Genomic DNA, 213,470 nt, shown 5'->3' with positions numbered 1-213,470 from the left:
GTCAGAAGCGAAACATTTTTAAAGTGAATTTTGTTCCATTTTACCACCTTTCTTGCCACACTTGTTAAAGAGAATCCCTGAGGTTGTTAAGTTAATAACATGGTTGTTAAGTGAATCTGGTTTCCCCACTGACTTTGCCGGTTGCAAAAGCCAGCAGCCGTCATAAATATGAGTCAGTTGCCAAGGATCTGAATTTTGATCACATGACCATTGGGGACGCTGCAGTGGTCACAATTGTAAAAACGGTCATAAATCACTTTTTTTCATGCCATTGCAACTTTGAACGATCAATCAATGAATTGTTGTAAGTCGAGGACTACCTTTTAAAGGGTGCTTAATAACGCCACATATAGTTGCAATAAGTGTGTTTTCTCTCACCACTAATTATCAATGGCTTTCCTAAAAGTTTACTTAAGTCTTTCCCACCTTTATGATTTTTTAAAAAATGAATCAGTAAGTAAATAAAAAGTATTTTCTATAGAAACACAGCTATTTTTATTTATATAGAACAAGCTTTCAGTGATGGACCATTTACATTAAAATTGTGATGATCAAAAGCTGAAAATAGAAATTCTACTAACATAATAACCCTTAGTCATTGTTAATTTCGCCCTGGTTGTATAATATTCTAAAAACAGTTCTATTCATATATTAATTCAGGCTCTTGTTTTAAGATAACCAGACACATTTAACAAAAAAGATTCTGAATAAATAAACCTACCAAACGTTCATCTTATTATAGTTTAATTGGAATTAAAATGATATTAGTGTAAGAAACAATTGCACTTTAAAACATTTGAAAAAATTAAAAAAGTACACAAAACAAAATCCACAATTATACATGTTTGTAATTTTATACACCACTGTATGAACAATTGAGGCTAATCATTCATAACCTCAAGTCATAGTTTGCCTTTATCTAGAAAAAGTTATGCCCCAATACCTGTTAGTGGATAGGATAATTCAGTCGCGGCTGATATAAGCTCCATTAATGCCAACAAGGCTTGGATATGATTAACTGTCTCTGGGTAAGGACCAAAGTGTATGTTACAAAAAAAATAAAATAAAATTGAGACCACAATTGTGCAAAGAGGTTTGATCAGTTTTAAAGTGTTGGAAGTTATTCCAGGTTTATTTGTTTATTAAGAAAGGCTTAAGCAAAGTAACACTTCATTGGTATTTAGTGCAAAAGTTCAAGTTGACTTTATATGAAATGACAATGTTATTTTAAAACAGGCTTCTAGAAACGTTTACAAACAAAATATTTCATGTAGCCCAGCTTTGATCCAATTACTGACGCAGAAATCGAGACCGTTAATACAAAACTCCGTTGCACGGCGGGCCAACTTTCGGCCTGCAGGAATGTGTCTGTACGTGCGGAGCGGCAGCGAATGCAATTCACCTGCTGTCTCGCCCCACCTGTTAGGTAGAGAATGTTAGGGAAAGAATTGCTCCATCGCTGTCCAGGAGTCTTTGAACGCTGAAGGATAATTAAGGGCTATAAATGTTGATAATGAATATGTTGGGATGGTGGCTGGTCCTGAAAGACCAGAGTAAAATTGGGAGAACAGAGCAGCAAAAGTTCCTATGGCCCCTTGACTCTTGCCCTGCTTCCCTGGACTGTATATATAGTTTTCATTCACTGTGAATCCTCATGCTTGAAAAGACTGCTATAGAACTATTTACAAGACTATAAGCTCTGCATTAACCATCTCTAGAGTTATTTGGGGAGTTTTGTTTCCCCATATTTCTCATGCAAAATGATACCCACTTCCCTGCAAAATTACCTTGTTTTGTTGCGCTTGGCTCTGTCTACCTCACCAATTTCCCCACTTCCCGTTCCTCTTTTTCTCCAAGTCTGTTTTCCCAATCTAGAAGTGTAATTGAGTTGAAGGAAATTTGAGAGTTATACACAATTATGATGATGATGATGATGATTTTTTTGCAAGAGCATGTTGACACCAGTCTATGCACATTAAAATGCTTGTAAATGCAGGCCACCTTCGGGGTAGGAAATTGTGTTAACCTTAGTCACAACAGAACTTTACCAAATTTGCATCTGTTTCTCCTATATGTTGTTTGTAACACATTCGGAAGAAGCTGTTCCTGGGATCACCTCGTCGAAGATTGCATTATCTACGATAATGAAATCAGTAAATTGTGGGTGAGCCAGAATTCACCCACCAGAAGAAGTCTGAAATCCAGAAGAAATGCAAACTGTTCTTGAACTGAAGAAGATTGTTTAGTTGCTATAAGGGTGAATAAGAATTAATTTAAATGATGAACACTTCACTCTTTATGAGAGTGGCAAAAAAGTCATTTTTCACTCTTCAAACCCCCACCTTGGCTCTACCTACTGAGTCACTAGGACATCCTAACTTCATCCTTTCAGCTGTATTTCTAATAGGCATTCCTGATCTCATTTAAGATTGAGTCTTGAAGGAGGTTTATGTCCTGAATTCACTTAAAAGACCGAAGTGACAATGGCTACAAGAATTAACTTTCTTTGGGACAGTTGCTCAGCTATCAAACTTAGCATCTTTGCCCTTCTCCCTAAACACAGCAAACATTTTCTCCGGCGCTTTTATGCTTATTCCGTAACTGCATCTGTTTGGTTGTCTTGGACCAAAATTGCAATTTTTGCGCTGCTCCTTGAATTAGGGTTTTTCCTGATTCCAGGTGCATAGTGTGGGGGGGGCTGATTTTCGTTGTTTTTGAGGTGGGATTTTCGAATGAGAATGTAATGAATGGTAGGCTGCACTTCTCTGTCTTAAAAGTGATTTCATTCTAAACTGATGTTACAATGAAGAGAAACAGAAATTCTGCATTCAAATTTTGTTTCAACCATTTTTTATATCCAGCAATCTGATGTTTAGTACAACACAACATTATTTTTGCATATTTACATGTCTAACTAGAAAATATAACTGACTGATAATTTAGGAATACCAATTTTAAAAGGGCAGCAATACTCAGGGGTAAATAGATCACATTTTCCTTACGATTAGCTTTTCAAATCAAAGGCTTTCGTAGCTCAGCTGCAAATCTATAAAACAGCAAAGATTTAGGAGAGATGTCTTTGTTGCTGTCCTGCTGGCTGGAATTTGGCAGTCCCAATTCAGTTTCCCTCGTTAAACCAATTCCATCATCTTGAATCAGATCTAATTCCAGGACAAAAAGTAATATCTATTAACACAATAGCTACACTTTCACCTAATATCATTAACAGAAACACTCTGCTCATAGTTTGCAAAGGTAATATGCATGCAGTAGCATGGCACAGATGTGGAAGAAGAAACTGCTAATGAAGTTTGGTGAACAGAATGAAGATCCCCAACATACATGAAGGGTAAAGGGGCTAGATTTTCCAACTCTATTGGCTGCTGCTCTCCAGATGTTGAGACTCAACACATCTAAAAGATAAACTGAAGATGGTTGGATTAGCCTCCTTTAGATAATATGACTAATATGGTGAAAAAGCCAAGATGGTGTCACTGAAGCTCCACTCATTGTTTATGAGTAACAATTGTAGCTGCAACCTGGACATATTTTTTAACCACACCTTGCAGGTATATCTGGGGATAATTTTGCTTTCGGTCACTTAAAGATATTGCATAAAATTATTTCTTGCACAACAGGAGCAATAGATTTGAGACTGGAAAATCCTTTTTTTTTTTTAAACTATATTTTTTCTCTTTGTTTGTACACCAATTTTTCTCTTTTTTGTTGTTAGTGCTGGGGTATGTTTTTGTTTTGTTTTTCTGTTTTCTAGTCTACCTTTTATAACAAGACTGAAAATCATGATACAGTTCTCTCCAAATACAACTGAGCTACATACTATGCAGTATGTTCTTATTGTACAGGGGCGTGAGGATAAAATAGAGGAGAGACAAGATATCTTGAGTCTATGCAGAGATATATAAGTAAATAAGTAAAAATATAATTGTTGCATGAATATATTTCAGGGTACGAGGGAAATGAAAATATAATAATGCAATTTGCATGCAGGCTGTTGATGGCTTGGAGAATCATTTAGAGAAATAAATACAAGAAGGAAATCTTCGGTGTAACATAACTTGAGTGTGTTAATTAGTGAATCATTAAATACATTTGAGAAGTGTGACTAATGTTCAAAACTAAAAACCTCAGGAAAATCTCTTTAGAATAAAAAAAAAATATGGTGCTTTCATTATTCCCAAATTCTATTTCATTATTTTCTGGAGTCATCCTTGCCAGATCAGAAGCAAATCATTCAAAGTTATCTCGTAACTATGGCAGAAGCAGATCTTTCTTATTCCTGTACCTGAGTGGCATTTGTAAAAAACGTCCCAAGTAAAATAATAGGTTTATACGGGAAGCTGACGTTCAACAACACTGAAGCAGTGATTCTTTAAAGTGGCCTGAAACTCAAAATACCTGCTTGAACATTGATCAACAGTTCAATGTCTCTTGTCGGTCGGAGTTTGCCCTTAAAATGTTATTCAGGAGCATTTGCCAATGTGAGAATACGAATTTTTTAAAAAAGGAAAGGGCTCTCCAACCAGAGTAAAACACCAAAGCTAGATCTATTTACTTGATGATCTGAGGACAGTCGCTCCAAGCTTTCGCTTTTCTCTTGGCTAAGGCCAGCCAAGCAGGTTCGGTTGAGACGGGGTTAGCATCCGGCGTAGAGAATCTCTTGGTGACTTCTTTAGCCAAAGGCGACGACGAAAGGGAATCGGTGATCTCCACTGTGAGAGAGAGAACGAGGAAAAGGGGAAACTGTTAACTGCACCGTTGCAGAAATCTGTTAGGTTACCGCCTGCCTTCCCTGGAGCAGAGCCCTGGGCATTTCATTAGGGGGAGCAAAGAAGCGGAGAACAAGGATCATAAAAATCTGCCTTTGGGAGTTGTTTTGCATCACCCAGTAGACAGAAGCACAGGTGCTCTGCAGAATAATAAAAATTATCTGAAGCGCAGCTCTCCTTCCCACGCTGATAACAGATTCTTAGAACCTTGAAAGGCAGAAGCAACTTAAGTGGTATTTTTGCTGGATTTTTAAAAAACTATTACTGCTTTTTTGATCTTCCTTGCTTCTCCTTCTCTCTCTCTCTCTGTTGGGCGACAGGGATAGGTTTCCACACAGTAGCCTAAACATGGACCTTACTTCTTGAAGGCCACATATTACTTGGCAAAGAAAGAAAAATAAAGTTTGTTGGAAAGCCAGCAAATACCCCCAAAACCAAAAATGAGTCAGAGATGGGCAGATTTCCCAAGCTGCAAGGTCTGCCTATCTATAACACATTCTTGGTTTTGGGATATGGCACAAGACTGCCTCTTAAAGCAACTGGCAACCAGAACACCTATTAAAAATACTCGCCTGCATAGAAATCAATATTTGTTTCTCGTGTGTCCTTTTATGGCATGTGATAACACAAAGCTGAAAATTAGCTCGTTCCTTTATAATTTCACCAAGGATTAATAGAAAGGAAAGAAGCAAATAGATGATTTTTTTAAAGAATTTGCTGGCTAATATTATTAATAATGGAGTCTTTTACTGCTTGGGCAAAACAGCAGTCAATTTTCCACCAAGAGGTTGCCTTTCATTTAAAATGAAGTTAGCGTTCAAGGAAGGAGGGAGGAAGAGGAAGAATGCATTGCTGTGTTCTAATGAGTGAATTTCATAGCATCCATAGAGATAGTCGGATAAATCCAGATTAAAGAAAGGATTAAAACGAATGCAGTGACATCATGACATTATCCCCGTTTTGTATTTGTGGCCACGATGGTGGAGATGAGTGAAGAATAGGATTGAGGCTAGGCTCATGTTTTCTCTACCCACAGGAGCCTCGGAAAAATTGCATTCAAGATTCTTCCCACTTTAATGGCAACAGGCACTAAATCTATTCATTGATTAAAGAGGTATCACCCAGTGGTGGGATTCCAATTTTTTAAACTTCTGGTTCTGTGGGTGTGGCTTGGTGGGCGTGGCAGGGGAAGGATACTGCAAAATCTCCATCCCCTCCCCACCCAACTAACCTGCTTTCCAGCTCCGTTCTCCTGTGTAGGGCAACAAAAGAAGACCCAGCCAATCAGCTGGGACTCGGGAGGCAGAGAAGAGATGGGGGCGGGGCCAGTCAGAGGTGGGATTTGCCAGTTCTGCAAACTACTCAAAATTTCCACTACTGGTCCTCCAGAACTGGTCAGAACCTGTTGAATGCCCACCTCTGGTATCACCCTGAATTCTTGTCAAAATCAGAGGCTCCAGGCGCAGATTGATTCATGATTGCACAGAATATAGAATTCCTCTTTCCTTTCCCAGGGAATTCGTTTCATGACCATTCGAAGTGACAACAGCACCGAAAAAAAAAAGTGACTTATAACCATTTTTCACACTTAGCAACCATGGGCACGTGATCAAAATTCAGATGCTTGGCAACTGACTCATATTTATGACCGTTGCCGTGTCCTGGGGTCATGTGATCATTTTTTGGTGACCTTTTTGACACGCAAAGTAAATGGGGAAGCCAGATTCATTTAACAGACCATGTTACTAACTTAACAACTCCAGTGTCTCAAAACTTACTTAACGTCTATTTCACTTAGCAACAGAAATTTTGGGCTGAGTTGTGGTCATAAGTTGAGGACAACCTACAATTCATCTGAACCAACCATTCATCTGATCTGGAGAGAAGTAAATAAAATCAGGGAGACTATTTCAGGCCTAGTACCAAATTGTACGTAGAGGATCTTAACTACTGGCCAGCTACTGCCTTTCTCTGGATGCAATCCAAAGTATTTTTGAATTTGATATTTAGAAGATTGCCTTTCGAAAGAGAAGTTTATAGACTAAGGATAGATTATGGTGCTTAATTTATATCCTCCACAACAATAATTTATTCAGAGGATTATGGCTCTTTTGGGTGAATGAGCTCCATCATTTAATGTTATTTTATGTTACTAGCAGAGCAGCAATAAATTACACGATGTGCATACAATTTTGTGGACACCTCCCTTTGTGTGCTGCCTCTCCATGAAATAAAAATTAGTTCACTCCTTCTTGCCTTTATCATCCAAAGCTACTGCTGGTTGTTGTTTTTTTTAAAATCAATGAATCAGCTTTTAAGCCTGAATGGCAGCATTTAAGAACTATGTAAAAGAAGCCATAATTAGGAAATCTAGAGACCATGGCTTCAATAAGCTTCATGGGACAACCTATTTATTATATTGCCACATCAATTGCTTACTATCATAGCTTATCATTGCTTAACCATCTTAAGCATCTATCCAGGCTATCCTTATCCATTGAGAAAAGCACGTTTGGACTTTTGGAATTGGCTTCCAATCTGACCTGGGTGATTGAAAATCTCCATAGACATTTAGCCAGGGGTGGGCTTCAAAAATTTTAGCCACGGGTTCTCTGCCTGGTTCCTGGGTGGGCATGGCCATGGTGGGCTGGCCTAGTCAGCCTCCTGCACTCCTGCAAAAATGCCCCCCCCCGGGCTCTAGAGGCTTTCGTTGAGCCTCTGGGAGGAGGAAAATGGCCTCCCCGGGCTCCGGAGGCTCTCTGGAAGCTGGAAACGGGTCCATTTTCAGCCTTCCCGAACTTCCGGGAGGCCCGTTTTTTGCCCTCCCCAAGCCTCCGTGTGCGCCCTGCACTTACCTCGCATCCAAAATGAGCCACGTGGGGACTCCGGGGAGGGGAGGGGCTTGGGGAGGGCGGGGCCAGCCCAGAGTGGGAATTGGGGGTTCTCCAAACTGCGCAGAATCTTAGCTAGGGGCTCCCCCTGCGAACCTCCAGCAGCCCACCCCTAAATTTAGCTATGCACTTTGGAATGAAAACTTCGAATCGTGCAGGAGTATGAATGGGTTTCCAGAAAAAAAATATTGCTTTCAGGGTTCAGGTGACTCTGAGGGCATATAGACAAACCTCCATGGAGCTTCGACGACTCTCAGAGAGAGTGCTAATGACCAGAGGACTGCAAAGAACAGGAATCCTTCCCTTCTCCCCCATTCAGTCAGAACGGAGGATGTTCTTGAACGAGAAGTGAAACGTCTTCAAGCAAAACAAGAACATGAAAGAAATCACCTTTGGGTCAGTGTGTTGTGGTTAGCCGGCAGCAGGTGCAGATGGCTGAGGAGAGTGAGGACTCAGAGGAGGGGCCAGGACCATTAGGGAGTGGACTGCTGCCTTCAGAGATTGTGGGGGCTGGCAGCAGCGATGATGAGGTTCCCAAGGAGCCTGTGCCAAGTGTGCATGCGCTCAGGATTGCTCGCAGGAAAGAGAAGCTGCAGCAGCATGGGCGACTCGGGAGTAAGGCTGCAAGGTAATGGCCCCTCCTTCAAGAAGATAAAAGGCAGCTGTGAAAGGAATGTACTTTGCAGAAGGCAAAGACCTTTTGAAGCTCCAGCCTCGTGGACATTCCAGTATCCTGAGGTTGTATTTGAAGATTTTTATTTTGCAAATTATTTCTTGTCTGTTATCTTTTGGCAGTCTCGCACAGTTTTGCAAGGCTTGTGCTTATCACAGCTAATTATTTTGCAGAAGCATTAAAAGTTTTCTGTACCCTTTGGATTGTGTTTGATTTGTTGGAAAAGGGCTTGAGACAGAACATATTAACATTAGAATTATATAAGTTTGATGAAGGTAAGAAATATGATGAGTGTTGTTGTTTTTGTTTGCACCAAAATGCATGATGCTTAGGTGCCACACTGTTTATGTACTGATGTGTATATGTAGAATAAAATAAAAAACTTGATAAAATAATAAAAAAAATAAAATTGCAATCACAATTGCGACCCAAAATGTAAATCATACCTGTGACGGATGAAGGCAGGGTATTCGATTTTTTGAGCTGTTCTCTACGTTCAAATCTCGACATAGCCGTCTCCGTTTTTTTCTCCTCTTCTGGACCAGTGGATTTTTGCAGTACATTTGACCTGCTCACATTATTGCTTTTATTATCTGCCTGGTTGTTTATGCTGGCCTAATATAAAAAAAAGCCACAGGATAAAAATGTGCTAAATATTAACATGTTTATAGTGCACACTCATATATGTTGACTTCAAGAGTACGAAGTATGGACAAAGTTTTGTTTACTTTACTTTATTGTCATTGCACCTCGTACAACAAAATCAAACACCATCTTCAGTGCACATCATGACCATGAAAATAAACACAAACACACACATCCTTCACACTCCACACATTGAATTGAAAACCCCCGACACCACACCAACACTGCACTATACAGTAGAATTCAACAGAGCTACTGCCCTGGGATAGAAGCTGTTTTTCAGCCTATTTGTCCTTGTTTTATTATTCTGTACTGTCTGCCAGATGGTAATAGTTCAAAAAAAGGGTGCCCAGGATGAGATGGATCTTTAAAAATGTTTTGAACTTTCTTAAGGCAGCAGGAGCTATGAAGCTCTTCCAAAGAGGGGAGAGGGCAACCAAAGATCCTCTGGGCAATGATGTTAACCCTCTGGAGTGCTTTCCTATCTGCCATTGTGCAATTGGCAAACCATACAGAGGTGCAGTAAGTTAAGATACTCTCTATGGTGCAGTGGTAGAAGGTCACCAGCAGTTTTTCATTCAGTTGTTGTTATATATAAGGACTAGTTAGAAAGCATTTGTAAATGCCTGCAGCCTTCCAGGTGCTATAGCTCAAGTGGCACCCATTTAAAATACCGAGAATGTTTATGTGCAATGTGTGTGTATGGGCATCTTGTTCTTCCTATGGAACATCTTTATCAATATATTCATTTCATAAAGCCAATCAATGGAATAAATTATTAATAATAATAATGATGCCCTTTGAAGGCCACAGATAAAGTGCATTTGCTCCCATTTGCAATTTGCTTGCTGACTGACATTAATCGCTAGAAGTAAATTGCATCTAAAATATCTGTCAGGTTCTGCATCAATTGTCAGCTCCATGAGGTTTTCCAGATCAGAAAATAGACAATAACAGAATCTTGGTTCCCCCTGCCCCCCCTTCTCTCTCCCTCCCCAGACAATCAAAGGGAGCCAGTCGGAGTATCTTCCTCCTCCTTTCTCCTTTCCCCAGAAGTTCAAGGCCTGCTTCTGAACGTTTTGTTTCCGTTGCAGAATATCTCACCCAAGGCCGTTTCCTTGGCTTCGCAGCTGAACAGGCTTTGAAGTACAGTGCAATGGTTTTGACTTTGATCTTCTATCTTTAGTATTACAAGGAATGTGTTTTTATTTTTGTTATGTTGTTCCTTTGCTTTTTTTTTTTTGTTAGATTGCGGAAGCTCTTTCCATTTGCACTGTAAGCTGCAGTGAGCCTAGAAGGTTTGGCAGCAGGTGGCAACCATTTTAAAGAGGTAAAGGTGAGATGAAGAGGGTTGCCTCCCCATCTGTCTAAGCCAGGGGTGTCAAACTGGATTTCTTGGAGGGCCAGATCAGCATTGTAGCTGTCCTCTGTGGGCCAGCCGGGGCGAGGGGACAGGGGAGACAGGATGGACGGCAAGCAGAATGGATGCCTCCAGCAGCACCCTGACGGCCAAAATGCGGTGCAGGGGACCACGGATGCCCCCCCCCGTGCCCCGTTTTTGCTAGCAGAGGCACTGTGTCATACCCCTGTCAGAGTCTGAATCCGAGGAGGAAGCGGGACAGCTGGCAGGGAGTGGGAGTGTGGGCAAAGTCAGGCTGGGCAGAGCAGGGGAGAGGTAGAACAAGGGAGAGGGAGTTCAGAGGAAGAACCAAGAACCAGGCCCACCCCCTCTTCATCCATAGGGCACGCAGGGAGGAACGAAGAAGAGAGCAATGTGTGTTGCATGGCTTACGGGGGAGGAAAGGGCCCTGATTCTCTTCATTAGCCACAGATGGAAAAAACAGTTGATAAGAAAGGCAGGCTGCATGCGGCAGGGTGCTGGGAGCAAACTTGACTTCATCCTGTGTTGTCTTTGCTTATCTGGCATCTTCCCAACTGTGTGAGTTTTGCCGTGTCTTCAAGTCTGAAATTCTTGCTCCTGCCCTGCCAAACTGATTACTTCAGTTTAGCTTGTTTGGACTTTAAGTTACAGTTTTAGTTGACCATGTTTTGGACTTAATTTTCTGCAGTCAAAGGCTGTTCCTGGGAGAGTTTTTCTCCAGCCACAAAGTAACCCGGACACTGGGGGCAAAGCTGGAGATAATAAAGGGACTCTTATTGCTTATCTGACTTTGTTGCCTTTGTGCCACACCCCAGGTCATCACATACCATTGGCTGGTCCTTTTCTATTTCCAGGCCGGTCCTGCAGGCCAGCTCTAAGCACCCTGCAGGCCGGATGCGAGCCACAGGCCTTGAGTTTGACACCCCTGATCTAAGCCATCTTCTTCCCAAAGTAGAATTGTTAGCTTTTCCTGTTTCTAGACTCAGAGCTTTACTTGAGTGTAGTCATTTATTACAGGGGGTGGGGAATTATGGCTCTTTTATGACCTGTGGACTTCAATTCAATTCAAAACACCTGGCTCCGGTATTCTGGGAATTGAAGTTCACAAGTCATAAAAGGGCCTTAGCTGTACACCTCTTTTGTTATAATAAAAAATTAACAGTGCTTCTGTTTCTCCTGACCAGATTCATTGGCCCTTCTAGCAGAAGATACCAGGTGCCCCAAACAATATACTCTTCCACCACCACCCCTTTTTTTTTCTGTGTTGAGAGGCTTACGTTTTCTTTAGCCAATTTCTCAGCCTGCTTGGCTTCTCTGGCTTGCCTCCTTTCCTCGCGGGTTGCTTGCTGCTCCCGAAAGCCCTTCTGTTTTTGCAATGCCAAAGTGATCCACAGAGGCTGCACGGTTTCCCCTTTCTCCATCACTTTTGAACCGTCGATGGAATGCCTGCTCTGAAGAACTGGCCTTTCTGGAATAAAGGAACAGAGCACAAGAATAGTCCATGGTTACGATGTTGGTGCTGTCGTGGCCCGGCAGGGGCCAGTGGAACTGGCAGTAGATTCAGACAGTGAGGAGGTTGGGGAAGAACATGGGCCAGTCCTAGAATCTGGGGAAGGCTCTGACGAGGGCTCTGCGTCGGAGGCAGAGATGCGGTCAGGGCTGTCCGACAGTTATCAGCTGCCTTCAGAGTCAGAGATCAGTGAGGCAGAAGAACAGCTGGAGCCTGTTCCCAGTGTGTGCATGCGTAGAGTTGCCAGAAGAAGGGATTTAGTTAAGGAACAAGGGTCGACTCGGGAGTAAAGGCTCAGGTGGATGGTGAATGGCCCCTCCCAGAGGGAATAAAGAGGAGTGAAAGGGGAGTGATGTTTGCAGGAGACAAATCAAATAAATAAATATCACCCTGGCTCCTCTCCAAGCCTGATAAAAGTCTGTAATTGGGAACTATCTTGAAAGACTGTTGGCCAGGACTTTGTTGGAGAAGAAATTCATTGTAAATCAAATAAAAGGGGTTTATTGGGACAAGGACTCGGCTTTGTGCTGTTGGAGAAGCCTAGAACAGAACAGGTGCTGATAGAAATAGAAGAGGTCCAGAGGAAGACATCCAAGAGACCTTATATCTGTGGTGTGCAATCTCTTGCTTGAAACTTCTCCCAGCTCAGCTGCTGTTACAAATTCACCTCAAAGAAGCCACTGCACCTATATATTTTCAGACATTTTTGATGGTCGTCTCCCCTTGGATGTTCTACATGTGTCTAATTTATTTCATTCTGCCTATGTGCGATCGATAGGTTTTAATATTTTTAAAAGTGTGCCCATTTCTCAGTTGTTGTTTTTTTAAAAAAATGGCCTGTGGTTTAGACAACTTTAAAATGGTCTGTTTTCAAAGTCTGTATAGGCTTATATCCTTCTAGCATATTGTTCTCAAACTATAAAACAAACCTGCTAGAAACATTTGCTCCCATAGTATGCCCTGTGTCTTTCATGAAACATTTCCTTTCCTGCTAAGTTCTAAAATTCATTATCTTTCTCTAGGCCCGTGATGGCGAACCTATGACACACGTGCCACAGGTGGCACGTACAGCCATTTGTGCCGGCACGCAAGCCGCAGGCAAACTTACCTCACGGTGCATGCGTGTGCCTCACGGCTGATTTTCAGCTGGTTTGAGGCCTATTTCCGCCTCCCAGAGGCTTGAAAAAAGCCTCTGCAGGCCAAATAGGCCCGTTTCGTCATTTTTCAAGCCTCTGGGAGGACGAAAAAGGCCTCAAACCAGCTGAAAATCAGCTGTGCAGGTAAGGGGTGGCGGGGGGATTGCACACGCATGCGCAGGGGGCTTGGGGGGGAAACGTGCATTGCCTTCTGGGTGGTGGCATGTGAGCGCCAGAGCACACACAATTTTTGGCACAGGAGCCCAAAAAGGTTAGCCACCACTGCTCTAGGCCATGAAATGATGCATTGTTTTTTTCGTTAAAAAAAGGCAGAAAAGAGATCCTTTCTTACAGCACAGTGTTTCTCCCTCAACTGAAAATATTTGTTAGGTGGGGGCACCAATAAGAGCACTTCAAAATCCCATATTTTTGGTGGGAACTTAATACACTTCTGGAAAACATCTGGAAAATACGTCAGTGTTGCCAACTTTCTCAAAGCTTTATTAACAAGCTTTGCACCTCCCTCAAGTCCAACTTTGGCTTCCCTAAAAATGTCAGAATGGGTTTTAACTGTAAGCATCTGTGAATTCCAACACTTCTATCTATTTCTAGAAAGTGTGGGTGTTTAATTTGGGATACATTTGACATGCTATTTTGGGTTATCTGAGCAAATTTTTAAGCTTGCAGGTGGCACATAGAACTTGGAATATAGACATCTAATTGCAGAATATCTGCAGAAAAGTCTTACACTCTGTTGCAGGAAGAAGCAATACAATGTGTAGTATCAGAATAGTTCCGCTAGCAAGGACTTTTCTCAGAGAAACAAGCTGTTGTATATAAAGAAAGGGATAAAGGCAGATAAGTTAAGAGGAAAGATTTGCCCCATGCAGCAGCTCTGCATATATGTACCATATAAAAATGACTTGATTCTTCCGAAAAAATCATGGCTTATTTTAAGTATCTGCCACTTTTCTTGGGTATTTTTTTTCAAGACTAAATAAAACTCTATGGCATCACAGATGGGTACAGGTGGACTTTGTGCAGGGGTGGGATTCAAATTTTTTAACAACCTGTTCTGTGGGCGTGGCTAAGTTGGTGGACGTGGCTTGTTGGTCATGTTATTGGCTGGGCGTGGCCAACTCAATATCACTCACACCGAGGCACGCATCTCCTCGCCTGGCCTCTCATGACTGTGGGGATGCTACAGTCGTAAGTGTGAATAATGCTCATAAGTCCCTTTTTGCAGTGCCATTGTAACTTTGAATGGTCACTCCACACAAGCAAAGTACCAGCAAAGGAGGGGGGAAAAACTCCAGACAAGTTCCTGAGACAGGAAGTCTAGTCCTGCCAAGAATGTAATAAGGGTTAACAGAGAGGCAGTTTCTGTAAGCAACACCAGAATGTTTCCTTCCTGCCTTCCTTACAGGATTAGGCCAGTAATTTCTTCTAACAACCGGGTCTCTGAACTGCTTAGAACATTAACAACCAGTTCTAGAGAATAGGTGCAAACTGGTAGAATCCCACCCCTGACTTTATGTATCCTCCACTTTTCAGAGGCATCCAATTTTATTCATGTTTGATCCATATTTTGGTTTGTGATTTCTCCTGATCTCTAAGAGTTGATTGATAGACATCACAGTGGTATCAAACTGCCTACATGTAAACATTTTTTGACACCTACCTATTAAAAAGGGATTTAGGACAACTCACCATGGGACAACTTGCCATGGGATCCACAAAATAACTCAATAAATATTATCCATCACTGTTTCTTCTACATTATTCCAATTTTGTCAATGGAAATAATGACAATGAAACAGTGGCAGATAATATTTATCATGTTGAGTGGTCCCATGTAGAACTGTCCCTCAGCAAGTTGGCCATTGCTAGTTGTCCTGCAGTGAGTTGGCTGCAGCAAGATGGCTGCCGTGAGATGGCCATGGCAAGATGGCCGCAGCAAGTTGGCCACAGCGAATTGTTCCATTTTGGTTGAAAAGGGTGCCTCGGGGCTTCCGGTTTGAAGTCTCTTCGGTGACAGACAGAAATCCGTGATCGTGCGCGGTTTCGGTCTGGGCTTGCCCCTGGAGCGCCCCGAGCCGGCTGGTTTCGGGGCTAAGCCACCCCGTAGAGGTGGTGAAGAGGGGGGAGACCACCAGCAGGGTCGAGGAGAGCCGCATCTCTCCTCCTCAGCTGGCCATTACTCCTTTTCCCGAAGGCGGTTGCAGCGGTGGTCAGAAATGGCCACCACAAAGAAGAACTCGACCGGAAAATAATGTGCAGGAGGAAGATAAGAAGTGAAAGTTTTGGCTGACCGGGTTAAATTGTAAAAGCAACAACTAAGGTACCCTGGAATTTAAACTTACAAAAAAATAACATCGCTCCCAAAGAAGAGTCGGAAGCAGCGAAGGAAAGTGAAAAGGGAAAGGTTTGGTTTTTTTTTTCTTCTCTCTCCTTCCCTATACTGACAACTAAGAGACTTAAATAAGAAATCCAAAAAATCCACTTTGACATCAATAGGCAATTAAGCTGAAAATAAAACAAAATGTCAAAGGGATAATAAAGATTTCTGGACACTAAATTTTTTTTTCTCATAAGCAGGAAGGGAGAGAAAAAGAATAAGGGCAGGATCTGGAAGAGGGAGGAGACTGCCTGGAATTAAAAAGAATCTACAGTAAAACTTCAACAAGACTTCTAAAAGATACATTTTAACTGAAACTTTGTAACTAAACAGTAACCCCAGGAAGAGAAAGTGAAAAAAAAGAGCAAAAAGAAACAGCTTGCGTGTATTTGGATTATTTGGTGATCTTTGGATTCTTGGTTATTACATTTGAATGACTAAAGTTAATCGGGTGGTTGTTTAAAAATTTATACAATGGCACCACTTCTGGATGAATTGAAAATGGAACTTAAAAAGTACAAAGAAGATGCACAAGAAGGGAAGGGTTCTTTTGGCTTCGTTTTTCAATTCTTAGAAATGGAGATTTGGAACTATGAGAAACAACAAGACTGCAAAACAAGAAGACTGGGACAAAGAAGAAGCCATCTTTAATCAACAAGTAATTTTATGTGGGGAAGAAAAAGGAAAGCGGGGAAAGAGAATGGAGAATTTAAGACTTAAAAAAAACAACCAAAGAAAAGAAAAATAATTCAAAAAATAAGTATAATACTGGAAAGCAACAGAAAAGGGGAATACAGAAGAGAGAAATAGAGGTAGAGAGACAAGGGGTAAAAAGGGGAGAGAGAAAAAGCGAGGGAAGAAGGAAAGGAAAAGAAGTTACAAAGGACTGGAGCAAGATATAGAGAAACAGGACCTATTTAGAGATAATGGGTGAAAATCTAACTGAAAAAGGGATTCTGTAAAGGTACATAAGATTGTATTGTTATATTAGTAATATAAATAACTTTAGAAAATTGGAAACAATGTATGATTAAAATGAGGGATAAAATAGTTAGTGTAATTTAGTGAAATGTTTGTTAATAAAATAAATGAAATAAAATAAATGAGAAAATTGAATTAGGAAGGAACGGGAACATTTTAATTAGTTAATGTTTTATAAAATATAAGTGAAGAGGGGGGAATTAATTATGGAAAGCTTATAATTGTTCCCATAGAAGTATGATATTTAATTGAAAAGTAATGTTAAAGAAGTTAAGACTTTAATGAATATTAATATTAATGAAAGAATTGAATTGGAATGGAATGTGTTGTTTTAATTAAATACATTTATAATTTTTTCTTTTTTTTAAGAATATAGTGTGTATTTTAAGAATGTACCAAGCAGAATCCGAATGGAAGTTATGTATTATATTGAATGTTATAACTTTAGGGTACCGTATTTGCCGGCGTATAAGACGACTTTTTGCCCTGAAAACATGCCTCCAAGTGGGGGGTCGTCTTATAGGCCGGTAAATCGTTGTCACTCGGTGCAAGAGCGACGGGGCGGAGCTCCGCAGCTTGCAAGCCCCTTCAAGCCCAGCCGGAGTCTCTCTTCCTCCTCCTCCCCCACCCACCCCCACCCTCCGCCCAGCTCGGGCGCTTGCGGAGGCCAATCTGGAGGTGGGGTGGGGGTGGAGCGGGAGGATCTCTGGCGGGACCGCTTCGCCCAGCTAGCCCCAGCCGTAATGGCCCGGGAGTGGGGGGAGAAGGTGGTGGGGTGGACTGTGGCACCCCTCCTTCTGGGCAGCGGGCGGGGGGGCGGCAATTTGCTCCTCCCGCTTCTCCCTCCCTCTTTGAAAGACCGGGAGCGCTGTGCTTGGGGCGGGGGGGTCCTCTGGAAGTTCCTGATGGGACCCCGCTGGGCTCCCGAGCTGCTTTCCAGGGTCCCCTTGGGAAGAAAAGGGTCCGGTGGGCGGTGGGACCTCCTCCCGCCCCTGTCCCGTCCCGTCCCTCCTCTTGTCCCCTCCTCCCCTCCCCGCTTAAGAGAAAGATCCGCCTCCCGGCACCGAGCTGCCACCCGGCGCCGCGTCTCCCGGCCAGCGCGCTTGTGACTTGGGAACCGGCCAAGCGACTTTAAAACCGGCGGAGGCCAGAGATAGCCGGAATTACCCTCCACACCACACACACACAGAGAGAGAGAGAGGGAGAGAGAGGGGGAGTTGGCAGCTGTCCATCCCCACTCTTGGAGTCCCGATGGCACGCACGGGGGCTGTCACAAAGAAAGGGAGAGGAATTGAGTGCCACCCTGAGAAAGGCGAAGCTGCCTCTCTAAAGCATTTTGGTGGCTTTGTAAGTTTGGGGGAAAGGGGTGGGGTGTCAATCAAGAATTATATCCAGAATACCCCAAGTGTTACAACTTAACCATATTTGCTGGCGTATGAGATGACTTTTTGCCCTGAAAAACATGCCTCCAAGTGGGGGGTCGTCTTATACGGCGAGTATATAACAAAAACTATATTTTGAGTGGAAATGTTGGGGGCTCGTCTTATACGCCCAGTCGTCTTATACGCCGGCAAATACGGTATATGTTGAAGCCTAAATAAGAGTTAAATGGATAAACTTAAAAGATATAAAGGTGTCCAATCAGTAACTACAGGAGAAATTTAGTTTAATGAGAGAAGATAATAGATAATTGAAACAGGACAGACAAAAAATATAAATATAATGATTTGAATTGAGATGAGATAATTAAAATAAAATTGATAAAATTAAAAGAGGGGAGAAGCTATGCAGAAAATGTAAAATAGTAATAAGATATGGAATAGAATATAAAAATGAGCATGAACCTGAATTTGTGTCTGTACGAAGAAATGTAACCCGGGATTATGCTACTTTCAAAAAAGATGTTTTATCTGTATTTTTTTTCTCTTTGTGAAAACTCAAATAAAATTTACAAAAAAAAAAAAAAAAAAGGGCGCCTCAGTCTGTATTTAAAATGATGTGAGTACCACAGTATTTTCAGTATTCAGGAAAGACTGCTGTCATCAGGTCAACTGCAAGTTAGTCAGGTATAGTAGCACAGTGGTTAGAATTCAGTACTGCAAACTACTCCTGCGGACTTGCAGCTGCCAGCAGTTTGGCAGTTCGATTCTGACCGACTCAAGGTTGACTCAGCCTTCCAACCTTCTGAGATGCGTAAAATGAGGACCCAGATCGTTGGGGGCAATAGGCTGACTCTGTAAAACTGCTTAGAGAGGGCTGTAAAAGCACTGTGAAGCGGTATATAAGTCTAAGTGCTATTGCTAGTGCTATAGGTCTACTTCCAGTTCATATGCTAACCTCGAGCACCTGTACAAACTTCAGCTTTTGTATGTAGGAAAAGAAGAGTGTCTACAGAGCTGTGATGGCGAATCTATGGCATGCCGTGCTACAGGTGGCACGCGGAGCCATTTGTGTGGGCACGCGAGCCCCAGCCAAACTTACCTACACTGCGCATGCGCACACATCCCAACTGATTTTCAGCCCATTTGAGACCTTTTTTGCCCTCCCGGAGGTTCGAGGGAAGACTCTGCAGCCTTGGGAGGCTGAAAAACAGGCCTTCCGGAAATACCGGAAGTGCCAAAACGGGCCCGTTTTTGGGCCTCCCAAGGCTGCAGAGGCTTCCCTTGAGCCCCCAGGAGGGCGAAAACGGCCTCAAATGGACCAAAACTCAGCTGGGATGCATGTTCATGTGCAGTGGAGGTAAGGGGGGGTGGGGCGCATTGCATTGTGGGTGCTGGAGCATGCATGCGCGCTATTGTGTACACGCTTTCAGCACACCATAACAAAAAGGGTTGTCATTACCGGTCTAGAAGCATCTTAAAGAGACTGGCACCAAATCCATTGACTGAGGATGAATGTCTTCTTAATTTTTAATTTAATGTTACTTTGTCCACCTTCCCTATTAACCTTCCTAATCAAAGGTAGCTTTTTCATGAGGAAGTTGTGCTTAAGAGTTGCCTTTTATTTACCTTTTTTCAATGGCTCTGGCTTTTTCTCCACTTTCTCTCTCCAAGGCATGGTGATGGATGGAAAAAACGATTTCTTCTCTCTCGATTCTTCCTCCTCATTCTTGCTTTCACCGGGTGTTTGGGAGGGCTGAGGACTCCCTTTACCTTCACTTTTTCTCCAGCTGATGTCAGGTTCCATTTTAGATACCCTTTTCCCGATGGGCTCAGTGAAGTGAGATCTACGGGGTTTTGTGAGAGGAGATGTAGGTGGTGTTTGGCTGATGGGCTTCGGAGCCAGTGCAGGTTTTGGTGGTAGAGATGATTTAGAAGCAGATTTTTCTTGACCAGGTGCAGACATAGGTCCAGTAGGAGAAGATATAGGTGCAACTATGGTGTAACTGCGACTAATAATAGTTAATGTGGTGTTATCAGAATTAAGCCTTGCATCTTTCCTGTCTTGACTCAGAGATTTGACATCTTTTAAAAATAAAGGTTTTGCATCTTGTTCATTGTCTGGGGTAAGTGGAGTTGGCAAGCCGTCAAAACTATCTCCTGCACTATATCGTTTCTTCTTCTTCTGCTCTGCTTGCTGGTCATAGTGAAAACGCAAAGAGTAATTGGTCCTCCTTAACTTCACTCCAAACGGGGAGACATTTTCTTCTCCACCTGGGGAAGCTCGGTCCAATTTTTTTGAGCCAACGTTGTTGGGTTGGGTTTCCGTGGCTGACGGAGTTTCGGATGGGGAGAGTTCTTTATTTGGAGAACATGGGAGACTTGGAACAAGAAAAGATGGGAGATCTTTGGCAAACTTACATCCCTCCGTATTCCCTGCTACTTCCTGTCGCCCTCTGATTTTCCCAGGTGACGTTCCTACATTCTTTGTCCCAGCCAGGGACTCTATTTGGACGGCCTCATTGTCTGAATGCAGAGCGGACGGACTCGGCTGCATTGCTGCACTCTCTGCTTCAGGAACAGTTTTATTCTCTGCAGTTGCATTGGTTTTGGACATTTCTGAAAACTTCTGCCATGCGGGAGTTATAGAAAACTTTGCATTTGCAGACAAAGTCTTTCGTAAGTTACCATGGGAAGGACTTCGATCTTTAGCTGTCCAATCATCGCTATGCCTATTAAGACTTCCACTGTCTTTTTCACTGAATTTATCATTTTCCGCACCTTTTAAGATTTTTGAACGAATTGAAGCCCATTCATCCAGGATGGCTTGGTTGTCCACGGAATCTTGAACATGCTTCACTTTAGTGCTGTGCAGCCTGCCATCAACAGCCTTCTGGAGGTTTTCGGCCTCAGGCGCCTCCATCGCTTTCTTTTCTTCTGTTAAACCAAGCAAAGATTTGCAGGCCGTGTCTTTTATCTGGTTGAGATTTACTGCAGTGCCACAGAGTTGTGCTCCAGTTACCAAGATTGCTGTATGTGGAACACATGTAGAAGTTGGAAGACCTCGACTAGACTTAGGGGGGTCTTTAAATTCTTTTGTGGCAGAAGGAAGTGGATCCTCTTTCACAGGTGTAACTGGACTTAAATTCACTTTGGGAAATATAATTTCTTTTTCTCCAGAAGACACTTGAAAGGTGAAGCCTCTGGACATTGTTTGCCGGGCATCAACTTCCCGCCAACGTAATTCTTCACCAAGAACTCTTTCCTGTTCCTCAACTTCAACGTTCATCGCCTGATGAACTCTCAGACTTCCTTCCTCCTTCTGCTCTTTGCCTAGCTGAGTTCTCTGTTGCTGTCCTGGTTCGTCTTGACGTTGGAGCTCTTTTTCAACAGTTTCCAAAGGTTTATCTTCTGGATGCTTATTCATGTGTAACTGATGGGATTTCTTCTCTTCTTTTGGCTTTTCCAGTGACAGCTGATCTTCTAAACAGAGGATTTTGTGTCTTTCCAATTGTAGCTCCTCTGTCCTTTGGATAAATTCCTCCTGCTGCATCTCCTTTTCAGCCCACACATGCCCTATTTCTGCTGTTTTATTATGTTCTGTTGATCCAACCAGTTTTGCAGATTTTTCCTGCTTTTGTTCATTAGTACTAAATTGTTTTTCATTCAGATTTTGCTGTTGCTCTTCTTGTTCCTTCAGTTTCATAGCCGTTCCCTTCTCTTGCAGTTCGTTTCTATCATCTAAATTTTTGCTGCTTTCTTGTTCTTTCTTTCTCTGTCGTATTTCTCTTTTTTGCTCCGGAAGTAGTTGTTGGTTCAGTTCAGACAGCTTTTCAGTTTGAACTGTTTTAAGCTCTTTCATCTTCTGCTTTTCAAAATACTGATGGCTTATTTTTTCTCTCTCAGCCTTTTGCTTTTCTGGTTCTTCCCTTTTATCTTTCCATCCCTGCTGGATCAAATTGTCATTCTGTTCTATTTCTTGATGTCTCTTTTCTTCTTTTGGATCTTTGACTTTCTGCTCTTTCTGTATCGTACAATCTTTATGCCTTTGTTCTTCTTGTTCATATTGTCTCTTCTTTTCCTCCTGTTGCCTTTGTGTCTCCTGTTCACATTGCTTCTGTTCTTCCTGCCATTGTCTTTGGATCTCCAGTTCACTTTGTCTCTTTGCTTCCTCATCCCTCTGTCTCTGTAGTTCTAGTTCACGTTGTCTCTTTTGTTCTTCCTCTTGTTGTCTTTGTAGTTCTAGTTCACGTTGCCTCTTTTGTTCCTCCTCTCTCTGTCTCTGTAGTTCTAGTTCACGTTGTCTCTTTTGTTCCTCCTCCCGCTGTCTCTGTAGTTCTAGTTCACGTTGTCTCTTTTGTTCCTCCTCTCTCTGTCTCTGTAGTTCTAGTTCACGTTGTCTCTTTTGTTCCTCCTCTCTCTGTCTCTGTAGTTCTAGTTCACGTTGTCTCTTTTGTTCCTCCTCCCGCTGTCTCTGTAGTTCTAGTTCACGTTGTCTCTTTTGTTCCTCCTCTCTCTGTCTCTGTAGTTCTAGTTCACGTTGTCTCTTTTGTTCCTCCTCCCGCTGTCTTTGTAGTTCCAGTTCACGTTGTCTCTTTTGATCCTCCTCTCTCTGTCTCTGTAGTTCTAGTTCACGTTGTCTCTTTTGTTCTTCCTCTCTCTTTCTCTGTAGATCTAGTTCATGTTGTCTCTTTTGTTCTTCCTCCCGCTGTCTTTGTAGTTCTAGTTCACGTTGTCTCTTTTGTTCTTCCTCCCGCTGTCTTTGTAGTTCTAGTTCACGTTGCCTCTTTTGTTCCTCCTCTCTCTTTCTCTGTAGATCTAGTTCATGTTGTCTCTTTTGTTCTTCCTCCCGCTGTCTTTGTAGTTCTAGTTCACGTTGTCTCTTTTGTTCCTCCTCTCTCTTTCTCTGTAGATCTAGTTCATGTTGTCTCTTTTGTTCTTCCTCCCACTGTCTTTGTAGTTCTAGTTCACGTTGTCTCGTTTGTTCTTCCAGCTGTCTTTGTAGTTCTAGTTCATGTTGTCTCTTTTGTTCTGTCTCCCGCTGCCTTTGAATCTCCAGTTCCAGTTGTCTCTTTGCTTCTTCCTGTTGCTGCCTTTGGAACTGCACTTCACATTGTCTCTTTTGTTCTTCCTGCTGTTGTCTTTGGAGCTCCAGTTCACCCTGTCTTCTTGCTTCTACCTGCTGCCTTTGTGCCTCTAGTTCTTGTTTTTTCTTCTTTTTCTCCTTTTGCCATTGCATGTCCATTTCACGTGGTTTGTGCTCTTTCTGCTGCCTTTGTGCCTCTACTTCATGTTGTGCCTGTTCTTCAACCCTTTGTTTTTGTTCCTCAAGGTCCTGAGTTTTTTTTTGGATTGGTGCCTGCAATTTTTCAGGCAGTTCTCCAGTCCTTCCCTGTTTTTCTTCTTCTTTTAGCCCTTTTCCCTGATAATCTTGATCTTTTTTCTCCTCCATTTGATAAAGTCGTTCTTCCTGAAGTTTCCGTTTCTTCCCTCCTTGTTCTCCTTGGCTTCTCTCAAATTCTTGAAGTCTTTCGTGATCCATAGGGCTTTTGAATTTTGTTTCGGCCATTTGTTCCTTCTTCCCTGCCTCAAGATTTATCCAATAGTCCTGTTTTCGTTTTCCTTCGGTTTTCTGTTCCTGGGCTTCTCCATGCTGGGTTAACTTGTCTGGTCTATAGTAGCCATCATCTTTTGTCATTTTATCTTCAGGGCCCTGAAATTCTAGGAAGTCTTGTCCAAAGTCGGCTTCTATTAAACTTTGTACCTCCTAGAATGGAGAAACAAAAACAGGGTTTACTTAATGCAGTAGAAGGCTATTATAATCCAATTCCTATTTTATATAAATCTTAAGATTTGTGATGAATTACAGTAGCCCTCAATTTACAACAGTTCATTTAGTGACCCTCCAAAGTTACCAAAGCTCTAAAAAAAAAAAAAAAAAATTTATGACTGTTTTTCACACTTACAACTGTTGCAACATCCCCATGGCCACGTGATCAACATTTGGATGCTTGGCAATTGGTTAATATCTAGGACAGCTGCACTGACTTGGGATCACCTTTTGTGACCTTCTGACAAGCAAACTCAATACGGGAGCTTTAATAACCGTGCTACTAACTTAGCAACTGATTGCACTGGTTCACTTAACAAGGGTGGCGAGAAAGGTTGTAAAATGGGGCAAAATTCACTTAGCAACTGCCTTACTTAGGCTCCATTTTGGGCTCAGTTGTGGTCATAAGCCGAGGACTATCCGTATTTGTTTTTTTTATAAATCTTAGCCATATATTGCAACAACATTAACGTACTCTAAATAGCATTTCAACATGCATGAAAGTAGGATTAGGGCCTGGCGATTTGTCTCATGTTGACTCCATCTAGTTTCAAGCATTTCCAAGTGGCAAGTTCACTTTTGAGACTGAGTACTTTGCTAAAATTCCGGTGTGTGTATTTGTGCATATGTGTGTATGTGTATAAGAGAGAGAGAGAGAGGGAGGGAGGGAGGGAGGGAGGGAGGGAGGGAGGGAGAGGAGTAGATTAGGAATAGGAATTTGAATAGGATAGGATAGGATAGGATAGGACATATAGATATATAGCAATAGCACTTAGACGTATATACTGCTTTATAGTGCTTTACAGCCCTCTCTAAGTGGTTCACAGAGTCAGCCTCTTGCCCCCCCAACAGTCTGGGTCCTCATTTTACTGACCTCGGAAGGATGGAAGGCTGAGTTAGATTCGAACTGCCAAATTGCAGGCAGGCAGCATTCATCAGAAGTAGCCTGCAGTACCGCACTCTAACCACTGTGCCACCGTGGCTCATCTATATTCTAAACACCCATGCATAGCATTGAGCTGCTATGTATGGAAGTACCTATTTGGGAGTGGGGGGAGGGGGGGAACAATTAGCATTCTACTCTTTAGAAAATGTATCCATTCAGAAATTCACTATTCGTCTAAGAAAGTTGCAGGATACATAATTGGCAAAATCTTGTATTCCAGGACATAAGGAAGAGTTGTTTTTTTCCCCTTTAAATAAGAGAATTAGGAACCTAAGATGCATCTACCGTGTTTCTCGTATAATAAGGCCGGGTCTTATTTTTTTTTGAGCCCCGAAAAAATGGCTAGGCCGTCTTTTCGGGGGTGACTTAATTCTCCCCCCCTTGCATCTTCGGGCGGGCGGTGACGGCTTGGATGTTGACCTCGGCGTTGGTGGGGCACTTCGTATCAGGGTCAACGCAGGCAGCACCATATCCGGGTATGCAACAAAAGTACTTCCTAACGGCAAGCCCCCCCATCATTCCCCCCATTTCGCATGTTTTAATATAGGCCTTAATTTGGGAGGAGGGGCTTAATTTCATTTCATGCCTATAAAACATGCTGGGACTTCCTATTGGGGGAGGCCGTATTGTTGGAGAAACAGGGTAGGTAAATGATGAAAAATACATAAGCAGAGCATCTTCCAGTATCTGCTAGTAAGATCATGAAGACTGTAAAAAGAAAGAAGGTATAAATGCATACCATACTGCGCTACACTCACTCTGCTATACTGGTACTCCTCAACTTACAACCATAATGAAGCCCCAAATTTTGGTTTTTCAGTGAAGCATTTGTTAAGCGAGTTTTGCCCCATTTTACAATCTTTCTTGCCACAGACAATCCCTGCAGTTGATAAATGATCATCATATATGGTAGGGCAGCGAATCTCCCCAATGGTGTGAGGTTGATTCACACCCATGAATATCCGCTGAAGTGTAATACTGAGAGATTCAAGGGTTGCTCTAATGTTCTTAGAAGAGCTCCGAGTCTTACAATCAGCAGCTAAAATCCAGACTTCATAGAAATCAGCGCAGTACAGTTCTATTGTTGGCACTTGGCGCCAGCGAGATTGGCGAAGATATATCCCAGCACAAGTTCAAAATGTTGGAAATGTGGACAAAAGGATGGTCCCTTCTATCACATGTGGTTGGTTATGCCCTGAGACCAGGAAATATTGGGTCAAAATAAAAAACTGGCTGCAAGAGATTACTAAAGACCAAACTGGACTCAAATCCGAACTCTTTTTACTAGGAATAATTACAGGCCAATATACTAAAAAGATTAAGTATATTATATTGCATATTTTGACAGCAGCCAGAATAGCTTTTGCACAATTATGGAAAGGAGCTAATATCCCCTCAGAAGATTTAGTCATACAAAAAGTACCGGAATGTGCCAAAATGGATAAGCTCACATTGGAAATGAAAGACAAGGAGGACTCTGAATATTATGCAATATGGGATGAATGGTATGAGTGGTTAAACAATAGATATAAAGACCAGGAAGAAGGATTATGGTAAATATAGAAAGACACCTTATTAAAGTATCAATATATGTATCATGCCCTTGGTAAGAGTCGGACTCTGAGGGAAAGGAGGAACAACTGACAGGGAGTGGAGGTGTGGCTCCGGAGGTTGTAGAGGAGGCTGTGGAAGGGCAGAGGCCGGCTGGGCAGTCAGAGAAGAACCAGGCCCATCCCCTCTACATCCTAGGGCACACAGGGAGGAACAGAGAAGGAACAACTTGGCTTGCGAGAGAGGAAGCGGCCATGATCCTCCTCATTGGTTGCAGCTGGGGAGACTAGTATATGAGAGACGATTACAACACAGCGTTGCCAGAAGCAAAGCTCATTTTATTTTGGGCTGAAGTTATCTTGGTTGGCGTCCTTCCAATAAGACTTGCCTTGTTATCTCCTTGAATTTGGTAATTACTTATCCTGGTCCATTGTGGAAATTTCGTCATTGTAGTTTGTTTTAGTTTTTTTATTGCACTTCTATCTGCTCATTAAGTTTGGACTGTATTGCTTTTTTTGAAGACTATTTTTGAATACGTTTTATCTCCAACTGAGAATTATTGAACAGTGGGGCCAAGTTGGAGGCATTAAAGGACATTAATTTATGTTTTGGATTTTGTTACGTTTGTGTTACACTCTGGGCCATCACAATATGTATGTATATAATAATGTATATAGGATATATGTATTTGTCCATGCCAAACATTTTACAAATATTAGTGAGATTTGTATTTTTGAAAACTGTAATAAAAACAATTAAAAAAAAAAGAAATCAGTGCCATACCTTTGACAATCTGTGCTTTTTGGAAACTCTCTGATTCTTTGGCCTGACTGAGAGTTTGTGCTTTGCTGCACTGTTGTCCAGACAAGCAGTGGCGAAAGGGATGGCATCAAGGTTGACAGTGTCAATGGTTCCAGAAGGGGAATGGTGTCTTTTGGTCCGAGATGACACTTTGACAGGCGTCACCTAGAGAAATCCCAAGGAAAAAGGAAAAAGGGTGGTAAAGAAACGAGATCCTGTATTTAAAGCCGAACAAATTCCAAATCCACTATCTACTCTAGAAATGAATTCAGGGTTCGGGAGTTTCTTTTATACATTTCTTTCTTTGTTTTTATAGCTCCCTTGTGTCCCCAAGTGGCTTCAACGACTCTCAGAAAGAGTGCTAATGACCAGATGACTGCAAGGAATATAAATCCTTCCATCATTCAATCAGAAGTTCTGACAGGATAGTGGGGAATTCCTGACTCAGAACTAAAGAAGCTTCTTGGATGAGAAGTGAAACATCTTCAAAGAAAAGAAAGACAGACCAGTAGCCTTTTGAAAAAGCATCTTTGGAACAACCATGACCTGGATGACCGAAAATCTCCAGAGACACCATGATTTGATAGAGGGCATCTTCCACCCCCACCCCCCCCAGCACACACAATATGATTTGTTTTCTGAGCTCTCTAGTTCAAGACTCATTGCAACTAAAAATGCTTTGGCACAAAACTCATTTTAGTGGAACAAACTTTCAAGATGGATCCAAATGGATCGCTTTGTCATCGTGAGTTCACTTCTTCTAAACACCTTCTTCAGTGATCTTCCACCCACTGAAAGAACAGCACAGGGCAGTTGATTGGAGACCGTTCCCATCATATATGCCTACCCCTACCACTGCACACGTAAGAGCTGGTACCAGGCAAGTATTTCTTTGGCTTTCAGAACACCAAATGTATGACAACGTGCACCCCTTAAACGTTCCCCTGGTTTAACAAAAATCTCTTCAGAATGGTAGCTTTCCCTAGGAATGATGCTCCCATATTTATGCCTTACTAGCGAAGATCTGAACTAAGCTAAGGAGAATCCAGTGGTGGAATTAATTTTTTTTTTTTTTACTACTGGTTCTGTAGGCGAGGCTTGGTGGGCGCGGCAGGGGAAGAATACTATAAAATCCCATTCCCTCCCCACTCCTGGGAGGATGGTTAAAATAACTCAAAACTAACTGAAAAACTAAAATGCCAGGTGGTGCAGACTGGAACCAATAGAAGGTCAACAGGCACAAGCGATATATGTCATAAAAATGTAAAGCCATACCATAGTTTTATTTTAGTGGCCTACAACTCCAGGTTCAAAGTAGAGATTTACCTCAGTCTGAGTTGCCCATTAAGAAATGTGATTAGATATTTTGGTGTAATGTGTTGCAATTTTAGAAGTGGCCCTTCAGAAATAAGTGCCATTAGTGTCTTATTTCTGTTACCTTCTCATCTCTGTCATGACTTGTTTCGCCCAGATTTGCGGGACTTAAGGAATCTGGCATCACAGCTGACTAGAAAAAATAAAAAAGAATATCATACAAAACTATTACAACTTCAGATATATTGTAGACTTACCCTAGAAGCACCAAATGCCTTTATATCACAGTCATAATAAGATTCCATTACAATGTTTTGTTGTAATACCTAATCTAATTCCATTTCAATTTGCTGGACAAATTGACTGAATAAACAGATTTATTCCCTTGTTTTCCAGCTATTTCAAATCATGAAAGAGGAAACTGGGATTGCAAGCTTAAAAGGATGGATGTTTTTCTATTTTTCCACCATTTACCTTTCAAACAACTATGAAAAAACAACAGTAAAAAGTAAGGCTTATGAAAAAAAACCCTATGAATTTAGTAAGAGGCTAATGAAGGTTACTTATAAACGCAGGTGCTACATATTTAAGGGAGTGCATCAACTAAGTGTGTGTTATCATCCAAATATTCTCATTTTTCTTTTCTTGTTTTAAAAAAGTGTCCTACTAAAAACTCAAGCTAGAGGCAAAACATGTACTCACTTTCCGTCTGCTTTATTAAAAGCTTATTTCTGTTTTGGGTCTTGTTAACCAATGTATAAACAGTCCTAGTCAAAATTCCCATGCTGTCTGGAAAAGACCATTCCTAAAAGACCTTTTAAACAGTTTCCCCCAGTAGGAAGTATTTGATCTTCATCAAAAGCCAAGAAATGTAGGGTTTTAGTGCAGTTATCCTTGGGCAATCATTCAACTGAGGAATAGAATATAATTTTTTTATTGGCCAAGTGTGATTGGACACACAAGGAATTTGTCTTGGTACAAATGCTCTCAATGTACATAAAAAGAAAAGATACATTCGTCAAGAATCATAAGGTACAGCACTTAATAATAGTCATAGGGTACAATAAGAAATCAAATCATACTAGGAAACAGTCAATACAAATCGTAAGGAGACAAAGTTACAGTCATACAGTCACAAGTGGGAGGGGATGGGTGATAAGGAGTGATGAGAAGATTAATAGTTACAGACTTTGTAAACAGTTGGACAATGTTGAAGGAATTATTTGTTTAGCAGAGTGATGGCGTTCGGGGAAAAAACCTGTCCTTGTGTCCAGTTGTTCTGGTGTGCAGTGCTCTATAGCATCATTTTGAGGGTAGGAGTTGAAACAGTTTATGTCCAGGATGTGAGGGGTCTGTAAATATTTTCACAGAATGGGTTATGCAAACCATAGGCCACACACGGTGTGTCAGCCCTATTTCTGTGGCCCTGGAAGATTTCTGTAACCATCCCATCAAAGCAAAAGAAGGCACCCAAAGGTGCTTTTTCCAGAGGCAACTGGACTTTATGGTTTTTCTTTGAAGATGTTTCGCTGGACAAGCTTCAGAGCTGAAGCAGCTTCTTGGATGAGAAGCGAAAGGTCTTCAAAGCAAAACCAGAACATCCAGTCACCTCTTGAAAACGCACCGTTGGGACAACCGTGGCCTGGATGACTGAGAATCTCCATAGACAAAACAAGGCACATATTTTTGCCCCTAGGTGTCACTAGCAATACTCTTTGTGATCCCGAGAAACAGGAAAATGCTTTAAAGATGAGATTATGGACCTCAGTAACAGAGAATTGTCAACCCCTGATACGCCTTGTCTTTGTTTCAGTTATTGATCGGATTTCATTAGAATCTTCGTTCTGCTCCAGAATGTTTTACTGGAATTAGGTACAACAATCCTTCCTTTCCACGTAAGCGATCGATCGGTGCAGTTTCTCCAACCCTTGGCAAAGCAACAGGACAGATTGAGTAGGTCCTAGAAACAAGTGGATTTGCCTTCAGGAATTGCAGGCATGGTTTTACGTTTTTGCCTCCATGTGTGTTCTGGAGCCATTCCCTTGGCCTTTGAACCCAAAACATTGCCCTGTTAAAAACAATATGTTACCATAGCTAGTGGGTATGTCGATTTGAATGGTAAAGAATTGACTGCAATAGTAAAAACAAAACAAAACCAGAGCCTCTTGGATTGAATTTCAGGATTTGCAGAGACACACAACACAGGAAGGAACAGGAAGCTATACTACAAGTATGTAAAATCAGAGGTGGTATTCAGCCAGTTCTGACAGGTTCTGGAGAACTGGTAGCAGAAATTTGAATAGTTTGAAGAACCGGTAAATACCACCTCTGGTTGGCCCTGCCCCCATCTATTCACTGCCTCCCAAGTCCCAGTTGATTGGCTGGGTCTTCTTTTGTTGCCCTGCAAAGGAGAGTGGACCTGGAAACCAGGTTAGTGGGGTAGGGAGGGAATGGGGATTTTACAGTATCCTTCCCTTGGAGTGGAGTAGAAATGGAGATTTTGCAGTATCCTTCCCCTGCCACGCCCACCAAGCAACGCCCATAGAACCAGTAGTAAAAATGTTTGAATACCATCACTGTATAAAGTAGTGTACCTAAGCTACTTAATGTTACATCTATTAATTTTGCAAGTCACTGTGTTTGAGCTGGAGGTATCAGGGGGGATCTGTTTGTGCCCAGGTGTTTGCCTGGCTTGTGGTGTGAAGATTTTTTTTGTTTGTGAGTGCAGGCTTCCAAATAATTGACACAAATAATTGACAGTCTGGTGGAATCATCTCTTCTATTCATGCTTTCAGGTCTTTTTTCAATCTCTATGGCTTCTCTGATAATTCTGTGGCTGGGGTTTTCTATAGTGGCTAGGGTTTTGGTGCCATTGAAGTTGATGCTATGACCTGTGGCTTTCATGTGTTGGACTAGTGAGGAAGTGTGTTCCAGCTTTTTGACTGCATTTTTGTGTTCATCCAGGTGGGTGCTTATTCTTCTATTGGTCTGTCCAATGTATGTGGCTGGGCATGATGCACAGGGGACTTCGTATATGCCTTGGTTTTCCAGGTCAATTTTATCTTTGGGGTTTCTAAGGATGGCTGCTATTTTTCTGTCTGTTTTGAAGACAGTCTTGATGTGATGCCTGTGTAGTATCTTACTGATTTTGTCTGTAGTACCTCTTATGTAGGGCAGGACAGCTGTTCCATAGGTCTGTTCATCTTCTGGGTCTCCATTATGTCTCAGTGTGTTTTTGTGGATCAAGCCAGTGATTTTGCTTTTGTGGAAGCCGTTGGCTGTCAGTACTTTAGTCAGGGTGCATAGTTCAGTCTTTATGTGTGTCTTGTCTGCCAGGCATTTGGTTCTGGAAATTAGTGTTTTGGCCACAGAGTTTATCTGTGCTGGGTGGTGGTGGGATTGGGCGTTGAGGTAGCGGTTAGTGTGTGTTTTCTTCTGGTATATGGTGTGTCCTAGTGTGCCATCTGTTTTTTTGTAGATTAGTACATCTAGGAATGGTAGTTGTTTGTTTGTTTCCATTTCCATGGTGAACTTGATTTTGGGGTGTGTGCTGTTTAGGTGTGTTAGGAAATTGTTTAGGTTTTCTTTTCCATGGGGCCAAATCACAAATGTGTCATCGATGTATCTTAATCATAGTTTGGGTTTGTGGGTGGCATTAGCCAGGGCTCTGGATTCGAATTCTTCCATGAAAAGGTTTGCAATGACGGGTGACAGTGGTGATCCCATAGGGGCTCCTTCAATTTAATTTAAAACTGAAACAACTGTAAAAGTCTGACTCACAGACGAACACAATACAGAAACCTGATGATGGCAGATGAGATTCTGCCGAAACGTTGCTACAACTGCTAGATGTCATCAGATTTGTGCCTAAACAAGCATTGCTTCCCTCCCTGAGAAAATAGAAAGAAGACAAGTGATGAACAGGTTTCCCCTCTTCTGTGTGCTTCTGACTATGTATTGGAGACAATTTGTGGTTTCTTTTCAATGAAAACCAAGAAGCCATTTAAAGGAGAATATGGGAGAGAAATCAATGTTAAAATATAAAGACAAATCACTGAAAACATTACAGAAGGCAGGGATCTCCGTCAGTGGTGGTATTCAGCAGGTTCTGACCAGTTCTGGAGAACCAGTAGCGGAAATTTTGAGTAGTTTGGAGAATCGGCAAATCCCACCTCTGACTGGCCCCGCCCCCATCTATTCTCCACCTCCCAGGTCCCAGCTGATTGGCTGGGTCTTCTTTTGTTGCCCTGCACAGGAGAACGGAGCTGGAAAGCAGGTTAGTGGGGTGCGGAGGGAATGGGGATTTTGCAGTAGCCTTCCCCTCCATGCCCACCAAGCCACGCCCACCAAGCCACACCACACCTACCAAGCCACACCCACAGAACTGGTAGTAAAAAAATTTTGAATCCCACCACTCTACCAATGGAAGCATAGACTGCTGCTTTGCATTCGCTGGGTTTAAATGGCATTTCCAGTTCAAAGATGAAATGCTTTGAATGTTAAGAATCCACCTCGTTTGATCAGCTGAGGGTTCATTTTGTCCCAGGGCTGATAGTACACATCATCTGTAAATAGGGGAGATTTTACAAGTGTGCAAATCAAGCAAACTGTTCAAGGTTCTACACATGAGGTCATTTCTAATGTCGGTGTCATTTCAGTCAATCAGAAAGAGACCGTTGTGAAGATATGGTAATGTCTCATAACAAAGATATAACTGAAGAATGCAATGTAAGTTTTGATGATTTGCTTGCATGGATGAAGTTTCATTACTGTACTTTCGTGGCTATGTCATGAGTTGAGAAATCATAGAATAAAATCAGATACCTCCATCTGATGGGAAACAAAAATCAATCACATATGGGGTTGTGAATGATATTCTCACCCAAGGTCTTAAAAACTCCAGGACCACCACTGTCCAAAAGTCTCCCAAATGTTGGATTTCTTTGCAATACATAATTCATCGTCCAGCTAATGTCACTGAACATCTTCTATAAACATATGCATTAGTTCATTTTGAAGATTGGTAATTGGCTCCTCACCATCAATTAAGACTTACTTTGTGGTGGTTCTCTAGAAGGACCACATCTGGTGGCATCACAGTCTCCATGGGGTTATTCAGCAACACATCTGCTTCCAAACTTCCACTAGCTTCCCCAGGTGTTTTCACAGATACTGTCATTTGTGAAGGTTGGCCAAATTTAATATTCTTGGCCAACTGTTGCTGAAAATCAAAATACAATTGTATATTAGAAAGGGGAGCGGGGACAGTGCCGTTCTTCATTAGATGACTTGGGTTTAGCAATCAAAGGCATTCATGCAGGGGGCAAGAATGTCAAGATGGCACTGAGCCATGGTGTTGCAGTGGTTAGAATACAGTATTGCAGGCTAATTCTGCCGACTGCCAAGCAGTTCGAATCTGAACCGGCTCAAGGTTGACTTAGCCTTCCATCTTTCCGAGGTCAATAAAATGAGGATCCAGATTGTTGAGGGCAATAGGATGACTTTGTAAATCACTTAGAGAGGGTTGTAAAGCACTGCGAAGTGGTATACAAGTCTTAAGTGCTATTGCTAGTGTTATATCTAGGTGACAAAACCCCATCCTTTTCTAAAGAAGTTTTGCATGGATCACATTCACATATATAAAAAGCAACTACAGTTTGAGATATACAATCACATCGACTTTTTGACACACCGCCCCTATACATATAAGCATCTCTATTAGGCACAATGAGATATCAATGTTAAAATATTAGGAGGAAAGAGAAAGCTATTTCCACAAAAAGTAATATAATGTGGGGCTCAACCATCCATACAGCCTTACCAGTATCAAGAGGCTAGTTTAGTTTTTAAAGGGTTTTTCTGGTTACAATATATCACATAATGAATCAGCAATTCTTCCTCCCTGTCAGTTAAAATAACCTTTTAATTAATATTACAATTATCCCAAGTTTTCATTTGAAAATACCAGAATATTAGAAGATCTCGCAAGAATGAGAAAATCTTGATTGATCAGGTTAGGTTTCAACTTTCCCAAACTTTCAAAAAAAGGACAGTGCAAAAGTCTGGTGAGATTAGTGATTTTTAGCAATTTGGGACATGTACTTTTTCTTTCTTTTTTGGTGTCTGAGCTAGAGTTTGGGGATACAGAAAAGCAGCCAGGCTTGAATCACAAATTGCAGTTCAGCTGATCCTTCAGAATTGGACTGTCATTCCACGTTCTTCAAGCAACGTCCACCCTTTCACTCTTTGTCCAGCCTCCCTAAATGTGGTACCCATACCTGATACATTGATGCTGATACATTGGCATTTAACTTTCAGCATCTCAAGAGTAAGAGGACACCTCTTTAGGTGGCTCTACCCCTATACCCTTCCCTGAGAACACTATATCTTTTCCTTCTTTCTCTGCTACTTGACCTATTCATGGATATTGTCCCTACATTTTCTCTGTCATGCCCGTTGGAATCTGATTCAGAGGGGGGGGGGATGAGCAGCTGATAGGGAGTGGGAGTGTGGCTCTGTTGGCTGTGGAAGAAACTGGGGAAGGGCACAGTCCAGCTGGGCAGAGTGGGGGAGAGGGAGAGCAAGGGAGAGGGAATTCGGAGGAAGATCCAGGCCCACCCCCTCTTCATCCTAGGGAGGAATGAAGAAGGGAGCAATGTGAGTTGTGTGGCTTAAGGGGGAGGAAACGGCCCTGATTCCCTTCATTAGTTGCAGCTGGGAACACAGTGTTTAAAAAGGAAAGCTGCGCACAGCAAGTTGTTGGGAGCAAATCGTGAATTTATCTTGTATCGTCGTGGATTAACTGTGTTCCTGGCGTCTTCCCAACTGTGTGAGTTTTGCCGTGCTTTCAAGTCTGAAATTCCTTATCCTGCCCTGTCAAGCTGATTACTTCAGTTTGGTTTGTTTGGATTTTAAGTTAGTTTGTGTGTACCTTGTTTTGGACTGAATTTTCTACAGTTAAAGGCTGTTCCTGGGAGTTTTTTTTCTCCAGCCGAAGGTAACCTGGACATTGGGGGAAAAGTTGGAGGTATTAAAGGGACTCTTCTTACTGATGTGACTGTGTTGCCTTTGTCTTTGTTCCTAAGAACTAATTGACAATGTTCCCATAATCAGGGAAAAATGGGCAGATATATGACTTGCATTTCATGTTTTCCTGTGTTTAATGTAAGATTGAGCCTAATGGATCTTGTCTACAAATATGTGAGTGTATATGTGAGTATATGTGAGTGTATGTTTCTTCATCTCATATTATGCAATAGGCATTGCCAGCTACTGTTCATAGATGTCTTCAGTTATGGTTTTATTTTAGCAATGAGTTTCGGTACTTAAGAGGAATCCCTTCCCTATCCATTATTTTTGTAAGTGGTACTAAAAGGAATGAACAGGTGGGCATGTTATAAGAATTAAACTGTCTTAGAATATATTGAGCAGGCAAGTGGGCACTTTAGTATTTCTATCTTCAAATTACCAGCTGAATCGAGCTCAGCTGGGAGAGGAGACACTGCCAATTATTTTTATTTTCTAAATTACAGGGAAATTTCCCGCAAGGTCTCATCTAGCTGTCTGTCATTTGATGTGCGAGAACACATAGGAAATGAATGCTCAAATGGAAGGGCAAATAATCTCATGGGTTTTTCAGAACAGAAGTATTCTTCTAAGCAGAAGAAAGCAAGATACACAATGAAAAAAATATTCAAAATTGGAACAATGTCTTCTATTACGCCAAGGTTTCGAAATGCTTCCTGCTAGATTTAACCCTCCAAAATGGTATGACAGATAACAAAGCAGATTTAATCGTGTCTATGTGCATGCATATTGAGTTGAATTCCTGATTGATCTCACGCTTTTTTCCTCCCAAAATTTTCTTTCCCTCTTTTTTTATTTTATTTTTACACTTATTTCAATAGCCTTGAAATTACCAAGTAATCCTCAATCCAAGCTCTGCTGAGCTTTGGAGATCAATCAAGTTTTTGAGGATGACAGCAATAGCATTATCTAATTTTAGAACACTCTAATCAGCTCCATTTTGGACCTTACACAAACTCTTTAATATTGAGAGAACTTTCAGAGTTTATCTTAGATGTGTTTAAGCTTCATGTGGAATGGTATACACTCCGATAACCACATCTGTCCCCACTATGGTTGCATTTCTTTTTCTCCACGTACAAAACCTGTGACAATTGGCATATTATATTGATTAAGAAGAAATAAAATAATACACTAAAATATTTCAAGAATGCAAAATGTCATTCTGAGAGAGTCCAGGATGAAGGATTAAGGCAAAACTTAATGAAGTACTTATGCAGGTTGGATGCCATAGTATCACAAAATAATTTTTGAATGGATTTTTTTTTAAAGTTGGGGTGTTTTTTATTTATCTGTCTTAACATATAAAATAAGTAAATTGACATATCAAAGAATCTCAGTCTTTCTTCTCCTTTTCTCTTGGTCAGAGAAAGGTAGTATATCACTCTGCTGGTTCTTTTCTGAAGATAATATTTTTGGGGGAGAAATGTTCCTTGTTCTTTCCTAAAAGTTCTTTGGGAAGTATTTGGCAAATTTGAATTTTTAAATTTGCAAAGATATGACCTTCCAAAAATCCTGGATCATCACTTTCATTAGTTTTCAAGCATTGCAAAGGGACAGATTGGGAAAGGCTGCTTTTGAGCACTGTATAAATCTTCAGGTTCAGGCATTTCTCTGCCATCTTCAGCTCTATTGTTGTGTTTTTATGCCACTGAAATCTTTGGGGGAGGTTAACCTTCAGAGAGAAATCAACATGGGCCTCCTACTGTATGTATATTATGGTGTTGCCTGCCCAAGCACTCTGAATATCGAAAAAGGCTTCTGAATGATTTTATTGTTGGGAACAGTATGGGCTTTTCAAAGGAAACTGTTCAATGCATTCCTCTGTATTAAAGAAACGTATTGTAATCTGCAAGAGTTTGAAATGCATGAAGCCACTAAGCAAATAAACAAGCAAGATGGAATACACAATGTTTTTATCTGGCTTTATTGAGATTTCCCTACAATAGAATATTTGCCATAGCTATCTATTAGGGATATCAGCATAAACATGCGATGAATGAAATCTTTAGGGCTATTTCAAGTGCAAGACCAGTTACTTACTGGTTACTTTCTTTCCTCAACATTTTAGTTTTAATATATTCATTAAAAACAATTTCAGTTTTCTTTTCATATCTCTGATAGGTGAGATATTTAAAATATATTTTTATTTCTGTTTCCCCATTTGTTTATGATGCGATATTCTTTTAGTAAGAATAACACACTCTAAATATTACTGCAATAGAAGAGTCTATTCACATGTCCATGAAAGGCAGTGACATTTCTGGTTGGGTTTGCTTGTAATCTGTGATGTAAACATTAATTTTCTGAATGTAGACAGCAAATGTCAGACATTCTACCAAGTCATTTGTCAATGCACGTCTGTGATTTACATCAGAGGCTGAAATAAGATTGGATTAGTTTTATTTACAGGCCTGTCCTGAAATATAAGGAGGTGGGTTTACTGGAAGCATGTTGTGTAGATGGGTCAAATGTTAAGATGGGAAAATGGATGGAATCATTTTAATCTGTGAAAATACAGCAAGTCTACAATACGGTAGACAATACGGGAAGTTGACCATAATGGGAATGGCTGTTTGAAAAGCGTGATTGTAGAAAAAAGAAGATATAGAATGTATGGATGCTGAATGAACATAGATTGATGGCCCAAGGGAGTGACCAGTGTGAAACATGTACACTGAAGTGATTGGTCATTCAGAAAAAAATGAATTGAGAATCAAAAATAACAGGTATATGAAGGAAGTATGAGGGAGAGAAACAAGGAAGTGTGGCTAGATGGAGTTGACCCTTGAAAAAGCAGGTGTGATGACCCAGGGTGTGGCACAAAGGCAACACAATCAGATAATCAATAAGAGTCCCTTTAATAGCTCCAACTTTGCTCCCAATGTCCAGGTTACCTACTGGCTGGAGAAAAACTCTCCCAGGAACAGCCTTTAACTGCAGAGAATCAAGTCCAAAACATGGTCAACAAAAACTGTAACTTTAAGTCCAATCAAGCCAAACTGTGGTAATTAGTTTGGCAGGGCAGGAGCAAGGCCTGTTTCATCACTTCCTGTATTTCCAGAAATACCGGAAATGATGAAACGGGCCCATTTTTCTGCCTACAAAGGTGCAGAGGCTTTCCTCAAGCATCTGGAAGGCCGAAAAATGCCACAAACGGGCCGAAAATCAGCTGGATTGCACAGTACAGGTAAGGGGGCATAGGGGGCCCACATGCATTGCCTTCTGGGTGCTGGCACGTGAGCACTTGCACACGAGCGTGCGTGCAATTTTTGGCACAGGAGCCCAAAAAAGGTTAGCTAATATTGTTATAGGTAGTTCTCGACTTTCGACCACAATAGAGCCCAACATTTCTGTTGCTAAGTGAGTAATTTGTTAAGTGAGTTTGGCCCATTTTACGACTTTTCTTGACCCAGTTGTTAAGTGAATCAGTGCAGTTGTTAAATTAGCAACACCGTTGTTAAGTGTATCTGGCTTCCTCATTGTCTTTGCTTGTCAGAATGTCGCAAAAGATCACATGATCCTGGGACACTGCAACGGTCATAAATATGAGTCAGTTGCCAAGGGTCTGAATTATCATCACATGACTATGGGAATGCCGCAATGGTCATAAATGTGAAAAATATTGATAAGTCATTTTTTTCACTGCCACTGTAACTTTGAACGGTCATTAAATGAACTGTGTTAAGTTGAGGACTATCTATATAGGCGTCTGTTAAATATTTATCTTCTCAAATGCTGACAGTTTAGGGTCTTTTGGGAGACATTTTTATAAATTACCAGAGCCGAGCAGAACTCTTAAGAAAGCTGGTGGCATATTACTTTTTAAAATCATGAATAAATTAAAACTTCCCATTAAAATACCTATAAATTGCCCCAATGTCATTACAGTATAAATAAATACTTTGAATAATCCAGACTGACACACATGCTTTCTGTTTTCCATTCACATGCCCTTCATGCACTACGTCTTTCAAGCGTATTATTGAAACTTGTTTTTCTTTGCTTCATTTAGTGGTTAATTATTCCAACATGATCTAATGAAGATTTAAATCCTCGATCATCTCTTAGTCCTACAGCGGCCATATGTTTTGCTGACTGAAACCTCTGATTGAAAAGGAGAGCATCATTTAGAAACCTTTTGGACAGCAACGGAAAGAAATGTTTCTGTCAGCGGGGGGAAAATTAGGAGTTTACTCAGGCAGAGCAAACTTCCATGTGGCTGGCAGATTTACTCCCCCCAAAAAGTCATATTTATTTTTTCTTAAGGTACTGAAGCGTGAAATTACAGGAGGGACCCGAAAAATGGAGAGCATTCTAAGGATGGAATTCCTTTTCAATCTCTGGACTAAAAGACTTCAAAGATCCCTTCCAAAACTATTGTCCTGTCCTGTTCTGTTCTGTTCTCTCAAGGGATGTCTTGTGCCCACTGGGAGATGGACAGTGAGGTGATTGGGAAGGAACCTGGGCCAGTCCTGGAGGCTGAGGAAGGCTCAGGAGAGGGCTCTGCATCAGAGGCAGAGATAGGGCCAGGGCAGGCTGGAAGTCATCAGCTGCCTTTGGGCTTGGACAGCAATGAGGCAGGGGAGCTTCTGGAACCAGTTCCCCGCCTGCGCATGCGCAGAGCTGCCAAAAGGAAGGATCAATTAAGAACTCAGGGTCGACATGGAAGTAAGGCCACAGGTGGACAATGAATGGCTCCTCCCATCAGGATTAAAAGAGGAGCAAAAGGCTTTTTCAAGAAACAATTTGCTCGTTCATTCATTCGTTCCAGTCTCGTGAGGATTTGTCTGTGTAACCCAGCCCTTCCCTGTCAGCACTGAGTGTGGAACTATTTACCGGGCAGCTTTCCAAGATAGATAAGGTCTGAGCTCATTTAGTATACCTTTGCAAGACTATTTGCCAAGCCGTTGGCTAAATGTGAATGCACTAAATTCACATTAATTTAATAAAAGAGGTTTTGACAGGACTCAGAGTTGGCTTAGTGCTTTTTGGGGAGGCCTAGGACAGAACAGGATGGGCACCATATCTCTAGCACATACCCAGAAACTATACAGACTTCATGAATACATGTTGTTTTCATTATTTCATTATTTACTTCTTAAATCTGCCTACTTATTCTTCAGTTACATTTCTCTCTGCCAAGCAGCACCACTGTGGAAGACTGAGATTATACAATTTACTACTGTGTTATTCTTAGTTTCCTGTTCTCTTTCCTCCACTCATTCATATTCCCTCAGAAATCCCACGTCTATGTAGGGTATGTATTCCTACTACGTAGGAAGAGTGTATATTCTGCGGGATCCAATCTGGGTTGGTTACCGGGACCAGACATTTTGTCTTTTTGGACTCCTTCTGTAGTCCATGCTCAGGAAACTTCTCTCTAGCAGAGTGTGTGCTTTGGGCTATTTTGTGTACAGTATTTATATGGTGTCTGTCGTATATGGCTTTTTAGATGTAGATTTGGCTGTCGGTGGCTGTCTATTAAGTTCTTGGCTGTTGTTTCCTTGTGGTGCCAAGCCCTTGCCCCCTAAGTCCAGTGGAACCTCAGGGGACGACCGTAATCCATTCCGAGAATTTGGTCGTCACCCAATTTGGTCGTCACCCAGAAGCGCATGCGTGTAAAAAAAAACATGTGGTGCGGGAAGGGGAAATTGGCGCAGGACAGCAAATCGCCATGGCTGTGTTCTGTCACCACCCGAGCACCCGTTCGTGACCAGAGGTAAGAAGCCCAAAGTTTGCTCATTGTTACCTGAAGAGTTTTGACTTTGCCAACGAGATTATCTTGTGACATTGCTTGAATCGACTCTTCGCTGTCTGTTCGCCCATCAGGCATAAAAATACTCTCATGGGAAAAGGCCCGTGTTCCCATGCTATAACTGGGAGACCTGAAAGACAATTCGGATATATAAGGTTTAAGGTATGCCATAAATTACCAACACAATGGGTTACTGCTTCCCCCCTCCCCCTTTTTTCTTCTGCTACCAGGCCATTTTTCAATGAATATATAATACATTTTCCCCCCAGAGGACTGGATTTATTATACCTTTACTTTCACTGCTTGAATAATGGGTATGCATCTGTACCTAATTCCAGAGCTCCTACACAAGGTGCTGTCAAATTATAATTTGTGTTATGAAAGTCGTATTACATGGGGACCAATTCTGATGACCATAGGCCATGAATTTCATTCAACTTAAATTGCATTTAAAACGAATTACATTCGGTCCCATTTTGATTCTCCCTTGTTCCAACCCATTTCTTTGCTGCTGTCACTTGCATGCCTGCAACCGCAGCTGCCCACATGCGACCTAAAAGCTAAACATGGCTCTTGACTTGAAAAAGACTGAGCACCTTTGCAGGGATGGGATTCGAAAATCCCAGCAACCGGTTCGCTGCCTGGTTGCTGGGTAGGTCATGGTGGGCGTGGCCTACTGGAACTTCCGGGAGGGCTGTTTTTCACCTTCCCCAGGGTCTGGAGGTGCGTTCATGCGTAGGCGTGGGGGCGCATTGCCTTCTGGGTGCTGGCCCGCGAGGGTGAGCGTGCAAGAGCGCACACAATTTTTGGCACAGGAGCCCCAAAAGGTTAGCCACCACTGGTATAGAGTCTCTTGCTGTAGCGAAGGATTGGACTGGTCCCTTCCATCTCTATGCTGTATGTAAGAAATACGTATATGTCAGAAAGTTTGCTGAGGTTTGGAAAAAAACTGCTTTACAAAATGGTGACACCTGGTTTGCTGCAACTACATACACACTAGTCCTGGTGGCCATCATTCTTTGGATTTGTAATACCAAATTCACTGAAGGAGTACAGCTTACTTTATGAGTAGTTCTATTGCATGTAGATGCATTTTGTCCCTTTCTTTTTATAAGCATCTTTATAATATGGACCTATTCATGATACGGACCAGTGGAACAGCTTGTCTTCAAAAGTTGTGGATGTTTCATCAGAAGAGGTTTTTAAGAAGAGCCTGGACAGCCACTTGTCTGAGATGGTATAGGTCCGTGATGGTGAACCTATGGCACAGGTGGCATGCAGAGCCTTTTGTGCCGGCACACGAGCTGCAGGCAAACTTACCTCGCGTGCACCTCACAGCTGATTTTTGGCCGGTTTGAGACCTTTTTCGGCCTCCCAGAGGCTTGAGGAAGGCTTCTGCAGGCTTTGTAGGCCGAAATCTAGCCCCGTTTCGTCACTTCCAGGTTTTTTTTTTCAGAAAAACAGGAAATGACGAAACGGGGCTAGTTTTGGCCTACAAAGCTTGTAGAAGCCTGCAGAAGCCTTCCTCAAGCCTTTGGGAAGCTGAAAAAGGCCTCAAACTGGCTGAAAATCAGCTGTGAGGCACAGTACAGGAAAGGGGGCAGCGGGGGGTGGATAGGTGGAGGATTGTGTGCGCGTGTGTAGGGGACATGGGGGGGCGCATTGCCTTCTGGGTACTGGCATGCACGCAGGACTAGAAAACCTCCAAGGCACTTCCCAGCTCTATTCTGAATTGAACTGAATCGACATTAGAAACAGGATTCCAAATATGGCAATATAACTGTGCGATGCTCCTCCTGTGCTTTGCCAAATTCTAAGAACACGATCGTTCCAAAAAGATCAAGTTGTTATCACCTATTTTTAGAGTGCAGGAATCTGCCTCCCACTCCCATATTGAAGCATGCACAAATAGCAATGAGAAAATGTAAAAGATGAATAATGTTATGGGTGGCCCTGCTTACAAAACTCCCTTGAGTCCGTATGACTTGATCTGGATGCTTGGCTAAAGATTACCGTTCAGAAATAAGAATATGTTGTCATTACTGGTCATATCTTAGATGGAACCGTCCAAAAAAGAAAAAGCAAATTTGAACAAATATATATATATATATCTTGGAGCAAGCTCCCACTATGTGCTCAATAGCCCTTAAATGGCATAGTACTGCTATGACAACTGTTGCCAGGATACATGTGAGATGCTCCTTAGACCACAATGATTATCACATCCAAGGACAAATTAACAGTAGGATGTTATTAGAAATTGAACATAGAATTGTGTCTTGTAAATCAGATTTTTTTTTAGTCTTTTCGGTATTTCTATACTTTATTAAATAACTGTCTCTATACTACAGCAACTTGCAGTAACTAAGTGGTCTGCGTAAACAGTTCCACCATACAAATTTATTTTAAGAGATATAGTAGGTAATGCTGTAATTATTGCATTTTCCTACCAACGGGAGATTTGACTGACATCAGGAGAATCAACCCATGAGCATTTCCTTTCTGAGAATACAGGACTCGGATACCCTTGACCTGATTGTTCCAATATCTCAGGGGCTGCCCCAAAGAAGAGGGAGTCAAGCTATTCTCCAAAGCACCTGAAGGCAGGTCAAGAAGTAATGGATGGAAACTACTCAAGGAGAGAAGCAACCTAGAACTAAGGAGAAATTTCCTGATAGTTAGAACAATGAATCAGTGGAACAACTTGCCTCCAGAAATTGTGAATTCTCCAACACTGAAAGTTTTAAAAAAGATGTTGGATAACCATTTGTCTATGAATGGGTTTTCTATCTAAACAGGGATTGGACTAGAAGACTCCCAAGGTTCCTTCCAACTCCGTTATTCCATTATTCTGATTATGCTTTTATACCTACACCTTTCTCCTATTATTACTTTTTCTTATTGTCTTTCTCTTATTATCTGATCCTTCATTATATGGCAACAATGGTGGTATGGTACCGCTTCAGACCGGTTCACCTGAACCAGTAGTTTTTTTTAAAAAAACCTCCTACATCAGCCGAGAGGAGGAAAACAAGAAAATAAATGCGCAGGCTCGGCCCTCCCACCCGCCCCTGCGCTTTTCTCTTCTTTATCCTCTCAGCTGATTGACGCTAAAGGCCTCAGCTGGTGTGGGGAAAGCTGCACATGCGCACATTAGGTGCGCGCGCATTAGGTGCATAGGCACACCAGAGGTGGTATTCAGCAGGTTCTGACCAGTTCTGCAGAACCAGTAGCAGAAATTTTGAGTAGTTCGGAGAACCGGCAAATACCGCCTCTGACTGGAGATTTTACAGTATCCTTCCCCTGCCACGCCTACCAAGCCACGCCCACAGAACCGGTAGCAAAAAAAAATTGAATCCCACCCCTGCACATGCACGCAATCACCAAACCGGTAGTGGAACAGGTAGGATCCCATTGCTGGATGGCTACCAGCTGAGTGTCTGAAATAATGTACGATGGCTGTATTATACATGTTGAGAAGGGGAATGTCCTCTAATGCAGGGGTCCCCAACCACTGGTCCCCGGACCGGTACCGGTCCGTGGATCATTTTTTACTGGGCCGCAAAGCTTGGGCGCCGCCATCTTGTTTCGACGGCGCTTCTGGGTTTTCGGTTGCTTCCGGGTTTTCGGTTGGAAAGTGTTCCGGGTTTTCAGTTGGAAAGCGGCGTTTGGGTGCTCGCGCCTTAGTTTCGTCGAAGAGGGGGGGGCGGCCTCGAACGAAGAGCCATCCCGATGGCGGTGGAGTTTCGCGTTACTCAGGTACCGGTCCGTGGAATAATAAATAATCGTGAAACCGGTCCCTGGTTCAAAAAAGGTTGGGGGCCACTGCTCTAATGCTAATCAACAGGAAACACAGGTATCCTTGAAATAGGCACAACTTTAAGTGAAGAGCCTCAACTGTAATTTCCTCCAGCAAGAAGAAGGGGTAGGCTGGTCAGTCCTTCCATTTTTTTTCATGGTCTTTTCCCTTGAAAAACGGATGGAAGGCCACAGGGCCAGTTATCTTCAACCCACAGTTGTCTCACCCAAGACAATGCTGTACTTATGGCATTATTGTCTGCCTTTGGGTTTTATGATGTCCTGAGCATGGCACAGTCATGACAGATGAAGATACTGAAACTATCATTTTGAAATTATTTCCTTTGGTGAACAAATTAAAGAATTGGTTCCTTCAAAAGAAGCGTTCTGAAGTAATATTATTATATGCGTATCAGAAATGTCTCCACAACACACCATATTATACTTAATAAACAAGAAGGGTGAGTTTTCATTCGAATGAGATTTTCAGGATTTTAACTTCTACACCTCTCCTGGTCTTGGAAGATTCTTGGGATGAGAAGTGAAACATCTTCAAGGAGAAACAAAGTCCAGCCGCCTTTTGAGAAAGCACCTCTGGGACAACCATGACCTGGATGACTGAGAATCTCCATAGGCTCATCTCACCTGGCTTAGCCTCAAGGCAATGGATTAGATCCGTGATGGCGAACCTGTGGCACGTAGAGCCATTTGTGCTGACACATGAGCTGCAGGCAAATTTACCTCACATGTGCATGCTTCACAGCTGATTTTCGGCCAGTTTGAGTTTTTTTTCAGCCTCCCAGAGGTTTGAGGAAGACTTCTGCAGGCTTTGCAGGCCGAAAAACTAGGCCTGTTTTTTCACTTCCTGTTTTTCCGGAAATACCGGAAGTGATGAAACGGGCCTAGTTTTCAGCCTGCAAAGCCTACAGAAGCTTTCCTGAAGCTCTGGGAGGCCAAAAAGACCCCAAACTGGCCGAAAATCAGCTGTGAGGCGCAGTGCAGGTAAGGGAGTGGCGGGGTGGGTGGATGGGGATTGCGCACACATGCGTAGGGATGGGGGCGCATTGCCTTCTGGGTGCCAGCACGCGAGCGCAAGCGTACAAGCGCACACACAATTTTTGGCACAGGAGCCCCAAAAGGTTAGCCACCACTGGATTAGATTCAGCAATGGCAGCATGCCAAAATGTCATTACCTCAAGCCATTGTTGGTCTCTTCATCAGAAGACAGGGCACCGTTACAGACGTTTCCGAAGGAACTGCTTGCCTTCAACTTGGTGGTCTCACGATCTGGCGTGGCCTCCCTTTTTTTTCTCCTTCCAAACAACTTTTTGAAGGGCTGAAATTTACTGCCCTTTTTCTTATCTGCAGACAACAAGGCAAACAACACATAAGGGCTCATCATCATTTCATCTGCAAACATTCTGGAAAACAAAAACTTAGTTAAGAAGCCACCCCAAAAAGATGGAAGTCCAAGCCAGTTGCAAGTCTATGGAAATATTAGACAATAAAAGCACACCTGTCTATTGCAGTTGAAGACCCTATCTTGCAAAAACAAAACAAAATTCATAAAAAAACGTTCATCCTGCAGTGTTTTAATTTTTTTCCTTCACTTTTTATATGTATTAGATGTTGAAAGTTCAATTATCAGACAGAAAATCCGAAATATCTGTTTATATAATATATTTTTGTTGTTAAATAAGGATGAGAAAATATATAACTATTTGCAAAGGGAGGAGAATTTATCAGGTGTTTTGTTTTTTTTATTTCAGCACCCAACCAGGGTGGATTTTTTTTTATGTTTAAAGTTAGATGTTTAGGTCATTTTTTTTTCTTTTTTTCCTTTTTCTTGTACACAATTGTTTTTCCTTTTTTTCTGTATATGTTGTTACTGTTGGATGTATGTTTTTTCTGTTTTTTCCTGTTTTGTATTTTATTCCCATTGATAAAACATAATAAATATAGAATAAAAAAATGTTCATCCTGTAGTATTTAAATGATCAAGATACTTCTTTAGAGAAACAGTACAAGACTACTTTCAACAATAAGAATGCTTCAGCAGTACAATCCTGAAAGAGAATAGAATAGAATAGAATAGAATAGAATAGAATAGAATAGAATAGAATAGAATAGAATAGAATAGAATAGAATAGAATTCTTTATTGGCCAAGAGTGATTGGACCTACAAGGAATTTGTCTCTGGTGCAAATGCCCTCAGTGTACATTAAAAAAAAATCATCAAGAATCATAAGATACAAGACTTAGTGATAGTCATAGGTTACTAATAACCAACCAAATCATACTAGGGAACAAATAAAACAATATAAATTGTAAAGATACAAGCAACAGAGTTATAATTATAAGTTGGAAGAGATAGATAATAGGATTTTTATTTATTTATTTTTATTTATTTAGATTTTTGTGGCATTAGGCATTATGGACAGTGTCCATGCCACAGTATAGCACTGAAGTATTTATGGTGCATTAAAACATTGACTCAGTTCTCAGTCATTGGTTACTACATGTGATGTAATGGATAAGGATGTTAACTAACAGTGGTTCCCCCCTTCTGGTGTCTCAAAGGCCAGCTGGAACAAGCAGGGTCCATATAATCTTATACTGACTGTATAAATGATGGGCATGATCCAGAGGTGGTATTCAGCCAGTTCTGACAGGTTCTGGAGAACTGGTAGTGGAAATTTTGAGTAGTTTGGAGAACTGGTAAATGCCATCTCTGACTAAGGCATATAAAGAACGGTTACAGGAACCGAGCATGGCTAGTCTAGTGAAGAGAAGGACCAGGGGAGATATGATAGAGGTCTTCCAATATTTGAGGGGCTGCCACAGAGAGGAGGAGGAGGTCAAGCTATTTTCTAAAGCACCCAAAGGCCAGACAAGGAACAATGGATGGAAACTGAACAAGGAGAGATTTAACCTGGGAATAAGGAGAAACTTTCTGACAGTGAGAACAATCAACCCATGGAACAGAAGTTGCCCTCGGAAGTTGTGGAAGCGCCATCACTTGAGACTTTCAAGGAGAGATTGGATTGCCATTTGTCAGAAATGGTGTAGGGTCTCCCTGCTTGGGTGGGGGGGGGTTGGACTAGATGACCTATGAGGTCCCTTCTAACTCTGATTATCTGCTATCTGACTAGCCCCGGTCCCATCTATTCTCTGCCTCCCGAGTACCAGTTGATTGGCTGGGTCTTCTTTTGTTGCCCTGCACAGGAGAACGGAGCTGGAAAGCAGGTTAGTGGGGTGGGGAGGGAATGGGGATTTTACAGTATCCTTCCCCTGCCATACCCACCAAGCCATGCCCACAGAACTGGTAGTAAAAAAATTGGAATACCACTGCTGGCATGATCCACATAGCCTTCATTACTTTAAAATTTTCATTCACAGGTGGACTGCCAAATGCAGAATAGAAGCCAATTTGTAAACGTGTCTGCATTTGAGTTTCTGTATGAAAAAAGCATGGGTCCTGTGGTTATTCCAATTCACTTTATTACCTTGTAAAACATAAAACAAAAAAATCAGAACTTCATCAAAGCATACTACAGATATGTTTCCAAATTTTGATAGAGATGATTATTTACCACATGATGATTTTTCAAGTTGCCCTTGTAACTCCTTGTTCATTATTTGCCAAAGTTAAGATATTATTGATAAATCACAAACACAGGAGATACTATATAACAGTATCTAGCTCACTGCAGCTAGGTCACTGAAGATATGAATAAATAATAATGGCTTACAAATTTGGTAAATGGTTTTTTTTACCCCAAAGACCAATAAAAACTCAGCTCTAAAGAAAGAAGAAAAAACAGCAAATCAGAATATAAACCACTCTGAGAACAATTATACATAAAACGGGCATACAGTATATCATTAACAGCTGACATTTTAGTTTTATAGCTGCAATACAGAAAATATTGGACTTATCCAAGATCTGGTTAAAGCCAAAACAAATAAACTAAGATATATTTTAATTTTTTTAAAAATACCACAAAGCAAATGGTGTTTAAAATGTTGTCATTTAAGGAGACTCTTAATGAAATTCAAGCTGGAAATGGATATTGCAAACCATTTTTCTTTTTTGTCTAACCCATAATTACATCACTAAAACTAAATTGCAAGTGAAGCATCTAATTTCAAAACAAACTGCACTTCATATGTTGCTAATACTATATTACTCAAACAAGCGAAGCCAATTAATGATATAATAGCTAAAAGCACATTTCCATTTCATGGGTTAAAGTATCAGTAAATGTATTTTTCATAGGAGATGGATTTAGAAAACACAATTTCAGGATTTATATAAATGAATTGTCACTGTAATAGCTCTGGTTTGTTAATTTTATTTTTTTTTATTTTTTCAGACAGAAATGATAAAAGTTAAGAGGCCTCTTATGAACTAACTCCATCCATTTTGATTTAGTTACTTTCTTCCCCTGCACTAAATTCATTTTAATCCATTTCTATATCTTTACTTTTTAAAATCTATTTCAAATTTACCTGCATGTTCTATATGTTCTCCTTCTAAGAACTATTTTTATTCCGTTCCTTTGAGATATGCCTTTTTGTACAGTTTTCTATTGTATCTATTTTCTAAATGTTTGCCTACTGTAATACATTTTATTTTATGCACATCATAAATTTCCTTATAATTTATCAATGTTTGAACTGTGAACTGTTATACATTACTCAGAAAAGCATAAATCTTAGAAAACTAATGGTATTTCTCTTAATATATAGAATTAGCAAATATCAAAGCAAATCAAATGTTATCTCTATATATTTACCCTTCATTTAAGATTGTTACCAGTTTTCAAAGTTTATTTTTAAATATAATCCTACTCCAATTTGTTTATATTTTAAAATATTTTCCTCTGAATAGTTTAAACCATGTTAGAAGTTGTCCCTCCTATATTTATGACCATTTTTCAATCATGTATCTTTCTTATTATTTTAAAGTCTAAAAATGTAACTGCAAATGTTATTCTAAAAATATTTTAAATAAAAAAACAAGAAAAAAATGAAGACTTAACATATTGAATGCATTTAATCTTCCAGCTTTTCTACAATCCCAGGTTAACATTTCAAAATACATAAGGACTCATTACAGCCTCTTGTCTGTACGACTTTCCTTGATGTATCTCGCTATCAAAGAGCTTTTCAAGCTAACTTTACAAATTATTTGTGTGGTAGACAAGGAAAAGAGGTCAGAGGGAGAACAGCTCTCCGAAGGAATACTAGTTCACACATCCTTCTTGATAATTTGATGATTAGCAAGGTTGTTAGCGAGATTGTGCATGTCCATCTGGGACCAAGTTTGATCTCAAACATAACAAATAGAAATTCTGTTATATAAAAAAAATAGGGTGTTTCTAAAAATCTTTGCAAGGGTCGCCAGTAAGCTTCCAAGCCCAATTGAAAGTTCTGGTTAATATCCATAAAGTCCTATTTGACATAGCACTTGGATAAATCCTTATCCACCTCAAGACATGAGAGCAGGTTTCCAATATTTGAGGAACTGTCACAGAGAGGAAGGGGTCACCAAAGCACCTGAGGGTAGGATGAGAAGTAATGGTCTGAAACTTATCAAAGAGGGATCCAACCTAGAACGAAAGAGAAATTTCCTGACCTTGAGAATGATCAACCAGTAGGAACAGCTGGCCTTCAGAAATTCTGAGTGGTCCATTACTGGAGATTTTTAAGAAGAGATTGGACAGCCATTGTCTGGAATAGTATAGGGTCTCCTGCTTTATTGAGTAGGGGTTGGACTAGAAGACCTCCAATGTCCCTTCCCACTCTGTTATTCTATATTCTGTTCTAAGACAAAATCTGCCCATCTGGTCACTGCATCTCAATAAGGCCTGTTAAAAATGTCTTGCTCTCCTCCAGATTTAAATGAATGTGGGCCACATGGTAGACCTTTGTAAGTGGTGGGGTTTTCTGGTTTTAAGTATCGTGAACATATTTTCTTGGAAAAAAACAAAGGGCAATTCTGAAAAAGGAGCAAATCTGAAAGAGATTAAACGTTTAAAACTTTGCTTTACAAAGGAGAACTCAAGAGCAAAAACCAAGAAAAGCTCTGCAAAAAGGCATATTCTAATTAAAAAAAATCTAGAAGCAGTGTATATAAATATAATATATATAAAATTACTTTAAAAAGGCAATTCAATTTTCATATTTTCACATAAGTATGAAAGACTCTGCATTAAGTGGTACCGTTCGTAGGACTAATGTTAAATAACCAAAATAAAGGACAAAAGTGAGGGTTGTTGTTTTTTTGAAAAATAAATATATCTAAGGAGCAGCTTTCTAAAATAAAGCACTGTCCTTTATAATAAAGGGACATATATAGGGGTGGGATTCTACCGGTTCGCACCTATTCGCTCGAACCGGTTGTTAGCATTCTAAGCAGTTCGGAGAACCGGTTGTTAGAAGAAATTACTGGCCTAATCCTGTAAGGAAGGCAGGAAGGAAACATTCTGGTGTTGCTTACAGAAACTGCCTCTCCGTTAACCCTTATTACATTCTTGGCAGAACTAGACTTCCTGTCTCTGGAACTTCTCTGGAAGTTTTTTTTTCTTTGCTTGCGGGGAGTCACCATTCAAAGTTACAATGGCACTGAAAAAAGTGACTTATGACTGTTTTTCACACTTATGACTGTTGCAGCATCCCCACAGTCATGAGAGGCCAGGCAAGGAGATGCGTGCAATAGTTTTGGGAAGAGTGGTGCTGCTCAGAAATATAAAACCTCACCATGTAGAATGGGAAGGAATGCTGTAAATCAGAAGTGGGGAATGCGGGCCCCTAGATAACTGGTGGACTTCAACTACCAGAATTCCTGAGCCAGGCTGCTACCCAAAAAGTTGCCCCCAAAAAGTTTTTCCCTGAAAACCACTATGAGCGCAACTTAAAACCACTTAACAGTTTAGGAATTCAAACAAGTTGTCCCTGGAAAGAACCAAGTACTTTTCTACAAGTATCACAAGAGCTAACAGTAGAGTAAGCGCCATCAAAAATGTAGTAATAACAGATTAATGTCCTGGATGAGACCAGGTGACGGCTATGGAGGCGAATTTTGTAGGAACAGCTTTTAAAATACCTTGGGGTTGTCTACTGTGTGATCAAAATATATGCCAGCTATTAATCTTTCCATCTTAGTGGATCTTCATATTACTGTGGAAAATCGTGTTAGAACATCTGCGCTTTGTTTTGATAAGAGGAAGATCAATAGACACAGTTATGTGCCAGGCTAATGGAAAATCAGATACTTGCTCGGATTTAAAGCCAATTAACCAGAAATTTATATAATATGCTTCCCCTTTTAGAGCTAAGTGAAGAAAAACTGAAGCTTAACTTTGGCTTTGTTGAGCTATTGCAAAATAGGATGCCATAAATAATTACTGCAAATTCAAAACAACACTGATAAATTGCCAGGCCTTTGCATATCATAGCCCGTATGAGTTTGCTACGGCTTGGCAAAGATGCTTCCATATTGCAACGATGACCTTATTTATGCAATTAAGAATCTTGTTCTAATATCTTTTTTATTTTAATTAATATAGAATATGCTTTTGTTAATGCTTGCTGAAAGAAGGATTTCAACATGTTTTGGGAGAAAAGGAATCCTTTTTTTTCCCCTTTTAGTCTGACATGTTCAAAGATCTTATATTTTCAATAAAAACCATGTTTCACCCACTATAATTTCCCCAGTACTTATTTCTGTTCTATCTTTAATGCAGCTTTTTAACTCTGGTGTTGTCAAAAGGGAGAAGGGAAGAGAAATGTAGGCAGAACGTACAAAAAGGAATGTTTCAATGCTGCCATACCTAAATGGAGGCATTTAAAAAAAACCTGAAATAAGCACAAAAGCCCTTTTGAAAAACATCTCATGAAGTATACATGTAGCCCTCGCTTAAGGACTGTCCTGTATACATCATCGTGAAAGACAATTATTTATAAAGCAAGTAGATAAAAGCAATCTTTAAGATGCACAAGTAGATGACTTTTGCTTTGAATGCTAATTGAGCTAGTTAGTTAGTAGGTTAGCTTTTATGTGACTCCATTTCCAAAGATTCCAGGTGGCTAATAAACAACATAAAATGACAACATAAACAAAAGAAATGCAAGGCCACCTGACGTGTGTCCCCATTTTGGCAGCAAAATCTTCAAATGTTTTCTCCCAAATATCCAGATGTTTTGTGGTCTTTCAGAAGAACAGGCAGGGGTGATCTGAATAACAGAGGTAGTTGATCCAGAGGCAGGTGGAGAGAAAGCTCAAATTGAACTTCCTACAAAGGGTTTTCTATCAGATCTAAAATTCTCTCCACGTCTTCTGACCAAATGGACATAGTCCAGGGCTGGGATGCTACCGGTTCTCTCCCCCTGGTTTGGGTGAACCGGTAGCTAATTTTATCATTTTTAATTATCAGTTCAACGAACCAATAAATCTCACCCCTGGCTGCCGCCCCCGTGCCCCTCCATTTTGGATTCCAGGTAATTACAGGGCCCGCGTGGAGACTCAGGGAAGGCGAAAAACAGGCCCTCCACCATGGTGCGGGAGGCCAACGAGGCCAGGCCCACCCAGCAATCAGGCAGAGAACTGGTTACTAATATTTTTGAAGCCCACCGCTGGGACACACTCAACTTGGAGAAGGCACACTTGAAGATGTCCCAGCTGTGAGTCATTCAAGGGCTTGAACTACCACCTCAAATCACATCCAGAAGCTGACTGGTAATCGATACAGCTCCTGGAATACAGGGATGAATCATAGAATAGAATAGAATAGAATAGAATAGAATAGAATAGAATAGAATAGAATAGAATAGATAGAATAGAGAATTGAATTGAATTGAATTGAATTGATTAGAGAATGTGAATAGAACAGAACAGAATAGAAAATAGAGTAGAATAGAGAATAGAATAGAATAGAAAATAGAATCGCGAATAGAGAATAGAATAGAATAGAATAGAATAGAATAGAATAGAATAGAATAGAATAGAGAATAGAGAATAGAGTAGAATAGAATAGAATAGAAAATAGAATAGATAATAGAATAGAATAGAATTCTTTATTGGCCAAGTGTGATTGGACATACAAGGAATTTGTTTTGGTGCAAATGCTCTCAGTGTACATAAAAAGAAAAGATACATTCGTCAAGAGTCAAGAATCATCAGGTGCAACACTTAATGATAGTCATAGGGGACAATAAGCAATCAAGTCATACTAGGAAACAGTCAATAAATAGAATAGAACAGAAATTAATGGGATAGGATAGGATAGGATAGGATAGAATAGAATAGAATAGAATAGAATAGAATAGAATAGAATAGAATAGAATAGAATAGAATAGAATAGAATTCTTTACTGGCCAAGTGTGATTGGACACACAAGGAATTTGTCTTGGTGCAAATGCTCTCAGTGTACATAAAAGAAAAGAGACATTCATCAAGAGTCAAGAATCATCAGGTACAACACTTAATAATAGTCATAGGGTATAATCAACAATCAAATCATACTAGGAAACAGTCAATATAAATCGTAAGGATACAAGCGACAAAGTTACAGTCATACAGTCACAAGTGGGAGGGGATGGGTGATAAGGAGTGACGAGAAGATTAACAGTAATAGTAGTGCAGACTTTGTAAATAGTTGAACAGTGTTGTGGGAATTATTTGTTTAGCAGAGTGATGGTGTTTGGGGAAAAAAACTGTCCTTGTGTCTAGTTGTTCTGGTGTGCAGTGCTCTATAGCGTCATTTTGAGGGAAGGAATTGAAACAGTTTATGTCCGGGATGTGAGGGGTCTGTAAATATTTTCACAGCCCTCTTTTTGACTCATGCAGTATACAGGTCCTCAGTGGAAGGCAGGTGTTTGTTTTTTCTGCAGTCCTAAGGCAGGGATGTCAAACTCACGTCGTCGTCATGTAACGTATCGGAACTTTCCCCCTCTTCGCTAAACCAGGGTGGGCGTGGCCAGCACGTGACGCATTCGGCCCGTAGCTGTGAGTTTCACAACCCTGACCTAAGAACTATTTGGGATGCTGGAAATGGAATTAGCTGAAGATTCCACATGCTTTAAGATGCTACCTGATGGCTTGGAAAAGCAGGAGTCTCCTAGCTTGTTTCATTCAACGGTCAAAACTGAACACGCCAACCTTGCTCCATTTCAGCTGTGGATCTGGAAGACTTAGATGATGGTCTCATTATCTGGATAAGCTCTAAATGTCATCTAAATTCTCCTTATCAGAATAGCTGCACCAAAACTTATTCTACAATTCTAACAGATGAAAATGTTTGAGATTTATCGTTCCTTATATGGGTATTTCATTCCCAAGAGACCAGAGTAATTTTTCAGGGGATAAAATTATAATATTCATTCTGCTAAGGGATGATGGTACCAGTTTGCATGACTAAAATGATGATTAAAAAATTGAATTTCCTCCCCAATGTATCAGAGAGCATAGGGTTACACCATTGAGATACTTTGCTAAAAGTATGCTGGAAAAAAATCATGTTCATGAAAACTGCATTTTTTTTTCAAATGTCACATAGCAAAAGCTGGGGGAAAAAATGAGAAGCACATAAGAAACAACGGATGGTACATAGAAACTTCTATTCAATGTAAAACTTGCCTGCAATTATTGAAAGGCAGCGTTGCTCTTCCACAATATTCCAGAATAAAAACTGGCAACATGTCTGTTGTAACTAACATTTCAGATATATTTGGTGAAGAGGATGGGTATATTTAAAAACCTTCTGCTGATATTTTAGATCTGATTTTTTTTTCTTAAAACCAACTTAACTAATTTTCTAATACAGCAAGGAATGTCATTATTAAATCACTGCCACTGCAGCTGTGGAACTTCCTGGAGAAGATAATATATGCCTGAGATGTACGTGTCATGCAGCTACATGTATCTATATCTTTCTATAGATATAAAAATATAAATTCCGGAAACAAAACAACCTTCCAAATGCTTCTTAAATGCATCACGAGCCATTTGTCATATCTACAGAGGGCGGAAAGAAAAAGCAGCGCTTTTATCTGTTTCCATAAATGGCAAATTATTCATTTTCATTTAGCTTTACTATAGATTTTGTTACAGATCAGATAGGTATCTCTACAGACTTACAAAGCTTTTTTTTTTATTGTCACCGTGATCAGAAATGCTTTTCATCATTGCATCAAATTATTTGCAAAAATAATTTATCTAGGTTCAATTGCGTCGTTAGGAATTGCTAAGCAGTTTGCACCTAGCCAGTCACAAATAAGGGAATGCCATTGATCTACTCTAAAACAATTGTCAAAGCCTTCACTTTGAATGGCGCAGTGGTTAGAGGGCAGCACTGCAGGCTACTTCTGCTGACTGCCGGCTGCCTGCAATTTGGCAGTTCAAATCTCAACAGGCTCAAGGTTGAGTCAGTTTTCCATCCTTCTGAGGTGGGTAAAATGAGGACCCAAATTGTTGGGGGCAAGAGGCTGACTCTGTAAACCACTGTAAAGCAGTATATAAGTCTAAGTGCTATTGCTAATTCTGAACTATAGTAGCATAAAAGGCAAGCTTGCTCAGCACATTACCTATGAACTATTTTACCAAAATGTCTCCACAATGCTTTGTTTCCAATGGTATATAACAGTATAAGTTAATTGTTGATGCATTGCATAATGAGAACCCCTATAAACATGTCCTTTACAGCAAAAGCAAACTTTTAATTTATGCATCAAACTCATCCATATCAAAGACGTTTTTCTGCTTGTTTCCCCCCCTTTTTTTTATTTAACCTCCCAATTAACGAACAACATGGCGGATCTCACTTGTTGTTATTCAAAATCTGGGCTGTTGTCAGAAAAATATATTGCCGGCACTGTTGCTTTTGAAATTGAAATAAAAATAGCCTTTTGGAACTTTTAGCTTTGCATGCAATTGTAACCTGCTTAACCAAACTGAAAATGTAATTCTCTACTATACACTTCTACTTGGTTAATATTTGCAGGATTAAAAAAGAAGAACCCAAGCAAAGGAGGTGGAACTCTTTAGAACTCATTAGGAAGGAATATTTGAACTGGGATCTCCATACACAGATATAGTCACTTCTTTATGAGGTATAGTTGAAGATTCTTCTCTTCATTCACCTGTCTTGTTTTTTCAATTCCCTCCCCCCTTTTTTTTTGCTATCGGTAGTCCATGCAGGGATGGGGCCAGGACCATCAGGGAGTGGAATTTTGCCTTCAGAGATTGTGGGGGCTGGCAGCAGTGATGAAGAGGTCCCCGAGGAGCCTGTGCCCAGTGCAGGCGCATGCAGGGCTACTCGAAGGAAAGAGCAGCTGCAGCAGCACGGGCGACTCAGGATTAAGGCTGCAAGGTAATGGCCCCTCTCTAAGGAGATAAAAGCCAGCTGAGAAACCTCAGTTCTTTGCGGGAAGCAAAGAAGTTTTACACTCGAGACTGGTGGACGTTAGGAATATCTGAGTTGGTGTTTGGAGACTCTTTGTTTTATTGTTTAGTAACTTTATCTGGTGTTCTTGGCAGCCTTATAAAACCTTGGCAAGGCTCTTTCTTATCAGAGCTAATTGGCTTGAAGCAGGCTTTTACCCATGAAGGAACGGGATTCATAAAGAAACATTAAAAGGTTGTTCTGTTACCTTTTGTCTCGTGTTTGCTTCTTTGGAACCAGGTTTGGGTCAGAACAATGTATAGGTAGACCTCATCTTACAACAGTTCATTTAGTGACCGTTACAACAGCACTGAAAAAGTGACTTATGACTATTTTTCCCACTCCCGACTATAGCAGCATTCCCATGATCACGTGATCAAAATTTTGGCAACTGACTCATATTTATGACGGTTGCAGTGTCCTGGGCTCGTAGGATCCCCTTTTGCAACCTTCTGTTCTGACCCAAACCTGGTTCCAAGAGAGCAAACACAAGACAAAGGCAGCAGCACAACCAGGGGATGGGATTGTACCGGTTCGCACCTATTCGCTAGAACTGGTTGTTAACATTCTAAGCAGTTTGGAGAACCAGTTGTTAGAAGAAATTACTGGCCTAATCCTGTAAGAAAGGCAGGAAGGAAACATTCTGGTGTTGCTTACAGAAACTGCCTCTCCTTTAACCCTTATTACATTCTTGGCAGGACTAGACTTCCTGTCTCAGGAACTTCTCTGGAGTTTTTCCCCCCTCCTTTGCTGGTACTTTGCTTGTGTGGAATGACCATGCAAAGTTACAATGGCACTGAAAAAAGTGACTTATGACCCTTTTTCACACTTACAACTGTTGCAGCATCCCCACAGTCATGAGAGGCCAGACAAGGAGATGCATGCCTCGATGCTAGTGATATTGATTTGGCCGCACCCAGCCAATAACATGACCACCAAGCCATGCCCACCCAGTCACATGACCACCAAGCCACACCCACCAATTAAGCCATGCCCACAGAATAGGTTGTTAAAAATTTTTGAATCCCACCCCTGAGCACAACCTTCTTATGTTTCAGCTAAGAATCCTGTTTCTTCACAGATAAAAGGCTGCTTCCAACTAATTAGCTTGGCAAGGCTGCCAAAAAACAACAGATAAGAATAGTTTACAACAGAAGAGTCTTCAAATACCAACTGTAATGTCCACAAGGCTGAATTTCAAAAGGTCTTTGCTTCCTACAAAGAACGTTCGCTGCACAGCTGCCTTTTACCTTCTTGAAGGAGGGGCCATTACCTTGCAGCCTTACTCCTGAGTCACCCATGCTGTTTTAGCTGCTCTTTCCTGCAAGCAGCCCTGTGCTCGCGCACACTGGGCACAGGCTCCTCGGGAACCTCCTCATCACTGCTGCCAGCCCTCACAATCTCTGAAGGCAGCAGTCCACTCCCTGATGGTCCTGGCCCCTCATCTGAGTCCTCACTCTCCTCAGCCGTCCGCACCTGCTGCCGGCTAACCACAACACCTTCTGACAAGCAAAGTCAAGGAGAAAACTAGGTTCATTTAACAACTGTGTCACTAACTTAACAACTGCAGTGATTTCACTTAACAACTGTGGCCAGAAAAGTCATAAAATGGGATGAATTCACTTAACAGCTCTCTTGCTTAGCAATGGAAAGTTCGAGTTCAATTGTGGTCATAAGTCAAGGACTACCTGTATTTCGTGTAAGTAAAAAATGCAGCCTACCAATTGCTTCAAACTGCAGCAGTTTAGACCAGCAGGTGATTTTTTTAAAATAAAACTTAGCTGGATATAGTCTGAACAACATAGAACTATCTTGACAGAAAAATGTTTTAAAAATTAAGAAGAGGAATAATGAGGAACTTCTCTTTAACTTGTGCAAGTGCTAGTGTTATGTTACCACCAATACCTCTCTAAAATCACAAGTACTCAATGAAAGAAAATAATAACTAGATTATTTTCTCACTGGTTTTCCTATATCTCTGTCTCCCTCCCTCTCTCTTTTCCTCTGATAAATTAAAGAATCTTAACAGATTGATGGGTTTCTCTCAGAAAAAAAAGTTTTTATTTGGCAAATTACTACTAAATACTGCTTAGGTGGATGATGAAATTGTTCCTATTGTTAAAATGATGAGAATATTTTCTGCCACACAATGAATTGTTTCAACTGATGGACATTTCAGAAAAAGATACCCACTATGTCACTGGAATTTACCAAATCAACTGTCTCCATAGTCTTACGTAGCAAAACTACAGTATACTATACTATAGTACCTACTGAAGCCAATTATAAGTAAGGGTAATGCTGCCTGCCCTTACTCTGAGTGGGTGAACATTTTCACTTAGTTTAACTAAGCGAGGATTTCATAGTAGGGACTTGATCTTAACATGGTCTTAATGAAAACATGAACCAGCAGAATTAAAATCCATGTTTCTATCCAGAAAGAAGAAAATTAAGAGACAGATTCGTTTTCTACAAATCACAAATTCAAAATTATATTCCTTGTAAAATATGACAGCTGTTCACCGTGAACAAATGTACAAACTTCTTTGTCAGAAAGCTGGTGTAGTATGCTAGTAGTAGTATAAGGAGACCCAGATTATAATTCCATCAGCTATGGAATCTGAATCCTACCTTCCACATAAGGTTATTGATGGGAAGGAAAAAAATTAAAGAGCACTGCTATCTTGAGCAGGTTTATAAAGAGCAAGTTATAAATCCAGCAAATACATAAATTCTATCAATGCATTTTATCCCCTTAGGCTTTCATTTAAGGTACTTAAAAGTTTGCAGACTTAATAGTTTGGCCCTCTTAAACTAGAGGAAAGTGTAACCAAAAGTCTAGAAATTGGAGGGAGGGGATTGAGTAAGAAAATGTTGGAGAAATATGAACAAGGCATATACAATCCATGCAACTACTGATATTAGAAAAGAATAGAATAACAGAGTTGGAAGGGACCTTGGAGGTCATCTAGTCCAATGGTTGCCAACCCGTGGCCCATGGCCCACTGGTGAGCCGTGAGAAAATTTTGGTGGGCTGCAGTGAAATCTCACCCCCAGAGCACCCCCCCCCCAAAGCAATTAATCCAGGCTGTGCGGGAACACAAGGCTGCACTGCCCACATGGCCCACGGGAACCCTCCCCGCCTACTCACTCCTTACCTGGCAAACTTGCCTGCTAAATTGCTATTTTTCCGACCATCAGCTGTGAGATTTAGATTAGCTAGGAAGCAGGAAATGGTTGGATTTCTTGCTTTCTAGATAGTCTTTAGATCTTCTGCTCTGCTTTTAAGCACAGCCGAACCTCCCTTAGGACTGAACGTTTTATTATTCTGTGCATAGTCACGGCAAGCAAATTTTATGTGGCAGACCAAGGTAGCTGATGGCAGATAGATAGATCGCTGAATGATTCTGTGAGCAACTCAATCTGTCTGCCTGCTTTGCCTGATTTTGGGTAAAAATTGCTCTTTTTTATATAAAAAAATCAATATTTACATACATGGTGTGTTGTGAGTTAATTTTGTGAGTTTGCTTGCAAGCAAATTTTATGTGACAGACTGAGCTAGCCGATGGCAGATAGATAGATCTCTGAATGAATCTGTGATTCTGTGAGCAACTCAATCTGCCTGCCTACTTTGTCTGATTTTGAGTAAAAGTTGCTCTTTTTTTAATAAAAAATTCAATACTTGTATAAATATTTATAATATTTACATACAAGCCATGCCCAGCCGATCACATGACACCAATCCACACCCACAAATTAGGCCACGCCCACAGAACTGGTTAGTGGTCCCTGGGATTTAAAATTATGAGTTTGGTGGTCCCTGAGGTCCAAAAGGTTGGCGATCCCTGTTCTAGTCCAACCACCTGCTTAGGCAGGAAACTTTTGAACAAATGATTAACCAATCTCTTCTTTAAAAACTTCTAGTGTTGGTAGTGGGATTAGTATTAGAATACTGCAAACAATTTTGGTCACCATACTACAAAAAAGATGTTGAGACTTTAGAAAAAGTTCAGAGAAGAGCAACTAAGAGGATCAAAGACCTGGAATGTCTTACAAAGAACGGGTGCATATTTTGGTTCTGGCTAGTCTAAAGAAAAGAAGAATTGGGGTGACATGATAGCAGTATTCCAATATTTGAAGGGCCTGCCACAAAAAAAGGGGGTTCAAGTTATTCTCCAAAGCACCAGAGGGCAAGATAAGAAATAAAAGTTGGAAACTGATCAAAGAGAGAAGCAACCTGGAATTAAGGATAAACTTCCTAAAAATGAGGACAATTAAGCAGTGGAACAATTTGCATTCAGAAATCATGGGCGCTCCATCACTGCATATGGTTTTTAAGAAGAGACTAGACACTTGTCTGAGACGGTATAGGTTCTCCTGCTTGATCAGGGGGCTGGACTAGAAGACCTCCAAGGTCCCTTCCAGCTCTATTTTATTCTATTAGTAGGATTGTGCAAAATTGGTGCCTTGCCTTGACAATGCTTCAGATGCAATGCCACAGGAGTGTCACACAAGGTATGGTCAAACAGGAGTTGCAACAGTGCAAGCAAAGTTCTATTTTTTTTTTTATCTGCATCTCACTTTTAAAAATGGATGGTGCATAAACCTAAAGAAATGGGTGCAACTTTCACTGCACCGTTGTGATCTCTATCCTTAGCTTTTTTTTTGAGCCATACCAAATGGACATCCCTGCAACATCACTTCAGAGTTGCTTCAGGAGCCAGGGCATAGCCTGCAGAGTGTAAAGGGGAGTTGTATTGCTTTGTTGTGCACATTGTTGCCTGAAGTGTGCAGGCAGCGAAGTCTTTTTAGCTCCATCAGAGGAGACAGTTGGAGGAATACAATGTGCTTTAACAAGGTGAATTGCTTTACTCATATAGGCTCTCTGATGTAAATTAGGACCAACTGCAAATCTCTGGAGGCCCAGTGACTATTAAAAACAGGTGAATCTAAACCAAACCCTCTGAACTGAATTGAGGGTTTAGAATATTTTTTTCAGCAGTAGTCAGTATTGGATCGTTATACGTTTTAGATGTGAAGTGTACAAGAGAAGAAAAATCAATGTTATTTCCTAGTGTGGTAGTAAAAATAACTTTCCTTTTACACAAAGAAAGAAGAGATTGCCAGATCAAAATAAACTGAACAATTTCCTTTTGTAGTCTCCTAGCATTGTGTATTCCTCCATCCACCTTAGAAGCAGAAGCAGCATTGTAATTCTGATCTACGGAGCAAGAAGTCAAATTAACCCTGAGGGCCTTAAAAAAAGAATATTAATGAGTTCTCAATCATTCAGATGTCATTTTAAGATGATCGTTAGTCCATCTCTAAAGAATCTTGTGCAATATGGATACCTGATTATTTCTGAGCTGCAGAAATGAAAAGCCCCAGTGATTTGTAGCAGATCTTCCATTAAAACAGTTAAAAATTCCAAATGTTATGAGTCTTAAGAACAAGAGTAAAGAATTATTTAGTGGCCGGGAAATGAAATCATTGGACTTCGAAATGATACAAAGTACATTTGTGATTTAGTACTACATATAAAGTGGCATTTTTAAACTATCTAACTTAATATATGTTTTAAATGGGTTTTAGACTAGGTTTTTAATTATTATTATCATTACTTTAATTATTTTGATTTTTAAATGCTGTGTAGTATGATTGTGATGTGGTGCTTGGGGCACTGTGCTGGAGTAGCTTTCAAATTTCATTGTATTTTGAATGCAATGACAGTAAAGGTATTCTATTCTATTAAGGCTCCATCATAAAATTAGGCACAGCTGAAATTTGCTTGGAATTAGGAATTTTGGTCCATTTTTGTAAATGGCAATAAGCCTTCCAGCCACAGAAAACCAACCCTTAGAGGAGCAAATCTTACTGCACCTGTGTATAGTTTGCCAATTGCACAGGGGCAGATAGGAAAGCACTCCAGAGGGTTAACATCATTGCCCAGAGGATCATGGGTTGCCCTCTCCCCTCTTTGGAAGAGCTTTATAGCTCCTGCTGCCTTAAGAAAGTTCAAAACATTCTCAAAGATCCATCTCATCCTGGGAACCCTTTTTTTGAACTATTACCATCTGGCAGTTTCAAGGACATTGCCTGCTTGATAAGATAGAGGGAAGAGCACGGGAGAGTATTATTACAGGTGCTCGTCTGGGTTTCTATCAACATCTGGAGTCTGGTGTTGAAGCTTAGGAAAATAAAAGATAAGTCTTTGGAGAAGAGAGTTATAACAAGAGCCTTGGATAATTAAGCAAAGTGCAGTGTGCTCTTTTTATTCTTTTTAAGCTGTGCTACCCCTCCTCATCAGTTTACTTTTTTTTTTTTTTGCAATAGCTATTTCGATTTTTGGCTCTCTGGAACTTGTCTTTGGGTTGTTGTTTTTTCTTGTCTTTGGAAGTTAAATTTCTACATCTGCTTTTTATTTGAAAGGAAAAGCTTTAGTATTAATGCTTCCCTTCCTTTTCTTTTTAAGGGAGTAGCCTTTTTCTTCTCTTTCCCTTCCTGATATTTTTATCTTTCCATCTACCTTCCATATTGGTTTTTTTTCTTTTTCTTTTTTCTTTTTGGTTTATTTTTATGCATACTTTTATATTTGAGACCTCTTAATTGGATTAAGGTGTTGAAGAACCTGAAGAATTTTTCCTTTCTTTTTTAGCCTTTTTCTTTACTTTTTCACCTTTTTTAGGATTTTACAACTTTTTTGTGTGTGTTCATGGTGTGTTTATGGTCTTTTCCTTCATTTTTAAATTTTTACTGTCATCTAACCAACTGATTGGATTAAGGTCTAGAAGAACCTGAAGATTTTAAACTCCTCAAAATGAGTAGGAAATTAACAGCTCCTGGTTCTTCAACTTCCAATTCTTCTTCTCCACCATCTGGAGGACAATGTTCAATGCAGACAATATTAAGGCAAGAAAAAGAACAAGAAAAAGTGACCCTGCAGTTGATTATGCAAGGAATTCAAAATATTCAAACAAGATCAGAGAATATTGAAAAGAAAACAGAGAACATTGAACAAAGAACAGGGAAAACTGATGAAAAAGTGGAGAACATCCAACAAATGATGATGAAGTATGATGAGAGACTCCAAAAAATTGAAGAAGATAAACAAAGAGACAAGAAGATTGGAGACATTGATAACAGATTAACTGTGGTTGAACAAGATAAAAGTGGTATGCTGAGATGGGAGATGGGCAGATCAGAATTTTATCTTAGATTCCAAAACATAGAAGAAAAAGGACAAAATCTAGCTGAGATAATGATAGAAATATTGGCTGAAGCTTTGGAAATAACTGAAGAGAAGATGATGGATGGAATAGATGAGGTTTATCGAGTCTTCACAAGATATGCAATGAGAAATAGCTTACCAAGAGAAGTTCACATCAGATTTACAAAGAAAGCCATTAAAACGCAAATATTGCAAGTGGCAAAAGAGAAAACATTGAAATACAAAGACAAGGAGATTGTGGTCTTGAAACAAGTACCCAGAACAGTGAGAGAGATGAGGAGAGAATACCGATTCCTGACCAAAATGCTATTTTAAAAAGAGGTGAATTATAGATGGCTGATTCCAGAAGGTTTAATGTTCACATGGCAAGAACAGAGATATAGAATTGACTCAATTGAGAAAACTGAATCATTTTACACAGAATTGTTCAGAGGGGAGGAAGAGGCAGAAAAAGAAATTTCACTAATTGAATTCCAAGAGGACTCCCAAATGACGACTGAAAAAGAAGAAGATACAGTAGGTGGAAAGGAGGAAGCCAAAGAACAACATGAACCAAGATCCATGCGAGCTGTTAAACCTAATTACAAAATATAACCATGGAAGAGAAAAAATTGATTACAATTAATATAAATGGACTTAACTCAGCCGTTAAAAGAAGGAAAATCTTTCATAAAGTAGAGAAATTAAAATTTGATATAATCTGCCTACAAGAAGTACATATTAAAAAACAATATGAACAATTGTTGATACAGCCAAAATTAGGGAAAATATTTACTTCCTTGACACAATGTAAGAAAAGAGGAGTTGTTTTATATATTAAAGAGACCATCTCAGCGAAATTGATTTATACTGATGACGACGGAAGAATATTAATGGTGGAAATAATGGACAATAATATGAAAACACTCCTGATTGCAATTTATGCCCCGAACGACAAACAAGAAGAATTCTATAAAAAATTACATATGAAAATAGTTGAACTGGACTATGTTAATATAGTTATGATGGGAAATTTTTATGGAATTGTAGACAATAAACTGGACTACACAGCACAGAAAACAATAAAGCAAAATAGAAAGACTCTCCCTAAATCTTTTTTTTAAAATGGTAGATGAAATAAACTTAAAAGATACATGGAGAGAAAGAAATGCTAAAACTAAACAATACACCTTCTACTCAGATAGACACTTATCATGGTCCAGAATAGATATGATATGGATGTCAACAGAATTGTTAACTAATATTCAAGAAATAAATATTGAAACAAGTACTTGGGCAGATCACAATCCAATGACAATTAAATGGAAAGGACAAAGAAGAAGATCCAGATGGACATTAAATAATACTATTTTAAAGGGAAAAGACTTCACACAGTGGATGGAGAAAGAATTGGCCTTTTTCTTTGGAGAAAACAAAAAGGAAGATACATCAATTCAGAATGTATGGGATACAATGAAGGCATATGCCAGAGGTTTGATAATAGACTATGCAAGGAAAAGAAATACCATGAAAAGATTAGCCTCTAAGGCATTAGAAGATGAGTATAAAGGACTCGAAAAAGAGCTACAGAAAATGCCCCAGAGAAAGGACATTAAGTTAAAAATAGATATAACCAAACATAAAATGGGTCTAATAGAAAAAGAAGAATTAGCACAAAAAATTAGAGGTGCCAAACAGAACTATTTTGAAGATGCAAATAAACCAGGTAGATGGTTAGCATATACATTGAGAAAGGAGAAAGAATCAAGGAAAATATCGCAATTAATAGATAACCAAGGCCAAGTTTGCTATGGTAGCAAAGAGAAGAAGGAAATTATTCGAGATTATTATGGGAAACTATACACACAAGAGAATATTGATGAGGAAAGAGTTAAACAGTATTTACAGAACGCTAATTTACCCCAGATACCTAAAGAGATTGAAACAATGTTAGAAAGCAATATAACGATGATGGAGTTAACAGAAGCACTTAAGAAACAAAATAATGGGAAGGCACCAGGCCCAGATGGACTTCTGGCAGAATTTTACAAAACATTACAAGAATCATTGAATTTTCCACTGCTAGAAGTTATGAATGAAGTTATGTTAAAGAAGAGGATACTTAAATCATGGTCAGAAGCTTATATCACACTTGTTCCAAAAGAGGAGACCAATCCATTACAAATTAAGAACTATAGACCTATCTCCCTACTAAACGCAGATTATAAAATCTTTTCTTCAATATTGGCAGAAAGACTTAAAAAATATTTAAATAATTTTATCCATCCTGACCAAAATGGATTTCTGCCAAAGAGACAAATCAAAGACAATATGAGAGTAATCTTGGACACTTTGGAATACTACGAGGCACATCCCGAAAAACAAATGGCTCTGATATTTCTAGATGCACAGAAGGCATTTGACAATGTGAATTGGCGATTCGTGTTGTTACTGCTGGAACAGATGGGCTTTGCTAGAAAATTTATTCAAGCAATAGAAGCTATATATCATAAGCAGACGGCAAAGGTAATGATAGAGGGAGAACTGACAGAATCTATCAATATAAGAAAAGGAACAAGACAAGGGTCCCCACTATCACCTCTGTTGTTTGTGTTAACTTTGGAAGTGCTAAACAGAAATATTAGAGATGAAAAGAATATAAAAGGGATGAAAATTAAAAAGGCAGAATTTAAGTTGCAAGCATTTGCAGATGATCTGGTTTTCATCTTAGAAGACCCACTAGAAACAGCATCAAAATTGATAGAAAAGATAGAGACATATGGAAAGGTGGCTGGTTTGAAAATAAATAAAGATAAGACAAAGATCTTAACGAAGAATATGCTATCAAGACAAAAGGAAGAATTGGCACACCTATTGAAAATTCAGGTCACGAATAAGATCAAGTATTTGGGGATATACTTGACAGCAAGATGCAGTACACTAAAAGAGAATACTTATATCAAACTTAAACAGCAGATAACCCTAGATTTGGCGAAATGGGAAAATTTACAACTGTCATTAATAGGGAGAATATCAACAATCAAGATGAATATATTACCCAGAATTTTATATTTGTTTCAAACAATTCCAATTAGGCTAGGAAAAGACTACTTTGAAGATTTAAATAAAATTGTGTTGAAATATATATGGCAAGGTAAGAAAGCGAGAATAACATTAAAACTTTTGCAAGATGCTAGAATTAGAGGAGGATTTGGTTTGCCTAACTGGGAGTTGTATTACCAAGCTACAATTCGGATGTGGGTTAAGGAATGGATAACATTAAGAAATGCTAGATTGTTGACATTAGAAGGACAGGACCTGTTGTTGGGGTGGCATGCTTTTTTATGGTATAAAGTAATGAAAACACAGGGGTACTTTAGAACAGTGGCCCCCAACCTTTTTTGTACCAGGGACCAGTTTCACGCAGAAACACTTTTTCAAGGACCGGGGGAGGAGGAGTCGAGTTTGGTGGTTTGCTTGCAGACGTTTCATTACCTGACTAGGTAACATCTGATGTTGTTACCTAGTCGAGTAATAAAACGTCTGCCAGCAAACCACCAAGTTCAGGGAGCGCCAATGCCTCCTCATTGCAACCCTGAGCGACAGATATTCTCTTCTATTGGGACATTTAAAACGGAGGGTTTCAGCTGCAGATTCAGGAACTGCGCCGGGCTGAGGAGCGCCTTCAAAACTGAGCGCTGGGCGGCGGCGGCCCACGGCTGTCTCCGCGGCTCAGGACAAGTCCCTGCAGGATGGCTGAGAAGCCCCGCCTCTCGGCCCTGCCTTCCTCAGCCCCATCCCTCAGGTGTCTCCCTCCCTCCCTCAGCCTCACCCCTCAGGTGTCTGCCTCGTTCCTCTCTCAGTCGCTCTCTCACTCCTCCACCAGCCCAGGAAGAAACTGCTTCAAAGAAGCTGGCAGGGTGGTTTTCCTGTCGGCTCAGCTCTTCCGAGCGCCCGTTCACCCCACCCGCCGCCCGCAGTTCAATCCAGTGCTCCGTTCTGCCTGCCTGCCTGCCTGCCTTCGTTTCTGGTTGTTTCGAGCAGCTTCAGCTGAGAAAAAGAGGCGAATAGTTATTATTCTCAGCCGAAGCTGCTCCGAAACCACCAGAAACGAGCAGGCAGGCAGGCAGAACGGAGCACTGGATTGAACTGCGGCGGCGGGGGGTGAACGGGCGCTCGGAGGAGCTGCGCCGACAGGAAAAGCCACCCTGCCGGCTTCTTTGAAGCAGTTTCTTCCTGGGCTGGTGGAGGAGCGAGAGAGCGACTGAGAGAGGAACGAGGCGGGAGGAAACCGAAGCCACTGAGCCAGAGAATAGGACAGACTTTGGTTGCTTCCTCCCTCCCCTTCTTTCCTTTGTGTCCTTGATCCCTGATCCCAGCAGCATTCACCGAAGGCGAAGAAAGCCGCCATTTTTATTTTATTTTTTATTTTTATTTTCTTTGCGGCCCGGTACAAAGTGATCCACGGACCGGTACCGGTCCGCGACCCAGTGGTTGGGGACCCCTGCTTTAGAAGACATTATATACGGGTGTCTCTGTGGTTAAACTGGGAGAAGATTAAAAGACAATGTTATTTGAAAATTCCAGTCTGGCTATCGACTATTGAAGCATTTTCTTATCCCATAATATACAAAAAGGAACAAACAGTTAGATATGGTGAAATATTGAATGAAAAGGGTGAACTTAAATCTATACAAAAACTAGAGGAACAAGGTATAAAGATGAATTGGTTTTCATATGAGCAAATACATTCAAGGTATGATAAAGATTCTAAAACAGAAGGTTTCTATGATAAATTGACTGATTTAGATAAGATTTTGACAGGTACTGATGAAAAGGTGATTAAAAAATTGTATGGATATTTATTAGAAATTAAACTAGAAGAAGAACAAGTTAAAGAAACTATGATTGTTTGGGGGAAGAATTTTGGATATGGGATTGATCTAGAGAAATGGCAAAAATTGTGGTCTCAAAATTATAAAATGACAATGTCAACAGCATATAAAGAAAATTTGTATAAGATGTTTTACAGGTGGCACTTTCCCCCGACAAGAATAGCAAGAATTTTCAATAATAAATCCGAAAAATGTTGGAAATGTTATCAGATACCTGGCTCATATTACCATATGTGGTGGACTTGTGCAGATGCTAAAAAATACTGGACTAAAATCCACACGTGGTTGGAAAAAATAACAAAAAAGCATATAGATTTGAAACCAGAAATATTTTTATTGGGCATTTTACCTGAAATATATAGTAAAGACTTGAAATATCTGATTGTAAATGTATTAACAGCGGCTAGGATTGTATTTGCTAAAAACTGAAAAAATGAGAAAATACCATCCCAGGAGGAAATCATTAAGAAAATATTGGAATGTGCTGAAATGAGTAGATTGACATTTGAAATTAGAGAACAAGATGATAAACAATTTTATAAAATTTGGGATCTATTCTATCAATGGTTAGACAATAAAATATAGTAATGAAATATGTAGACTTTCAGAAAATAATAAATATATAAAGATGTATTCTTTTCTTATTGTATCTACAAAATGATTCTAGGATAGATCTGGGATGATAATATGAATTGTCATAAAACAAATTAAGTAAAATATGATCATTTTGGAAAACATGAATGAATAAAAGTATAGTCAAATGATTGATTAATAATGATATTAACGTATTTAATATATTGATTGAAAATACGAGATTATATACAATGTAATTATAATTGAAGACTATGAAATGGAAGCACAAAACAATTTGTAAACCAGCCGGCACACTGTATGTACATATATGGAAGATGATTTGATGTTTTTATGTTTTGTTTGTTTATGTTTGTTTTAAAAACCAATAAAAATTTATTTTAAAAAAACAAGGTGCCATGACAATAAAGTAAACTAAACTAAACTAAAACACGATTGGACTTCTATGCTAGAACAGAATGGAACTTGCAGATACATTAGAGTTACTTGCTTTTTTTTTTTTTTTTTTTTTTTTTTTGTTTGCATTGTTTACAAGATATAAGTTAAGTGTATCTAGTTGTGATACTGAAATGGGATTTGGTATGATGGGGAAAAAAGGCTTTTAAACATAGTGCTGGGGATTTTGTGACTGAATGTGTTTTTTCAATTGCACCAGTTGCAGTCACATTTCAAGGCAAGAAGCAGGTCTTGCTGTTCGTACGCTCCAGGAAACCAGTTTTCCTCCCCATTGTGACTCCATGTCTAGTAAAACATGCATGATGCAGTGTTTCTCTTGCACTCCTTACACCGACTGCCTGCCTGCCTGGTGCACCTTCAGTCTCCCTGCTCATATTTCACCCTCGTTCAGCCAGACCCAGCAAGGTTCTTGAAGCCACCTGGGACCTGCACTCAGTGAGAAGCAAGCAAAGGAGGGTTGTGGGATACAGATTGCAAATCAGAGGCATTGTGAGGTGCCAGGGTTATCTGCCAATCAAGTGCTATCCAATCACTCAATCAATCAGCAAGCAAATGCAGTCCTAGGTTGCATCAACAGAGGGATAGTTTGAAGAGCCACATGAAGTGAGAGTACCGCTTGATGCTGCCTTGGTGAGACCACATTTGGAATACTTTGACCAATTCTAGTCACCACGCTACGGAAAAGATGTTGAGATCCTAGAAATACTGCAGAGAACAGCCATAATGGTGATTAGGGGATTAGCAGCTAAACCATACAATGAACAATTTATGAGAGAGTTAGGTAAGGTAAAGGTTCCCCTTGCACACACTTGCAGGGGTGGGATTCAAATTTTTTAACAACCGGTTCTGTGGGCGTGGCTAAGGTGGTGGGCGTGGCTTGGTAGTCATGTTATTGGCTGGGCGTGGCCAACTCAATATCACTCACATCGAGGCACGCATCTCCTCGCCTGGCCTCTCATGACTGTGGGGATGCTGCAACAGTCGTAAGTGTGAAAAAGGGTCATAAGTCACTTTTTTCAGTGCCATTGTAACTTTAAATAGTCACTCCACACAAGCAAAGTACCAGCAAAGGAGGGGAAAAAAACTCCAGAGAGGTTCCTGAGACAGGAAGTCTAGTCCTGCCAAGAAAGTAATAAGGGTTAAAGGAGAGGCAGTTTCTGAAAGCAACACCAGAATGTTTCCTTCCTGCCTTCCTTACAGGATTAGGCCAGTAATTTCTTCTAACAACCGGTTCTCCGAACTGCTTAGAATGTTAACAACCGGTTCTTGCGAATAGGTGCGAACTGGTAGAATCCCACCCCTACATACGTGCATTTCTGGCTCTGAGGGGAAAGGTGCTCATCTCCGTTACAAAGCCGAAGAGCCAGCACTGTCCGAAGACTCCGTGGTCAAGTGGCCAGCATGACTAAATGCCGAAGACGCATGGGACGCTGTTCCCTTCCCACCAAAGTGGTCCCTATTTTTCTACTTGCATTTTTACATGCTTTTGAACTGCTAGGTTGGCAGAAGCTGGGACAAGAAACGGGAGCTCACTCCGTTATGCAGCGCTAGGGATTCGAACCGCTGAACTGCCGACCTTTCTGATCGACAAGCTCAGCGTCTTAGCCACTGAGCCACCGCATCTAGTCTAATGAAGAGAAGGATGGGGGGGGGGGTGACCACATGGTAGCAGTCTTCCAGTCCTTGAGGGACTGTCAGAGAAGTGGGAATCAACTTCTTCACCAATCTGAAGGTAGAACAAGAAGTAAGGGGTGGAAGATCATTGCAGAGAGATCCAACCTAGACCTAAAAAAAGAACTTTCCTGACAGTGAGAAATATTAATCAGTGGAACGGCTTGCCTCCAGAAGTTGTGGTGCTCTATCACCGGAGGTTTTCAAGAACAGACTGAAAAGCCATTTCTTTAGAATGGTATAGGATTAGGATATCCTGGATGGGCTGGACTAGAAGAAGAAGATCTCCAAAGTCCCTTTCAACCCTACTATTGTATGTTCTAAACTGGGAACGGTGAGAAGAGGGGCCAGTATGAAAACACAAATTGTATGCAAAAGGTCTGAGATTCAAACCTAAATATCTCCAGATAGAATAGATGTATGCAGCAAGGCACGCATTTTACCTATTTTCACTGGTTGATATTAAGGATTTTGTGAATTAATGGCTGGTTTTAAGAAGGAAATGTTCTCTTTTGATGATTTATACAAATTGGCCCAACTTTGAACATTGCTATCTGCGGGGGGGGGGGGGGATTTGAAACCCTGTCCCTTTTTACATGGGTGATATTTGTAGTTCTGGTCATGTAGCTATGAATCCCATCTTGACTTTTATTCAGGCTACGCCTTTTAGAGCCAAAAATGAAGATGATCGGCTGGGAATTTTAGGAGATGCAGTTGCAATTAGATCTGGAGATCACAAGATGCTCCAACTGGATGGATCACTGATATACTGTTGATTTACAATATACGTCAGGTTTATATGCGTCCCTGAAGAATTTCTTATTATTTGCATCCTAACAATTGGGGGACGTTTTATACCTGGTAAAAAGGGAGACATAATAAAAAAGCAGACCTGGCTATATAGGAGCATGGCTTAAGGATGCTCTGCTCAGCTTCAAAAAGAAAAAGGAAATCAAACTCTAGATCAATGATTAGTATGGATTTACAGCATTTTTGTCTGTTCCCCCTCCAAAGCCCTACCACACTTCGATCACCTTGGAAATTTCTCTATCTCCTTCCTTAAGCAAACATGCACCCTAACAAATGAACAACTTACCCAGTAAGAAGTTTAACATTACACTTTCCATCTTTTAAGATGGTCTATCAGAAATAAGTTGAACCACATGCTCAAGAAGTCACCATTTCTGTTCATATATATCACCTGGGATTTCTCTGAGAACAGACAAATCCCAGGCGATATAAAGGTGTAGGTGCTTTGAGTATTTATTGCCTTTTGCAAATGTGGTGTCTCAATTTCCAATCAATCAATGCATTGTTGTGGTAGGAAATTGCAAAGGATAAAACAGGGAATGATGAGAGAAAGTCTTGGGCATTGTCTCAATTTGGAAAGTAACTTCTTCTGCAATCCTATATTCCTTCAAAAACTAAGACTCAATGAACTTAAGAAGGCTTACTTTAGCTAAACATGTATCACCGTTACAGAGCCTTTATCTGTCGTAAAACAATACTGCCTAATGCAAATATTTGTTACAAAAAAGTTTACAAAAACACAATTACATAGCAACATTTGGGTTTGTTGTTCCATGGTTAGGAACTGATACAAAAACATAACATCATTTGTCTCTTTACAGCGGAATTAAACAATAGACTTGAATTAAGGTACAACTGGCATATTTTAAACCATCGACACAAGAATTTCCAAAATAGGTCTTCTAGTTGCTGTGTAACAGCTAGTAAAAGAGCTTTCAAATATCATTGTTAATGTTGAGATTCCCTTCCATGTGCTGCAGCCATGGAGATTCAAATGGATTATTGAAAAGAACAGAAAATATCAGCTGTACATCAACTGCAGTTTTACTGCCAATGAAATGATGTGTTAAAATTCTTCCATCAATGTGCAAATAACTGCAGTTGTGGTTAATGGAAGCAAGGTCAAACAATTGACAAATGAAAAACAAACTGATCTTATTGAATCTATAAACGGGTTTAATTTTGGCATATACTAAAAGAGAGAGAGAGAGAGAGAGAATTAAAACCAACTATAACCAAGATCCACAAATAAGAATCACAGCAAATTATATTTTTATCCATCACTTGCTCAAGATAATAAATCAAGCAACAGTCTCTTTTATTATTATACTAATTTCAAGAGATCATCGTATGCTTCTCAATTCAAAGAATAAGGCTTTTTTTTACTTACAAGGTTTCTTAAGCAAATTGATCATTCTGGACAATTGCAAGCCCGGGACAGAAAAAAGAATTCTTCGTTTTGACCCTCTTCAAAAGAATCACTGAATCTATGAGATCACGGATGGAAAATTTTTATCTCCAAATTGCTGAAAGGAATATTTGAAAGCAAATGAAGTTTGTGTGGGCACAGCCTGGTGGATCTCGTTGAAAATACATGGTCTATATTTGGGTTTAGAAAGAGAGAGAGAGAGAGAGAAAAAGAGGGGGGGAAAGAGAAAGGAAAAGCCACCCACAAATGTCTTTGAAAAAGAAAGAAGCTTCTGGGAGAAATTGTTCTTGTTCAGGGGAGAAAAAAAAACAATTAAAAATGTGCTCAGATGACAGGCAGGGTACAATGGGAAAATGGGAGGGGGGGCTAATTGCCTACACAAACCCTAAGCCCTCTCCCCCTTCACTATTTAGTCAGACCACGATCTATCCAGAGATTGTTTTAAATAGTAGCTAAGAGACGTGCTACAAAATTAAGGTAGCTGAAGATGGTTGTTCGTTATCAGCCCACAACTTATATAATATATAAAAAAAATGGCGAGGCCTAAATTCTCACAAGAATACTTGCAATTCATTGGCACGATCGGAGACCAGTTTCTTTTAACTTTTGTAGCAAGGGATGCTCAGTATGTGTGTCAGTCAAAAAAAAATATGGAGATCAGTATTCCTCAACCTTGGCATCTTTAAGACGGTGGGACACTTCAACTTCCAGAATTCCCTAGCCAGCCTTGCTTAAAGATGCCAAAACTGAGAAACATTGATCTAGAACAGGAGTCCCCAAACTTGGCCACTTTAAGACTTGTGGACTTCAACTCCCAGAATTCTCCAAAGACAGAAAAGAAAAGAAGAAAAAGAATAGAATAGAATTCTTAATTGGCCAAGTGTGATTGGTCACACAAGGAATTTGTCTTGGTGCAAATGCTCTCAGGGTACATAAAAGAAAAAATACATTCGTCAAGAGTCATGAGGTACAACACTTAATGATAGTCATAGGGTACAAATAAGCAATGAAATCATACTAGGAAACAGAGAATAGAATAGAATAGAATAGAATAGAATAGAATAGAATAGAATAGAATAGAATAATGGAATGAGGACTAAAAATAGAGTAGAGTAGAGTAGAGTAGAGTAGAGTAGAATAGAATAGAATAGAATAGAATAGAATAGAATAGAATAGAATAGAATAGAATAGAATAGAATAGAATAGAATAGAATAATGGAATGAAGACTAAAAATAGAAATAGAGTAGAGAGTAGAAAGTAGAATAGAGTAGAGTAGAATAGAATAGAATAGAATAGAATAGAATAGAATAGAATAGAATAGAATAGAATAGAATAGAATTCGTTATTGGCCGTGTGATTGGAGACACAAGGAATTTGTCTTGGTGCAAATGCTCTCAGTGTACATAAAAGAAAAGAGACATTAGTCAAGAGTCAAGAATAATCAGGTACAACATTTAATAATAGTCACTGGGTACAATAAACAATCAAATCATACTAGGAAACAGTCAATATAAATCATAAGGATACAAGCGACAAAGTCACAGTCATACAGTCACAAGTGGGAGGGCATGGGTGATAAGGAGTGATGAGAAGATTAATAGTAATAGTAATGCAGACTTTGTAAATAGTTGGACAGTGTTGAGGGAATTATTTGTTTAGCAGAGTGATGGCTTTGGGGGAAAAAACTGTCCTTGTGTCTAGTTGTTCTGGTGTGCAGTGCTCTATAGCGTCGTTTTGAGGGAAGGAGTTGAAACAGTTTATGTCTGGGATGTGAGGGGTCTGTAAATATTTTCACAGCCCTCTTTTTGACTCATGCAGTATACAGGTCCTCAATGGAAGGCAGATTGATAGTAATTGTTTTTTCTGCAGTCCTAATTACTCTCTGAAGTCCGTGTCTGTCCTGTTGGGTTGCACAACCAAACCAGACAGTTATAGAGGTGCAGATGATAGACTCAATAATTCCTCTGTAGAACCGGATCAGCAGCTCCTTGGGCAGTTTGAGCTTTCTGAGCTGGCGCAGGAAAAACATTCTTTGTTGTGCTTTATGGATGACGTTTTTGATATTAGGTGTCCATTTTAAGTCCTGAGATAAGATAGAACCTAGACTCTACTATTGATCCGGTGTTGTCTAGTGTTGTAAGAGGTGGTAGTATGGGAGGGTTTCTCCTAAAGTCTACCACCATTTCTACGGTTTTGAGTGTGTTCAGTTCCAGATTGCTCCGGTTACACCATGAGGCAAGTTGTATAACCTCCCGTCTGTGTGCGGATTTGTCATTGTCTCGAATGAGACCAATCACTGTTGTGTCATCTGCAAACCTCAGTATTTTAACAGATGGATCATTTGAGATGCAGTCATTGGTATATAGGGAGAAGAGAAGTGGAGAAAGCACACAGCCTTGGGGGGCCTTGTGCTAATTGTACAGGTATCAGATTTACAGCTATGCTCGCTGGAGAATTCTGGGAATTGAAGTCCACAAGTCTTAAAGATGCCAAGTTTGGAGACCTCTGATTTAGAAGATCAGAGGGCGGGGAACGATGGCCCTTTTATGACTTTTGGACTTCAACTCCCAGAATTCCTGAACTGGCTGGCTCAAGAATTCTGGGAGTTGAAGTCCACAAGTCATAAAAGGGGCATCGTTCCCTATCCCAATCTAGATGATCAAAGCCTCACCCTTTGGGGGCTTCAAAATTACCCTTTTGACCTATTTTACCTTTCCTAAGCCTCATTCTCTAACTCAGACTGAAAAACATGTGTCTGTATTGCTAAACAAAACCCACCCAGGCCTGCTGCTGAAAATGGCACCCAGTGTTTCCTTAACCACTTGTATTAGTGTAGAGAGGTTCACTGTTTGCATTAGGCCTAATGTGATTTGTTGGGGTTTTTTTTAGTGAAGGAGCCAAGTGACCCTGTAAACCAAATCATGGGTGACCACTGTATGTAAACATGACCATGCTGATTTATTCCCCAAACTATAGAAAAATACAAGCCATAATAACTTGGTGCTAAAGGATGACACCAAGTTTCACCATCATGTGGTGAAACTTTCTTAATTTTCCATCAGCATGTTGGAGCAGAGGCAGAAAAAGATATTCTGCCTTACACAACCAAGTCATAAAATGTTGTGGGTGTCTTTTGATGGGGAGAGAATACACCGGAAAGAGCTGCCATTTTAGTGGAAATTTTGTGTTTCCTCAAACCTTTTGTTTTTCCTATAATGACTCATGTTCCCAAAATGTATTTCAAGTACCCTGCTCTTTGAGAAGCCAAAAAAGTAGCTACTGCTTAAAACAGAAAAAGGAATTAAGATTCTTTGTCACTTTTGCTATTAGTCCTCTTCCCCCTCCGTGTGTATGTGTGTGTGTGTGAGAGAGAGAGAGAGGGAGAGAGAGAGGGAGGGAGAGAGGGAGGGAGGGAGGGAGAGGGAGAGAGCGAGAGGGAGGGAGGAGGAGAGGGAGAGAGAGAGGGAGGGAGAGAGAGAGAGGGAGGGGGAGAGGGAGAGGGAGGGAGAGGGAAGGAGAGAGAGAGAAGGAGAGATCACTATTCCTGGTCTGTCAATCACTTTTGAACATTTAAGCCACTTTCTGCATAATGTTTTCTTACTCTTGTCACCTTCAAGGTTTGGTTCGCAAGCATACTTGCCTACAGTTAAGTAACCAACCAATTACAATGTTCCAGTTGTTGGATGACTTGAATCGATGGTCAACTTGCCTTCCCATCTCCATCCAGTGGTTCTTGAAGCCACACCATATCTGCATCTGGGGAGTATCCAAGTCTCTTAATCTACCATCAAGATCACTATATATATAAATATAATTATCAAAGCCCTCAGAATGTTTGTATAATTCTTATGGAATTCTGTAGAGATTCTCAGTCATCCATGGTTGTCCCAAAGGTGCTTTTTCAGGAGGCAACTGGACTTCCTCGTTTTTTCTTTCTGAAGACATTTCGCTTCTCATCCAAGAAGCTTCTTCAGCTCTGACAGGATAGCGTGGAATGGCAATTTATATTCCTTTCAGGCCGCTGGTCATTTGCATCCTTTTAGAGGGTTGTTGAAGCACTTGGAATTGAATAGAAGAATAAAATTCTTTTATTGGCCAAGTGTGATTAGACACACAAGGAATTTGTCTGGGTGCAAATGCTCTCAGTGTACATAAAAGAAAAGAGACATTCGTCAAGAAGCAAGAATCATAAAGTACAACACTCAATGATAGTCATAGGGGACAATAAGCGATCAAATCATACTAGGAAACAGTCAATATCAATCGTAAGGATACAAGCGACAAAGTTACAGGCATACAGTCACAAGTGGGAGGGGGTGGGTGATAAGAAGTGATGAGAAGGTTAATAGTAGTAGTTGTTGTATATAGATATTTGCATACTCGTAATACTACATTCTGATTGGACTGCCATTGCCGCCTATTGACTTAACTACTGTTGCAATTGGTCCGCCTGATGGCGGGAAGTTTAAAGAACTGTCATTGGCCGTGAGCCGCGAGCAGCCGCTATAAAAGAGGCTGCTGCGGCTCCGGTTTTGTTGAAGTTACTGATAGCTAATAAAGAGCTGAATTCACACTGGTCTCGAGTCAGATCTTTCCCGCGACAGAACAGTAGTAATGCAGACTTTGTAAATAGTTGGACGGTGTTGTGGGAATTATTTGTTTAGGAGATTTATCTGTGTCCTCAGGGTCACCTGAGTAGGAGTCCTTATGGAATCTTTTTTACAGTCCTGTTTAGTCCTCATTTAAACTCTTTCTTTTTTCATGGTTTCTATCTCCCCACCAACACCACTAATTATTATTATTTTTCTTCTAGGAAAAAAAAAAAGAAATCAACAAGAAGCCCAAATTAGATTGGCTGGCCTATTCATGCAGGAGCAGGTGGTCTTTCAGCTAACCTGGTCCCAAGCCACACAGAGCTTCCTAGATCAACAATCAAGCATGTTGAATTTGCTGAGAAATAGCCCAGTAGCCAGTGGCAGAAATATGCTCCATACACCCAGTCTCAAGTTAGCAGTCATGCACCTGTGTTTGGTATGAATTGCTGTCTGCTAGCAACTCTAGACACAGAACACAGCACAAATGTCTAGACAAAGTGTTCTCTGAATTTTGATGAGGATGGTCAGGCTGATATCTCTAGCCAGTGTACACATAGACACACACAAACACCTCCAGCACACTTCCTGCTACAACTCTCTTTTGTTTGGCTTTTTTACTGTACTCTGTTGGTTTGCTTTTTTTTTAAAGCTTGTATGCCATCCAGAGTCGATCATGTTGGGCAGTCTTAGAAATCTTTTTTTCCTTGCCTTTTTTTATTTTTATTGTATAAAATACAGAAAAAAGAAAGTAGGAAATGAAGGGAAGGGAAGGGAACAGGAAAAGGGGGTGTGAAATATAAGGGGGGAGAGAGAAGGAAGGAAAAGGGGGCCATTGATTTCCAACTCTTCCTAGCACAGTACAAGATAAATACACTCCAACAGACTCCAACCTCCACTTTTTTGCTTTTACATATTGATATATAACTAGCCATTTCTATAACACCAAATCTTTCTAATCAACAAAACCAAAATCAAAGTTTCATTTTTTTTCTGCACAAGCACAAATTCCAAATAAGAACATATTTTCCTCTTTAAGTAAAGTATTCAATTTAACCATTCCTGCTTTATTTTCCTTGCTATGGAAATATCAAATATTTCTATTTGCACCTAGTAATCTTTGTGAACTGTCACCATTTTTATTTACAAAATTTATTGTATTCTTTCAAATTCTTTGGACTTACTGAAGGGGGGACCTTCCTTCCTTCTTCCCTTCCTTCCTTCCTTCCTTCCTTCCTTCCTTCCTTCCTTCCTTCCTTCCTTCCACCCTCTTCTTTCCCTCAAAGTAGGCAGCCTTAGAAATCTTAAATAATAATTATAAATATGCATGTTGTATCCCTGAGGTCATGTGACCATTTAAAGACCTAACAGCTTTCCAAAGATAAGATTTTATTACAGTCATAGACCAGCTCAAAAAAAAGAGAAAACAAAATATAAGACCAAAAACAATAAATAAAACCAATAATTATAAAATTGGTATCGTAAACTTGTGGTGTACTTTACAAATGGTGAAGCAAAACCTAGCCATGTTAAGAGAAGTTAGATCATATCGATCAAATGATAGCAACTGTAAATAAAATAGATCTGGGTGGCCTCAAAATCTGAGTAGATGGGGATATTAGCCTTAACTGGCTAACATAGCAAAGTAACAGGACAAGAGTTGGTGCTTCAGGGACTGATTCACCAAAGGGCAAAGTTTTGTTCAAATAAGACATTCATAATTTCCTCTTGAGAACAGCTGTTGAAGGGTATTACTGTCAACTCAGAACATATTTCTCTGGTCTTTTTAGAGTTGCCAGCAGAAAGGGAGGGGGGAGCAGTACAGCAGCTTGCAAAACCGAAAGTGCATTCCATAAATGTTTTCAAAGATAGTAACTAGGTGACTGAAGTTTCTGCCATGCAAAAATCTAACTGGAAAGCATGATTGATGATTCTTGGCTATGGATGTGTCCCATTGGAGAATATGAATTATGACACACCCAGGGATGGGGGGAAAGCAGGGTCAAGGGTGACAATGAATGATGTGTCTCAGAGTTGGCTACACCCAGGCAATACTGCACCTTTAACTCCCAATAAATCCTTTTGAAGCTTTGGAAGTTTGCCTCGAGACTATGATTTAAATCGGGTTAAGTGCCGGAATCCTGACAATTACATCTTGCCATGATTAGAGCTCTCCTGAATTTGGGAATTAGATATCTATCTAGTTAGGTCTTATAACTACTTCTTGAACTGAGTATCTGGTATTTTTCCCTCTTGTTTTATTGGAACAAAACATGTGCAATAGAAACCTTCCAGCCAAAGTTGGATATGCATCTCAGATGCAAAACCCAAATCAGTCACTAGATGGCGGAAGCGTGTTAGTTTTTCAGGATGCTGCCATCTTGTGTCCAGATTTTTTCACTCTAGTTCTGGTAACCCACTAAGGAGCACCAAAGGAAATCTGAATTTGCAGCCTGGTAGGACACCAATCTCCATTCAAGATACCTGCTCCACAGACCCACATTCCATGAATATCTAAAGAAATCGTACCAAAAGTTCCAGATGTACATATTAGTGAAGATAAACACTAACCCAAAGAGAAATTAACCAAATTTAGCAAAAGACCATCACCCTTATTCGGATAGAAGCAAATAAAGCACAAAGATTCTCTGCCGTCCTATGAAGAATGGTGCTGCCTATGCAAGGAACACCATCTGGATTTTCAAAGCTGGCTGCTCTTCAAGCACAATCTCGCTTCTCGTTCTTGCAATCTCTTTTTCACATTCCTGCTGCTTTTATAATATTAGGAAACTCAAGGAAAATTAAGGATTACATCATCATCCCCGCCCAAGCATCCTCGTTTAGATTGGTTACGGCTACTCTACTGCAAAAGATTTTGTGCAGCTTATCCTAAAGCAAGCCTGTCAAACTCCCGGTACACAGGCCGATTGCGTTACGCCCATGCACGGTTTAGCGAAGGGTGGGGGGAAAGTCCCGATACGTCACGTGACGCCGCCGTGACGATGTGAGCTTGACACGCCTGTAGTCAAGGTACTTTTTCAAAAGAAAACTGGACTTTTTCCTTAAAGACATTGTTTTTGTTTGAAAATGAAGCAAGTCCAGTTATCTTTTGAAAAAGCTCCTTTGCAACAACCATGAACCGGATGACTGAGAATCTCCACAGACATCTGAGCAGCTTACAACACCCAACTGACAATTTAAAACATTACCATAGAACAGAACAACATCGAGAAAATCAAATACAACTATAAATACACACTTACATGCCAGAGGCTTCACTAACACATTATCCCTTGGGAACAATTCGGTTTGGAGCCTGATTTGGCAGCATCTACGAAAGATCCATGAACTCAAGGGAATAACTGATCATGCTACCATAGGCTTTGAGGTAGCCAGGTTGTACTGCTTTAAACATTTTGTTTACACTTGGAACCAAACGTGACTATTGTGGTGTTCAGCAATTTGATTTTTTTTTCTCTCTCTCTCTCTATGATACTAAAATGTCATGTTTTTAGAGTAATTGTAGCAGTTTTATGAGTTTCCACATTGTTCTGTTGGTTGGGATTAATATGGTTTTACTTTTTAGTATGTTCCAGTTAGCTTCTTTTCATTTTGATAATGAAAATTGAACTGTTCTACAGATTCTCATACTAAATATTTTTGAAGCCTGGTCTTATCATGGAACATCATGGTCTAGGAAGAAAGCTATGTTCCTCCTCCAATCTCTATGTATTGCTTGAAAAAGAGAAAAATGCCAGTTTCACTTTTTTAATACAACTACAGAAACAATCCAAATCTTCAATTAATGTATATATACAGCACTATCTACATAGGCACTGCAGACCATAGCTAGAATGTTATGTAAACCCCCAGAATGTTATGTAAATGTAGTGTTCAGTTCTCCAGATAGTGTTATTCATACTTCTTATTAGTCATCTAGCATCAGTCTGGTTTTCTGCTGGAAAATGTCCCCATATCCTACTTAACTTACATTTTGAGCTCTGTCTTCCAAAGCAGAAGCCAACAAGACCACAGGTGTCTTGAGATCTGTCTGAGATGGTCACTTCCAAAGTGACGCAGAACAAAGATAGAAGAGGACAGGAGGCACCACTGAATTAAACAATAATCCTTACAAGATAAACGTATACTCTGAACTAACAAAGGAACTCAACAGGCATTTAATAATTTACCTCTTCTCTCATGTTAAAAATGATAATTTGGCATGATTTGGAGGAACTCCATAAGCCACACTTAAAACTTTGGGGGGAGTGTGACCCTGGACAGAAGTTGTGTTTTTTTGTTCTAGATGTCTCAACTATGGCTTGCTTTAGGCATTTTAGGTACTAACATATAAAACAAGGGAAGTTTCAATCAGTCCACTTGGTTTGTGTAGGGCCAAAATTATCAGGTAACAGATAACCAGAGTTGGAAGGGACCTTGTAGGTCATCTAGTCCAACCCCCTGCCAAAGCGGGAGACCCTACATGATTTCTGACAAATGGCAGTCCAATCTCTTCTTGAAAGTCTCAAGTGATGGCGCTCCCATAACTTCCGAGGACAAGCTGTTCCATTGGTTGATTGTTCTCATTGTCAGAAAGTTTCTCCTTATTTCCAGGTTAAATCTCTCCTGGTTCAGTTTCCATCCATTATTCCTTGTCTGGCCTTCGAGTGCTTTAGAAAACAGCTTCACCCCCTTCCTCCTCTCTGTGGCAGCCCTCAAATATTGGAAGACTGCTATCGTGTCTTCCCTGGTCCTTCTCTTCTCTTCACTAGCCGTGCCCAGTAACCATTTTTCCTATGTTTAATCTCCAGTCCCCTAATCATCCTGGTTGCTCTTCTCTGTACTTTTTCTAGAGTCTCAATATCTTTTTTATAGTGTGGTGACCAAAACTGGATGCAGTACTCTTAGGTGTGGTTTTACTAAGGCTTTATACAGTGGTATTAGTACCTCCCTTGATCCTGATTGTATCTCTCTGTTAATGCAATTTAGGATTGTATTAGCTTTTTTGGCGGCGGCTGCACGCTGCTGGCTCCTACTTAGCTGGTTGTCCACTAAGACTCCAAGATCCCTCTCACAGCTACTGCCATTGAGCCTGATTTTACCCAGTCTATATTTGTACTTTTGGTTTTTCTTGCCTAAGTGTAGGACTTTACTTTTCTCTACATTGAATTTCATTTTGTTAGATACGGCCCAGTGTTCTAGTCTGTCAAGATCCTTCTGGATCTTGAGCCTATCTTCTTGGGTGTTGTTCCCTGTTAAAGAACAACAGCTTTTTACATGGAGAGGCATTTTACACAGGGTGGCAAAGTATATGGAAGCATGAATATATCACCAGTGCTGCGAGGGCACTTACTCTATGATCAGTCATCACAAGATCACAGAGTAGTAGAGTTGGAAGAGACTACAAGGATCATGAGTTTGAACCATGACATATGCCTATCCATGAGATTATTTACTATGTCCATTAGGAAGATTTTAAAAATAATAATCAAGAGTGCAGCCAAACTACGCAACAAAAATCCCATCCCATTTTATGTTCATCCAGAAGACACATTAAAAAGGAACAGCTGCATGATTGTAGCCATCATCTTGCCTTTCTTTTTCTTTCTTTCTTTTTTTGACACTTTGGATACCCTTGTTCATGGAGGGTTGGGTGAGATTATTCTAATGACTTCCATCTTCAGAGTTCTACAATAAAACAGCTACTGAGTTGTTCTGCTTATTGTTTAGGAGTCCCTGGCTGACTTTAAAAATTGAAACTTGGTGAAACCTAATTAGGGCTTTGGAAGGAACCACCAGTGAATCCCAGAGGTGTAGAATAAAACATATTATTATGTGGTCATTTTAATGGTTATTTTCTATTCTTATTGTTTTGACTAGAGATCTGGCAACATTGTCTGCCACTAAGACATGGAAATCAAATCAGACAAAGATACATCCCGGAAGATTAGAAGAACATAATCGCTTCTGTACTTTTGCCAAAAATGTGACAAGCACATGGCCTTGGTTTCTGCAACTGTCAACTTCCCTTGAATGGGGCTCTGCAGTTCTATTTTACAGAGATTTGAAGGTGTTTATTGATGAAAGGAACTGCTATTATCTGTTAATGCCCATCTTTGCATTTTAGAACTGATACACAAATTTTAATATTGATGCTTTAATGCAAGATTTGGCACTGTGGTTTTCTTATATAGATCCTTTAATGTTCCTCTGTTATATCTTTTTTTTTCATCTGCCACTAATTCCATAGTGGCATGATTACAGCATTTGCCAAAAGCTTCATGCAATCAATGATAAAACTCCAAATTTAAAGCATGCCCTTGAAAAGAAAAACATAGAGGGGAAAAAAAGCACAGAATGTAGGAAAATCACACTTCAGAACATCATGAAATTATGCTCTTCGCTTGCATAATTGCAAGTCAGAATCCTGCAGCAACGAACACAGCAACAGCACACAAATAACACACACATCGTTTGCAGTGATAAAGAGACAGAATTGTTACAATGGTGATTAAAACTGGCTATACCCACTGACTGAAAATTTCAGAGAGCAATTAATAGATGCATGGGAAAGAGATGGCGGTATGGGCAAATGCAATTTTGGAGATGGTTGAATATTAATAGTTTTGCTGCTAGATCCAAATCCAAGTGCAACTATCTCTAATAATTTTCACCAGTCCAAGAAAGATCCATTAAAGCAGAGGGTACTTTGGGTTTCTTCAATCAAACCATGTCATCTATGATTAGCGTTATCCATTTCTTACTTGGAAGTCCCAAGTAAGGACTTTTTTTTCAAAAGGCAGCTGGAGTTTGTTTTTCCTTGAAGATGTTTCGCTTCTCATCTAAGAAGCTTCTTCAGTTCTGACAGAACGGTGGAGGAAGGAATATAAATCCTGTAGCAAAAGCAGAGCCAATGTTCAGATCCACACTACAGCTCTAGTAGTGATTTCCCATCCAGATACAGGTAGTCCGCAACTTCTGACCACAATTGAGCCCAAAACTGATGTTGCTAAGTGATGAATTTGTTTTGCCCCATTTTACAACTTTACAATGGAAATTTTGAGCTCAATTGTGGTCGTAAATAAAATATTACCTATACAATGTTGCAGTTTATGAGGCTCATAAACAGTTTATGAGCCCTAGTTGCAGTTTATGAGGCTCACGTCTTTATAGTACCTATTAATTTTAATTAATCTCTCTATTACGGTAGGTCCTAAAATTGTTTCCAATGTATATTGTGTTTAAGAATAATGAGTTTGATAATGATAACATTGCAATTTAGCCACTTCCAAATCCAAGAACAAATTCTGTCTCTTTAATCTGTATCCCAAACCATACATTTTGTTATTCTTGTCCAATTTTGATAATGTTATTATTATTATTTTTCTGTACCTGGAGCATTGCTACCTAGTCCTTTGGACTGAACTTTGCGTTCTGTACCTCTTTCATCTGTAGCCATTGTTTGCTAAATGTTACTGGAACAAAATGTACAATACAACAGAGTCACATAGATTAAATCACAGAAATCAACTTTATCGTGGTTGAATTGCACGGTTTGTTTAATGATGAAATGAATCACCTCTATGCATCGTTTAGTCCAAAAGACAGACTCAGAACTATTGATATAAGTTTTTTTTTTTAACCCAACTCAGAGCTCATAAACAATCCTCCAACCCATTTTGTAACCACATAGCAAGGTGACCCTTAGAAGATAAGATCAACCTGGCATCTAACACTTAAGACTGCTCCAAGATTGAACCTTCCCTCCAGTCCTTGGGCGCCGTCTTTTGGGAGCAACCTGCTTTCGAGATCAGGAGAGCTTAATTATATCGACCCAAGTGTTCCTCTTATACCCACCACAAGTTGATCCTTGGTTCACAAGCTCGGATCAGCCTGTCCAACGGCTGACAGGAAGCAATGGTAGGTAACTTTATGGTGAGACAGAAAACAGAATTCTCTGCTGTTTCATGGCACAATCCTCCCCAAATCTGTCAGCTCTTCTTCATGTTCCTGCTTGATGTGGGTCTTCTTGGGGGGGGGGGATGGGATTCTAACGGTTTGGACCGTTTTGCGCGAACCGGATGTTAAATTTGCATCTGGTTCGCTGAACCGGTATTTGGACCGACCGCCCAGCTCCGCCCACCCTGCCCCACTCCTCCCAGGAGTGCCAAAGGAAAGGCTCAATAGTCTTGGACAATGCAGTTGTTTCCTGTTGTAGAGCGGCGATAAATACTGAGGCAGACATGGAGCTAACAGAAAAGAAGCTTTATTCCAAGAATAAAGGGTTGCCGCGGCTGCAGGCAGTCAGCTGATGCCGTTTGACAGCTCCTTTTATAGCCGGCTGTCAAACGGCATCAACCAATGAGAGCGGTCTGCGCTCCCGCCAGAAGCGCGGACCGGACTGAGGACTACAGTCAGTCTGTGAATACAACATTTCCTATGGTCTGCTAAGGAAGGAACAGAGCAGGGGTAGGATGCAAATATTTTTACTACTGGTTCTGGGGCCTGGTTAGGTGGGCGTGGCCATGGGACTGGGTGGGCGTGGCTTTTTCTTTTTCTTCTTTTTTTGCAGCACCCTCCCCCACGCTCCATTTTTTGGGCTTCCCTGAGGCCCAGGAGGCAAAAAAAAAAAATGGCGTGTGGGGGGTGGGGTGGGGGTGCTGTGCGCCCCCCCCTCCTGTGCTCTGTTTTTGGCCTCCTGGGCCTCAGGGAAGTTTCCTGGGTGAAGCAATAAGACAGAGAGGGGGATCCCGGCACAACTGATCGTCGGAACAGCCGATCGTCAGGAGTTTAAAAAAAAAAAAAAAGAAATACCGGTTCGGCTAAACTGTAACATTTTTTTGACTACTGGTTTGCTCGAACCGGGACGAACTGGTAGAATATCACCCCTGGACAGAGGTGGAAAATCCCATTTTCATCCTCCACAAATCGCTCAAGTAAGCAGTGATTTATGAAATCAAATTTGAACAAGGCAGTATTCTTGTCATTCTGGCATGGGGTGATGAAAATAAAATTAGAACTGTCATCATGTGCCCAAATATCCTGATATCCAAAGGAGCTAACATCTGGCAGAGATGATCAGGGCCTAATTCTCTCTCTCCCTCTCCTTCTCTCCATCTCTCTCTCTCTCTCTCTCTCTTTGTCTCTCTCTGTCTCTGTCTGTCTGTCTGTCTGTCTGTCTCTCTCTCTCTCTCTCTCACACACACACACAGAACAAACTTCCTATCACCTGGTGTGTGTGTGTGTGTGTGTGTGTCGGGGGGGGGGGATAATCTAGCATATGATCAAGAAAATAAATACACTGCAAATCAAAAGATTTGCTTTTTCTTTCCTGCCTGTTCTGGTTCTGGAGGAGGGATAATTAGGAAAGGTTAAAGGAGAAAAGGATATGAATGGAACAAAAGAAAAGACTTCCAGGAATGAATAACACTGATTTAATAAAGAAATGATAGCTTTTTGAATTCTATCCCCTTCTGCTTTTTATTTATTTATTATTCAGGAATAAAAGCTGCAAGGGAGCTACAGAAAGGGGTGGGGGAAGGCTTGGGGAAGACAACATACAGCTCCAATTTACGACGAAGAAGAAGAAGAAGAAGAAGAAGAAGAAGAAGAAGAAGAAGAAGAAGAAGAAGAAAGAAGAGAGGAGAGGAGGGAGGAGGAGAGGAGGAGGGAAGGAGAAGGAGAAGGAGAGAGGAGAAGGAGAAGGAGAAGAAGAAGAAGTCAGAATTTATTAACAAGTTAAGATAAAACAGAATAACAGATGTATGAGGTACTATAAAATAAAATAAAACACATATATAACTAAGCAGTGAGAACTACCACAAAGAGGCTATTTAAATGTTGAAATGGCACATCAGTTAGTGGTATTGGCGGTTTTCAACCACAAAACATTTGAGGTGAATAAAAAGCAAGAAATTACCCACTTGTTTGGGTGGGGGGGGGGGAACCGCTCTGGATACACACATATTGTAAGCATTCTATTCCTCAATTCCTAACAGACAATTCGGAACCAATTCATAGTTGTTATCACTTCTATAAAAATATCAAGACTCAGAAAATGCACAAAGAAAATCATGCGCTAATCTGCTCTCCCACTTTCCCTCCATCTGACCCAAAAGCGGGGTGTATATTGGGTTTACTCCCAGTTATGAAGGGTATAAAGTTCTTTCATCCTCACTCCATGCGAAAAGATAATAAAATAAAGAGTCCCTCCACTCTAGCCAATTTATGTTTGTCAGTAGAAATATTTCTCTGCATTTATCTGGTGGATTGAAAAAATAAAATAAAATGAGAAGTTGCTGTCTTCCACTGGAAGCTGTGTGACGGAAATCCAGTCTAGAAAATAGAAAATGAAAGCACTGAAATCTTCTCAGGCATCACCAATCGCTGTGCCGCCATACCTCAGTTGAATTTAAAAGCCCTTAATGAGATATGGAAATAACATGAGAAAATGCCCATAATTTATCCTCAGACTGTCTTCTGACCATCATTCCATGTAACTTTGGCTACTGGATCAGGAACGAAGAGAGCCAAATTCCTAACCAGTGTTTTTCAAACTTGACAACTTTAAGATGTGTGGAACTCTTAGAATCCCTTCATCCAATGGTTCTTAATCTGTGGTCCATTGACCTCTGTGGCAAGGCCAGCAATGTCACCACAGGCAGTCCGCAAAGGCTTGGAGAAATGTTATGATTTAAACCTTAAGTCGATGGCCACAAAAGGTATTTAAAGGGGGTCCATGATGAAGGAAAGGTTGAGAACCACTGTCTTAACCAGTTACTGTTCTAAGGAAGAAACATGTTCTAGGAATAAAATAATGGACCTTGGATGAGGAGGAGGAGGAGGAGGAAGAGCAAAGGTTGGATTCAGCCTTAAAGCCAGGAGAAAGAGGTTGAGCTATTATGCAAGAGCTCCCACCTGTGAGAAAACAGGCCTGCACTGAAGCAATGGGAAAAGAAAATGCCAAGTGTATTGTGGTTTCAAATAAGCTGGAGCAGAATCAGAAATTCAACTCCTGAAAGCAAATCATGTTACAAAAATTAGCTTGGTCGAGAGAGAGAAAGTTCTAGTAGTTAAGCTGCTGGCCTAGGAACCAGGAGACTGTGAGTCCTGCCTTAAGGCATGAAAAACCAACTTAGAATTCCTTAGAATAGAATGAGCTGGAAGGGACCTTGGAGGTCTTCTAGTCCAACCCTCCACCCCTGCTCAAGCAGGAGACCCATGATGGGGAACCTATGGCATGCGTGCCACAGGTGGCTCTCGGAGCCATTGGTGCGGGCACGTCAGCCCCAGCCAAACTTACCTACACTGTGCACGCGCACGCCTCCCATCTGATTTTCGGCCGTTGGAGGCCGTTTTTGCCCTCCCGGAGGCTCGAGGGAAACCTCTGCAGCCTCGGGAGGCCGAAAAATGGGCCTTCCAGAAATACTGGAAATGCCGAAACGGGCCCGTTTTCAGCCTCCCGAGACGCCAGAGGCTTCCCTCAAGCCTCCGGGAGGGCGGAAACAGCATCAAACAAGCTGAAAATCAGCTGGGAGGCACGCGCACATGTGCACGCCCAGTGCAGGTAAGGGGCAGGGTGGGGTGTTGCATGCGCATGTGCAGGGGGCACATTGCATTGTGGGTGCCGGCGTGCGTGCGTTTATGGCACACCGCAACAAAACGGTTCGCCATCACTGCCCTATACCATTGCAGATAAGTGACTGTCTAGACCAGAGGTCTCATTCTCGCTGCCCGGGACGATATCCTGTGGCCCCACCGTGATATGAAAGTATAACATTTGAGGATATTTTTTAACAACGTTTTTGTGGAATTCCTTATGCGGCCCAGCCTCCCCAGCCTCTGCCTCCAGCGGCCCCCAGGTAAATTGAGTTTGAGACCCCTGGTCCAGACTCTTCTTAAAAACTGGGTGACTTAGTCAGTCACCCTTTCAGCTCAATACACCTCATAGGATTGTTGTTGTGGGTCAAATAGAAGGAGAAAGAAGTATTAGTTATGTCCGCCATCTTGATTTTTTTGGGTGAACAACAATAAAGGAAGGATAATAAACAAACAACTGTCACTCTGAAGCAAAACAGTACATAGAAGAAGTGAACTCCAGTGTTGTTTGATATACAGCTAATTAAAGAGTTTGTAAATAATTTCCAGCTATCTAGACATCAAGCAACTACGGGCATAAAGTGTGTGTGTTAGCAGAGGGACCCAGACTAAATACAAACATATTTATTTGCTGATTTCGAGGACTAAAAGTGCTAGGGGAAGCTGGGAATTTGCATGGTGAACAAATGTACAAAAGCCAACACACCTTGAATACTGGTTCACATGGCTGTAAAGACTTTTCTATCAACTACAGGCAAACATTATACAAGATGCAGGCACAGATACAGTGTGTAAGGCTTGCTTTTAACTGAATTGCTGGTTTACTAATTAATGTAAAATTGGTTTCCCTTCATGGATGCAAATTTGGGTCACTTTTAATGGGAGAAATTTCAGTATAGCTCTCGTTCAGACGTCCACCTGAGTGGACACAGCCCTTCAGATCCTATTGCATCTGAATGCCTGAGCAAAGTGATAAACTGGATTCTTTATTCCTGAATGCCAGCTGATACCCAAACTTAAATTCACCTCTTTGGAAACAGTAAATCAATAATAATGTAACGATCATCATTATTTGACTATTTCTGCAGGAACATCAACAGGCAGGGAGGTTTAAAAAAAATCAAGATGGCGCTGACAATTAAGCATAAAAAGGGGGCGGAGTTTCAGTCACGTGGTTCCAGCTTCCATCTTGATTTGATTTATTTCCCCTCCCCCAGCTGAATTTTTTTTAGCGATAGTGGCGAATATCTGTAGCTTGGGTGCAGGGTGAAAGGGGAGGCCTATTTTATTTCCCAAGCTCATGAGTTGGTTTCCAAACAATTCATTACCAAGCTAAGTAACGTCTTCGGTAGAATTTAGGGGATGTTGGTGTTCTTCTGCTTATAAAGACTTCATGTGGTCAGCGGGTCTTCTGATGGGGAGGTCACATCAGGTAAGGATCTTGTGATGGGTCAGGTGTAGGTTCTGCCAAGTGAGAATCTTGTGATGGGCCTTCTTATGGGTCAGGTGTGGGATGCAGAAGTGGGGTACTGCCGGTTCACACTAGTTCTTGCAAACCGGTAGTTAAGATTAGGCACAGTTCAGCAAACCGGCAAATCCCACCACTGGCTGACCCTCCCCCTGCCCGTTTTTGGGCTGTTTTCAGGCCATTTTCTGGGTCATTTACTAGGCTGTTCTCAGGATGTTTGGGGGCCATTTTCAGGCCATTTTGGGCCGTTTTCAGGCTGTTTTTCAGGGCGTTTTCTGGACCAAAAATGGCCTGAAAATGGCACCCATAACAGCCTGAAAATGGCTGAAAAAAAGGCCTGAAAACAGTCCTAAAACAGACCAAAAATGGGCAGGGGCGGGGCCAGCCAGTGGTGGGATTAGTCCCAACTGGCTGTTGTGGTTCGTCGGGTGCGGACAACTGAAGACTCTGACAGCGAAGACTCGGACGAGGGGCCTGTGTGTAATGCAGGGATGGGGCCAGGACTATCAGAGAGTGGGGTACTGCCTTTGGAGGTTGTGGAGTCTGGTAGCAGTGACAAAGAGGACTCCAGAGAGCCTGTGTGTGCATGCAGGGCTGCTCAAAGGAAAGAGCAGCTGAAGCAGCACAGGCGACTTAGGAATAAGGCTGGAAGGTGATGGCCCCTCCCATAAGGGATAAAAGCCAGCCTTTGGGGTTGGTTTCTTTGCAGGAAGCAAAGAAGTTCTTTCTACTCAGAGTCCTTGTTGAAGCCCTGCTTACTGCGGTTTGTTTTTGGAAACTTCTGGCTTTGGATATTTATCTGCAATTAGTCTTTTGTTCTTGGCAGCCTTTCGCAATCTTGAAAGGGCTCGCTCTTATCTGGGACAATTAGTTTTAAATGACTCTTGGCTGTGAATGCACAAAATTCACAGCGCCGCATCAAAAAGTTCTGCTTTTATACATGCTTTGTGTTTGTTTGACTTGTACAAGGCTTGGGTCAGAACCCTGGCTGAATCCTACCTCTTCTTTTCAGGCGAGGGGCTGGGAGGTGGGGCTGGGTGTGATGAGTGATGTCACCCTCCCAGTCACATGACCAATCAGCCACGCCTACCCAGCCAGAGAACCGGTGGTTAAATAAATGTGCAGCTCACCACTGTGTGGATCACATCATGTGAGGGTCTTGTGATGGCTCTTGTGATGAGTAGGTCATGTCAGGAAAGGGTCATAGGGAGGTGGAAGTGCTAGTTGGAGCGGGTTGCATGAGTTGGTTGACGGGTGGTTCCATTTTGGTTGGCTGTGTTGTTGATTTGAATTCTGAGGAGTCCATTGGCTGGTTGTAGGTTGATGTGTCTGTTGATGGAACTGCTTTTGGAGTGCCTGCATTTTTTAAAGATTATTGCAGTGTATAAACCCCATAGCAAACGGGGAGACATATTTTGAGGATGGACAAATCACTCTTTTAAACCACATTGGTTTGTCTACAAGGTTTGCTGTGATTTTTTAAAAAATTCAAAAATCATGGCTTGGATTGTTTTTGGGTTCTACCTGTAAGGTTAAAACTTTCAAAAGAAATGGAAGGAAAACCAAGACCTGGCTGTATCAATTATAACATTTTTTTCACCTGCAAAACTAATTCTGATTTATTTAAAAATAATGGTTTGTGTTAAGTCCAAATAAAAGTTGAAATATTCCTTACCGCTGTCAAATGTAATCTTCTGTTCTTCCACTCAAGCTTCTTCTAAACTTCAGAATTTTGCATACAATCCGTGGGGAGCGCCTGTTAATGATTATGTTTCCAGCTGTTTATGAAGAAATAGCAACAGAATTATAAGTTAGGAGAGAAAGACAATTCTCTAAGTGACAATTTGCAGCAGAAACTCACACTTGCCTTCTCAGCAGTGCGCCCTGCAATGTTCAAGTAGGTTTTTGTCTCAGAATATTAATTCAGTTTTACTGATTTCGGTATTTTTCACCTGCTTTAGGTTGCATTATTCTGTGATTTTGTTACTGCTTTAAGTAGTTAGAGAGAAAGTCTGCATATGTGTTGTGGTTTACCCGCAGCAGGTGTGGACAGCTGAGGTCTCAGAGAGCGAGGACTCAGGTGAGGGGCATGCGTGTGATGCAGGGATGGGGCCAGGACCATCAGGGAATGGAATGCTGTCTTCGGAGATTGTGGAGGCTGGCAGCAGTGATGAAGGGGTCCCCCAGGAGCCTGTGCTCAATTCATGTGCGCACAGGGCTGCTCGAAGGAAAGTGCAGCTGCAGCAGCACGGGCGACTCGGGAATAAGGCTGCAAGGTAATGGCCCCTCCCTTAAGAGATAAAAGTCAGCTGAGAAACCGGAGTTCTTTGCAGGAAGCAAAGAAGTTTTTGCACTGAAACCTTGTGGACATTTGGACTTTCTTAGTTTGTGTTTGGAGACTCTTTGTGTTTGAAATACTTCTTGGCAACTTTATTTAGTATTCTTGGCAGCCTTGCACAACCTTGGCAAGGCTCGTTCTTATCAGAGACGATTAGTTTGAAACAGCCTTTCAGCCATGAAGGAACGAAATTCATAAAGAATCATTAAAAGGTTTTGCTGTTACCTCTGTTTCGTGTTTGTTTCCTTGGAACAAGGTTTGGGTCAGAACAATATGTCACATGCAAACCCTGGTGGCTGTAGCTTCTCGACATAATTGTTACACTATTGTTATCAAGATCACTCAAACTCAACAACCAATTTCACCAAACTAAAATTTTAGTTTAATAAGCAGATAAGATGCTTCCAATTTCCGCACATGGTTTTAAAAAAAAAGTAATACAGTGAAATTTAAATGTTATTTTATATTCCATGTTATGTCATTGAAATTCAGGATTCGCGTACGGGTAGCCCTCAACTTACAACAGTTCACTTAGTGACCGTTTGAAGTTTTAATGTCACTGAAAAAAAGCAAAATCAAGGGAGTGGCCACTTAACAACCATGTTACTGATTTAACAATGGCAGTGATGCGCCATTAATAAACTTAATAAACGTTTCCCTGAGCAGCCTAATATCTGGGCCCAACTGTCATCATAAATCGAGGACTACCTGTATTTTCCATCAGCAGGAAGGAAAAAAAAACCTGAGCCCTGAAACTAAATGTAAAGCTATTTAGTTTACATTCAAAACAATACTTTCAGACTAGTAAACAGAGATGGCAGTGGTGGGATTCAATTTTTTTTTACTACCGATACTGTGGGCGTAGCTTGGTTTGGTGGGCATGGCAGGGGAAGGATACTGTAAAATCTCCATTCCCTCCCCACCCCACTAACCTGCTTTCCAGCTCCGTTCTCCTGTGCAGGGCAACCCAAGAAGACCCAGCCAATCAGCTGGGACTCAGGAGGCGGGGAATGGATGGGGGCGGGGCCAGTCAAAGGTGGTATTGGCCAGTTCTCCGAACTACTCAAAATTTCCGCTACTGGTTCTCCAGAACTGGTCAGAACCTGCTGAATACCCACCTCTGAGAGACAGCTGCATTTTAATGGGAACTTGTTAACTCTAAATGGACGGACAGAACATGGTACACAAAGCACTTTTAGGGGAAGACAAAACGGTTCTAAGAATGAGGGGAAGGAATTAATTGCACTGTGTGCAATTAGACTTATTTTTTTTTAATGAAGGGTAACAGGCTGCCAAATGGCATTCATTGGGAACAGCCACATCTGTTTTTCCACTGCATGCTTTGTTCATAATGCAAATTATGGGCTTGGTTGAAAGAAGCTGGATGAGCTCATTCCCACCTTAGATTTTGAGGCTCTGTTTGGGTTTTTATTTTCTCTGATAACAGCTACTTTCCCTTGGGGGAAAAAAAAAAGCCTAAAATGGCTGGGGCCCCACCTCCTCCTTTTCAGGCCCTCTATTTCTTTCACGGCACCTCTTTTTCTGCTTTTTAAAATTTTTATTTCCAGCCTTATCTTCTTTTTCTTTTCTTCTTCTTTCGAATGGGAAAAAGAAAATCTTTGCAGCTGGAGGCTTAATGGATCACTTGGGAAGGGATGGTGTTGTTGAAATTAGACAATGACTGGGCACAAAACCTGCTTTTTAGTGCCTTTCAGCTTCCTTCTCCAACATACAGGTAGCTCTTGACTTAAGACCACAGCTGAGCCCAAAATTTATGGTGCTAAGTGAGACATTTGTATTTTTTTTAAGTTTTTTATTTATTTTGATAACAAACATTGACAAATACAAACATAAAACATCAAGCAAAACCATCTTTCCAATGTTCAGTGTGTCGGTTGATATATCTCTTTTGTGCACAATATCAACAGTCTTTCCCTACTAAATTTACATATATAATTCATATTATATAAATCAACCACTTATATTACATTACGTTATTATTAACTCCTTATTAGACTTTAATTATAAATTCACACCATCCTTTTCGAGCAAATCTTGAGCAAATCTCTAAGGGAGACATTTGTGAGTTTTTACTTCGTTTTTACGGCTTTTCTTGCCACCTTTGCTAAGTGAATCAGTGCAGGTGTTATTTTCACAACACGGTTGTTAAATGGATCTCGTTTCCCCGTTGACTTTGCTTGCCAGAAGGCCACAAAAAAGGGATTACACAACCTCATCATAAATAGGAGTCAGTTGCCAAGGGTCTGAATTTTGATCATGAACGTGACCATGGGAATGCTGCAATGGTGGTTAAGTGTGAAAAATATGGTCATTTAAGTCACTTTTTTCAGTGCCTTTGTAACTCTGAATGGCCACTAAATGCACTTTGTAAGTCGAGGACTACCTGCAGTTATTTTCCAATATCTCTGCACACCCGGATGGAGCATTACTAAGGAAAAATGGTTGCTTTTACACTCACTTTCTCAAGCATGGGACAGAAATATAAAACTGAAAAGTTAGTGACTGCAACCACGCCTTGCTTGCTCTAGAGTGGTAATGCTTACACTGTTGGAGCCAATTATTCCTTTTCCCAGTCTCAAATAATGCCATTAACACACACACACACACACACACACACACAGATTGTGTGTGCATAAGCGCACACAATGTGCACAGGGATGTGCCTACCATCCCTGTCCTATTGTCCCCAAGTATTAGTTCCTATTTCTTGTATTTAAATTTATGTTTATTGTTGTTTCTGTTGTATTGTAACATTTTGACAAATAAATAAATAAATGAGAGAGAGAGAGAGAGAGAGAGAGAGAGAGAGAGAGAGAGAGAGAGAGATTCTGGTCGTCTGCACAAGCGTCTTGACAATGGCAATGCCAAACAGGATCCGCAACTCACAAAAAAGCAATTACAAATTACTCCGTCATTGCTCCAGGATAATTGCATGCCCAGAACTGGAATTGAATTTGCCTGCAAGGACTGTCACCTGGAAGATTGTACTGGGGAATTTTATGTCTTCCCCCAGCATTATTGTGTGGGAAGCTGCCACCTCCCCTGAAGAATGAAATATTTTGGGAAATATTAAAAAGGCAGAATATTATTTTTCCCTAAAGGAGAAACAGAGAAACGTGCTCTTAAAGACGGAAAACTTTTTTTTTCTTAATAGCCCACAGCCGATGCCAACACTGGAGGGGATCAAGAGCTTATTGAAAGAAGAAACCAGCTATCTAGATGGCTCTATTCATAAGCAAAACAAATACTGCAGGCAGAAATCCTTTCGAGGCAGGACATTTCGAAACTGCTTTCAGCTAAGTATGACAGCTAAAAAAAAGCAGAGTGATAAGATTAGAAGCAGCTCCTCACCCAAGATCCAACACAGGACAAAAGCCATTAAACCACAATAGGAATTGCCCAACACCCTTTCAGAACATAAGCCCCTTCATTGCACCAGCCCAGAGCCTCGGAGCTCAGATAAACAATAAGCTGAAAATTAGCTCAGACAAACCTAGGATTTGCATTTCCTCTGTTGACAAAAGAGCCAGATATGACCCCTACATGACCCCCCATAGGAATCTGACAACAGCCAATAGAATATTAAAGGACATGTTCTTGCACAGGAACAGGAAGCTCAAATACAAGGCCCAAAGAAGGTATAATAAAACACCCACATTCAACTCCATTTAGCCAGCTGTCCCAAAATCACATGTGGTTGGTGATTTTGCTTCACCAATAAATGGGACCTTTCTTTCCAGTCATCCTCCATGTTTTCCGGGGTCTTTCTTTCTCCCAGCTTGGAACTGAACCAGGTGGGATACTTCTTCCAACATTTGGATCAGAGACTCCAGTTCGATACGGTGAAATGTGGGCTTCCCACCTGTACTGCTTATTTTCTAAAATTAAATGGTCCACCTACACACACACCCACAAACCAAGTCAGAATCGGGTTCCCAGATTACATCTGAGATTCAGAAGGAGTGAAGTGGGACGCCCCCCATCAAACACTTGTTCTAGATCAGGGGTGGGAGGGAGGACAATGGCCTCTTTACCACCTGTGGACTTCGACTCCCAGAATCCCTCAGCCAGCATGGAATTCTGGGAGTCGAAGTCCACAGGTTGTAAAGGGTCCATTTTATGCCCCATCCATGTTCTAGAGCAGTGGTGGTTAACCTTTTCGGCACCGAGTGTCGAAATGGGAGTGTGTGCGCACCAAAAAGGCACCGAGCGCTGAAACACACACGCGCCCGAAACAGGAACAGCAGTTCCCGGCGCATGCAGGCACGCTGGCCACCTGGTCTTCTGGTTTCGAACATACATGCATGCATGCGCAAACATTATGCATGCCGAGGAACTGCTCTTCCTGTTTCTGACATGCTCGCGTGCATGAACACCAGTTAGTTGGTGCACGTGCGCGCGCCGGAACCCAGAAGAGTAACAGCCGATGGCTGGCGTGCCCAGAGGGATGGCTGTGTGTGCCACTTCTAGCACACGTGTCATAGGTTTTGCCATCACGGTTCTAGAGGATGACTCCAAACTCCGACCTTTCCCATAAACGTTTATCATTTCCAATAAGATTTGGGCATGTTTATCTCAACAAACAAGAGCTAGTTCCCATATGAACTGGGGGAGGAAATGGTGAAAAGTGCCAAGTTGGGAGTGGCTCTTTCTTTTTTGGAGAAGCTTTTGTTTTGTCTTCTTGGCTGTCTCTGCTCTGCTTTTTCCCCCCAAAGGCCATCTGACCTGAACTTTTCCACCACAAGCCCTTCTCTCTTTTATCATCTCCTCTCTCCTTTCGTGCATGTCTACTTCAGGCCTTCACACATCAGAAATTCAACTCCTGAAAGCAAATCATGTTACAAAATCAGCTAGGCCTAGCGCTGATAAGGACCAGAGAGAAAGTTCTAGTAGTTAAGATGCTGGCCTAGGAAACAGGAGACTGTGAGTCTTGCCTTAGGCATGAAAAAGGAGCTTAGAGTTCCATAGAATAGAATGAGCTGGAAGGGACCTTGGAGGTCTTCTAGTCCAACCCACCTCTCCCTTGCTCAAGCAGGAGACCCTATACCAGTGGTGGCTAACCATTTTGGGCTCCTGTGCCAAAAATTGTGTGTGGGCTTGTGCGCTTGTGTGCCAGCATCCAGAAGGCAATGCGCATGCCCCCTGCGCATGCATGCGCAACCCCTCCCCTGCCACCCCCTTACTTACACTGCGCCTCACAGATGATTTTTCGGCTAGTTTGAGGCCTTTTTCGGCCTCCCAGAGGCTTGCAAAAAGACTCTACAGGCTTTGCAGCCAAATAATAGGCCCGTTTCGTCACTTCCGGTACCACAGGAAGTGACAAAACTGACCTATTATTCTTCCTGCAAAGCCTGCAGAGTCTTTTTTTGAGGCCGAAAAAAAATCAGCTGTGAGGCGTGTGCACGCATAGTGAGGTAAGTTTGCCTGAGGCTTGCGTGCCGGCATAAATGGCTCTGTGTGCCACCTGTGGCACACGTGCCGTAGGTTTGCCATCATGGCCCTATACCATTTCAGATAAGTGACTGTCTAGACCAGGGGTGGGCAAACTACGGCCCGCGGGCCACATCCGGCCTGTTAGTCTTTTTAATCCGGCCCACCGAAGATTGGTACAGAATTAAGGTTTGATGTGAATGATTGAATGATTGCATTCATTTGATTTTGACTTGTAATGACAGGCATTTCGACACCAGGTGGCGGCCCGTCTGTCAAATTTTAAAAGTCAATGAGGCCCCGAGCAAAAAGTTTGCCCACCCCTGGTCTAGACTCTTCTTAAAAACTGGGTGATTTAGCCAGTCACCCTTTCAGCTCGATCCATCTCATAGGGTTATTGTTGAGGGGGAAATAGAAGGAGAAAGGCGTGTTAGGTATGTCCGCCATCTTGATTTTTTTAGGTGAACCACAGTAAAGACGCGATAATAAACAAACAACTGTCACTCTGAAGCAAAACGCTACGTAAGAAGAAGTGAACTCGGTGTTGTTTGATATATAACTAATCGAAGAGTTTGTAAACCATTCCCAGCCACCTAGACATCAAGCAACGATGGGAATATAAAGTGTCAACTTTGGAAGCCAGAAACTTTCAGATTCGGGATTTCCCAGATGTGCAAATTTACTCCTCTAATAAAAGGAAACTTTGAGAACATGTCTGTCTTGGAGTTACTTATTGGAATTAAGGTTTTCTGGAACACTGACCTAAAGTGTGTTTGTTAGCAGAAGGGACTCAGACTAAATACGACAAATTCATATCTACTTCAGACCTTCACACAAATGCACAAAAGGCACAAGGCATGGATACAGAACTAAACAGCAGCACGGATAGTTCTAAACAGGTGAACATTCAAGTAGAGGTAGTCCTCGACTTACAACAGTTCACTTAGCAACCGTTCAAAGTTACAATGGCATTGAAAAAAGTGACTTAATGACCATTCCTCACACTTACGACCATTGCGGCATTGCAACATCCCTTGTTGGAGTCTGATTCTGAGGGGGAGATTGAGCAGCTGACAGGGAGTGGGAGTGTGGCTCGGGTGGCTGTGGAAGAAATGGGAGAAGGGCACAGTCCGGCTAGGCATTCAGAGGAAGATCCAGGGCCATCCCCTGTTCATCCTAGAGCACTCAGGGAGGAACAGAGAAGGGAGTAACGTGGCTTATGGGAGAGAAAAAGGCCCTGATCCCTTTCATTAGTTGCAGCTGGGAAAATAGGATATAAGAAGGGCGTTTGCACACAGCACCAGGGTGGAAGCAAAACGTGCATTATCTTGGTTCAGGCTTACTGTACTTTGGGTTTGGACTGCATTTCTTCCCCTTTGGAAGAGTTTGATCTCCAGCCGAAGATAACTGGACATTGGGGGCCTAGTTGGAGGTATTAAAGGGAATTTACCTATTTTTGTGACTTTGTTGCTTTTGTGCCACGCCCCGGGTCATCACAAGCATCCCCATGGTCGCATGGCTTACAATTTCAAGTGACTCACATTTATGATGGTTGCAATGTCCCGGGGTCATATGATCCCCTAGGAGGGAATCTGGATTCACTTAACAACCGTGTTGCTCATTTAACAACTGTTAAGATTCACTTAACAAACGTGTCAAGAAAAGTTGTAAAATGGAACAAAACTCACTTCACAAATGTCTCACTTGGCAACCTAAATGTTAGGCTTAATTGTGTTTGTATGTTTGAGGACTACCTGTAGTCTTCAACTTATAACAGTTCACTTTGTGACCATTCAAAGTTTCCACAGCATTGAAAAAGGGGACTTATGGCCATTTTTCACACTTAAGACTGTTGAAGCATCTCCATGGTCAAAATTCAGAGGCTTGGCAATTGACTCATATTTATGACGGTTGCCATGGTCCTGGGGTCATGTGATCCCTTTTGTAACCTCGTGATGAGCAACGTCAATGGGGGAAGCCAGATTCACAACTGTGGCAAGAAAGGTCATAAAATGGGGCAACACTCAACTTCACAAAGGTCTCACAGAAATTTTGGGATCAAGCATGCCCCTAAATCGAGGACTATCTATAAATAAAATTACAGGGGCATTGAAGACAGGGAGAGAAGCTTAAAAAGTCCAGACTGCACCCATAACTGTGTTGTCGTTTTTTTAACGTGTTTCCAGCTGCCATCTTAACTTTTTTGACCCCACAGTAGATCTTGTACGTACTTCTGGCCCAGTGGTGGGATTCAATTTTTTTTACTACTGGTTCTTGGTGGGTGGGACAGGGCGGGGCTTGGTGGGCGTGGCAGGGGAAAGAATACTGCAAAATCCCATTCCCTCCCCACCCCACTAACCTGCTTTCCAGCTCCGTTCTCCTGTGCAGGGCAACAAAAGAAGACCCAGCCAATCAGCTGGGACTCAGGAGGCGGAGAGATAAATGGGGGTAGGGGCTAGTCAGAGCCAGAAATGGGCTCATTTCCACCTTCCAGAGAGCGTCCAGGGCCTGGGGAGGCCGTTTTTGCCCTCCCGGAGCCTCCAGAGCCCAGGGAGGGCAAAAATTCCCTTCCCCCTCCCCCGCCATGATGCAGGAGGCCGACTAGGCCATGCCCACCATGGCCACACTCACCCAACAACCAGATAGAGAAATCTTTGCTAAAATTTTTGAAGCCCACCCCTGTGTAAGTCTACCATTAAGCACAAAGTGGACTCTCTGACCCTCAACATGTTAGCATCGGTAATGTAGCAACAAGCGCCATTTTGAGCTCTCAAGCAGGTTGGGCAAAATGGCCGTTTGCATCTCATTTTTTTCCGCAGGCCCATAAAATACCAGCCAATGTTTTTGTTTTTTTAATTTTCTTATCTGGAATTCCATACCACCACGTAATACAAACTGGTGGCAATTGCAATGATTCTGGAAAGCTGGAAGATACAAACCAGCCTGCCGCTAAATGGATTACTTAATTTAATATCATCCTTTCAACAATCACCGCAAATAATACTCCTGAAAATATAGTCTTCAGGGCCATTATTGGCCAACACAGAGAATACCGAGGCATTTCCCAACTCTCTTTTGAGGGGCAGAACGTACTCTAACATTGTGAAAAGGTTTACGGCAGAATTAAATGAACTAAGTTATTCCTAAGTACATTGAATACAAAGATTTATTTAAAAAAAAAAAAGGAGATGGCAAATTCAGGGCAGAAAGATAACTATGCTAGTTTCCATTAGCAAAAAAACAGAAAGTGCTAAAGTAATTGTCTCAATAACAGAAGAAAAGTCAGTATTACATCTAATATCACTTTAAAGACCATTTAAAGAACATTCTCATGAGATACAGAACACCAGCTTGGGTGTTTACCTAATCTCTCTTTTCTCCTTTCCTGCAGGAAGCAGGGATTAAAAGCTTCAATTGGTGAACCAACCACTGTTTTTTGTTGTTATATGCCTATTCCAGGAACACTTATTTCATTGAAAAATCCCCAAAGTAGCATGATTCATTTTTCCTTAAAATATGCATTCTTGAAAAGATGACTTCTAAAAATGGAGCTTGATGTGACCTTGACTGGAGGGATCCATTTGTATTATTGGGCAACAATATATGGAAATGGCTTGGTGCTATCTTTTCTGAGGGTGTTTCTCAGCTTCCCTTTTGTTTAGTTATAACTCAAGCATTTACTCCCCCACCCAAATATTCACAAACTCTGACTCTGCTTAACTCTGGAAGAAGCAAGGCAAGAAGAGCTATTGGTGGCGCAGTGGTTAGGATGAAGTATTGCAGGTTCACTCACTGCTCACTGCCACGAGTTCGATCCTGACCGGCTCAAGGTTGACTCAGCCTTCCATCCTTCCACAGTCAGTAAAACGAGGACCCAGATTGTTGTGGGGGAAACAGGCTGACTCTGTAAGCTGCTTAGAGAGGGCTGTAAAGCACTGTGAAGCGGTATATAAGTCTAAGTTAATAAATCTAACCGGTGGTGGGATTCAAATTTTTTTTACTACCATTTCTGTGGGTGTGGCTTGGTGGGTGTAGCGTGGGTTGGTGGGCATGGCAGGGGAAGGATACTGCAAAATCCCCATTCCCTCCCCACTCCTGGGGGAAAGTTACCGCAAAATCTCCATACCCTCCCCACCCCACTAACCTGCTTTCCAGCTCCATTCTCCTGGGCAGGGCAACCAAAGAAGACCCTGCCGATCAGCTGGGACTCAATGGGAGGCAGAGAAGAGATGGGGGCCAGTCAGAGGTGGCATTTGCCGGTTCTCCGAACTACTCAAAATTTCCTCTACTGGTTCTCCAGAACTGGTCAGAACCATCTCTGTATCTAACTCAAGGTAAATAGCTTCAAACTCGATTACAGAAAATACAACTTCAACAACAGAATGATAAATGCCTGGAACGCCCTACCTGACTCCGTGGTTACAGCCTCAACCCCTCACAGCTTCAACTTCAAACTGCCGACCGTGGACTTCACCCCATTCCTAAGAGATCCGTAAAGGGGGCGTGCATAAGCGCACCAGCGTACCTACTGTCCCTGTCTTACTGTCCCCATTTACCTGTATTTTCTTCCTTTGTTCATGTTTATGTTCATACCTACACTTGTTATCTTGTAACATGTTTGACAAACAAATAAAACAAAATAAACAAATAAAATAAAAGTTCTATTGCTAAGTGCTATTGTTGAGGGACAACATGGCCAGATCAGGATTTTTCCATCCTTTCCTACAAAATGACCAATCTTATCCCAAACTGCTATCATCCTGAGAAGTTGGAAGGGCAAGTGTCATTGTGAAGATGGCGGCAGGTGGATAAGGCTAATTTTGACTTACTCACAATGAGTATAAAGCTGACATTTGGGACGCATGCAGTTGGGAAGTAAATCCTTTCAAAATGCATAAAATCTGGATAAGGAAGCATTGCTATGTTGAAAAAGCCTAACTTGAAGTCCCGATAATTGCCTGGGATAACTCTTCTAGACAGAACATAAAATACAGGTAGTCCACAACTCACAACAGTTCATTTTAGTGACTGTTCAAAGTTACAACGTCACTGAGCAAGTGTCTTATGACCGTGGCCAAAATTTGAATGCTTGCCAACTGACTCATTCATATTTATGACGGTTGCAGTGTCCTAGGGCCCTGGGATTACCCCAGGACACTGCAACCGTCATAAATATGAGTCAGTTGCCAAGCATCCGAATTTTGACCACGGTCATAAGTCACTTGCTGAGTGATGTTATAACTTTGAACAGGTGAGAAGGTTTTACAACCTTCAGACAAGCAAATGGGAAGCCAGTAGCCGTCTGATTAACTTAACAATTGCAGCAATTGACTTACCAACTGTGGCAGTGGTGGGATTCAAAAACGTTTACTACCAATTCTATGGGCGTGGCTTGGTGGGCGTGGCTTGGTGGACATGGCAGGGGAAGGACACTGTAAAATCTCCATTCCCTCCCCACTCCTGGGGGAAGGTTACTGCAAAATCGCCATTCCCTCCCTCCCCACTAGCCTGCTTTCCAGCTCCATTCTCCTGTGTAGGGCAACAAAAGAAGATCCAGCCAATCAGCTGGGACTCTGGAGGCAGAGAATAGATGGGGGCGGGGCCAATCAGTGGTGGTTTTTGCCAGTTCTCTGAACTACTCAAAATTTCCGCCACCAGTTCTGTAGAACCGGTCAGAACCAGTGCATACTGGTTCTGAACTGTTAAAACGGTTAAAAAAAAAGGCCGTAAAACGGGGCAAAAATCACTTAACAACTGTCTGGCTTTGCAACAGAAATTTTGGGCTAAGTTGTGGTTGTATGTTGAGGACTCCCTGTAGAACAGGGGTGTCAAACTCACATCGTCACGGCGGTGTCACGTGACGTATCGGATTTTCCCCGCCTTCGCTAAACCGGGCGTGGGCGTGGCCAGCATGTGATGAATCCGGCCTGCGGACTGGGAGTTTGACAGTCCTGATGTAGAAGTACCAGCAAGGGGTAGATGCATGTAAAAGGGAGTGGCACACAAACACACACACACACACACCCTTCCATGGATGCCTTTTTACATCAGATGGCATTGGAACATTTGGGTGAACCATTGTTGTTAGAAAGGAATCTCTATTCTGGTTGCACCTGGAAATGTGTCTATGCTTGATAACACAAACGTTAGATATTTGTGTGTGTGTGTGTGTGTGTGTGTGTGTGTGTGTGTGTGTGTGTGCAAAAGCAGCTAAAAGAAATCAGGGATAGGGCATGAACTTGATTGAACTGGCAAAGACAAAAGGAATCATTTATATTAATCGCCGCTTCTTTCGCCACAGCAAGATGTCTTGTTTTAACCAGTCGGGGAAACAAAAAGCTTTTCACGTATCTGACAGCAGGTTCCACGATCTCCAGCAGCGAAAAGTGCTGGGCTGACAATGTTAATTCTGGCAACAAGGAAGTTTTATATACGCTGCTTTTCTCCGGCATCGGTAGAAATGAATGCAGGCGATGTAATCCCAGGAGTGAGGAAATATCCCCAAGCAAAAAAATATAGGTACATTGGGTACACTTGAGAATAATTATGAAGTTACATAAAATATAACATAAAAGAAAAATTAGGGTTTCCTATACACCGTTGAGTAATCAGTGGGATATTATTAGATCTGGATCAAAAAGAACCATAAAGGGCGATATTCTTACTCGTGGGTAGGGTTCACCTGTCCTTATCTCACACCTACTGTGATGACCCGGGGCGTGGCACAAAGGCAACACAGTCAGATAATCAGAAGGAGTCCCTTTATTATCTCCAACTTTGCCCCCAAAGTCCTGGTTACCTTCTGGCTGGAGAAAAACTCTCCCAGGAACAGCCTTTGGTTGCAGAGAATCAAGTCCGAAACATGATCAACAAAAACTGTAACTATAATAAGTCCAATCAAGGCAAAATGAGGTAATTAGTCCAGCAGGACAGGAAGCCAGGAACACAGATAACCAAAGTCAACACAAGATAAATTCAAGTTTGCTTCCAGCAGCTGCTGCACTCAGCATGCATTTCTTTTAAACTCTCTTCCCAGCTGTGGCTAATGAAGGGAATCAGGGCCCCTTCCTCCCCCGTAAGCCACACAACCCACGTTGCTCTCTTCTCCATTTGTCTCTGCATGCCCTAGGATGAAGAGGGGGTGGGCCTGGGTCTTCCTCTGAACTCCCTCTCCCTTGCTCCCCTGCTCTGCTCAGCCAGACTTTGCCCTTCCCCAGTTTCCTCCACAGCCAATGAAGCCACATTCCCACTCCTTGTCAGCTGTTCATCTTCCTCCTCGGATTCAGACGACAGGGGCATGACACCTACTCAATCTCTGAGCTCAGTCAGCAGCATTGGTATTAATTATGAATAAACAATAACCCATATTCTAGCACCTTACTGGGGCAACTGCATTTTGTAAGCTTGTGTTGTGAACATGACATGTACCAAAAGTAGTGATCCTTCAATTACACAGTCACAATTACCCTCTGGAGGTTATTTATTTTTTACTTTTTTGCTTAATCATCCCCTTAACTTGATACTCATGGATTACGGGTAATCCTTGATTTACGACCACAATTGCTAAGTGAGAAATTTGTTAAGTGAGCTTTGCCCCATTTTACGACTTTTCTTGCCACTGTTGTTAAGTGAATCACTGCAGTTGTTACGTTAGTAACATGGTTGTTAAGTGAAACCTGGCTTCCCCATTGGCTTTGCTTGCCACGAGTCTCCGTCATAAATATGAACCAGTTGTCAAACATCAGAATGTCAATCACATGACCGTGGGGAGGCTGCAACGGTCGTAAGTGTGAAAAATGGTTCTAGTAAGTCATTATTTTTCAGTGGCGTAATTTTGAATGGTCACTAAGCAAACTGTTATAAGTTGAGGACTACCTGTATCAAATGATCTCCCTTTGAATATTCACCCAGTCTGGAACCTATAATATTATCTCATCAGCCAGGGGCAAATACATTCCCTTGCTTTTAGGCATGTTAGATTTTAGATCTTGGATTATACAGAAAATGTTAAAAGTTTTAAATCATGGATTATAAAGTGATAAAAGTATCCAAAGTGCTGGTTTGTACATTTGATGTCTTCCTATATCCTTTCCTGATTATTATTGTTGCTCTCTCTCTCTCTTTCTTCTTCCTTCCTTCCTTCTCTCTCTTTCTCTCTCTTTTTCTCTCTCTCCTGTCTCTCTCTCTCTCCTTCTCCCCCTCTCTCTCTCTCTCTTCTTTCTCCCTTTCTCCCTCTCTTTCTCCATCTTTCTCCCTCTCTCTTCTCTCATCTCTCCTTCTCCCTCTCTCTCATTCTCTCTTTCTCTCTCTCTCTCTCTCTCTTTTCTCCCTTTCTCCTCTCTCCTTTCTCCATCTCTCAGTCTCCCTCTCTCTCCATTCTCTCTTTCTCTCTCCTCTTTCTCCCTTTCTCCCTCTTTCTCCCTTTCTCCCTCTCTCTTTTCTCCATCTCTCCTTTCTCCCTCTCTCTCTCATTCTCTCTTTCTCTCTCTCTCTCTTTCTCCCTTTCTCCCTCTCTTTCTCCATCTCTCCTTCTCCCTCTCTCTCCTTCTCTCTTTCTCTCTCCTCTCTTTCTCCCTTTCTCCCTCTCTTTCTCCATCTCTCCTTCTCCCTCTCTCTCCTTCTCCCCCTCTCTCTCCTCTCTTTCTCCCTTTCTCCCTCTCTTTCTCCATCTCTCCTTCTCCCTCTCTCTCATTCTCTCTTTCTCTCTCCTCTCTTTCTCCCTTTCTCCCTCTCTTTCTCCATCTCTCCTTCTCCCTCTCTCTCCTTCTCTCTCTCTCTTTCCTTCTCCCTCTCTCACTTTCTCTCTTTCTCCCTCCCTCCCTCCTTCTCATTTTTTAACTCTTATAATACAGGTAGTACTCAACAGTTTATTTAGTGACCATTCAAAGTTACAACGGCACTGGAAAAAGTGACTTATGACTGTTTTTCACATTTACGACCATTTTCACATTTACGACCATTTACCTTCTGACAAGCAAAGTCAATGGGGAAGCCAGAGTCAGTTTAAAAACCTCCTTACTCATTTAACTGCAGGGATTCATTTAACAACTGCGGCAAGAAAGGTCATAAAATGCGGGATGGAAATTCACTTAATAACTTGTTTAGCAACATAAATTTAAGCTCAGTTACGATAGTAAATCGAGGACTATCTGTATATTGCTTTCTTTAAACGAAACCTTAACTAGGTTCCTTCCAGTGCTCTGCTCAGAGGGCAAGAAGAAGAAGATAGCCTCTAAAGCAGGGGGGGGGTTCAATTTTTTTAACAACCGGTTCTGTGGGTGTGGCTTAGGTGGTGGGCGATGGCTTGATGATCATGAGACTGGGTGGACATGGCTTGGTGGTCATGTTATTGGCTGGGCGTGGCCAACTCAACATCACTCACATCGAGGCACGCATCTCCTCACCTGGCCTCTCATGACTGTGGGGGATGCAGCAACAGTCGTAAGTGTGAAAAATGGTCATAAGTCACTTTTTTCAGTGCCATTGTAACTTTGAATGGTCACTCCACACAAGCAAAGTACCAGCAAAGGAGGGGAAAAAACTCCAGAGAAGTTCCTGAGACAGGAAGTCTAGTCCTGTCAAAAATGTAATAAGGGTTTAATGGAGAGGCAGTTTCTGTAAGCAACACCAGAATGTTTCCTTCCTGCCTTCCTTACAGGATTAGGCCAGTAATTTCTTCTAACAACCGGTTCTCCGAACTGCTTAGAATGTTAACTGGTTCCAGCGAATAGGTGCAAACTGGTAGAATCCCACCCCTGCTCTAAAGCCTCCAGCCAGAAGGCTGGTCATTAAATAACCCAAGCTTGAAAAAAATAAACTCTATACCAGCGGTGGCTAACCTTTTTCGGGTTCTTCTGCCAAAAATTGTGTGCACACTTGCGCTCCAGCACCCAGAAGGCAATGTGTGTGGCTCCCCCACACTCCCTGCACTCCACGCCCCCTGTGCATGCGATTCCCCCAACGCCCCCTTAGCTGCACTGCACCTCCCAGCTGATTTTCAGCCTATTTGAGGTTTTTCAGCCTGCCAGAGGCTTGAGGGAAGCCTCTGCAGCTTTTGGAAGCTGAAAAACGGGCCCGTTTCACCACTTCCGGTATTTCCAGAAATACAGGAAGTGACAAAATGGGCCTATTTTTCAGCCTGCAAAGGCTGCAGAGGCTTCCCTCCAGCCTCTGGTAGGCTGAAAAAGGCCCGAAAATCAGCTGGGAGGCGCGTGCATGCACAGTGAGGTAAGTTTGGCTGTGGGGCTCGCGTGCTCGCACAAATGGCTCTGCGTGCCACAGGTTCGCCATCACGGCTCTATACCTTCACAAAATCCCACCTTCTATTTTTGATGTGTGCAGTACAATAAAGAAACAAGCACCCCCCAAAAAAAAATGCTCTGAAGTAGTGAAACATACCAAGGATCATCATCTCATTTTTGGAAAACCTGGAGTTGTTACGACAGCTGCTCTAAGAGCCATGGTGGTGCAGTGGTTAAAATGAAGTACTCTGCCCACAATCAGAAGTTCGATCCTGACCAGATCCAGATTGTTGGTGGCAATATGCTGACATTTGTAAACTCTTCGGAGAGGCTGAGAAGCAGTATATAAAGTCTAAGTGCTATTGCTACTGCTGAGTGTGATGTAAAAAGGAATAGGAGGGCCTAAATATCTCTTTGATCCTGCACTCTGTTTAGAGACATTTCCAGTGCACTGTAAGCGGACTGTACTTGGTTGTCATTTTCTGTTATTTTAAAATTCAGACAAATTAGCAGAAATGAATACTTCAAGGGTATTTGCAAGGTATGGTTAAAAACAATGCCTGCAGACGTTCCATATCCTACGTTTCAAAGAACTGAACTGTATGGGTGAATGAAAAAAAAAATACTCAATTACCAACATATTCTAGAAGCTAATATCCCTTCAGCATCGAAGAAAGTCAGTCGGTCTCAGTTTCAACAACAACAACAAAATCATTAATCTACCTTCACATCAACTATGAAGTTCTTACAAGAAAAAGGATAAAGAATTTGGAATGCCCTACACAGGACTGGAATGGTATTAAAAAAGTATAGGGACATATAAAGGGGGTTTTAGGGCCATTTTCCGAGGGGATTTAGTTGCTCATTAAAACTTTTAACTTGCCCCCCCCCCCACTTTGTTTTTTTTTTTTTTGTTTTTTTAAGCCTAAGTCCCTGTCAGAAGACCTAACATTATTTTTGAGCCGGAAGAAATTTATAAGGAAAGCAAAAAAAAAAAAAAAAAAAAAAAAATTTCCAAAAGCAAGAATATAAACATTTTAGCTAACTTCAAAAAATCTTTGGAAGCTGTTATTTTTCCCAAAAGAAGCATTCCCTAATATTGTCTCCAAGGGCCAAACTTTTACGCCTACTATATTCACTGTTGTTTTTTTTTAATATATAAAACCTATAAACAACTGTGTAAAATATGAAATGTAAAATCAAATTTCTAGAAATATTTCACATTTTGTGTCCGTCCATACAGAGGTTTTGACAGGTCTGTTCATTTAGGGCAGGGGTGTGAAATTCGAACTGTTTTCGCTGGCAGAATGCTGGGCCACCACAGGTGCCCCTGACATGAGTGACATTGAGATGGCCACACCCACCCTGGCCACTCCCCCCCTGCCCCCCCTGAGATCAAACACAACCCCGATGCGGCCCTCAATGAAATTGAGTTTGACACCCCTGATTTAGGGACTGTTCTGACCCAAACCTTGTTCCAAGGAAACAAACACGAAACAGAGGTAACAGCAAAAACCTTTTAATGATTCTTTACGAATTCCGTTCCTTCACAGTTAAAAGGCTGTTTCAAACTAATTGTCTCTGATAAGAACGAGCCTTGCCAAGGTTGTGCAAGGCTGCCAAGAACACTAAATAAAGTTACTAAGAAATATTTCAAACACAAAGAATCTCCAAACACCAACCAAGATATTCTGAACGTCCACAAGACTTGAGTGCAAAAACTTCTTTGCTTCCTGCAAAGAACTCCAGTTTCTCAGCTGGCTTTTATCTCTTAAGGGAGGGGCCATTACTTTGCAGCCTTACTCCCGAGTCGCCCGTGCTGCTGCAGCTGCTCTTTCCTTCGAGCAGCCCTGCACGCACGTGCAATGGGCACAGGCTCCTCGGGGTCCTCTTCATCACTGCTACCAGCCTCCACAATCTCTGAAGGCAGCACTCCAGTCCCTGATAGTCCTGGCCCCATCCCTGCATCACATGCAGGCCCCTCATCTAAGTCCTCACTTTCCGAGACTTCAGCTGTCCGCACCTGCTGCCAGCGAACCACAACAGGGACTCACTGAAATATACAATTTGGCTAGAGGTGTTTAAACTTCAAAATCCCAGTATATGGACAAATCTGGAGCTGTGGTGCTTAACAGCAAAATAAATTGCTTTGCTAAAAGATTAAAACAACTGCCAAGAGCTTTTAAGAGCCCTGTAATTAAGGGAAAATTTATTCAAATCAAGTCGTCATTTCTGAGCTACATGAATAAGATTTGTTTTTGTTAAAATTTCTTTCATCTGTACAGATGCTGTTCTGTACTCAATTCTGGGTTGAGTATGACTGTTTAAAATTTAAAATTTCTCTGTAAGATGGCTTACGTTACACCACAGAATTACAGAGAATCAGAATTGGAAAGAAGGATTCAGGGCACCAAATGAAATGATCCCCCAACAGATGGCTGTCCAGCCCACACAAACACTTCCAGCGAAGGGGAGTCATCATTTTTCTCTGGCTAAGTAGAGTATAATTGTTTTTAATTTAGGACAATTTGTTTTCTAATCTGCTGCAAAGAAATACAGACAGCTCATTATTGTGACCCTCAAGTGGTTTTCCATATTCTTGCAGCCCAAATACAGCAGCACCTTAAATATACATACAAAATATATACGCTATATTTTAAATGCATTATTCTATATCCTACCCTCTGAGATGATGAAGAACAAGGCTAAACCTATTCTGAAATGTCTTCAAGTATTTAAAGAGAGTCTCTCGGTGAAACATTCCCAGATCCTTGCAGCTTTTCATAAACTTATTTTTGAGTCAACCAATCATCTTCATTTGTCATTCTCTAAATGCATTCCACCTTTAATGACCAATCCAGAACCCCATTCAGTTTTTGCTTGAATCCTTTTTAAAATAAAACCCAGAAATTGGTACATTCTTCAGAAAATAACATTATTTCTTGTGGTGTGGAAATTATACTTCCATTGATAAGCCTAAAATGGCATTTGCCTTTTTTGCAGCTATCACATCCTGTCAGCTCATATTCTGTGGGAGGAGAACAAGCAAAGCTGAAAGCAGAATTAAGCACGACATTAGCTTAGAGACATTATGTTCCCACAAACAGTCCAAGTCAAACGCCTCCTGGATTTCATTAACCCTTATCTGACACCAAGTTATTGTTAAACTTTAATTGACTAGATTCTTCTGTATAGGCTTGAATAAATCTTCTATGCTACAATCTAAAGGATGGTCCTGATTCTTTGTGCCCGACATATTCAGTTTGTAATCAACTATTTCACTAGAGGTTTTTCCAAGTATAATTGCCAAGTTGGCCCTCTATGCTATTTGGCCCTCTATGCTATATATATATATAGCATATATATATATATATATATATATATATATATATATATATATATATATATATATATATATATATATATATATATATATATATATATATATATAATATATATATATAATATATATATATATATATATATATATATATATATATATATATATATATATATATATAAGCATATATATATATATATAGCATATATATATATATATATATATATATAATATATATATATATATATATATATATATATATATATATATATAGCATATATATATATATATATATATATAGCATATATATATATATATATATATATATATATAGCATATATATATATATATATATATATATATATATATATATATGCATTTATTTTCCATTTCTTAACTAAAGAACTTTGCTGTTTTCAACTGTACTTGTCCTGTTCAGCCAAACTGCTGCTAATATTAATATTATTACATTTTATCACAAGCACATGATTTATATTTTGGCAGAATCACAGAATATAAACCATCTAAATAAATGAAATGAATACATAAGGTCTTCTGAAATAAATAAATAAACCCAGTATTTCAGTTGTCTGACCAATGCATAATAATATATTTACTTCATTAATATGTACGCCATATGTAGACATATATACATATACAGGCACAGGTATAACCTTCCAAGTTTTTTTTAAATTTAAGTTGTTTATTTTCCTTTTACAATGATTTATTTTTTGTTTATGACAATGTTTAATTTCAATAAACAAGGATACAAAAAAGAGAATGATAAAATAAGTGTTCTTGACTTGCTAAATACTATTAAAGATAACTTTAGATTACGGGTGTCAAACTTGACGCATCACGTTGCTGTCACATGATGCATCGCGATAGTTTCCCCCCTTCACAGAGCTATGATGGACATGGCCTGTGCATGACACATCCAGCCCATGGGCCGCCAGTTTGACACCCCTGCTGTAGATGTTCATAGAGACAAAGGTCAACACATGACAAATTAATATAGCATTCACCATGATTGGGTACCTTATCATTTATTACCATCTGATTTGAAATTTATTTAGTATAATCAAAATGGAAATGGTCTGCTGCTGATAGCCTAATATTTTATGTTTGCCTCAAATGAATGGCCCAGCCGTTGCGATATTTCTGAAGAGATCATTTTGAAAAAGCATTTGCTGAACCCTTGTGAACACTAAGTGGTAGTTTCCCACAAATTATTGAAGAGATGCAGGTAAGTGACCTTTTCCTTTCATCTTTCAATCAGAGCGATATGCTAGGAAGAGAAAAGAGACGCGCTCCCTGCTGAATAAATCAAAGGAAAGTCTTTTCGTTCACGCTCTCTGCACCAATGGTCCATAGCACACGCACGCGCAGGCTGGCACAAGCATTCATCCTCATGCTAAAATAGATGGAGAGCGCTTTATGAAATCCTTCTAATTTTAGTCTTGTCAGCCTCTGATCTATCAAAGCTTGGACTTGCAAAAAAAAATTGTATTACATAGGAAACTCTGGAAGGCAAACTCTGATTTTCTAACAGAGAAAACTGGAAGAAGAACAAGTCAAAGAAACAATGATTACTTGGGGGAAATTTTTTTGGATATGGGATTGATTTAGAGAAATGGCAAAAATTGTGGTCTCAAAATTATAAAATGACAAGGTCAACTGCATATAAAGAAAATCTATATAAGATGTTTTACAGGTGGCATCTATCCCCGACGAGAATCGCAAGAATGTTTACGAACAAATCGGATAAATGTTGGAAATGTCATCAGATACCCAGCTCACATTACCATATGTGGTGAACGTGTACGGATGCTAAAAGATATTGGGTAAAAATCCACACATGGTTGGAAAAAAATGATAAAACAACCCATAGACTTTAAACCAAAGATATTCTTATTTGGAATTATACCGGAAATATACAATAAAGAACTGAAATATTTGATTGTAAATGTTTTAACAGCGGCTATAATTTGCTAAGAATTGAAAAAATGATAAAATACCTATGCAGGAGGAAGTTTATTAAGAAAATTATGGACTGTGCTGAAATGAGTAAATTGACATTTGAAATTAGAGAGCAAGAAGATAAACAATTTTATGGGATATGGGATTTGTTTTATCAATGGTTGGACAAAAAGGCATGGTAATGTAATAGACTAGAGAATTTTGTGATAGAAGTTTAATCGATGGATATAAAATATAATATAGACATATATAACCATTGGTTGAGAGTATAATATAAATTTTAAAACAAAATTTGAAATATCTCGTATAACATGAGGGAGTAAATAGTTTAGTCATGGATGATTAATAACTGATAAATATATAAGTATATGTTAGTTTGACAATGAGAGCAGTATTCTTGGCCTGAGGTAAAATGGGGTCCTATAGGACAGAGTGGCCCAACTTTTCTGAGTTGGTGGTTCGGACCAGAGGAAAGAGGGGAAAGAGGTGGTATTATGGGAGGGGCAGGTGCATGGGCATGCACCATTCACACAAGTGGGCCATTTGTATCTGCGACGCTTATGCGAGTGGGGCTTGGAGCCCCTGCGATGCTCGTGTGAGTCGGGCTGTTAGCATGCGCACACCAGCCAGCGATTCGCGTGGCCCAGTAGTGAATAGGCTGCAGGTTGGGGACCCTGCTATAGGACATTCTCAAATGCTGCAGATCTATTCACATTTGTAGGTACAGGTAGTCCTTGATTTACAACAGTTCATTTAGTGATCATTCAAAGTTACAACCAGGGGTGGGATTCTACCAGTTCGCACCTATTTGCTAGAACCGGCTGTTAACATTCTAAGCAGTTCGGAGAACCGGTTGTTAGAAGAAATTACTGGGCTATTCCTGTTAGGAAGGCAGGAAGGAAACATTCTGGGGTTGCTTACAGAAACTGCCTCTCCATTAACCCTTATTACATTCTTGGCAGGAGTAGACTTCCTGTCTCAGGAACATCTCTGGAGTTTTTTCCCCTCCTTTGATGGTACTTTGCTTGTGTGGAGTGACCATTCAAAGTTACAATGGCACTGAAAAAAGTGACTTATGACCATTTTTCACACTTATGACTGTTGCAGCATCCCCACAGTCATGAGAGCTCAGGTGAGGAGATGCGTGCCTCGATGTGAGTGATATTGAGTTGGCCACGCCCAGCCATAACATGACCACCAAGCCACGTCCACCACCTAAGCCACACCCATAGAACCAGTTGTTAAAAATTTGAATCCCACCCCTGGTTACAACAGCACTGAAAAAAAGTGGCATGACCGTTTTTCACACTTATGACTGTTGTAGCATCCTCATGGTCATATAATCAAAATTCAGATGCGTGCCAACTGGTTCATATTTATGACGATTGCTGTGTCCTGAGGCCATGTGATCCAGTGGTAGGATTCTTTTTTTTTTTTTACTACCGGTTCTGTGGGCATGGCTTGGTGGGTGTGGCAGGGGAAAGAATACTGTAAAATCTCCAGTCACAGGTGGTATTTGCCGGTTCTCCAAACTATTCAAAATACCGGTTCTCCATAATGGTCAGAACCTGCTGAATACCCACCTCTGGCCCTGATGGGTCATTACCCTTGGATAGAAAAGGGGGGAAAACCCTGAACAATCAAAACCTCACTCCTTTCTATATCACAATCTCTCTTTCCCATCATCTTGATTCTTTTCTCATTGTGTAGTTAATTTCACAAGCCAGTTTTATTTCAGAACGCAGTCCAATCAATAGTGTGTGTGTGTGTGTGTGTGTGTGTGTGAGAGAGAGAGAGAGAGAGAGAGAGAGAGTTAGTTAGTTAGTTGTTGGTTATTCCTTCCTCAGGAACATTCCTCAGGTAAAATAAATAATTCTGAAACACAATATATTCAATACATAGAACTATCATAAAAGTAGTTAAAGAAAAAGACAGAATTTGAGGGAAATTATGATGATGGGCTGAAACAAACAGCTGTCATGTTTTTATTAAGTGGATATCTCACTTTTACTCCAGGAGATCAAAAGCTCCACAGGATCTCTGTTCATTTGTCTCCATGAGAGCAATTCTGTGATGGCTGCTGACAGCAAGTGATTTCCTAGTGGATTTTCATAGCTTTGGGTAGACTTGAACCTGGATCTCTTGCTGAAGTCTGACATCTTCACTATTACATTACCTTGGCATCATACATAACATTTTGGCTTCATATATGATTCATGGTTTGCAATCATTACCACACTGATGGAATGTCTATGGAGATTGTCAATCATCCAGGTCGTGGTTGTGCAAAAGTTTATTTATTTATTTATTTATTTATTTGATTTGCCAATTGTTTACAAGATAATAAGTATAAGTGTATACATAGTTGTGAATACATGAAATGGGTACATATAAGAAAAATAAAAGAAGAATAAGAGAAACAATAGGACAGGGACGGTAGGCACGTTGGTGCGCTTATGCACGCCCCCTACAGACCTCTTAGGAAAGGGGTGAGGTCAATAGTAGACAGTCTAAGGTTAAAGTTTTTGGGGTTTGGGGAAGAAACTACAGAGTCGGGTAGAGTATTCCAGACACTGACCACTCTATTGCTGAAGTCGTATTTCCTGCAATCAAGTTTGGTGCGGTTAACTTTGAGTTTGTATCTATTGTGTGCTCTTGTGTTGTTATGGTTGAAGCTGAAGTATTCATTGACAGGTAGGACATTGCAATGTATGATTTTATATACCATGCTTAAATCAGACCGAAGACGGCGTAATTCAAGGTTTTCTAGTTCTAGAATTTCAAGTCTGGTGGCATAAGTTGCTTTGTCCAAAAGGCAAGTGGAGTTTTTTGGAGGGTTTTTTTGTTTGAAAATGTTTTGTTTCTCATCTGCAAAGCTTCTTCAGTTCTAACTGACTAAGTGGTTCAGTTAAAACTGAAGAAGCTTCTTGGATGAGAAGTGAAATGTTTTCAAAGAAGGAAAACCAAGGAAGTCCAGTTGCCTTTTGGAAAAAAACACCTCTGGGACCCATGGAATATAATGGAATATAATGTATCCCAATCTGAACCCGAACTGTTGGAAATGTAAACAATTGCAAGGTACCTTCTTCCATGTCTGGTGGCTATGCCCGGAAAATTAAAAAATATTGGACCAAAATACAAACACGGCTAGATGAAATTATCCACTGAAGGTTAGAGTTGAAGTCTGAATTGTTTCTCCCGGGGATTATTAAAGGTAAATACACTAAAAAGATTAAATATTTGATTATACATATTATTACGGTGGCAAGAATTGCAGTAACACAAGCTTGGAAAATGTCTACCACACCATCAGATGGTGTAATAATTCGTAAAATTTTTGAATGCACAGAAATGGATAGACTCACCGTGGAATTGAATAACAAAGAGGACTCAGAATACTATACATTTTGGAATAATTGGTACGAATGGATAGACCGCAAAATATGAAAGATATAGATTAAAAAGAGAAAAAATGTACCTTGTACACTTATATGACCAATGAGAACCTGTTGAAATGGATGGATATTTGGAATGTATAAATACAACCAAGACTTTGTACTGTCAAAAAACGATGGTGAAATGTATCAACATACCTTTCTTTTATAGATATATTTGTATTTTAATATGTTAATTTTCAATAAAGGTTTTTAAAAAATTAATAAAGGAATATAATGGAATATAATGATTACTTACATCTTTCTATGTTTTGCCTGCAGCAGGATGTAGCTTATAATATAAGAAGTATTTTAAACAAATGAAAATGCCATTAATACATTTTTTTGCAATTAATGTACTACACCATTTTCTGAAATAGTTACAACGGTATTATATCAAGTTTATTCATAAATCAGGCCAGCGGGATTTGGGTTCTACAAGAAGGTATGATCAATGAGTAGAGGAGTCTAAAATATCAGAAACTTTCATCAAAAACACTGCACTACCACAATGCAAGTTCTTCCTCTTTCATGTAAGAAACTAATGATTTCATTGAGATTACATCTAGACAAGACACAAACAGACCACATACATTTAATAATCAGTTTTAACCAATATATCACAGATTCTCAAACTTTGCAGTATGACAACCACTCATTTAGGCAGGCAAATTTACATAACCAAAGCAGCTTGTGTATTTTACACACAGCAAACATTTCCCTGTACCGTACATGTCTATATTAAGTAGCATTTGTGTTTTGGAAAAATACCATCACTGGAGAACCACACACAAATTTCTATTCATAATATCACATTTGATGTCCCTCCTACAATAGAAATAGCTCCGGGGGCAGCACCCACAGAACTAAAAATATTGTTGAATTGCAATATTGTAACTGGAGTTACCAAAGTGTAATCAGAATAACTAGATTTAATTAGTCTTATCTATACATCAGATCAAGCAAACTTTAAGCTTACTCATTTTAACAGAAAGTGATGCAAAAGGGAAATTATTAAATAAATGGCATAGCTTTGTCTGACTAACACGAAACATGTTATTAAATGCATGACTGGGGAGTAATTATTAATATTAGTTAGCGTCAAGAGAAAACAAATGGAAAGAGCTTGCCCTGATTGCATCTGGTGCAAGTTTCTACCACATCATACAACAAGATTCGGGGCTAGTCAGAGGTGGTAGAGCAGAGGTGGTTGACCCAGAGCAGTGGTGGCAAACATTTTTCAGCTCCCGTGTTGATAATTGTGCACGCATTCGTGCACTCGCACTTGCGCGCCAGCACCCTGAAGGCAATGCGTGCTGGGGGGGGGCCACCCCCCCTGCACCTGTGTGCATGATTCCCCTTGCCGCACGCTGTGCATACACATGTGATCAGGGGTGGGATTCTATCAGTTTGCACCTATTTGCTAGAACCGGTTGTTAACATTCTAAACAGTTCGGAGAACCGGTTGTTAGAAGAAATTACTGGCCTAATCCTGTAAGGAAGGCAGGAAGGAAACATTATGGTGTTGCTTACAGAAACTGTCTCTCCGTTAACCCTTATTACATTCTTGGCAGGACTAGACTTCCTGTCTCAGGAACTTCTCTGGAGTTTTTTCCCCTTCCTTTGATGGTACTTTGCTTGTGTGGAGTGACCATTCAAAGTTACAATGGCACTGAAAAAAGGGACTTATGAACATTTTTCACACTTACGACTGTTGCAGCATCCCCACAGTCATGAGAGGTCAGGCGAGGAGATGCGTGCCTCGATGTGAGTGATATTGAGTTGGCCATGCCCAGCCAATAACATAATCACCAAGCCATTCACATGTCACATGACCACCAATCCATGTCCACCAACTAAGCCACGCCCACAGAACTGGTTGTTAAAAAATTTGAATCCCACCCCTGCGTGTGATCACTTCCATGCACCATTCATCTGCGCATGTCCATGTTATCCCTGCGTGCACCATGTATCTCTGCACATGCGTGCATGTCTCCCATGCCCCCACCCCCCCGGCACATGCATGCCAGATACCCAACAATCAGCTGTCGGGCAGCGGCGGCACGCACACATGTGCAGTGGGGGCTCTTCCAGGCGAGCTTCCACATACTGGGGGAAATGGCTCTGCGTGCCACTTCCAGCACGCGTGGCATAGGTTTGCCATCATGGACCTAGAGGCCTCCACAGACTCCAAAGAAGTCAAAATGATGGCCACAACCCATGCGATCAAAGCTCCACACCTTTCCAATGTGCCTCATCTCTAAAAAAAAGGGTGTGTCTCCTTTTGCACAGTTGAAGCCACCATCTTGATTCTTTGAAGCCTCCCAACCACCTCCTGAGGTCTCCCCTCCTGAGTTCTACCTTCTCCCCCGCCTGTCTTTCTCACCTTCTGCTGGCATGGCATTGAACAGTAGAGGTGAGGGAGAGGCCCCAACCCTTTGTGCCTGCAGCCAACAATAGGTAAGGACCAGGGTGGGCTGCTGGGGGCTCGCAGGGGCTCGGGACAGCCCCTAGCTAAGACTCTGAGGGGCTCAGAGAGCCCCCAATAACATCAGAAAGACAAGCAGCAAGGGAAAGCTCTTAATAGGCTTAATTGAACTTCTGGGCATTCAGCCAAGAGCATTTCACACCAGGTAAAAGTGTTGCAAGCTAGATAAACAATCCACTCAGCGCTTGCGAGGGACAGCCATTGAGAAAATCAGATAACATAGCCACTAGCTATGAGGGGATTAATTCCCAAATAATAAGAAGCACGTAACTCACCAGAAACTCCACTAAGACTCCAAGATCCCTCTCCCAGTCACTTCTATTAAGCCTGGTTTCACCCAGTCTTTTATTTAAGTATTAAATGCATGAAATAATAAACAACTTTTTGGTATATATCGGGGTTTTTTTAGGTAATTGGGGCAAAGAACTGATGTCCAGTTGGCCACACACACTCAGTCATATGACCACCCAGCCATGCACACCCAGCCAATCATTAGGGAATTTGCTAAAAAAATTTGAAGCCCACCTCTGGTAAGGACGTTTGATTTTTCTCACATGGAAAACAGTGGTGGTATTCTACCGGATCGGCCCAGTTCTGGAATACCGCTAGCGCCGAAGATCAGCGAGGACTAAACCAGTTCTCCTGAGGAACTGCTATTGGGCCCGCCCGCCTGCCTGGACTCCTATACTGACCTTTATTCCCTGCTTTTGGAGCGCAGCTGCTTTGCGTCAGCTGCTCAAGCGACAGGGAGAGTACAGAGTTGCAGGAGGCAAGCTGGAAAGCCTCTGCGCCTGTGCAAAGCGCGTGTTTGGTGCATGTGCATATGCACACACCAAGCGCACCCCACTGAGCCTCTCCCACCGAACCGGTGGTAATTTTGAAACCCAGCACTGATGGAAAAGCTGTAATTGTACAATCCTTAAGAAACATTCTTACTGATCCTGGTAATATGGGCTTGTGACAAAAGCCTCTGTATTTTACTCAGAGTTTCATCCTCTTTCATCTAATAGCTCTGGAGCCAGACAGAGCCACGTAAAATGACAAACAATTCGGCTCAGCTAAACTTCCACATTTGCATAAGTATTTTCTCCCTGAGTCATCAATTATGATAAAGAGGTGGGAGAGGGAGAGGAAGGGGGTTAGGGAGGGAACAATCTCTTCTGTTTTTTAACAACCTTGTAAAGCAAGGCATTTTTCATTTTAATTACATGAGGAAGCTGTTAGCAGAGCCTGTGACTCACAAGATGTAGAGGCTGTGAACAGGAGGTAATTTGAAATATTTGAATAGTTCCTGGAGAAAGGAATGCATGTGCCCTGGGATATCGGCAGGTTCCTGTTGAAAGCCATTCTATCAAATAGTTTCTAGATGAAAATAAATGCAGGTGTTTCAAATGGATGGATCAATCAGACACCGCGATCGATCAATATAGTCCAGCACTGATGATGTTACCTAGTTTGGGTAATGAAATGTCTACAAGAAAACAACCAAGCTCAGGTATTAACAATTAACTGGTGAAACAGCTTGCCTTCCCAAGTTGTGGGTGCTTCATCACTGGAGGTTTTTAATAAGAGATTGGACAGTCACTTGTTTCAAATTGTATAGGGTGTGTCCTTTGGAGCAGGGGGTTAGACTAGAAGGCCTCTAAGTTCCCTTCCAACTCTATTCTTTTGTTTTTATTTATTTGTCAATAGCTTACAATATAACAGAAATAAGAATAAACATAAGTTTAAATATAAGAAATAGGAACTAATAATTGGGGGACAATAGGACAGGGACGGTAGGCACGATTGTGCACGTATGGACGCCCCTTACAGATCTCTTAGGAACGGGGGGAGATCAATAGAGGTTAGTTTGAGGAGGGTAAGGAGTTGAGGGTTTGAGCAGGTGACAACAGAATCAGGTAGTGAGTTCCAGACATTGACCAATCTGTTGCTGAAATCGTACTCCCTGCAATCGAGTTTATATTTCTTGTGTGCTCTTGTGTTGTTGTTAAAGCTGAAATATTCATTAACTGGTAAGACGTTGTAACATATGATTTTATGTACTATGCTTAAATCCAATCTTAATCTGCATAGTTCAAGGATGCCTAAGCCTAGAATCTCAAGTCTGGTGCTGTAGGGTATTCTGTTGCGAACAGAGGAATGTAGTACTCTTCAGGTAAAATACTTCTGGACTCTCTCAATTGTATTTATGTCTGATATACAGTGCGGATTCCAGACAGCAGAGCTGAATTTAAGTATTGGTCTAGCAAAGGTTTTGAACGCCCTAGTTTGCAAATCAGTATTACCGGAGGAGAAGCTTGGTAAAATTAAATTTACAACTTTTAAAGCCTTTTTGGCAATACTGTTACAGTGAGCTTTGGCGCTTAGATCATTCGATATGAGAACTCCAAAGTCCTTGACAAAGTGAGGATTATCAACAAGGTCATATCCGCCTAGATTGTATTTGGTATATAGATTTTTTTTTTTTACCAATGTGTAGGACAGAGCATTTGTTGGTCGAGATTTGGAGTTGCCAATTGTTAGACCATTCAGACACATAATCAAGGTCTTTTTGAAGGACGGTAGCATTGATGGTGGTGTTGAATAGTTTTATATCATCAGCGAAGAGGACGCAGTTGCTAATAAGGTGATCACAAAGGTCATTTATAGAGAGAGTGTAAAGAGTGTGGGTCCTAGAACGCTGCCTTGGGGGACACTGCTGATAACTGGAGCAGGGTTTGATAGGGCGTTTCCCATTATTACTATTTGTTGCCGGTTTGTCAGGAAGGCAGTAATCCACTTGTGAAGGGATCCAGAAATGCCGTAAGAATTTAAATTTAATAGTAGTTTGTTGTGTAAATATTCTGATTGAGTTGGAGATTGAGTTGAGGGCATCAAGGAGCCCTCAGTCCAAAAAATACATTCAAAGAAATTAGTGGATAAGTACTTATTATTGATTTGGGTTCTATCCCCACTTTAGTTTAATTTAGTTTACTTTATTGTCATTGCACCTCGTACAACGAAATTAAATGCCATCTTCAGCGCACATTATGACTACGAAAATAAACACAAACACACATCCTTCACATTCTATACACTGAATTGAAAAACCTTTGATATTGCATTAATATTGCACTATACCAGGGGGTCTTCAAACTTGACAGCTTTAAGGCTTGCGGACTTCAACTCCCAGAAATCCTCCTCCAGGCATGTTAGCTCGGGAATTCTGGGAGTTGAAGTCCACAAGTGTTAAACTTGCCAAGTTTGAAGACCCTTGTACTATATAGTAGAATTCAACAGAGCTACTGCCCTGGGATAGAAGCTGTTTTTCAGCCTATTTGTCCTTGTTTTTATTATCCTGTACCGTCTGCCAGATGGTAATAGTTAAAAAAAAAGGTGCTCAGGATGAGATGGATCTTTGAGAATGTTTTGAACTTCCTTAAGGCAGCGGGAGCTATAAAGCTCTTCCAAAGAGGGGAGAGGGCAACCCATGATCTTCTGGGCAATGACGTTAACCCTCTGGAGTGCTTTCCTATCTGCCTCTGTGCAATTGGCAAACCATACAGAGATGCAGTAAGTTAAGATACTTAACTTTATAAGCATTACGTTTATCAACATGATGATTTATTTAAATAAATGAATAAATAAATACCGTAAGTGTCAGCACTTCTATTGTTTGGCAGAAGTGGATGAGCTCCAGGGCTCCTTTTTCTGATCCAAATGTGTAAAACTACACATCCCATCGTTCCTAGCCACAAGGCCATTGCACTGATATTGATTCTACTGTAGATACTTCAGCAGCTATAATGTTTTCTCAGTGCCAAAGATTGTGATTTAAGGAACCATGTGCATTTTCATGAATTTTGTATTTTGATAAGGTGAGAATCACTTGGGAGAAATAACCCTGGAAAAAATTTACAATAATCAAATGAAATAAAATTAATCCGATTATTTCAGAAGATCTTCAATATAGTCTATATGTCAAACTATGGAGCTAACAGTGATTTATTTCTCAACAACTATACTTAGAAAAATATATTTATAAGATTTTTTTTTTAATGATATAAGATACCCCCTCTTGAAAAATAATCAAATTATATACACAGAGTCCGAATAAATAACTGCATTTACTTATTAAACTATTATCTGTCATTAAATGTAGAGCTTAAAATATACACCAGGGAAAAGATTTTATATTACATTACTAGTGAGAGAGCACTTTTTTTGCTTACTATTCATCCTCCACTTTACAGAGTACAAACTTCAGAATCAATAAATTGAGCAAGAAAAAAATTAACAGGGCATTTTAATGGTCTCCAGAGGGAACAGCCTACATATTAATATTAATCTAATCCAAATTAAACACAATAGCTGGATCTATGCCTCTGTATCTATCACTATTATTTGTATTGAGATGATATGCTATACACCATTGATTTTTATATAACAAAACGTCTTGCTGAATCTCATTTCATGTTATGATATAATTGGCGCTCAGGTGAGTTCATATAATTTTCAATTTGACCAGATATTAAACATTTTTGTTTTCATAAGAAACAGTGAAGGATGTCAAATATCTGAGCATTTGATCTATATATTTAATAAAATGTGGAATAATATATGGGATATGGATAAAATAAAATCTCTCTATATAAAAACATGTGTGTGTGTGTGTGTGTGTGTGTGTGTGTGTGTGTGTGTGTGTTCCAGCATAACTCTGGAATGCCTCAAGCAGCTTCAATCAAATTTGGTACACAGATGACTTACTCTCTGGAAACAAATACTGTGGGAGTCCACTGTGCTGTACAGTAGAAACCATTTTAAGGCACACACACCCCTAGCACCCCTCAGGGGTGTGTGTGCCTTAAAACGGCTTCTACTGTACAGCACAGTAGACTTGCCATGGTAACGGCTTCACAGTACTCCACAAGGGGACTCCCTCTCAGCCTTCTAAGGAAATGTCAGGCAATTGGCCAAGTGCAATCAAAAATATGAAACACCAGCGTAGACAAGAAACTCCTGAGGAGAGGAATAGAAGACTTGTGATGCTGCACGAAGGACAGTAGAACAGCGTGAGTCCCGACTACAGGATTTTTCCCTCTGAATCAGATTCCGACAGGGGCATGACAGAACCACTCTTTCTTTCTCTAAGCCAAAATTCAGAGACAGACACGTATTTGAATATGGATCCAAGCCACAACTCTGATGTCCAGAATGTTATATGATCACCATGGGAGGACAGGAGATAGATATTAAAATATTGAAGTATGAACTTCAGAAGAACAATGCTCTATTGTGATCTTCTTATGAAAAGGTCACTAAAAAATTTATCAGCAGTCTCATCCAAACTTTAAGCTTCGGTTGTATGACAGCACTTGCTTCTTCCAATGTATGACACACATGTCTTCCTTCAAAGGAAAACAGAAATGGGAGATTAGATGGAAAAAAAATGGTACTGTTACCAGGATGTAGGTGCCTGAAGTTTTTTTTTTTAAATTTTATTAAACAATTTTTCTTGTAGACAACATCATTTCCATTCATTACAACGCTTTCGTGATGGTATAATACCTTTACATAAATCTTAGCTATCTGTACAATTGACGATGTTGGCCTCATATAGAGAAAAATTGTACGAAATGTTCTACAGATGGCATCTATTCCCTGCTAGATTAGCAAAAATGTTCCCAAACAGATCATCTGAATGTTGGAAATGCAAACAAAAACAAGGAACATATTACCATGTGTGGTGGACATGCCCTGTAGCGAGAAAATATTGGATAAGCACAAAAAAAGGGAAAGGAAAAATAATTAAACAGAAAATTGAATTAATACCAGAGAGTTTTCTATTAGGTATAATAACAGGGTAATGTTATAAGAAAACAGAGCATCTAACACTACATTTATTAACGGCAGCAAGAATAACTTATGCACAGAATTGGAAAAACGATAGTATGCCACCAGAGGAAAGTGTGATTAAAAAAACATACTAGAGTATGCCGAGATGGATAACTTGATCATGGAGATAAAGGAAAGAGCGGAAACAGATTATTATTTGACGTGGAATGTACTGTATGATTGGCTAAATAACAGCTATAGAGATGAACAGAGAAGACGATAATAGGATAATAAGGTAAAAGTTATAGTGGACAAAGATAGATTAAGGAATATAGACAAATGTACTGAAGCAAGTTTCATAGCTGTTCTTACATTCAAATCCCCAAGTACAAGAGTGAAAACTGCTGAATATTGTGTTTCCTCCCTAGTCTAGAAGAGAAGATATTGCTAAAGGGAAGTATGTATTATATGGACCTGCGCCATTCTTTTCTTCCTGTCTTCTTCTGGTTGATTGTCCTTGAAGCTACTATTTAAAGAAGCATAATTTTGTAGGCAAGGGCTTCTTACTCCTTTTTCATTCCATCCTCATTGGAAACTTCCAGCCATTTTAATTATATTTATTACCAATTTATTTCTAAAATTCTAGAAAATATAAGCCATGATAGTATTTTATACACATATATATGAGTGTATATGCATGTAAACATACCCACTGGGTCTGTTAATGATTATTTGTGGGATACAAATAAATAACCACCCAGAAAAAAAATGGTGAAAATGAATGTTATGAAGAAATCTTGACTTTCTTAATTCTATAGTTACCTTCTGATATGAAAATAAGATGCAGAAGCTTATGTAACTATTGGTCACCTTTTTCCTTAGAAAGATTTCTGATTATTTTCAAAAGCATTCTTTAAAATTGCTTTCCCCAACTTGATTGGGGTTTTATCCCGATTTTCCACTTCAGAAAAAAAAAAGCCCAATTCAAATGTAAATTGAATCAAATGATGCCAGAGTAAGTCTAAAAGTATAATCTTGTATCCCATTGAGTAACACAGGAAAATATGAAGTTATCTGTTGCTTTTTTACCTCTTAACAAAATGGAATGGTATAGAATTTGATCAACTTTGATGAAGATTGTCCATAGGTGTAGCATTGGTTTGAGGCCAATTTAGGTGATAATAATACATCTCCCTTCTCTGCAAAACACGGCCAAATTGATAAAAGGAAGCAAAAGAATGTATCAACACCCCTCAACGCTCTAATTGTTTGATGGGAAACTCTGTGAAAAATGCTGGCATTGGAATAGAAATCTCTTGTTAAGAAACTTTCTAAATTAGAAAAAAAAAACATACACAGAGATTTTGGTGCAAGGTTCCATTTCGTTCTGAGTTTTGTTTTTTCTTTCAAAAAAGGAACTGCCAGTGATTTTCCTATTTGGATAGAACTAAATGACACTTTCAGTGGGCATCACAAATTCTCCTTGCAATTACAAGGTATTAGACACTCAGTCATTCCTTTGCATTCCCAGCTTGGTATTTTATGGAGAATCAGGAAAATAGCATTCCTTTTGTAATGCCCATCTTTCTCTTTCAAAAAACAGGGAAAGTTTTCACAAACCCAACTGGGATCTCATCTGCGGAGTCACAACATCAGCTCAACCCAATCCAAGGCACATAATTGATATCAAAATATCAAAATATAATTTTTATAGAATGAATAAAAATAATAGATAGAAAGAGTAGAAGTTTACAGGTGTTAGACATCTCCTTTTATATATTTTTCAAATAATATCATGAGAATTATTTAAACTTGATAAATGTGATAGAGATTACTAATATGGCTAGCGTGAATTGGATCAGTATGAATGATACCTAGAACTAATTTTGTTTACCTATATAAAGCAATGTTTAGACTGAACAAGAAAGGCATAGGTGAAGATAGAGATAAAGATGAGGAGTTAGGGTTTTTTTTAGTTGATGTATGCTTAAACAATATAATGAGGATTACTTAAATTTGAAAAATGTGATAGAGAATACTAATACTGTTATGATGAACTGGATTAATATGAATGAGACCCGGAACCAACTCTGTTCACACACAATATGGATGTACTGTGCATTGGAAAAAATAATAAAAAAATATATCTATAGGGAGGGAAAAAAATACCTTGGAAGCTTCTGAAGAGAAGAAGCCCTGTCCATAAGGTGGGATAAATGGACTCTTGCCTATCCAGCACCTCCCTTAACTCAGGAAAAGCAAGTTCAAAGCCACATGCTTGTGGAGATAACATTCCACCCTGCCATATTAAAGTTCAGCCGATTTAGGGTGTTTGCTTTCAACACAAAGCTTTGCTTCAACCTGTGGGTTAGAGATTAGGATGGAGATTAAGATCTGCACTTTGAAGACAGGGGAGATGTTCTTCATGAGTAATCCATGTTCTTATTAGCATCACACCGTGAAATCATAACACTCCTACTTTGCCAGAAATCCTTCATCTCTGCCTTGGAATATTGCACTCTGTATAAGTTTCCTGTCAGAACATTATCTTGTTGTGAAGATGGGATCTTTCTTATTGGCATGTTAACCAGGTGAATTATAATCCAATACTTTTTCCTAAGCGCCCTATGAATGCAGCTTTAGCCTGTGAATCATTATTTACAAGTGATCACATTACCTTTCTCAGCACCGGTCAAATAAATTCTCTGAAAGCCACAATGAATAATTTGTTATAAAAACACATTGATTACAAAGGTTGCCAGCCATCTGGGTTCTGCTCTGTTGCTCCTGCCCTGACGTTTATAGTCATATCCCCAAAGGTCAGTTATTTAAAACTGAATTATTTATTTATTTATTCATCATATTTGTATGGCTGCCCATCACACAAGACCATAAAATAAACAATGTTAAAATAAACATCCTACAATTAAAAAACGACCATTAGTATTTACTATTAACAGGTTAGCAGAGAGGCTTTGGAGTTATAGGCCATGTAGTCTCCTCCCTAACTCATCTTTACCTTAAGATCCCCAAACCTGTTGATGCAACCATGTTTTAAGGGACATCCACAAGGATGAGGCCAATCCCACTTTGGATGGAATGATGGTCCACACAGCAGGTGTCATGGCAGAAGAGGCCCCTCTCCGGGCTCCCAGCAGATGCCACTCCTTCACAGATGGGCCCAGTAGTGGGATTCTACCGGTTCGGACTGGTTCTATAGAACTGGTTGTTTTGATTCTGGCAGCTCGGAGAACCAGCAAATCGTGCCCCTGGTTGGCCTCTCCCCTCCGCTCCCAGTCACTCCTTATCGCGCATGCGCAACATCACGGGCATATCTGACATCGCTGACTGCGTTCTTCCCCAACCAGTCACTCCTTAAGGGAGTGGTCCCCAACCACCGGGTTCCCGGACCGGTACCGGTCCATGGATCATTTTGTACCGGGCCGCCGGTTTGCTTGGGCGCCGCCATCTTGTTTCGACGGCGCTTGAGAAAGTGCTTCCGGGTGAGCTTGTCGGTCGTCGGTTGTTGGAAAGCGGCGTTTGGGTGCTGAAGGAATCCTCGCGCCTTAGTTTTGTCAAAGAGGGGGGGGCTGCTTCGAACGAAGAGCCGTCCCGATGGCGGTGGAGTCTCGCGTTACTCAGGAGGAGATTAAGAAAGAGCCCGAAAAGCACAAAAAAGGTACAAAGGAGAAGTTGAAGGTGGCGGGGAGAAGCGGGGGACGGCTGGCTGGCCGGTCGCTCGGCTCGCCTTGCCTTGGTCGTGCGTGCTGATGCCGGTACCGGTCCGTGGATCATTTTGTACCGGGCCGCCGTTTTGCTTGGGCACCGCCATCTTGTTTCGACGGCACTTGAGAAAGTGCTTCCGGGTGAGCTTGTCAGTCGTCGGTTGTTGGAAAGCGGCATTTGGGTGCTGAAGGCATCCTCGCGCCTTAGTTTCATCGAAGGGGGGGGCGGCTTCGAACGAAGAGCTGTCCCGATGGCGGTGGAGTCTCGCATTACTCAGGAGGAGATTAAGAAAGAGCCCGAAAAGCACAAAAAAGGTACAAAGGAGGAGTTGAAGGTGGCAGGGAGAAGCGGGGGTGGCTGGCTGGCGGTCGCTCGCTCGCCTTGCCTTGGTCGTGCGTGCTGATGCGGTACCGGTCCATGGATCATTTTGTGATGCCGGTACCGGGCCGTGGTACAAAAAGATTGGGGGCACTGCCTTAAGGTATTTCTTCTTTTTTTCCCCCTCCTGACGATCGTCTGTTCTTATGATCAGCTGGGCCAGGATTCCCCTTGCTGTTTTACTGCTTTGCCCAGGAGGCTTCCCTGAGGCTCAGGAAGGCAAAAAATGGAGGGGGGGTGCAGCACCCTGTTCTCCCCCCCCCCCGCATTCCATTTTTTGCCTTCCTGGGCCTCAGGGAAACTTCCTGGGAGCAAAAACGCCCCCCAGGAGTCTTCTCGGAGGCCCAGAAGGCCCCAAAATGAAGCGTGGGGAGAGCTGTGCACCCCCAGGCTCCATTTTTTCCTTCCTGAGCCCCAGAGAAGCCTTCTGGGAGCAAAAATGCCCCCCCAGAAGTCTTCCCTGAGGCCCAGAAGGCCCAAAAAATGGGGGGGGGTTTGCTGCAAAAAAAGAAGCCACGCCCACCCAGTCACATGGCCATACCCACCTAGCCATGCCCACAGAACTGATTATTAAAAAATTTGAATCCCACCCCTGGATGGGCCAGTCTCTTCTGCCGGACCTGATGGGATGGGAAGATATAATCGAGCATAAGCAGTCCTTCAAATAACCCAGTTTTCAACTGGTACATTTTATATCGTGATGCCAATCCTTGGAATTGACTCAGAAGAAGATGGTGGCCAGTATCTATGGAGAGTCATCCAGGTCATGGCTGTCCCAAAGGCACTTTTTCAAGAGGCAACTGGACTTTCTGTTTTTTTTCTCTGAAGAAGCTTCTTGGATGAGAAGCGAAATGTTCTCAAAAAGAGAGTCCAGTTGCCTCTTGAAAAAAATACCTTTGGGACAACCATGGCCAATAGTATTGAAGGATGATGAATGGTCAAGCAGAGCGAGGATGGATGCACAGCCTCCATCTTACCCTTGCCAGAGATCAGCTAAAAACATCACTAATATCGTTTCCATTCCATATCCAGCCCTGAATCCTGAATAAGGTCCAAATAATCCTATTATCTTATAAAAAACCTATTCATTCTGGACTCTGAAATTTCAGTTCATTGTTCTTAAAATTGTAATACCTCTTTTAAGGTTTTGTTTTGGTTCTATTAAAAATACAAACAATAAAATATTTTAAAATATAAAGAAAATAGAATAATAAAATACACGTAAATAAAGATGATACCAAAAAAGTCATGGAGATTTTAGGCTAACCATTGTTATTTATAGAGTGACTTCTAGGGTTACTTAATAATGATTTAGTTTCATTCATGAAGGAAACATTTCTTGTTGGAAAAACTAAGTCACTACATATTAAGCTCTAAACTAAGAATATCCAGTTAACACAACTATAAACCACAACTTGTGATGAATTACAGAAACACAGGAATCTGATTTTTTATAAAGTTAATTTTAAATTAAAATATAGATTCTAAACATTAAAAAGCTGAATTTGGGGTGTGACAGAAATCTATGTCCTAAATTATAGTCCAAGAGTGATTGCTAGAGTTAAATTCTTCATCAGATTGATTCATTTTTCAATAATACAACTTTATTTTGGAGATTAAAGTATAGTACCATACCTTGATTTACTAGTGATCCAAATTTTCTAATGTTCTAATAATTTCTTGTGATAAGTGTTAATATAACAATGACGTTAATGTACAGACAAATGTAGCTCTTGATGGCATGACCAATAAAAATATGAAGCTTCATAGCATATCTCAATGCCTACATAATGGCTCAGACAAAGAGAAACACACACAACCCAGAAAATAGATAATATATCAACCTACTTATGAGTTGGAGAAAACACTACTGGATATAATTATTTAGATAGAAAATACTTTTCTGGGAATAAACCCATACAATTCAAGGGAGTTTATGGCTGAGTTGATAAATACACATACACAGAAACATACACATATATATTCTGGCTAATATTCTTTCTCCCAACCCATTCCAGAGTTTTAAGAAAGAATGTTACAGTTCACTCTGTGTGTGTGTGTGTGTGTGTGTGTGTGTGTGTGTGTGTGTGTGTTAGGCAATACTTTCTGAAATTGTTCAAAGTAGATTGGCAATTCCTGGTTCTTTGTCTTTAATAAGAGTTTCTTTCTTCTTCTTCTTCCTAATACAGAGTTACAAAGTATTAAACATATTCTAATTAACATCCTGGGGAAAATGAATATAGTCCAATTACATCCAGGCAAAAATGAATATCCCTTTGCATTATGCAAGAGATATGTGCAACGAACTGTGGTTAACAAACCTACTGCGCATATGGAAGCTCCAATATACAGATGGGAGTATTATTATTTTAGTACGTGCATGACGTTCTGTTATTCCTGCTCTCTTTAGTGGAAAGCTCTGTGACTATGCAGTGTGGAAGAGCTGGATGGTGCAATAAAAACTTCAATTATGGAATTTGAGAAAATCAAAAAAGAAATTCAAGCTAGCCAATTTACTATCACTAGAACTTTGCATTTCGGTTCATAAATTTATTTATTTTTTAACAAAAAACAGGTTCTGTTGAAGTCCACTCTTTGTAGAAACACAAACTTGCATTTGCTCAACTGCGAAAGAGGCCAATCTAATTCTGACGCAAAGCAAAGATTTCCAGTGGGATCCCTTACAAAGATAACATGAGCATATTGTTACTGCATCTTTTCAAAAGGGATCCATTTCTTATCCCAAAGGTACTTTTGGAAAAGGCAGCTGGACTTTGTTTTGCTTTGAAGACGTTTTGCTTCTCACCCAGGAAGCTTCTTCAGACTCAGAACGGAAGAAGCTTCTTGGATGAGGAGCGAAACACCTTCAAAGAAAAACAAAGTCCAGATGCCTTTTGAAAACAACACCTTTGGGGAAAACCATGACCTGGATGACTGAGAATCTCCATATACATATTTATTCAGAAATTGGCAGCTCTGTTTGTCAGTCTCTGACAATACGCACAATTAGAAAAACAGGAGAGAAGCAGAAAGCAAAAGGAAACACGGTGCATCAAGAGATTATCAATTACCTCTGCAGAATAGCGATCAACAATCCCTTGCATTTGGGGTGTGTTATTGTTACACCACAACAAACAAAAGGGGCAAAGCTAAGAATGGACCAAGAAGGGTAGGCAAAACCATTACAACAGATCACAAAATAGGTTAAGCTGTCATGTCCCTGTTGGAGTCGGACTCTGAGGGAGAGAAGGAACAGCTGACAGGGAATGGAGGTGTGGCTCCGGAGGTTGTGGAAGGGCAGAGGGCGGCTGGGAAGTCAGAGGAAGAACCAGGCCCATCCCCTCTTCATCCTAGGGCACGCAGGGAGGAACAGAGAAGGAAACAACTTGGCTTGCGAGAGAGGAAGCGGCCATGATCCTCCTCATTGTTTGCAGTTGGGGAGACTAGTATATAAGAGAGACGATTACAACACAGCGTTGCCAGAAGCAAAACTTGTTTTATTTTGGGCTGAAGTTATCTTGGTTGGCGTCCTTCCAACAGACTGTGCCTTGTTATCTCCTTGAAGTTGGTACTTATCCTGGTCCGTTGTGGAAATTCCTTCATTGTAGTTTATTTTAGTTTTTTATTTCACCTCTATCTGCTCATTTAGTTCGGACTGCATTGCTTTCTTTTGAAGACTCTTTTTGAGTACATTTTATCTCCAACTGAGAATTATTGGACAGTGGGGCCAAGTTGGAGGCATTAAAGGACATTTATTTACATTTTGGATTTTATTACGTTTGTGTTACACTCCGGGTCATCTCATAAGCTATGGCAACTAGTGAAAATTATTGAGTCACATTGGCTGGGAATTCAGGGTATTGCAATCCTACAGGTGCAGGGTAGTACTCTTTATTTATTGAGAAGAACAGGGTAAAGAGCTAAAGAGCCATGGTGGCGCAGTGGTTAGAATGCAGTATTGTAGCCTAATTCTGCTGACTGCCAGCAGTTTGATTTTCACCGGCTCAAGGTTGACTCAACCTTTCATCCTTCTGAGGTCAGTAAAAGGAGGACCCGGATTGTTGGGGGCAATATGGTGACTCTGTAAACTGCTTAGAAGGGGCTGTAAAACATTATGAAGAGGTATATAAATCTTATTGCTAATGGTATTGTTCAAACTATGAAACCACCTCCATGTATTTTATGGAGATGATTTAATCATTTGAACAACAGCTACATCTATCGTATATACTTTATGAGACATGTATATAAAACTTTATTGGTTAGCTGCAGTGTGTTCATTGGGCAAGACAAATGTTTATAGGCAGAAATTCCTACCATTCACACTTTGTACTATGATTTTACTGAATAAACCTCAACTGACTGGGTTGATACATCATACTATGCCATAAACATGCAAATCATGTTATAGCTTAATTATTGCATCCTCATTTCCAAGGCCCACTCATTATGTCAGTATGACAAGATGCAAATAATACAGCTTTCAAGCTCAGCTTTCTTTCCAAAACAGGCTCTCATTTAGTAGATTTAGCAGGAGATAATGAGTGCCACAATAAACACAGCTGGGCATTTTCCTCTCATCCCATACATTAAAAATAATAGATTTCTAGCTAAGTGGGAAGAAATATATGCCGAGATATCTTGTGCTATCCAAGACTTACCTATTAAGGAAATAATAAAGAACAAATCACTCCTGGCTTTCTGTGTGATTTCTAATTATTATTTGAGTATAGGTGCATATAGCAGATGCACAAGCTATTCTAGTTTTCCTTTGCCCATAGTCTGTCAAAGTTATTCCTTGGAAAAGAAATCATAGCTCACATAAAATTTAAAGACTTTTTACACTTAATAGGCAATTTTTTGTTGTAGTCCGCCAGCAGCCTGTGCATACGGCAGCAGAATCGGACAGTGGGGAAGAACTGAGACCAGTCTGGGAGTCTGGAGAGGACTCAGACGAGAGTCCTGAGTCTGATGCAAAGATGGGGCCAGCACCATCTGGGAGTGGGGTGCTGACTCCGGAGCCTCTGGAGTCTGGCAGCAGCGAGGCAGAGGAACAAGGGGAGCCTATTCCCAGTGTGCATGTGCGCAGAGCTGCGAGAAGGCAAGAGCAGCTGAGACAAAAGGGGCGACTCGGGAATAAGGCTGGGAGGTGATTGCCCCTCCCCTAAGGTATAAAGGACAGGCAAAGGTGATGAAACCTTTGCAGGAAGCAAGGTTGTTCGTTCTGTTCAGATTAATCCTTGAAGCTATATGTGGACTTTGTACTTCAGTTGGTTTTTTATAATTCATTTGGCACTCTAGCTGTTGGAAGCAATTCAAAGGAGAGAAAGGTGGGTGCTTATCTCGAGGGACTGTTTGGGACTCACTACAGGCTGGGAATGAACATAATTCCCAGCACTAAAATAAAACAACAGTTGTTTTAACTAAGTGTGTGCTTAATTACGGTCTCAGAAGCCTGGGTCAGAACAATTTTAAGACTCTAAAGAAGCAAACATGGTCCTTGACAGAGAGGGAAAGCTTGTTGCCTATCTTTCAGTAGTACTTACAGGCCTCAGTTAGTACAAAACACATCACCTAGGCCGGTCCCTAATCCTCTGGGCTGTGGCCAACTACCAGGCCATGGCCTATTTGGAACTGGGCCCTGTAAGAGGTGGGCTGTGCGTGCATGCGTGCGCGCACTGGCCCACTGCTCACGTAGGTTGGACTGCATGGGCCCACCACTCACACATCCCTGTTCCCCTGTCATCGTCCCCACCAGTTATGATGGCCGCAGCGTCATGTGATCAGCTTTCGTGACCTTCTGACAAGCAAAGTTAATGGGGAAGCCAGATTCACTTAACGATCGGGCTACTAACTTATCAACTGCTGCGATTCACTTAACAACCGAGACAAGAAAGATCATAATGTGGGGGCAAGACTCACTTAACAAATGTCTCCCTTAACAATGAGAAATTTTGGGCTCAATTGTAGCCATAAGTCGAGGACTACCTGTCCATTATTTGCAGTGGTGGGACTCAAATTTTTTTACTACCGGTTGGTGGGCGTGGCAGGAAAAGAATACTGTAAAATCTCCATTCCCTCCCCACTCCTGGAGAAAGGTTAGTGCCAAATTCCCTTCCGTCGCCACTCCACTAACCTGCTTTCCAGCTCTGCTCTCCTGGGCAGGGCAACCAAAGAGACCCAGCCAATCAGCTGGGATTCGGGAGGCAGAGAATAGATCGGTGGGGCCAGTCAGAGGTGGTATTTGCCGGTTCTCTGAACTACTCAAAATTTCCGCTACCGGTTCTCCAGAACTGGTCAGAACCCGCTGAATACCACCTCTGACTATTTATAAAGTGTGATCCTATCTCCCATTAATCTTCCCTTCTTATTACTAAACCTACTCAATTCAATGTCTCTTCGAAGGATTTAATTCCTAGTCACCCCTGGTCAGATCTGTTTTCAGATTTGCCTAAATCCTATCTAAAGCACAGTGCCCAGAGGTGGACATGGTTCTTGAGGTGGGATCTGAACAATAAGGAATCATCTAACGTCATATTCCCCATGTGTTGATGCAGCCCAAAATTGCTCTCACTTGTTTTTTCTGCAGTACCTTCTTACCGCTGACTCACATCCACTCTGCAATTAATTAGTATTCCAAGCTCTGTGTCACAAGTGCTCTTCCTCAGCCAAGCAGGCTCCCTTCCATACCTGTGCACTGAATTTACGTTTCTGAACTGCATATACTGGATTTCGTCCCTATTACATTTCACTTGTCTGCCCCAGAAAAAGGTAATAAGAGATATGAAGTGTTTTAAGTTTTACTTTTTGGAAATTGCTCGCCACTGATTAACAGGAAATGGCAGATAGCAGCCAAATCAATCATATTTCATGCCTAATAAAATATGGATATCTGGGATCTTTCTGGAAATACATGTCATGCCCTTGTTGGAGTCTGACAGGGAGTGGGAGTGTGGCTCCGGTGGCTGTGGAAGAAATGGGGGAAGGGCACAGTCTGGCTGGACATTCAGAGGAAGACCCAGGGCCATCCCCTCTTCATCCTAGGGTACACAGGGAGGAACAGAGAAGGGAGCAACGTGGCTTGCGAGAGAGAAGAAGGCCCTGATCCCTTTCATTAGTTGCAGCTGGGAGAACAGGATATAAGTGGGGAGTTTGCACACAGTTCCTTGCTGGAAGCAAAGCATGCATTATCTTGGTCGAGGCTTATCTGGGTTTTGCCGTCCCAACTGTGGGTGCTGCGTTATCCTTTCAAAGTCTGCAATTTATCATCCTGGCCTGCCGTGTTAATTACTTCAGTGTGGTTTGTGTTGGTTTTCTTATTTCTGATTATCTTTACTTTGGGTTTGGACTGCATTTCTTTCCTTTGTAGACTGTTTTTTGAAGAGTTTGTTATCCAGCCAAGGATAATTGGATATTGGGGCCAAGTTGAAGGCATTAAAGGGAATTTATTCTACTTTTGTGACTTTGTTATTTTTGTGTCATGTCCAGGACCATCACAATACAGGGAGTCCTGGACTTCTGACCACAATTGACCCAAAAATATCTGTTGCTAAGATGTTTGTTAAGTGAGTTTTGCCACAGTTTCTCGCCACAGTTGTTAAGTGAATCACTGCAGTTGATAAGTCAGTGACCTGGCTGTTAAGTGAATCTGGCTTCCCCATTAATTCTGCTTGTCAGAAGGTCGCAAAATGGGAACACATGAACCCACTGCAACTATCGTAAGTGTGAGGCACTTGCCAAGCAGCTGAATCCTGATCACGTGATCATGGGGGAATGCTGTGAAGGTCATAAGTGGAAAACAGTCATAAGTGACATTTTTCCAGTGCTGTTGTAACTGTGATTGGTCACTAAATGAACTGTTCTAAGTCGAGGACAGTTTGCAATTGGTTCTCCTGCCATGGGAAATGATCTCGGGATCTCTAAAGCTCTTACATCTCACACAAGAGCATGATTAGGGCAAAGGAACTCGGAGGACGGTAAAGGTAAAGGTTCCATCTCCATTTCTAAGCCGAAGATCCAGCGCTGTCCAGAGACGTCTCTGTGGTCATGTGGACGGCATGACTAAATGCCAAAGGCGCAGGGAATGCTGTTACTTTCCCATAGGGGTACCTATTTTTCTACTTACATTTTTTATGAGCTTTCAAACTGCTAGGTTGGCAGAAGCTGGGACACGTAATGGGAGTTCACTTCGTTACATCGTGCTAGGGATTCGAACCGCTGAACTGCCAACCTTCCTGATCGACAAGCTCAGAGTCTTAGCCACTGAGCCCCCCGCGTCTTATGTCAAGGACTGCTTGCAGTTGGCTCTCCTGCCGTGGGAAATAGATCTCAGGATCTCTAAAGCTCTCACACAGGAGCATGAGTAGGGTGAAGGAGTTCAAAGAAAACAGCCCATAATTCAAAGTTAATAGAGGGCCATCGACAGGAATCAGGATGCTCTTTGATAGCAATTCCTACGCTGCAAAAACATATGGACTACTCTACTCGATCAGGATAAAGCAATAGACGCAATTTACATAGACTGCAAAGCCTTTGATTCAGTGGTACATGACAAACTACTGCTAAAACTAAACTCTTACGGCATTTCCGGATCCCTTCATAAGTGGATTACTGCATTCCTGTCAACAGGCAACAAATAGTAAAAATAGGGAGCGCTTTATCAAACCCTGCTCCAGTTAACAGCAGTGTCCCCCAAGGCAGCGTTCTAGGACCCACACTCTTTATACTCTACATAAATGACCTTCACGATCACCTTATAAACAGCTGCGTCCTCTTCGCTGATAATGTAAAACTATTCAACACCACTGACAATGCTACTGCTCTTCAAAATGACCTTGATTATGTGTCTGAATGGTCAAACAATTGGCAACTCCAAATCTCGACCGACAAATGCTCTGTCCTACACATTGGCAAAAAAAATCAGCACACCAAACACAATCTAGGTGGATATGACCTCATTGATGACCCTCACTCTGTCAAGGACCTCGGAGTACTCATATCTAATGACCTAAGCGACCTGTAGCAGCATTGCCAAAAAGGCTTTAAGAGTTGTAAATCTAATCTTACGAAGCTTCTCCTCTGGAAATATTGAATTGCTAACTAGGGCATACAAAACCTTTGCTAGACCAAAACTCGAATACAGCTCATCTGTCTGGAATCCGCACTGTATATCAAACATTAATACAATTGAGCAAGTCCAGAAGTATTTCACAAGAAGAGTACTACACTCCTCTGCTCGCAACAGAATACCCTATATCACCAGACTTGAAATTTTGGGCTTGGACAATCTTGAACTACGCCGCCTACAGTTGGACTTAAGCATAGTACACAAAATTATCTGCTACAATGTCCTACCAGTCAATGACTACTTCAGCTTCAACCGCAACAATACAAGAGCACACAATAGATACAAACTCAATGTTAACCGCTCCAAACTTGATTGCAGAAAGTATGACTTCAGCAACAGAGTGGTCAATGCCTAGAATGCACTACCTGACTCTGTTGTTACATCCTCAAACCCCCACTCCTTTAACCTCAAACTATCCACTACTGACCTCACCCCATTTCTAAAAGGTCTGTAAGGGGCGTGCATAAGTGCACCATACGTGCCTCCCATCCCTGTCCTATTGTCCCCTTTTAATCGTACCTATTTTCTGTATTCTTACTCCTGTTTTACTTATACCTATTATTTTGTAAGCAATTGACAAATCAAATAAATAAATAAAATTATAGGAGTTGGCTTTGCATGACTGAATGATTGAGGAAATGTTTGCTCCCCACGACATGCCAAGAAGCATGAAATTAGGGATTTCCCCGCCCAGTCTACTTGCAACTCAGCTTGTAAACACAGTGTTAAGACCGTAAGACTGCTTGGAGGAGGCTTGTCATATAGCAAAGGTCAAAGAAATACCAGATGAATTACTGCTCCATTATATTGCCAGGAAAGAGCCCAGCAGAGGCGGCAAAGGTATTTTCTCAGCAAACAAGAGGGAAATATTTACCAACTAGAGGTTTAACACAGGGCGTTAATAAGTCACTGTGGTAAAGTTACAAGCCGCTCACATCATCATCCTATCAAACCCTTTATTCCCCGTCTTCTTTTAGAGTAGAGACATTGAATGCCAGGATGAGTCAAAAATCATACAACTCAAAAATTTGGCAAGTAAGTCCTGTCATTTATGCCCCTGCTTAGGTATCAGGGAAGACAGACTCTTAACTCAATGTAGTAGGCTCTTTTACTAAAGTTAGGTGGTTGCAGCAAAAGCGAAGCTAGAATTAAATATTCCTGCAGAAAGGTTAATTTTTCCCCCTTGTCCCTGACCTTCCCCTCTTGACCATCAGTGTCCACTAAGGATGCTCTTTTGATGTTTTGGGAATGGGTTGGATGCTTGGCACCTCTCACTCCAGGCCCAGGCCAGGTGTCTTTGAAGGCTGAGTCATTCGGGTTTGGCACCTCTGGTCCTTGTCAACGTCTTATCTTTCCTGGCGTTTGTCTTCCTGCTCCCATGCCCACATGTTACTACCCCAAATTCCTCCCCCACTTCCTTTCAGTTTGTGGCAGGATGCCAGCGAAGCGAAAAGCTGAAGATGGCGGACCTAATAAAATGCACCTGCTAAGGATCCAGATTTTAACCCCGATGGCTGTAGAACAGAATAAAAGCAATACAGCCGGCAGCTTTTTCTAGCTATGCTTTTTGCCTCACTGGGCTTTAAGAGATACGGTTAAGGGCAGGGGGTGGGCCTCAAAAATTTTAGCAACAAGTTTTCTGCCCGGTTGCTGCGTGGGCGTGGGCGTGGTGGGCGTGGCCTAGTCATCCTCCTGCACCACGGCGGGGTGTGTGTGTTTTTGCTCTTCCCGGGCTCCGGAGGCTTTCCTCAAGCCCCTGGGAGGGTGAAAACGGCCTCCTCGGGCTCCAGAGGCTCTCCGGAAGCCGGAAACGGGCCCATTTCCGGCCTTCCTAAATTTCTGGGAGGCCCGTTTTTCGCCCTCCGCAAACCTCTGCAAGGGCCATGCCCTTACCTGCATCCAAAACAGGCCGTGTGGAGACTCCTGGAAGGGGCGGGGTGGGGTGGGAGGGGCCAGCCAGGAGTGGGATTTGGGGTTTTTTCCAAACTGTGAGGAATCTTAGCTAGGGGTTCTCCTCCAGCAGCCCACCCCTGGTTAAGGGCATCCTTGGGTTGACAAGGAGTTGGGAAAAAAAACCAAGATGGCCATCTCAATCACACAATGAGGCCACCGTCTTGACGTTTTGATCCCCCTTGCAGAATCTCCGAGTGTGGTGAGGTTCATAGAAACAATACTGGAGAGGGTGTCTATTTTCTGCCCCTTCCCTTTTTCATATTTTGGTTATAATTTTTATTTTTTTTGGTAAAGTTTGGGATAAAGATGCTGTGTGGTCCATCCTATTTTTGATCTTCCAGTCTGGCAGTGAAAATCTAATCGTTTGGAATACAGGTAGTCTTCTACCTACGACAAAAATTGAGCCCAAAATGTCTGTTGCTAAGCGAGATATTTGTTAAGTGAGTTTTGCCCCATTTTATGACCTTTCTTGCCACAATTGTTAAGTGTGTCACTGCAGTGGATAAGTTAGTAACACGGTAGTACTAATACCACTCTATAAAGCAGGGGTGTCCAACCTTGGCAACTTTAAGACTTGTGGACTTCAACTCCCAGAGTTGAAGTCCACAAGTCTTAAAGTTGCCAAGGTTGGACACCCTGCTATAAAGCCTTAGTAAAACCACACCTAAGAGTACTGCATCCAGTTTTGGTCACCACACTATAAAAAAGAGGTTGAGACTCTAGAAAAAGTACAGAGAAGAGCAACCAGGATGATTAGGGGACTGGAGACTAAAACATACAATGAATGGCTGCAGGAACTGGGCTTGGCTAGTCTAGGGAAGAGAAGGACCAGGGGAGACAGGATAGCAGTCTTCCAATATTTGAGGGGCTGCCACAGAGAGGAGGAAGGGGTCAAGGTATTTTCTAAAGCACCTGTAGGCTAGACAAGGAATAATGGATGGAAACTGAACAAGGAGAGATTCAACCTGGAAACAAGGAGACACTTTCTGACAGTGAGAACAATCAACCAATGGAACAGAAGTTGCCCTCGGAAATTGTGGGAGCGCCATCACTTGAGACTTTCAAGATTGGACTGTTATCTGTCAGAAATGGGGTAGGGTCTCCTGCTCAGGTGGGGGGTTGGACTAGATGACCTACAAGATCCCTTCCAACCAGAGGTGGTATTCAGTAGATTCTGACCAGTTCTGGAGAACCGGTAGCAGAAATTTTGAGTAGTTTGGAGATCGGGCAAATCCCACCTCTGTCTGGCGCCAGCCCCATCTATTCTCTGCCTCCCGAGTCCCAGCTGATCGGCTGGGTCTCCTTTGGTTGCCCTGCACAGGAGAACAGAGCTGGAAAGCAGGTTAGTGGGGTGAGGAGGGAATGGGATTTTGCAGTATCCTTCCCCTGCCACGCCCACAAGCCACACCATGCCATGCCTACCAAGCCCCTCCCACAGAACTGGTAGTAAAACATTTTGAATCCCATCACTGCTTCCAACTCTGATTATGTTATCTGTTATTTGCTTTTCAGAACTTCACAAAAGGGGGTCAGATGACCTCAGGACACTGCGACTGTCATAAATACGAGTCAGTTGCCAAGTGTACGAATTTTGATCACATGACAATGGGGATGCTGCAATAGTCGTAAGTGTGAGGAACGGTCATAAGTCACTTTTTCTAATGCCATTGTAACTTCAAATGGTCACTAAATGAACTGTTGTAAGTGGAGGATTTCCTCTGTACTATACATTAGTGATGACGCAATCCAGGAGAAGCTCAGAGCAAGCAAACTCTACAATTTACTTAGGCTTATATACTGAACAAGCGTTTACTTTTTATTTGTTTGAAGGCTGGGAACTAGCGCAGCTTTGGAACGATAACTGATTTGTATTGTAGGTCCGCAAAGAATGGAAAACATCATCCATCATGGATAATTAAGCTCTCTGCATATTTGTGCAGTCAAAAAAAGGAAAAGAAGAAAGAAAAAAGGCAGGAACCAGTGTGAGATCTCTGCATTGCATACATCTATATATATAAAAGCAAAATACCACTCACGCATCATCACAAAATCTCCAGAACCATAAAGCCTACAAACTTGAAATTTGGCACATATCTTCCTCTTGGCTTCTAGGTGCTCACTAAGAAAGGGTTTTTCAAAATGACCATCAGAGCGTTATAATTTCCTATATATTATTATTAACACGCTCTGATGCTAAGGAGTTCTACTTCTCGTCCCCACTTGAAAAGAAATCTCTTCCAAATGCAAAACACAAGCAGAGGAGAGGAGTTTCAGTTTCACAGCAGCAACCAGCTTTAGTACAGAACAGTTGAGCTAAGCCACGCCCAGGCTCCTTGCTGTCTCCTTCTTGCTCACATAGCAAATACTGTTTCAGTTTCCAAACAGCCCTCAACTCTCTCACACACTGACAGGACGCTAGCCAGATGAATAACCGATGGATGGTGTATGGTAGGCAAAGGCGGAATTTTTTTCTCCTTATTTTCCTCCTCAAAAACTAAGCCCAACCACATAGTTTCATAGTGAAGCATAGGTATCAAGCTAGTCTATGATGAAATCAAGGCTAGTAGAGAACAATGGGGAAGGAGCTGGGAAAAGGCCCGGCTGCTTTAAAGAGTAGCAAGCAAGGACTCCGTAGCACAGACGGGAGGGTAGGCAAGATGATGGACCCACAAACCTCAGGCATTGCCCATGGATGAATCCATGATGCATTCTGCTCTAAAATAATTTCAACTTACAAAGGAACAATCCGTAAAGGTGTATACTTTTTGAAAGCAAATATACGATAGCGTTGCAAGATCCAATCTGGGTTAATCACCAGGATCTGATGTTTTTGTCTTCCGAGCTTTCGGAGTCCCAGCCCATCTTCTGGGAATTTCTCTTAGTGGAGTGCATGCTTTGGGCTGTTCTGTGTGTAGTATTTATATGATGCCTGTTGTATATATGTGGTTTTTTAGATGGGCCCCTCATATTCTGCCGCATGGCCTTTTCCAACAAATCAAACACAATCCAAAGGGAACAGAAACCTTGTAATGCTTTTACAAAATAATTAGCTGTGATAAGCACAAGCCTTGCCAAACTGTGCGAGACTTGCCATATAGATAACAGGCAAAAAATAATTTGCAATACAAGAATCTTCAAATACAAACTCAGGATACTGGAATGTCCACGAGGCTGGAGTTTCAAAACGTCTTTGCCTTCTGCAAAGCACATTCCTTTCACAGCTGGCTTTTATCTTCTTGAAGGAGGGGCCATTACCTTGCAGCCTTACTCCCAAGTCGCCCATGCTGTTGTAGCTGCTCTTTCCTACGAGCAATCCTGCGCGCACATGCACTTGGCACAGGCTCCTTGGGAACCTCCTCATTGCTGCTGCCAGCCCCCACAATCTCTGAAGGCAGCAGTCCACTCCCTAATGGTCCCGGCCCCTCATCTGAATCTTCGCTCTCCTCAGCCGTCCACACCTGCTGCCGGCTAACCACAACACCTCATGACACAACAGGAGTGCTGATTTACCACTAGCTTATCAAGTACTTAGGAGGCAGGGCTTTGGCAGCACAAGCAGAACAACTTAATAGCCAGCCATCAACACCCCAATCAACTTCTAAAAAGCCACATACAATAGGCACCATATAAATACCACACATAGAACAGCCCAAGGCGCACACTCTGACAGGGAGAAATTCCCTGAGGATGGGGTCCCAGTGACCAAGCCAGTTTGGATCCTGCAATACTTTAAAAAACAAACAAACCCAATCCTTAAAGTTATACCCACGAGCCATTCAGACTGCAATACGAGGACTCATTATCATTATTATTTAATTGTGATATTTCAGATGGCGGACAATTATGAGATGTGCCTGGAACCACTAGCCATTCGTGCACATCAGACATTTCAGCATTGCGATCAGTTGACTGAGACAGAGTTGTCAACTTCATCTGTTTCCCTCCCAATGGCTTTTCAGAAGAGTTAACCTCTGTGATAGATCTGTTTACTTGGACAGAACAAATGCTGGTTCATGTACTTTCTTTGTTTCTCTGTTTATTAGCCTCCTGGCAAGTCAGCCATTTGCCTTAATTAGATATGATTTGGCCTACTGCAAGCAGGCTGTTCAATTGTTGTTCCAGGAAATACAAAACAAAATTGTAAATAATTCAGATATAGTATGAGAATGGCATCTAGGGCCTTACGTTTAGTTCTATCATTAACGTCTTCTACTACTATTACTATTACTGCTACTACTACTATCATTATTATTATTTTAAAAGGGAAGGTGATCCAACTGTGAAAATACCCAGAGTGTTTTCAGAGAATAATAATGACAAAAAGAAATTCTTCTTTACAGGATTCTCTTCATGCTTGTTCCACAAATGTTTTCCTTCCTGGAAATCAACTTTGCTCTAAACTGGGTATCAGCAACCTGCGGCTCTGGAGCCACATGCGGCTCTTTGGGCCCTCTGCTGTGGCTCCCTGTTGGTGAGGAGGGAGAGGGAGAGGAGAGAGGAGAGGGGAGAGGAGAGAGAGAGAGAGAGAGAGAGAGAGAGAGAGAGAGAGAGAGAGACCCATTTCCCACAGAAAATATCAGGAGCCACAAAACCTGGGTAGGCGTGGTGGTGGTGGTTCATGTGACTGGGTGGGAGTGACAATGAGTTGGTCATGCCCACCCAGGTTTTGTGGCTCCCGGTGTTTTCTTTTCTGTGGGAAATGGGTCCAAATGGTTCTTTTGAGTATTTAAGGTTGCAGACCCAGGGCTCTAGACCTTTTCTTCATCATGGACCCCCTTTAAATGCCTTTTGTAGTCATGGATCCCCAAGACCTAACTCATGATTTAAACCATCACAATTTCTTCAAGCCTTCATGGACCTCCTGTGAGGAAATCATAGCCTCTCTACGGGGCCCAAAGACCATCGTTGAAAACCACTGGTCTCTAGACTGTTTTTCTTTCAGAAAACTACTGAATCACCTTCTTTTCTTGGCCGTTTTATTTTGGAATCATGATGTAAATATATTTTAAACTATTAACACATAAGCATTTAATAATTCAAGCCACTTGGGTGCTGTTTTCTGCTTTAGAACATTGAATGATAGAGTTGGAAGGGACCTTGGAGATCTTCCAGTTCAACTTGAGGAGATCTTATACCGTTTCAGACAAATGGTTGTCCAGTCTCTTTTTGAAAGCCTCCAGTGATGAATCACCCACAACTTATGAAGGCAAGTTGTTCCACTTGATTGATTTCTTTCACTGTTAGTAAATTTCTCCTTAGTTCTAGGTTGCTTCTCTCCTTGATTAGTTGCCTTGATTGTTTCTCGTTTTGCTTTTCGATGTTTTAGAAAATAGTTTGACCCCTTTATTCAGCTATTCTACCTGGTGCTCCTTCAGTTGTCACTAGACACCAATTCCCTTTCCCGGATTGGAGGAATTAATCTATCAACAGCTGTCTTTCAACTGGTTCCTCATCTCTGGACCAAACAAAGAAAAGAGTAATGGTTGGGTGGTGGAAGTGGCTGATAGAGGAGACCATTTTAAACCATTCACGGAAGCAAAAGCATAATAATTTGCTTGGCCAATTCAGAGTTTACCTAATCCAGGGCTACAGATCACATATGAAAATGCAGGTTAAATGGAGTGAGCGGGCATGTTTTCATTTTCAAGAAAAGTCCCCTTCAGGCATTCAAAAACCTAGGAGAATTTTATCCTACAAGAGTATTCGGTTAAGTCCTGCCTTTGCCAATATCAATTTCCTCAGCCTTTCAAGCATTTTAGCTTCCACTCTAGTATAGAAACAATATACTACTGAGTCATTACATGCATGGAAGCTCACACACCCACAGGTACACATCAGAAGTCTCGCTCTGCATGGCCACCAGATTCATCCCCTGTGTTGTTATACAGGAAGTACATTTCCTTTATAGGAATCCCAGGAGGTCCTCAACTTACAAGCACAATTTGGAACAGAATTTCTGTTGCTAAACAAAGCTGCTTTTAAGTAAGTCGTGCCTAATTTTGTGAGCTTTTTGTCACGGTTGTTAAGCAAATCACTCCAGTTAAAGTGAATAACATGGTTGTTAAGTGCGTTGTTAAGTTCCCCTCACTTTGACTCTGGTTGTCAGAAGCTGGCTACTGATATCATGACCTCGGACACTGCAATCATCATAAATATGTGTTGGTTGCCAAGTACCCAAATTTTGATCACATGACCCTGGGGATGCTGCAGTGACCATAAGTGCAAGGTTGTCAGCGTTTGCAGAGTGACTACCATTATGAAGCAATCCAGGAGGCAAACACACAGCACACAGAGACTTAGACACTTAACAGTGGTTTTGATACAACAGTTACACACAGAAATAAACGTGGTAGGCAAAATACCTTCTTAACTCTGCATGGAGAAACTCTGCTCTGGACCAGACACAAGGAGAGAGAACACGCCCTCTAATGGCTGCCTTTTTATAATGGCTGCCTTTTTATAATCCTTAAAGGGATAGAACTCATCCCCAGTCTTAAAGGGACATACCCATGCTATGCTGAATCACCTTCATTTCATCAGCCTAACATTGTATCAGACTCACAGGATCTGGCAGCTAATACTGCTGCTGGTCGGCTCTTAAATCTTAAAACCTCAACAAAGGACCAGTTGTAACTTAAGTCACTTTTTTCAGCGGCTATAAGTCAAGGACTACCTATAAGTGGTTTTGGTGCCGCTAGACAGGAATCCCTACACTTGGTCCTCAGTGTTGCTAGACATCATCCCTGACAATTAATGAAAGAGAAGGCATAAAAAGGGACAGCCAACTAACAAGCCTGCTTACTCCTCATCTTGCCCTTGTCCTTTCTTTACCTGAATTTTCTTTTTAATAATAAAGGGAAGGGCTCGGGCATTAAAAGGATCCAACCACTGCACAGGGCTTTCCATCATGGGAAACCAGATCCTGAAGAAATGGAGAAACAACAACAGTCACAAGGAGGCTCCCTTCTTCCTTGAGGACCCTCTTGGATATTTCTCTTTGGTTTTGAAAACACACAGTAGGGATCTTCCAACGTTGTGTATTCAACTTCCTGCCATCACACTTTAAACCAGGGGTGTCCAACCTTGGCAACTTTAAGACTTGTGGACTTTAACTAGCTTTGCTGGCTGAGGAATTCTGGGAGTTGAAGTCCACAAGTCTTAAAGTTGCCAAGGTTGGACACCCCTGCTTTAAACCTTTCTTTCTATTAGCAACTAAGAGTCCTCCGTGTCCTTCAGGCTCGAAAACAGAATTACCAGTAATTAAGGTAATGATTCTTCTCCATGACTCCTGGGACATCCCAGTCATTAAAAATGGGAATACATTTTGCAAACTATGAAACACGGAGAGCAGTTTAAAAAAAAGAGAGAGAGAGAGAGAATGAATTCCCTACATGGTCTTCAGGGCAAGATAGTCACTGAAGATGGTCTTAATGGGTCAGGTTAGGAAAAGGATCTGGTTTATGGTGATACTGGCTTAAGGGGTCAGAAAATTTTATTTTTTTAAATTAGATTTATAGTGTAGCTCAGGGGCCACCAAGTCCACAAGTCTTAAAGTTGCCAAGTTTGGAGACCTCTGGTCTAGCTTTTCAAAAGGGAACTCAAGGAGGTATCCATAGTGGTCATCCTATTATTTCCCCCCAGAATAACAAAATTGTGAGGTAGGTTGGACTGGCTCAAAATCACCCAATGAAATTCCATGGCTGATGGTAGATTATAACCTAGGTCTACCTCTTCCTTGTCTAAGCTTCTTTATCACTACATCGCATTTGAGATCTCAAATCCATCTAGTGTCTATCAGAGTGTGGAAGATTGCTCAAGTATTGGTTAGTTAGTCTAACAACAGTCTAACACAGGGCTGTCAAAGTTGCGGCTTGCGGGCCAGATGCGTCATGCACTGGCCACGCCCACGCCCAGTTTAGCAAATGTGGAAAAAGTTGTGATACGTCACGTGATGACATGAGTTTGACACCTCTGGTCTAACACATCTGGAACCCACTAGTTTGGGAAGAGCTTTTTTTTAAAAAAAAAAAATTACATATGCTTATTGCCATCACATTATATGGCACTGTTTCCCATGGATCAAACGAATCACATATTTTAATTTATCTTGTTGGTGTGCAACAAATCAACTAATCTAATCAAATCAATGAATCCAATGAGTTTGAGAATCAGGAAAAAGAAAACAAATTCTTTCAGACATTTTTTTAAAATTTCATAGACTTCTATCACTGCAATCATTGTCACAGCCGCCCTCCTATAGCTTTGGGAGGGCCCTATGTTTACCTCAGAGAAGCAGAGTCCTTGGGAAAGGAAGACACCACACCACTATTTAGTGCACCATCTGGAGAAATCAAGGGAAATAATGACCTCTCCCTACCCAAAGGAGAAAGCAATTATCTACCGCACTGACAAACAGAGATCTGGGAGGAGAAGTGTGATTCAGACCTTGAGATATTTCTAGGTCTTAGAGCAGCATTAGGTGAGGCTTTTTTTCTTTCCTCTGGTACCTGGTTTGCTTTTTTAGGAACTCAACTGGTGTTTCCAGAGGTGTCTACAATTATAAGGAAGGGTGTTGCTTACTGGAAGAGTATAGATATACCATAGCATAGCGTAGCATAGCATAGCATAGCATAGCATAGCATAGCATAGCATAGCATAGCATAGCATAGCAGAAGCAAGGACTCACTGGAGAAGAGCTTAATGCTCAGGTAAAATTGAGGGCAATAGAAGAAGGGGACAACAGAGAATGAGGTGGCTGGATGGAATAACTGAGGCAATAGGTGTGAGCTTAAATGGACTCCAGAAGATGGTAGAGGACAGGAAGGCCTGGAGGAATGTTGTCCATGCGGTCGCGATGACATGACTTCGCAACTAACAACAACAAATAGATTTTTTTAGTATAAAATCCTTGACTTCCACAGGTAGAGTTGGCTTAACTCCTGCCTGGAATCTGAACAGTCAGTGTTTAATTGTGCTAATTCTCAGGAAAATATTAATGGAATCCCCCCTGGGGATGTAACTCATGGAGAAGACAGTCATTAATTGAGGTAATTGGAATTTGAAAGTTAAATAATATATTCTGGTTTCCTCCAAGTCTTTGCAACTGTTATACTCATAAACCGTGTGTGAGGGAAGCTAAGAAAGCAGTGTGTGCGTTGTTAGGATGACTCAGGTTAGCAGGTTGGGCCATTCCTTGAGATGATAGATAATGCTATGCCATGTTTTCATATTCTAAGCATTAAATCCTGCTTTACAAAAGCTACAACCTGCTAAACCAAACAAACCACCTATAACAATGTAAACCAGAGGTCTCCAAACTTGGCAACTTTAAGACTTGTGGACTTCAATTCCCAGAGCTGGCTGAGGAATTCTAGGAGTTGAAGTCCACAAGTCTTAAAGTTGTCAGCTTTGGGGATCCCTGATGTAAACAGACACTGGAGTTCTTTAGCATAAACTTTGTACTGCTACTAATAATGACCCCCTTTTATCTTTCCTGTCGGGCTCTGAGTTCGCTACGGAGCCCGTCAGCTCCGAACATATCTCGCAGCAAGTCAGCTGGCAATGGAGACTATCACCTTAGCTCTGCAAATGCTGGATCTGTATTGCTGCTTGTGTGCTAGTCGACAGTGTTGAAGGTTGCTTTAGAATGACTTGGCAGAGCTGTGAGCTGCAGGATGGATTCTGAAGCAACTGCAGGCTAAAGGATGGATTCTGAAGCAACTGCGGGGCTGGAAATGGCTTTTTCATGTATTGAGGTGGTGCGTATTGTTAGAGGGGGCTGGGGCACATATAGGTGGTAATTAAGCATTGAGTTAAGACATGGTGAGGGTGGCACCAGGTGGGGATCAGTTAGTGAGGGTCGGAATAGGTTAGGGATGTAGACATGTTATAGGGTTAATAGCATTTAGGGATAATAGGCCTGTGTCTCATGATAATGATAATAGGCCTGTGTCTCATGATAATGATAATAAAAGGAAAGAGATCAAACTCAAACCCAACTCTAACCTTGCCCTGCTTTTAGCCATTCTTGCCTGATTACAGTATTTGTTTGCTGATATATTGAATAAACCATCATTATCCTAAAGAGGAGCTAGAGTTGGGATTCATTTAAAGACAAATCTTCAATACTCAAGGACTGGCTGAGACAGTACAATACAGGCGAACCTTGACTTACAACAGTTCATTTAGTGACCAGTCAAAGTTTACAACATCACTGGGAAAAAAAAGACAGGACCATTTTTCACACTTAACAACCGTTGCCCCATCCCGCTGGTCACGGGATCAAAATTCAGACCTTTGGCAGCAGACCTACATTTATGTTGATTGTAATGTCCTGGGAATCACGTTGATCCCCTTTTGAGACCTTCTGACAAGCAAAGTCAACGGGGAAACCAGATTCCGTTAACAACCGTGTGACTGACATAACAACTACAATGGTTTACTGAACAACTGTGTCAAGGAAAATCGTCGAATGGGGGTAAAAAACCACCGAACAGCTGTCTCGCTTAGCAACAGAAATGTTGGGCTCAATTGTGGCCGTAAGTCAAGGACTTCATGTACTCTTGGTTTAAAATCTTTGGATTAATAGTCAGCTTGTGTGCTAGACTCCATAGCTGTATCCTCTTCACTGCCTGCCGCCTGCATTTGAAAGTCAACGCTATCGCAATTAAAGAACAATTCTACTGAATCTTGAATATCCCAATTAGGATCCAAGTACTCTTAAAAGTTAATCATGTCATTTGGCAAAAGACTATTAGAATAAATAATTTGACCATTGTTCTTTGTGACAAGAATGTAACAGACCAAAAGAGCTGTTAATCTAGTGTCTACTGTACTCTAGTACTAGTACATGGCTTCTCTCACTTCTAGATAGTCTGGAACCCACATTACGTATCTGATATTAGCACAGTTGAGAAAGTCCAGAAATATTTCACAAGAAGAGTTCTCCACTCTTCTACTCGTTGCAGAATACCTTATGCCACCAGACTTGAAATTCTAGACCTAGAAAACCTAGAACTACTAGGATAGTATATAAAATCATACATTGCAATGTCCTACCTGTCAATGAATACTTCAGCTGCAACCATAACAACACAACACAATAGATACAAACTCAAGGTAAATTGCACCAAACTTGATGGCAGGAAATACGACTTCAGCAACAGAGTGGTCAATGTCTGGAATACTCTACCCGACTCTGTAGTTTCTTCCCCAAACCCCAAAAACTTTAACCTTAGACTGTCTACTATTGACCTCACCCCTTTCCTAAGAGGTCTGTAGGGGGCATGCAAAAGCGTACCAATGTGCCTACCGTCCCTGTCCTATTGTTTCTTTTTATTTTTCTTATATGTATCCATTTCATGTATTCATAACTATGTTTATCCTTATACCTAACCAAATAAATAAATAAATAAATAAATAAATCAAAACCGAACGAAAACTACCATATAGGTAGTCCTTGACTTACAAAGGTTTCTTCAGGGGTGGCCTGCTGGGGGGTTCGCAGGGGTTCGAGAGATCCTCTAGCTAAGATTCTACACAGTTCAGAGAACCCCCAAATCTCACTCCTGGCTGGCCCCGCCCTGCCCCGCCCCTCCCAGGAGTCCCTATGCAGTCCATTTTGGATGCAGGTAAGTGCAGGGTGTGCATAGCAACCCAAGGAGGGCAAAAAACGGGCCTCCCAGAAGTTTGGGAAGGCCGGAAACAAGCCCATTTCCGGATTCCAGAGAGCCTCCGGAGCCCGGGGAGGGCAAAAATGCCCCCCCTGCTGTGGTGCAGGAGGCCGACTAGGCCACACCCACCATGGCCACACCCACCCAACAACCAGGAAGAGAACCCGTTGCTAAAACTTTTTGAAGCCCACCCCTGGGTTTGTATAGTGACTAAAGTTACAATGGCACTGAAAAAAGAGATTCATGATGTATGTTTTTCACACTTATGACCGTTGCAGTATCCCCAGGTCACGTGATCAAAATTCAGATACCTGGCAACTGACTCATATTTATGATGAAAAGGGGGGGGGGTCATCTGATCCCCTTTTGCGACCTTTTGACAAGCAAAGACAACGGGGAAGTCAGACTCGGCAACAACCGGGTTACTAACGTAACAACTACAGTGATTCACTTAACAACTGTGGAAAGAAAGGTCGTAAAATGGGGCAAAATTCACTGAACCACTGTTTCGCTTAGAAACAGAAATTTTAGGCTCAAATATGGTCCGTAAGTCGAGGACTACCTGTACAAGCTCCCCCAAAGATAGTTCACATTTAAAAAAAAAAACAAAGAACCCTCCAAATTCCACACAAACAAATCTTCATCAACAGATCCCACTTTTTTTTTAACCTTTCCCTTTTCACAGAATGCCACCTCTTGAAACCCCGAGTTGTAAATGCCTGATTTAGAAACATCAAAGGTAACGGGTTTCCCTCACACATACGTGCTAGTCATTTCCTGACTCTAGGGGGCGGTGCTCACCTCCGTTACAAAGCCGAAGAGACAGCGCTGTCCGAAGACGTCTCTGTGGTCATGTGGCTGGTATGACTAAACGCTGAAGGTGCAGCATGGAACGCTGTTCCCTTCCCACCAAAGCGGTCCCTATTTTCCTACTTGCCTTTTTTATGGGCTTTCGAACTGCTGGGTTGGCAGAAGCTGGGACAAGTAACGGGAGCTCACTCAGTGACGCGGCGCTAGGGATTCGAACTGCCGAACTGCCGACCTTTCTGATCGACAAGTTCAGCAGCCACTGAGCCATCGTGTTTACTTAACCTAATGTTAACTAAACCCAAAGAAAATGGACAAACCTCACCCTTTGAGTAATCAAAGCAAAATGTAATCCTTTGCACGAAATATTATCTTCTATTTTAAACACATTGATTCTCGCACCCAAAGATTACACGCTGCCTTGGCGATTCCACAAACCACACATTATTGCACTGTTTCAATTAACTTGACAAGGTTCGTAAGTTGAGCTTTCCATTCTATCCCTGTCCAACAGCTAAAACCATCCATCTGGATATGATTTAGTATCCCATCACCGGGAAAGTCTCAACTGGGTGAGCAGTATAAGACTTTACATTACAGGTCCAACCTCTCATCAGCCTGGCAAGCGTGAAGGAGAACGTGATTATTCTTTGTTTGGAGATACGCGTTTAATAGACTAGCACAGGCATCTTCCTCTTGGAAGAAACGGTGAAAAAATATATATCGAGTGGTAGGAAAATCACGTGCAGTATGGACATTTCCCAGAACGTTAGAATCTGATCAGAAGTAAACTTAAGCCAAAGATTACACTGCTTCACCAAACATATAATTAAATTGTGAAATTTATTACCCCAAGGAATGGCGACAGGTGTAAAAGGAGAGTGGGTAAATTCAAGGAGGACGGTTCTAACAGGAGCAACCAATCTATAGGTCAGGGGTGGCTAACCTTTTTGGGCTCCTGCGCCGATAATTGCGTGCGTGTTTCTGCGCTCACATGACAGCACCCAGAAGGTAATGTGCGCAGGTCCCCCCATGCCCCTTGTGCCCTGTGCATCTCTGTGCGACCCCAGCCCCATGTGTGATGCGCATCCCTGCACCCATGCGTGCATCTACGGCGCACCCTTCCTCATGGCTGTGCGCCAGATACCCGACAATCAGCTGCCGTGCAGGCACAGTAGACCTGCTCTGGGCAAGGGTTCCCGTGCCGGCCGTAATGGCTCCGATATGCCACTTCTGGCACATGTACCATAGGTTCGCCATCATGGTTATAGGTAGTCCTCGACTTGTAACCAGGGGTGGGCTTCAAAAATTTTAGCAATGGGTTCTCTACCCGGTTGCTGGCTGGGCCTGGCCTAGTCGGCCTCCTGCACCACAGCAGGGGGAGCGTTTTACCCTCCCGGGCTCAGGAGGCTTTCCTCGAGCCTCCGGGAGGGGGAAAACGGCCTTCCTGGGCTCCGGAGGCTCTCTGGAAATGGGCCCATCTCCAGCCTTCCTAAACTTCCAGGAGGCCCATTTTTCATCCTCTGCAAGCCTCCGTGAGCGCCCTGCACTCACCTGCATCCAAAACAGGCCAAGTGGGGACTCCTGGGAGGGAAGGGGAGGGGAGGGGAGGGGTGGGCAGGACCAGCCAGGAGTGGGATTTGGGGGTTCTCGAAACTGCACAGAATCTTATCTAGGGGCTCTCCCAAACCTCTAAAACCACTCAGCAGCCCATCTCTGCTTATAATAGTTCATTTAGTGACCGTTATAAAGTTACAATGGCACTGAAAAAAGTGACTTGTGACCGGTTTGTTTCCCGCACTGACAGCCATTGCAGCATCCCCGTGGTCACATCATCAAAATTCAGATGCTTGGAAACTGACTTATATATACGACGGTTGTGGGGTCCAAGGGTCACGTCACTATCTTTTGCGACCTTCTGAGGGTCATAAGCAGTGGTGGGATTCAAATATTTCAACAACCAGTTCTGTGGGTGTGGCTTAGGTGGTGGGCGTGGCTTGGTGGTCATGTGACTGGGTGGACATGGCTTGGTGGTCATGTTATTGGCTGGGCGTGGCCAACTCAATATCATTCACATCGAGGCACGCATCTCCTCGCCTGGCCTCTCATGACTGTGGGGATGCTGCAACAGTCGTAAGTGTGAAAAATGGTCATAAGTCACTTTTTTCAGTGCCATTGTAACTTTGAATGGTCACTCCACACAAGCAAAGTACCAGCAAAGGAGGGGGAAAAAACTCCAGAGAAGTTCCAGAGACAGGAAGTCTACTCCTGCCAAGAACGTAATAAGGGTTAACGGAGAGGCAGTTTCTATAAGCAACACCAGAATGTTTCCTTCCTGCCTTCCTTACAGGATTAGCCAGCAATTTCTTCTAATAACCGGTTCTCCAAACTGGTTAGAATGTTAACAACTGGTTCTAGCGAATAGGTGCAAACTGGTAGAATCCCATTCTTGGTCATAAGCAGTGGTGGTATATTCTACCAGTTCTGCCAAGCCGATAGCGCTGATGAGCAGTGGAGACCGAACCGGTTCTCTCCGCTGCTCTGCTGTTGGGCCCGCCTACCTGCTCACCTGCTCAGCGTTATTCCCTGCTTTTGAAGTGCAGCTGCTTTGCGCGGCACAGCAGAGTGCCATGTGGCAGCTGATGAAGCAATAAGGAGAGTACAGGCTTGTAGGAGCTGAGTTCAAATGCCTCTGCCACTGAGCAAATGCCTCTGGTGCCTGCGCAAAGTATGCAATTGGCATGCGCGTGCATGCAAAGTGGGTGCACGCGTGCAAAGTACGCCCAGGGGTGGGATTTTACCAGTTTGCACCTATTTGCGAGAACCGGTTGTTAACATTCTAAGCAGTTCGGAGAACCGGTTGTTAGAAGAAATTACTGGCCTAATTCCTCCCTCCCTGCAATTCTGCTCCTTCCTTCTTCCCTCCCTCCCTTTCTCCCTCCCTCCCTGTAACTCTGTTCCTTCCTTCCTTCCTTCCTTCCTCCCTCCCTCCCTCCCTCCCTTCCTTCCTTGGTGTCTGGGGTGCACAAGGAAAACTATCCAGATCAGGGAAGGCATGTGGAAGAATGACATAGGTGAAGAGGGATACATGGGTCAGGTAAGGCAAATGGGGGCTGACAGGTCAGGGAAAACACACAGAGGAGTGGCCCAGATCAGAGGAGTTCATGTGGGATGGCATGAGCCGGAGAGAGTGCATGACAGTTCCTTCCTTCCTTTCAACCTGCCTTGCCTTGCCTTTGCTGCAGGCAGGTAAGAGATGCTGCTGGGTGAGGGAGTAAAGGATTGCAAAACTGGCTGGGAAATTGTCACAGAATGCTGAGGATAAAGATCTTGTGAAAGCAGCATTTGAAATAGTCAAAACTTACCCAAATCTCATTCTTCCAACTCTATGGAAGTTTTAGTAGTTATATGGACCAGGGGTGGGATTCGACCGGTTCGGCCCAGTTCACCCAAACTGGTAGCTCCAAAGATCAGTTGTGAGCTAACTGGTTCACTCTGACGATCGGCTGTTGGGCCCACCTACTGGCCCCAGCTCTAGTCTGTGCTTTATTTCTGCTCAGCTGCTTCACGGATTGCCGCGCGTCAGCTGTTTTACACACAGGGCTTGCAGCAGAAGGTGAGTTGTAAATGGTGTGTGCATGCTCACCGAACCAGTTGTTTACACCAGTTGAATCCCACCCCTGATATGGGCTCTCAAGCTTCAAAGCCTGCATCTATAACTAGACATATTATACATATCCCTTGCAGACAATAAAAGCTCGCTATACATTTTATTCTCTTTAGCAAAACATTTTCATCTGTGTAGTTTGATATACAGGGCTCTAGATAGGAACATCAAAATGCAAATTGCTTGGAGCAGTGGAACTATTCTCCATTCATCTGCAACGAAACGATATATTCCTGAAGCTGCCATATAGCCCATATAATCTCCATAAGAGAGAGTCCCGGGCCTTCATTACCAAGCACACAGTGATCATTGCTGTAGTTATGATTAAGCAGTTCGTTAGAACCAAAATCTCAAGACACAAAGTCTGCGATCATTAAACACCAAGCGTGTGTGTGTGTCCTGAAGAGTGATTATCTCCAAGCTGGTCCAGTTATACATGGACTCAACATCTTACAAGGTGCAATCCTAAAAGCTTTGGAAGCCACCAGATTTCAGAAAGAAAGACAAGAGAAACTCAGGAAGGATTGTACCCAATGCAGTGGTGGGATTCAAAAAAATTTACTACCGGTTTGGGGTGGGCATGGGTTGGTGGGCATGGCAGGGGAAAGTTACTGCAAAATCCCCATTCCCTCCCCACCCTACTAACCTGCTTTCCAGCTCCGTTCTCCTGTGCAGGGCAACCAAAGAAGACCCAGCCGATCAGCTGGGACTCGGGAGGCAGAGAAGAGATGGGGGTGGGGCCAGACAGAGGTGCCATTTGCTGGTTCTCCGAACTACTCAAAATTTCCACTACCGGTTCTTCAGAACTAGTCACAACCTGCTGAATACCACCTCTGACCCAATGTAGAAGAAATGCACACCAAGGTTTGACAATCTTATTTCTCGGTAATGCTAGTCCTGTTCATTTGATCCCATGCCAACAGCTGCAATAACATTATATTGCATTCCGAGAAGCATTTCAAGCTACTGATAAGAAAGTTATTAGTTGCATGAAGAGCACCAAGCAAAGTAATTTTCCCACCCTTGCATGTTTCATTGTAACTCTACATCCTAGAACACTCCTTTCTTTTGACTATTCTTCTTAGTTGGTAGGGGAGAGTTTTAATAATTGTTAGTAAGCCTTTTTAAAGGATTCCCTCTAACATTTTCAAGCAATCCAGCTGAAGTATGTTCAGTATTAAAGTATTAAAACAATCAGCTCCCATTGTTAGTCTTTCTTTATCTGTTTGCAAATATATATAATTATATCCACATATGATACACAGTCTGTCAATTGTTAATCACAAGGAGAAACTCAGATACAGATTTCTCATTGAATGCAAAGTGAGTGACAACTGTTTAGACACCTTCCTTTTTTTAACTTTTTTTTTTTCTGTAGAAAGAAATTGCCCTTAGGGTTTTTCAAAAAACCCTAAGCAGTGGCAACTTTCAGATGGATGGATTTCATGACTGTTGCACTCTTTAAAGCCTGCATTGTCTTTGTTCAAACTACACTGTTTTCTTCATTCCTCAGCTTAAGAATCATTTCATATACCACCTAAAATAGAGTTTATTCCACAACATTTATGCCACAATAAATTTGTTAATCTGTAAAGACAGAAGCCTGTCTGTCTTTGCAAAGGCCTGGTGAACAATGAATCATAATAGAATGTTTTGTTTTGTTTTAAATCAGCTGAATGTGTCTTCAAAGCCAACATGCAGTTGGGTAAGATTTGCATATACCTGCAGTTCCAAATTAAGCCTCCTACACGAAGGTCAAACAGATAATTAACCTGGATTATTAAACATAAATGGTGAGCATTTATAAAAGTATTCCTGGAGTGCCAATATTCTCTGCTCGCTTTCGCTGCAGCTGGATGCAGCTATCCCTGACTACAAATGACTCCTGAGAAACCACTGTAGAAAACTAAATATGGCTTTGCAAATTAATGGACCCCAGAGCTCATGTTTTCAGAAAAGAAACATGGGGGAAAAATCCAAGAGTTATACTCTTAAAAATATTTGAGGCAAAACATATGATGCATATCGCACTTAAATTCATACATATTGGGAATTTCATATTCACAAGTTCAGTGAAACATCTCAAAAACTATAAAGAGACCATTCTGGTAGGTCAAGTAAAGAAAGAATGACCTGCAACACAAAGTTAACATAATAGTACTCCAATAGTACTTAGTGTACTTGGTATTTCTCCTGTCCTGGTTTCCCTACCACCAAATTTAAATATCTAAGATTCATACATTATCCCATCTGGGCAACTATCCCATCATAATCCTGCTGTCAGGATTCTGACACTTAACCCAGTGGTGGGGTTCAAAGTTTTTTTACTACCGGTTCTGTGGGCGTGGCAGGGGAAGGATACTGTAAAATCTCCAGTCAGAGGTGGAATTTGCCAGTTTTCGGAATTACTCACAATTTCTGCTACCGGTTCTCCAGAACTGGTCAGAACCTGCTGAATACCCACCTCTGACTTAACCCCATTTAAATAATGAGTCTCTAGCCAAACTCCAAAAAGATTTATTGGGAGTTAAAAGATGCGGCATTGCCTGGGTGTAGCCGACTCTGAGACACATCATTCATTGTCACCCTTGACCCTGGTTTTCCCCCCACCCCCTGGGTGTATCATAATTCCTATTCTCCAATGGGACACATCCATAGCCAAGAGTCATCAATCATACTCTCCAGTTAGAATTTTGCGCGGCAGAATCCTCGGTCACCTAGTTACTATCTTTGAAAACTATTTATGGAATGCAAGATGCCCACCGCTTCCCCCTCCCTTTCTGTTGGCAAAAAGACCACAGAAATATTTTATGAGTTGACACCTGCTATCATAGTAGCTTTTCCATAATTGTTTTCCACTTCTCAAGACTTGTCCGACCTCGGCAAGCAGAATCCCCTGACAGCCTCCCCATCTCCCTTGCTTACCATCAGGCTAGGTCACCATCACTTTTTCCAGCAGGTCGTATGCCGAAGAGCAGAACGGATTTAATGGTAGGTTGGTTGAACCCCAGATCTTTATGCCTACTTGCCTGGGCCACTTCCCGTAGAAGCATTCCTCACCTAGCCTGATTCCTTTCTTGATCTGCAACAATACACCCAAACTGGGTGCAGCATTTCCATCACACCCACCTTCTAGCAGCTGGAAAACAAGTGAATTGACCGTGCCTTTTCCTGAAGGAGCAAAGCTTCTTGGCATCCAGCTAAAGAGAGATGCATGCATCCTTCTAGAAAATTGACACTCAAAATATACCTAGGCAAAAGCTAAAAAGAAAAAAAAATGTCGCAATGTGTCATCAGTCATATCAAAACTCCTTTTTTTTAAAAAAAAAAAAAGATGAACGTCAACTCAGTGTCACTTAAAGTTTTGACTGACTGGTCTTGTTTGAACATCTTGTTGACAAAAATCCTCTTTTAGGAAGACTCAAAAGGTGGAAATGAAAGAGCCGGATGTAGTAAATACATAACAAAAAAAAACCCTGTGGGAAAATTCCAACAGAATGGGACAAGCCATAATAGTTACTTGTTACATTCTTGGATTTCTTTCCCCCCCACCCCAAGATTACCATGATATAATACACAAAATGATAATAAAAATAATAGGGAAATAGGAAAAAGAGTGAAAGAAACATTTAGAGCAAAATCAGAAAGAAGAAAAAGAGCATTGACTTCCAACTTTTTTCAGTGCAATAAAGTACAAAATAGAAGTACATCCTCAACTTTTTACTTTATCAACAAGTACTGGCCATTTCTATAACAAAAAAATTAATCACAATTAATCAGCAAAGCCCAAGTCAAAAGTTCATTTTTTTCTGCCTTGAGCACAAAGTCCAGAAACGGTTTCCAAGTCAAAAGAAAACTGGATATATTCTTTTATCTAATTAAAATAGTCGATTATACCATCTCTACTAGCAATGTTGCTTTTTCCATGCATTGTTCTGTTAAGGGGCATTTAATTGCTTTTGCATCATTGTGGCTAATTAGATGCCCATGAATTTTCTCTGTTATTTTCCCTCAACACTGTCGAAAGTCCTATTTCTGCATTACTATTACTATTAATCTTCTCATCACTCCTTATCACCCGTCCCCTCCCACTTGTGACTGTATGCCTGTAACTTTGTCGCTTGTATCCTTACGATTTATATTGACTGTTTCCTAGTATGATTTGACTGTTGATTATACCCTATGACTATTATTAAGTGTTGTACCTGATGATTCTTGACTCTTGACGAATGCATCATTTCTTTTTATGTATACAGAGTATTGGCACCAAGACAAATTCCTTGTGTGTCCAATCACACTTGGCCACAAAGGATTCTAATCTATCTGTGTAACTTGGTTCATAATTATGTGAGTTATTCACAAATCTTAGGATGTTAACCTTTATCAATACTAATTTAATGAATGATCAAGATGATAGATTGAAAGCATGGCTGAGGTTTGTTTTTTTTTAAAATGAAAGGTGAGGTCTGTGGTTCACTACATCTTGCTGGTTTACAACCTCTAGCATCTCAGACAATATAGCCAATTGTATGCTTTAAGGGGTTTAGTTCAATAATTGGGAGGCCAAAATGGCAATATTTCTGTTATTGCTAGTCAAAACAAATCAACTGCAGTATAAATAAGTTGAGTGTTGAGCATTGTAGAAAGAGTTTCTAATGATCCTGTTCTGATTTCTATATTGTCTTCTAATCTTCTTTAGCTACTTGGCTTAATTTCTTTCTTTTTTTAACTTAGAATCTTCATCCAACTTAGTTCAATGCTTCTTTAAATTGTCTATTACCTATCCAATCACAAATTTTGAAAATTGGCACTGGAAAAGACTCCCAGAATAATATGAAAACAAACAAAGGGGACATCGAACAAATCAATCAAGTTATTTTAGATATTAGGTTAGCAGAGTTGGAAGGGACCTTGTAGATCAGAGGTCTCCAAACGTGGCAACTTTAAGACTTTTGGACTTCAACTCCCAGAATTCCTCAGCCCGCATAGCTGGCTGAGGAATTCTGAGAGTTGAAGTCCACAAGTCTTAAAGTTGCCAAGTTTGGGGACCTCTGTTGTAGGTCATCTAGTCAACCCCCCCAAGCAGGAGACCCTACATCATTTCTGACAAATGGCAGTCCAATCTCTTCTTGAAAGCCTCCAGTGATGAAGCTCCCACAACTTCTGAAGGCAAAGCTGTTCCTGTGATGATCCAGGGTGGAATACAAAATAAATACAGTCACAAAAAACAGGTGAAGCCCCTTTTATTCCTTCACTTTGCTTCCAAGCTCCCAATATCCTTGACTGGAGACAAAAAACTCCCACACAAGCAGTTACAAGAAGGAGGAAATGCTGTTTAAATTATAAAGAGTAAAAAACAACACAAACCAGGCAAGATAAGGGCTTGAAGACGTCCACAGATATCAGAACATAGACTGGGAGGGACACCTAACTCAGAGAGGAACCATAAGCTAGAGATATTTCCATGCTTTGTTTCCAGCACTGGCCTGTACGCATGTCCGTCCTCTTATGCAGTTGTCACAGCTGCAGCCCATGAAGAGGATCAAGGCCCTCTCCTCCCCAGTAGACCACATCTCTCCCTTATCCTCTCCTCCCTGCCTGCCCTAGGATGGAGAGGGGATGGGCCTGGGTCTTCCTCTGACTGCCCAGCTGGTCTCTGCTCTTCCCCAGCCTCCTTCACAACCTCTGGAGCCACACTTCGACTCCCTGTCGGCTCTTCCTCCTTTCCCTCAGAGTCAGCCTCCACCAGGGCATGACAGTTCCATTAGTTGAGTTGAGGCACACATAAGCCTCAAATTATCCCATTTCAGAAACATTAAGCAAAGGTCTTCTCTCTAGAGCAGGGGTTGCCAACCTTTTGGACCTCAGGGACCACCAAACTCATCATTTTAGATCCCAGGGACCACTAACTGGTTCTGTGGTCATGGCCTAATTTGTGGGTGTGGCTTGGTGGTCATGTGACTGGCTGGGCATGGCTTGTATGTAAATATTATAAATATTTATATACATATTGAATTTTGTTATAAAAAAAAGAGCAACTTTTACCCAAAATCAGGCAAAGCAGGCAGGCAGATTGAGTTGCTCACAGAATCACAGATTCATTCAGAAATTTATTTATCTGCCATTGGCTAGCTCAGTCTGTCACATAAAATTTGCTTGCAAGCAAACTCATAAAATTAACTCACAACACACCATGTATGTAAATATTGATTTTTTTTATTTAAAAAAAGCAACTTTTATCCAAAATCAGGCAAAGCAGGCAGATTGAGTTGCTCACAGAATCATTCAGTGATCTATTTATCTGCCATCGGCTAGCTCAGTCACTCAAATTTGCTTGCCGTGAGTCTGCACTGAATTTGCTTGCAAGCAAACCTTCAGTCCTAAGGGAGGTTCAGCTCTGCTTAGCTAGAAAGCAAGAAATCCAACAATTTTCTGCTTTCTAGCTAATCTAAATCTCCCGGCACAGCAGAACAGCTGATGGTCGGAAAAAGAAAAAATAGCAACTTAGCAGACAAGTTTGCCAGGTAAGGAGCGAGTGGGTGGGGAGGGTTCCCACAAGCCATGTGGGCTGAGCAGCCTTGTGTTTCTGCGCATCCTGGATTAATTGCTTTTGGGGGGGTGCTCTGGGGGTGAGATTTCTCTGTGGCCCACCAAAATTTTCTCATGGCCCACCAGTGGGCCACCGGTTGGTGACCGCTGCTCTAGAGAAAGCCCTAGTGCTGGGGAAGGCGCAAGAAAAGAGACAAAGAAGGTGATGGGTATATCACTGAAAGACCTAAAATGATTAGGTTAGATTCTTTTCTAACAATCTATTACTTTTTCCTTCTTTGTCTCTTTCAGTTCTTCAGTGCAGATAGTGATAGTAGCACCTTGTGGGCTTGGCTCTTCTAAAAAAATCTAGCCAAATTAATGTCTAGTTAGTACTTGGATGGAAGGGCTTCTAGAAAACCTCGCTGTGGAGTCTAGACAATCACAAACATATCCATATACTGCCAATTTTGACAGTCCTAATTAGCCACCAACTGTCAAACTCAGCTCAAAAGAGTTTTAATAAAGGCTTAGTAACACAACCCGCTATCGAAATAATCCAACTTCTGGTTTACATTTTTATCTTGTCCTTATTACTCTACTAGCTCGATACCCGTCCTTTGCTATGAAGCTATATGATCAGGCTTAGTTTTTGGGAGGAAAATAAGGGAAAAAATGTTTGCCTCTGCCTACCAGCATCTATCAGTATTCATCTGGCTAGCGTCCTGTCAGTGTGAGAGAGAATTGAGGACTGTTTGGAAACTGAAACAGTATTTTGCTGTGTGAGCAAGGAGACAGCAAGGAGCCTGGGCGTGGCTTAGCTCAACTGTTCTGTAGTAAAGCTGCTTGGTGCTGTGAAACAAAAACTGAAACTCCTCTCCTCTGCCCCTTTTGCATTTGGAAGAGATTTCTTTTCAGATGGGGAGGGGGAGTAGAACTCTTTAGCATCAGAGTGTGTTAATAATAATATATAGGAAATATGCAGAATCATAACAACCAGTTCTACTGAACCGATCTGAACCTGTAAAATCTCACCCCTAGATTTAAGGGATGCAACACTAAAGTGATCTAAAAACAAGAATTTCTCACCTTGTGGTAATACTGTCACAACTACCCAGCTGATAGACAGGAATAACAATCTATGAGAAGAATTTTAGCAAGCGGGGAGGGACTTCTAAACTTTAAAAATGTTCATATGCCATTTTTCAGAGTTGGGATACAGAGGTGCTCAATTCTTCGTACACATGGCATTAAGTTTAACCAGCTGGCAAACTGTTTAAACCAGACCTGGCAAATGTCACGATACGTCACACGATGCGACCGAGTTTGACACCCATGGTTTAAACTAAAAAGCACCAACTATTACAGGATCTCTGATCTATTTTCCCCAGTTACCAGGTTTTGTGGAGCTCAAAAAAAAAAGTTCCCAAGGAAAATTTGTGATCAGTTTTAAAAATATCTTATATGTGCACAATTTGGTGCATGCCTAAAAGACCACCACATACACAGTTGCCAAGCTTGAAACTACTAACCTAAGCCCAAGCAGACGAAGATACTGAAGGTTACACCACTTCTAACACTTTTTCCTTTTTTAGTGATAATCTAATCCTGAAATAAAGTGATCTTTAAAAAAAAAATCCTAGCTCTTTCCCTGCTTGGGAAGTACATCCAGCTGCTTAGTATCTCATTTATATAGCGGACTTAATCCTGTATTTTGGGTGATTTGATCGTCTGCTTTTAATAGCTGAATATTTGGCAAAAACTATTAACATTTTCTGCATTCAGCCACGGAATATAATTCTTACTGTGTGAAAGGAGAAAACACTTTATTACGACTTCCTTCCTTTCCAACTCCTTTTTAGAGGGAAAAACAGTCAAAAAAGTCAAGATGGCAGTTACAACCTAGGGAGTCAAAGCTCCACCTAGTTTGTGTGCATCATGTAGTATATAATATATATCAGTGGTCGCCAACAGTGGGCCGGGGACCACTGGTGCTGCACAGAGAAATGTCACCCCCAAAGCACCTCCCCAAAGCAATTAATCCAGGCTGCGCGGGAACTCAAGGCTACATGGTCCCTGGGAACACAAGGATTGAGTTGCTTGCATTGTGAACAACATGAGGTAGTGAGAGAAGGAGGGAAAGGCCAGAGGGGGGGAACTTGCCCCACTTGCCTGGCCTGGCTACTGGGCTGCTTCTTTCTGCTTCTATCGCTTTTGGCTGCACGCAAGGAAAGCAGCAAAAGTCTTTCTTTCTCTCCCCCAAACTCCACCAGAAATGAGTCTTTGGGACCCTGCAAGGCATCCTGCTCCAAGAGGTTGCGTCATTCTGGCGGAGTTTGGGGGAGAGAAAGAAAGACTTCTGCTGCTTCTGCTGTTTTCCTTGCATGAAGTCAAAAGTCTCTCTCTCTCTCTCTGAGAACGGAGCTGGAGACAGTATCCTGCGATCCCAAATAAAGAATGATTGGTAGGAAAATGAGGTGGGGAATTTTCTTGCAGACTTTTTTGGGGATTTTCCCAGGGTCTCTGGTCTGCGGGATTTAAAATGATGAGTTTGATGGTCCCTGAGATCCAAAAGGTTGGCGACCCCTGCTATATATCATATATAAAATGACTGGTAGCATAGAGATGGAGCTCTCGCCTCACAATCAGGAGGCTGTGAGTTCGATCCTAGGGAGCGGCAGATAGTTCTCTCTCTGGGTGCATAGGGAAAATATTTGCTACGAACTCCACATAGGCATTCGGTCAGTAAGTGCTCAGCTCCATTCAGTTGCCCCAACTGCCCCCTGATGCAAGGGATTACAGCACAGGTGTCAAACTCGATCGCATCATGTGATGTATCATGATAGTTTTTTGCTGGGGTGGGCGTGGCCTGTATGTGATGCATCCGGTCCACGGGCCGCCAGTTTGACAGGCCTGGATTACAGGATTGTTAAAGGTTAAAAAAAAAAAAAAGGTAAGAAAATGAATGGACTTGGATCACACCATTGTAGCTGCCATCTTGACCCTTCTGAACCTCTTCCCTGTGCACAGCGTGCATGTGGGGATGACAATCCAAGTACAATAAGAAAACAGATAAAAATCACTGCACAGCCAGTTTCTGCTGAATAAAACCAGCACATGGTTTCTGATAGGTTCCTCACAGTTTCCCACAGAACTTAGGCTGGGTTTATTCAACGTGCACCTCTGCATTCATGCAACCTGTTTTTCAGTAGCTTCAAGTAAGTATCCTGCCACGGAAGGCTACGCCTTCTAAATAAGGGTTAACATATAAATAACCGGTCACAGAAAGAAAAAGACTGTATTTGTTCACTGGTTCTAACAGAGACCGTAATTGCCTCTTGCCTTCCTACACTTTAACAAGTTGGTCCAGCTACAATTTGACTCTTCTTTCGTTGGCAGGTCGAAATGTCCTCCATGGCTTTGACCTGTCATCCGCCCAGGTGTCTGAAGTTGGGAAGCCAAAGCCACATCCCAACAACCCCAACCAAGGCCAAGGGGCTTTACTCCTGGGTTGCAAAGGGCACTTCCTTCTCCCTTGCTAACATCTCCTCCTGCTTTAAGCAGCTCAGGTTCAGCAGCCCTGTTGTGAACCCTATTAAAATTGCAAGAGGGAGAGAGAGTTGTGGTTTCCAATTTTCTTTCAAGGGGGAGGGGGGTAGGAGAAGCGACACCTTTCCTCCCTTTCATCTTTCTTTCCCTCTCCCCCCTCCCCAACTCATGCCTGCTTCCCCACCCCACCCTCGTTTTTTAGGAACCCCCTTCCTGCTTTGGGGGTGAGGGGGGGGTGAGGCCTCCGGAGGCCAAAGCAACAGCAAGCAGCGAGAGATGCCTTCAGGTGAGCTTTTCCCCGTTTGGAGATATGGGGGGGGTGTGAGGAGCCACTCTCCTCACCCCTCTTGACACAGGCATGTGGCGGTGCCAATCTGTGGGGCGGGGTGTGTGAGGGCAGAAAGAAAGGGATCCCACTCGGGGTCTCTCTCTCTCTCTCGCTTATCTTCCCGGGGGTGACTCCCCCTCAGCAGATCCTAAAGACCAACCCGCCCCCCCCCTTTGACACGAGGCACAGCGATCCTGAGGCGATCGAGACGGTTCAGACAAAGCAATGCAGCTCCAGAGACCGGGGGGAGAGCAAGTGAGGAGGGGTTGGGAGACCAAGCAAGCCGGAAAAGTCACCCCTTTCTTTTCTCCACACACACACACACACACACCCTCAGCCGGGGAAATTAAGCGGGGAACCGATCGAAAGAAGAAGAAGAAGAAGAAAGGGGGGAGAGGGAGACGTCAACGGATCTCTCCCCCTCCTCCTCGCCAGCCTCCGCAAGGCTGGCTTCTCTTTAATCCTTTCGGGAAGCAACGGCTGTCACTTACTACAGTCTTACTACCACGTTCCCCCACCCCGGGCTCTCTCCATCACAAGAGGCGGCTAACCGCTCCCGACGACGCCTTTCTCCCGGGATCCAGCACGAGGATCTTTTCTCCCCCCCCCCCTCAGCGAACGATCCCATCCCCTGCTTAGCTTTCATGAGGCAAAGTCGGGGCCGCCCGGAGAAACACCCCCACCCACCCACCCACCTCACCCCCAACCCCACTTTCCCCTCAGAAAGCCGGAGAAGGTCGAGCGCCCAGGCGAGGTTGAGGGTGGGGGGGGCTGGCAAACTTCTAACTCCCGGGCGAAGGCGGCTTCCAGGAGAGGGAGCGAGGGGCGAGCGAGGAGGGCAGGGGGATCCATCCTGCCCTCCCCCAAGCCCGGCGGTGGGGAGAGGGGAGGGGAAAGCTCGGGTGCCCCCCTCCCTCTCCCCGCGGTTTACCTCACCTTGTTGGAGAGCCTCGCTTTGGTCGACGGGAATAAGCAGCCGGGCTCTCGCGGGGGATCCAAGGAGCAGCCGCCCAGCCCGCTCGTCTCAAGCCAGCCTCCATTGAGCTCCGCGCTGCTGCTGCTGCCACACCATGGCAAGGCGAGCGAATTCGAGACCCGCCAGCGATCACATGCTCCCTTGCCTGCAACCGGGCAGCCTCGAGTCCGGGAGGAGGGAGGGAGGGAGGGAGGCAAGGAAGGAGGGAGGGAGGGAGGGGATGGAGAAGGAAAGCGGGAGAAGCCTCGCTAGGGGTCCATCCAGCGGCCTGCCGGGTTGGAAAAGGAGGGTTCTCCTCCCCTCCTCCCCCATCCTCACCTTCCACTCAAGGTTCACCTGGCCCAGCCTATCTGAGGGAAACCCCCCCCACACACATACACACCCAATGTGGCATCCTCATGGACTTCCTTACATTGGGTTGGGGGTGAAAGGGGGCTTCGGTACGGAATAATAGAAGAGAATTCTTTTATTGGCCAAGTGTGACTGGACACACACCAGGAATTGGTCTTGGTGCAAATGCTCTCAGGGTCCATAAAAGAAAAGAGACATTAGTCAAGAGTCAAGAATCTTTAAGGTGCAACACTTAATGACAGTCACAAGGTACAATAAGCAATCAAATCAGACTAGGAAACAGTCAATAAATAGAATAGAACAGAAATTAATGGGATAGGAGAGGAGAGGAGAGGAGAGGAGAGGAGGGAGGAGAGGAGAGGGAGAGGAGAGGAGAGGAGAGAGAGAGAGAGAGAGAGGAGAGAAGAGGAGAGGAGAAGAGAAGAGAAGAGAAGAGAAGAGAAGAGAAGAGAAGAGAAGAGAAGAGAAGAGAATTCTTTTATTGGCCAAGTGTGACACCAGGAATTTGTCTTGGTGAAAATGCTCTCAGTGTACATAAAAGAAAAGATACATTCATCAAGAATCTTAAGGTGCAACACTTAATGACAGTCACAAGGTACAATAAGCAATCAAATCATACTAGGAAACAGTCAATAAATAGAATAGAACCAAACCAGACAGTTATAAAGATGCAGATGACAGACTCAATCATTTCCTCTGTAGATCTGGATCAGCAGCTCCTTGAGCAGTTTGAGCTCTCTGAGTTGGTGCCACTCGTTTGAGATCCTACCATCAGGAAGACGATATAGAGTGCTGAAAGCCAGGACAAGTAGATTTAAACATAGCTTTTACCCAAGTGCTGTGATCAGGTTAAATGCAGAGTTATGAATCTGGTGGTCTTAACATATATATATATCCTGGTTGTATAGTTTTTAACTGTTAATTGTTTCAATTTGTTTTACATTGTTATTTGTATATGTCTTTTGGTGTTGTCCAGTTGTATGTTGTGAAAGAGCACCTTATTTCGTTGTTCTCAGGTTCTGAGTACAATGACAATGACAATAAATTTATCTATGTATCTAAAAACATTCTTTGTTGTGCTTTTTTGATGTTTTTGATGCTAGGTGTCCATTTTAGGTCTTGTGATATGATAGAACCTAGAAATTAAGGCTCACTGGTGCCCTAAGCACTGACAAATCTTGGTGCCCTCCTTTGTACATACCAGATTTTTTTTTTACAAATCATTGGTGTTTTTTTTTTCCTTTCTCAACTTTGGAATAGAATAGAATTCTTTATTGGCCAAGTGTGAATGGACACACAAGGAATTTGTCTTGGTGTAAATACTCTCAGTATACATAAAAGAAAAGATACATTCATCAGGAGTTGAGAATCATAAGGTACTTTGTAGTGCCCCCTTTGGGCCTGGTGCCCTAAGCACATGCTTAGTCTGTTTAATGGTTAATACATCGCTGCCTATGAAGATCATAGCCAGGTAAGAACAGGCGGTGCCTTCCCTCCCAAAGTCACCTGGGTTTAATAGAAGTATTCCCTAGCATCCTAAATTAGATTGCAGTATTCCCAGCGTGTCTTCTGCTCTCTTAAAGGTTAGCATAAATCTTGTCTACAGAAATTCTCAGTCATCCAGGCCAGGGTTGTCCCAAAGGTGCTTCCCCCCGCAAAAAAAAGGCAACTGGATTTTCTTTTTCCTGGAAGACGTTTTGCTTCCCATCCCAGAAGCTTCTTCAGTTCTGACTGAATGGTGGTTATCTGCAAAGAATATAAATCTTTCTATCCTCCACCATTCAGTTGGAATTAAAGTTTAGTTCAGTTTATTGTCATTGTACCTCGTACAATGAAATCAAACACCATCTTCAGTGCACATCATGACCATGACCTTGAAAATAAACGCAAACACACATCCTTCACCCTTCACACATTGAACGGGAAACCTCCAACACCACACCAACACTGCCCTATACAGCAGAATTCAACAGAGCTACTGCCCTGGGATAGAAGCTTCTTTTTCAGCCTGTTTGTCCTTGTTTTTATTATTCTGTATCATCTGCCAGATGGTAATAGTTTTTTAAAAAAAAGGGTTCCCAGGATGAGATGGATCTTTGATCCATACAAGAAGCTTCTTGGACGAGAAGCAAAACATCTTCAAGGGAAAATCAAAGTCCAGTTGCCTGCTTTTTGGTGCTTTTTTTCCAAGAGGCAACTGGATTTTCTTCTCAACCATGACCTGGATGACTGAGAATTTCCATAGACACCTTTGGTATTAGCATAAATCTGTTTCTGCAGTTTGGTATCAAAGACTACTCTAAAGAGGCATTTGGATCTTTTGGGGAGTCAGTTCCAATTCATCACCTACTTCACAGGTTTTGGGGGCTTAACCGGGCTTGCACAGCAGTTTTTACTAGCTTCTGAATCAAACATAACTTGTGGGGTGAGGTGGGAAGGAGTCTCTGGTATTTTGGAAATAGCGTCAATGGGAAATAGTCTACAGGAAAAACTACCAAATTTTAAATGTGTTAAAATATCTCATAACAACTTACTTTACAATTTAGGTAAAGCTATGCAGCTCTGAGAAAATGAGATACAGTAGTTTAGTTTACTTTATTGTCATTGCACCTTGTACGATGAAATCAAACACCATCTTCAGTGTACATCATGACCATGAAAATAAACACAAACACACATCCTTCACACTCCACACACTGAACCAAAAACCTCCAATACCTCACCAACACTGCACTATACATTAGAATTCAAAAGAGCTACTGCCCTGGGATAGAAGCTGTTTTTCAGCCTGTTTGGAGAAAAGATTTCAGTGTGGAGAAAACTAAAATTTCTGCCTATATGAAATAGTTCTGAGAAAATGAATTCACTATGAAAGAAAACTAATAATCAATGGGGGGAAATGTTTCCTGCACAATCTGTTATTTTCCAAAAAAATAAGCTTTTTATTTGTACTAATTCTAGAATATTATGGGCTTGTCTAAGGTGGGAGCTTTGCAAAAGAGATTTTGACAAAATTATCTTTGAAGATATACGACAGATATGATGTTGATACAAGCGTACAAAACAATTTAAACCGAATGTATTTAGAATAGAACCACATGGCAAAATTATGAATAGAACTGTGGCACATACAAAACAGAGGAAGCTCAGTGGCAGTCCAGGGTGGCACATGTGAAAGTTAATTAAATATTTAAAATTTACTATAAGCGTAATACCTCAGGAGCTAACATATAGATGTCCTTGTCAGGAAGAAGAAATGGCAAATAAAAGATGGCTCTGTGAAAAGCAAAGCTGACAATCACAGCGAAGAAGGAAGAGCCAGTGGGTAGACAAGTTCTTTGAAGTTTCTCCAAATAAGGAGAGGATGGGAAGTCATCCACATGTGCTCTTTGCCAAGAGACCGCAAGACAGCAGACCTTGGCAGGTTTTGAGAACGGGGTAGATGATAGGAATTGCTGCCTTGCTCTGAAAACTGTGGTTGGCGTCTTTTAAAAGGTACTGCGTTTTCAAACTTCCTTTTATAATCACATTCAGAAATATCACTCCACATTGTGGCTCACATGACAGTTTTAATTCCCATTAATAGATTAATGGAAAAGTACAAAGATAATGAAGCTGTAAAACTGATTTCACTGATGCCGGCTGTCTAGTTTGTTGTCCTCTGTGGGAAAGTAAGGTCACATATCAAATCCATTCTAGTGTAACTCTCCGAAATCTTCAAAAACCATTTTTTTTTTCCACCAGCAACTAAGTCACAATGGTTATCCTTCATCTTGGCTGAATCAAATCAGGAATCCTTGGTTATCTAAACAATACAAAGTGGAGATAATTGCAAGGGAAAAAAAAAACCCTATGTGCCATTTTCCATTATGTCTGACAGAATTTCGTCATCAGACTCGTGTTTACTGGCTGCAAATGTCCAAGTCCAAAGATGTCCTCTATATCAGTGGCCCCCAACCTTTTTTGTGCCACAGCCCGGTACTGGCATCACAAAATGATCCGCGGCCCGGTACCGGCATCAGCATGCATGGCAAGGCAAGCCGAGCGACCGGCCAGCCAGCCGTCCCCCGCTTCTCCCCGCCACCTTCAACTCCTCCTTTGTACCTTTGTCGATGGGCTTTGGGACGGCTTTGGGACGGTCACTCGGCTTGCCTTGCCTTGGGTGCTGAAAGAATCCTCGCGCCTTAGTTTCGTTCGAAGCCCCCCCCCTTCGATGAAACTAAGGCACGAGGATTCCTTCAGGACCCAAACGCCGCTTTCCAACCGGAAAAGCTCACTGGAAGCACTTTCTCATCAAAACAAGATGGCGGCGCCCAGCAAACCGGCGGCCCGGTAGAAAATGTTCCATGGACCGGTACCGGTCCGGGGCCCGGTGGTTGGGGACCCCTGCTCTACATGCCTAACTTCTACCACTCCACCTGTCTTCCCCACCAGCCCCTACACTAGGGGTGGGGTTCAAAAATCCCAGCAACTGATTCGCTGCCCAGTTGCTGGATGGGCGTGGCCATGGTGGGCGTGGCCTGCCAGAACGTCCTGTTTCTGACTTCCGGTGGGCCTCCATAGCTCAGGGGAGGCCGTTTTCACCCTCCCCAGGGTCCAGAGGCTTCCCCCTTGGAGGCCTCTGGGAGGTCAAAAATGGGCTCCCCTGGGCTCTGGAGGCCCACTGGAAGCAGGAAACAGGCCTGTTTCCAGACTTCTCGAAGGCCCATTTTCCACACTCCCAAGGGCCTCTGCGGGACCCTGCACTTACCTCCATTAAAATGGGACATGCGGAGACTCCTGGGAGGTGAGAGACAAGTGGGGCCAGCCGGTCGGTTGAAATACCGGTCCGGTGAATCGGATGTAATTCTAACATCCAGTTCACCCGAACCGGTCCAAACCAGTAGAATCCCACCCCTGCCCTACACTACAGAGGAATTCCAACATTAAATTGAAGTATTATACCAAGGCTATACAAAACTTGACACTTCAATACATGATATATTTATCAACAACTGTTAGTCGTAATAGATAAGTACGTTTATATTGTATTGACGGGTCATTCTGTCTTTTATCAGGTCTTTTGAAGGGAAGCTGTTCCAGGAAAAGGGCCCAGCCTTCTGTACTCCCACAGTGATTCATTCAATACTCAGGATTTTCACTGAGACCCAAAGAAATCAGCAATTTAGAGCAAACAATTATTTTCTTAAATACTTTCTCATCAGCAGGATTTCGTCAGACGGGAATATTCACAGCGTGGAAGTTCAATTTATCCAAACTTCCAGAGCACCCAAGGAAGGGATATGTCAGGGCTCCCCCTGGCATGTGACCTTGGTATGTCACCTTGCCTTCCCACAGTACTTGCAACTTGCTTCAACCATCTTCCTTTCGCATGACTTCTGAAACCACCCACCAGACTCTGGCAGAGTTTAAAGGGGCTAGTTGGGTCTCAGAAGGATACTTTTCTGAACTTAGTAGAGGCAGCAGCAGTTGTGCCTGCCATTCAGAAATGCAGGAGTGATATTCAGCAGGCTCTGACCAGTTCTGAACAACCAGTAGCGGAAATTTTCAGTAGTTTGGAGAACCAGCAAATCCCACCTCTGACTGGCCCCGCGCCCATCTATTCTCTGCCTCCCGAGTCCCAGTTGATTGGCTTTGGTTGCCCTGCACAGGAGAAACGGAGCTGGAAAGCAGGTTAGTGGGGTGGGGAGGGAATGGAGATTTTGCAGTATCCTTCCCCTGCCACGCCCACCAAGCCACGCCCACAGAACCGGTAATAAAAAAAAAATTTTGAATCCCACCACCGCAGAAATGGTACTTCAGAAGGAAATACCACCATTTGGTCAGAAATGGTATAGACAACCATTTATCTGGATGGGCATAAGGTTTCCTGCTCAAGCAGAGGGTTGGATTAGAAGACCTCCAAGGTCCCTTCCACCTCTATTATTCTATATTGTGTTCTGTCGAAGGAAGGAGTCTTCAAAGAATTGCTGATAAGCTCCCCCAGAGTCAATCCAATCAGCGGCTACTGCTAATGCGCTTAAACATGTCGTTCCTTGAAAGATAAGAGGTGGCACAGAGACAAAAAAAGAGTATCAACAACTAAGATCTCTCTAACCATCAAATTGGTTTAAATCCAAGGGCCTGAATCCACATTCGCCTGTTGTTTAGGCTGAATTTTGGAGAAAACCATGTAAGAGAGTTAGGTGATGGAACTTGTTACTATAGGTGATGTCTTTTTTTTTTTTAACCCACGCACAGATCCAGGTATATAATGAATACCAGAATTCACCATCCTCTGCAATGCAGTAATAATATAGATAACTCACTTGCCAAAGGTAAATTTTCTAGGTGCCATAAAAGAAAACAAGAGACTATATGTTGGAGCTATGAAAAAACCATTTCTGTTTAGAACCCTTGAAATTTTGTGAACTACTCTATTTATTTGAAAGTGCATCTGTATAAGCCAATCAAATTGCTACTGTTCATTTACAATCAGATATTTGTGTCATTTTCAACTTGGTCTTGTTGAAAAGTTTTCATTGCATCAATATTTTTAACTCCTTTGTTTTGATTTGGTTTTCATTATGTAGTTTTAGGACTAGTGTGGAGAACAGATTATATCGTAGGTTATATTTATGTAGAAATAATGAACATTCAAAAGGGTTCACAAAAGCATTTAAGTACCATTTTATGGAGCGTTGTATTTATTTGATGTTGCTTTCATCAGGAAAGGTTTCTATCAATAAAGAGAATCAAAGTTACAGGTAAGGAACCAGGGGATACCTTGGCTTGCCTTTTAAATTAGAATTTTAAAAAAGCGAGTAGTAAGTATTGAACAATGTTTGCTGATAAAGTTTCTCTTTACTAGGAAATCTTTTGGAGGTTTAAACCATTCCTGATCAGAATGCCTGGTTTTAAGAGGTAAATGCTTCAGTTGCAATAAACCTATATATTTATTTGAACTGCCTGGGCTTCTGATTTTCTGCGTTTCACAGTTTTCTATCTTCCTCTTCCAAAGGAGTTCTCCATATATGTGAAGTCCACTGGAGTTGGGCGGCAAATTCAAATAAATATATTTCTTGTTGCTGAAACAAATTGTTTGGGTCACACTGTTTTGCTTTTGTGAAATATTGCATTCTATTAGAGATGCAACAATTTCAGCGCACTCTGGAATTACTGTTCTCCATTAAATTAAAGTTTCAGGTTGGTCTTTGGTTTACACACATCTCAGGTTCAGGCTTTATAAAGATTATACACCCTCTTGTATCAGATGCAATTTTTGAACAGTCAATAATTCCAAAGAAAAGGTAGCAACCTCATTTACATTTAGCCCTCACCTCTTCCTTGAATGTTGTTTCTATGCAACCAAATGTTTGTAATATCCCCTGCTGTCAAGAGAAATAGACATGTACAGGTAGTCCTTAACTTACGAGCACAATTTCTGTTGTTGAGAGACATTTGTTAAGTGAATTTTACCCCATTTTACGACCTTTGCCATAGTTGTTAAGTGAATCACTGCAGCTGGTAAACTTATAACCCAGTTGTGAAATGAATCTGGCTTTGATAGGATACAACAGTGGTGGGACTCATCTCCGGATGTGGGGGATGAGTCTGCCTATCGAGATGAGGTGGACCGGTTGCTTTCGTGGTGTGGAGACAATAACTTGGTCCTCAACACCAATAAGACTAAAGAGTTTATAGTGGATTATAGAAGGAACAGATCAGACATCCAGCCCTTGCTTATCAATGGAGACCGAGGGGAGCAAGTGGCCAGTTTTAAGTTTCTAAATGTACCGTTGTAAGTCGGGGACTTGCCTGTATTCCTCCTCCCCTTGCCTCAGTGAGATCATTCCACTACCTGAGAGGGCTTAAGATTCTACCTCATCTACACGAATGAGGACTTCAGGCAGGCATCGTCAGGAAGTATATTCTTTTCAGTATGCAACATTTTGTGAACAGTTGATAAAACTTTAGAGCAAGGCCGGCCCGCCCGCGCGGTGGGCGCGCCTGTTTTCTCGGTGCCTGGGGATAAAAGCTCAAGAAAAAAAAACTTCCTCGGGCCGGCCCCCTGTGGGCGGCACGTGCCCCCCGGTCGACCAAAGAAAGGAAAGAGAGAAAAGAGGAAATGGAGGGGATGGCGGGCGCTATAAAGGGAGTTGGGCAAAAGGGTGGGCCAAAGGGGTGGCTTTGGGGCTGTGGGCCAGAAAGCGGAGTGTGGTTTGTTTAAAAGGCCAAAAATCAACACAGCATTGAATCCGTCTTATCTGATGTTTCTGCCGCAGCTCTACAAAAACGTATGAATGCGGCATTTGATAAAAAGAGGGCACATAGACCTCAGACCCCTTGTGGGCCAAACGGCCCGGGGTGCCCCTGTTTAGGGGTTGAGGACGTATTCCAGTCTGATCTGAGATCACTGCCCCTATTCTTGGAGGAGGAACCAAAATTACTAGACCCGCTCCTGCACAAGGGAAGGAACCTCTTTTCAAAAGTTATCTCATGATTCTCATGTCAGCCTTATTTACCTTTTCACGTTACATCGGCCTCATTGTGGACCAGACACACCAAATGCAGCCACGTGAGCTAATTGTACTTACTGGTAAGGTTACATTAACAGAATCTTGCAAGTCTGAAAGTGTTTTTGTCTCTCTTCTCTCATCCCACTTGCAGGACAAAACAGTGGTGGGATTCTACCGGTTTCCCTACCAGTTCTTTGCGTGCATGCGCAGCTTTCCAAACAGCAACTGAGACTCTGCCGTGCCAATCAGCTAAAGAAACAGAAAAGCGCAGAGGCAGGTGGGAGGGCTGATCCTGCACTTTTCTCTTCTTTCTCCTCTCAGCTAATCGTCGGAGCTTTTTTTTTTTTTTACTACCAGTTTGGCCGACTGGGTAGCAATTTTTGCTACCGGTTTGGTTGAATTGTCCCTATTGTCCCACCCACATTCTTATCTTAGGCTAAGTTGCCTTTTATCTGACCTTGGTTTTGTCTCATTGTCCTGTCTCCCAAAGTCATTCCCACATTACACAGTAGGAGATAGGTAATCTTCCCCCCCCTCCTGCCCAGAGATTATACTTGCTTTGATTAGCAAGATTGAAGGACATTTAACTAGAAACATCTGGTTGGCGAGATCAATTTCAAGGTTTTGTTTGTTTTTTCCTAATGGGGGAAAGTAGGCTTTGCATAAAAAAATTAACTTAAGAGATTTATATGGGACAGTTCCTCCTATTTTAACATCAGCAAAGTTCACCGTTCTGCAACCATAATAAAAAAGGCTTTAAAATGGGCCTAGATGGAGTTTGGCCTATAATTGTATGGCATATTAAACACAGTAATGATTCTTTTTTTTTTTTAATTTTTAAGAACAGGAGTGATATAAAAAGATATGATGTAAATTATCAATCAGTACTCAAAACTGTATGTTTGAATTCTTCTACTGAGACCATTCTTCCAGTTTATGTATATACTTTATTATAATAAGCTTTAACTACATCTAGGAATTGGCTTGTCGTTCTCTGTTGATTGGCATTTTCTGTTCTTCTTGCCAGTGTCTATAAGGAGAACCGGAAAATATTTTTTTTCTTCAAAGGATATAAATCAATCTGCAACTATTCCTTGAAAACTGAAATTACTTTATTTAATCATAATATCATTAGTATCATCTTCTTAATGGTGTCAAGTACATTAATAACAACACAACCCAAAACTAATGCTATAAAATGACAGATTACAGCATATACACCCCAATCCAAAATTCCATGTACTTTTGGTTACACAGATGGATTATTCATGCCCAAGAATGGTCCTGCTAGTTTAATTCATGGATTTTCTTTAGTAATTAAAATTGTCTTCTTTTAATAAAATATCCACAAACATAACCCAAAATATGCCCAAAATAGCTCTGGAGTTAAATGTTTTAGTACTTCATGCAGATTTGCTTGTTGAGGATAATATCAAGATGGTACAAAGGAATGTACTGTACTATATCAGATAACTTGTTACTACAATGTGACAAAAACTACAATATAATTAGTTTCCTTGCAATAAAGTTCATTCTTACCTAATTAGTTTTGTATTTTAAACTGCCTCAGTTTGTCTTTAAAAGCTGGAACTCAGTTGTGTCAATTCCTCAAACTTTACTTCAAAACTTTAAAAAAAGGAACAACATTGCTAAATGACTCTAAGACAGACATGATATTAACATTATTTATACTATCATAATTTAATGCATATAAATTTGTTTTTTTAATATAAAACCATTTTTAAAATGCAGAGATACTTCATTTTAGAGATAACATTTAAAAGACGCCTTTTAACTCATGATGTAACATTTTTGCTCAGGTTAAAGGACATTATTAAATTAAACTTTACATAATTTATTTATACATACATACACACATTTTATAAAATTACTGGCATGAAAACAACCTGAATAATAGATATAAGTCATGATTAAAGGACTTTTCTTCTTCCATATTTATCTGCTTTGCAGTCAATAGCAACTACAGACTGTAGCTGATCTAACTGAAAATAAATAACCTTGAAAGAAGAGATAACAATAACAAACCACACTATGGCCTCCAATTCAAATGTTTAGTCTTAATCTGCAGGGCAAACCTATCAGGATTATTGCTGTGATAGCAGAATGTTGCAAAGTTTGGTTACACACTAAGTGCTCTCACACAGCTACTTCTTGTTTCAATAATCCTAGTGTTAATTATTTAACATTTTAGAGGTAGAATTCATGTCAACGCTGACAGTGAGTCCAAACATGGAAACATCCCATTATTGTTCTGCTTTTAAAGTAATTGATTAATCCTTGAAGCCCACATTTCTGAGAAGAAAGAAAATGGAATGATTATATTGAAAACATGCTGCTTAAGAATGAATAATCTTAGAATATTTTGTTTTTTAGAATGTACTAATTACTTTGTGCCTTGAGTTAGATCATGTCAGATCAGAACTATTTTCAAAATAGCCATAGTCACATAATTTAAATCACACAAAAGCACCCAATAGGTACTAATTACCTACTTGCCCTCATCTCCCCCACATTAAAGATGGTAAATATAAGATTCAGAGCTTAACTTTCTAAGAGTACTTTGTTTCTGGGAAAAAACCCAAAATACAAATCCAATCTCACATTTAATTTTGAACTATTATGTAAATTAACCAGATGCTTAAAAAACAAACTAAGGCCTAAGCCACTGATTTAATTGCTTACTTTTCTGTTCGTTCTGTTCGTTCTGTTGTTACTGAAAATGCTCTCTCTGGAGAATGTGATGGAGATCTCAAAGTTGAGCTCAGTGGTGATGAGGTAGGGACAGAAGAGGTAGAGAAGCCAAGCCTTCGCATCTCTTGAATCGCCCGTTCCCTATCGAGTATAAAATTACAATTGAACTCTGGTTTGCACTTCCAAATAGTTTCTCATGCAGAAAACAAGATGGCCACTGTTTTTCTCCACAGTAAATTGGAATAGCTTTTTTTCTTTTCTTAAATCCTTTTCTTTGATAGCTGATAAAAAGAATTTTTGTTTTTCTTCATGTTCAGTCAGAATTTGCTTTCCGGTAACTCGTGTCAGCTATGGAATTCATCACTGCCACATAGCTGGAGAAAGTGGGACGGGGGTGATATAAATTGAGTAGCTCTTAGTAGACAAAATATATATATATATATTTTGATCGTTCAAGGTTAAAGAGTGTGGCGCAGAAAGAATTAGAACTTACTTTGGGGATTGGTTCATGTGATGTTATGATGAGGGAAAAGGGAATGGTTTGTAGGTTGGGACATTGTGGGGAAGCCGGGAAACGTTTAGTTTCGGAATTCCACAGAATGTGCCAGGTGCTATTCTAATAAAAGTACTTTGAGGTGTCTTGGAGTTACTAACAGGAATGGATTTTCCCTGGAACACTGACATCTAGATCACGAGTGTCAAACTTGTGGCGTCACATGGCCATCACATGATGTTTCATGATGTTTTTCCCCTTCACGGAGCTGGGGTGGGCATGTGAGGCCGCTGGCCCATTGGCCGCCAGTTTGACACCCCTGCTCTAGATAATACAGGTAGTCCTCAACTTACAACCATTTGTTCAGTGACCATTTGAAGTGACAACAGCTCTGAAACAAAGTGACCCATGACAATTTTTCACACTTACGACCGTTGCAGCATCCCCCCCCATGGTCCACGGGATCAAAATTCGGATGCTTGGCAACTGGTTCATATTTATGACGGTCGCAGTGATCCCCGGGTCCTGTGATCCTCTTTTGCGACCTTTGGACCCACAAAGTCAAGGGGGAAGCCCTAGTCATTTAACTGCCGTGTTGCTAACTTAACCACTGCAGCGATTCACTTAACAACTGTGTCAAGAAAGATCGTAAAATGGGATCAAGTGCGCTGAGCAATTGTCTCGCTTAGCAATGGAAATTTTGGATTTAATTGTGGTCATGCATTGAGAACTACCTATAGACTTTAGGCAGTACCGAAAGTAGTTGAAGAGAGCTTAATGTGGGTAAGTCTGACTTCAAAACTGAAGTGAGCCTTTTTTCTCCTGGCTAGGACAACAGGATGGATACAAAGGTGTTGTAAGCTGAAAGCTGGCAAATTTTAGGTTTCTTATATTCATTGCTGGGCTGGGGGATGCACATACCCTTGTGCCGGTCACATCTACCCGACCTATTAGAGTGAGGAGGCAGGGATATTACGGGTCCTACCCCTGAGGGAGATACACCTGGTGGGACCCAGAAGAAGGGCCTTCTCCGTGGTGGCTCCCTCTCTCTGGAACATCATTCCCTCAGAGATTAGAATGGCTCCCACTCTAGCACTCTTCCGAAAGGCACTGAAGAAGACCTGGTTCTGCCAGCGGGCCTGGGGAACCCAGAGAGGGATGGAGCCCAACAAATGGCTTGTGTGATCTGCTTTCGTCGGGGCAGGGGTGGGAGTTGGAGTTCCCCCCCCCCCCAAATTTTGTTCTATTGTACTTTACTAATTTATTCAGTTCTTTTTGTTAGTTTTTATTGTTTTTTGATTTTGATTTGTTGTTTTCAATGATTTTACATTGTGTAAGCCGCCTCGAGTCGCCATGGGCGAATAGGTGGCAATATAAAATAAATAAATAAATAAATAGATAAATGTCTTAAATGCCCCTGTCTCTCTCTCCTTCCTAATGTCCCTGAAAAATATTAAATGAAGGGAGGAGGAAGCAACAAGCATCACTACTTGCAGTAAATCTAAAAACAGATCCTCAGCAGAGAGCACTGAGAGCGCCCTCCTCCCAGCCTGTTAATCAGCTACTTGTAGCAACCAGCAAATTACTGGTTTCCTGACGCTATTTGCACTGGCAAACTATTTGGTTACTGGGAGGAAGCCTTGTTCAATCTAAGCAACATATGATTGATCACGGCTTTGTTCCTATTTTAAGAGTTTTTTTTAAAACATATCAATTTCCATGGATGCTTAACTGAAAGGTCTTGTGGTATTTACTGATAGACATTTTGCAAATGTATTTTACTGCAATTAATTTGAAATGGCAATATTTAATATAATACATTTTGAAGATGCCCCTTGTTTGCTTTTTATGTCGTAAACCACAATAGAAGGATAAGAAATAGAGCATACCACTTAAGAAACGGTACTGAAAATTAATTATTAAACCAGTTTTAATACTTTCTGTGCAACACTATAAAGCATGCTTTTATGGTTTCCTCCTTAAATGGGACTCAGAACAGTTGCCTTTTTAATGAAGCTAATTCACATACCGTTCAAATTGCTCTGTTGTCAGCTGTCTTTTAACAATATCATAATCAGTCTGCAGCTGTGCAAGTTTATTTCGCAGTATAGAAACTTCTCTACTAAGACTTGTTCTAAAAATATTGTAAAACAAAGAGAAAAATATCTATTACACATTCACAGATGGCATTGTACAAGAACTTTAAAAATAGTTGCCAACAAATAAACAGAGACCTAGAAATTAAGAAAATATACCCATATTTGTGCATACACATACAAAAAGTTCTTAAAATAAAGAAACCACCTATTTACCACAAAACAGTCTATTTAAGATATGTATATTTGGGGATGCATTCACCCGAAACAATGCATCCATTTGACACACTCCTGACAGAATTTCTCCAGTATTGCAATCTTTGAAATTCCAAGGGGCCATAATGAACGAGATACTTGCATATGAATAGGCAGTGCTACATGCATTTGTAGTGACAATCGTAATAATCTAAAACGGTGTTTTTCAAACTTGGCAACTTTAAGTTGTGTGGACTTCAACTCCCAGAATTCCCAAGTCATTCTGACTAAGGAATTCTGGGAGTTGAAGTCCACACATCGTCAAGTTGCTAAGTTTCAAAAACACTGGTCTAAATTGTTTTTCACCACTGCAGCCTGAAGAACACACATTGACACATGTTGCTTTTAGCATATTATACTTTATATCTTACCCTCTGCACAGCAAAGGGTACCATGCAAGGTAAGAAAATAACCATACTTTCATGAAAGAAACACATAAACCAAAGATGAGTAATTTCATCTTGAAATGCAAGTTAGGAAAATTGCAATTCCAAGGGAAGTATTTCTAACAAAACTCTTCTCATATTACTAATTAGAAAATCTGGATTTTATTATGTTTAAAAATACTATATTATTATTTCAAGATTTGAGACATTTTGGCCCTAAATTATAAAATAACTGAAAGAAAAAATATTATAAAACTGGTCATTTTATACTTTTCAACATACAGTTTACTCTCCGAGAGGGTTAACTTGTCTTTGAGCAATTGTATCTCTGAATCTTTTTCATGGGTTATCAAATGGTTCTGAAAATCTTTGTCTCTGCTGGTGGTCAAGAGGGTTTCCAAGTTTTGTATCGTAAGTCGCTCACTTGAGAGCTGCTTTTTTAACAGCTCTGCTTCTGCCTTTGCATCTTCAAATTCAGACATAATCTAGAGCATAAAAAGAATTTCTTTAGTAAATAACTTCACAGTAACTAAGCCAGCCTGCAGTTCCTGCCCACCTCTCCATTAAGCCCTTCCGCACGCCACATGCAACTCCTCCCATCTCTCCCAGGGAGGCTTTTCAAGTCACAGTGGTTTGAAGACAAATTTTTTTATCTTAGAGTATATATCTATTTATTTTAGTGCCAACATTTTACATACATACATATACATATATATACACATACACATACACACACACATACACACACACACACACACACACACACACACACACTATAAGAACATTTTTCTCTTTTACCCTCTCAAATTCCAGAGATTTGGACGATAATTGACGTGAAAGCAGATCATTGCTAGATTCCAGTTTGACACATAAATCTCTAACAGCAGATACATCATGATTTATTGAAGATTTATCTTCTTTTTCACGTCTGAGAATTTCTTCCAGCTTGGCCATATTTTTTGCCATTGAAGAAATTTGCGATTCATACGTTTGATGTGCAATGATGTGCTGCATGAAAGACAAAAGTAGCTCTTTTTACAAGCACAGATGAGGTTCTCCTATTACATTTTCCTATTTGCACTCCGATATTCGGAGACAAAGAAACAAACAAAAAAAAACACATATCAGCTTAAAAGTATTTTTTTTCCCCTTCCAAAATACATTTACAACCATTTGCAAGACTTAACAAGTACTGGGCAAGAGCAGGCGTAAGTCTGAAATTAGTTTTCCCCTTGAGACCATAGATGATTAATGCCATCTGCTCCTTGAACAAATTTCCAATTAACGTCAAGGTAGTTGATTAAGAAAAGCACACTAAAATGGTCTAGGAAGCTGTAATTTTATAATTACCTCTTGAATTTCTTTTTCCAATAATTCTACTCTTTCTCTAAGGTGTCTTCGTTCAGTGTCAACCGACAGGAGCTCCAATCGTACGGAGCTGTTTTGTCCCTCCGCTTGATGGGCCTTTACTTCCCAATCTTCGGCTTGGCTGTGAAGCATCTGGAACTTCTCCAATAATTCTTTATTTTCTCTTTCCTAGTATTAAGAGAAAATGTTTCCACTGAGCAATAAATCTACTGAAACAAATGTCTCAGCTACTATTTGGCCTGTTTTCTGTTTAGAAATTGTCAGCAACTTGTTCCACTGAAGAAACCTGAATATGTGTTATTTTCAATATGAGGTAACTTCAAGATTACATGATTATACTGTTAAGAGTTAAAAGAATTGAGGCAGATATTACATCAATTGATCCTTACACATAAGAATGTAATATCTTGTATCAATTTGCTATACTGAGTTTACAGTAAATAATTTGGATTTTTTGATGTTGTCTAGACGTTTGTATAAAAAACCAAGGACATCTGCCTGGCAATCAAATGTAAGTTAGTCAACTCTATTGTGTTCCCCTGCGGTTGTGAAGGTTGGACTTAAAAAAAGCAAGACAGAAACAAAATTGACTTGTCTGAGCTGTGGTGCTGGAGAAGGCTCCTGTGTATGCCTTGGACAGCAAAGATGACTAACAAGCAAGTTCTGGAGCACATAATACCAGACATGTCACTGGAAGGCAGAAATCACAAAACAGTGTCTCATTTATTTTGGCCATGTCATATGGAGGAATTCACTGAGAAAGTAATTTATGTTTGGAAGAGTTTGTCGTAAAAGGAATATGGTAAGTGGACACCATCAAAGCTGACACCAGCCAGAGCAGAGAACCACTCAAAAAAGGGCAAGATCAGAAGATATGGAGAAACCTGGCCCATAGAATTGCCAAGAGTCGGACAACTGAATGGATATCATCATCATCTGTATGTACATACGCTATTCACATACTGAAGTTTTAAAATACAACAAACCTAGATATCTATATATGCCTAGATATATCTACCTGTGTGTATCAATGACTCAATCACAGTTGTGCATTTGTGACAAAGTCCCAGCTTCTTTTACATCTAATAATTCTAAATAATACCCCTTCTAACTTTCATAGAAATGGTAGAACCTGGTGACATGTAGCTTAAATGTTATAGGGCTAAGAGAGGACATTTCCCTCAATGTTATTCTTTTTGCTTAAATAATAGATTGAAGATTTTTTTTTCTTTGTGTACTAACTTGGTTACTTTACTTCAGCTTACTTATAACATTTAAATAAGATACATTTCATTTTTGATTTTATACAGTAGTTAAAGGCACTAGACTAGAAACTGGGAGGCCATGAATTCTAGCCCTGCTTTGGACATGAAGCTATGGGTGACTTTGGGCCAGTCACTCGCTGTCAGCCATAGAAAGAAAACAATGGTAAATCACTTCCAAAAATGTTGCCAAGGAAACTGCATGGACTTTTCCATGTAGTGGCCAGGAGTCTTGCAATGGTCAATAATGACTTGAAAACCCAAACCCAAAATGGTTTTATTAAATAATAATATTTTCATAATATTTCTCACCTTTAAGGCCATTAAACTTTCAAATCTGGAGACTTCAGTAATATAATTATGAACTCTAACTTTCAGTTCTTCTTTTTCACGTAAAGTTACTTCCAATTCGGTTGAGATTACCTGTTTATATTACATACTGTTAGACATATTATTCACCAAGTAAATAAACCACATGCTGACCAAGCAGTACTCTTAAATATGATCTATTCCATATCAAAATTGAACTACAGAGAAACAGCTTGTAACAGCGTTTCTCTTGGCTATTAGTTCCTCATGTTCAGATTAAAAAAACAAACAAAAAAAAAAAATCAGCATTCAGTCTTGTGTCTGACTTCCAACCTATGGGTAAGTAATTTTCCTTATGGAAGATTTGGGACAATGCCTATTTTGGCAATGCCTATATTGGTATTAGCACTTGGCACTTCAAAAAATTAAACTGATACCTGATTAAACATTTCAAATGATATAATTATTCAATGTTTGTAGTGGTCAAGATTAAACTAGAGCAGTCACCACACTATTAAAAAAAACCTTGCTTGGATATACATACAAGCAAGTCATTAGAGAACTTTTTCTTGAAAAAATGTGCAATATGTAGCCATAAGGGATTTATCTTTACCAGTAAATACAAAGAAAAATAACTATGAGTGCCTGATGTTTTAACTATGATAGGATAAAATATTGTCCTTCAGAATAACAGTTGAAACCATTGGGGGGGGAAAACTGGAATGGAGAATTTCCAATTTAGCTATCATAGTTAGCGAACCAAGAAATACATGTTCAAGCTGGAATGCTAGAAAAAGAGTGGTCAGAAGTGAAAGGCGAGGAAGGAACAAGAATTCACTACAGCCATGTATACAGTCCTTGACTTATGTCCAGAATTGAGCCTAGAATTATAGTCGTTAAGTCAAGGTGATTGTTAAGTGGGTCATTATGTGATTGTGCTTGCTTTTGCAACCTTTTTGGTGGCAGTTGTTAAATGATTGCTGTGATAAGTGAACACTGCAGTCATTAAGTGAATCCATTAAACTCAATGGGTGTTTCTTTTGCCGGGAACCGTAAGTAAACGTCAGAAACTAGCAAAAAAAAAAAAATGCTGAAAACAAGATGCTGCAAATGATTGTAAATACAAGATGGTTTCCAAGGGCCCAAAATATGATCATGTGACCATGAGGATTACCTATACTGGTCTCTATTCTTCTTCACTGTGATTGAACTATATATCTGATCCTCACTAGGTACACAGTCCATGACTGCTGGATGAAAATATGAAGAATCTTTCATTTTAATCTTCAAGTTTGCCATTAAACATTAGGAAAATTTTCTTTTTTTCAAAGATGGACTACTATTACAAACATACACAATTCCCAATTGGTATAATTTATTTGATAATTAATAATCAAATGACAAGATTGTTTCTAAACAAGGGGTCTCCAATCGTGGCCAGTTTAAGCTTTGCTGGCTGAGGAATTCTGGGAGTTGAAGTCCACAAGTCTTAAAGTGGCCAAGGTTGGAGACCCTGTTCTAAACAATACATCTTTTTAAATATCTGGCACTCAAGCTGTAAGTAGCTTAAATAGGATCTACAAACTCGTAAAATTTAGAAAACTTACGAGCAAAATACTTTTTTTTAGGAAGACAACCTGGGATATTAATAGTTCTTCTAGTTCTAGATTCCAATTCCTATTGGAGAGCATGATATTGGAATCTAGAACTAAAAAAAACAGGATTACGAACAAAGCAAAATGCTCACAAAAACTCTTCACACTCCAAAATATGTAATACAGATAGTTGTAGCTGAACAACAGCAGCAACCATTCAGTTGTAATAAAGGTGCTGAACCCAGGGGACTCAGGACAATCTTCCTACTTCTGGCTGTTGCAGCCTGATCTTGATTCGGGCACACGGCAACCAGTTTGCAATTATAACATAGCAGTGCCTCACAGTCATGCGATCACCATTTGTGGCCTTCCAACAAGCAAAAGCAACGGGGAAGCTGATACGAAGTGGCAAATGATGATCACATGATTGGCCGAATCACAGCAACTGAAACTGCCACAACTGCCATCATAGCTTGGTGTGGTCACATGACGTCACATTTGATGACATCGCTTAGAAATGGAACTGTCAATCTCAATTATCATCATTAAATGAGGACTACCTATATTTTACTTTACTTAAAACCAACGTTGACATTGTTTTAGTTACAATGATGTTTCAGAAGAGGTATCACATCCTTTGTATATATGATTACTGGTGCAAAATAAATCACGATGTGCACTGTATTTGTATTATTTTATACCTGGTTTTCTCTAGTCATTGTGGCTAGATCATCCTGTAATCTTCTGTTTTCTTTCAGAGCCATTTCTTTCACTCTGACGGTTTCTCCAAGCTCTGAGTGCACCCCGTCAAACTGGCGGTGGAGACTGGCAAGTTCACGGTCTTTCCCATTTAAGGCATCCTTTAATTGGCTAATAAATGCGGGATTTAGAAAATCTTAAATGTAATTCATTTTTTTTGCAATACAGTATATACCTGATGGCCATAATTTAAAAATTATAGCAATTAACTAAAATCTACCTTTGTACAGTATTGATTAGTACCAAAATGCATTTTAGCCCCAATGCTTCTCAGTCTCTGTCAATGATTTACCAGGATTCCTGCATGCAGTAGATTTGCATATGCCAAAGATTCTTGATAAATTTATTAATGCCCTTTTATATGCCGATGACATGGTATTAATGGCTCATTCACAAATAGGCCTGAGGAGACTGTTGCATAAGCTGAACACCTATTGTACTTTGAATTTCTTAAATATTAATAAAAGCAAATCCAAAGTGTTCGTTCTCAGCACAAAAAGTAGGAAATATAATTGGCAGATTAATGGGAGTCAATCGAACAAGTAAATTCTTACACCTACTTAGGAGTGGTCTTTACTAATACAGGATCTTGGTTCAATCACTTTAAAAGTAGTGCATTAAGAGCTGAGATAAGCACCAAAAGATTATATAAATTATTTAACCATAATTACCCAGGCACTTTGACCCCTATGTTGAAAGTATTTAGGGCAAAAATAGTTCCAATGCTGACGTATGGTGCAGAACTGTGGGGTTTAAATAAAGCCTCCCCACTTGAACAAACACAGACCCGCCTTTTAAGACACTTATTGGGGACTGATAAGAACACTTCTGCTTCAGCAGTCAGAGCAGAATTGGGTATCCACTCCTTACACAGCCACTTAATAATTAAAACATTTACATACTGGCTAAAGATACAATCAATGGATTCGGTTAGACTTCCCAAACTATGCCTAACTGAACAGTTAAATAAGTTCCAATTTAACTCCTGGGCCAGTCAACTCCACAGAGCCATCTTAAGACATGGGTTTTCTACCCAATTTTTATTGACAAGGGTTTCCCAGGCAAGGGAAATTTTTAAACAGAGAGTCTTGGATATTAGTGCCCAGACTGACATGGAATTATTAGCAAAAAGCCAGATCTATAAGATGGTTGGCTAAGAATAAAAACATCTTCCAAAAATACCTTTCAATGGGTATGCCACAATTACAGAGAACAGCCTGTACCAGAGCCAGATTTGAGTTACTGGATTCCATGTCCAGACATGGGCGCTTCCACCATGTACCATACCACGAGAGAACCTGCTTATGTGGTTCATCTGCCATTGAAGATATTTCCCACATCTTGTTCAACTGCCAAATATATGCCCCCATTACGCTTAAATATTTATCATTTCTACTGGAAAGAACAGCCCATTGGGAATCAAACCACAGATAGTTATATTTCCTCCAGGCCTCTAATGTACATCGTCCGTAGGACTGCTAAGTTTATAATCAAGGCAGCAGTCCTAAGAAGCCAATATATTGAACAAATTGGTGTATCCTGCAAGGGTGATCTATTATCCGATTTTTGACTCCCTGGTTTTCCACACATGTTTTTATTACTGTATTCTTATATATCTAACTCATCCGTATTTTGTCTTGTTATATATTTATGTTATGCTACTTATAAGGTCTTATGTCTATTCAATAAACCCCTTACTTACTTACTAAGGATTAGTACCAAAGATGTTTTGCATATTACCAACAAGTACACAGCTATTTTTGTAACTGAGCATATATCTATCTTGTTTCTTTAGAACAAATAAATCACCCGGTATTTGTGAAATTAGATCTGAATTTCTTGCACTATGGCACAAATGGCAACATTGGTAGAAGACAGATATGATGCTAAGTCTTTATTAATTTTAATTGAGTTTGTAGAATAAGCTAGATCTGGTTCATAGTCAAGAAAGCACAAGGTATTCCCTATTAAAATTAGTTATTGTTGCTTCTAGCTATCCTACCCTTGAGACTCTGAAGCATTTTCTGGAGCCTGAAGAGTAGTAGTATATATTCCCTGCAACCAACCAGTACTACAAGGGGCAAGTAATAAGAATATTTTCTTTTGAGATCTTTTGACAAGAGGAAAATTGACACTCTCAAGTATGCCTCCCATACCTTGCATTCTTTTTAAAACTGTTAACTTTCATTTGAAAAAGTCAGAAAGTGAATAATTTCAATTAAAGTTTTCAAAAATACAATTAAATACTAAAAAAAAGAAATTATTAGCTGTTCAGAAATTAGAACTGTTCCGAAAAGCTAGAAAACAGCTTTACAGTGAAATGTTATCTCTTCACTGAGCTTAAAGTGAACGGTTATTAAAGTGGTTTGAATAAAAAAAGTATAATTATTTTAGAAGGTAACCAGCCATTTAAAATATATATAATATAAAGCATTTTGGGCTTCCATCATCTTATCTTAAATAAGCATTGAATTTAATAACTTCCATGATATATAACACAATTACCTAAAATAAAATTAGCTAAACTACACATTACAATTTTTTCTTTCTTCTATTTTAACTCATACAGGGTATGCAGTAGCTCAGTTACTCAATTTTATAATCTTAATAAAATTACCCCGACCATTTTAAAATCTGTTTCAGAATAACCAAAAGTTATAATTTTATTACTTACTCTAAAGATAATTCCAACTGAGTAACTGTTTTTTGTAAGTTGAAGATAGTCTTTTCCTGTTTAAAGAGATGGAGTTATACATGTTGTGTATTTTCTTTTCCTGTAATTTTAGAGCTAACATAGCATTAATGAAACTAAGTAATTTGAGAAACTATCCTATCCTAACCAAATATTTCTTTCAAAGCTCCTGCAACAAGCACATGACACTATTATACATAACCTTATATAGACATATTAATACAATTTTAATATACATTTATAGTTCTCTGCCAATGACTTAGAAGCAATTTTATTCATGATTTTACAGGCAATGTAAGTGGCAAAGTTACTAATTGCAATACTCCTAAACATTTACTATATATAATTTTGTTCGTATTGCCTTTCAAATATTTTTTTTGCTTGTTTTTTAATTTTCACTAATTTTCTAACAAATTGCAGAAGCCAAATTATGTCTTCAAATCATTTGAGCGTATAGAAGCATGTATTAATAATAATCATAATTACAATGATCCAAGAAAAATGATTAAAGTTCAAAGTAAAACATGAAAATATTTCGCAAATAGCTGGGGGGGGAGAATGGAAGAGGGGAAAAAGGGACACTACCAGAATGCCCTTTTTATATTATTTTTAAATAACTTCTTGCTACCAAAGGTAACTGACATAGAACCATTTGTTATATGCTATCTCTCACTATCTTCAAGCTAGGAAGCAAGGCATAATATGAACTGGGCAAAACTACTATGCATCTACATCTGGGAGGACATGATCATTCTTGGCCAACTTTTTTATCTTTTCTGTCCCTATTCTCCCATGAATTCTCGAAGTATGGAGGGTTCTCTGCTGCTGAGAACATCTACACAGAGCTTAAAATATCCTATATAACAAGAGTTCCCCAACCTTTCCAGCTTGGCAGATTGGCGCAGCTGGTGTGGCAGCAGTGGTGGGGAGAAGAGATGGTCTTGTGCATGCACACACACACACACACACACACACACACACACACACTGCTTTCACAAATGTCACATGCTCACTTGCCCACCATTTCCGTGGACCGGTTCCAAATGAGCTGCAGCCCGACAGAAGGCCACAGTCTGGGGCTTGGTGATCCCTGCTATGTAAGACACCTACATGGCTGTTTGTGTGGGTGTGGATGGGAGTGTTGTGATGGGAGAACACCTTTGCTCCATGGGAAGAATGGAACAGAAGAATTTCCATTAGCCTTACATAAAGACTATCCTTTTACTGAGAGCTGGGAACAGCCATCTATCATAACAAAATGAAATTTCAATGTAGAGAAAAGTAAAATCCTACACTTAGGCAAGAAAAACCCAAAGAACACATATAGACTGGGTGAAGCCAGGCTCAATAGCAGTAACTGTGAGGGGGATCTTGGAGTCTTAGAGGACAACCAGCTAAATATGAGCCAGCAGTGCGCAGCAGCTGCCAAAAAAGCTAATGCAATCCTAAATTGTATTAACAGAGGGATACAATCAAGATCAAGGGAAGTACTAATACCACTCTATAAAGCCTTAGTAAGACCACACCTAGAGTACTGCATCCAGTTTTGCTCACCACATTATAAAAAAGATGTTGAGACTCTAGAAAAAGTACAGAGAAGAGCAACCAGGATGATTAGGGGACTGGAGGCTAAAACATACAATGAACAGTTGCAGGAACTGGGCTTGGCTAGTCTAGTAAAGAGAAAGACCAGGGGAGACATGATAGCAGCCTTCCAATATTTGAGGGGCTGCCACAGAGAGGAAGGGGTCAAGCTATTTTTCAAAGCACCCAAAGGCCAGACAAGGAATAATGGATGGAAACTGAACAAGGAGAGATTCAACCTAGAAATAAGGAGAAATTTTCTGAGAATAGTGAGAACAATCAATCTATGGAACAGAAGTTGCCCTCGGAAGTTGTGGGAGCTTCATCACTGGAAGCTTTCAAGAAGAGATTGGACTCCCATCTGTCAGAACTGGTGTAGGGTCTCCTGCTTGGGCAAGGGGTTGGACTAGATGACCTAGAAGGTCCCTTCCAACTCTGATTATCTGTTATCATCAAAGTGGGTAATTGCTGAATTCTGCTTGATACTCTCATCAATTTTATTGCTACATCTGGTGGTCAGATCAGATGCCAACTTCTAACCAGCACCTTATATCTCTCCATCAGCCATCGTAGTGATATAAGGTTACAAAGGGAACTTATGCCATGCATGCTTTTCTTTATCAGGCAGATACAACTAAGTTCTTAGGAGTCCCACATAATACCTTGGGGCTGGCTTTCCCAGACTAGATGGTTGTCTTGTTCCTCTCTTTCCGTAAACCTTCTTAATTTTTTTTTTTGAAAAGGTTGTTAAAAGAAAGAGAGAGAAATTAACAGAATAAAAAAAGAGTTATAGGAAAACAAAGTGAAAAAGTTCGGTAAGCCTTTTTGAGTTAAGCAAAAATGAAACTGAAAACAAATTACTTCCCTAGGACAGGGGCCCCCAACCCCCCAGGCTGCAGCCCACTACCGGGCAGTGGCCCACTGGGAACTGGGAGGCACAAGTGGCAGGCAAACATGTTCATTTGGGGGAGCTGTGTGTGCCCAAGCACATACATGCCACATGCATGGAACCATTTCCTCTCCTCTTCCCCCCCCCGCCCCCCGCCAAGCTGCCAAGCCAGAAAGTTTGAGGACTGCTGCCCTAAGAGAAAGGGCAGCTAAAGTAATTTGCAAATGTCTGTCTTTTGGGAAGAAATGTCCCATTGAAGATGTTTTTACACTGCAATAAAACTGCCACTGCAATAAAACTTGAAGAGTTTTTACACTGCAATAAAACTTGAAGAGAATCATACACAAGGAACAATTGTTTTCTATATAAACCATGAATCTGCTGTAGAAACAATCCCTTTGCCATTCTAGTTATCAATCATTTTTTTTACCTTAAATTGTCCAAATTCTTCCTTGGTTGTATATCTGGCAAATAACATCCAGCCCTTTGATACACTAAATATTAAGATAAAATGGTTTCGATAATCCATTTCCCTATTTTGTATAAATACCTTGTTAGCTAAATTGTCTTCTAGATATGCAATTTTTTCAGTTTTTTCGTCTATGCTTTCCTGAAGACTATCTTTTTCCTTATCCAAGGCATTCACGGTACTTCTGAGCAGAACAAGAGACTCGTTTTGTGATAAACTCTTATTTTGGAGTGTATCTGAAAAGAAGCAAAACAACAACAAAAAATTTAGTTGGCTCACTTGCTTTGACCATGCAAAACTCTAAGCTCTGTAAGCACACTAGTATTGGTGGTATTTGTTCTGGATTCCTCTGTTCTGGATTATGAGATTGTTGTTGATAAATTCTTTTATTGTTAACACTCAACAAATGATTGGGGGAAGAATAGTCAATCATCCCAATTTAAAAGTATATTGCTTTTTACAAAACTTCTGTTATTGCTAATTTCAAATCACCTATGTGACCTTGGAAAGTTAAAATCCAGCTGGAGTTTGGAAATATCTGTCAGAGAATGACTACCATTTTGAATTTTATTCCCTTCCCCCTCCAACAAAAGTTCTATTTATTTATTTTTTAAATGCATAAAGGTGTCAGCTCTATGACGACTCTGGGCAATGTAAAATTAAAACACTAAGAAAATACATATTGTTTTTATAATCTATATAGAGATTATAAAAACATAAAAAACATAGATTATACAAATGGGAAGCCACAAAATCCAGAAAAGCAACAATAATACACACATCCATTGTATTTCAGTAGCTTGCAATCTACACTGCATAATTATTAATGGCATGTTCTCTCTTTGATTAAGTATCTTTTGAGGTAGTGACACAAATGGAATTTTCTTTGCTTTTTTCCTTAATTAAGATTTAGAATCTGTGATGCTCATAATTAGAATGTATGAAAATGCTAATGGAATTACAGCAGAGGGCAGAGCAAAACAATGTGCTCAACACAGATTATATTTTCTAGATAAAGGGCAAATTTCTATTCCTGCTTTTATTTCATCATACCTGAGTATGGTATTCTATACAATTTCTCTATGAATCAGAGCAAACTATACTTGATGTCCTCAGTCAAATCAATAATTTTGACCTGTTTGAGAGATAGTATTTTATGTTGTATTCTAGCTTTGTGTTTGATATAGGAACTCCAATAACTTTTATCCCATCCTTTTATTCAAAGATAAAAAGACATTAAGGGTCTATAATTTCTTTGAGTATTTGGGATGTCAGCATTTGAACATTTTTTCTGATAAAGGGGCAAAACTGACATTCAAGGAATATGTTCACATTTTTGTAGTTTATACAAAGGCTTTTTATAATTAATTTTGAATCACCTTTCATTAATATTGTTTGCATGTATATTTTTACTATTAATTAATTTGAATAACATAATGTTTAAAAAATACCTGTAAAGGAAAAAAGGCCAGCAACTACAATAAATTCAGCCTAAATCCTAAAGTCTTCCGCCTCAAGTTTGAATTGGAAATTTATTATTTGTCTCACTTATATTGTTTATTCCTGTTAAAAATCTGAGAATGATTTTGTGCAAAACTGAACTAGAGTATTTGTACTTTTTTTCTTAATAATGCAGTACAATCTCATTCACCTATTTTGTCCTCTAATATCTCAATTTCCTCTTGAGCTGATTGAAGTTCATTTTCTTTAAGAGTTAGTTGATGCTGTATCTCATCTAGGGATTTCTGAATCTGTTCATTTAATAGTCTGTAAAATCAAGACAGTTATGTTAAATACAATATTGGGCACAGGATATGAATCCATTTTTACTGTATCTTCAGTAGGTATTATAATTTATAAAGAAATAGTGAGTTAGATTGAGTAAAAGACCAATCAGTGCTATACCTCTTAATCTAGATTTTCAAGAATTAAAAATCCTGTTTTCCTAATGAAGATCCAAAATTGTCCTTTTAATTTTCATAAGTATGGGTATCACCAAACATAATTACATATTGAAACTGAATGGCATTCCCTTTAAGAGATATACCCACCCCAACTTTCCAATGAAATAGGAATTTTGTAGACACCAAGGACTATTACCAACTAGATAACATTATCAGTGTAAGTGAATGTGGGGTTTGCTGCCTGTTTATATACACTAGCTTGCCCTGCCAATAATCCCTGTATATCTGGGCATATAAACTCTAAAATTTCTGCTTATCACTATCTAGGAACTCACATGCAAGAAATATCTGTGATATTAATCACTGGATAAATATTAATATCTAGCACTGTCTCATTCCTCATCTTTTCCCATCTTCTCATTTTTCCTACTACCTTCTCCTATTGATTTCTTATGATTTATCAATTGTTGTTTGTAACTTATTCATGATTGTAACTATGATTATGACCTATCACTTATTATTACTTATTATTGTATGTACACTGTGAGCTTATGCATTGGAGGCAGATTCCTTACTTGTCCAATCACACTTGGCCAATGAAGAATTCTATTCAGTTCCATTCCATTCCATATGTGTAAATTAATATTTAGTTTTTCTTACTACTCAATTATCAAATTAGCCATATTACTACCTCCAGTTTGATTATCAGGCAAATGCAAAGTGGAGACCTCTTTTTTAGGGCCATATCACTGAAGCCACCAGCATCATAGAATGACACAAATTACAAATACACATTTACTAGTTATAAAATGCACAGCTTACTTTAGTGAATTCAATTCTGTCTTATACTGTGCAGAATCTTCAGATGTGTTTAAGAGCTGATGAGTCTTTATGTTCAGTTCATCTTCCAAAGAGCTTATTTTGTCTTTTAACAATGACACTGTAGATACTTGATCAAGACGTTCTGTTTCCAACTGTAGGGCAAAAGAAATTCCAAACCTATGTGACATTTTTAAACCTAATGTATTTTAAACATTGCAAGATGAAGCAGCCCTTCACAATATGTTCCAGTAAGGATAAAATGCAATGAAATCCACAGTAAGTTGAATTGCCTTGTAATAACAGGAATTAATTACATATTCCATTATATGTGGCCCCTATGATATTTTGCCATTTTCTTTCCAAATAATCATGAAATAGCGACTACATAAAAAGTTATAGCTCCAAATCCAATTATTATATTTACTTACAAAACACTTACTCTCTTAACAGTGTTTTCCAATCTTGATACTTCCTGTTCCAATTTTAATTTATCTAAACCATATTCCTCCTGCAGGACCTAACAAAACAATGTAAACAGATCAGTAAGGAGCCCTTTCATTAATAATATTAAAATATCCCCAATTACCCAAAAATTTTTGACAAATGAAATGACCCGACAGAAGGAAAATGGCATCTATTTTGTTTTCCTTTAGAACAGGGGGTGGGCAAACTACGGCCCGCGGGCCACATCCGGCCCGTTGGTCTGTCCAATGCGGCCCGCCCCTGAAAAAAATCGCTGCCATTGGTCTGTCCAATCCGCCCGCCCTGAAAAAAATAGCTGGGCGTGGCGTAATTGCCCTGTGCCGTGTGGCCCCCAAAGCTGCAAAACAGTGCGGAGCGATCTAGGGGTAGGAAAGAAAAGAAATTTGCAAAGGCCTCGGCTGGGAGTTCAAAATCACCTTCGAGTGCGACCTCTCCCGAAGGTGAGTCCCGCCGATCCCTTTTTTTTCTGGGGCTTCAGGCTTAAACTTTGCAAAGGCAAAGCTTGCAGACTGGAACGCCTTCCCGCCGAGGAGCGGGAAGGGTTCCACCCGGCGGGGGCGGGCTGCTTGGAGCCACCTAAAGCTAGGCCGCTGCTGGTGGAGCTTTGCCCTGCCTTGGTGCCCCGCTTCCTGGCTCGGCGGTCCTGCTCGGGCGGCACTTTAAAAGCCTGCTCCCAGCATCCGAGCAACTTCCCAGCAACTTTCGGCTTCGTTTTAACTCACGGGCGCTCGCGCCTGGCCCCGAGCCGCGCGGGCGAAAGGGAAGCCCGGTGGGTGGGCGGGCAGGCTGCTTGGAGGAGGCTCCGGGCTTTCCCTCCGCCAGGCGCGAGCGCCCGCGAGTTAAAACGAAGCCGAAAGTTGCTGGGAAGTTGCTCCGTTTTCCAGGGCTTTGCAAAGGCAAAGTTTGCAGGCTGGAGCGTCTTCCCGCCGAGGAGCGGGAAGGGTTCCGCCCAGCGGGCGGGCAGGCTGCTTAAACTTTGCTCGGGTGGCACTTTAAAGCCTGCTCCTAGCACCCGAGCAACTTCCCAGCAACTATTTTTGCCTTTCCCTTCCCGAGGCAACGCGGGACTGGAGCCGCGCGAGCCGCGCCGGCGGTAGCAACTCCTGACTCAGAGGGCCTCCGAGGGAGGGGAGCCTCCGAGGGGAGGGGAAGGAGAAGAAGAGGGGGAAGGGGGCAATTCCCAAAAATCTTGTGCTGACCCGGCCCGTCTGTCAAATTTTAAAAGTCAATGCGGCCCCCGAGCCAAAAAGTTTGCCCACCCCTGCTTTAGAACAACAAATATAGTTGAAAATAGATATAAATAAGAAGCAAAAAAACAACAACAGTAGCTTATTAATTCAAAGTGAGCATGTATTTTATTCTGGTTTCACTGCATAACCTTACATAACACCTTCGGCTTCACAGAAGCAATCTACTAGAGCAGCAGCCTCCAGAACCAGCTCTGCAGACCAGTGGCGATGGCAGGAGTAGTAAAGGGGATGGTTTCGCTTGCACAAATGCAGCTCCACACACTTGCACAATCGCCCACCACCTGTGCGGCCTGGTTCCCAACGGGTCTGATCTAGTACCAGTCTATAGGTGGGAGTTGTACATCCTGTACTAGAGAGATAGTACTTATTTTCATATAGATTAAATCTGCTACCTAGAATGTATTAATTGAAGATGCAGCATGTGTGTTCCTACTGATTCTGTCACTGACCTATAGCAGTGATGGCGAACCTTTCCATCCTTCCATGCCAAAAGTGCATGCGTGCACGTGCAATCACCCATAAGGCAATGCAGGCGGGGGGGCATGCCCCCTGCGCATGCACGCATAATCCTCCACGCACACCGTGTCTCTCTGCAGGTGCATCCGCAGAGACACACGGTGTGTGGGGGGGGTCATGTGTGCATGTGCAGGGGGCATGGCCCCCCCACCTGCATTGCCTTATGGGGTTTCTGTGCATGTGCGAGTCTCCTGCATGCGCCCCGCACATGCGCAGCAGCTACCCAATGATCAGTGGGTGGGCGAGCGAGGCACACGCCTGCGCAGTGGACCTGCTCTGGGGCGATGGCTCACCTGCCGCCAGAGATGGCTCTGCGTGCCACTTCCGGCATGCATGCTACAGGTTTGCCATCACGGACTTATAGTGTCCTAAGAAACCAAAGTTAAATTGTTTTCAGATTTTAATGGCTTCCTTCACATGCAGACTTTTTTTATTAGGATTATTTTATTAATGTGGTAGATGCATTCCTATTTTAATATTAATTTTGTTATATTAAACTAAATTAAAAAAGAAAAAATGCACACACCTGCATTAACGAGATAATATAACCTAAAAATGAACAATCATAGTAATAAAAATTGTCAAGAGTTGGGAAAAAGAATTGGTCCAACAATTTGACACTGCTCAAAAGTATTCTCCCTTACCTCTTTGTTAAAAAAAATAATCCCCAAACATTTATTATTTGATTTATATGCCACTTCTCACTCTGCGTAGCAACTCTTAACTCAAATGTTGACAAACAATATATTGTATATCAACAATCAATTACTGCAAATCAGCTGTAAATTTGTCTTTCCAATGTTACCTAATATTTAACAAAGTGCCAAACCAAAATTACAACAGAAAATGTTTGCCACTTTGAGAATTTGTGCTAAATTAACATTTCTATTCATTATTAGTTTTAACAATACTCTTAAGAGAACGATTATAAAAGAAAATCCAAAGTGCACTTTTTGAAATCCTTATGACATTATCAGTAATAATCTGAAATGTAACAGGACCCAGACATAGCCACTTTAAATAAGAATCTAGACCAAAATTATTTCATTACTGAAAACTACAGAAAATATTAAAAGCTGACCTTTAATTTCTCCCTTAGTCCTTCTTTCTCTGATGCTGCTCTTCTGAAATCAGCCAATGCATTCTTTCTTTCTTCTTCTGCATGATTTTTTGTTAGAAAACAGGTTTTTTTCTCTCTCCGTAGACGGTTTAATTCATTCTGAGACTAAAAAAACAAAATTAATTTTAATTTAACCCTGCCTTTATTAATTTAACCCTGCCTTTATTAATTTAAATAAACAACACAAGGTGTGAGCTTATGCTTTTTCCTCTTTCTATTTTCCCCACAGCAACCAAGTGAGTTGAGATAGGATAAGAGAGATCTGGCCCAAAGTCACCTAGCCAGCATTCATAGCTAAAGCAGGACTAGAATTCACAGTGTCGTGGCTCCTAGTCTGGTGCTTTAACTACTAGTCCAAGCTGGTTTTCTTGAAAAATTATAATTGTATTACAATTTTTAAAAGGAAAAAAAGAAAAAAAAGAAAAACAACTTTAAATAAAACAATACCCAGAATGCTACTTATGAAATGTATTCTAAACTGAACAAACAAGAAAGAAAATTTATCAGAAACACTTAAAAATGTTGATATTTAATAATGTCAATGTATAAAACTAAAATATATATTTATGTAAAATATTGCAAAGTGTGTCCCAAAGGGAAATGTATTATTTTTTATTAGAAAATAAAGCCACTTGAAAAATGGGTTCATTCAATCTTTGATAATTGAAGTAATGGTACTTTCCAATCTCTCAATATAAATTTTTAAGTATTCCCCATATAAAATAAAACCAATACACTTCAAAAACTCTCCGTTTCCACAATATTGGAATATTATTGAAAATAACTTTGACATTTTTAACTTAAAAACATTTACAAGGACATATATGCTACATAGTCTTTAAAAAGAAATTGGGCTTGGCCAAATTAGCTAAATATACATACAAATTTCCTACATTGCAAACCAAGAAAATCTTGTTCCTAAATGTAACAATACCAAATAATCAATTTAAAGTAACTATTACAGACTTTGTCTTTCTGCCCATGTTTAAAGTATTTTTTCCTTCTCTCTCTCTCTCTCTCTCTCTCTCTCTGTGTGTGTGTGTGTGTGTGTGTGTGTGTAATATCCATGAGATTTAGCATCAAAACTCAATAAATGTCAATAAACGTCAAATGTGTAATTGCACTAGCCCAGGAAATGAATAATTTATTAAACTTATATGCCACCTGACTCTCAATAGCTCTGGGCAGCTCACACAAATCAAAGTAATTACAATACGCTCTGCCAAGTAATTACTAGACTTTTAACAGAAAATTAATACATAATAAGTATATGTGTTTTTCATGCATATACTTATGCTCATGAATTCACGAACTGCATAACATGAAATTATGTCTGGTGGAATCTCAGGTTATAACTATTCTTCATAGATAGCAAAATATGTATCGTAGAATAAATCATTATCCAGTATTTATACAACTATTTTGTTCTGCATTCACATTCTTCTTTTCTCATTCTAAACTGGAATTTGCAATAGTTCAATAAATCTAGTTTTGTTTTGATGAGACTGCAGATTTTCATTGTTTTATATTGCTCTGGATCAAGGTTATATTTATTTACCTGTTCATAAAGGACACTTAATTTGTCTTTTTCTACAGTTAATAGTTTGACATTAGACTGAATTTCTATCATATGCTTTTCAAATCTGTCTAGCATGGACTGTAGCTCATCTCTCTCTTGTGTAACTAACCTAAGGTCTTCATTCTGCAAAATAAAGAGGGGGAAAAAAGGAAAAAGTAAGAATATGCTTTATACATCCACATATGTATTCACCCATATTATTAAACAGGTCAATAAAATATATATTACTAATGACAGGATTACAGCCCAAAAACAATAATCATTCCATGCTTTATAAATCATGGATTATTTAGCAAATAGTCATACCAAATCGGCCCTGGATTATATTGTTAACATTGCCCAGAACTGGGAAATTCTGATTTTATGTCAGTTATCTGGCCAGGATCTCAACATTCAAACGTAGCACTAAAACTCTGTTGAATATATTCTGAATCTTTACCCCACAGATCCGTCTCACCTCCTCAAGTAGGGCCATGAAACACCCTGTTAATATATTTATTATGGTTAGTCAAAACAAGTCAGTTTCTAACCACTTGCTGCCCAGATTCAAATGCAAATTGCAATTAGACTAAATCCATCTTCTCCTGTGGCCATGTTAGAGAAGGAGGAAACTCTTGGTGTTCACATGCGTTTGTTAATTATAGGGAAATTATTAGATGTCTTTTACAAAATGGCAAATGCTTTCTCTATAATTGCTTTGAGGAAATAGTAGCATTTTAAAGCATGCCTTAGAGGTTAATACATCCACCTAAGATGCAAGTAGCCCGGGTTGGAATCCCAGAAGGGTATGGCTAGCTGATGAGGGCTAAATAGTGTGAAATAGATCTATACTAGTCTCCCTTTATTTATTTCTTTGTCGGCAAAACATAAATTCGACACAGTAGCATTTTCTGTTTTGCCTTTGTTTACTGAAATCTTGTAATAATTTCATTAAAAAATTGTCAAGAAAAATAGGTAAATAGAGAGCTACAAATAATTTCTAACATATTTACAGGACATCCTTGACTTATGACCATAATTGAGCCCAAAATGTTGCTGACGACAAATCTTTTAAGTGAGTTTTGCCCCATTTTATGACATGGTTACATGGGTTAAGTGAATCTGGCTTCCTCATTGACTTTGTTTGTCATAAATGATGCTGTCATAAGTCTGAAAAACAGATATGTCACTTTTTTCAATGTCCTTATAACTTTGAACGATCACTGAACAAACTTTTGTAGGTCCAGGACTATCTGTAGCTGAAATAAATCAATCATGCTTATTAAGGAGATATCACTGAATCCAATAAAACTGGAGATCAAAGCATACTAATATTTCAATACAATGCCACATTGCCTCATATTTAATGTTAACTGGAGAAAACTAGTTTTTCCCTTATTAAAGTGTGCATTATTATTATTATTATTTCATTATATGTCTAAATAGTTGAGGATGCTGCCTGACTACATCATTTCTACCATAATCTTTTCACTTTATTGGCTGTTAACAGCTGTTTTAATAGGCAGCTGTGATCTGGATCTCCTATTTGACTTCTTAGTCAGGAGTGACAAGAAATTGAATGCAGGCAGGTGAGTGCAGAGGAGAACTCTAAAAGAAATGAGCCAAGAAATGAAACCCAGCACAACACACTGCCAAAGTATGAAAGCAGCAAATAATCAGCCTGCTACAAAAGGGATCATCTGACCCATATCTGATGGCTGAGAGCACACTTTATAAAGCTAAGAGCTTGAAAGATAATTTGATGAGTAATTGGATTTTATGTGATATCATTGAAGTATGATGTACTAAGCACAGTAAGCCTTACCTTTTCTGGAGATTTGACTAACGGGCTAGATCTTCTTTTAAATATCTTTTGGAGGCACTCTAGTTCTCGCTTATAATAGTCCCTGTCTTCTTCTATGGTCTTTACAAATGTATCTAGGCGAGAAGGCGACTTGTCTCCAAGTGCTATGCCACCCTCCAGCCTCATTCTCTCCAGCTCTATGACAAGTTCCCGATCTGCAACAGACCACAATTGGCAAGGATGAAATTTCCATACACACAAAGTCTTTAGCTAAAGCATTCATTAAAGATAAACGTACCCCTTGCGCTCCCACATCCATGCTAGTCATTTCTGGCTCTAGGGGGCGGTGCTCATCTCCGTTACAAAGCTGAAGAGGGAGGGCTGTCCGAAGGCGTCTCCGTGGTCATGTGGCCGGCATGACTAAACGCCGAAGGCGCATGGAATGCCATAGTTACCTTCTCACCAAAGATGGTTCCTATTTGTCTACTTGCATTTTTTTTACACGCTTTCGAACTGCTAGGTTGGCAGAAGCTGGGGACAAGTAAAGGGAGCTCACTCCATTATGCGGTGCTAGGGACTCGAACCGCCGAACTGCCAACGTTTCTGATCGACAAGCTCAGCATCTTAGCCATGGAGCCACCGCATCCCTAAAGCATTCCTTGTGAACATGATAAAAGAAAAACTCTTTCAAAATATTTCTATTTCTAATGAAAGAGGGGAGGGAAAGGAAAGGAAGATTTGTGATAACCCCTGTCAATTTTCCTACAAGTAAATTCAACGGGGAAACTAGCAGGTAGTTTGAAATCGCAAGCCCGGCTTTTTTGCCCATCGTTAGTCATTTTGTTTCTCTATTTAGTAAGTAAATATCTCTGAAACGATGATCCAATGGGTTAGGATTAGGACAAAGCGTAGGGTTAGACTAGTTTATTTAATATTTGTCAGTTGTAGGATACAATAATTATATTATTTTAATTTACAGTAACCAAATATTTAAATTTGTAAAATAACACTATACTTTACACAACACTAACAAGTTGTGTAAAGGAGTCTGCACTCCCTAGGAAAGGTACCAGAATCTGAAAGAATTAGAGGGAAAATATTTAATAAACAGTTCAGCAATGAATTCTGTAAAAGTTCCTGACTCCCCTTTAGATTTTTTCCCCTCAAGATTTCATTTGAGGCTGGAAATCCAGCTCTAACAGCCCGTGGGAATATAAATACTTACTTATAATTTCAAGGTTTTCAATTTTTTTGGACAATCTGTGGTTTTCTACTTGAGCCTGGCTTAAGAGTATCTCAAGATTTTGTTTTTCTTCTGATTTTCCAAAGAGTTCTTCACTCAATTTTTCTTTTTCTCTGCGATAGGAAGATAACTCCTAACGTGACACAAATATTACAAAACTTAGAATTGTGGCTACAATAAAGATACATTTTAAAAAACCTATTTTTAAAAAAATTGCATAACATTTCCATATACAGGTAATCCTCGACTTGCGACCATGAATTTATGAGCCCGGAATTTATGTTGTTATGGGAGACGTTTGTTAAGTGAGTTTTGCCCGGTTTTACAACTTTTCTTGCCACAGTTGCTAAGTGAATCAGTGCAGTTGTTAAATTACAAATTTAGTAACACAGTTGTTAATTCTGAATCTGACTGTGAATCTGGCTTCCCCACTAACTTTCCTGGTCAGATTGTCACCAAAAAAAAGATCGCATGACCTGGAACCGTCATAAACATGAACCAGTTGTAGAGCATCCAAATGTAAATCACTTGACCACAGGAATGCTGCAACGGTCATAAGTGTGAAAAATGGTCATGAGTCACTTCAGTGCTGTTCAAACTTCAAATCCTCACTAAATGAACTGTTGTAAGTCGAGGACTACCTGTATTCAGGTGAGATGCACCAAGCATTCATTGTATATCAGAATATTTGACTTAGGTACAATTTATTTTATCTATCGATGTATTATTTATAAACTGGCAATTAGTCAATTTATATTATTTATAGCCTATTCAATATCCAGAAGATTTCGTGTGAGAAAAACATCTATAAAAACAAGATAAAACAGTAAAGACAAAATAAAAACATAGCAGTTAAAGTATACAGTATTGAATAAAGATTATTAATGGAAAAGTGATTAAGAGATCAAAGGAAGTCTGAGCTAAATCTCATGTGAGCAAAACCCCAATTTCTTTACCTCATGCAAAGGGATATATGTATAGTCAGTACTTGCCCAGTCTCTGGGGAAAGGCATCCCAATGTCCTCGCCTACATTCCCACAGAGTGCACTCATCCCAGACATAAAACAAGAAAGAGCTCCTGCACTGCAGATCATAGGCAGGTATTTACCTCAAGTACTGCAATCTTAAACAACTGAAGCATTTAAATGGAGTAAGGAGATGCAATTGGTAACAAGTACCTCCCAGTGCAGGGAGATTTCTTTTGAGAATTGGTGCTTATTTAGTCTAGCAAATATATAGCTATATTCTGCACCAGAAGGCTTGGTGCTTATTTAGTCTAGCAAATATGACAGTAACTTTGTTATATAGCCATATTCTGCACCAGAAGGCTTGAAGGGCAGACTCATTATGCAGTAGGACACTCATTAGGCCAGATGACAACTCAAGTGACAAAATGGATCCAGGAGTCAGGCTGCAAATGATCTTTCAGAGATAATGCAACCCCATCCAAAATGGAGACTGATAACGTTTTTACCCATGGTAATTCTAGGATTGAGAAGAGTGAAGAATCTTACTCGAGCACCGCATTATCATTTCTGTTTTATTATCCGATCTGTTACTGCTTAAAAATATAGTCAAACAACAATATGCCAATTTTTGTCCTTGGTGAAAAACCAGATATACAAATCAAATCAATACAATACTGAAAGTTTTCATCTAAATACTGCAAGATATTTTAACTCTGCCTGTTTTATTGTAGGCAATCTTCAGCAGGATGGATATTTAAAATATTTGCACTGGGATTATAAAACTTACTAATAAAAATCTACTACAATAGTGTCAATATAAAAAAGCAGAATTTTTTTAAAATATATTATTGATTTGCTTTCTTATGCTATTAATAATTGGCTTAAGCAAACATGCATTAAATTTAAGCCTAAATATATAAAAGTTTATTAAGTAAACTAAACTCAGTTCAATAGGCAGGTTACTTACTAACTTCAGTCTTGCTATGGTCTCCTCACGGTCTTGTATTTCACTGTGTTTTTTTTTAATTTCTTCCTGTTTACATGAAATATATGTAAATATTTTTAAAGTAAAACGTTATTATAAAACTCAAGAAGTAAAATATTTATTTCTATATAAATTGTTGCATGGATATTAGGGCAGTCACTACAATAAATATCAATCACCAAATTATTATTGTTTTCTAGTGCACTTGCACAGTTGCTATATTTTTAAAATGAGATTTGAATGTATTTTTTTCTGATTTTATTTTATTGTGCATTACTTCTGGGATACCTTGTATTTTAAAAACCTGTGCTCACTAACATGTAAACTACTGTAAGTAAGCTGATTGGTTCCTACATAATTGTAAATCGTTTAAAACTGAAGGGAGGGAGGGAAAAAATACTAAGCTGTCTGGAATATATTAGGGAAATCAGCTGTGGAAGTAAAATAGGATAAACATTACAGCCATAAATCAGGAAATCAGCTTCAAATTGAAATCTATCTGCATTGAGACCTAGCTGGTCTCAAGTAATTCAATACTTCATCTGCAATATGGAATAATTAGACCTACTTTACAGAACTAGTGAAGAATTGCAAAGAGAGAGAGGTAGGTAGGTAGGTAGGTAGATGGATGGATAGATAGATAGATAGATAGATAGATAGATAGATAGATAGATAGATAGATAGATAGATAGATAGATAGATAGATAGATAGATAGTGGTCAGGAAGGACTGTCCCAAGCCCAATACCTATAGACTGAACACCAAATGGAAAGAGGGTGGGTGGGGTCAGGTGAATGTCAAAGTCATTGTCCTGGAAGTAATCCGAAGCATCCTGAAGTACATCAATAAGATGGCACCCAAAAATGAATTGCTGAGAGAATGCCTGAGGTGGCAGCTGATATAGAAGGAAGATCAAGCAGAGGAAATACCATGCAAGACAAGACCCTGCATGAGATGTACAAGAGATATGGACAGCACTGAGACACTGATCCTAGCTGCACAAGAATAGAAACTAAGCACCAGATCCCTAGAAACAGGACAGGACCCAAAGTGCTGACTAGGCGGAGAAGCCTCAGAGACCATCTGATCTAACACATAGTGGCAAGGTGTAATGTGATGACCCAGGTCATGGTACAAAGAATCACACAAACAGCCGGCAGTTCAAACCACCCCTTGATTGTTCCAAAGTTCCCCACACGCTCCCACATTTCTGGCAAGTCTCGAGGAGAATGACAACCAAACCCCACACAAACCTCAGGCAGCTTCCTGGCTGCAATTACCCCTGCCCAGCAGCTGTCAGCACCAAGGCTGCTCAGTAATAAATCCAAAGGTATTTGGCGACTCAAGGAGTTCAAGGAACAAAAGATCCGGGTAATTAGTCCAGAATGCCCACAGGAATTTTTTTATTTTTTTATTTTATTTGGTTTGTCAATTGCTTACAAGATAACAGGTATAAGTATAAACATAGTTATGAATACATGGATACATATAAGAAAAATAAAAAGAAACAATAGGACAGGGACGGTAGGCACGTTGGTGCGCTTATGCACGCCCCCTACAGACCTCTCAGGAAAGGGGTGAGGTCAATAGTAGACAGTCTAAGGTTAAAGTTTTGGGGGTTTGGGGGATTCTTGCAAGGACTCTTAGCCAGTTCAAACATCTCAGTGTTTGTTCCCGACAAATGCCCCTCCCCACAGCGTCTCCTTAAGTCTCACTCCCCCAGTGTGCCTTGTGAAGATGGGCGGGACACTCTCCTCGCATGTAGATGGCTGCTCCGTCTGCCCTGATCACATCTCCTCTCTGCTCGCCAAGCCCTTGGATCAGGAAGGGGTGATCCTTGCTCCTCGCTTGAGTTCTGTCCCACATGTTCCCCTTGCCTCTGTTCCTCCCTGCCTGCAGGCCTTACTATTTCAGAAAAGTCTTGCCTAGACTGACTCTGCCCTTCCTCAGTTTCCTCCAAGGCCAACGGAGCCGCCCTCTCCATATCTGGCATTTCTTGTTCCAACTCATCTCCCCCCCCCCTGCAGATTGGGGGCATGACAATGTAAGATGCAGGCAGGAACTGCATACACTGAATGGCACCACCAAGTAGCTGGAAAGGGGCCCTAGCACTTAAGCCGGAAAAACCAAATGCACACAGGTATAGAATAGGCAGTTCCTGGCTCAACAATAGTTAACCGTGACAGGAATCTAGGTGTTGTCCTAGTGAACCACCACTTAAGCCTGAGCCAGCAGTGTGTTGCAGCTGCCAAAACAGCCAATTCAGTCTTCGGCTGCATCAACAGAGGGATAGCATGAAGATGACGAGAAGCAACAATACCGCTGTATACTGCACTCGTGAGGCCACAGTTGAAATAGACCTTCCCAACTCCAGATAGAAAATTCCATAGAACAGGGGTCCCCAACCACCGGGCCCCAGACCGGTACCGGTCCGTGGATCATTTGCTACCGGGCCCGCCGGTTTGCTGGGTGCCGCCATCTTGTTTCGACGAGAAAGTGCTTCCGGGTGAGCTTTTCCGGTTGGAAAGCGGCGTTTGGGTCCTGAAGGAATCCTCGCGCCTTAGTTTCATCGAAGGTGGGGGGGCTTAACGAAGAGCCGTCCCGATGGCGGAGATTAAGAAAGCACAAAAAGTGCAAAAAAAGGTACAAAGGAGGAGTTGAAGGTGGCGGGGAGAAGCAGGGGACGGCTGGCTGGCCGGTCGCTCGGCTCGCCTTGCCTTGTCATGCGTGCTGATGCCGGTACCGGTCTGTGGATCATTTTGTGATGCCGGTACCGGGCCGTGGCACAAAACAGGTTGGGGGCCACTGCCATAGAAGATTGCAAAATATAACATGGCTAAGTTCCTGCGGGACTTCCAGATCCACGCAAGCAAGTAGATATTTGCCAATCAAGCAGACAAAGTGACAGCAGACAAGGACCAAAACGCAGCAGTGGCTATGGATGTAGCAGTGACAAGAATATCCGTTAGGTGGAATACAAGACACTGGGGAAGTGCCAGGACCTGAAGGAAGAACTAGAGAGGATGTGGAAAGGAAGGCCAATGTCTTTCCAGCGGTAGTAGGAGCACTCAGGGCTGTGACTCCTAAATTTGGAGAGTGGCTCCAACAGATTCCAGGAAAATCAGAGGTCCCTGTCCAGTAGATACTGCACAGAAACTCCCAGACCTAAGGCAGAGAACCCAAGATTGAAGAAGACACAAACCGATCATAAAGGTAAAAAATGGAATTATATGGATATTTCAAAATATAAACACAGAAGTATGGCTCTCTGCAGTGAATATTATTATTCCTATAAGACGTAAACATGACATCAAGTTGAGATTTTGAATGCAATTTTCTGGGCAACAGTTTGGAAGTGGCTTATCCCTGCCTTCTCCCAGGATATATTTCCCCCCCAATTTTCCAGTCTATTCTGACATCCCTGGTAATCTTTCCCATTCAAGTGTGCTTCATGTTCAATATTATTGTAATAAAATGTTCCAAAAGGATTTTAATGGCTGTGCAGGTATTCCTTACTTAGCAACTGCCCTGGACAGCAACTGTTTCCAGTTACGATAGTGATGAAAAAGTACAATCTAGGCCCACATTAATAACCTGTGCAGTGCCTCTGTCTCTCTCGTTCACATGTTCATCGTTACATTCAGCTAATAGCTGTCCCATGATATGCTCCTGCCACCCCAGAGCAGAAAGATTGACTAAACTGGCTCTCTCTTCCTTTACTGCTTCTCTCCACGGCCCAGTGCTTCCCTAAAGAGTCCGAACTGCAAATTAAAAAGCTCAGTTCTGTGACCTTAACTGAATGCTGGGCCACTGGCAGCTGCTGCCTGAAAGTGAAAAGATCTTAATCAGTTTCATACTAAAGACTTGTTATTTCCTTTTGGTTGAATATCCCCACAGAGTTCTATTAAGTAATCTGTATGTAGCTTTATGGAAATACTAATCCTATTCAATATTTTAAGAAACTCTTAATTAGTTTCTCAGCTAACTTCGGAGCTTTTCCACTTATCAAATTTAGAAAGATGTTATATACATTCTAATCAACAGCAAAATATGAAAATTCTTATTCAGTTATGCAGAGCTGCACAAAACCATTAAAACTAACATTATTAATTTTTTTTAATTAGTAAAAATACAAGAAAACTTCTTCAGCATAAAACTTTATAATGTGTAACATTTAAAACAAAAAATGAATTGTGAGAGAAAACAAACTGTGGAATGTTTTCTCAAGGAATTGGAACATATTCTTGATGTTCTCGTAATTCCCAAAATTTTCTTACCTTAGCCTCTCCAATTTCTTTATCTGCAGTTTCAAGCACAATTTCTTTATGCCTCTCCAACTGTTGGGCCAGGTGATCAATTTCAGTCAATTCTTGACACAGTTCTTCATTTTTGTTGCTTAAATGAGCCACCTCACTAGTCATATTTTGTCTGCTATCCAAAAGATCTTCTATGCGCTTTTCAAGATCTTTTTTTGTTTGCTGTAGAAATTCAACCTATAAATATTGACATCACGTATCCAGTTAAATTCACTTGAACAAAATTTAGAAATTCCTTCAAGGATTTTCCATAATGAACAAACACAGTACTTTCTGCCCTTAGAATACAAATCAGTACATTCAATCTGTGAATGACAAAAAGTCTCCTAAGTTATACATAATCGCATTAGTTATATGCTGGATCCAGACATTTCAAAAATAACTCTAGAAAGGCATAAAGAGCATAATTAAGATAACTTTAACTACAATCTGCATACATTCATCAAATCAAGATTCCAAAAGTAGTTCTCCAGGAAATGTCAATAATTACAGTGAAATCTCATTTTAATGGACTAATTGTGTCTGTTATTCATTTGTATGAAGATGTCATTATCATGAAAAATTACATAAACTGACACCTGGCCTGTTGCATTATTTATGTAATGCTATTATGCCAAATGGCACTTGAAAATTTTAGCCATTTGCATGGGAAGTCCATTGAATCAAGGGGTAGAATATGGACATTCCACTGTACTTTGGCTAATGTTAAGAGGATCCATATTTTAAAGTTTTAGGTTATGCTTTAGGGATCTCTAGATGTAGAAGCTGAAAGAGATTCACCAGTGTTACCTGCAAATTCAAGTGATCAATAATTTTTTCATTACTTCTGCTTTTGGCTTCCAGAGATATTACATCATGAGAACGACCGCCATCTAGGGCGACTGCTAAACGTTCAATCTCATTGTCTCGGAGCTCAACCTTCAATGAAAAAAATAACCGTGTTAACACTGTTAG

General features: G+C 40.9%; 2 protein-coding genes across 6 annotated transcripts in view; both read right to left on the bottom strand.

The window, feature by feature from the left end:
* Positions 1–727: 727 nt before the first annotated feature.
* Positions 728–169,918, bottom strand: CRACD (capping protein inhibiting regulator of actin dynamics). Of its 2 annotated transcripts, XM_026676554.2 has the most exons (12): positions 169,790–169,918; positions 93,705–93,807; positions 46,059–46,227; positions 41,062–41,197; positions 33,280–33,444; positions 28,348–28,416; positions 26,892–27,074; positions 19,411–23,548; positions 11,655–11,845; positions 8,798–8,966; positions 4,574–4,730; positions 728–3,161 (listed from the first exon to the last, which is right to left on the bottom strand). In XM_026676554.2, exons 4-12 carry the CDS (start codon positions 41,179–41,181, stop codon positions 3,146–3,148), a joined length of 5,208 nt encoding a protein of 1,735 aa, XP_026532339.2. In that variant the 5' UTR covers positions 41,182–41,197; positions 46,059–46,227; positions 93,705–93,807; positions 169,790–169,918; the 3' UTR covers positions 728–3,145. The 2 variants fall into 2 exon arrangements, with proteins under 2 accessions (XP_026532339.2, XP_087819724.1); XM_087963598.1 differs by having other exon boundaries at positions 728–4,730.
* A 9,599-nt stretch (positions 169,919–179,517) lies between these two features.
* CEP135 (centrosomal protein 135) overlaps positions 179,518–213,470 on the bottom strand; it is a 45,646-nt gene continuing 11,693 nt past the window's right edge. The window contains exons 7-27 of one of the 4 annotated variants that reach the window (XM_087963590.1): positions 213,306–213,434; positions 212,478–212,693; positions 208,183–208,248; positions 206,230–206,380; positions 205,026–205,219; positions 203,201–203,344; positions 201,604–201,747; positions 198,713–198,790; positions 198,274–198,425; positions 197,199–197,314; positions 195,629–195,783; positions 192,588–192,643; positions 189,856–190,024; positions 187,563–187,673; positions 185,971–186,156; positions 185,419–185,628; positions 184,903–185,105; positions 183,913–184,017; positions 181,382–181,531; positions 180,218–180,304; positions 179,518–179,708 (exon numbers count right to left, since the gene is read on the bottom strand). In XM_087963590.1, coding sequence (XP_087819716.1) covers positions 180,256–180,304; positions 181,382–181,531; positions 183,913–184,017; positions 184,903–185,105; positions 185,419–185,628; positions 185,971–186,156; positions 187,563–187,673; positions 189,856–190,024; positions 192,588–192,643; positions 195,629–195,783; positions 197,199–197,314; positions 198,274–198,425; positions 198,713–198,790; positions 201,604–201,747; positions 203,201–203,344; positions 205,026–205,219; positions 206,230–206,380; positions 208,183–208,248; positions 212,478–212,693; positions 213,306–213,434 — 2,784 coding nt within the window. In that variant the 3' untranslated portion in view covers positions 179,518–179,708; positions 180,218–180,255. The other 3 variants (XM_087963591.1, XM_026676555.2, XM_087963589.1) reach the window with 3 other exon arrangements.

This window comes from Notechis scutatus, chromosome 4 (assembly GCF_049901735.1).
Source record: "Notechis scutatus isolate UNSWTSFEM ecotype Mainland chromosome 4, rNotScu1.2, whole genome shotgun sequence".
Classification (NCBI taxonomy): Eukaryota; Metazoa; Chordata; class Lepidosauria; order Squamata; family Elapidae; genus Notechis; species Notechis scutatus.
This window is presented reverse-complemented; position numbering and strand designations above follow the sequence as displayed.

Bases quoted from the DNA above. Each gene is read 5' to 3' on its own strand.
- CRACD (XM_026676554.2), bottom strand. From the start codon at position 41,181: ATGGGAACACGGGCCTTTTCCCATGAGAGTATTTTTATGCCTGATGGG. The intron at 33,445-41,061 runs GTAACAATGAGC...TTTGATTTTCAG, and splicing joins GCAAAGTCAAAACTCTTCAG to CAACAGTTGGCCAAGAATAT. The intron at 28,417-33,279 runs GTAAGTCTTAAT...TATTTTTTCTAG, and splicing joins TTCTAGAGAACCACCACAAA to TCAGCTGTGATGCCAGATTC.